This window comes from Dermacentor albipictus, chromosome 7 (assembly GCF_038994185.2).
Source record: "Dermacentor albipictus isolate Rhodes 1998 colony chromosome 7, USDA_Dalb.pri_finalv2, whole genome shotgun sequence".
NCBI classification, from domain to species: Eukaryota; Metazoa; Arthropoda; class Arachnida; order Ixodida; family Ixodidae; genus Dermacentor; species Dermacentor albipictus.
In genome coordinates this window covers 33,847,954-34,091,746 of record NC_091827.1, presented here as the reverse complement: position 1 = coordinate 34,091,746, position 243,793 = coordinate 33,847,954, and the positions used below count along the sequence as shown (strand labels likewise).

Genomic DNA, 243,793 nt, shown 5'->3' with positions numbered 1-243,793 from the left:
AATGCCAAGAACCAAAGGTGCACGGCAGCACAGCGGTTAGTGGACCTGGCGTTCAAATGCATATCGCTGTAGAAGCACAAGTTCCATCACCATCAGGGGCAGCAGGCGGTTTCATTCTTTGCCACATGATGAAGGCGAAGATGAGAGAGTCTAAAGATAACACCATAGTGACAAGTTGACGGTAACTGCACGGCACGATGGCATAATGGAAAGGATGACCACAGCGAAGTTTCAAGCTCTTAATTCCTGTCGCAGTAAAACCCTGCAACACGAGCTACTTCCAGCTTTGCTGCACTCAACCCCTGCCCCACACGTACACAGTGGCTCTTTCAGTGCCACCGACAGACGGGTGCGTTTCCACGTTTCTGTCGCACCATATCACCGACGTACACATGCATTTTCCACTCTCTCCAGTCGGATGTGTGCAGTAACATAAAGTTGGCGAGCTCCGCGGTAAGTTCCACCATCTGTTGTGCATTTCAAGAAGTATATTTTTCTCGTCTCTCTGGGTTTGCTCAGTCTGGGTTCCTGCAAGCAATTTGCAGAATGCGCCCCTTTGTGGGTGTGAGCATGCCACGCAGGGTGCGCATCTGCAGCTGTAAGGGGTGGCTCCCAGACTTTGCACACCGTTGTTGCAGCGATTCTTCGTTCAAATTTTTGCACCATAGTGCAAGGACCACCACTTTTGCGCATTTGACATTTGTCGTATGTTTATAGAAGGCTATTTTTTATTCTTTTTTAACTACCTAGGAGATACAAAATGAAGAGGGCAATGCGAGGATCATACTAAGAGTGGATTTCCTATTATTGTGCTATTATTTTCCCATTCGACAACCAAAAATGAATCGTTGGGTCTATTTTTTAATATTCGAGAAAAAAAGTCGACGCTGGGGATGCGTCATCTAAATAGAGAGAGAGAGAGAGAGAGAGAGAGAGAGAGAGGCACTGAAAGGGTAAAGGAAGCACTCAAATGTTCACATAGTAAAAATGTGCAATTCTTCACTTTGAAAGTTTTCACCAGCAATTTCTTCAATTTGCTGGTGCCCTGCTGCAAGTGGCATTAGAAGTGACGTCAGAGCAGTACATATGTACATATACATATGACTGCAGAACGTAACTGCTGATGATGTCGCAAGGCGATGTTGAAGTCACTGTAAAGAGAACGCACACATTGGACTTAGCTATATCGATTTCTTGTCTAGGTGAACCTCTTCTACAAACGCAGAAGAAACGGAAACCTAGCCATATACAGCTTTGCTGTGAAAAGCCTCTTACAAGATGCATGCTAGCACAGCACGGACACGCAAGAATGTGTGAAAAGAAAAGAACACGAGTCGCTTATGTCTGACATTTTATTGAGAGGCAGTTCTCTTGCTGCCAAAGCCAACTAATTAGCGTGGCCTTGGACTGTACATATAGGGGGAAGAAAAAAAAAAAAAAAGTGCGCGCGTTTAGACGTTTCCCGCACAATGAAGTGTATGCGTCCCAATGGCCTGTGAACGACGATGAGAGAAGAAAATTTCAATCCCATGGTAAGAGATGGGCTCTTTGAACCGCTCCCCAGTGAAAAGTGTTTCCCCCCCACCCCTCCCAACCCCGATCTAAAAAGGTCTGGCTCTTTCTTGTTCTTGCCGCTTGATCAGTCCTCAAACTCCAGCAGGTAGCGGAGGCACACCTGTGCTGGCTTGTAGACTACATACTCATTGTAATTCAGCGGGCTTTGATGAGGCTCGTCCTTGTTGGTAGGACCAAGTGGCACTGAAGAACCTGCAGCATGAGAAGTTTCTGTAGGTGTGGAAACAAAACTGACAGTTCAGTTCTTGCAAATTCAAGATACAGCGAATCTCAGTAACAGGATCACGCCCGACAAGGATTTTTCAAAAGTCCTGGCTGGCCCAAGTCCATTAGATTACAATGTGATAAATTTCTAATGTTGCGAAACGCTTTTCGTGCCGTGACGGATGATATGAACGATTGAGGCCCCGTGCGATCCCCAGCGAAGCCAGCGAGAAGGGCCAGGCACGTCGGCAGTGCCAGGCTCTGGCTGTTGTCAGACTGGCAGAGTGGCCATGCCGGTTGCATTCCTGTTGCAGGGCGACCTATGTACCTGCCACGACTTCACCAATTTTTGCGCAGTCCCGAGAGATTCATATCGCCGAGATTCTACTGTGTGCAATTTCTTTTGCAAAAGCCCCAGATTTGCAGCGTATGATGGATAAGTTCGAAACTACAATCGCAGCTACATTTTGTAGGCGTACCTTGGATTTGGTTCCTTCTACTTTCTCGTTACATATTGTGCTGACTGGTCATCTCAGCAATACCAACAACCCTGTGTGATATGTGGGCCAACAACAGTCTTCCAAACTGTTCGGAACAATGTGTTTATAATGAAGGCACTTATGAACAGACTGAAAGAAAAAGCAGTACGAGAAAATGTGCCATCTTCTTTTCATTTTGGTCTGTTTATATATGTCTGCCCTATGAATAAGTGCAGGAAATCAACGGTGTGTTCCACTTTCCTTGTCGCTTGTGCTGTTAAATTCAAGGTGGTCAACCAACAAGCCCAACTTATGGCTATCATGTCCCATATCACTCAGTGGCGCGACTGTTCACTCACTGTGCCATGTGACTGTGCCTAGGATGTGCGGCTGCCAGCGACCGAGGGCACGGGTACTCTCGTGACTTCCGGGAGAACCTGGCTCCGTATTGCCAGACGGTCCAAGGTCCAGGTCCCGACACCGGCCCAGGGCTACCTGTTCATAACAAATGCGGAAATTCACAGACGTGCTCAAGTAGCAGGGAAGAGCTCACAGAAAATGAGGGAACAGCTAAAGAGTGCTACGACTATTCTCTATTGCAACATTTGTGGATTCAACTTTTACTCACACGTATCTACACTCAACATGGAATATTCCTGTTGAATTAACTTGGCTAATATGCGTTGCACTGCTCCAAGTTATTGACCAATTCGCCCTTGTGCTTCATGTGCAGTAAAACCTCACTCATACGTTATGGGGAAAAAAATGAAAAGAAAGAAACGTGAGAAAATATGCGTAGAGGATGTGCGTAGAATAATGTGGAAGGCTCAACTACAGTCAATATTACGCAACGCAAAGCGTTGCGAGAATCGTTGCAGCACGAGATGCCGCTGCATGCCACGTTGACGGGGCTCAAGCAGCCCGAGATGTACGTTGGCATTTTTTCGGCTTCGGCAAGGTTACATTTGCATTCCTCGAATCCTGCCAGGGTCAGCAGCTTCTACGTGCCCACTCAGCGAGAATCGTGGCACGAGATGCTGACACGCGTTGAGTTGGTGGGGCTCAAGTGGCCCGAGATGCGCTTTGCTGTTTTCCTATTGCATAAGATGGCAACGAAATCGAGCTGGCGGGCAATGCCGGAATACAAAGCCACCAGAAAGAAACACGATGCTCATTTCGCACGGCCTGCAGTAGGTAATGGTGGCGTGTTCAAGTTATTGCCTATTAAAGGCATGCAGTAATCTTATAACGGCACTATGTGCCACCCGCGTTGCGACACAGGTGAAGGTGTTTATCTCAATGGGGTTGGCGGTGCTAGCTGCGAGTGCGACATGCGACCACCCATGAGTAGTTTTCACGTCACACGGGCAGGCACATGCTCCTCTTAATCACAAGGTGCATCAGGTCTTACTTTAAACATGGGATCTAGCACCTGGAACACTTATCACACGATCTTAGTTTGGCGATGCATTGAATGCTGGTACAAGGATCGTGTTTGACGGGAACATAATGACCGGCAAAAACGAAGTGCAACTGTAGTGGGTCATTTTGCGTGTCCTCGCTTGCGACCGTCGCTACCAGGAAATAGTACGAAATGTTGTGGTATCAGCGAAGTTCTACTGAATTATTAGAGCAATTGCCCTGACCTCTGGAAGGTCCTTGGTTCAATCTGTGGACCCTGGACCGGGATGAATATTTTTCAGTGACCACATTTCCTTCTATGTAACACTATCGGAAGCAGTGGCAAACAATGCGAAAGCTTTATCCTCCTCACTACCAAAAAGTAATGAAGTGGACAAGCAAATGAATAACTTTTAAATATTTATGTTGTGCCATTTCATGAGCTCAGAGAAAACAAAGCTAATGACATAAAAGGCATCTTGAAACTGAGAAGCAGCGTCCACAAATGTGGACATCAGTTGCAGCACCCTCCTTTGGAAGCAGGGTAAGCCGTGACGCAGGCCGATAAATAGCCATGGTTTGAATGCCCTGGAACTTTTCAGCGAGGAGTACTTGGCTTTAGAAAAAGTGCCCACAAATATGGACAATGGTGGCGAACAGTAAGATTTGCGAGAATGCCAACAGCCATCCAATTCTTCCTTTCTCTCTCCTTTTTTTAAACGGCTGCCTCACCCAAGATATGGCATCCTCATTTGGAAGCTGAATAAGCCGTGGTCCAGGCTGAGAAAGGTGCACAATTTTAATGCCTCGCAACTTTTTTAACAGAAGTACGTGGCTTTAGAAGAAGCTTAGTGATGAAGTTATGAAACCAAGGTCAAATGATGAAAGCAAACACACAAAACCCGTGAGAGACGCTTACCTCGCACAAGAGCATGTACTTAGGACCCGGGGCCATAGAGCCTGACTGGCATAGCCAACGTGCTTGTTCAAAGCGGTCAGCCAAGCAGATGCCCTGCGCAGTGTTAAAATACTTTTAAAAAATTGTTAAAAGATTTTTTTTTTATATATGGTCACCATGACCACAAATATTTCTAGCACATTTCTTGCAAACAAAACACAGAACATTTCTCAAACCACCAGATTAATGTTACAAAAGAGAACTATCAAAAGTTGCGAAATACTACTCATGTTAAACATACAAATCTGGTTTTCCATTTTTTTACCCCCTGTGCGACTTGTGAACCGTGTCAAGTTAATCTTACTAACATTCTAAAAGCCCTTGAGCCGCAAAGCACACTTTACCTATTCTTCGTCACGCCCAACCTAATACAGTAAAGAAATCTCCTTATAAAGAAGTTGAAGGAGGAACAAGAATTACTTTGTTATATCCATTACTGATGTACTGCAATATGAATCTTTATGAAGATTTCAAGTGGAATTTCACTTACTTTGTTACATCCATTATTTCATTAAATTGCATTTCATTATAAGGACGACTGACAGTGTCCCTGTCTTAAGAACCGCCGAAAATTGGAAACACTGCTTTCTTTCACAAGTTCTTTCACTCACCTTTGCATAACACTGCCATTGCACCCACTCACAGTTTGTTTATTTTTTCCCCCATTTTTGCAGGTTCGCATCACTTCTTTTTTGGTACAAACTGCCGAAGATTGGGATAACCTGCCTGCTAAAGCTACAATCTATCCTTCTACCGACCAATCCCAGGCCATCTTCGTACAAGCAATCAAATAATTAGCTAAACACGCGCACTCCCATGTAACGCCCTCTTAAAAGAGCCTTTGAGGTATTGACGAAAACAAACAAATGAAACAACTAGCTCCAAGCAAACCGTCGGCTCCAGGGCGAGGCCTCTCTGTTTTCCCAATGTCAATTGGGAAACTGGCTAACTGGCTAGCCTGCCTGCAAACAGCTAAAAAGGTAAACACAAATGCAGGGTGCAAGGTGCTACCTTGGTCTGGTGGTCCCCCATCCAATGGTCGACCAAAAGCCTTGGCTCGAGCCCGTTGGCAAGGACGCTCAACAGGTTGTACGGCTGAACGGCGTGCCACAAGAGCCAATGGTTGTCCACTCCACAGGATTCCAGGCGCTGGAGCTCCCCGTCGCGCGTCAGCCGGAACATCCGCAGTATCTTGGGAGGCTTCTCAGCTGCAAAAACAAGCACAAACTGAAGGCCGGGTCGCGGAAACCAACTTCACTACAGCGTGCCATCACTGTCATCATCTGTTCCATTTGGAAGTCCATTGCAGGACAAGGGCTTCTCTCAGAAATCCTCCAATAGCTCATCTTGCATCAAAACAAACTCATTTTATACCTTCCTACTTTGTCTTATCCCTCTGTCTAATCTGTGCCCCTGACGACATTTCTGGTCTGTTGCCGTACGTAGAAGAGACACTTTTAAGAGGATACAACAAATTATCCTCTAACTCCATCAATTTTAGACGCATCAATGTTGGAAATGCTCACAACATAGAATGATAACATTACGCTGTGAAAAACGAGCAATGCACAGGACATCAACCGCCTAACAGCTCGGTAACTACGGCATTCTGCTGAAGAGCATAAGGTCGCGGGTTTAATTCCTGGCCACAGTAGCTGCATTTCAATAGGACAGGGGGAAAACACGCGTGCACGCACACACACACACACACACACACACACACACACATACACACACACACGCACACACATATTACTTGTTTACCATGCTTTGGGTGTGCCATGAAAAAACCCCAGGTGGGTGAAATTAATCGGTAGCGCCCCTATTACTGTCTCAGATAGGCTGTGTGAATCTGAAGATTCAGACACTGAAAAGGAAAGATGAGAAAATAAAGCAAGAAAGCAAAAGGAAACTGGCCCTTGCAAGAGTGTTTGCTGGCACACACACAGTTCACAAAGCCTTTTATGTGCGCCAGCAACTTGCTCGCAATGGTGAGTGGCTGTGAACACAAAGCATGCGAATGCAACGAAACGAAAGGGCTCACTCACAAGAATTATGAACGTATTGCAACGTAGTCTGGACCTCGGGATTCTCTTCTCCCAGGTGGTACAACTTGCAGCCTAGATGGAGGTACACATAGTCCAGGGGGTGCACCTCTGGAAGGAAAACAAACGCACAGGAAAACCTGCCATCAGCGCTTCATTGCAAACTGCCTAAATTTGAAGAGCTTGTTTACGATCATTGTGCTGACACCAGTGGGACACGATTTCCACTTGCATCCAGTTTAGACCAAAACCAATGGCAAAAGCGTGTGAACACATACAGTCACTGCCCGACTAATATATATATATATATTTTTCAGAGCACGATCTTTTTGCGGGATGCTCGATTATTCGGACGCACCCGCTCAGACCCACCCAGCCACAGACCCAATGTTTAATGGCTACAGTAATTTGGGCCACCATTATGCAAATATTCCATGGATTAAACCTTTGCAAAAATTTTCGTTTGTCTACGGCACAGATCATTATTGCTGCCTGTTCACCACACAGTCGACCGCATTTGCTTTCCCTTGCCCCCAATTCTGTCACCGTGGCAGACGGCCAGGGTATATCTGCTCCACCATCACATAATCTGCCTAACTCCATATTTAAATCTGTGCTCTCTCGTACATGCTAGTCTTGCTATCTATATCACCAGTCATTTTCTGCTGCATCACTCACTGCATGGTCTTTAGCTTCCTCTTAAGTTTCTTTGTTGTCCAACAATTTTGATTATTATCTAACAACTTTGGAATGCATTATAGTGTTAGCCAACAAGTGGGAGAGTACGCTGCGTCTCCTGACTGGCTGACTCGGGCTCCTTCACACCTCCCATGACACAGATAAGCTAGGTTCATCCCTGCTTCTGCAAAAAGTTGCAGCGGTCGAGCTCAGCTCATTGACAATATTTTACATTTCTTTTGCAATTTTACATTTCTGGTCGACGATATATATATATACACGGCTGTTAAACATTGGTTTTGCAATACAGTCGCCGACCGATTTTTCGGACTCCAAAAATTCGGACATGCCCGATTATTCGGTCAGCTTCGTGGCACCGCTATTCTCCCCATAGACCATAATGTATAAAAACTGCCGATAGTTCGGACACCTTGCAACATCTCGTCTGATTTTTCGGACTCTCCTTGAACCAACTCGGTCGAGAGCAGCGTGCACCGACTCTGACCGGTGCATGGTTCGACTTGTTGAACGCCATTTTTGTTTTGAACGGAGTCTCCTTGCTGCCCCACCAAGTGGCGCTACTGGAAATCCCCGCTCATCATCATCGTTTCTGCCTGGTTCGATAGAGTGGCTCTGCAGCAGTTCCGGTTTCAGCTTAGTAAGCCATGTCAAGACAATCCAGCAGCTGATTAGTTTCTTCGCGCACGACGCTGCGAGCAGGCCGCGTTTTTTCGTTTGTGTGACTGGTGTCGGCACGGTGGTGTTTGCTTTGTGTGCTATGTCGAGGTTTCGGTGATCCAACGCGGCATACGGAAACATCGCGTCAAGTCTCTAATGGCGCCGACAGTGCCCGCGCGGACTGCGCTGCAGAATGCCGGCAAGCGGGTGCCGGGAGGCCCAAGATTTGTCGCCTTCCAATGTGCTCCCTACCGACGCAGAAAATGTTCTGCCGAGACTTGCGCAGTGGTTGCATTGCGATTCCGGACACCGTCTCATTGACAGTTTCACAGGTGGTGACACTGCTGTACTGACATGCGCAGAACTCGACGACGGCGAGATCATTTGTCAGGTTTCTGCTGCACCGCCGGACGATGACCGAGTCGGATGTTGACGCACCATGTGCTACGCTGCCGTCGCATGCAGATCGTGTACAAGCAGCGACTGTGCTTTCAGCCGCCTATAGTGACAGTACGACCCTCTCCGAGATTCAGGCTTATCTGATTGCGCGTAAACGGAACAACGTGCAACGGCGCATTCGCGATTTATTCAAGCCTACTGCCGAGCCCGAATAAGTGCATGGAAATAAACGATTTCATTTTTTTTTCTTAATCTGCTTTTTCGGACACCTGTTTATTTGGACATTTCCGCAGTCCCCGTGAGGTCCGAATAAACGGTCGGCGACTGTACATGGGTGAGATAAGTGCTTGAAACATTGTTTTTCATAACAAATTCCACAGTAAAAAAACTTGACCATCTCTTGCCAAGGACTTCCGATAATAGGATAGTACAGAAGCGGTTAACAAAAACTGGAGACGTAGGCGCACGCACAGGATACTACTCTGCGTGAATGCAATAACAAATGAAAGGACACGCAGGACATACAACAAATAAGCAACACACAAAAATGTCGCCACACACAACGTACAGAAATCAAAGTCATCCTTGTCCTTGTGCTTTCCAAGGAGTTGAGAGTTTGGCTGTCTTAGGGCAGTTTGCTCCCCTCCACTTTCTTCACTTTCACAGAGTTATTCTGCCATCTTTAAAAAAGTGTTTTCGACGAGCTGAGCTCATCAATGGCAACAATACCCTTTTCAGAAAGATTTGGACGAACTAGTTTTTCTTCGACTAACATAGTTTTTCTTCTTTTCTTCTACTACAGAGACAGCTACACTGCTAGCGTTGGAAATAGAGGTCAGAACTACACAGACGCCAGAAATTTTTAAGCCACGTTGATTCAGTCTTCGTGCTCTGCAACACAGATGGCAGTCATTATTTCATCAAAGCTGCAGGGCCGCATGTATTGCGCTATGTTTTCTGCTAGATAGATGGCAGCACTTTGTCAGCACTCAAATACTGTGTTTCTGGAATCGCACGTTTGCTGTACCTTTACCCTCATTTCTAACTGTACCGTTTGTGGCAGTGACAAGTACAGCTAAACTTATATAACGAAGCCGGTAATGTAGGCAATTTGCTTCATTATACCAGAATTGTTATACAGTTAACTTCTGTTAATTTGATCCTAGCGGGACAGGCGAAACTGACTTAATTATCCGGGGTCTCTAATTAAACAAGCTGAAGAAAAATATGCCCAAACACACTGCTCATTCATTTATCAGTGTTTTTCCGATTCAGACTCGCGCCCGAATCAACGAATGCCTACTTTCCATGTGTCCAAAGTAGAGAACATAGAAATGACATTAAAGCACCTAAACTAAGTATTAATGTAATGTGAACGAAATTTTTTGGGGAAAAAAGACAGAAAAGGAAAGAAAAGTGTTGCACAATGGTGACTGATTTCCTGTCAGCTTCGCCGCAATACTTCTGTGTTATGTGTTAAAGCATACAAAGCTGCAAAGGCGGTTTTGGTTTTGCATCTTACTGCACTGTGCAGGCCATTCTCAGCCCAACTACCAGGGAGGGGGGGAGGGGGGGCATTAGAATCGGGCAAATGCCATAGTCAGACATTGTAAGTTATGATTATTGCTTGAAAATTTTCCTAGGGCAGGCCAAAAGTAGGAGTTTTCGATGGGAGATGACGTGTGTTAAACTCATTCACTGCCCCATAAGCTTGGCTGAGACAGACGCTGTCACTAAAAAGAGTCCCTACTGAAGTCGCCATAGGGGTCAGGCGCATGTGTGCTGACTGGTCAAGTTCGAATGATCCAGAGAAGGCCCAATTTTAGGATCAAAATAACAGCAGTTGGGGCCCATAGAAATGCATGGGCGCCGGGCCGAGTCTTCAGCCAGGATCAAATTAATCGGAATCGAAGTAACGGAAGTCTACGGCACTGAGGTTCACAGATACATTGTGCTCTATGGACAAGTTTTAAAAAGTACATTATATCGAGGTTTAACAGTACATATATATTGCATAGTGAAGCGGTAAAATGAGGCTTCCTTGAACGAAACACGAAGCAAGTTGCTATAATTGCTTTTAAGGTCGCTTTTGACACTTCAGGGAGTTAAGGATATCGGTATGTCAGTACACCAGTGCACTACCGCAGATGTTCAACATCTGGGGGGTGTCCACCACGAGCACAACACGGGGGGTGTGGACAAGCGTGCTTCGTAGCCCCTTCAAGCTCAGAGAAAACGACAGTTTTCAAACTCACCAGCTGCCCTGAGCTGCGCTCCAGTGAGCAGCTGGTGGACCAGGTGCAGGTGCACCAGGCTGTGCACCAGGTCCGCATGGCGCGACACGCCCCGCTCCTCAAACAGAGGCTCGAGCCTCTCGAAGCGGCGGCCCCGCACGGGCACCAGGCAGTACAGCTCCTCGCTCTTTTCCACGAGGCGCGACAGCAGCTCTTGAAGCTTGCCCTCCTGTGGTGAGCAGAAGAGCACGAATCGCCTTCACAGTTTCCGAACAGTGTTCTAGCACCAGCAGGCGCAGGGAAAAGAGAGATGAGGCTAAGTGTGATGGTTTGAATCGTAATCCTGTAAGGTTTAAGTTTATTTACGGTGGTTGGCAGGACAATACAGAAGAGCATAATACACCATGAGAGGCACCTTGTCCACCTCTGTAAGGCAGCCATTTTATTATGAACCCTTCCAGAGAGATGATATGCACCTAATGGCGAGGACATGGACAGACGTAGATGAGGAGAGTAATGAAAAGTGCTTACAGTATACAAGCTGAGCACGTAAATAATTTGGCAGTCAAAATAGTGTACCAGATATGGGAAGAACCAAAATTTTTACAGGAGAACATTACTATGTTGCAATGATAAAATTGTCTGCATCTCACTTTCGTCTTTGTTTGTCCATCGTAGTACCTCCAATCTTTTCTTTCTGTTGCATGTACAAGTGGACGAATATTCGAAAATTTCAAATATTATCGGATGTTATATTGTTAATAGTCATAATCACTCTGAAAAATTTTGAACACTTGGTTGGATACGAATATTTGAAACAAATCGAATATATTGCTGGCTGTGAGGGAGCGAACGCGGTTCTCAGCAATGGCACCTGTCTAATCTCAAGTGTTTGACTTCGCACTGAATTTGATGATAATTTTGTGTTGCTGGCAAAACTTCGCCTGTGAAGGAAGCTTAGCTACTGGACATCCAAGCTTTGAGGAAAAGCCAACCTCTCAATTGCAAAGGTCACAGGTTTGCAGACTCGTTAGCAGTGCCACCCCTAATACTGAGCTTATTGCTCGACAGTAAATGCGATGAGTGACGGCTGGCTCGGGTCAAATGTCTCCGAGTTTACGGGCATTTGATATTCAATAAGGCACAGGTTGGCGAGAGCAGAGAGCTAGTGCAAATTACTTGATGTTCTAAGTTAACATGAGCCAAATACACAATCATGTAGTATAATCGCTTACTAGTCCAACTTTTTACCATATAGAATGTAATTGTGATGTTGCAACATGTTAACATAGCCAAACTTGCCAATACGAAGGCTATTTTTTTTTTCAAGGTCCGATCGGTCGCGCAATGAGAACCACAGTGAAAATCCGACGACGCTGTGGACAGTGTCTCTAGCGTGTCCATCGATAGCGTGAGGTCGCAGTTTTCAATTCCTAGCGCAGTGAGCATGTAAACGTCAAGCAAGAGAGTCTCCCGCTAAATATGAAGTGCGTGCTGTCCTTCGATTTCTGCATGCTGAGGGCTGCAATGCAGCCGAAATTCATAGACGAGTGAGTAATGTGCATAGCACAACTTTCACGGGTGACAGCAATGTTTGAGGCAGGGCACACAGATGCTTGTGATGCAGGTGGGCAAGGGAAGAAAGCGAGTGTCAATTGATGATCTTGTTCAGTGAGTGGATCAGGCGATTCGAGAAAATGGTCGGCTTACAATTTCTGCGTTGAGTGCTTCGTTTCCCGAAATTTCACGGTCAGCTCTCTATACCATCGTGAGTGAGAGACTCCAGCACCACGAACTCTGCACGAGGTGGTCTCCTAAAGCCCAGACCACACGTACGCTTGCGGACGCGCGCAAGCTCACATTCACGCGCCCACGCATGCGCAGACGGTGCGGCGTGGCTCGTACGCGTCGAAACGCGGCTTGATCTCGGGGAACAGCTCCTCCCTGTTATCGCGCGCTTGGGTTGCCTCACGTCGGCGCGCCTGGCTACGCAGCTACAGCGCGGAACGTTCTACTCTCTGTGAAGCAGATTTATATCATGCAAGAAAGTGGTTCTTCTTTCCTTTTTGCGCTGCTCTAACAGCTGTAAAAATATTACAATTAGGTTTATATAAATTGAAGCATTTTGAAACACTGTCGATAACAAAGTACGAAGCGGTGCCTACCAAGGCGTCTGTGAGTGAGCCCAGTGAGCGCGCGCTGTCGTGCGTCTTTGTGGATGCAAACCGCCATTACTCGCGAGGCGCGGCAGGCGCTAGGCGCGCGGACGCGAGCTTACGCGCGTCCGCAAGCGTGCGTGTGGTCTCGGCTTAAGATGCTGACAGACTATCACAAAACACAGCAAATGGGTGCAGCCTTAACATTACTCTTAGCACTACCATGATGGAGGGCAAGATCTTTTAAAGAAAATCGTCACAGGGGACGAGACACTGGTCTGTTTCGAAACTGAAGAAACGAAAGAGAAATCCAAACGGTGGGTGCATTCTGATTCCCCGAAAGCAAAGTTCAAGCAAACCTTCTCCAGCAGAAAGTGTATGGCTACTGCATTCTGGGACAACAACGGTGTTCTCTTAGTGGGATTCATGGAAAATGGCATGAACATCACTGCGGCCTGGTACAGCGTAACTCTTTTAACGTTTTTAAAGGCAATTCGGAACTAGCTAAGAGGGATGTTGTCATCGGGCATTGTCCTTCTTCGTGACAATGTGCGGCAGCACAGTGCAGCTGCGACAAAGCTCCTGCAGCGTTTTCGATGAGAAGTATTTGATCACCCACCGTACAGCCTGGACTTGGCTCCCTCTGATTACCATCTCTTTGTTCACAATAAACGCTGTCTAGGTGGACAGGAGCTTAACTCGGATGAGCTGCAGACCAGCATACAGAATTGGCTGAAAGCACAGCCGGCTGCCTTCTATGATGAGGGTTTAGGAAAGTAGGTACCACGATACGACAAATGTCTCTATCGGAACGGTGACTATGTAGAGAAGTAGCTGGAAAGTATCTTAACGATCCAAATAAAACTGTTCTGATTTTCACTGTGGTTTTCATTTTCTGACCGACTGAAAATTGTGGGGGGGGGGGGGGGGAGCCCTTGTAGATGTATGTGGATATGGCTATTCTATAACCAAACTTGAGTATTCTTAACTCACCTCACATTAGAAAATTTTGGTATTTGCGAACCCCTAGTATACGTGACTTATTATTTGGATGGAAATCAACACATTCGAAAGTATTGTGTTGCCAGCGTCTTCATGAAATATAGATGGTGCAATGATGAAAAGGTCCCTCACCAGGTTTGTCCATTTTTTAATGAGAGAGGCATAGTCACAAGCACAAATTTCTCTTTGGAGTGCTTGTTTCGTCACTGACCGTGACTAATCATCCAATGCAGAAGGTGCAATCACGCAAGAAAGGAGGCCGGGCTTATGCTGTGGCAAGTCCCGTGGCTCCGGTGTGACAGAAGGCCGGAAAGGAACAGCGCTTGGGAACGCTACTAAAGGCAGAGGGAGAGAGTGTCTCCGATGGCAGTGATGCTTGCCTCCAGGCGGATACCAGGAAAGTCAATTGTTCAAATCTGTTATAACCGTATTCTGCACGATGTTATTTTAGCATTCTTTTTCTTCTTTAGATAGCTTGGCTAACGTTAGTTGGGACACCCGGTGTATAACGAAGGCTTTTCCCCGTCTGATGCAGCTTCGTTCTAATGAGGTTTGACTGTATCACTTTTATCACTAAACGTTATTATTGGTGAAGAACAGAAGCCATTCATTCATGCCTCCAGAAGGTTCGTCCTTTCTGTCATTTGCTCATGGGGCTTCCTTCCGTGTGTTACCTGCTGCTCAGCCGAGCGCTCCAGGGAAGCCTGCAGCGAGGCCTTCTCGCGCACCAGCTGGTGGATGTCCTCGAGCAGGGCCAGCGCGGTGGACAGGGACTCGGCGCTGAGCAGCTCCAGCGCCACCTGACCCTGGGCACCCAGCTGCAGCGGGGCGCTCACCAGCATCTCTGGGTTCGCCTGCACGACACAGCAACGCATCACACGCGTTGACCACCTCGTCATCCCTGGGCACTCACAATGAACCCTTTGGAGAAGCAACACGCTGGCTTTACCGCAATGTACGTTTGCCCAAAGTATGCCAGCTCGCCCATGGCTAAAATGCTGAATAATGTGCAGCTGGTGTGCCCGCGGTTTCGTGGGTTCACTTCCAACATACGCAAGAAAACAGTAACTGGCCAGCACCCAGCTGTACAGTAATCGCGAATCCCAATTGCTGGGCACCATATTTAGGGCAGTTCTGCATTGTGAGAAAGTCAACTTGGTCCTTTTCTAGAGAGATTAATGTTAAGCAATGAAACAGGGTGCAAAAATTTTTATGTGAACTTGTGAAAAGACTTTCCTCAATGTCCACCATTCCCAAAGGACACATTGTCTCGTGACACAACAAAAAAGTGGTAAGACATCGGAAGTAAGGAAGTCTAAAGGGCCTCAAGAAAAATGGCAAGTCATGCTATACTCGCAGCTTAAACTTTTAAAATAGTGAAGAAGCAACTTTAAGGGGGGACGCGGGTCTTGAAACGGCAAAAAATCACAAAAAAGTCGATTTTCGGAAAAGTGCATTTTCGCTACGTTTATACATTCAAGAATCCCTCCGCGAAATCTAGAAGCTAAATTTAATCGGAAAATAATAAAAAATCGCGCTTAAAGGGGCCAGGGTGAACGCGAAATCAGGAAAATTTGGTCAAAAATGTTCAAACTTCGCGCCGTCACCATTTGCGAACGCGGTGGCCGATGGCCGCCATCTTGCGCTTGTTTTGAAGCTGTTTTCTTTGTGCGCATTTTGCACCAGTTCAAAATGGCGTCGGTGAAGGGAAACCGACGCTATCGCGTCATTTCTGGAGGATGCATCCGTGCCACCGATTGGCCAAAGCGCGCACACCCCCGCGCGCCTCGCTCCTATTGGTCCGGTGCTCGTCGGCGCGCGCTCGACCGCTCTCGCGTCTCGCTACGTTTGTTTATCTCTGGTTTCATCGCGCCGCTGTCTACGTTTGTTCAGCCGCTTGCTTCGCGACGTTTGATAAGATGCTCATTTCGCTGCCCGGGTGGCTGGAAAAGATTGTCGTCTCAACGCTACTACGCGTCAAGCGGCTGTGCAATGCGCGACGGAAGGCGGCTAGGCCTGTCATACCCGCGGAGTTGCCGGTTGCTGGTCTGCCTGGACATTCTACCGGATCGAGTTCCGAGCTGCAAACTGGCGCGTCTAGCGTCAACACTTCGTCCGCCCACGCCACGCGTGTTGGCACAGATCGTGCAGGCACCGTTTCCTTCACGACTGAAGAAAGTAGCGAGCGCGCAGCGAGCGCCGGAAAACGTCCGGAGCGCCGGACCTTCGAAGTGCTAACTCCATCAAGAAGCGAGAAGCCTCTTTGAGCGCAAGGAAGCTGGCCAAAAAGCGGCAAAAAGATAGGATGTATCCAGATTATGCCCCTAGTGAATTTCCTTGAGATTTTATTGGTATGTTCTCAATAAAGATGTTGCAGAACGTTTTTCCTTGATTTCTCAAAACAACAATTCCGACAGACTTCCAATTTTGGAGGTAAAATAGCTTCTGTCCTATTTCAGCTATCAACATAATTTTTTTTTTTGCCAGAAAGATAAATGTATGCAGTAAGCAACATGCACCTTTTCAAAGCAGCACTCTTCTCAAAAAGTTTTTGAAATGGGTCACATGCTTGACTTGTCAAGATGGCATTTTTTTCTCACAACTTTGATGAGCTCTAACTCTTGCTCAGGTTAGCCTAGAACATTGAATAATACCTTATGGCACTCCCTGAACATCCTAGATAGTCTTTATACTTAAATTACTGTGTTAGGGTTTTCTGTTTAGAAGCTAATTTTCCTCCAAACAAAGGAATCAGCTTATACAATGCATTTGGAGTATATCAGAAACTACTTATCCTATGGCAAAATTAATTATATTTTTAGAATCTGCATATTAAAATACACAATGTGTGAAAATTTGGTTGAGATCTGTCCACAAATAAAAAAGTTGTATTTCAAGTGTAGCCTCCCCCCTTAACAGACAGGTGAAGTCCAACAATAACGAAAGCCCTACAGGAGCAGACGTCTACTCATCAAATTGCTGCATGAAGCAGTCACAATTCTCACTCTGAACAAGCAGTGCATCAAATGGTGCATAGTCAACAAAAGTGTAAGGGATGGCTCCAACTTATTAGAGCCCAGCTTTGTTGTTCCCTTAGTATTTTGCAGCCAAACCCGAACGATGGCAGAGCAGGAGTATGGCAGAGCCAGGTTGTGTGCAATGGTGTGCAATGATGCAGGTTACACACTTCTATTACTATGATTATGAGTTTTCCAACAGTGCCATTTCAAGGTAACTACATATCCTCGATGCTGCCAAATTTGACTTGTAAACCAACCTTGTTTTACACACTTTATCAGGTGCATTTAGCATTATTAAAATATCTTCCATTCTTTCTTTTGCCAACTTCAGCTCTTGTCAAGTTATATAAATCATTTTTGGGTCTAAATCAGTATCTGTGACCATTAGTTGCAAGAATTTGGCCTTAAATATGCAACAAATTTCATTCAATTCAGTTAAGCAGTTGCCTAATGACATATGCCTGAATAGGGAAACCCGTTGGGCCCAAAAGCTCAAGATGAAGCCCACACTAGAGACCAAGTGTAAGCCCAAGTTTAAACGAAAGCTAGAACAAAACCCAAAGTTCAAAAGGCAGCAGAGGAGGCTTTACCCACCAGTTTGCGCATCAGATCCAGCACCGCTGGGTGAAGTAATGACTTGCATGGATCGCCGAGGCTGATGGGAATATTGCTGGGTGGAGGGCTCTTGCGTTTCTCCCACTGCACGGCCCGGAACTTGCGAGGCTGGGCCTTGAAGCTGGAGAACGTCAATTGCAGAGCATTCAAACTCCCGTCCAAGCTGAACGGCACGCCAACATTCATGAACATGCACACACATGTGCACGTGCGACCAGTGTACAAGCATAAAGAAGACAAAACGAATTCATTTGTGTCCCTTCTTTCCACTGCACCACCCTGAACTCTTTCTCAAAATTCAAAAGAAACACGCCAACAAGAAGCTATGTCTTCTATTGAATGATGTGCAACCTGTACGTAAGTGCTAAAAAGCTTTTTAACCCTTTCGCTGTCACGGACGTACCGGTACGTCATCGCGCTTCCCCCCCAAAACTGTCACTGACGTACCGGTACGTTCTCTATCGTGCGTTCAAAATTTCGCGCCAGAGCGCAAAGCTGGCGCTCCTGGATTGGCCACGCAATCTGTTGACTCTTTCTACAAGTTCGTATATTCGCCCCGACCTGTGTTACTCCATGTATTGAAGAGTACGGCGCGACGGCCACTCCCCACTTTCTCTTTGCTGAGTGGCACGGTGGCTCCGTGTTCGCTGTATCATGCGTCGCGCGCGTGTGGTTATGTGTTCAAGGGTTGCTCTGCCATCTCCGCTGGTTTGAAGGTTTTTATTTTTCTTCTGTTGGTGTGCCTGCTACGGCGCGTCAAGTTCAGGCGCACGTGCCGTTGCCTCTCCGAAAAGAGCGACTCGTTGCTGCTTTCGCTCTCTCGCCGCACCCTCGCTTTCGACTTGCAGCAGTAAACGTAAAGCCCTTCGAACTTTGTTTAGCCTTTTTCCATCTCTCTCTGTCATCTTGATCATGCAACGTCCCATTTATCTCCGTTGTGCGGGCGACTGAAAGCGCATCCTCCCTGCGCGCGGTTACTTTCGGATGGCTCAGCGCGCGGGACCTTCGTCTGCTCATTGGAGCGGTGGCTCAATTCCGATTCAGAATACGAGCCGAGCTCGGATTCGGACTCGGACAGAGTCGCATGCGAGGAAGAGGGTTCCGCATCGTCAGATTCGGATGTTGAAGGGATTTTATAGTCAGGCTGATGATGATGATGATGTTTACTAACAACAGCTGCAGAACACTGAAATGTGTATATTACATTGACTATGTTATTTGTATACCAATCATAATCAAAAATAAATTGCTATGTTCATTCCCTGTTATGCTCGTTCCCTGAAACCAAGCCGACACTGGGGGTGCGTCACGGTCAGAAAGGTCCGACAGCGAAAGGGTTAAGGCATGTGTTTCAGAAGAGCAGGCCTTAACAATCTTGTAATGTGCACAGAGATACTCAAAGCCACACCAGCCAACTTACTATCGGATTTGCAGAAAAATACCTCGGTGAAGAAACTGCAACTAGCACGTAACAGCATGTAAAACTGAAAAAGCCATGCCTCTACTCAATTTGTACAAGTCAGATACAGCAGCAAGCAGTAGAATTGTGCAAGAGCTCTCTCTCTCTGTCTTAACGTATCTCAACACTCAGAGTGCTTTTATTAACACAATTACCTGCATCATGACACAATGTGCAATTCAGTGTGGTGCCTATGTTCTTGCGTGCATTTCTATATGTGTATAGAAGCGTTTTCTGTGTGACGAGTTGTTGAAATGTTCCCCTTTGATAATCCCTTTTATTAGGCGATTTACGATTTTTTAATTTACTTAGGAACAGCTAAACATTGTATGCTTCTACTTCAATTTTGGTTTGGTCATGTCCTGTATTTATGATGTTTCCTGTTTGCCAACGTTTGGGTGTGCAGACCTTCTCAAGCATGATAGATGGCTTTCTGTCTGTGTACACCCAGTGTCCTCGATATCAAAATAAAAATGATAGATTGGTTGATTGCCGATTGACTCTTGAAAAGCGAACCATCATTGCATTCTACCACTGTCTGCACATGGGACAGAAACTTGGAGGTCAGCAAAGGAGCTTGAGAAGCAGCTGAGGACCATGCAACAAGTGACGGAACGGAAAATGATATGTGCAACATTAAGAGATAGAAAGACAGCAGTTTGGAGCAAGTGGGGGTAACAGATTTATTCTAGTTGACACTAGGAGGGAAAAAATGCAGTAGGGCAGGTTATGTAATGCATTGGGAAGATAACCAGTGGCCTTATTAGAGTCACAAAATTGGTGCCAGGTAAGGGAAGTGGACTGGAGGTTGGCAGAGATCTAGGTGGTGCGATGAAAATAAAAAAAGTTGCAGGCACGAGATGGAATCAGCCGGCGCTAGACTGGGGGTGCTTAAAGTGTACAGCCCCTGCATTGTACCACCACAACACTTAATAGAACGTTCTTGCCCACCAGTTTCGAGCAGTGGAACAAGCTGCCAGAATCAAAAGTTAATGAACACAATCCACAAATATTTAAGCAGTTACTGACAGTCTACTTTGATAATATTACTTCACTTACACCTCTGCCATGGCATCAATACTTTACCATTTGCACCCCTGACATGTTTATTTTTTTTTTTGTTCCTGTTAGCATTAATAATGCGAGTACTCATGTGCATGCTCCCCTCTTATGTAATACCCCTACAAGGGGCCTTTAAGGGACAATAAATTATGATGATGATGAGGATAGTAAGTGGAGATCTGTGGGAGAGGCCTTGGTCTTGAAGGGACTCAAATAGGCTGATTATTATTACTGAACGAGGTAAAATCAATGTGACCCAAGAGGCCATCTCAATTCGACATAATTCAAGACCAGGATTATTTGCCAGAGACACACAACACTCAACGTGGCTCACCTTTGCTGGTCCTCCCAAGCGTTGCCAGTCTTTGAGCGGAAGAGGCGCGCAAATTCGCGAGCTGCCTCAGCGACTGCGGAATAACACGACCGGGACCACTGGCCAGAGTCACCAACACGGCCCCAGCGACAGAATAGCACCACGAGTCCTCCTCGCTGAATAAGCTGTGAAAGAGCACACAGGGCACGGTGACGTGTCACATTCAGCCAGCAGAACACAGGTGAGCAGGTGGGGAACAATTACAACTTTAAGGCCAAAGCCGCCTAAGAAAAATGTGTGCATCACAAGCAAAGATAACACTAGTTGACCACATCAAAAGAGATTAGCAAGGCTGGTGCGGACGTCAGAAATGAGTCATTGAGCAATCTATAGAAGGCAACAACCTAAGAATGCAGTGGCTAATACAGCATTGTCTAAGTGAAATAGGATATGTTTAATCATGTTTGCCCACTTCCATGACAACAGTGTCTCTCGGGAACCATGTTTGAACCATGATGGCACAGAATGTAGGTGCACATGTAGTTTAATGGGGGGAGCTTTCACTGAACTTATTGGTTGTCATTGAATGCGGATAAATTGGAATGTATCGCACCAGTTCCAAAACTCGTGCACCGTCTGGTAAGACAGCCCTATCTATCTGAAACCAGGTACCCTGGTGAGCAAAAGTACACGGACTAAGGATTTCTCTATAAATCCGATTATGTGAGCTGCCTCTGGATTTAACCTGAAAGTGAGGACTTGGAAATCTTGACATGCAAATCTTCCAGTGCACTCGTCAATTTAAGTTTGCGCATTGTTACTACGAAGTATATTTTTTTCTGAGACATTGTGGTCCGGTTACTTTTGATCACAGGTGTACAGTTGAAACTTGATATAATGAATTAGCAGATATAATAAGTAAATCAATGTTTCTTGCTGGTAGCAGCATGTAACAAATATTGGATGCAACAAAGGTATTCTAGTGTCAAATTCATTATAACAATGTTTGACAATACCACATTCATGATGTGACGATAAGTTTTTTGTGAATATCTTGAACTAAAAATTCGAACGCAACAACCCTGACAGCACTTAAAAGACCCCGCATCAAGTCTTATTAAATGTTTTGACCAGTCGAGCTCGCTTATAACGAACCTGCGTGTCACACGGCATCAATCGGTTACAGCCTTAGGTTAGTAGTAAATGGACCACAGCTAAAAAGCATTGCTAGTCAGAACACTTAATTTATTTATTTGCAAAAAGTCAGGGATGCTTGTCTGTTTCTGCAGTGAGGATAAGATGAGGGCAGTCTTCAGTTTATTTAAAGCAGAAGAGCACCCCTCAACAAAGCCCTTGGCATAGACATGTTCTCTGAGGCCCTCTATGTAGCCCATTGCTACAGCCATGCTTATGGGTGCTGGCTCCAAGGTTTCATTGTCATTCGATTTATTCATGAACCGTGCTCTTGTCCATGCACGCTTCCACAATGTCAGTGTCGTCATCAGCAGAAATAAAATCGTCTCAGCCAACGTCATGTCCTCCACGTCGGAGCCTACAACACGCTGCCACAAGTCGCCGCTGGACTGATTCTCTTCGAAAGCATTGGGCTCAACATCATGTACTACAGTCGAACCTCGATATATCGAACAGCGCGGTGATCGCAAAATAGTTCGATATAGCCAGAATTCGATATATAAAATCACGTAGAAAACGCGTCAAAAACTAGCACAAATCAATCAATGAACCAATCGTGGCGCAATAGATACTCACATGAAGCTTCAAACAAAGTATTTATTTCGTCCGCTGAAAGTACTGAAGCAGCGTAGCCTGCTTCATATTGGCAACCGCGTGCTTGACCACGGCGTCCTCAACATAGTCCAAACGGTCCACAAGAGACGGTCCAGTGCCTTCTATTGCGCCGCAGTAGCGGCGTACAACGGCCAAAGCAGCTACAGCCTCAGTTGCAGTCGGGAGCGGGGCAACATCAACGCTTGCTGGATCAGCCTCGGCAGCGTCGTCGTTTGGCCGCTCAGCAGTCACTTCTGCCGCAATCTCCACGTCTGTTAACTCCGCCACTGTTCCGGTGCTGTCGTCACCGCCAACGAAGTCCTCAATGCACATGCTGTGTGGCTCAGCACCGACAAAGCGCTCCAACTGGCTCCACGGCCGCCTCGATCACGCGCGCACGGCGGGAGCGCGGGCGCGCATGATTGAGGCGGCCGGGCTGGCTCACGGCCGGGGAGCGCGCGCTCCCCTCGAGACCGGCCGTAGCTGGCTCCAAGCCGCCGCGTGTGTACGCCGCTACGTTCAAATGGTGCCCTCGGCGCAACCGATGTGGGAGCTGTTGTACGCAGCAGTCTGGAATGCCCATCGTGCCGCCGAGAGTGTTGCGGGAAAGCTCGCCTCCTGTCAACAGAGCACACTTGGTCTGGGGCGGCGGAGTTCGATATATCCATGATACATCCGGCCCCATTCGAAATAAAAAATTAAAAATGCATGCGATTTTCCACGTGATATAGAAAGTGTTCGATATACGCAATAATTCGATATATCCGTGTTCAATATATCCAGGTTTGACTGTATGTTGACGAAGCCGACCTTGCGAAAACAGTTTTGGACGCAAGCGACCGTCACCTCCACGCAGGCAGCCCTCATAATTACACATCTGAATACAGCGACACTCGAAGAGGCAAAGTGGAGGCCAGGCGGACAATAGGCATCTGTTTGCTGTAACTGATCGGCCAGGCTCAAAGATGTTCGTGGTATGTGCGATTTCCTGTCATTGAAATAATGTACATTTTAACGGTTGCAAGGGTTTCATTTTTTTTAAGATAAACTTTTCTTAAGTGGGGCACTTAAAGGTGGGCTCGACTGTACACTGAAAATTGCAGGGAGCTGCCTAGGGAGCTTTTTATTGCAAGAATATTTCAATTTGCTGCATCACTAAGGAGATACAAACAGTTGAGATATTGCGTTGCTGTGTTGTCAGGATCCGAGTTTCATTGCGAACGTAGATATACTCTCCTTCTCTCTTGATCAGCGTCTACAAGTGACACTTCTTCCCTACGCCCTCCTGTACCAGAGCCGAGGGATTGCTTCATGCTTTCAACACGAGCCCAGTCTTTTAATTATTATTTTTCCCCCTTCCTCTTTAAGCTATGCGGCGCCCTCCCAGGGTTAGTATTGAGATTTCAGCATTGGGCAATTTATTCAGGTCATTTGTTATAATAGGTGACAGTGCAAGCAGTGCATCTTATTAGAGGCATTAGTGGGTGTGACCTTGCCTCTTGCTGGAAAGAGGGCAGCCTTCAAAACAAGAGCGCACAAGCTGCTTTTAGAAATTTAAGCTGTTTTTGTACTGAGCAGCTGTTTGATACGTCGCAGGCAAGATTGACAATGCTGCGTGATTTACATGCCAGGCCCGTAAGTTTGTAATGGCCCAACCTGGCAAGGAGCCCTTTAAATAAACGAGTGCACAAGAGAATGGATCACATGTGACGACATCAGCAACGAACACTTGGTCTTGAGCACACAGAAGGGGGTCCATACCTGCATCTTGTAAAAACTGTACAGACCAAACTGGCCATAGCTCAAATCCACCATGGTTAAGAGCGCGTCGTACGGCACATTCTGAGCCTTGTCCATGACCACCTCCCTGCAAATCAAGAGGGCAAGAGCACACGCGCACGCTTGCAACTACGATTATCAAAAATTGACCAAGTTTGCATTTTGTGACCAATGAAAGCAACACATATAAGCTTCTAGTTTGCAGTTGTTATTGAATTGTTTGGACTTTACCGATGTGCTTTTAACTTCTTTAAATTTGTGAATAGTGTGCTGGACACTGACTGCCATGCTGCAATATATTTTTTTCCATGTATTAGTCATACATGTGTTCTAATTTGCATGTAATACGGTTAAATGTGGATGTAATAAACTTCAATAAGAAAACTGTCGATGCAATGAAGTATTTACATTTTTATTACTATTTGCAAGTAGAATACCATGTATTTTGAACCCCAATATAGCGAAGTGCTCATACGCTCTCTGAATTTAACGAAATTTCACTGCTACTGCGAAGCAATACAGAGGCAATAAATGGCAACAGCTGTGGGTGCAGATGGTCAAATGGCTGAACTAAATGCAGTTACTTGCGAACACACCTCTAAAATCGCTTGTCACACAGAAGGTCACGGTCGCCGAAGGGGAGCAGCATCTGATACACCTGAGTAGCAGTACTAGTACTAAATTCAAGACCGTCTTGCTGTAATGTTTTGCATTAAGTCCAAGCAAGATAAGATCCTCTTGCGTTCTGTGCAACGCGACTTATACTGCGGGTGTGAGGAAAAGCGTGTTAGAGTGGGCCGAGAAGCATGGTGGCTTGATGTGCACCGCCTTCTCGCGTGCACCTCCTCTAGCTTGGCTGTGGCTGCACAAAGTTTTCAGCACGACTGAGCACAAACGCGAATAGCGCACCCTATGATGGAAGTAATCTGCGGTGGCTACAAAGACTGGGCGATACAAGATGGCAGAGGCAGGCCCTCCAAGATAGCACGCTCGATACAGTGTTTTATTTGCTTTACCATAAGTTCCATTTTAATTTTATTCTACGCAATGCACGTAGTACGGATTTTTTATTCTACGCAATGTAGACAGAATAAGAACTCACGTGCCGCAGGAGTACCGGTACATCCTGCCTGCGTATTGTGTGCATGTGAATGCTCACATCGCTTTCCATGGCATTATTCATGGCAAGTCCATTCTAGGTGCATTGCGTATGCAAGCGATGTGAACATTCACATGTATGCGCTATCTGGGCAGGATGTGCCGGGTAAATTTACTGTCACTCAAGTCATTGGTATGGCTACAAACACAGAGGACAGTGAAGGTGGCAATGATGAAGGACCTCGTGTGGTGTAGACATCAGCCGAAGGAAGAAACGCCTTGCATGCTGCGAAATTAAGTTGAGCGCAGCGATGGGAATTATCAGCCCATACGATGTGCGAAGCAGACCAGCCTTACGCAATCTTTATGCACTGAATAAAATGGCAGTGCCAAAAAACGGAGCCAATTGATATCTCTGGCATGTTTTTTTTTTTTCTTCGAAATCTTTACTAAGAGCCAGCTTAGAAGCTCTTCTCAAGAACCTGTTCAGCAGTGGTGAATTTTTTAGAAAGAACTTGATTTTTCGTTCCAATTTCTCCAGCTTTGCTTATCTCGTAAATCCGCTTATCTCAAACTTTTTTCTGGTTTTTAATACTTTGAGCCTACGAAGTATTACTGTGTGACAGCTACCAAAATTTCAAATGCTGTACTGGATCTTGCTTGATTTCTTGTGCACGCACAATGTTGCAAATTTGCAGAAGACATCTGATGTACTTAATGCACTCAGCTACTCTTACCTCTTCATATTTTGCTTTCCTTATTTCCTTGCACTGACTGATCTGATTTCATATTGAACGATCCTTTTCTTTCTTTCCTTTTTTTATCAGAGGTTGAGCCCGTGTCGCATGCTGTATGACTATTTTTGAATATTGTATGTTTGTATCCCCCTGAAATTATTCCTTCACGGCACTGCAGGAAATGTGAACAAACAAACAAACAAAGAAACAAACAGACACAATGGCCATGATCAACATGTTATTGTCCTTTGCATCACCTTGATGCTGCATTGGTTGGACTGTGAGGAATGGCAAGCTGATAGTGTCACCCACACTGGGACAACGCTATCAGTGGGCCGTGGTGACGGAGTGGATGTGAAAGCTTTGCAGGCTGAACCGCTGATGTGAAGATATCGTTGATATGGCAAGAAAACATATCTTTAGTCGTTGACTTTGAAATTCAGCAAAGTAAATGTTTTTCCAAGTTTAAATTAGTTTTTTACAATTGCCCATAAATTTAGAGATTCCTTTTAGTCTGCTGCAGAAGAAAAAAATCGGTCAGCAACTGTTTTTATTTGTAGAGATGTCCGAATATTCAACAATTCTGAATATTGTAGACTATTATATTTTTAACATCCCTTATTCGATTAGGAAACAATTAAAAATATTTGAGAATATTCAAACCAAATCGAATATACTGCAGGCTGTGTGGGACTAAACACTGTTTTTAGCATTAGTTTTTTAATCGGAGAATGTCTCTGATATAATTTTGTGATCATTTCATGCTACTAGAGAAACGTCACCTACAGGGCAAGCTTGGCCACTAGACGCCTAAGCTTTGCGGAAAAGCCAGCTTCACTTTAGCAAAGGGTGCTGGTCTATGGACAGTGACAGTGCACTTTTTTGCATTGCCCCTCCTCCCCACCTGTATTGCCCAACAGCTTATTTCCAAACAGCGAATAGAATTAATGACAGGTGGCTTCGGGTCCAACGTCTTCGAGCTTATGGGCATTTGACGTATAGTAAGGCACAGGTTGGCCAGAACAGACAGCTAGTGGGAATTACTCAATTTTTTAAGTTAACATACCCAAATATACAATGTTTTAGTATAACAGCCTTCTAGTCAAACATTTTGCCAATGACAATGTAATTGCGATGTTCCAACATTTTACATAACCAAACTTGCTAATAATTGCATGGCATATCATTATTCAATATTCGAAACTAAGTGAAAGAAGATAAGGCATGCAGACATGGACACAAGAGAATCGAAGAACACAAATGCTGTGTAGTCCTTATTCAGCTAGTTCAAATTTCTGTAGTCTGAAGATAAGTATTCGTACACAATTTGAATTCAAAAATTTTGATACTCCCACACCCCTACTTATTTGCATAAGGTTGAATTTCAAATAACAAACTATAACAAGCTAAAGTCCAGATTCTATCAGCTTCGTTATATTGAGGTTTCTACACTATGCTACATAGAAATTCGTCCTTTTGTGCAAAGTATAGATGCAGACGAATTCTTATCCCTTTGGTATGGAAGGGGCCATAAAATTGTGTGAATAACTGGGCAGTACAAAAAGACAAACTTTAAAAAAACAAAAAGCAAACAATTTTGTTGCACTTGGCAGCCAGCAAATACTTTCACAGTTTGATTAATAATTAAATTCTGGGGTTTTACGTGCCAAAACAACCATCTGATTATGAGACATGCCGTAGAGGGGGGGGGGGGGGGGGGGTGCCTCTGGATTAATTTTGATCACTTGGAGTTCTTTACCATGCATCCAATTTACGGAACACGGGTGCTTCTGCATTTTGCCACCACTGAAATGTGGCTGCCATAAGCCAGGATTTGATCCGAAAACCTCGCGCTCAGCAGCTCAAAGCCGCAACTCCTAAGCAACCACAGCGGGTGTTTTTTCCCTGCTTGATGCTGCAAGGACAAAGTTCCCTTACACAGTGGCTGTATGGCACACAAAAAGCAAAAATAAGGAAACCCTGGTCTAACGCACTGTGCTGATCGGTGTAGGTGAAGCTTCCGCCTCTATTCTGCCGCCCCGTCTTGCCAACATGACCTTGGGTGTCGCCCAAAATGGTACGACACCAAATGCTACGGTCACAGAATTCAATTAACCGCTGCTCTCCGCACGGCCCCATGAACGCTGCTTCAAAACCTGTCAAACAATGCAGGAAAGCTTTGCTTTTAATATCGCACGAAAGCCAGGTGACAACATCCCGAATTACGGCAACATTATTTATGCCCGTCACTTCTTCCATTTTCCAACATCGCTTGCACATAATGCACAAATGATTGAACAAGATCGGGTTAGATGTCGGGAATTCCGGCCGCCACTACGCATTGGTTCAACGAAAGTCTTATGAGTCAATCCAAAACTTGTCCCAAGAGCAGTGCAATCACTGAAGACACTTACATGTAAGTGTTGGTTAATTTCGATTCCTTTCACTGGGAATTTGTCCTTTTCTTCAGCGAGTCAAGAACAGCTTCTTTTGATTTCGAGATCATTGACAGTGAGCTCTGTAGCATCCCTATACAAGCAGCGAAATCTCCTTTCTCGCAGAGCTCGTTTTTGTCCTTAAGCAGGGGCATTGTGCCGCTTGCCTCTGCTGCTACTCATGCTCGTTACTTGCCGCATGGCGACAACAACACCGCACAGGGTGCTGATGCAAGGCATGCAAGGAATAGGGAACTATGCTGCATAGAATGTGCGATGCAATGCACTGATGCGTGTGCCCTCTAGTGCCGCTGATCGACACCGCGACTCATCTTGGAGGAGGCCATGACCAGCTAAATTCGCCGCCGCTGGAGTGTCTAGATGCTGCTCCGCTTCAGCGGCTAGGGAGGCTAGAACGCCTTGATCCGCGCTGAGGGTTGCCGCTGGCATCAAGGCGCCCTCAGTACATCGTAAGGAACGCCAAGATATTCACCCAGCAAGACCCGTAGGAAACGTCCACCTTCCAGAAGCGCTGGGATTCAAAGCGGACGGAAGTATTTACTGGTCAGCAGTGGAGATAAGCAACAGACGTTCAGAGTACTGGTGGAAAAAAAAGCAGAGGAGAGATAGATAAAACCGGAGCCATTACAGGTATAGGTAACTGCACAATACAGAGATAGAGGTTCTAAATGAAGCAAGAAAAGCTCAAGGAGCGATAGGCAAAATGCTAGACTGCAATAAATGTAGTAAAACCTGCTAGATCGAACAGGCTAGATGACTAGAGCAGGATCTCGCTGATACGACCCCGCTTCGTCCCAGAACATCATTCGAACTTGACCAGTCAGCATGCAGCAGTATAAGGCCTGACCCCTATAGTCCCCAGCAGTGACCTCTTTACTGGCATCGCCTCTTCCAGCGGTGCTTAGGGGATAGTGAATGTGTTGAACACGTCATTTATCCTCATCATCGAAAGCACCTATTTTTGGCCCGCCCTAGGAAGATTTTTCAAACAATAACAGTAGCTCACAATCGTCTGATTGCAGTATTTACCCAATTCTAATGTGCACTTCATTTTTTAAAGAACATCGGGCCAAAAAATGCCGGCGCAGTGCAATCAGGAACAAAACAAAAACCACTTTTGCAATAATCGTATGCTTTACTGCACAACAGGAATGTATGGTGGCGGAGCCGATTTGTGGAAAAAATATCCGCGTGGCAAACCTGACTTTCAGAAACCGGCAACCTTGGTGCGATAACTTTTCTTGCAAAAAAAAAAAAAAAAAAACTGACGCGTGTTAGATGCCTACTTTGTTTAAGACTTTTGATGCCAATCCTACATTAGCTTTCTACTTCAGAAACATGGAAAGTGGCGGACCCGTTTGGTCCTGGGGATTGTTAAATATCAAGAAAACACTGCAAGATGAATCAGCGGTGTGCTTTGGCGTATTTGCCTCCATCTTGTTTAATTCAACCCACTGGAAAATAAGGTCAATTTCGCCAGTTCAAGCAGGGTCGAATTATTTGGGAGTGAACTGCACAGTTTCGCCTCTTTTTTACTGTTTAATTAATGCGTTCTCAGACAGCGCTATCTTTCAGCACCAACGTTCTACATTGTCAAACTGCGATCGCATATGTTTGCCAGCCGCTAGAGCCCATGCGAATAAAAAAAAAGCGTGAGGCACGCAACGTGGAGGGCAGTACTTGACTGCCTGTGCCGCATGAAAATGTCAGCACGCACTGGGCTTCCTTTTCCAGTACCAGCCAATCTCCTCGCAGGTCGTCGCACGCCGCAATGACATCTATCGAAGCCGATTCTATTGCAATAAGCATCTTCACCTATCTGTATCACAAGGTGTGTAGCATAGCGCCGTTCGAAGGGTACTGCATGCTTTAAATAGGTGATAACTCAAATGTACTATTGTTCCTTGTTGCAGGTGGTACGAAGCGAGCACCGTGTTTCATACTGATGGCATCCTATTCCGCACTGCCTGCCAGCTTGATTTAGTTTGGGCTTCCAGTCGCCGCGTTAAAGCACTACATAATAGGAAAGCAACGCAGTGCGTCTCGAGCCACAACAATTGATTCTTGTCAAGTGGGCATGTCAAAACATCCCGCCAAAACACCCCACCCAAACAAGCTACTGACACAGGCCGAATCGTAGGAGTGCAAATGTTAAGGTTGCTGAAGCTACGGAAATGATGTGTCCAGAACCAATCGAGCCCCAAGAACTCAGCGCACGTTGGTGCCTCACGCTACAATCATTAGCGTAATGCTTCGCATTATGTAGGCGTCAACTACAGTCGAGTCTGCTGAATTTTTTTGCGACTTCGGATCATACGTTTTCCCCAGTCACTACATTTTATCTCGCGTTTTTCCAAAACACGTGAACGAAGTTACACTATATTTGCCCCTGCCCCATTTCAAGGGGAATGCCAATGAAAGTCACCACCTATCGGCAGCCGCTCTCTGTCGCACGAATTGAAAGGTGCACTTACAGCTTCCGTTTGACCAATGTAAACCGCTGTAGTTTATAAATTTATTGCCTTGATCTTCCTTCCCAGCCGGAGTAAAATTTCCTTATAACTGAACTTGCGGGTAAACACAAACTGCATTATATTGAGGTTAAAAATACATTGTGCTCTATGGACACGAAGTTATAATATGTTTACTACTTCGTTACCGTGAGCATTTTGTTACGTTAAAGCTCGTAATATTGCGGTCTAACTGTATGTAGTAGTGTATGCAGTGTGTTCTCATTTTGTTGTTGCAGTCTTACCTCGATGCAGTGAACAAAGAAAAAGCCCAGATTTTTCTCACCAATATCAGCGTGTAAGGAATGTGCTTAAAACAAATAACTGACATAATGAAGGCATTTTTGGGTTGAACGCAGCTTCTTTACAGTAAGATTGGACTCGATTATTATTCTAGCAGCCACTGTGACCTTCCTCACTTGTCTCACGCCTCATGCTGCCAGGTTAGAAAGGTCAGCTGCAAGGCTATTTGTTTGTAACAGCATACATTCACTGCACACCTCCTGGTGGCACTAGCTTGAAGCTTCACACTCAACAACTATGAGCTGAAACACAACCTAAGGAAGGCTAAAATTTAACAACAAACTCTTCACAAAGATGGCACGTAAGAATGCGTGTGCTTCACAGAGTGAGAAGAGAACATTCTACATGATGTAAGCAAGCTCGCAACCTGTCAGAGGAGGCTCACCCGTCATCCATATTGGCAAAAGGGTCAGGGACTGCCTCCCGCGAGTCCCTCTGGTTAGAAGCTGCCTCAGCGGAGACCTTCTCCAGGAACTCCTTCGAGTCTTCGCTGAAGTGGGCGGGGAGTTTGATTTTATCCAGCTCCTTGGGGTTATCTGCCACTGGCAGATAGTGCACGGCAACCTTGGGCACCTGGTCGTGAGACAACTGCATGGCGGTCTGCAAGAGGCAAGATGCGCACACGGTGATTCAACATCGATTCAGATGCCAGCATCAAGCCTATGCAGAGATTTCATTGCGACTGCTGCATGATGAGTCAACTCTTCTCCATAAATAACCAGATGTGTTGGCACCAGAATGCATGGCACCAGAATGCGCAAAGAAAATCGCTTCCGATTTTGAAACACAACCGATTCCCGCAGCGCAGGAGAGCTGCACATATTATTTTACAGGAAATTACAGAATACCGCGACAAAACTTAGTGTGAGGACATATGAAGTTTTAAATTTTAAGATATGTCTCGCATAAGGCAACAATACGCAAGGAGGGACAATGAGAGAACTCATTCCAGCATATTGTTCAGGTTTCAAAGAAACGTGCCTCAGGATCTCTTCTAGAAGTTTAATACTGCACGAAAACTAAGCAAGGCATGAGACACAAGAAAGATGCTTGCCCACCTGGAGAGCATGCGTGATGGTAGCGACACCGCGCGCAGCTGCCAGCTGCAACGGGGTGACTCCGTTGCTGTCGGGTGCGTCCAGCGGCGTGCCCACGTGCACCAGCAGCTGCAGCATGGCGGGACAGCAGAAGGTGTAGTTGGCCAGCGGCGCCACCACGTGGTGCATCACGTTCCAGCCGTACATGTCCTGGTGCGTCAGGTCCACCGGGCTCGTCTTCTTGAAGCTCGTGCGCCGCACGTCCCCGTATGGGTCTGTGTCCCGGTCGGGGTCGTAACTGGCGTTGAGCAGCAGTTTGGCCATTTTGATGTCATTCTGCAATGCAAGATATATATTATTTTTTTTCAAAAGGGGGAGAGGCGACATCTGCTCTCATTTCGCGATAACAGAGATATCTTTACTGGTGAACCAAAGTCTGCCTTGCCAGCACTGATTGCTGCCAATTCCATCTTAGAACACACCTGAAGCTCTTGTACTGCAGCCACATACTCGCTTTTGAGGACCACTGAAATTGAAAGCCATCAAAGTACGCACACATAATTGGCTCCATTATGCGAACTTGTGGAAGGTAGCCAATGAGACTTGTGGATTTCAGTGATCCGATTTCAATGCTCATTGAAAGCGAGCATGCGACTGTGGTATTACACACTAAGTCGTCTGACTGGCAGCCACATTTACTGCTGATCTGATTTCAATGCTCATTGAAAGCGAGCACGCGACTGCGGTATTACACACTAAGTCGTCTTACTGGCAGCCACATTTACTTCTTCACTCACATTCGCCCTACCCTACGCTGACAATCCTTGCTTGATCGTTTCATTACCATTTTTTTTTGCTCCACAACTTTTTATTTCTGTCAACTGCTGTCGCACTGCATCAGTACCAAATTTTCACATGGTAGACAGTCTGAGCTACTCTTCATGGGCACGGTGCATACTTTTGCCTCCCAAAAACACGCATGCAGACATCACCATCCTCCTAGTTTGGATTGTGCATGCTCAAACCTTTGCACTAATATTGCAAATCAGTTCTGAAGAGATTCCACAAGAGGAAGATTTCCTAAAGTAAATGGTAAATCACTGCAAAGTAGTACGAAGCTTTATTTATGGCTTGACTTTATTTACTCTCAGGTGGTTAACTTTTTCACTTTGTGAAGCCCTGCACAAACAGCCCATGAGCAGAAGCTACGCAACTCCTCAGTGATGAGATTGCCCGATTTCCAATCGCATGTTGCTGTAGAGGTAGGGGTATGTTTTGTTTCGTTACAGAGCTTTCGCCTGTCCGGTATCCCGCTAAATGCAGGCAGGTCGGGTGTTCTGCCGGATGGGCGGAAGCGCAAACGCGAGTGGTCCGCACGGTGCCGGCAACTCACATTTGCCCCCCCCCCCGTCCATCCGGCAGAACGCCCAGTCTGCCTGCATTTAGCGGAACACCGGACACACGATAACTCTCTAGTATTACTCTGCCCTCTGGCGTCCCGCTCCATGCGACACCAGCAGCCTGCACCAACCAATCCTCAAACACCTATTCCAGCCATGCCACTGCCAAATAACTCTTTCCACAGCCTAAATTAAGGGGGGACGCGGGTCTTGAAATCGCGAAAAAAGGTCAAAAATGGCAATTTTCAAAAATTGCGTTTTTGAAGTCTTTAATGTCCCAACTATGCCTCTACAAAATATTATGGCTCAATTCCTACTCGAAGTATTAAAAAAACGGCAATTTAGAAACGTCGGTGAGCCGAAATTGAACGCCAAGCGCGAAGATTTGCCTCATTTTCAAGCTGCCGTAGCTCCGCGCGACGCAAACCGATCGGCGCCATCTTGGTCTCGTTTGAAAGCTGGTTTCCCGCTCTCCATTCTGGCGCCCCTCGGCGCGCTGTAGACCCTCGTGCAGCGGAGCGATCGGCACCCCAAGCACCCGTTCTCAAAGCGAAATCGTCGCGAGACAGCCGCTGATTGGGTGAAGCGGGCGCCTCCCCGAGGCGCAGCCCTCTGATTGGCCGTGACGCATGCTTCGCCTGCCGCGGCCCCGTGGCCGCGTTGTTCGACTCCTTCGCGTCGTCTGCTTTCGCCGGCGCGCACGTCATTTTTCGCATTCCTCTTGTATTTTTCGTTCCGCCTTTTTCTTTATCGTTCTTGTAGATATTTTGGCTATTGAGTCGCCTCTTTTAACCACGAATTTCTTGCTTTTGCGTGCCTGGTGTCTTTGTTCCGCGTGTCACGATGGCGCGAGACGCGCGCTTGAAAGCAAGCACGCGAAAAGCAGTCAGCAAAAAGAGGCGCGCATGGAATAAGAGCGCTACATCGTCGAGAACTACAGCTTCGGTGATGCCGCAAGCTGCTGTGGCATAGAGATATGGCTGTGGCCTTGGTGGATGCGGCTGGAGTGAGCTCGCCAACAACAGCTTCGCCGGTGGACGCGGCTGGACAGTCCCGATCGGTGTCAACTTCGGTGTTACCGCAAGTCTCTGCAGTGCCGGTGGATGCGCCTAGACTAAGCCCGTCGAAAATGCTAACTTTTGAAACGCTGCAAGTCGCTTCGGATTCCGTGTCGTCGGAAGCGGCCGAGCCGGCTGACCTAAGCCTAACGTCGACTTCGGCGTTTCCGAACGCCGCTTCGGTGCCGACGGACGCGGCTGAACCGAGCTCGCGTGCTCAACGCTTCGACGCGGTGTTTTGCGCTGAGTGCGCGGGGCGTGCAAAGTACGCAGACAACATTAAAACTTCATTGGCGAAGAAGTCCGCGACTTTCCGCAAGTTCGAGCTAATGAACGTCGGCGCAGCAAGTAAAGACGACTTTCTGAGCTTTTTTTTTTTTTTTGCCAAGTACCAATGCAATACAGAGGTTTTCACAATCTTTACATGAACAGATTTCTTTGAGTTTGGTGTTATTGTGTTCAGTAATGACTGGGCTGCATGCTAAAGCATTAAATTTTTCCATGTGATAGGTAAACAAAAGTGGCAGAGTAAGCAAAACTTTGAATGCAATTTTCTCAGCTTTGCTTTTTCGATCAAATGCCTTTGCCTTACGGAACTTTTCATAATGTTTGCATCAACTGATTTTATTGAATTAGGTATCATTTTTTTCAGTAAAACCTCAACTACATCCTAAAGCTTTCCATTTTTCATTAAACCCATTAGACTAGCAATTAGGTCAGATGTAAGCTAATTACTCCCGCATTGTTTTTTTCTTCCTACTTTGTTATTCATTCATGACCTATATGATCACTTTTTAAAAATTTCTTTAGCTTTAGGATGTGCAATGGGCCCTTGGAAATGACAGCCATTCTTTGAAACTAGTTTTTCTAATTAAGAAATTATCATAACGGCCCGTAAGAAAAGACCTATGTGGGATGAATTATTTTGCAATATCTTCATTTATAGATGAGATATATAAAATCTGAATATATATTTGGGATCAGCATTCAAAGATATATCTGCATGCAAATTTTCAGGAAGATATGTTACGAAATAAAAAAAAAGTTTTCAAGACCCTCATCCCCCCTTAATTCCCACCGTGAAAAAAAAGGAGGACCGAGAACAAGCCTCCCGCTTGGAGGTACTCACCAGCCTGACGGCGTACATGAGGGCTGTGCGCTGCTGGCCATCTCGGAAGTTGATGTTGGCGCCCGCTCGTAGCAGCATCTTGACCACCGCGTAGTTGCGCTTGCACACGGCCAGGATAAGGGGCGATAGGCGGGCAGCCGTTGGGGATGCCGAGTGGATACGCGTGACGTCCGTCAGGCACGTTGTGCCTGGGAACTCTAGGTTCTGGAGTGGGAAGCAGGTCAGCAGGTCCGCAGAGGCACCGGCTTCGAGCAGTGAGAGGCACCACGACCTGCACATATGAAATCCAAGGTTTGGCTGCCAACCGGTCTGGCTGGGAAAGCACACGGTGAAAAGATGCAGATTGAGGCACTGGCTACCCCCACCCCCTTCCGCCAAGAAAGAAGGAACTGAAATTGAAGTGAAATGGTCAAATTAAATTTCAGTTCTGTTTTTGGTTGGTGCGTCAATCCGCGTTTTTTCGCCTGTGCATATGGGAAGCAAGCCTCCATCGTCGTTTTTGTGACTTTGGCATGCGTATGTTTGTGCTTCTGGAATTCAGTCTCGATCAGAGGGAACTTCGAGTGGGGCATTTTGGTGGGAAGTTTTGACATGCTCACTCAGTGCGAATCATTGCAGCACAAGACACTGAGGCGTGTTGAGCTGGTGGAGCCCAAGATGTATGTTGTCTTTTTTTCTATTAGATGTTTTGTGGCAGCAACTGGAAACAAACAAAATCCAGCTGGTGGGTGAAGCCAGAATAAAATTCCTACAATGGCGGCAGAGTAAAAAATGACACTCAGTTCGTGCTGGCTGCATCAGGGCATGGTGGTACATGAGGCGGCATGTTTTGGTTATCGCCTATTAAAACTGTGCAGTACGCTTCCAATGGCACTATGCCATCAAAGCAGAAAGCTGGGCTAGTTGGTGTATCATCATTATTCAAAAGACTAGCGCAATATAGCAGGGACAAAGACAGAGAAGACGACAGGACGAGCGCTAAACCCATGGCACTATGCCCCATGCACTGTGAAACACATAGGTTAAGATACTTATTGCAACAGGGTTGGTGGCGAAAGCTGTGAACATGGCATGCGATGATCTGGGAGAATATTTATTTGCTGTACAGAAATAGAAAACTGAGTGCGTGCCCAGGTTTTCACTTGAAATGGGCGGGCAAGTATTACACGACAGCTGCTGCGGTGGACAGCTACTATTCTTGATTGTGCATGTCTTGCGCTTTTTCTTATTTACATGGGATCTAGTGGTTGGAAACGTATACGTCGGAAACATATGAACTGGTAAAAAAGTCTAACTTTATTGGGTCATCTTTTGCATTCTCAATCGCGAATGTTGACGCAGGAAAATCGTACGTAACGAGATCATATCAACGAAGTCCTACTATATTTAACATTGTGCTGAGCTACAGATCTAGCTACTTGCACAAGGAATCGAAGCTTACCCCAATGAGCTGGTTTCATTCTCAATACGGAAAGAAGTAAGCGATGTGGCACCATGAACTGCCATTTGTCACTCGGCCTACCCCGCAGAGCTGTAGCTCGAGTATCAGTGCATTTGTCTAAACGCACCATGAAGCCTTCCCAGCTCTACCTGTGGCTAGCTGCAAACGGCAGAAGGAAACATGCGAGACTCACTGCATGTCCTCCGGCAGACGGTCGCTCTGCAGTTTCCAGAAGGCGGCTGTGAACGGGGTCCGCAGAGAATGGTCCTGGTCGGCACAAGCCGCCGCCACCATGCCCATCTTGTCCAGGAAAAACTGGCACAGGGTGTAGTTCCAGTTCATGGCCGCATACGTCAGCACCGAAGATCCGTGTTCGTCCCGTGCCATCACTGGTACTCCCTTGTCCATCAAAGCTTGCGCCACCTACGGCACCGAGCAGCAGTCGCAATCGTCAGACCGATCAGTGCAAACACAAAGTGATTTAATTCCTATCATTACAAGAAGCATTGTAATAAGGAAAAGAAAGAAAAAAGGAGGGAGGACTTTGAGATACACTGTTCCTGTGTGCAAAGTGGAGAGGCAGGTTTTTAGCTTGCGTTTTACCTTTGGGCATGACATCCCAGCAAAAATTATTTCTAGTGCTTTGTTTTGTACTAACAATGGTGCCATGTGCTGTCTTCATGAAGGTATATGCATTGTTGTGAATGATTATGTGCCCCGATTTCTTTTTCTTTTTGAAGACAAGGTCTTCTTAGCCGAAAGCAGATGGAATGGGCATAAATACATCTTGTAGCCCCTTCCAGAAAACAATAGTCAATCAGGTGACTTGTAAATGCCACATGAACATGAAAATGGTATCAAATGATACTTCTCCATGCAGAGAGCATGTATTATAGTAGTCAGCAACTAAGGACATAATAATAAAGAAGTATTTACAGTGGAACCCTCATTATAAGATTATACTTTCTCAGGACTACGAAAAAGTGTACAGGGTGTCTACTAAACTGATATTTCCCAAATTCCCCGAGTTTTCCAGGTTTTCCCCGAGTACCTTTGCAAAATTCTCGAGTGGCACTGAACCTTGTTTCATGTCATTATGGGCTGACATGCATGTTAAAAAAAAAAAAAAAACTACTTAATCCAGTTTGAACAGTAACGAGTAGTGTTTATTTTATTCGAACAGAAAACAGAAGGGATGAGTTAGTAAAATGCAGAGCGAATAAATTATCTTCGAAAAAAAATTGGCAATGACTATTGCAAATCGAGTTGACCATTTTCAAATACAAATAAAAAGATGCATACAGAAGCAAATATTTTCGAATATGAGCTATTTCTATCAACTGATAGCAAGCTCATTGATATGAGGCCCGAACTTTGTCACATGTGAGATTCTCTCTCAGCAGCTGGAAAGTCAACCTCAACCGCAGCCAACATACTCTCAGCCCGCGCACAATGCCTCAGTGTTGTGTTTTACAGCTTTAAAGAGTTTATTTCGGGTTGGATGAGAGACACCTGCACTGCAGCGTCTGCAAACACTTCGCTTTTTGAGCTCAAGCCCCTTCAAAGAAGCGACGACATGCTTCCTTTCCAGTTCATTTTTCAATGCGTAGGTCCTTTCTGTTCTTGTTGTCCTTCCACCACGCGTTTGCCCCATGGACCATTTGAAGCATCCTCGCAGTCAGTTGTACAGTCAATGTCCGATTTTTCAGACTCCCTAGGGGCTGCGAAAACGCCCGAAAAAATAATTGCATGCTTTTTACTACCCTTAAAAGCTCAAATCACCACAGATGCATTCAAAAAGGCCTGCCAGTGCACTTATTACACATATTGGTGCTGGTACTGCGACAGGAGATGGTGTGTGGACGCATGTATAATTAAGAAATACATACTACGTCAAATTGCCCTTCCCATGCTTCTTATGCTTCACCGCAATGCTCCGCATATGCTTCACCATGCAACAAAACTGTACTGAGGCAAAGTTGACTCTCGGAAACCAGCATGATGCAATGTGCCGTGCTTTCCAAGTTTCGAAGCCAATTGCGAGGATTTCAAAGGCGGAGTTGGCGTCGTTGCTGACAGCGGCGAATTGATTTGATGAATAACACGACACCGAACACTAACAAGCTTAACAGCGAACATCGATGCAGCTACGCATAGCACTGCAACGGTGGTGGCTATGGCTGCCAGTGATACTGTGTGCGAGAGCGCCAGTTCAAGGCGGTGAGATAATCAAAATGGCAGCGGTGGTGGCTTTGATAAATGCTGTTTCAGACCTGTGGACACAACAAAAATTCTGAAAAATCGGACGGAGAAGAGATTTTGCGTCCGAAATTTCCGACTTTCTTATACACTGACTCCACGGGGTATGTGGTGGTACCACAATGCCATCCGAATTATCGGGAACGTCCCAAAAATCAGGCGTCGACTGTACACTGCCAACTCCTCCAGCTGAAGAAACGACGTCAAAGTCAATTTGTTACAATTCCTCTCTGTTATTCGAGCGAGCATTAGCGCGACTTTCATTCCCTTTCAATAAAATTACAGCCGATTTTCCCCAATAGAAGCAGAAATTCCCCCGAGTTTTCCCTGAGTATTTCCATACTATTCAATATCCCTGAGAATTACTGGTCTTCTCGGTTAGTAGACACCCCGAGCGTAGTAAGATCCGAACAACAAAATTTATGCCCATAAAAGCACGGTTGCTCGCAACGGATTTACAAGAAACTTTGATGTAAAATACAAACTAATACTCTGAAGACCTAGAAAACCCAAATCGAAAAAAAAAAAAGCAAATGCAGAGAGAATACTGCAGTACAGGTGCCAACCATGCTTTATTAAAACAAACCTTGTACCACAATCCACTGCCGCGTTTCTTGCCTGGCGGAGCAAACCGTGGAACACTTGCGTGCTAAACGGTAAGCTTCTTTTGCACCTTCTTCGATCCGAGAAGCAAAGAGCTTTTGCTCGAGTTGGGCAATGCCCAAAAGGAGGTCCGTTGCGGTGCCACATGAACACATGAAACTCCAGATGCCGTCTATGTGTCGTAGCACATCAACGAATGTGATCGGCACAGGCAAGGCAAGATCTGTAGTGTCCTCGTCCTAGTCCGATGTCGCAGTGGTGTCTCGCAAGGTAAGCCTCCTTGATGGCGCCATCCAGCGACACCTATCAGCATTGTAGTAGGCCTCAACGTACTCGGTGAAGGTCGTGGTGACGCTTAACACTTTCCTGTCCGCAGGAAAATAGGCAGCTTTAGGGTAGTCTAGTAAACGATTAGTTTACTGCTACAGCAAATTCTTGATATTAGAATGTATAGTATCAACTCGTAGAAGGAATGAGCAAACATTTATTAGCAATTCTTTGAAAAAAAAAATTATTTATTGAAAGAACTTGTTATGAAAACGAGAAAACTTTATAAAAACATAGATGCTTCTTTACACCAAGAGAACATTACAAAAAATTTGAAATATACATTTTGACCAAAAAAACTACCTACAACGTTCCTGCAAATGTAAGCTATCTGTACAAGGTCTTTATATACAAAGGGGAATGTTAGCCCTAGTGGCTACCATGCTCGTGCAGTGGTTCTTACAAATGCTGCGCGGCATTGCAGAGTGCAATAATCGCAGAATGCCATGGTTCATTCCTGGAGGCCTTCTTGTACAAAGTCTCTCGCTTATGGCCACAATGCTTGAATGAGTTGGTGATTGTGCTTTGTGACAATGCATTCCACTGCACGGGCAGCTGCTGGGAGGGGAAGTGAAACGAACGATGAGACGAAGCAGGGAAGGACATTGTGCTGAAGTGAATCAGTCTAGTGGAGTCAAGCGCTCTGCATGTGATGGAGAGACGGTGTGAGGAAGGAGGCCAGCCGTACTTTCTTAACATCCGTTGTTCAATCCTGCACTTCGTGTGGGTCGTCATATAATGCAGGTCAGGTGTAAAATCGCGTCTGATAACCAAGGTACTTAATACATTGCTTATATGGGGACTTTGCGTAAGCCCGGGTTGTCGCAAAATGGGGGGACGTATGGCTGGGGTTCCACTGTAGCTGTAAACAAGTTGGAATGTGAATGCCTGTGTTGCTGTTTCCCTTTGCTGTGCCGCCGCAAAGGGCCATTAACCTTAACTGTCACCTAACTGTTGCGCTCTCCGCCGGATGGCGCCAAGTGACCGAGTTCGGGACGGAGGAGTGTTGAGTCTGAGAAGCAGGGTTAGTAGAGAGCTGATGGCTTGGAGTGTGTTTTGAAGAAGACATAAACACTTGGGGCTAATAAGCCCTATGCCTCACGGTAGCATGAGTGCAACAAGAAAACTGAAGCGAGGGGCATATTCCAGAGATGTCAAAAACTGAAAAAAAAAAGGAAGAGTCAACCAAGTGCCAACGCTGCACAAGATTGACAAAACTGCGCGTGAAATATGAATAAGATCAGAATCGAATGACTAACGAACATGAAAAAGAGACAGAGTAGAGAGATATAATTAAAACTTATTCCTCGAATCATTTGAACTACCATGTACACCAACTTGTCTTGTTTAGCGTTGACACCTGGATGACCCTTAATTTTTGCTCTTCGGCAATGCCGACATCTTTACAGTGCACACAGATCTAAGCAGACGTCAAAGGCTAAATGCTTTACTTGTTTGCAGATTACAGTCAAACCCCGTTACAACGAACACCACATTAACGAACATTTCAGATTAACGAACTTTTATGAAATCCCGTGCCAACTGCTTATAGTTTCAATGTAAAAATATTTCACTACTACGAACTTCAGAATAACGAACATTTCAGAATAACGATCGTTATTTAATTTCCGTGTCATCTTAACAACACCTCAGTACTATGAACTCATATCCCGAAATGCGAGGATTCTTAGATTTCCGTGTATCCATCACGGCAGTCGGAGCTCTAAGCTAGCAGACGACGCAGCGCGAAGAGCGGGCCGCCTTGCAACTTGCTTCCCGCAAAAACCTGAGATGGCGCGGAAGGAGAAAGATGCGGGCGGAGACTTTTTTTTTTTTCCTTCTCCGTTGTGGAGGCAACGACGCACCAGGTTTTGTGAGTGGAGAGGCGGGGAGCATGGGCCCGTAAAACCTGAGACGGTGCGGCAGAAGAAAAAAAAAGTAGTAATTAACGCTGAAGTGGGCCTTTTTTTTTTTTCCTGTTGCGGAGGTGACGACGCATCACGTTTTTCTTGCTTGTTTTCTCAGTTGTTCGCGTGCTGTCACCCGTATCAGGCCTGTCCATCTTGTTTTTCTTCTGGTTATATTATTGTGTTAGAAGTGCGTGACGGCGTTCGCGTTGCCATGAGCTCAACAACTCTAAGCATGGCGAAGAAGCGAAAGCAGTTTTCTTTGAGCGAGAGAGTAGAGATTTTTCGCGAGATAGAAGACGGGAAGAAACAAACCGTCGTGGCTAAAGAACGTGGAGTGGCGCGGTCGACGATCGCTACGATTCTCAAAGATAAGGAGAAAATCTTTAAGCACCAGCAAGAATCTTGCTGCACGTTACGGCAGCACCCGAAGACCGCGACGAGTCCGTGTCGGCCACAGATGCGTTGGACTGCTTGCGAAAACTCCGCATATTTATAGCCAAAAGCGGCACAGCGGCCGAAGGCGTGCATAAGAATGCGGACGGTCTGGAATCGTTCGTGCTGCAGAGTCTGTGCTGCACCCGTCAGAAGACGATCACGGACTATTTCAAATAAATGTGCCTTGTCTGACGATCACGTGTGCATTGTGTGAGAAACGAGTTCAAGGAGGTACCGTTTCAAAGGTAGGACGCTTGCGTTACTGAAATGCTATTGTTATGGCTAATTTTTGGGCTTTCACTATAACGACCTTTCAGAATAACGAACATTTTCCCGCGGTCCCCTGAAGTTCGTTGTACCGAGATTTCACTGTATAACTTAATGGCAGCGAACAAAATATAACGTTAAACCTCATTGTTGCAGTGAGTCGCATGATTTTGAAGCATTAAACATTATGCCGCTGTTACCTGCACACTGGTATACTCACATGAGGCAACATTGCATTAGGTTATGGCTCCATACCGAGAGCACTCTTCTTGCTTCAATTAAGAACTGTACTTCACGCAATAGGACAAATTACAGGACTAACTGTTTCTGAGACATCTTTTTCTCTTTCTAAAAAGAAAGATGTGAAAAAAAAAACTATTAGAATTGGGCACACAACAAACCGCTGTTGCAGCATCGACATCTGCCTACCATCATCACCATTGTCATAATAATCACAACTTGATCACAAGATGGCAGCAAAAACCTTTTGTGCAGTCAGAATCACACTTGTGTAGAGTGGTCAACCGGCCTATTTGGCTGCAATGTTATAAAAAAAAAAAAGGCACAGGCTGAAACTGCAATGAGAACACGTATGGTCATGCCACATGCTAGGTCATGCGCCAACCTCTCCCAATAGGACAAACATGTGCAATGAATATGGTCACGCAACCACTCCAGACAAGTGCAATGCCGATTATACATGTAGTATGGCAGCGAAGATGTGCTGCTTTCATCATGAAAACTTATTAAAAAGGCAAGTTACTTTACATGCTAAGCTAAAGGAAGAAGAGCCATTTCCCGTGTTTCTGGGCAACGCTGAACACTTGTATGCGTTGCAGGACCGGGTGGTAAAGCAGATAGCTGATGCGTAGGCCGTCGACCAGTTTGCAATTACTGAAGAATTGTTCAAGAAATGAGGAATATGAAACGGACTACAATGAGGACATGTTGTAGTTCACAAGCAGTGATAGAAGAGCCATCTGACAGTGACATCAATGGACATTAATGTGAATAAGTTTACGTTTTGTGATGATAAGTTCTGCAAACCTAATCTTTTTACGTTAGAAGAAATGGACGCGTACTACATTTTTCTTACTACAAAATCAAGTGCACGTTAGACTTGGCAAAGTACAGCAACATCGTAGACTTCTAACATTTTCAACCAATATGAAACAGTGGGAAGCAGTTGGCCCAAGGGGACGAATTGAAGGACATTCCGAGACTGACCTTGATCTGCATTTCCAGCTGGGCGTCTCGAGGAGCCTCCCGTGCAAGCACATGCAACATGGTCTGCTTGTCACTGTACAGGGTCCAGCCATGCTTCACCTTGGCAATTAGCCTCAAAGCCAGCTCGTATGAACAACTCTTCAGGGCCGCCTAAGAAGAAGAGACAGTTCCAGTAAGTCAGTCAGTCAGTAAATCAATCAACGACATGCAATCAATGTCTAGTCTTCAAAATCCCTTCCTGCGTCTGAAGCGGATGCCCGCCACCTACTTTGGACATACCCTGTGCGGGAGTCCTTGCGTCTCATGAAGGTTGCATGCGTGGCAAGCTTCACACGTTCGGTGCACGGTCGCCAGAGGGTTCGGGGAAAACAGGGGAAGCCATCCTCCGGTGGCTGGCCCACAATTGCAAATGCTACCGGCACCACCGAGCTAGTCACGCGCAATTCCGCCAACACTGCACTAGCCTCTTTGGTTTCCAGCAAGCCATTGCTCCCGTGTTTTCACATGTGGTTAGCCAGCCACATTTCTGCCCGGGCAGACGCCGTCTCTCCTCCTCTCAGCTGCCGATTTTACCAGCTGGGGTAACCTTCCTTACCCTACACCTCGAATTGTGTGATTTTACCCCAGGATGTGGAATTACGAACTGGCCAACTTGAAGACTATGAACGATGGCTCACGGACAATACATTTCACAAGTCACTGCGCGAATTCACGAGGGCGCCGACTGGCGGCGCACGCACCTCAACAGTGAGAGCCAGGCCCTTGCCACCAAGCTCAAGATGCTCAATGATGTGCTGTAGGATGCCTTGCCATGACCGCTTCACAAGCTCCTGCAGAAATATAAAGCGTGAGAAGATGAGCATGCCTCATGTTCTTCAAGGCAGGGTTCAAGAACATCTCGAGCCAGTCATCTCGTCAAGCACTGCCCTAAAGTTCAAGAGTAGCAGCGGTGCGTAGTTACACTTCGCAAAACGTGTGCTGGGGCGGCATACGCCAGTGATGATTCTCAAAAATAAGATCACTTCTGTGAGAGTTGGCGTGACTTGGCACTAGACGTGTTGAAATACATGACGCTGCTGGCACTTTGCCAAGCTCGCTATCTTCACATAGAAACACGAATGCTGTTAGCCGTACGATCCAAGACATTCAGAGCCGAGTCAAGCTCCCCGAAGTGATCATTCAAGAATACCATTCCTGGTTTCACTGCCCGCCAGCAGCTGCATCTGCATGTCCAGAATAACCAGGCGAACAAGGATGTCAAGTGTTTGACTAAAAAATGCGAACCTAAAGAAATGGAACCTTGTTACAACTTTTAAATGAAAAAAAAAAATGCAATGGTGATCACAAGATCTTTTAAAGATGTTAAAATACAGATGCAAATTTATCTGCAATCAAACATCTTAACGAAGTTTGCATCTGATACGAAAACCCTCGAGTATAAGCCAACGCAGGCATATTGATGAGGGGGAAGAAAAGAAATAAAACATTGTGACCTAATCACTGCATAAGAAATGCAAGCATAGGACTTTCGATGAGCAGCAAGAAGCTTCGAGTCAATTTCATCACCCATTGATTACAATTGTCAATATAAGGCATAACAACAATGCTAAGTCACTAATGTGTTTTCCACCAATGTTTCAAATAGTGTAATCACACATGTTAGGCATGTTGACTTACTGGTTGTGGGCCAGCCAAGCCAAACTGTTGGCCAGAATGTGCAAACTGTGCCCATAATTTGCTGTTTCAAGTTGTGCTCGCCAACTTTTACACATTTTCTACCGGAATATACATATTTCGAGCTGTGAGCTAACATATATTCACTTTGGTGTAACCAATATTGCCCTAGATGTTGAATTTTCGGTTTGATTATAGAAGCAGAATAGTTAATGAAATAAAGCATGACTATAACAAAACATTTTATTTGCATCATTGTATCTGAGAATTCCATATACAGCCTACGCTCGTTAAAACGGGCCCGCTTACAACAGACTTTCGGATTTAACAGACTATTTCAGCCTCAGTTTGTTCTACCTAGTGATGCAACGAAGTTTGCTTGTCACGGACCGCACTACAACGGACTATCGGCTACAGCGGATTAAATTAGCAGCATTTGTTTTATTAATCAAGTGTATACATAAAGGGTACTTTGGTCATGTCGACAAGGGCTGACAACTCACTTACGAGGGTCAGCTGACGATCGCGGCTAAATATAATGCATGCAAGGGAGGAAGGTGTGGTGGAGACACACCGTTTTCTTTAGTGCGTGGTTCTACTCCGGCGGCTACTGCTTACAGTGCGGCCAGCCTATCTTGTCAGGTGTTCGTTGTTTTGCGCGCCAAAGGTGGCCCATGCAAAAACGTTACACGGTGCTTCGAAAAAAAAAAAAAAGGGGGGGGAAGAGAAGTAGCACTCTGTGGCAGGCACCTGCAGGATGGGGATTTGCAGCGGGGCCCGGATCTTCTTATGGACGTACAGCCAGCGTAGGCCTGTCTGCGGTGGATCATTCCGCTGGATCACCAAGTCCAACGTCGGGAGAGCGCCCTTCTGGAGCAGCAACAGCGCGCACCTACACGGGCAACACGCACTTAGTCAGAGCAACATGGCAGCAGCACAATGTTAAAAGCATTAAAGTGATGGACAGCATTAAATGCAGCAAGAAGCACAACGTTAAAATGATGCCAAACACAGTGTTAAAGAGCTACACAGAATCCAAAACTGTGACCAAAAGACACTAAGTACAGCATTGAAAAGACATTTAAAAAAATTCTATGAAGATACTACAATAAGCGCTAAGGGTGTCCTCCCCTGTCCACAATACAAGTGGCCATGCCAGAGCAAAATTTACATGAGAAAAGTAGTGCCTTACGTGGGATGGTTGTTGAGCACTGCCAAGCCCAAGGGTGTGTTGTTAGCCTTGTCCTTGATATCTACTGTCTTCATCTTCTGCGAAGAGAAGAATTTACATGTATGAATGTACTTACCGTGGTTATAAATAAATGTGAACCATTTGTTTTATTTTCCTTGGTTGTGGCATGGTGTTGGTGCTTTGCGGGGTGTTAACGATCACCCAGTGGGGGCAGCGAACTTTGAGCCTCTCCTGCTTTCCTATGATGAATCAGCTTTGTGAAGCAGACAATACGTCCCGTCGGACAGACCAGCGGTGTAACCAAGGCGAGACACGTTTGACAACTACGGGGTTGATGGATGGCACTCTGCTGCCGGCCCTGAGGCTGGGACCAAGAAACTCCAGGAAAAGAATGTTCTTCCCTGCTTCCTTACACCCGTTGCTAGCTGCCAAAGCCAATGGACAAACAAAGCCGCCAATTGGTGGGCCATCCCAGGAGCCAAGACGCATCAATCGAGTCAAGCGTGAAACCTCCCGTCTACGAGCGTTCCCTCCTTTCTCTGGGACAGTGAACCGGGTGTGCCTGAGAGTATTTCTCCGATTGTGTTCGTTGAACAAAGTTCCTGGAGTGATTGTGCACACCCTCACCCTCAAGGTGACTTTGGATGTTTCGGCTGGAGGAAGGTCTGACGGCAGAGTTCCCTGGCCTAGCGTTCTAGGGAGGACAGAGGGGACATAAGCGGATTTTTTCGGCTCCTCAGGAGTATTTTTAGTCAGTCTTGGTAGACAGTCGAGGCGCAACCTTCTCTATTCTTCACGTAAATATTGTAAATAAACCCAGTACACTTGGCTCTCGATGAGAACCTGTTCCTCTTTTTAACAACGTCCTCAGCATAGATGAGGCGGACGACGGCATGGGCCAGCTAGCCCTTTTGACATGCCAGACTACAACTCTTAGAGGGGTGAAGGGGGGGGGACACGGGTCTTAGAGACCGAAAAATTGCAGAATAATCACTTTTTTGAAAACATTTTTGGTTCTAGTGCCTGGTGCATTATCTCTGAAATTTTCACGCATCTGTTCACGCATTTCAGTCGTAATGGCGTTTCATATTACGTTAGTGAGCTGTACTGTTACTTACAAATGTGAAAAAAAAAAAAAAGAAGAAGGGGGCTTATCTTTGTGACGCACAGTTGCCATTATAAGTTACCGAATGCAGCCATCTTGGTCTTGTTTGAAAGAGGGACTCTTCTTCTTTAGCTACTCTGCGTGCAGAATGACTTTGAAGAAAAAGCCCACTATAGAGTTGTCCCCATGCGCAATTCCATTCGTCGACCGAGACACGTGACCGTAAGCACTCCATGCCATTGGTGGATTTTCGCTGTCGTAAGCCCGAGTTGCTCGGTTGTGCGCAACACGGTATGAAACGATGTCAAATTCAGTTTGCTACAAACTATAAATTCAGCAAACAGAAGAAGACGGGTTTTTAACTTTCAAATGTGCGCAGTAACTTTCAAAGACAGCGAAAATAGTTTGCCACCCGTGCCGAGCCCCGCTGAAAAGCCTTCCCTTGTGACTGTGGAATAGACTTAGCAGGTGAATGCGGTTCTTGCAGCAGCCAGTGTTCGTGAGGCATTCCAGCACATCTACTACAACGTTACAATTTTGAGAAGGGGAAGGTGGCTCAAGAAAAACCTCAAGTCTTTGCTCCAACGCCGGCTACCAAGTGAAAATCGGATTTGCTCATTCACGCTGATGTCGCCACTGCTGGCTCAGATGCAATGCAGACGCGATTCGTTATGCCAAGCCGCAACTCTATAAATATTCTGCTGTCTTGTGTAAAACGCAAGTAGCAATGCGGCATTGGATGAAGGCGAATGTGAGTGTAATCTCGCCACAGAGATAATCACCTCGTGTGCAATGTGCGGCGATGCCGCATCGCCGTGGAGTTCACCGCATGTGAGTGGTGGCCAAACGTGCACCCCATTGCTCGTGAACTTTGATGAGCTGCTAAATTGCCAATTGTAGGATTTGAAAACTGCTTGCAGCACTTCCCTCCTTAAACATTCTGCGGTCCACTCATACATTACTATTGCTTTCTGCCCAATATTTTCTTACCTATTGTCTCCACAAACAATAGTGATGGACTTTTATCTATCTCCATAATTACTTACTCCGAAAAAAAATAATCGAATTTTTTAATCAGCTCAAAAAGCTGGACAAGACCATGTCTTTCAGTAAATTTGGTCTAAAAATACCTAAGATAGCTCTATACACCATGTCCCCCTTACGAAAGGATCTAGCAGCAGCTGAGATGGTGCGAAGCAGCGATCTACCCTTCCTGCAGCGGGGGCTCTTCCCAATGCCCAGACAAGCACCTGAGAGAAGTTCCAGGTGCTGGTTCCAAGTACCAGGTGCAGCACCTGGTACCAGCACCGACTGGTGCTGGGGTCCAGGTTCCGAAAACAAGTCTAATGCCAGTTCAGTTTTAGCGTGCAGCCAATAAAGCAGCAAGGCGCTATGCTGGTCGTGTGCGCTAGTACATGGAACACATTCGAAATACACGCTGCATGGCCATGCTGGGGAAATATTGTCCATTTTCTCAGATCTCCCACCACGTGAACTTTTGATCGTAACTGTACTTTGATGTAGCACGTTGCAGACACAACTGTCAGAGTGCGATCTAGGCACTGCGATCGTCTGTTTGCAATGCCCAAAACCTGCGGGGAGGCTTTGAGGTTCCTTTTCTGTGCGCTTTTGTTAGGACCAACCAAGACTTGACGAGACTAAAACGGCGTGAGAAGCAGTTACTCACACTGCAGAAAGAGTGCATGCACATGGACGATCCTCGGATGGCAGCGTAGTGCACCGGTGTCATGCCAAAATTGTCTTGAAGTTCCAGCAAGGGTGTCTGGGTCGTCTGCAGCAAGGTAGCCAGCTCCACAGGGTCACAGGGCGAGTTGTCCCAGTGTCTGCAAGCAAGTTGAAGAAAGTATGAAACAGAAAAAAATGAAGCACTTGGAAGGGTTTAAGGCTGCGGGGATGCTAGACTGTCACGCGTCCCCTGATGTTTTCCCCACACGGCTCTCACGTCTCCTGTAATCCGGCTTCTCCCTGTAGCTAAGCACCGGCAGCGGTCGGTGTGGTTGCAGCAAATTATGAGAGATGACGCAAGAGTTGCCGAACGCCTAACGACGGGGTTGGTCGGGCGCGCCAGGAGTAGGCTCTTTCTCTTTGGCTCGGGGTCGGCAAGCGGCACGGACATTCCGGAAGTGCACCGATCTATGCCTCTGCGAGACCGTCCTGTGAGGCCCAGGAGCAGGACACCAGAATGGATGAACGCGACTGCTCGAACACGCCACCATTCACATGACCGTACACGTGAATGACCGGGCGTTGGTCTCAAACATATTCGCTTGGTATTCGGTCGCTGTGAGTGACTTCTGCGATTTCTCGCGCGCCGATCGGCATATTCTGTGAATAGCAATTCGGCAAACAGGCATCAGTGTATCAAAGGTGCAATAATATGCCTTTGTGATTGTTTACACCACCGTGTTGTGTTCCTTTGCCCCGAAGAGGTCGGGTGAGACCACACAAGGCATAAAGGCAGGCTAGTTGGTAGCTTGAAATGTGTGACATATTTGCAGTGCTAAATATGGAACAATATGCGAAGTAGACAGGATGGGCACTGAAGTGATGGAAACAAGATTTCCTTATGTAGCAGCAGGACTAACATAAAAGGATGGTAGGACACAGCCAAACATATTAGAAATTGCAACAAAATGGAACACGAAATAAGACTGATGCTAGATGGCCACTCAACACAAGTAACGATCAGGTGAGTTTCTTTTGATTGTTGCTGTGTAATGGCTGATCATATTGTAGTAGTTGATGTCAATGCACATCCTGTCAATTTCATGTTGCGTCTCGTCTTGAGTGTTGTATATATGTGACCCACTAGCTGGAAGAGCCACTATGATGAGATGATGACATGCAGGTGGTCTTATAAAAGGCACCAAAACGCCTGCATTTACAATCTGCGGGCAGTACACTGCTATTACTAGATGCTTTTGTTGATATTTATTGGCACAAATATGGGACATGTGGTACAAGAAAGCTGCAGTGTACAGCCATTGCCTTCATGGAAAAGAAAGAAATGTCACCCACATAACTGTAGCGGGGTGCTACAAAGTGAACTGTCCAACTTTAGAATGCAACCTTTCATTCTGGTACAGGGAGTATTGAGAGTAGGACCACAATCTTTTTCACCATGTTCCCAAGCTTGCCACAGTTTCCCCAAAATTTGCCAAAATTTTCATATTTCGGTCCACCTCGAGCCCCAGTGGAAACATTTTCGTTCCATTAACACTGAGAGAAGAAGAAAAAGAAAAGAAGCTTGCCTGTGGATTTTGACGAAAGCGTAGTGCAACGGGACGCGCCCTCGGCCATCCTTGGCGTCCGCCCGTGCCCCTTTCTGCAGCAGCAGCTCTTCGAGGGCCGTCGAGCATTCGGCCATGCCGGTGTGCGCATTGGCTGCCAGGTGCAGCGGTGAGCGACCCCTGAGGTTCAAGGAGTTGACGTCGATTCCGGCGTCCAGGAGCGCACGCACGGTATCCATGAGGTCTGTTTCACGTGAAAAGGAGTTCAGCGTGAGCAATGAAGGTGCCTACAAGCTACGGAAGGACGACAGGCTCGCGGCAAGTAGCAGTTTGCAGTTACAATCTCAATGTCCTGAGTCACTGCAGCAGCGACCTTTTTCACAGACACACGGGGGAGAATAACCACAGTGCCCCGCTCTTGACCCTTGCCGCAACAAACGTGTGAAGCTACTTTCTTCATCGCTTTAAGTCAATCAGAAGGGATATTAGCGATGCACAATGATCTGTTCTTGCTTGATGAACAAACAGCTGCTACGTAATCCCTTCACAGCACTCGCTATGCTGCAGCAAGCAAGCAAGAATCAGTTTTGACGAAACAAGTGCACAATTCTTGGTCCAAGATGCTATTTAAGCCAAGGGTAATGCTTACCTGGGTTGCTCCGGTGTGAGACCACGTAATGAAGGGCGTTGTTGCCAGAGGCATGGTTGAAAGCCTTTGGGTTGGCTTTGTGCTTCAGGAGAAGCTGGATGAGCTCACCGGGGAGATTGTTCCTGCCAGGAGAAAATGCATCGCTTTAGCAGTGCCTCCACGGCCATGTCGACCCAGTGCCAGCTAAGAAAATGCCACTCGAATTTGACAGAATGCAACAGCATTCCAGTGGCGTTTCATTGTCCTTAAGCTCATCCAACCTCTACTAAAGATGTGACGACGAATATCATGTCTTATTTAGTATAACAAAGCAAATCTAACATGTTTACCACAGATATCAGCATGTAACAAATATATGCTTATAATAAATATTGGATATAACAAAAGCACTATTGTTTTCAATGCAACTTTGTTGTAACGTGGTTCGAGGGCAGCGTGATCAGGTTTGACTACCACGTGTGCGCACCACCATCGTCATTTGAGCGCCGTCACATTTCTGGGTGCAAGTGTGCGTCTCAATTTCTTGCTCTGTGTCTTGGCGCGGTTCTTAAACTTTGAAATCTTGTGCCAGCTAGCCCAACAGCAAACTCTCCTAAAGTTCATGCCCATCAATAAACTGGCTTTTCTGTTCACTCTTTCTGGCACAGTCTCCTGCCTCTTTGCCGTCACCACCCAGTTAAAATATGAAAAATAAAAAATAAAAAAGTAACAAGTGACAGCACGATAAGTCAAACTAGAGACCGATAGCTTGGGGAAGTCACTCACATGGCAGCATAGACCAGCAGGCTTACTGGGTATGGCCCACCATCATGCAAATCCACATTGACACTAGCCCCGGCAGCAACCTGCAACATTCAGCATCACCCACCACTCAGGAGGATCTCACTTAGAGCCACAGTGTTCTTTCCATAAAAAGTGAAGTGCGATCTTTCTATATAGTCAATGCCTTAACAGCAGAGACTCCGAGGCTTTTCAAGCAGACACACAAACCGTTAGGGAGATTAGAGGCAATCAATTGTGCTATGTAGGTAATATTGGTGCTGGTTATGATACACACAATTACTATGCCCCAATAGGGCACCTGACAATCTACAAGGGATGATGTCCCGAAGGAACACCTGGGCTATGGGAAGATGCAGAATAAGATTCCAAATCAGCTGTTGCTGTTAAGGGGGGATATGGGGATCAAAACTAACTTTTTTATTTACCAGCCGATCTTGATGAAATTTTGCACAGGTGTTAATAATACTACATAAACAAAACTGTGAAAATATGGTGAAAATATGGCTGCAATATCTGAAGTACTTTAGTGTTTACAAAATTTTTCTGCTTTCATTTTTGCAAAATGCCTGCACACCTGTATATTGATGCTAGGAGTTCAAGCAAACATTGATAACACTCCTATATGTATTCTCCACACAGTGACATTCCTGTAATTTTTTTAGCCTAACAGAATTTTTTTATATTTTCATTCTTTGGCATCTACTTCAGTTGCATGAAAATCTCGACTGTGAAAACAAAAGATGACAAATTATCGAAGCAAGTATTTTGAAAACAAAACATGTCACTGTGTGCAGTGGTGCACTATGAGTGTAACAAAACAAACGGTGTAAAAATATTCATAACGGTGGCTGAGATATTGGCTTTGCAAGTTGACCTTGGAGGCAGAAAAACGTTTTGAGAAAAAGGCGTTCGAAGTTCTGGGCCATATTTATTCGACTAGAAACCACCGGCCTTGTAGGTGCAGGTGTCAGGTTGATCTCTTGGCTTCTTGGATCTTTTATGCTTGCTTTCATGTGCTTTTTGTGCCCTCTTCTTGCACAAGGCATCTTTCTTAGCCGCTCGACTCGCTCGAGTCCGTCGCCACCGAGCATGCCACTCCAGCCGTAAACCCCATCTTCCGTTCGTTTGCCGGCACAGAACCAAGTGACGCGCGGACAGTGGCGGCGGTCATATTCAACACCTCCGACAAGATTACTTGTGACTAAAGATGCGACTGTATGGTGCGACCGTTGCTGATGCACGGTTCGTCTTCACGGCCGGCAGACGCATGCGCTTGGACCGCACTTTCGTCGTTCATCTCGGTGACGGCGGTGGCACAATCGGGGTACGTCGCGGCGCATTTGCGGGGCGTTGCAGGCCCGGAAGCATCGCAAAAGGCCGTTATTAGTTCGGTATAATCACCACTGGAACTCAAGGATGCAACAGTCTGCGAACTGCACGGCAATGCGTCGATAGTCTAAGCTCGCGCGCGGACGCATCTCTGCTAGGACTACTTATCCTTCGGAAGTTCGGCGGCTTGCGCTTGCGGCTGCCGAAGCGGTGCTTGGTCGCGTATTTCGTCGTCCACGTCCGCCCAGTGATGCTCGAAACCACAAAATGAAAATGGAAAACTCAAATCCGAATAAAGCGATGAAGCGGCGGCGCACCTCGAATATCCAACACGTATACAAAGGGGCAGCAGCCAGCGCGCGAAGAAACGGGAGAAGCAGACGCCGCAGCAGCTCGCCTCCGGAACCGGCCAATGGGGCGGCTCATACAACGCACGTGACGGAGCAAGCCAATCGGCGGCCGCGACAAGCAGCTCCGCGACCTTCAGACTTTTTGTTTTTTTATGCTTGCTCTTCTCTCTATCAGGAAATGAAAGAGAGGCGTCAAAAGGCGAAGAGGCGCGCTTTTCAACGGTACCAGCATGGCCGCGCCGCGTACTGCCGTTCCGGAGCTAGGGACGCTTGAATACAGCGACTTTTCCACCGATTTTCACGAAATTTTCGCTGTATTGCCTTATGTATATATTTATTTATGGTACTTAGCAGTCGTTTTCAGCGGAAATACTTGGAAAACTTATAGAAAAGGGGTCAAAGATTCAATATCTGCAACTTTCTAAAAAGTGATTTTTGGGTCGTTTTTCAAGATTTGATCCCCGCGTCCCCCCTTAAAAGCAACACAATACGCGCGAATACTGGATGACCTACCAAGGAGTGCACAGCAGCGCTGTTCCCACTGGCCACTGCTCGTGCCAGGGGGGTCAGGCCGTCCTGGTCCGGCGGCTCGAGCAGGGGCTTGTGCTGGAGCAGGAGGTCCACGGCCGCCGCCCCGGGGCAGCGGGCCGCCAGGTGCAGGGCCGAGGGGCCCCCCCGGATACCCCGCACTGCCGCAGCCGCGTCGGCCCCCAGCTCCTCCAGGAGAAAACGCAGCAGCGCGTGCAGTCGGCCGCTCTGCTCTTCCGTCGGCTTGCGCAGCTCACCGAGGGTTCGTAGGGCCACCAGCAGCGGGGTGAGGCCGTCGCGGTCGTGCCCGTTGGCCTGCATGCGGAGGATGTCGCGGAGCGATCGCGGCTCCTCCTCGAGCTTGACTCCTTCGGGACTCGGAGGAGGAGGCTACAAGTGGTAAGAAGGCGAGAAAGCAAAAATGGCTGTGGCTTAGGTAAGGTTAAGCCCAGGATGCGAAGCATACTAGCCTTTATTTTAGTTGTTGAACCACTGTTTAGCCTGGTGAACTGCTGTTGCTTGGCTATATTTGGTTCGGCTAGACGAAGAAACAACTCATGCATTACTGCTTCGCCTTCAAGAGTGGAACGCGAAAGCGTTCCCGTCGACCCGCCAAGGGGTGTGAGACAATGGGCTACAGGGCAGCGACTACGCGCCCCGCATTGGACGCGGTGAGCGTCGAGCAAAGCAGCGTTCGGCGCGGCAACGAAATGTGCGCCTGAGCAAGAGACGCACGCCTTAGAAACAGCTCGTTTCTAAGGCAACACCGCATTCACTAGAGGCGCTTTTGTACCGCTTTGAAGCATCGTACTCGTGGCTCAGTGGTAGCGTCTCCGTCCCACACTCCGGAGACCCTGGTTCGATTCCCACCCAGCCCGTCTTGCAAGAGTTGAGCCAAAGCCACTTCTCCTCTGTCGTGACGTCGCGGTGTCACGTGATTTCATGGCGACACCGCCGCGCCTGAGGAGCTGGGTTGAGCTCTCGTAATATGCTTCGCATAAAAAAAAAAAAGAAAAGATGGCCCACGATTAATTGTGACATCCCCTGCCTGAGAAAAGCACCATCGAAACACCAGCATGAGAAGGTTAGAAACCATGCACAAGGCGATGGCAGAGGGGTCGGCAAACAAAGGGTGCTTGTGACAAGATTGGCTATTGTGTCCACTTTTACCCCTGCCATGCTTCACCTGAGCCTCTGTGGCTGAATGACCCAGTGAAGCCTCTCCACAGGTTACGGGTCATAAATTGTAATAAGTGCCATAAAGTGATTGATGGAAAAGTAAATACATTTTTAATTAGTTGATTACCCACTTTGATTACTCGTGTGAATACTGTCTGCCGCATCGAATAATTCATCTCAAGGGCTACAACCACGCTACCTAGTTCAGGCAATACTTACAATACTATATGGTCTAACAAAAAGCACTGTACAGGGGTTGTAAAATGCAGCCCCAAGCCTACCTCCTCCGCGAGCTTTACTCTAGCACTCTAGCAATGCGCAGCAGATGCACCTTGAGGAGGGTGTTGAGCAGTGGCAGGACGTCCCTATGCCTGGCGAACAGGGCGACCTGGCGCAGGAAGTCCGGAGAGGCTTCCAGCGCAGCCGGTTCGGGTTGGTTGCCGGCTTCCACCAAGAGCTGCACGACCAGGAGGCTCCCCTACCCCCACGCAAACAGAAGCGCACGCACAGCAAGAGAAATCAGTATCCACCAAACAAAGAAGGAAACAGATGGCTTTTTTTTTTCAGCGGGCGGGAAGGGCCAAGCAAGGCACCTCACCTTGTGCAAAGCGAGAGACAACGGACTCAGCTGTTCCTTGTTGAGAGCTGTGGGGCTGCAACCGCTGCCCAGAAGAAATGACGTGGCCTGCTCCAACCAATGGTCGTGCTCTTTACGCTCCTGTAGACACGAGAAACATGTCTGGTTTCACCCCTAAGTTTGAGAACAGGTTTCCATGCTGCCACATAACAGGCATAGGCCTACGTTCTCCCTCCTGCTTCGTCTTCTCTCCCCGTCATCAACCTCACCCCAACTGCTGTCCACTGTTCAGGCGTCGGCAGATATAGCCGGACAGTTACAGCGCGGTCAAAGAATAATCTCCTTAGTTTCCTTCATCATGAAGTCAAATAAACAACCAATTACTACTGATACTACCACCTTCTCGTTCATAAACATTTACTAAACAATAACATCAGGGTTCGCCGGTAGGTGGAGATTTGAGTGACCAAGAGTGACCTCAGCTAAAGACTGGTCAGCACAAGACTGGTCAGCTGACCAGAATTACTTGCTTTAGTGGCAGTGGTTTAGCACAATGGCGCACACAGAAGCTGTCCCAGCGTGCGACACTGCTTGCCCCATTTTTTCTTTCAAACTTGCAATGGCTACGACTTCTTAGACTGCATGCAGAGCATGCACAAAACAATGTGTAGCTAGAAAGGAAAAAAATTCTGCCGTTTACTGCAAGCACGTCTGTGTAAAAGGGCAGGACTTATCTTAGCATAGACTTGGACAATTTTCCTCATAAGAGGAATAAACCTTAACCAGAAGAAAAAGATTCCCTTCTTTTCCAAACTTAAAAAAACACTTCCAAGCTCCACAGTTGGCGTAATTGAAGAGGCACTCATCTTCAATCTTCAATGCCTCAAATTAGAAGTATAACAAGACACCCACCTTTTCCAGTCGAGCTTGCATAGCTTCTATGTGAGCAATGTCTAATGATGGTTGCTTCTGGAAAACCACAAAAAGAAAGAGGTGACGATGAGACTCAATACTCAATGCAATGCAACGCTAGTCTACTTCACCAAACGTGGCAACTGCGTGTGTGGCACTCACCAAGTCCAGTTCCTCTAAGCTCTGTCGTTGTCGGAACTCGCTGTCAGCCAGGACAAGGTGGTGCAACTGCGACAACAGAAAACACAAACTAACATCAGCTTCAAGAACGACAACCTGAGGGCAAGCACAGCCATCCCTTGTAATGGCTGTGATGATGGTGTCGGAAACGTAGCAAGAAAGCTGCGAACAAAGGCGAGTTTCTTTACTCACTCCACAAAATGCAACAAAACGACAACAGTGCCTTTCTGGAACTTTTCTGCACCTTTATGGTGATGTATAAACAACCATTTAACTACCCTAGTAAAATTCCTTAAAGTTCACTGTCTCAGCCCCTTTAAGGGGGGATGAGGGTCTTGAAAACTTTTTTTTTATTTCGTAACATATCTTCCTGAAAATTGGCATGCAGATATATCTTTGAATGCTGATCCCAAATATATATTCAGATTTTATATATCTCATCTATAAATGAAGATATTGCAAAATAATTCATCCCACATAGGTCTTTTCTTACGGGCCATTATGATAATTTCTTAATTAAAAAAACTAGTTTCAAAGAATGGCTGTCATTTCCAAGGGCCCATTGCACATCCTAAAGCTAAAGAAATTTTTAAAAAGTGATCATATAGGTCATGAATGAATAACAAAGTAGGAAGAAAAAAACAATGCGGGAGTAATTAGCTTACATCTGACCTAATTGCTAGTCTAATGGGTTTAATGAAAAATGGAAAGCTTTAGGATGTAGTTGAGGTTTTACTGAAAAAAATGATACCTAATTCAATAAAATAAGTTGATGCAAACATTATGAAAAGTTCCGTAAGGCAAATGCATTTGATCGAAAAAGCAAAGCTGAGAAAATTGCATTCAAAGTTTTGCTTACTCTGCCACTTTTGTTTACCTATCACATGGAAAAATTTAATGCTTTAGCATGCAGCCCAGTCATTACTGAACACAATAACACCAAACTCAAAGAAATCTGTTCATGTAAAGATTGTGAAAACCTCTGTATTGCATTGGTACTTGGCAAAAAAAAAAAAAGCTCAGAAAGTCGTCTTTACTTGCTGCGCCGACGTTCATTAGCTCGAACTTGCGGGAAGTCGCGGACTTCTTCGCCAATGAAGTTTTATTGTCTGCGTACTTTTCACGCCCCGCGCACTCCGCGCAAAACACCGCGTCGAAGCGTTGAGCACGCGAGCTCGGTTCAGCCGCGTCCGTCGGCACCGAAGCGGCGTTCGGAAACGCCGAAGTCGACGTTAGGCTTAGGTCAGCCGGCTCGGCTGCTTCCGACGACACGGAATCCGAAGCGACTTGCAGCGTTTCAAAAGTTAGCATTTTCGACGGGCTTAGTCCAGGCGCATCCACCGGCACTGCAGAGACTTGCGGTAACACCGAAGTTGACACCGATCGGGACTGTCCGGCCGCGTCCACCGGCGAAGCTGTTGTTGGCGAGCTCACTCCAGCCGCATCCACCAAGGCCACAGCCATATCTCTATGCCACAGCAGCTTGCGGCATCACCGAAGCTGTAGTTCTCGACGATGTAGCGCTCTTATTCCATGCGCGCCTCTTTTTGCTGACTGCTTTTCGCGTGCTTGCTTTCAAGCGCGCGTCTCGCGCCGTCGTGACACGCGGAACAAAGACACCAGGCACGCAAAAGCAAGAAATTCGTGGTTAAAAGAGGCGACTCAATAGCCAAAATATCTACAAGAACGATAAAGAAAAAGGCAGAACGAAAAATACAAGAGGAATGCGAAAAATGACGTGCGCGCCGGCGAAAGCAGACGACGCGAAGGAGTCGAACAACGCGGCCGCGGGGCCGCGGCAGGCGAAGCATGCGTCACGGCCAATCAGAGGGCTGCGCCTCGGGGAGGCGCCCGCTTCACCCAATCAGCGGCTGTCTCGCGACGATTTCGCTCTTGAGAACGGGTGCTTGGGGTGCCGATCGCTCCGCTGCACGAGGGTCTACAGCGTGCCGAGGGGCGCCAGAATAGAGAGCGGGAAACCAGCTTTCAAACGAGACCAAGATGGCGCCGATCGGTTCGCGTCGCGCGGAGCTACGGCAGCTTGAAAATGAGGCAAATCTTCGCGCTTGGCGTTCAATTTCGGCTCACCGACGTTTCTAAATTGCCGTTTTTTTTATACTTCGAGTAGGAATTGAGCCATAATATTTTGTAGAGGCATAGTTGGGACATTAAAGACTTCAAAAACGCAATTTTTGAAAATTGCCATTTTTGACCATTTTTCGCGATTTCAAGACCCGCGTCCCCCCTTAAGTTAGAGCGGGACATTTATGCTGTATATATGGTACTACTGCTACAGCTAGGATTCGTGAAGTACAACTCACAGCATTGTTTCCTTCCTGGTCAACTTTGTTGGCATCCGAGCCCTGCCGCTCGAACAGAAACTGCAGCCGGGTGTAGATGGAGCCGCTGAGGCGTGAACGCAACGCGCGCATGGCCAGGGTCCGTCCCGTGGTGCTGGAGTCCACGGGGGCGTCGGCGTTGAGCTCCACACCTGGCTGGTCCAGCAGGTAGTCCACTACGCCCATGTGACCCTTGAGGAAGGCCACTTGCACCGGTGTGACCTGCACACAAGCGCACGATCACGTTCGAGATTTGAACGTTCTAAAGAAACTTGCAGACTATGAGACAGGCCGTAGTGGAGGTCTCTGGGTAAATTCTGGCCGCCTGGGAGCCAAAATTAAATTATGGGGCTTTACGTGCCATAACCACAATCTGATTATGAGGCGTGTCGTAGTGGGGGACTCCGCAATAATTTGGACTACCCAGGGCTCTTTAATGTGCACCTAAATCTAAGTACATGGATGTTTTCGCATTTCGCCCTCATCGAAATGTGGCTGTCGTGGCCGAACACCATGGCCACTAAGCAACCACAGCGGGTGACAGTGCTCGATGCCTTACCATCTCAGCTCACCCAGTCTTTGCACACGTGGGAGATTACCACTAAAACATGGCACATGGGCTGCCTATCCACTCAGCCACACTGACGGCCAAGCGCCACCACAGCTGCACTGAAGAGGGAAATGGGAGCCAACCTGGCCTCCCATTCCGTCCCCTCACCTCTTTCCCCTTGCCAGCCCAGAAAGACAGCACTCATCAAGCCAACATCCTTTTCGGCTCGCCCTCGTGAGCCTACCCTCGCACCCATGGCACATGGCGCGAAAGATGTGATATGATCTTATTGCACTTCGACTTTATACAGAACATGATGATGACAAGGTCTTGTTAAGTTGCTCTACTTTGGCAGCCGCAGTAATTCAACGATTTGACCATCTGCACACGCGGCAGTTTTCACTTGCTGTCTCAATATTCCTTCGCAACAGCCGTGAAATTTTTTTGTATTGAAGTTCAACGTATAAAGGTTTAGCTGTATAAATGGCACATGCTAAAACCTTCCTCCTCAGAGCTTCATTCTGTACCATGCATTATTTTAGTGATACACCCTATGTACGAACACACAAAAGGCCAAAGACAGGCATGAATATTCCCTTCAGTCGCGGCATACACGTTTATGGACGCAACTTATTTTTGACATTACAATGCAGTGGTTGTAAGGAATAGACAATGAACATTAAGTTTTGAGTAAATTAAATATTCTGATTTCCTAAAGTACACCCATTTCACTTCTAAGTGAAATGTATCGCTTCAGACGACTGCTTTGGTGAAGGCACTACCCTGTTTGAAGGGACTTTTGAAGTGGGGCATTTTGATAATTATTGCAAAACATTTTTTTCCCTTGTTGTAATGCTTGACCCTATTCATGTAATTCGAGCGGATGATTCAATATATTTAATAAAGAGATGTAGCATGACTGACGGTACAATAAATGAATATTTATTGCGAGGTAATTATGATGGGTCTCTATAACATCCACAGAGTCATTCTCATCCCACCTAGACTTGCTTTCTATGGAGTCTCCAGCGCCTTGGCAAAAATTCTGTAAATTTCCCACATTCATCAACAGTCGATCGCAATTCGTGACTGAAGGGAACATGGAGGCCTGTTATATTAGGTTAGGCTTGCCTAGCCTTCTCTTTTCTCCCTGGCTGAACAAGGTCAACATTTCGACATGGGGACTTGCCTTCGTCATAACACTAGCCCAGGCCAAGGCTTCCCTTGTTCAGCTGCTGTTGATAATCATTTGATATGGGGTGGGTTATCACCAACTAGGCCCAAATGAAGTTTTACTGAAACCATTTGATAACCATTACTCTCAAGACTTGTTGCACTCATACAGACAACAAGAGCATGCCAGTTACACGTAACCTCACCTTGGAACTGTTTTGCTTGTGAGGTGCTGCCCCAGCCTCAACGAGCAGGCGCAGGCAACTCAGCCATCCGTACGCAGCTGCGTAGTGCACCAGCGTGTTGCCCCCGACGTCGGCTCGGTTGGGATTGGAGCCGAGGCGCAACAGCTTGGCACACACGGCCGTCTGGCCGTTGAGCACGGCATGGGTCAGTGCGCTGCGCCCACACTCGTCTGGAAAACACACGTAAAATGCGTCATTCGATGAGGACCAGATCGAGTCACTCATCAAGTCAACCTTGACTACAGACGTTGGCTGCAACCAGACAGGGACTGAACGTAAGTGTTGTACTAAACAATAGCCAGCCCAAATTCAAATTTTCAAGAGCACTACCATATCCCTGGCATCATACCAAGCAGCTTGTCTAGTACTGCATCTCCTTATAAATGCAACATTCTGTACAACTCCGGCAGACACACGAAGAAAATTAATGCATGTTTGCGAATCTCTGCAAATGGTACATTGAGCCACATCACAAACATTAAAACCCTGGTGAGGAGGCATATCGTGCACTTGTGCCAAGTCTCCACTTTTGATTACACAGTCTCTGGGACAGACCGACCTAGTTTACACAGCTACAGAGCTGTATATGCAAAGTAGAGGAATAAGCAAACGAAATCTTCCCCTAAAAACAAACGCCGCAGTTTCACCCGAAAGGCAAAGCATTGATTGCAATAGCAAATTATTAGACAGCTATACAAAATAAGGATAGTAGTCTTATCGGCTGCATAAACTTGTGAACATTTGCTTACCGTATTTACACGATTGTAAGTCGACTCGAATGTAAGTCGAGCCCCCCATATCGCGTGACCGGAAAAAAAATAAAAAAAAATAAGAGAGCATACCCGAGGGCACATTCGATAACGAAAATTTATTAGTAGCTGACATGGTCACTGGACTACTCGTCTTCACTAGTGCTGCCATCGTCATCGTTGCTGCGGTCCCACAGCGCGTCGTGGTCCAGCGAAATATTTAATTTGGCAAACGACCGCACCAGGACATCTTAAAGAACAGCAGCCCACGCCAAATGCACCCAACCACACGCAGCCGTCAGGGAGGCTCTTTTGACTGGTCCAGTTGGCCTAATTTCCAGTCTTCTGCCGCCAGCCACTCGTTGTACTCGTGGCGGAGCAGAACCTTAAAATTAAGGCGAAGGTCCGGGCTTGTTTCATGACCACGTCGCACTTCACTGGCAGGGACCGACCACGCATTTCAGCGACGTTCGCCGCAAGCTTAGCCTACAGCTCCGGAAAGCATCCAGACTTTGGCACATGGGAAATTTCTCACTTGTCACAGGTGAAAATTTCGCTTCGCTGCAGTCTCCACTCTCGCACCACCCGTTTAGAAACATTGAAATTGCGGCCCGCTGTGCAGTGATTTGTTTCTTCGGCGTAAAGGATGGCAGCCCTCTTGAACGCTGCTGTGAACGAGTACCGAACGATTAGTGGGCCTGGTGCACTCATGACGACTGGGGAAGCATAGAAGTAGCGCGTAGCCGGCAGTCAAGTGGAACGCGTCAAACCAATACAGAGAAAGAGCAACCAGCGAGCGGTGACTGCTCTTCCATGAACTACCGATACTCCCCGCAAGCGCCGCCGTTCTGAGGGTGCCGCCGCAAATGGGAACAGCGGCGCTTCCATCAACTATCGACACCCCCCCATGAGCGTTGCATGCACTGTAAAACTCTCAAAAATGTTGAAGAACCCTTCCGAAAAGCGAACAAACACGCGGGATAGCGAAAAGATACGGGTAGGGCCATAGAGCTAACAAAATTCTAACTACGTTGTAGATCCCATTGGTATCGCTTTTTTTGGCGGGGCCATGTTTCGGTTTCGATTGTAAGTCGACCCCCCAACTTCAGACTTTCAAATTTAAAAAAGGGGGTCGACTTACAATCGTGTAAATACGGTACTAACTAAATTAACAAGCATGCTGTCACGCCACGCACAGGCAAACGAACATATCTCACTCAGTGAGTGCAGACACATTCTGTCGAAATGCTGCAGTGAAGAAGAGGGGCGGCAGCAGCAAGAGCACAGCACACACGTAACCATCAGCCGTTGATGCACTTTGACTCTGCACACACCGCTGGTGGCTGTCAAGATAGGGCGCACGTGGCCACGCTCAGCCGCGCCATATGCAGCTGCCGCCGGAGTAGACCCCCCTTGCTACCTTGCGCACGATGGAAGACAGCGCCCTTCCTCCCTGCCTTCCTCCCTTGCTTGCACGAGATCGAGCTGCCATCCTTCTCAGCTCACCTTTGCACCTTTCACTCTCACCCACAGCATAAAGTGTGTGGCTGCAATGTTAATGCACTTGGACACGGAACACCATGGCAACAGCAGAAATGCGCCTGGAATGTCGATACAACGGCTATTGCGACAAAAGGAGCAGACAGGATGCAGCAAACAGAGTGGGCACCTAGGAGTTCCACAGTGCCTTCGTCCAGCCTTCGACCAGTGCCTTCAACCAGCGCGTGCACCATGTCGCAGCTACCTTCCTGTGCTGCGCACATCAGGGGGCTGATCTGGCTGTACGGAGCACCACGGGCGCGGTTTGGTTCCGCCTTGTAACGCATCAGAACTTGGGCGGCTTCCTGTGGAGTAGAGAGCAAATGCACAAGTACTGCTTGTAAGGCTGAAAATGAAAAGCCTTTCAGTTCCGATTCAGGAGCACTCAGACGTCAACGCTTACAACCGGTAAGCCCCATCTGTGTCTGCAAACCAGCCTCTGCTTATAGTGCCCTATGTAGCTACTATCACTGGGTACTCGACAAGCAGATACCACGAAACACCCCTTGAACTCAAACGTGACACGAGCCTTACAGCACACATGCAACATGTAAAACACTATGTCTTATGGCAAGCCACCCCCAACGAGTGTTGCTGGAAGTGTATGCGTCAAATGGGGCAAGAAAAACCTGCGAAGCACCAAGCTTTGCCTCAGACCTGGCATTGTGGTGCAAAAAGCATCCGTGACAACCCAAGCCTGACTTACCAGGTGACCGTTCTTGACAGCCAGATGTAAAGGGGTCCAGCCTTCGTTGTTCGGTCGGTCCACCGCACTGAATGGACCACCTTTCTCGGCACCTGCAACAGTGCAACACAATGTGTTCAATGAGAAAAAGAAAATGGAGAAAGAAAAGAACACTTTGGGATTTATATATTCCTTTTTACAATCAAACAAGTCACCGACCAATGTTTAAAAAAAAATAAAAGAAAAATCTTAGAAACTGACACTTTCAAATATCTTTCTAACAATAAAAAGTCCTGACAAATGAAAAGCAAAAGATAGAATAAGAAAGACGTTTCAGGGATTTGTGTGGGTTCATTTAGAACAGGTCAAAGACCAGTGCAAAGAAGTTTCCAGATTTGTATAGACTTCTTGTTCACAATTAATTAAAACAAGTAGGAGTGTGCGAATATTCAAAAAGTTCGAATATTACTGAATATTATATTTTTAGTATTCATATTGATTCGAAATATAAATATTTGGAAATGTTCGAATATTTAGTTGGACACGAATATTCGAATCAAATGTAATATACTGCTGGCTCTGCGGGAGCAAGCACCGTTCTTAGCATTTGTTTCAGTCTAATCTAAGAATATTGGGGCGATTTTGTGCTGAATGTTGTGTTCGGTTCGTGCAGCTAGCGAAATTTTGCCTGTTAAGCACACTTGCCCACTATATGTTTGAACTTAGCGGGAAAGCCAGCCTCTCGACAGCAAGGGGCAAGGGTTTGCAAACAGCGAGGGTGCTTTTTTTTTTTTTTTTTTTCAGCGCCATCCCCAATTGTGAGCTTATTGCTTCACAGCAAGTGCCATGAGTGACAACTGGCTCAGGGTCAAATTCCTCCAAGTTTACAGGCACTTGATGTGGTATAATAAGGCACAGGCTGAAGAGGATAGCTAGTGAGAATTACTCGATTTCCCAAGTTAACATGAGCCAAATACACAATGTTTTAGTATAACAGCTTACTAGTCTAGTCTTTTAATACTGACAATGCAATTGCAATGTTCCAACACAAACTTGCCAATAAATGCATCATTATTCGATATTCAACTCTATATTCAAAGCCAAGTATTCGTGTTAGAAAATCTTGATATTCGCACACCCCTAAAAACAAGGGATCACAATTCACCGTTATTTGAACAAAGGGTTTATGCAGAACCCGAGACGTCAGCCTTCCTCTTACATTTCTCAGTGGCCAAGCTCATCCCCATGCCGATGCAATACAAAATGAGCACCCATTCCCACAACAAATTAAACTACTGGTGAACAGAGAGCAATGCAGGGATGCAGATGTTAACACTGAGGACAAATTGCAGCAAAGAGCCAGACGTGCCTGTGGCAAAGCGAAGAAGCACTTCCAGGTTGCTCGAACGGCCTGCACAAGCAGCTTTGTGCAGCGGAGTGTCTCCGTTCTTGTCGATGGCGTGCACGGAGGTCCCTCTGGTCATTGACAAAATACAAACCAGATTGTGAACACACTATTACTGCACAATGGTATCCACGTAATTAAAACTACACCAGTGCCTGCACACTGTTTACAATTATTTTTTGAAGAACACATGCTGAACTGAAAATCAATGTATTTGAATGATACGCAATCTATGCATTAGGATTTTGTATGTGCATATTACGATGAGTGCTTAACAGAATGATGCGAGACAATGAAAGAAAATTATGCAGGCCTCAAGCAAAATAGTGTCTATTTCATCTCAGTAAGAGCAGATGGCAGAGAGAACGCAACAGTATGCAAGGAGTTAAGGAATTCTGTGTGGAGTAGCCAGGGTGGGGTAAGGGGGCCTATAGGAAAGACTTTGAAAAGTCAGGCAGCCTTTCTATTCTCCCCACCCTCCCCGTCCCAGCAAGGACAACTGCCACACATGTCTTCAGACAAAGAATGAGAACTGCATTATTCCTGAAAAAATGTCAATACAATGGAATAGAAAGAGAATGTCACCCGAAACTGAACATATACAACGAAATATTGCATTATAATTTGCAATAATTTGCAATAATTTGACGGCATTTTACTGCCTCTATGCATTTGAAAAATATGACTGCATCGAAACTCAAAAAAGAAAGAAAAAAGTAATGAGTAACATGACAAGAGCATCTGAAGTCGCAGCACTGAGACTAGACAAATCCATCTACAACCCATCATTCCCATGTTAGCTGAACAATTGCAGCATTGCAGTTCCCTCCAGTAATTTCTGCAGAAAACTCCAACGCCGTGAACCACACGTGAATCAAACAGAAATCACGACCATATACCTATCTCAGAGGAAGTGAGACTCCAACAGCCATCACGCGTTCCCTTCCCCACCTGACGAGCAGAAGCTAGTAAGTAACACAACAAGAACATCTGAAGTCGCAACACAAAGATTAGACAAATCCATCTACAACTCATCATTCCCATGTTAGCTGAACAACTGCGGCATCGCAGTTCCCTCCAGTAATTTCTGCAGAAAACTCCAATGCCACGAACCACACGAGAATCAAACAGAAATCACAACCATCTATCTCGGAGAAAATGAGACGCCAACAGTGATCGTGCGTTCCCTTCCCCACCTGGCGAGCAGAAGCTCCAGCGGTGCTGTGCCGGTGGCCACGGCGGCGTAGTGCAGGGGCTGCCACCCCTGCCCGTCCTGGACCTCGAGGTGCGGCACGCTGCTCAGCAGGTGCGCCAGGTAGCTGTGCTCGGGGTTCACCGCAGCGCAGTGCAGGGCTGTCACCTGCGGAGGGTGTTCACAGGGACAAGTGACCACAGTACTGCATGTACTGCATGAGAGAGATAGAAAAACCTAGCACGAATACGAAATGAATGCAAGAAAGACGACGTTCTTGTCTTGTCGTCCGGCCGTCATTCTCACATTCATTGGTTTTTCACCCAAGCCTTTCTTTTTTTCCCCCATTATTCACGTGAACAAGTACCAACTCACTCACAACAGCTGACTCAATCAACAACAGTCTTGCACTAGCAGGCGCTTCCAAATTTTGTACTTGCACAGATGTAACAAAATAAGTTTAATCAATTTAGGAAGTTTAACATCCCAAAGCAACATCGAGGTTATGAGAAGCACCATAGTGGAGGGCTCTAGGTGAACTTTGACCCCCCCCCTCCCCCCCTTAGAGAACACTCTAATGCACACCAGATCTAAGTACACAAGCATTTTTTGCACTCCACTTTAATCGGAATGCACCCACCACGGCTGGAATGAAACCCATGACCTTGCGCCCAGCAGTAGAAACCCATAGCCACCCCAAAGCCACACCATAAGGCAAAATTTGCACTGCCGTAAAGTCGCACTTCAAGGCAAAACTCGCGTGTAACCCACACCGATTATCAGAATTATTCTGGAGGGCATCTGATTATTCGGCATTTCAGGCAATCCCTGCCGAGTCTTAATATAATTTGTTGGCTACTCTATATATCGCCTTATATTAGTGAGCATACTTCATTTCTTCATCTCGGGTACCCCCAACTGCAACCTCGCCTTATAATCGTGAACACTCCGTAATTGAATATATAGGATACCACCGAACGAACAGAGTGGCATGGTTCCGCAATCAGATGCCGCACTGCACCGCTTTCAATTGCAACGAATACACAGTATGTTGCACACTGCAAGCGCGAACGTGCACCGATGATGTGCAATTTCACATAACTCTACATACACAAGCTGTACTGGTTATACATGAAGCAGTTACTCCGTAGGAAGCGTTGCAACATTTAAATGAAAAGAACTTCAGAGCGAAATGTGCGAAGTGATACCTTTACGAGTGCATTGCGTAGCTTCAGTAGCATTGCCTGTTGAATGTAAAACGCAGCATAACTACCAGCCTTACCTCATAAGGACCCAATGTCTTCTGCAGCACTGCAGATGGCTGGAATTCCAAGAGTGGTTGCTGACGGTTCAACAGCACCTGTGAAAATAGAAAAAAATAAAGGCTCATTAGCAGAGCTACAATTACACAGCTAACAAAAAAATACACCCGAGAGCAAACAAGAGCATGAACGGCATGTTTTTGTGGCCACCTAAATGTAACAAGTCCCGTCCAGGGCAGCCGAGCGGCACAACAGTGTGACGAGAGCCTGGACGTCGAATACTTTACGCAAAGAAATACAACGAAGCATTTTCTACCAGCTGCTGCTACCATCATCGTAAGGTTACTTTTTCATTAGAAGAAGCAGCCCAACCGTTTTCCACTCCTGAAGTGCTTTGACTCGTTTTTTTAACGATGTCTTCTGCCTTCACAACCAACCCAAGAATGTGCAACACAAACTGCGGTCCTCACCCCAACATATGTGTGCCCTGAAACACGATTCTGGGTGTGTGCTCGCTTCAAGTGTGCTCAGTGGCACGTACTGACAATGTCTCCTGCATGAGAGGCGAAACTTCTCATTAAACAGTTACTTTTGTTACGTCAAGTCAATATAAACTCTTTCATCACATTACCCTGTGTTTCTGAACAATTATATAATCTCTTGGCACAAAACAAATTCCGAAACATTTTCAGGTCAGCGAGGCCAAACGTTTGCCTCTGAGCACTCCGAAATGACAACAGTGGGGGGGGTGCAGGTGAAAAGAACGCACCTGACGAAACAGTGGGTGCAGCGGGGACAATCCATGCTTTTCGGCTCGAATCGCTAATGAACCCGCCAAGGTTATTTCACCGTGACGAAGGGCTCCAACAATGTGGCTCCACAGTTCCTCTGGAGGCTCCTGAAATCACAATTTCATTGGTCCAATTATTTACGGAGAACCTTGCACACAATGCTATCTCAAATAATGAAAAAGAAAATAGTTCCAGAAACCCTCAGATCCAAGTGCCTCTGTACAAGTTGCAAAACTAATAAAAAAACCAGACCTGCACAACATGCCGACATGAATTCTTTTTTTTTTTTCGTTTTAGGAAGGGCAAGGGTGGCAAGGCATCTAAATACTGGCACTTCCATCAGCCCATAGTCATTAACCAAGAATGTAGGCATTTTTGCAACATCATTCAACAACAACAAAAAAGTGAAATATAAAAGCTTCACTTAAAGTCATAAGAACCCAGGGAAGATCTAGACAAGCAAGTTCTGAGATAAAAAAAAAAAAAAATTCACCAGAAGTTTCTAAGCACTACTAGTAAGGCCTTTTACTGCATCTCAACTTGGCTATGTTAGCATCCTTTCGAACAAAAGCAAAAAAAAAAAGAGGGGAGGGAAGAAGTGCAGTGAATGTTAATTTTTCGGACTCCCTAGGGACTGTGAATTATCTGAAAAAAGAAAAGAAGAAAAAAAAATGCATGCCTTTACCTGCCCACAAGGGCTGAAATTGTCACAACCACATCAAAAATGGCATTAAAGGCCTGCCAGTGCAACAATGAGGTGTCCCGGTGCTCATACTGTAACAGGAGACTGCGGGTATAATTAAGACCAATTTGATGTCCCATGACAGTGGCACCTTTGCACTCTTAGTATGCTTCACCGCAACATACAGTGTATGTTTGACTGTGTTACACCAATGTATTGTGGCGAAGCTGACTTTCGAAAACGAATGCTATTAGCGATGATGACGAAGGAGGGATCGGCACCACTGCTGAAAACGCCTTTTCCTCTTCACAATCTCTCTGTCTCTTTCTGACAGCGGTGAATTCTTTGAGTTAAAAATACGGCACTGAACAGCAGGAAGTGTGATAGTGAACGTCGAAGCAGCTAGGCCTAATGATAGCACAAAATGACTTTACTCCATTATGAGGAGAGATTTTTCATGATTTTCGTTGCTTGAACTCGACCCTAGCATTGCATTCAAATAATGGCCAAATTGACTATTTTAAAGCTATTATTATAGATTTCAATCCAATGCATACTCGTGTCGACCGAAATCAAAAACTTGCTTTCTGTTCCAATTGATGCTATTTTCGCTGTGCTTGTGACTGGTATTACTGCACCACTGGTTACAGTGGTGCAGTACGCTGCAGACTTTCACGCTTCAACTCTCTTCATTTGCGACGTTATGGCAACACTGTATGTTTGGTATGACACTGACTTCAAGAGACGAGCAATTTTGATGGCCGAGGAACTGGAACACACCGCCACGGCTCAATGTCAAGTCAACAATTTGCAGATGGCGGGACCAGTGGGAGGCCCTCTTTTTGCAAGGCCGGTTACAAGGGCTTGATCTGTAGACCTTGTAAGGGCCTGGTACTGCCTCGAGTGAAATGGTTGTGTGGTCTTTTAAGAAGTGCCTAATCTCGAACGAGCGCCACGGCAAGCTGGAAGAAGGTTCTTGAGCGATCACTTTTAGAGATAGTTTCGCTTTTGCGAGACTCCTCGTCCCAGCACCGAAACCCTTGAAGTATATGGCTGACAGTCCAAAATGTTGCCTACGCCGTTACAACTGTATCCAAAGCCAAAACTGTGTTCACAGTGTTGGCAACAGCCTACCATCAGAGCCGCCAGCTGCTGCATCATCGCCAGCCCAAAATGGCGACTGAGCACATTTTCGCGAAGTTGCTGTAGGTTCATTTTGTGCTTGAGTATGATCTGAAGTAGTATTCTCGGTCAACCGCTATCGGAGATGGTATCACTTTTGCGAGATTTCACGTAACTCGGCACCAGATGCGTCGGTGTATACAGCCACTAATGTTTCTGGTGCCGCACCAAGCTCACTATCTGTGCACAGTGCCACAAACGCTGTCGGCTGCATAGTTCTACAAGTCTTATGCAGAGTCAGATAAAACATTGCAAAAGTGATAGAAGTACCTCTAAAAGATATTGCTGGAAGGTATCCCTCCTGTGTGCTTGACATCTGTGACCAATGAAGTGCAAATGGCGACAACATGCTGCTTTCATTATGACAGCTTATTTTAAATAAGTTTGTCTTTTGAGAATGCAAATTCTTTTCTTTTTTTCTCATTGTGCATGTGGGGAGTATACTACTATATTTTTCTTTTATAAATTGGGGGAAGGTTACACTGAAGTACACTTTACAACTTGGGCCTGCGTTAGACATCCAAAGCAGAGGAATTAGTTATATCAATTTTGATCTATGCGATAATGTTAAATTTACAAGGGTTTTGGAAAAGTCCTACTGACATATTAGTGGTGTATTTAAGAACCATGTAAAATACATTAATTCTGACCGCTTTAGATGCACTATTAGGTGAAATTCAGAGAAGTGCAGTATCGTTCTTCATTGCCAAGTCACAAAGTTTGTGGGGATGCACGACTCTCACGGGTCTCCTGATATGCTGTTTTCTTACATAGCTTCCGTCTCCTGTAATCCAACTTCGCCGCGTGGCTTTACGGTTGTGGTCGGTATGCTTGCAGGGTAGTACGAGATAGCGCAAGTGTTGCTCTGCTAACACCACCTAACGGCAGGGTTACTTGGGTGCAAAAAGGCAAAGGCTCTTCCTCTTTGGCTCGGGGTCGGCAAGCAGTGCGGACGTTCCATGCTTCTGCAAGACCGTCTCGCAAGGCCTACCCCGGAATGGACGAACACGATCTTTCGAACGCGCCAATGTTCGCGTGACCGTAAGCGCAAACAATAAGGCGTTGGTGTCCAGCATGGGGCGAACCTATTCGCTCGCTATCCAGTCGTGGTGAGTCAGACTTCCACGATCTGTCGCATGCCCATCGGCATGTTTTGTGGATAGCAGCTCGGCTAGCAGGCATTGATCTATGAAAGGTGCAATAAATGCCCTTGTGATTGTTTGCATTACTGTGTTGTCGTTCCTTTGTCCCAAGAGCACGGGTGACAACCCTACAAGTTATGAACTTGATAGCTTCATTTTCTAAAAATTAACTACTGTATTACAAAATTAACGGCTTAAACAATAGAATCCGCTTCCCAGAGCGACTAGGTTTGAACTTTTTCTTTTGAATGCAATGAAATTCTATTAAATTCAGTGCAGTGGTTGCCAACAAAAATAAATTCTTCCTTCCCATTTGTTTAGATAGAAACCCCTGAGCTAAAACTCATGTTCCCGTGCTACCTGAACCATCACTCTTGCAGCTCCAGTGGACACTTGTGCCACAGTTTCCTCCAGAATTTCTTTTTGGAGAACTCCATGACGTAGTTTGAAAAGTTACTGTCACCGTGTCCCAAATTGATGCAGAAAAGGCATGGAGCCTAACTCACCTGCCCAGTAAGAAGCTGGTCCACAGTCTGAAACGAGACGCCATGCTTGATGGCAAGCTGCACGGCGTGCTTCCGATCAATTCCGTACTCTCGAACATACTGGTCACTGTCCTGCAAATCCACGATGAGACAAGACAAACTTTTACCAAAGGGCCCCATGAGTTGCTTGCAAAGACAGCACTTCCACGGATTATGACGGGCTGCCCAAACTGAAGCTCTTAACCCTTTCCGGCCCAATGTTTCCAGCTGGAATCATAATGGTTTACAAAATGCGACACAGAAACAAATAAAATTTCAAACTACTAGAGAACTACTTACAGTGCCAGCTATCCAGTTACATAGTTCACACAAACCTATTGCTGCAGATCATTGCTTCTCTGAAATTTAGAAGTTTACATGCTGCCACATGCTCATATTAGGTGTCTCAACTGCTTCTTTGGAGCCTGCCTTCTATCGCATGTGAAGTCGCTAGGCACATAATGACAACAATATTTGAATAAATGGTGCCCATTCTTTTCACAGCTGCGACTGAAACAGAGTTTCTAAGTTCGATAAACACCATGGAGAATAGTAAGTTTGCAACAGAAGGCTATCACATATGAAAAACTGATTTGGAAATTTTATTTTGCTCTTTTCTTGTTAGGTTGCAATGAATGTGGCTTACTTCAAAAACAAAATCCAGACCACAAATGTTTAACCTACGCATATGCAAGTAGCAACGTAGGATCCCAATGTTCAGCAAACATTGTCCAATATTGAGCTAGTGTGGCTCAATTTTGGGCACATGTTGAGCTTATGTTGAACTCATGTTGGGCTAATGTTGAACTCATGTTGGGCTAATGTTGAACTCATGTTGAACTCATGTTGGGCTAATGTTGAACTCATGTTGGGCTAATGTTGAACTTATGTTGGGCTCATGTTGAACTCATGTTGGGCTCATGTTAGCCCTTGTTTCTTTTTCTGTGCTGCTAGGGTAGTGTCCTGGGGCTCAGTAGGCCACTTGCATATATCAAGCAACCAACACTTACTATGAAAACCCATGCAATATAAGCTACCTTTTGCCAAACTAAGCCCTTTCTTGCAATCGTGGGCATCTGGTGCTCTCAAAAAAGTAAACCAGTGTTTCATGGTGGTAAGGAAATGCAGTCGGAAAATGGCCGCATGTTCTGAGGTGCGACTTCTGAAGTGCAAGAAGGCACAGCAAGACACTCTTCAATTCTTCTGTATTTGTTTTGTGAACTACGGCACAAAGTTACGCTCTTTTTCCTTCTGTAACTACATACATTGTATTTCCCTTGCTCCTAATAATTTAACCATGGAGCCTGTGAGGTATGTAAATAAACAAACAGAGTACTTGCTGTCTTCCTAAATGTCATCATCCTACTGAGCTGTCTTGCACATCAGAAGCCATGCAACTCCAACTAGCCCAACGTCGCACACTGCCCCACTAATGCGTAAAACTCCTGCGTTTTGCTGCAGCTCTTGAACAATATGACAAATTCTTAAGACGTATGCAGCATGTATAAACGCAATTATTTTCATCAGTGCTTTTAATTTCGAGTAGTGTTTTGGCATGCACAATTGTACATGCAGTGCTTGATGAGAATGAGCAGTTCGCGAATGAGTTGGCAAATAAACAGAAAGATTTCGCAAACTACAGCAGTGCGAGAGGCATAACATCAGCTGCAGATATGTTTACAAAATGCATGTGCAACTCACCAAGAGCAAAGCGCAGTTCCCATTTTTAGCCACCTCTGTTCTGATCAATGGAAGTCGCCACGGGGCACCAGGCTCGGTTGCCAGCCATCTGCACAAGTGCAGCAACAACATCATGATGAAACAAGCCTTCAGGGCAGATGCAGGCAGAAGATGCAAGTGAATCAAAAATTGCTAGCTGTTACCGAATCAGTGCACTCTGAGCCCAGGATGAGCAAACGTTAAGATTATAGATTCACACCGCCAGCAAACTTCCTAGCCAAATTTTTGACACTTTAAGCTGCTTATAAGAATTGAACATATCCAGTCAAAGCTTGACCCTTATAAAGACCTTTATAAAGTACATAGTACTACTTGAAAAATGACCACTCCATTCATCAGGTACAATGTTGTGGATGCTAAGCAAGAAGTACGGTCACCAAAATTTATCCTTCCGCGCGTTCCATCTATCCTTCGCTATGCGCCAGCTGTGTTTGCTCGCACAAGCAAGCACGTGAGGCTGCCGTGACAAGCTGCAAATAAAAAACAAACAAAAAGCAAACTGATCTAAAACGATGTGTCAGCAGCCACATGAGTACATGGTTTATTTGTTTCTAAGGGTAAATTCTTCTTTTCATTCAGAACGGAGCTTATACAAAATGCATTTTCACAAAGTCGGTCAAAATATACCACACTATTTTTAAGTGCGAACACAGCAGCCACTGCAAAAAGAACCTCTAGCCTCCACAGTATTGCACCTGATATATGAAACCGAGCATATAGGACTACAAGTGGTTAGCTTAAACGTCCAAATAATCTGGAGTAGAAACAGGTTCCTAGAAGAGCGTGTACCTTTGGCTCTGCCTTCCTCTACAAGTAGCCGCAAGATAGCGTTGACGTGCAAGAACCTTTGCTTATGCACAACTGTCAGTATGTTGGCTGTCGCAGTGTCACTATAGGCAGACAGAAGTATGATTACAGCCTGCACCAAAACTGCTTAGTGGTGTTGAGCTCATAGCATATCACCCCTGAAAGTCTATATGTGATGGTGCAAACTAGGCGAAATGTTTTGTGATGATCACGCTCGAATTATTTCATTAAATCGGGAAGTTCGTAAAATTGAGAAATAAATTTTTTTGGCCCTTCGAAATCTAAAATTATGACGTAGGGGCACCTAAAGCTAATGTGGCATTGTATTTGCCGCTAATCCAGCCATCTGTTGCATAAACCATGAAATAACAAAAGCAAACACAGCTGCCCCCACCGAAGCTGTGTTGAGTCGGCTGTTCCATGCATGGGCGCGGCGCGCAGCCTTGTCAAAATAAAGCTAGAGATCTGATCATGGCACCTAAATGTTTTAATGCAATAGCTTTAGAGCACACACTCGAAGAAGGACCCATCTGTGTCAAAAGTAAAAAGAAATTACCGCTTTCTTTAATCATTTATTTCAGGAAAAACTTTGATAAATTGAGTTCGGCCAAGGTTTGTTTCATTAACTCTGGTCGACGATAACATTGAACCCTATAGGTACCTGACGGGGAATGGAAATTTCTTCGTTAGATAGGGAACTACGTAAAATTAGGCTTCGTTAGATCGAGCTTTAACTGTAGTTTGTTGTGCGAGGATCTGTTCCAACGAGTGTAAACTCTATATGCTGTATATACAGTCAAACCTCATAATAATGAAGGCACACTTGCTGCGAAAACACTCCTTTAAATCGCCAATTTCTTTAGTCTGAGGTTTTGAAGTTTCCCCAGTAAAAACAATGTCACAATTTCCCTAGATATTCCTGGAGAATCTTGTCACTAAGCATTTATAAACAAATCGCAAGAAGGTCTGGCCATAACAGCATGGTTATGAGCGCCAGGGCATGCAGTGCAGACTGCGCCAAGGGCAATGCATCGGCACTGCTCAAAAGGCATCCGAGATTTGCTGGTGTTACGTCCTGTGGCAGCGTAAATCTTGGACGCCATGACTGATCGCACTTAGTGCCTGCAGTCGTCATAAGGTGGCACTTACAAATTAAAAACGAAAGTACAAAAATATACGAATATTTGTCCTTATAAAGAAAAAAAAAACGTCACAGTTTCGCCACGAAGGCTGAGAATTCATGGCGATAGCAAATAGGCAACTACGCGAAGTCTGGTTGAGGTCTATTAGCGTGGTTGAGGTCCAAATTGAGGTCCATTATGTTGAGGCTTGCCTGTGTATAGTTATAAAACACACGGGAAACCAAAGCTGCAAGGCAGTCTGATATCGTAGCACACTGGAGTACCGTATTTACTCGCATAATGATCGCACTCGCGTAATGATCGCACCCCTGAATTTTGTCGTCAAAATTCGATTTTTTTTATTTCCCGTGTAATGATCGCACCCTGAACTTGCCACAGCGATATGTCGTGTGCCAAGTCTAGCTAATAATGATCGCGCTCACCATCTGTCGAATGCTACGGGAACGACTCGTCTGCACGCACCAAACATGCTTAAGCAGATGCCTCATTTCATTACTTTCATCACTTTCCGCACTTCCATGGCAAAAAGAGGTACAACCAAACCTGCCTTTATTATGGGTAGGCTTTATAATGGTTGTAGTCAACATTCGATTCTTTTCATCTGCACTCGTGAGCACGCAACGAACCACGCGCGGCAATGACAGTAGCCGCGTTTACACTGATACATTGAAAGTGTACCCTGTTCATACGCCAACGCTTGTAACACTGCTTAGATATTCGCCCACCCTTAGCGGAAACGTGCCATGTTAGGATAGTAGTGAAAACAGATGCCGCAGTTTCCGCAGCATGCCGGCCATGGGTTTCTGTCACCGGCAGCTAAGCGCGCCCATCTGTTTCTGTCCCCTCTAAGTAGACATGGCTACGTTATTGCCGCAAACTTGACGATATTAACGATATTATTCATCACTGACACGGAAGAAACTGTTTCAATGCATGTAATGTACTCACGAAAAAAAAAAAAAAAAAGATCGCGTTCGGCGCGTTCGGCTTGCTCCGCCGGCCGCCATTTTTGTTTTGGTGTCCCGCACCCGCATCCCACAGCAAACGCGGGGCGAAAAAAAAAGGATTTTTTTTTTTCGCGGGAAATTTAACTCGCGTAATGATCGCACCCCTGAATTTGCGTCAATATTTTCTGACAAAAAAGTGCGATCATTATGCGAGTAAATACGGTACTGCACCTTTGGCTTCACAGACACAAATGCGCAAGATTTTGTAGGGTTTTGCACAAGACTGCACATATTGGCCCAAAACAGAACAGAACTGGGTGGTAGAACTGCCACTTGCTGTCCGTGTCTTTGCAAACTCACACACACGACCAAGACGCTGAAGTTTTCCATCACCTGTAGCTGTCGGGGCCTTTCTCGCACAGTAGGATGTTGGTCGGGGGAGGAGCCAGCCGCTCTTGGGTGGCAGCCAGGAGGAGGCGCATGGAGTGGTAGTCCTCTCGGATCGCGCTGTAGTCTAGAGCACTAAGTCTCACATCCACGCCGCGGACCAGCCCCAACTGCACCACATGAAACAAATGCAGCCACGCTTGCAAACGAGCACACCACCTACGAAGCGTCGACCTCACCACTACCAAGTACCTATTTAACAGCAGTTAAAACAGTAGTGTTGCCAACGAATGCAACTTGATAAAGTGGAAGCTTGGGCAAGTTGGCGATTCAATATTGACACGTCTGCACAGTGCGAAAGACGAGGACGGAAGAGGACAGCGCCAGTTGCGTTCTTTCTTCTGTCCTCGTCTTTTGCACTGTGCAGAATGTCAGCGAATTCAACCGTTGCACAGCTTCTGAAAAAAAGTTCCGATACTCACCGAGCACATGCGGTCCTTATCTGCCAAGTAGCTCTTCAACAACGTGTGGTCACCCAGCAGCACTGCCCGGATGAGCAGCTTGCTGTCTGCCAATGTGGACACCGGCACCGGTTCGGGGCTGCAAAGGCAAGGTAGAAACCCAGGATTTACATTCGGACCCTTAAATCGCTGCTGCGTTTTCACGACCCAAACATTTATCCTCTCACCTTGAGTCGACCGTGTGTACGTGCTTTTGGAAGAGTTTTATCAATTCAAGGAGCTAGAAGCTTTTGGCTGGTCGAGCACAGCCACAGGTAGCATTCAAGCAAGCGTCACATAAGAGCAACAACAACAACAAAAAAGCGCACGAACTATATTCAATTTATGCAACTTGGATTACATGGTTATAGTTCAGCACATTAGAGCCCAAACAATACTGGCGTCATAATTTCAGTACATGAGTGTCTGTGGTGCATTTGTAGCAGCTGGCACATGGCTGTGGTGCTGCATGCTCAAGTGGCATACAGTGGACCTAGGATCAAATAAGGGCATGGATAAACTTATGAGGTTGCTCGGTTCTCCTTGCGTCCCCTGCAATCGTCTTCTCTGCACAGTTCTTGCATCTTGTGATGTTCGTCATTTCCTCATTACAAACGTGCACCAATGAGAGCGGGTGTCGAAGTCATGCAGCTTTAACAAGAGAGGGCACACGTGTTACGATGCCAGCGCCACCTCACGGCATGGATAACTCTTGCATGAGAGGAAACTCGGTTTTGCATTCCGTCTGCGGGAGGTCCCAGAGTTCGGACCATCCATGCACTCGTTCACAATATAATTAAATTACGGGGTTTTACCTGTCAAAACCACGATAAAATTATGAGGCACGCCGTAGTGGAGGGCAAAGGAATAATTTGGACCACCTGGGATTCTTTAAAGTGTACTTAAATCTAAGAACAAGGTTATTCACAATCTTCAAAAGGCTATCCCGCGAAGGGCTTCCTGTTTGGCCTCAGAGAGCACAGCACCAACACAAGGCAAAATGCGAGAACTTTGAAACACTTCTGTTTACATGACAGCAGGCCTACACGAGACCTACTTTTGCACACGTATTCGACATAAGGAAAAATTATTTGCTCCCTATTCATGAGTGGTAAATCGAACCTGTGTGGTTTCTCAGCGTGTTTTAACATGTAACTGTAACTACAGTTGAACCTCGCAATAACAAAATCGGCGGGGAACGCAAAAAATTCGCTTGTGCAAGAATTTCGTTGTTGCGAAATGAGAGAGCACAGGTAGGTAACACATTGCATAAAACTTTACTGTCAAAATTTCTTTACCCTACTTTGGCAAGTTTGCTCGAGGATATAGAACCGCATTTCTGACAGTACAAAGTCCGCCGCATGCATCGATCAGCAGTGGCAGCACTGCCGTGGAGCAGTGTTCTCAGTCAACTGCTTTTGGAGATACAGCCACTTCTGCAAGACTTTTCGTAACTCGGCACCTACCGCAGAGCAACAGCGCTCCACGCGCGCAGCAGCATTTCTCTAGCGCATGCCCTTAAGCGCCAACACGTCCGGTGCCTACCACGAAAGTGATCGTGTCTCGTGTAACCGCAAGAAGTCAATCGAGATTACAACCCTCTAGCACAAATTTACGTCTGGTGCCGAATCCGCACGCAATGCCTGTCAGGTGGCACCAAAACCTGCGTTCTCGAAGCAAGGAATCTGTATTCCCGGATGATCGCTCAATCACTGCCCGATGCATGGCACTCCATGCTGCGACCATCATCTCAAGCGCCGTAAACAATTCCCTGTCCTGCCGACGTGGATTTCCTCGTTATTGCTGCATTTTTCTCGCTACGCACTGTACTAGGTGTGCAAAAACCGTTGTCACATGTCGGTAGCAAGAGTAGCAACATGTGCGCTGCTTCAAATGGGCGATCAATGAACAAGATGATGGCTATGATGTATTTCTGGCGTGATCGCTTCTCGCACTTGATTGTTTTGTGTACAAAAATGGTGGCACCCATGCAAGAGTACCGTGGCGGTATTTTATGCAATTTCAGTGCAAAGCAATAGCATTTGAGCACATTGGGAACTTGCTAGCCTTGCTTTAGTAGGTTGATGTGGGATTATAATAGACATTTCGCTGCAGAGAGGTACGAAATACACAATCCTATGGGCATTCGCCAGAGACACGAATATATTTCATTGTTGCGAGAATTTCGTAGTCACAGGATTTCGCCATCGCGAGTTTCGACTGCATTCCTTGAATGTATTTCGGCTAGCTTCCATTGTTGTATGGATGGAGAAATGCCCTTCTTGAGTCCACACTACTGCATTGTGGTTTCGTTTGTTGTCAAGAGTGCTTCAGACCCCACAGACTACAACTTAAGGGGGGACGCGGGTCTTGGAAACGGCAAAAAATCACAAAAAAAGTCGATTTTCGGAAAAGTGCATTTTCGCTAGGTTTATACATTCAAGAATCCCTCCGCGAAATCTAGAAGCTAAATTTAATCGAAAAATAATAAAAAATCGCGCTTAAAGGGCCCGGGGTGAACGCGAAATCAGCAAAATTTGGTCAAAAATGTTCAAACTTCGCGCCGTCACCATTTGCGAACGCGGTGGCCGATGGCCGCCATCTTGCGCTTGTTTTGAAGCTGTTTTCTTTGTGCGCATTTTGCACCAGTTCAAAATGGCGTCGGTGAAGGGAAACCGACGCTATCGCGTCATTTCTGGAGGATGCGTCCGTGCCGCCGATTGGCCAAAGCGCGCACACCCCTGCGCGCCTCGCTCCTATTGGTCCGGTGCTCGTCGGCGCGCGCTCGACCGCTCTCGCGTCTCGCTACGTTTGTTTATCTCTGGTTTCATCGCGCCGCTGTGTACGTTTGTTCAGCCGCTTGCTTCGCGACGTTTGATAAGAAGATGCTCATTTCGCTGCCCGGATGGCTGGAAAAGATTGTCGTCTCAAGGCTACTACGCGTCAAGCGGCTGTGCAATGCGCGACGGAAGGCGGCTAGGCCTGTCATACTCGCGGAGTTGCCAGTTGCTGGTCTGCCTGGACATTCTACCGGATGAGTTCCGAGCTGCAAACTGGCGCGTCGAGCTGCAAACTGGCGCGTCTAGCGTCGACACTTCGTCCGCCCACGCCACGCGTGTTGGCACAGATCGTGCAGGCACCGTTTCCTTCACGACTGAAGAAAGTAGCGAGCGCGTAGCGAGCGCCGGACCTTCGAAGTGCTAACTCGAGCAAGAAGCGAGAAGCCTCTTTGAGCGCAAGGAAGCTGGCCAAAAAGCGGCAAAAAGATAGGATGTATCCAGATGATGCCCCTGGTGAATTTCCTTGAGATTTTATTGGTATGTTCTCAATAAAGATGTTGCAGAATGTTTTTCCTTGATTTCTCAAAACAACAATTCCGACAGACTTCCAATTTTGGAGGTAAAATAGCTTCTGTCCTATTTCAGCTATCAACATAATTTTTTTTTTGCCAGAAAGATAAATGTATGCAGTAAGCAATATGCACCTTTTCAAAGCAGCACTCTTCTCGAAAAGTTTTTGAAATGGGTCACATGCTTGACATGTCAAGATGGCAGTTTTTTCTCACAACTTTGATGAGCTCTAACTCTTGCTCAGATTAGCCTAGAACATTGAATAATACCTTATGGCACTCCCTGAACATCCTAGATAGTCTTTATACTCAAATTACTGTGTTAGGGTTTTCTGTTTAGATGCTAATTTTCCTCCAAACAAAGGACTCAGCTTATACAATGCTTTTAGGGTATATCAGAAACTACTTATCCTATGGCAAAATTAATTATATTTTTAGAATCTGCATATTAAAATGCACAATGTGTGAAAATTTCGTTCAGATCTGTCCAAAAATAAAAAAGTTGTATTTAAAGTGTAGCCTCCCCCCTTAATGCGCACATGGCTACATTTTTTTGTCCACTGTACAAACACCAAGTGTTCCCTGCAATCTACAGCCAGGCTAAATGCTTACTCTTAACCCTCTGTTGATGAGTGTTGCCTACGGGCAACACACCAGAAATGAAGATACTTTTCTTGCAGAGTTTCAGTATTGAGTATGAAGTTTGCGGCTAAATGTATTCGGCCAACACTGAATGAGAGGCAGCAAGCGTCAATTGTTGGCTTAGATTAGGAAGACTGGGTGAGGAAGAGGAAGTTTGGCACGCGATTCGCTGTCTTTTGAAAGCAAGGTCAGAGGAGACTGGCTGACGCAAGATATCTAGCTGCAGTGGTGTCACACATGTAAAGCAAATGAAATGTACACCTATGATTAACATGTGATGAGACCTATCTATACAAATTGAAGATGGAGCATTAGGTGGCTTGGCAATAAAGTCTACTTTCAGTTTTCTGCCTGGGGTTGTCCCCCTATTGTTGAAAAAATTTCCGCAAAATATTTTTTTCTTTTCTTTGATTACGCTTATTTTGGATGTATTTTGCACATTTAGATAAAAAATAAACATTTTTTTTCTGGGTATTTATATGCCTCGTCCATAAAGGGTTAAGGTTCATTCACACCTGTGAGTGACAGTGATCGCACAATCAAGTTGATCGCAGATGGTCGCTTTTCTAAAGAAGAGATTATATTGGGCCAGTTGCTTGATGCTTGATTTCTTAGTTGTGCAATTGCAGTTGCAAAACTGCTGGGCAAATACGATGTGCCGGAACAATACGTCTGCATACGCTGATACCTAATTTACGTAGCGATGCAATAGTGAGCAGATGGCGCTTGCCGGTGTGAGCATCCGTTGCCTTCGGTCACTTTTTGGTCACCAGTCACAAATGGTCTCGCGAACTCCTCAAGCCACCGGTGTGAGTGGGCCTTCATAGTGGCCTTCAAAGAAAAGATGCTAATTTTCACATATGACGCATGTAGCCGATTTTGTCGCCCATTGTATAGCTGGTACGTTTTGACGCATCAGAAGGCCCTTGCATCAGGAGTACACCGACAAAAAGTACTAACTTCATTAACACGGCACCCTAATGCCTAATTTTTCCCCCCCCTTCTGTAGCAGAGGTCTACAATTTCATTCCAGGTGCAGGTGTGGTCCGAGGGGCCCTTTCTTACCTAGCTGACTCAAAGTATGGGTCCTTTTCGAGAAGAGCCACCTTGGGGTTGGGCCTCAGTGCTTCAATGGGTGCAGTACTCGAGCTCCACTTGGGTGATGAGGCAGGTTTCGATGCTAGCCACAAGAGATAAAAGAAAGTATGAGCAACCACACCCTTCAACATTAAGCACCACAGGCTTTCTGTCAAAGCAGACACACCTTTTTTGCCTTTCAGCTTGACACGTGAGCCCACGGGACGGCCCTTGGCACCTTTCGAGCGCCTTCCAGTATCTGGAGAAAAAAGACGAAAGAAATAAAATTGTGGCTATACATTTCTGGCCATAGCAAACCAATAGGCAACCTTTTGTTCACATGCAAAACCCCATAACCGTTGAGCTTCAGTGGCATGTTGTTTCGAGCAAGAGTCAGGCATTGTGCTCGTAAAATATTCGAATTCTGCATCACTCCAATGCCTCAACTTGGCGAATGGTAAGAGCAAGAGCTCTGCTCTTATCATTCCCTAATGACCCCTCCACATTGCTATAAGTGATACACTAAATATTGTCTTACGTTTTGTCGTAGTAAGGGAAATCATTCTGCAACAAAACAAACAATTCAGCATCAGCCTTGTCATTCGCTTCTAACAAATTCTTTGGCCTACTGTTACATAGCATATTTTTACGCAAACACAGCGCAGACACTATTCCCACTGATTGCACGAATATTTGCACCACCTCCAGCCAGTGATCATAATTAGAAAATAAACTGATTCTGGGTATTAGTACAAGAGCTCAGTCACACGACAGCTGAAACATCCATTACTAGCAAGAGATCTGCTGTGGCCATTTTGGTCACAGCTTTACAAAATTGTCCGTAACTTTGTTTTCAACAATATGCCCTAATGGCTATTGCCTATGGCCACTTATTGGCAGGTGTCCAGATATTCCAAGCTCACTCCAGATCCGAGCCAGTGGTACGGATCTGGAGCGAGCTCCAAACTGTTGTAAGCCACAGCACAGGGCATGTTCCAATGCCGGCCAGCATCCGAAATTGTCAACGTAGACAGCTAAGGAAACAGCTTTAAGCTGTAGTAACGGAACTGTCTGGAAGACGTGTGGAAGATGCTTCTGCAATGTAACACCACCATGCGGCAACAAGGAAAAGCTAAGCACACAGTCTGTATTTAAACTCTTTGCGTCTGCGAACCTATAAACACACGAAGTAACCTACATTAGGCGCACAGGAAAGCGTGACTACGTTTTCTTGTGTGCCCAGATGAACTTCCAGTAGAATTTCCAAGCCTTGCGCTCAGCTGCCATCTTGTTAGGACAGTAAAGTCACCTGCATCGTTTTTGATTTCGATGCTGTCTTCAGAAAGCAAGCTTCCTTGACATCTTCATCATAATTGGAAAGAGACTTAAGGTGGCCACAGCCCCCTTAGCTGTCTACTTTGCAGCCTATGGCAACAATTCAAACGCAGCCATAGCGAGAATATAGTCGAATGAACCCTTTCATTCAGTGCTATATTCATCCTCCTTACCCTATCGTTACTACTTAGAACAAGCTGAAGTAATTGATGTCTTTATAAGTAGTCGCCATGATTAGGTGTCATAACAAGGTTCAGTATTAGACGTGAGAGTTGTAACCGGACCTTATAAATATTGCAGTGAGCGTAATGCCTGAACACCAGCGACATGACTGGAAAGAGCAGCAGCAGTGCCAGTGCAGGCGTGTCTTGCGGCGGTTTTCATTTAACCACAATGCAAACACTTCCTTATTGCACGACTATTTCTGCCACAGGAATGTCTCCGTACATTAATAACTGTAGCTACTAGCACTGCTGGCTAGTTTGTTTTCATTGTATAATTTGTATAGCCCTAACGAGGACAACACCACAGCAAAAAAAGATGAGACAAGCCTAAACTCACAAGTTGCTAGTTCCCGTCTGTCCCATTTTTTTTTTTTTTTTGCTCTGGTGTCATCCCCGTCAGCACAATACACATTATAAATTAGTGACTACTGCTGCTGCTGATGCCTTTATGCCAACAACCAGGCAGTACATAGCCTGTTAATTCAATACTTTTGTGCGCTGTAGTTAAAATACCTGCCACAAAGACGCACACAAGTGGTTGTGGTTGTGCTCGCGTATTCGTCTGCGGTGTTTCAGCACTCTGTAAGTGTTAATATGCATACGAACAGGCTAAAAGTCTTTAATGGGCACAATCTTCTGCTTTCTACCAATGCCACTTTGCAAGAGAAAGTTTACAAACCAGAATCTGAGTCTTCGTCCTCCTCCATGTCGACGTCCTCTTTCTGGCTTGTTCGGCGACGGCCGCGGAAGTTCGTGGCCGGCGGCGAGGCTTCGGATAGCTCTTCCTCTTCCTCCTTGCCCACAAAGGACACATCCACTGCTCCAACCACCACAGCACGACAGAACGGGAAGAGGCATGAGCGCAGAATGGCACACAGCTGACGAGAAATGTGACATTAACGTCGCCAAACCGTGACACTGACACTTCCCCTGACCGTTCTACAAGTCTGCATTGTTTTTCATTAACCGTGTCTATCAACATCTCACCAAGTGCAGATGCGACACCAACTGTCTCGAAGACAGCGCATTTACCCTTTACATCCTGGGCACTCTTCTCACTCTCGTACAATCTGTCACCACACCAAGCCCCACAACATAGTTTTATGTCATACATAGCAGGTAATGCTGCAATGACTGGAGCAACTGCTCACACTACTTGCATTCATGATGCCCCCCCCCCCCCCCCAAATAAAACATAGTGCATGCTACGTGAGAGTACAGAATAGAGAGGCGCTACGTAATTTGATGCGCCATTGACTTGTACATTACAATCAATATTTGAAGCAAGTGCCATGTAGAAGACATCACAGATATGAACTTATCAACCAGCGGGGACAAGCGAAGTGAGGTGTTTGTGCAAGCACACTTGTGCCGCAGCTCCACAGTGCGCTGCCTGCATTTGTGACCTAAACAAATTAAAGACTGGAAGCTGAAGGCATACAAACAATAACTTACTTGGCGTACTGTCAACTTTAGGCGTTATGATTTTAATATACCAAGAAATTCGTCGGTGAAGTGTCGCAGGTCAAAAAGTCAGTCAAAAAGACGCATGGAGCAATACTTTAGTATGAGTGCATTACCTGCACAGCTTTCAACCTGCCAAGTATAAAAACATGTACAGATGGATGAGAGCGAACGTTCCATCACACTTGCGCAGCTCATGCCTCTCTTTCGTCCCTCCCTACAAAAGCTCGACTCGCCTGCCATGCTCCTAGTTTGCACTACTCGGCCCACCTGTCAAGTGAAGCTGTTGCACAGAGTTCGGTACTAGCAGTGCCGGGGCGTGAGCAGTTCCAACTGTTTGTTAATGGCATACTAACTGCACAAATGTTTAGTTTCATTTAATTACCCCCACCAGAAGAAAGCACTTTCCATTTTTATATTCCGAAATCACGTACCAAGTATATAACCCAAGATGTCGCCCCCCCCCCCCCTATCTTAACTCTTTCCGTACCGCACCCCTTGTGCATTGTTAGCCCATTAACAGTGGCTTGAAACGGCCCTTTCAAGACCTTCCGAGCTGCTCACGGACACACTGTGCTATCGGACGTGAAGGAGGAGGACTATATTCTTATTTTCTAAGCAGTTTGCTTTTTCCCCGTCAGACAGTGATTTTTGAACGTACCTTGAAGTTTTGCAATCGTCAAAGTAGAAAGCAAAAATGGCTGCCTGCAATTGAATGTTTGAAATGCCGCTTTCAAGAACATCGGCGCCGCTCACGGACACACTTTGGCATCGGACAAGAAGGAGGACAACTATATTTCTGTTTTCTAAGCAACTCGATTTTTTCTCCAGAGGCGGTAATTTTCGAATGCGCTTTTAAGTTTTGCACTCTTCAAAGTAGGAAGCAAAAAGGGCTGCCTCTGGAAGCGGCACGCGCGCTTCGAAAGATTGCAGACCTCGTGATTCCGCTTCGACTGCGGCTCATTTTATCGATGGATCGAGCAGCAGCTAGTCCGAGGATGCTGCCTTTTTGTCGGACTTAGAGTGGCGACGACGCTATGCATCCCGGAACATCGGCGGCCGCAGCCCGGCACGCCCAACTGTAGTGCCTACTGTTAAAATTTTTGCAGTGGAATATCTGTTAAATAAGAAGTCATGTAGATAGTGTTTATTAGCCAGCACTACATTTTCCATATCTCATAACTTTTGTTACATATTTTCCTTAGTAGATACAAACGTCTCTTTACAAACTTTTTGTCTTATCCAACACTCTTGATTCGGGCAATTTATATATTTTTTATGACATACATCTCGTTAAAAGAACTTTTAGGCATGAGAAGTGCATTCATTCTGCTTTTTGCTCACGTATTACATAAAGTGTAAATGTATTACATAAAGAGTTATTGCGCACCAAACTATTAGTGCATGCAGTGCTGCAGTGCTCACAACTCGGCAGCCTATCAGCCCGGAGTGAAGCCAACCCGACCTCACCAATCTTTTCAAGTAGTAGACGCTCGTTGGAACGCTTTTATACATTTATACATATACTATATACTTTGTGAAGTCTTATAGACTTAAGAAAGTATTTTGCAATCCCCCTCGGAATTGGCAAGCTCGATCTCAACCACACTTGCTCTACAGGACTTCTGAACGCAATCAGATTAAACGAAAATTTTTATATTAACAGATGTCAAGACAACAAACCACATAAAATTGGAAAATGAATGATTATGCCTGCCGGCTCAACTACATCCCTTTCATGTGCGGATAAATTCTGTCCACTGAAAATATAGTTTAAAAACTATATTTAGACTATATTTAAAAAACTATATTTAAAAACTATATAGTATAAAAACTATATAGGAAGATGCTGCACTTTCAGCATCTTCAAGACGCACAACGTCAGATTAGGTTTCAAGCCCTGAATCTCCCAGAGAGCTCTTCTGTGGTTACAATTATGAACTTCATGCATAAACTCTGAAGTATACTTCCAGTGCGGCAATATTGTTGACTAATTTCACATATACAGTGCTTGGAAAAGAACAAGCCCACTTAAGAAATTTGACCAGTGCATATCGTTACTACCAAAAACAACAAAAGAGAACAGATTACATAACTTACTTTCATCAGTAGAAGCACGCAGACATCTATAGCATTTTCTAAGCTGTCTTCACTAGACAGCTATTTAAAACATTATCCTTCTCATTTCTAGGCATCGTATAGGTGTCTAAAAATTGTACACGAAGTGCATGAAGATGACCTGAGCGATTGAATGGATTGATAAGCTGAATGTTATTGCAGCATGTATAGCAGCATGCTAAGCCATGAGGCATATACATACTCGCAAAGATTGCAACAAACCACTTGTACGTCTCGCAAAACTGCAATCACGTGAGGCAGTCAAAATTAGGTCTTCCACTTCTCACGTGGCAATCACTGACACGTGAGAAGATAACTGTTTAATTGGCGGGATGAGAATAGGTGCATGAATTATTTTTTCAATGCCTTCTTGCATTATCTCAAACGAACATCAAGCCAGGTTTTAAAACATACCAAAATAAAAAGGAAGTGTAAAGTCAGGATGAAAAAGTTGAAAAATCTACATTTAGTACATTCAAAGCGCTAAGACATCCTGCATTAAGAACTCACGAAAAACACATACAGCAAAAAATAAAAAGAAGTACTTCACCCAAACAATTTCCTTTACCTCCAGATGTCCCAAATGGCTGAAAGAGGCCATATATTCTCAGTTTACAGTACAGTCCACTATTTCAGAGGGAGGACCGGACCAAAAATAAAATGCAATGCAACTACATAGTTGAAACCACTTATAATGATCCTAGATATAACAATTTATTGATTAAAGCAATCTAATTTCATTGTATTTACGATTTTGGTCTGAATAGGTTCCGGAACGTTGATGCCGAGAAAAAATAACACGTAACAGGATTGTATTAACGAGGTTTTAATTTACAAATTACAACTTCAACTCATGGAACGCAAACTTATACAAACCACATATTTGTGCAGTTTCGTGCTTCCAGAAGTAACAAAGCTATGTTTTGAGTCGCGAGTGCATGTGATGCACTGTGGCCGTGAGTCACAGAAATGTGTCCTTCCTTGTGTTCAATTCAGACCTGCGACTCCTTTCACATACAGTAATAATTAGCTCATACTGGGCTTGATCTTACACTGAATAATGCAATGCATACTAATACCGTTCATGTGTGAATCACTGTCTTGAGTGCATACGCGAACAGAGAGACAAGTCTCGCTAGACTTCATAGCATTGCCTGCTATGTATGAAATGGAGTACAGTAAAGCCTATCACAAGACAGTGAAGCCCAGCAAGCCACTGCCGGCAACGGCCGACTGGCCTTCACTTTTTCGCGATAGGCTATACGAAGTTACACACGCATTTTTTCACAGCCAGCACTAGGACTTTGGCACTTGAGCGCCGATGCTAAAAATGAAAATAAAACAAAAAGAAAATGGTCAATAGGGGTTGGAAAACAATGCTAGAGGTGGCAGCACAGCGGTGCAGGAGGGAAATCGCCGAGAAATGTGGGGCGGCAGCGCCCCCTGCGTGTCGCTTAGAGAACCGCAACAACTGCAGCCAAGAGAGCCATGCACTACAACAGTAAGAGGAACAAAATGCAAAGGAGGGGGGCTCTTCCACACAAGCTTGCTAGTAGTCATTCAAAAAAGACACAGGTTACCCGGTCCATCACTTAAAAGTCAACATGTTTTTTTTTCTGAGGGCTAATACCCTATTTACACAGACACAATAACCGCAATTCATAACGTTTAGGAGATGTTGTGGATTAAGTGACTTAATGCTGGTTGAGAGAGTAATTAATGTACATTCCTTTGTGAAGAAGTCCCTTTTACAGAACAAGCTCTCTTATGATTCTGAGAAAATACGAAAATTGAATTGAAACAATATTTTTCAAATCACAACAAATCAGAAAGAGGATTTCATGCAGTTCTTTCTAAACAACTCCTTAAAAGTTAAGGGATAAGCTGAATATCAGTTATGGCCTACCAGGGTCATACTTGGGTGCCGGGATAGCACAGCTGTACTTTATCGTTGAACTACAGTAACTGCAAGCAGTATTTATAAAGTGATTAAGTATTCCTTGCAATTCAATGGAGATAGGCTACAGCTATGGTCCTAGTTAACGACGGTTAGTGTGCTCAGGTAACTAGGGTACAAGGTCAGCTACTAAGTCAACCTAAGTCAACAGGGCCGGGAAACTACTGACATGCAGTTACCACAAACTGTACCACAAACTGTGTACCACATGTTTCAGCAGAGGGGAATAAATTCTTTAAAGAAACAAAGACAGAAATTTCATTAACACATTATCAGCAGAGGTGGACATCAAGATGTGTCTGTAGTGCCCAATCAGCGGCCTAACATTTACAGAATGTGGTAAGCAATTGATTAATGGGATTTCCTCTTCCAAAGCTGAACTGTGTGCTATGCAAGGAAGATTGCAGTGGTGAATTGCCAGTTTAACTCAGAAACGCTTTTTTTAACGCTAGAGCGTTAAGGAGCTCGTGTCGCAGAAAATCCGGCGGCGGCGGTGTCAGTGGCGTTGGCCGTGAGCAAATCCCAGAAGGCACTTGATAAATAAAAAACATCTTGCAAGACAGGGGCTGGTGGGAGTAGACCCAGGGTCTCCGGAGTGCGAGACGGAGACGCTACCACTCAGCCACGACTTCGATCGTTCAAAGAGGGACAAAATCGCTTCTAGTGAATGTGGTGTTGCCTTTGAAACGTGCCGTAGGGAAGTTATACTGCGGTGCATATGGGTAATTATGACAGCGTAAATTACAGAAGTCGCAGTTTCACGAGTAGCGAAGTACGTTTCCGCTACATTTCCTCTGCGCTCTATGCACACGCAAAGCCATCTTGCGGCAAACACAGAAGACCCCCTCCTCGCAATGTACGGCGCCGCCCCGACACACGGCGTGCCGCTCGCCCCATGATTGCGTCCGCCTTCATGGCGCGTAGTGGCCCGGCTGTTTGGCTCGCGAATATCACGACGTTTGGCTCGCGTAGATCGTTTAAGTAAGCAGTGCGAACGGGGCGCGATAACGCTATCGCATTCCACTTTTGAAGGCGAAGCTTAAGTGTCCTCCATTTTTTTTGCTTGCATTTTTCTACATGAGCTCGCATTGCAACCCCATCGAAATGCAGCTCAGGACACAGGTTCTAGCCTGAAAAAACACCTGAATTAGTAAAATCCGTAATGTGATTGCATTATTTCAAGCCATGTAGTGCTCAAAACAGGCTGCCATAGCTATCATATCTGGCCCTTGTCTACAACATATGGTCCAATACCAGTTTAGAAATATTTGTCTACAAATGTGAAATGTGTGTGAAAGGGATAGATAAACATGCCAAATAGCTTTCCATGGTGTGTGAAGGCTTTTGGCGAGAGTATGAGAGCTGTGAATGCATTCTGCTTCACATTCTGCGAGTAGAAATCTCCAAACTAGCGAGTGCCAAGGACTTTCACGGAGCGGACACTGCTTTGCCATTGACAGCCTTCAGCTCAAAAACTAAAAGCAAGTTTGTTACGGTGGTTAAATTACTGCTTTCATTTAATGAGATTGCCAATATGTGCCTGCCACTCAAATCCTTGTGTCCCCAACTACAAATAATAAATTGTTGGAAAAATCACTATGTCAAATGTCCTGTCTTCGATCTTTTTTTTTTTCTTCCCCATAACTCTGCTGAAAACATGGTACGTGTGTAACAGCTTGTGCTACAACATAAACCACCTGGGTTGGCAGTTACAACAGTTTTTAAAACAAAATAAATTCTGCCTTATATGATAAGCCAGAGTTGGGCTGTGCTAGTGCGGCCGACTTGCATGTTAGTAAAACCTTAGTAAAATGATTATCGTTTCCACGGCTTTAGCGTCAACTCTGGTTAGAATTCCAACCAGCCACACCCAGCTCGGTAAACACTGTCCACCCAATAGGAAGAGAAATGTGTGAACTCCGAAGAAGTAAAAAAAAAAAAAGGGAAAAGAGAGAAGCCAGCAGACTTCCACAAAGCCTGACACAGAGGAAGTGAATTACCCAAACAGCTCCCAGGACGACCGACTTTGACAGCACGATGGCCAAAGCTGTACCCAGGACCCGAAAGAATTCTAGGAAGGAGGAATGTGCCCAAACCTTTGACGTACATACAAAACCAGCAAAGGTTCGGTATGGCCGAATGAACATGCGCCACCAACCTCTTGAGAGATGCAACATGTCACTCGACAGAGGTGTACACGAATTCAAGGAAAAGTAGGACAACAACAATTGCCACATGCTTACCATAAGGAACAAAACATTTGGCAAGTCATTCCAAGGACATTACTGGGACAAGAACGACATTTCCAGGACCAACTACTTAAAAAATTAGAGTTTATTGTCCCGAGATTGCACTATGGAGGGCTCCGGATGGATTTCGACTCCCGGCGCTTCTTCCCTAAAACCGAGTACATGAGCATTTCCGAACTGCAACCGCATTGAAACGCTCCTGCTGTGGTCGGGAACTGAACCCACGACCAGAAGCTGATCAGGATCGTGGCTGGCAGGATTGACAACTAATAATTCCTCGAAGAAAGAAATGTCCCTTTCAATAAATGCCTTCGGTGCTCAGAGATTGGTGCTTTTAATCACGCGACATTGCAAAGACCAACTGCAGTTTTAAAAATAGAGAGCAAAATTTGTGCTATGCGGAGCGGCCCCAATAGCACAGGCTTCAGGTCGATTTCAACCACCTAGGATTCAAATGCAAACCTCAATGCACGAGCATTTATGCATCCTGCCACTACTGGAATGCCATTACTCGAATTACAGGAATACTGCCACAGCTGAGAACTAAGCTGGGGAATTTGTGTTCAGCAGCAAATTGCCGCAGCCACTCAGCCCCCAACGCAAGTGATGAAGTGCTGAGTGCTTCCCTGGCTTTCGCCACGCATAAATCCGTAAATTCCAAGAACTAGTGAATGAGATGGGCTGCAATGACTACCAATTCAAATTAAGGCTGCATACGGGACCTTTCCAACAGCTCGCAAGACACTAGAAAACCCAGAACCCACACCTAAGTGAAAGAAAATGTGGCAAGAAACCAGATGCGCGCACCAGGGTTCCTTCAAGCGAGGAGGAGAGCGCCCTTCAGAAGTAAATTGCTACGCGTGAAACCTCCACTTTTGTGAACTGGAATGGAGACGGAGTGTAAAAAGAGACTTTTGCCCTTGCCAACACACTGCTCGCAGCACAGGTCAGCTAGTAACACCACACGATCGTGTGACCGATAGTACTGTGCACGCAATCTGGTAACTGCTTTTACAATTAAGGGCACGAGCTTGAGCTGCAAAGGAGGAGACGCACGTTGCCAGGCTACATAGGTATATATTGTGCCGAACATGAGCAACAGTTCTGGCATGTGCAGGTACAGGCAGGCACCAACGATCGTACGCATTGCCAAGCTGCTGCATCTTTGAACATATCATCAGTGTCTGTGGCCACCACAGGTCATGCCAGGGCCTTAGAGAACCTTCGCCCTTTACATCCTGAACAGGGCCCGAAGGTGTCGGGCATAGCATATTTGCGTGCCATAGTACCAGCAGTTATCAGTAGATGGTCCGGATCGTAATATCGGCCACACAATCGCGTGTTGATACAAATGAAATCTACACCTGGAAGGATCTGGGATGCACGTCGTCTTACCGGTTAGCCGCAATGGCAACATTTAGGCAACTGACAGATCCGCAAGGGACTTCCACGTTGGTTCGCAATGCCTACTAGGTGGCATGCACAACATGCAAGAAATTTCATCACTCAAGCTGTATCCAGACTAAACATCAAGAAAACTCGCAAGCATACGGGGGGGAAGATTGGGTTCTTCACATCAAGCACAAAGGCAACATGGCACAGCACCCACTTCCAACGAGAGCTGTGCGACAATGCAACCAGATGAGGTTGAAGATTTTGGCCATTCACAACAAAAAGCGCACAGTGACTGCCAGAGAGACACGCAAAGGAGATGGCACGTCTGCACAACCCTGGATCACACACACACCGGTATCATGCCACATTCACGCCGACACCTCATTCACAAATCCCTTGGAATGCAGCCAAAGGCAAGGGGGCACGCAACTTGAGCATTTTGACAGCAGTTTTCAGCGCTTTCATGGAGCGCAACAGTCAGATGTCCAAGTTGGACCTCGGTTCAACTTGAGAGAACGTTCCCACCAATGATCAAAAAAAAAGGGGGGAAAAAATAAGAAAAGGGTCTGGCCAATGCCTCCCCCTGCTGAGTTTCACTGCATTGTCAAAAGGGTGGCGCTCGTAATGAGGCGCGCCCTCGATGAATTTTGGCTACATTCCGCAGAAGAAACGATGCACAGTTAAAAGCTGCATTCACCAGCCGGACCGAATCGCCAAAGCATTGCCCACAGAGTAAATAGGACTTGGCTCACTAGCGCCGAATCTCACCATGCACGAGGTCTCCAAAGACGAGAGCTGCTTGCGGTGGCAGAGGGTCTGGTGCACACCAAACCTCCCTACGCTGCATTCACGGAATGAATTGGCGATTCTGTCCGTCAAGTGAATCTACCTTACAGGACTCTCGGGGGGGGTTGGGAGGATCCACACAGGCGAAGACGCAAGCAACGTGGGGGATAGCCGTAGAGTAGCATGTAGCTAAGGGTGCACCCAACCAGGCCACACACAGCAGCTAGCCAGGGAGTAGCAGCGGAAAGGTGCCAGGAGTAGTCAAAACACCGACACACGTTACACATGTTGGGAGTAGGGAAGAAAGAAAAAAATAAAACCACCAGACACGCAAACGTACAGCAGACTGGGATGATGGAAGCAATGCGGAAAGAAGATGAAGAAAAAAAAAAATAAAGAGGGTGAAAGGGGGATGAAAAAAAAAAAGCGGCGAGAGAAACGGGTGGACCAGTGTACCGAGAATACGAACCTCCGTCCATGGTTAGTTGCCGAGGATCTGGAATATCCATACCATTCTCCACGTTGAGCGCTCTCTGCAGGATATTGAGCGTGCGCTTGCGTTCCTCGTCCGGCAACAAGTAGCGACCCCTGTCCACACGCCGCATCCGCAGGTTGGTCAGCACGCACTCAAAATCTGAAATGTGGAAAGTCCAATGTCAGTGGTGAAGGGCCCATCCATGTTGTAGTGTGCGAGAAGGAGTGAAATATCAAAGAATGCAAAAGACAAGTGCTAATGATGCTATGACACTAAAAAAGGCGGCCCATAAACAGGATGACAGATAAGCTTAAACAAGAAAACTTGGCAACTATGACTTGTCATGCAGCTACTGCATTCGCTTGATTCTAACGAACACTTACAGAGAACTCTGCTACTAAATGGCATGCAAATGGCAAATTTATTAGGCTTAGAGCAGCTTAAAGAACTCTAATAACGCCCTGCCTCATACTATGCTTCAAGGCAATCAGATTTGCTTGGATTTGTGCAAGAGCAATTTTTCCGTATGCAGTCGGACAAGAGCATTACTATGTTGGCGATCTCTGTTGCCGGAGATCGCCATGGAGATTAAAAAATGGCTGTGGCTTAGCTAAGGTTAAGTCCAGGATGCAAAGCAGACTAGCCTTTATTTTAGTTGTTGAACCACTGTTTAGCCTGGTGAACTGCTGTTGCTTGGCTATACAGTTGAACCTCGCTACAACGAAACTGACGGGGCGCGCGAAAAATTTCGTTAAAGCGAAATTTCGTTGAGGCGAAAACAGGCCAAAAACACTGTCAGGTTGGACCACATAGTCCCAAAACATCATTTATTTCCAAAGAAGTCGGTCAGCTTCTTCTGCTTCTTTTTTTTTGCCACGAGTGCAGTGGCGCGGCTTTCGCACTCGGTGAACAGTTGCATCGCGACGTCGTCATCGTGAGCACCGAAAAATCTGCGGATCACATCAAAAGCATCCATCACTTTTATTGCAGGTGGTGGCGCTAAGTCCTCCGCGTCGCTGTCATCATCCGATGATGCGTCGTTGTGGCGAACGCCCTCAATTATAGCTTCGTCACTCAGCTCCTCGTGAGCTAGCACTTCACTGTCAACAGCGATGTAGTCGCCGATGTGAACATCGGCCGGCACATCTCCGGAGTCCTGAAGGGCTGCCCATGCCGCATTGGCCTCTGTGGAGGGTGGAGCAATTGTACTGCAGCCTTCCTCGTCCGACGTGGAGTTCGCTGCCAGTTGAGCATCGGAGTGAAAGCCGGCGTGCACAAAACAGTTGTAGATGATACTGCGACTGGTTGCCGTCCACGCTGCTGAGACCATCTGTACAGCCATGTACAAATCCACTTCAATTGCCCGACCGGTGTCGATGTTTAACACCAGCCGCTGAATCAGTCGCTGTCGATAAGCGCTTTTAACGCTATTGATGATACCTTGATCCAGCGGCTGGATTAAAGCCGTGCAATTCGGCGGGAAGAATCTTACTTCCACGCTTTGAAGCTGAACGTCTTCAACGTTATGCGCTGAGCAATTGTCGATGAGCAAACAAACCTTACGTTTCTTTGCCGTCATGTCACGGTCGAAAGCGGTTAGCCACTCTTTGAAAACGGCCCCTGTCATCCAAGACTTCTTATTGGCAACATATTTGACGGGCAGGCTCTTGCCACCTTTGAAGCACCGCGGCTTCGCACTTCTGCCTATCACCAGTGGGCAGCGCTTTTCAGACCCGTCCATGTTGCAGCACAGGAGCACAGTCACACGCTTTTTGCTATGCTTCCCTCCGCTGCATGGCTGGCCCTTCATGTGAAGCGTCTTGGAGGGGAGGAGCTCGAAGAAAAGTCCCGTTTCATCGGCATTGTATATGTCTGATGTGGCATATTTCTCCATTAATTCCGGCACAGTAGCTGATGCCCAAGCAGATGCAGCGTCGGCGTCTGATGAGGCCGACTCCCCACACAGCACTTTAGCGACGATTTCATGCCTGGCCTTAAAACGGGTCAGCCACCCTGAGCTGGCTTTGAAATCATTGATGCCCAGCATACAGGCATAGCCAAGTGCCTTTTGCTGCAACATGTTTCCGCTGACCGGCATCTTCTTTGCGCGCACGTCGAGGAACCACGTGTACAGAGCCTTCTCAAGGTCCTCATGAGCCGCTTGCGTCAGCTTTTTCCGCTTCGCGGATGTCCCCGAAGAAAGAGCTTGCGCTATCGCGTCTTTCGACTTCAAGATCGTTGACAGCGTGCTCTGTGAGATGCCGAAGTCCGCTGCAACATCTCCCTTTTTCCTGCCACTGGATGCCGCGCTGATAATCCGTGCCTTCTCTTCAAGCGAGAGGAACTTCCGCTTTCTAGATGAAGTCGCCATGCTCGCATTCATTACAGCGCACTAGCAGCACAAGCACGAGTGAAAAAAACTAGGGCAAACGCGCTGCTGTTGCCAGGCTGCTGCGTCCTTTGGCAACGGATTGGTTGCGGCTCTGAATTGGATTGGAAGAAAACGGGAGCTTGCCCCCGCGCCTTGTCGCAAGGCAGCCAACCCGATAGTCATCAACACCAAGCTATGGCGGTGATCATGTGCGTTTCAGTGAGTGGATTAGTTTGGTCCAGCGAATGTTTAGCGAAACAAAGCAGCGTGGGCCTATGGAAGTACATAGATGGGCGGCGATATGCTTGTTTTATTGTAAGATATATTTTTAAATCGAGCTTCGCATAGCAAAAATTTCGTTGAAGCGGAAACGCGCCCCAAAAATGGTTCGTTGTGATGAGAAATTTGTTCCATTACTTTGTATAGCGAGCTGACGGGGAATTGGAAATATTTCGTTGAAGCGAAAATTTCGTTGAAGCGACGTTCGTTGTAGCGGGGTTCGACTGTATTTGGTTCGGCTACACGAAGAAACAACTCATGCAGGCGAGCGCACGAGCTGAGACCCGGCTATGCAGCTACGCTGCCGCAAGCGAGCGCATGAGTTGAGCCTCCGCTTTTGCAGCTGTTATGACGTCATATGGTAGCTACGCAGCCGCGCGCGGCGCAGCAAGGAAGAGCGTGGTTGTGCGGCTAGTACGCTTCGCATAAAAAACAAGCCATGTTTTTTCGTACCACTTGGCTCTCGCGAAGGCACACGAGGCGGTGCCAATCACACAGATGCAAAGCCGTACAAACACGAAGATGTGACATCATCTCCAAGACCCACCTGCTCAGTTCACACACCATATGCAAAAAGCAACCAAAACCTTAAAAAAAGGGGGGGAGGGGTCCCACCATTAGGCGATCGCAACGCTAGCGCTAACCGAAAAACATTTTTAAATATTGTGCCATCCCCTGGAGCGTTTTGTCAGCCAAGGAAGAGTGAGCATAACCTCCAAGACGGGAGGATGTTGCGCGCACGCCTCCCAATCTTGAAGGCTACAGAACAGAGCAGTAGCCAAGCGAGCAGGAAATACGACACGGCGGCTCTCAAGATTGGGTAGTGTGGCTCAGAATGAGCGATATAGTCCGGAAAACCGAACATTGGGCCCTAAATTTGTTCAAAAAATCGGTCGCGAAAATGCATTAGCTCTATGGGAACCCTAACGGTGCAATTATTATTAAGTCCAGCATATCCATCAAGTCCAAATTCTTGGACTTCGAAAAACTTGTCCGCAACTGTATATAGTCAAAGCTCATTATAACAAAGTTGTATTCAACATGAAAGTACATTTATTATATCTAACACCGTATTTACCTGATACAAGCCTGCACCTAATTTTCATGGGAGAAAAGTAACATAATACAAGTGCAACTGAATGTAATATGCCCCTGGATTATAGAATTAAAAGACAGCATTCTTATGTTTGCAAACATAAAAAAGCAAGATGTGCAGAATTAACGTTCACAGAATTTTTCTTTTATTTGAGCATTCATGAAAGAGGTGCATTTTTATCGTTACTTGCATTACATTGGCCACAAATACGAAGTTCACAGAGGCGGTATCCTCCAGCGATCACTTTTAGAGATACTACTCACATTTAGAGATACTACTATCACTTTTGCAAGATTTCACATTAGCCTACTTACTCGAATCTAACCCGCACTTTCTTTCCGATAGAACGGGCCTAAAAATTGCATGCGCATTAGAATCGAGTGCGGGCCTAAATCTGCGTTACCATATCTCCATCGGCGCTTCAAAATGGCCGCCTCGTGTGTGTTTCGAGCCTAGCTGCCATAGCTTCCTCCATGTGCTGTAGTATATGTGCTTAGGTTAGTCCACCATCAGCCTTCCCGTTTCCTGCGTTTGCTCTGTGAGCATGGAAGTGCCGACTGCGAAGACATGCGATGAGAAGATGCGCCGAGTTCGCCGAGATGCGCCAATGAGAAGATGCGCCGAGTTCATAATGAGGACGCAATTAAAAGGAATGTGATCATGTGCGCAGAGGCGAACGGAAATTGAGCTGCATCATCGACATTTGGAGTTCCCGAAACTTGCGTGCAGGGCTGGCGCAAACAGGAGAGGACAGTCTACGTGTCTGGGCAGCATGAAGGTCAATTCACTCGATCCTGATAGCGCTTCAAAATGGCCTGATACTTCCTCACTCCAGCATTTTGATAGCGAGTTTTCATGGTCATTGAGTGAGGCGTGTTCGTGTTTGCTTGTGGCCGCATTAGTAAGCGAATGTTTACAAGTTTATACGGACAATAAAACTTGTATCCTTACTTCGTATAGCTGTCCACTAATTTGCAATCGCAATTGATGCTTTGCCTTTTGGGTGAAACCGACTTCTCTTATTAATCACAACTTTAGTGTACTGAGAGTAAACTTTTGTTTTTCTAAATGAGAGAAAGTTGTATTTCTGTATGAAAGAATGAGGTGCAAGGTACTGCAAAGAACTTTCCTTTTTTAAGGTCTCAGCGAGTGCACTTTACAATTGAGGGCGCCTTAGAATCGAATAAATATGGTACTTTGCATCAGACTTGACAAAGAATGTGGCCAAGAGAAAGTGAGCTTGGAACAGCACCAGAAACAGTAAGGCATCTGGTGCTTCGTCGCACCGAAGTATCACCGAAAGTGACTGAGCGAGAATACCACTCCAATCGTAGTAGAGCACAAAGTGAACCCACAACAACCTCCACGAAAATGTGCTCTGTTGCCATGTTGTGATGGTGATGACGCCGCTTCTTACAGCTCTGATACGCTGTTGCCAACGCCTCATACGAGGCTTAGGTTGCATATCAGATCGTAACGTGCAGGAGAAAAAAAGGTGCGTTAGATTTGGGTAAATATGGTATTTATTAGTATGCATGCCAATATATGCAAAAAAAGCAAGATTTTAAACTTGCTTCTTTGCATCCATGTTCATTCAACTGTATATTCACTTGAACATTTTCAGGTTTCTTTCTAAATTCTAAATATGAAAATTGGAGTAGTGTTACAATTAAGGGCTTCTTTACTTATCTGGGTAAATATAATGTCTGCTTTCTTAGATAATATAAGTGAACAGGCCGAACGGAGCCATATGCTCTAGACAGTTTCTTCCTTAAAATCTGAGCTGAAAATAGACGAGCATACAGTTTTTTTCTTCTTAAAATTTGAGCTAGAAGAAGCAAACATGGAACATGCTATACATTTCAGGCTCCCTCACACACAGAACGTGTGGACTTAGAAACCCACTCAGCTACAGTCTGGCACCTCGCAATTTCTTGGTTTCTGCAGATGTTTTAAACCGAAGAAAGACGGGAAAACCAAAATGACAGCGACTCACCCGTGTTATCGTAAAAGTCAGGAGCGTAAATATCTGGCTCGCTGTCATTGTTCAGCCACTGGATCTTGAAGCGCTTGCTGCTCTTGTAGACGTTTTGTGCAGTGCGGCATACATAGAAGCTCCCTACAACAGAACAAGACATTCCTGCATTACCATCATCACCAGCAGAAGGCGCACAACGGGCAAGGAGCAAGTGAAGCCCTGCTTGTCACCCTCATACATTCCTCAAGTCAAAGGTTTCAAAATTAGTACTAAGCAGTTTTAAAAAATATAAAAGCTCTTCACAGCGAAACTGACATAAGGGAATCGCGATAGGTTCTACTGCCAACTCATACATGCTCTTCGTGAATTGTCTTGTACTTGCTGTGGCACGGTATTGGGGGTGCAATCTAGCATGTGCTCAGTGAATTACAGTTGCGGCCTCTGATGTTTCGGTACAGACCTTTGCACCTTCTTGTGAAGCCTTTTCAGTTTTTTTTATTGTTATTATTATTATTAGACATATGACACACAAGAGGCTTCAGACAAAAGGCATCACAAACCAGTGCAAACACTAGGCAGAATCAAACCTCATCACAAAGAAGTCGCACCTGACACGAAACTACCTTCCTTAGGTTCGACATTTGTTATAAGCACATTCTGCAGACTGATATCAGCAAGGAACTTCTTAGGTTGACTTCAACACATCTAATAATTCATTATACCGAGGCGCGAACTCAAATTGCTATAGCAGCTACAAAGAGATCAGACGTTTTACAAGTGGCATTTTAGCAAGCGCCATTTGTCCCCACAAACACTTAACTGGCCACTGTGGCACATGTGAGTAATTTCTAAAGCAGAAAATTCGAAGACTCACCCGGCACTTAGTGATAAAGTACCGGTGACGAGCTGGGCTAATCCTTGGCAGTTTTTAACAGAAAGTAGTGGTGGGCGAATATTCTAAGTTTCGAATACGCACCGAATATTACACACTAAATATTCTTATTTGAAGATGAACTATTCGGTATTTTTGAATATAGCAACTAAGCAAATATTTTGCAATAACTAACTGTTAAAGTCGGGTTACTTTCTCTGCTAAACAATGTATCAAGTTATCAAAAGTGAAACGATGACAAAAGTTTTCGAAGCAATGTAGAAATAAAAATGGTAATGCAAGCTTTGTTTAGGTTTTGCGGCCGAAGCCAACATGGCAACAGGTTATTTTTGCTTGTAGTCTGCCATTTAGCGTTTCTTGCAGCCTAGTGATGTAGCAGTTTCATCTTTTACATTACAACCAGTGTTCTTTCCCTTGCAACGGGCCCTTCTCTCTCTGTGTATACCACGCCTTCAGCAACTTTTTCTTTTTCTTTCAAAAAGATCTTGATTTTTTTTAACCATTTATTTAGCTTACGTGGATAAAACTGATTATAATTTGCTTCTTTCTTTTCACTTGCCAGTAAAACCATGGTACCTAACTATACCGAAGGATCATTCCTGCTGTAAATATATGCATCTGGATTTGACTATTCAATATTCAATATACTTACTATTCATATTCGAAAAAGTAGATATGTGCCCTCTTCTACCAGAAACGTGTGGCCAATCCCAGCACGTCCAAGTCCCAGAAGTGGTTAATAATTTACTAAATTATGAGGTTATATGTCTCGGAAGCCGCACAGTCGGTCATGCCTCCTTGCCAGTTGTTTTGGCAACACCACAACTTGAACAGACGTCACGGGTGCACGCTTGCAACCAGCTGCAAGCGTGCACTCGTGTCATTCTATGAATGCACATTTAAGGTTGCGTTTTTCCCGCAGTTCAGTGGATCGAGGACCCCACGCAGCCCCCCCCCCCCCCCCCCCCCCCGTTGCCATTTCCTCCCACTCACCGGTCTCGTTGCGCACGGCCAGGAACTCGCCCTTCTGGAATACCACCACCTTGTCCTCCTGCTGGGGCGCCTTGGGAGAGCTGGTGCGCAGCACAAGTGTGGGCAGCACACCCGGCGACTGGAAGGGCTGGTACTGTAGCCGCATACGCTTGCTCGCCCGCCCCGACCCACTACCGCCTGCCGTGTCGGACGAGGAGCCTGGCGACCGCGGACTTTCGCGTTTGCGGGCTCTCCGAGGAGGCGGTGTGGTGTCGGCTTCCTTTGCCGCCCTGCGGTGAAGAGCAGGTTGCACGTGCCAACACCACGATTCGATTACGAGGCGTGCTGTAGCGGGGAACTCCAAATTTATTTTGACCACATGGTTGTTGTTTTTTTACCCTTTGAGGGTCAAGTTTTTTTCACCAAAATGTTTCACCAAAATGAAAAGAAATGTAGGCATGGCGGCATCATTTGTATATGGCGGCATCGTTTGTATACACCAGCGCCCACCTATGAGCAGATGTAACCACACGCCTGTGAGCAACAGACAAGCGAGCATTTAACGGTGACCCTTTCAGAGATTAGAAACCAGACAGACATCAGATTTTAGGAGCACATGAATGGAACCAGCCCGCGAGACGAAACCAAAACTAAATACTGGCTAAACTAAAGAAACTAAACGTACGGATGTGCGAGCGGTCGCTGAAACACGAGCGTAAGAAAACCAAGAAGCTATGGAGCAAGAAAAGAGTTGTTGTAAATGGCAAATGTCACTCACGCAGGCGGAGAGCTGCTGGTGGGCGCCGCACTCTCCACAGTGCTGGAAGCAGTAGCTGCGGCCCCTCGCCTGCCAGAGGATTCACGAGGCGGTGGTTTTGCTGGCACCCGTCCAGCAGTGGCGGAGGCCCCAGCGGTGGGACCAGGGGCGCAGTTGCGCGAGGTTCGGCGACTTCCTGCTGAAGGCGTGGTGCTTTCGGAGTTTCCCACAGTAGCTGGTGCCGCAGCGGATGCAGCCTTGCTTCCCGTAGATGCTGCAGCGGATGCTGTGCTGCTTTTCGAGGATGCTTTGCTGCAAAGGAAAGGAATTTGAATGTGTGTGTGTGGAGGGGGGTGGGGGGGAGGAGGCCTATTTGATATCTGAATCAAAGCAGGTGAGCATGAACACTGACCCATACCGAGCATTCGAATAATGCACCTTGTCCTGAAAGTACTGTTTGCAGCAAGTGGACAGTGCTTTCAGTTGTCGTCGCTGTTGCATACTACATCACAATGGCATCCTTGTTGGCTTCTGGACTGCCTGTTTCAAGTGTTCCTCAAATATCCTTAATGCAAAGCACGTCAGGCCTTTAAGAGGAACATGATTACTGAACCTTCACTTGGTGTCTAGACTAAGGTGTCTGACATAAGCTATCGTCAGCAAAAGTAGAATGTATTGGAGTGCCACATATTACATCCTCTTACCTTGTGCTGTTTACCTCATGTATAAAGGGAAAAAGAAAAAAAAAAGCATTAACTTCAGAAAACAAAAAAGGACATTTCAATACAAGGCAGCCCCAACTAACGAAACTGCAGCGGAACATTATGCTAGAAGGAGTTGAAATGCAAATGCCTGTTGACGGTAAACCAGACAGCAAAGAAAGCGCAAACACTGTGTTTGGTGAAGCTGACCTGTTTGCATTAGCATGACGAGCTGCTCTCGAAGTGACGGCGGGTGCATCCTGGGTTACTGCAGCCTTTGTGCCATGCTTTTCAGGTGACTTCTTTTCCTGCAAGTGAAGTTAAGAAATTGTTTTTTTTTTAATGGCAGTTTTAACAAATCGCATCAGATTGTGGCATTCCCAAAGTGGAGTTCCCAACATCCCAAAGTCCCCCATGAGCTATGAAACATGCCACAGTGGGGGAGGGCTCTGTATTAATTTCAACTGCAAAATACATCTAAATCTAAGTAAACAACCATTCTGCATTCCGCCCCCGTCGGAACTAGGCGGCTGCAGCCGGGAATTGCTCCCATGACCTTGCGCTCGACAGCAGAACACCACAGTCACCGAGCCACTGCAGTACGTACAGTATTCGCAAACTCGCAGCAAATGTTAGCAGTCCGCACACATTCTCTGCAGAGGATGCAACGGCACTGTTCACACCATAGTAGCCCGTTTCACACATGGCAGGCAATGGTACAAAGACTAATTTGTCTCGCTGCTCGTAATTTCAACCAAAAAATAGTGCACCACATATGAAGGTATGCATCATACAAATAGATGTAATGTTGTCTCATACTTGTTTATGCCACACTATATGATGCCATTACTATGTGGTAGGCATAGCAGATATGATCCTATTGACTACCAAACGAGCTGATTGCCATGTTTCTGCGACCAGCGGCCACTGCGCACAGGTTACACTTGTGACCATGACAGCACAGCCTCAAGGTGAATAAATAGTATGTAATTTGACATAACCTTTACATCCACAAGTGGTAGTGACAATATATCACTACATAAGCCTCTTGAATAATGCGTATGGTTGCTCCAACAAACATGACAAACTGGCCCCTGCTCGAGCTGCCAGTTATATTGGTCCACGCAGTAACTGCTTCATTCGCATAATATGAAGTAGTTATTCTGCAGAAGGCATGGAGACAGGGTGAGAGTGCTATGACTGCACTACCTTTGTCAAAAGGGCAAGTATAGCGACGTAGCATTAGCTTACTATCCCTACCTAACCAGCCACTCTTTGATGGTGCACTACACGCTCAACGTAACTAGCTACCATCAGCTAGTTAGCTTTAGCTAACCAACCTCTTTTTGAACAACATAGATGCTACGTGCTGTATGGAACTACGCCGCTACTAAAGTAGTGTAGAGCCCGGCAACATGGTCATTTCAATGCAAGCATTCCACAGCGAGATTAAGCCACTGAACCTGCCTTGGCTTGCAGATATTGCCAAGCATCCTTTTCCACTAAGTTGCACAAACGCTTAAAAACATGCTAAAGCTCCCTGGACAATGGCAGTTCAAGTTGTTTCTCCAGGTTTGAAGTCTAACAACCAAAGGTACAGCGAAAAGTATGTCAAAATGTGCCGGCACGGGCGTCTTCATAGCAACACATTTGTCATCCAGCAACCAGAACTGGCACACATTGACAATAGATTCTGTTCACAACAATTATGCACAATTTATTAGTTAGATTTCATTAATGCACCCATGGAGGGAACAAGAAAATGGAGCGTACAATGAATAGTAGGCCCGAAACGGTGAGCGCATGTACTGTAAAATGTACCGCATAAATGGTATTTGAGACTTTTTTACAATACATGTACTGCCCAATGTGAAAGGCTAACATCAATGAACACAAGTTAACGAATGTCTCCCGAAATTCAGAACCCAGTATACACATTAAAGCTGCATCGAAGAGATAAAACCACCAGAAGATGACATACAGGTCATAAGGCAACTTCTAATTACGTTATCAAGCTGAAAGGTGCATTACTCATTCAAGTAAGGCTTTGGAAAAGGAACCGTATTTAGGGATTAGAGCAAACAATGTGTAACAATACATGAAACAGGTATCGTGTACCAAGAACAACCTACACAACAGTGGTAATACCAAATGCAAAGTGCATAGCTTTGTGCAGCTCAGAAACGTACTTAAAAATGCTAGAGCAACATTTTTCACCCAAACGGGGTGCCTACTAAGCTGGCACTTTCAAATTTCCCTACCTATTTGTGGTTTTTTCCTACTGTATTAAGGGAGACACTCCTCGAGGCAACTTCTTTTTTATTACTTGTGTTAGAGGTTTCGAAATTCAGTGAAGTATAGAGTTTTCGATACAGATTCCAAATGTGGCACTACTTTTTGTGTAGCTGTTAAAGTTTTGGAGTTATGGTGATGCGCAATGCCAAAATATAGTCATCTTTATGGGCACTTTGTGTAATAAATTTTCACGAAAGCATCGTGCTGTAACTTGTTTAGCTCTTTGTCCATAACAAAGTGCCGATATCTAGCCGAACAGTGTGTACAATTACTGAAACTACGCAAAAAGATTAGAACATTTTAACTAATTCTTTTTCTCAATTCTCTGAAATGTAACCATGTACTTTTGAAACTTACTGCTTGGAGATATTGCAATTTCAAGTAGATATTAGCACTGTACATATCTTCAAAAGTATGTATGCCAAATTTCATTACTATAAAGCAATTGTAGTGTACACTACAAGGTTATTTTCATGTGATCATGAAAAAAATTAGTTGAAGTGTCCCAATTCATTTTTTATAATTCCAGTAATTGAGCACACTGTTTGAATAGATATCGGCAGTTTGCGGTCTACAAAGAGCTAAATAAGCTACAGCGCAAAGCGAGCATTAGTTTATTACACAGTACAGTGCCTGCAAAATCACTATTTTGCCATTGTGTAGGACTTAACTCAAGAAGTGTAGCAGCTACGCATAAATTAATGACATATTCGAAATCTGCTTGAAATGCTCTGTAAGTGGATGGATTTTCAAATGTTTAGTACATATACTGAAGAAATGTTCTTTCGAGGAGCTATGCTTAGGTGCTAATTCCCTGACAGTGTTTGATCATTTTTTCATGAATTTTTCAGGATTGACAAACTTGAACAAAATTCCTCATTTTCAAGGTTTTATATTTTGACTGACACCCTGCTAGTAACATCATCCGACTTTTCTGCACTTACGATTATTGTGCCATCTCTCTCCAAAACAATTCGCAAGCAATCACACACTTAACATTTAAGATGCCTGCAATTCCAACCAAATAATGTGTAACCTAAACAGCGTGGTTGCACAAACTTATATAAATATTAGATCTATTAGATGGCTAGAGCATCGCAGGCGTAATGCGAAGACATGGGATCATTCCCCACCTGCGGCAAGTTGTTTTTGCATCCACTTTCATTGGCATTAACTTATTTCTTTAATTCAATTAGTAAGTGCAAATAATCTCCCCTATGTATTCCATGGTGTCTTTGTTTGTTGGCTTCTCATGACATGGTTAATAAAATCCGCCCCTCAGTTAACCCTCTTTCTTCTCGTTCTTACAAATATTAGAAGGCACACAGTGACATATCTGCCGCAGATGAGCTTTCTCCAAAGGTCAGCTGTAAAGTGGCGGTAACATACAGTCGTGGGCTAAAGCCTAAAAAAGGAGATGCAGAAAGAAACAAATTTTTGTAGCCTGGACACCAGTACGAAATGAGTATGCGTTACAACCCATATTTACAAGTGCGACCAGCTGCAAAGTACTGACCCAATTTCACATTACACTGTAGTGACAAATCTTTCCCTTTTCGCTGATGCTATGGCCTCTACACCTTTGCTCCTAAGTGTACATAACATGAAGCCACAATGTATATCCTCTTTCAACATGAAGACAGATCAGATAATTGCTTTCCAGGTTAGTTTATATTACTGAGTGGTATGCTACAAAAATTTAAAATAAAATTTTCAGTTTAAGCGTCAGGTTTTAAAGCAGCATTTCCATGTACGTGGTCGGAGTATCCACATCCTCGTGTATTTGTTTATATCCCCTTTGTCCGAACACGGAGATCTCAAGACTTAACGCTGCGTGTTGGGTTGTCATTTTAATGCTTCATCATAGATTTCTGCATCACGACACAGTACTTCAAATGAAAATTCGCTTCACAGTTGTTTTTAGTCATTTGTGGCTACACAATGGCATAGTCTAAATCAACTGTCAATTTTCTCGAAGGCAGACAGCAAGATTACAATTAAACCACCTCCACACCCTTCTTCATGCATTTGACTTCATATCTGGGATGAGCAAAAAAATCACTTCCAAGTAAATATTGAAAAGTACTAAAGGCAATGAGCAATTTGATGTACAAGGGGTCGCGAAAGGATTTAACAAGGAAAAGCACTTTGTGGAGGTTAGTGGTCATCGGGTGGCAGACAATACTGCAGCACAGGGGTTCTAGGCTAAAATGTATCCCCCCCCCCCCTTTTTTTAAGGTGGCCAAGCAAGAGGTGATGATATTGGGAGACCGACCTGCTGAGGTGTTCCTTCAGAATGGTTCTGTACCAGGAGTGGAGTTGGGCCATCTTTACAACCATTTGTAGCTGGCTCCATGCTGTCTTCGTTTCACTTGCTGATTACTTCACCCTGCCGCAAACAACACCAGCACAGAGACATACATTGAGAGAGAGAGAGATTTTCTGACCTGCTTCATTGAGTGAGCATGCTTGTAGTGCAGGCACTAAGAACTTGCACAAATATTTAAAAAATTCCTCATAATAGTGAGCGTGTGCGTCAATGTTGCAGTCTTTTTATGCAAGGGCTACACGCCAGTCTGACTTACAATTTCGATAAAGTCGCTTTTACTTCTTGTTATTTTATTTCGCGTGCGCCGCAAGTGAGCTTTGACCTCACCTAGACGACCGCAACCGAGAGGGGCTACATGTTCCGTTCCATCGCGCTACTAACGCGATTTAGGTTAGCGGTTATCATGCAGCCCCGGAATTTTAAACCAGCAGACGCAAACGCGCGTCCAGACGTATCGCTTACATACACTAGTACACAGACGGCTCATTACGTGTAGGTCGGAAGCACTGCAACGCCGCAAATAAAAAAAGGTCGAGAGGGATGGGGAGAAGCAACAGTGCTACTTTTTTGCTAGCTCGTAACAGCTAACGCAGTACACTCGCGTCATCAAAGCGAGAGGATCGCGCCACCAGCATAACGGCAGACGCGCGTCGCTGATCATCATGTTTACAAACCGATTACAGCTCGAGGTCCCTGCGAAGGGGAAAAGCATATTTTACAACACGACCAATAAGGCGCCGAGGGCCTGCGAAGAATGTTAATGACTGCAGTTAAAAGGACGACACGCTCTTTGCAAGCAGTCACGCCTCGTACTACGTCGAACGCTTTCCAAAGCGGCAACTTTGAGACGCGCGTCAGTTGTAATAGGAACGCTGCAAAGAACATCACCCACTGTTCGGAAACGCCGAGAAGAGACGCTTCCGCGGGCATTGCACACCGAAACGCGGGGGGTCTCGGCCAGCAGGGCAACGCTCGTAACGGAACACGCAAAAGTCGGGACCCGCGGCAGATGCACACATGAACTGCGAGCGCTGCGCCGTTTAGGCTTCAGCTCGGCGCGACGCGTTGCTGGCTTGTTCCTGGGCGCTCCTCAAGGCAAAACCTTTCGAAAATCTTCAAACACAGCCACTAAGCCTAAGCGTTGGGCGCGCTTTGCGAAGCGGCGGCGTTCGACTAGCTCGACATCCGCCGCTCCTTTTTCTATTCTTTCGGTGCTTTTTACGTTTTTTTTTTCTTCCCCCGACCGGAGGGAGTCTACGCGGCAAAGACCTGTCCCCGCAGTGCATTCGAACACACGCACACACCTGCTCGATCCACGCTCGTAGCGGGAGCTGCTGTCGCAAGCCCGCAGGCGCGGCGTTCGCTCTGCCCCGGGGAACGCGCCCGCGAAAAATGTTCGTCCCAGTAGCGCGTCCGAACCGGCACGGCGCTGCGAGGGACAGCGCTACCTTCTTTCGATCACTGGTGTGTCGTTGCTGGCACCGAAATCTCCGCGCAAGCCCGCAGGTCGCCGCGGAAAAGGGCCACTTACCGCACACTTTCTACGCGTAGACGGCGGAGAAATGACGTTTCAGAGGCCGACCGGCAGTGTTGCCGTGTCCCAGAGCGCTGCTGCCCGGTTATCCGTCATGTCGGCCATGTTAGGAGAGCGGCGGTCGGTGGCGGCTATGTTTGCGAGAGAAGCCGGTTCTTCTCATTCACCGCGCGAGGCGTCGCTTGCGCCACGCCAGGGCGTGCAACGGCGTCGACGCTTGTTGCCGATGGTCATCGACGAAACAATATTTCAACGGTCGGCCCGTTACACGGGCATTCATGAGGGTTTACGCTCACCGCCAAATACCACACACACGCTACAGCACGAACACCAAACAAATGGGAGCTGGCTTCGCAGTCATTGATTGGCTGGAGGAGTCGGAATCATCTTTTGTGACTAGCGACATCTACACAGCATCGCAGCAGCGGCGGGGCCGGTAGGCAACAGCAGCGGGAGCGAAAAATATTTAGCGGGGCGTGTGCTTGATGTGTCTCAAAGAATGACGGAATAAAAGGCTTCCGACTGCCCACTTCTTTTTGCCGTTGTCCACACGTTCCCGTTCCGTGAGGCGGACGACTACAAACGCGGGAAATTCGACCTATACTGCGACGTACGGGCGTTGCATGCGCTTTCGAAGCACAAATTGCGACATCCAGTCGCGGTAACTAGAGAAACACTTTTCGATTAGTTTACCCAGACAGCGTCACAGTGTTTCTCCCATGCCAGAACGCCTCGTTCAAACTGTATCGGGCATTGCGCAAAACAAAATGCGCGCTCTTCAGCACCATAGCAACCTCGGGCGCGTACACAACAAGCACCTGGATCGCTTAAGTGCGATGCACCGCGGCTGAAAGAAAGAGTGAACGATGGATAATTACAAGGCGCTCGGATGGATCGGCGAAGGCGCGCACGGTGTGGTTTTGAAGGCTCGGTGCTCCTTGACAGGAAAGGTAGTGGCTGTGAAGAAAATTCCGCACAGAGCTGCCGACAATAGCCTGCCGCGCGCGACTCTCAGGTATGATTTTGAGCCTCTCGCTCGTTCCCAAGCGCGCGATGTGCAGAACGCACTCCATTTTTACTTTACTATAGGGAAATCAAGGCCATACAGCATCTGGAACACGAAAATGTAAGTACAAGCAGTACAACATATGCCGTATCTGTGTGATAGAGAACGCTATCATGGCCCCAACTAAAGAGCGATGGTAATGCATATAGTAATAATGTATATGTGCAAGCATAATAACGTAAGTCGAAGTACGCTGTTCTGGTACACTAATACCATGCTTTCCTAATAATTACAAGAATGCAGCGCTAATTCGTGTGGTTGAAACACAAGAAGGTCGATTAAGAATGTGCAAATCGAGGATATAGCGTAGGACTGCACGAGGATGGCGAATCGGGCGAACTGGAACTCATCTCAACACCTCCTTATCCACAATAGCTACGCACGGAAGACACACGGGACAAGCGCTGTATTTCGATCAACTCAAACTTAATTGAAAACCAAACGTGACAGATACGGCTTGATAACTTTTAAGGTTCCCGGAATTTTTAAAACTCGCCTGAAGCAGGTAGCATAATTCTTGTCCTTGCGCTGGGGCGCTATAACGTAAAACTATTCCAGACTTTTCTATTCCATTTCTGCTATCAGCCCTCCGTGATTGGTCAAAACTTTTTTGGACCAACCCCACTTCACCTGTCTGTCACGCGACGTCACGAAAACCGCGATAACTCCCCATCTGATATGATGTGTACACACTGATTATGCATGATTTGACCGAAAAAAGAAAAACAGTTATTTCTGATTCGACGCCTTTTCGCCATTAGCCCCCGGCTATTGGTCTGAAGTTTTCGGGCTGCACCCACTTCACCTGCCTGTCACGCGACGTCACAAAACCACGAAAACTCACTGCGTCAAAGTGGCGTGTATGCATTAAATATGCATTAATATGCCGAGCAAAACTGAATTTTTCTTCTGAATAGCCGCAGGCTGCCCCGTTCTGAAAGGAATAAAAGATGGCTGCCGCCGATAGCTCAGGCGATGTCTACTTGTACCTGCCAGAGAGCATGGGTTTATTTGCGTATAATAAAACTTCTTGCGTGGCCGCGTAACGTTTTCGAGCACTTTCGGCACGTTTACGAGCTCATTCGGCCAACTCTTCTCTGCTGAGGATCCGTTTTAGGGTCATTCTTAAGCTTCCGTTGCATGCCACCACGATTTTCGACCAGCCACCGCAAGCTAAGTAAGGAAAGCGGACCAATCGCAGACGCCGGCACCACTCTCTTCACCTGGTTGTCGCTTTTCAGTGCACTGGCTCTGCCCCATCGAATCCCTCTCCACTTGAGCATTCTTCTCGCCTCTTGTCAGCCAATTAGATACAAGCCGCTCAGTGTAGGCAATGCTATTCGTTTTTCAAGCAGACAAAAGTTACCTCCTATGAACGAGGAGAGCGTTTGATTGGTCTGTCCAGATAACTCTGCGGGTGACCGCCCGGTGCTTGCGTCAGTGGCTACGCAAATTCGACTTCAGGAGATTGGAATAAAAACATATTGGAATAGTTTTACGTTATAGGGCCCCTGGATTATTCGAAGAAGCGAACATTATTAGCACGGGAAATCAAAACACATATGCAACTAAAATTAACAAAAATCACTGATTAACTTTCAAGTAATTGCGTTACAACACAAATTGCAATTTACGTATTGAAGCCGGTGAGTTCGCAAGACGTATCCACTTGAATCTCCAGGATGCCACCATGCAGTTTCGAGACAATGGGCGCTCTAACGTAAAGCTATTCCAAACTTTTCTATTCCAATTTTGCAATCAGCCCTTCGCGATTGGTGAAAAACTTTTTTGAAACACCCCACTGCGCCAGTCTGTCGCACGACGTCACGAAAACCGCCATTGTCCCCCGTCTGATATGACGCGTACACACTGATTATGCATCATTGGACCGAACAAAAGAAAAATAGTTATTTTTGATTCGACGCCTTTTTGACATTAGCCCTCGGCCATTGGTCAAAAGCTTTTGGGCTCCACCCACTTCACCCAACACCGCGAAAACTCACCGCTTCAAAGTGACGTGCATGCATTAAAGATGCATTAATATGCCGAACAAAAGTGTTTTTTTTTTCTTAATAGCCGCAGGCTGCCCCGTTCCGAAAGGAATAAACGATGGCTGCCACCGATCGCTCAGGCACTGGTACAGTAGCACTGGCTACTCGCACATGCCGGAGAGCATTGGTTTATTTGCGTGTAATAAAACATTTTGCGTGGCCGTGTAACGTTTTCGAGTACTTTCGGCACGTTTACGACCTCGCTATGCAAACTATTCTTTGCTGAGGATCCGTTTTAGCGGCATTCTTAACCTTCCGCTGCATGCCGCCGCGATTTTCGACCAGCCACCTCGAGCTAAGCAAGGGGAAGCGGACCAATCGCAGACGCCGGCACCACCTTTTTCATCCGGTTATCGATTTTCAGTGCACTGGCTCAGTCCCATTGAATCCCTCGCCACTTGTGCGTGCTCCTCGCCTCATGTCAACCAATTAGATAAGGGAATCCGCTCACTGTAGGCAATGTTATTCGTTTTTAAAGCAAACAAAAGTGACCGCCTATAAACGAGGAGAGCGGTTGGTTGTTGGCGCATGTTGGCGCCGTTGCTACGCTCGACAGTGTAGGCGGCGCCACGGTCGAGGAGGGAGCGTGAGAGAGATGAGAAACGAGGAGGAGTGAAGGTGGAGGAGGAGAGTGTCGCTACTTTAGGAAGCTTTTCCTCGCACCCACAGCCTACGGCGCGCTATGGGATCTCGCCGCGCTATGAATTTTCTGCGGTACATCACGGCGACAGCGAGAACTCGTCTGGAGTTTCTTTAATTGTTGTCGCAATAAAACAAAAACTACAATATAGTGACACACGGTAGTCGCGCAGCACCTTTCGTGGCATTCTTTCAGGCTGAGAAAAAAAGCTTACGTAGCAAGCTTCATCGGTAATTTTTTAGGATGGTCTACAATTTTCTCATGGACACTTTTGTTCGGAATATTTGAGAGCTCGATTAATTAATGATAACTGATTATGTAATTAGGCAACATACAGAAATCACCGCCCGAGTACTCCGTACAGATGGTTGACCAGTGATGCCGAAACGTGCTGCACCGAAGTTTATCACTGGGTTAATTCCGACGCTTCATTAAACGATGACTTGGTAGGCTGCTGGATCCTCGGTACGCAGTTGTTGCTTGCGCTCGGCTGCACGAGCCTGTTTTTGTGTCCAGGCTGCAGCATCGGCAAGGCGTAGACGAGCTCGTTCCCTGTTCTGCTTGCGGCTTTGCTGATCGAAAGCTGCCTGCTCCTCAGGAGTACCTATGACGTGTGGCCTACCCATTTCGGAGCCAGAGAGAAACTGCTGCGCGCGCGCTCGGCTGCGACGGAGAGCAACGACGTCGACATTGGCGCAGCTAATCCAACCCCACCTATAGACAACATAAGGCCTTTTCACTCCAATCTGATGACGTTACACTCTTAAAACGGTTGCACCCTTTGGGGTGTATATTTGTCCCACAACAATAATCGTCATCTGCCTTGCTTGCGTTTCCTTTCTTGAAAGCTCGGCGCTCGCTACTTTCCTGTCGAGAAGCTGCGTCACACTGATAACGCGCATGCCGTTCGTGACTGGGAAGTACCAGGCTCGCAGCGTTAAAGAAAGGAAACGCGGGCCATACAGATGACGATTATTGTTGTGGGACAAGATACGCCCCAAAGGGTGTAAATTTTTCTAAGAGTGTATATCCCGACTTCAGCAGAATTTGGTTGGGATGCCACCGAGTTGGCAACAGTGGTTTTGACGTCACCGCTTTCATCACGCCAGCCTTGTCCATCAAAATTTCGGGCTAGGTAGCGTGACGTAATGGATCGGAGTAAACAGGCCTTGTGCTATCTAGGTGGTGGTGGCCAATCGCGCGCCTCTCTTTCTCTCTTTCTTTTTTTCCCCCCCATGCGCATTGGGGTTGCGCCAGAAGAGTTTTAGGCGTACAGGCGACCGACAGACGGACGAATCGGGTAGCCACATACAGCTTCGCTGTGAACTGTCTGACTTGCTCCAAGCGCCGACAAACAACATTAACTTCATTCTGTCCAGCTACGCGGCACTTACATAATTTCGGCACAAGTTACGTGCGACACCCAGTATAAACGCAAGGACCAATGCCCGGGGGCACTACACTGAGGCGTTCAAGATTTTCAAACAGCAAAGATGTGTTAAGAAAGCATTCCTCAACTGCTCGCAACTTGTATAGTAAGTACAAGTTGTCTCCATCCGGTTGCTGTTAGGTGTTCGGGAGATCTTGGCAGTCTTGAAGCCGTCGCCAAAGCCTCCGTCTTCAAGATGGGAGGACCCAAACTGTTCGTTTTCCTAAATAGGTTCCGGTAACATGGATCCTCTCTCTCGGCGTTCCATACACGTAGCGCTATAGATTGCGTCGATCCAGTGCAGTGTTGCCACAGGTTGTAAAGAAACAGCCGTAAATTCTAACTTGAAAAATCGGTAGATTCTTTTATGCTGGCAAAAGTAGTATTTAAATGAAGTTTTTTTTGCCAGCACAGATCCAGTTCTTATTGTTAGTTCTACAATATGTCATCTGCGAAGCAGTAATACAATAGAACTTTAAACGATCGATGTTTCTGCCGGCAGGGATCCAGTTCTTATTGTTAGTTCTGATTGTGCAGTCTGCATGCGAGCCAGGAACACAATGCAATGGCCTTTAGGATTCTTGACACTGTGCTTGTTTTGAAAAACCACACGGGGAGTCTTAAACCATAAATATTAAAAAATACGCTTTGCTTCTACATTACCGCAAGTTTTGAAATGATAGAGGACATCTGGTATACCTGGCGGATAAGACGAAAAAAATGAAGGCACACAGCACTCGTTGTTGGTATGCTGTACAAGTTTATGGTGCTTTAGCAGCTATCCATTGAAAAAGAAAATAATAGCACATTTCGTAGATAGTATAAGAAAAAAATTCACCGATGATTACGAGACTCCCTAAAGCGAAATTTCAGAGCAGTTCCTTAGATGTCTTGCATTCCATAGGTTGCGTCGCTCATCGTTCAAGAAAGCGTGAGTACGGGAATGCGTGGCTTGCGCGGAGCGCACCCTCTAGCGGCGGCGGCGCCACAGGCGAGGTAGCGCTAAAGCTCCTTAATAAAGTAGTGACACTCTCCTCCTCCTCCTCGTTTCTCCTCTCTTTCACGCACCTTGCTCGACCGTGGCGCCGCCTACACGGCTCGAGCGTAGCAACGGCGCCAACATGTGCTCCTCGCCACTCCGTAGACGCTTCTCGAGCAAAAATGGCGCTGATGCAAGGCGCGATGACCCACGTGGTGCTATTAGGCCAATAGCGACGCGGCGTCGGCCTCGGCCAGAGCGCGCGAGGAGGAGGTGGCATTCTTCAAAGCGTGGCAGTACTTTACGAAGTTTAAGGGGCTTTAGGTAGCGCATGCGCAGTGGGTCCCAAACTCACTCCAGCGCTTCGTTTCCATATACGGTATCGGCGGACGCGCTTGCCCAAAGGCCTGCTATCTACAGGAGGCGTTGGCTCGCCGCATGCCTCCATCCGCGACCGGGTGATGGCGCACGCTACTATGGCGCCATCTCGTAGCGGGTCGCCGCCGCGGAGCACGTCTCGTGCGGAACTCGCCGCTACCCGTGCTTCCGCCGTACCCTCCTCCTCCGCTTTCTTCCTCGCGCTCTCTTCGCTCTCGCCGTCTTTTAGCTTCCGCTCGTTCTGTCGGTTACGCCGAGGCCGACGCTCAACGCAGGAACGGGTGTCTAAGAGCTTCGCTTTAAAAAAATAGTTTTTCATTATCGTTTTTCTGGCAGACGTCAAAAATAAGTAGATTTCTGAAGCTTTATCAGTGAATCACATTTTCGCTAACGCGTAGTATATTATTTGGCTAGGTTCCCGGAGTAATTTTCTCCTCCGTTCCGTTCGACCTTCCGTTTCGTGTCACAAAAAACCCGTACCGACATCTAGGATTGAATAGCTGCATTTCTGCGAATGCGCAAGCTTCTGTACGCCCACTGCCACCTACCTGCCCGTGGGCGCAAGAACTTCCGAGGCGTCATTGTGTCAGCCAGCACCTTAGTGATGATTAATACACATATTTGCCTGAACGTCGTCCTTCTGGCTTCAAACTGCTTTGTAAGCTCATCATTTTAGACTAAATTCTGTTTCATAAAGAATCAAACAAACACAATTAAAGTTATCCGACGGCATGATTCGAACGTATAGAAGCCCGATACTGAAACCATTACGCCACGGACACTTTTTTTTGCATTATATTACGCCACAGACTCGTGCATCGACAAACGGCATAGAGCGTGCATTCTTATGAATTAGTTTCGCGCAAGCGAGCGCGTTTCGATTTGCCCTCACAGGCGAGAGCTTGCGCAGGACGTAACGCCCTGAAAACGCAAGCAACCAGAGAATTGCATCTGCAACAGGAAGAAGCGTGCATGTCAGCGGGCCAATTACGCGAGAAAAGAACTACAACATTTCTTTTATTTATCAAGCACAAGGTTGGTGGTAAAAACGAGTATGTTGGAGACACCGTCGTAGTGTGCCTGGTATTCTTTGGAGTTGCTTGTCTCATAAAACACGGCAGTCTTGGTTTCAAGGATAGAGTATTGGCTCCATAGATCACGATTACAAACAATGCTACGCACTGTCTGGCAATTCCCCAGTGGGGAGTTGCTGCCCTAATTTTTATGGATTTCCATTATTCGCATGGACGCTGCTGAAACCGAGCATAGGTGGTCAGGCTGCTTGAGGTGATCGCCAGCAGTAGCGGTGTTCTGCTGGTATTCGAGCTGCTGTGCTGCAACCTCTCCACGCTGATCCACAACCCCGAGCGCCCTCTGAGCGAGGGCCACGTCAAGTGCTGCATGCGGATGCTATTGTGCGGCTTGGAACACTGCCACAGCATGGGAATTCTACACAGGGTAAGGCCGCCATGCACGTGAGTAGATACATGACCATGGATATCAAGCAAAGCGTCAGCCGTTCGTTATACGGTGACTTTCGCTATTGGAGATCCTTAGTTTGTCCGTAAACTTCTTATGGCGTTTTTCACTGGTCGATCTGGAGCAGCCGCCTGAATCCTCGAGCGAGCGCTCGGCTTTCACCAATCCGAGTCTGCCGGTGGAGCGCACGAACGCTCCGCGGGAGATCACACAGGAAGTCTGCGTGCACGTGACACAAACTGGTTCCGCAAACTATGCCCAACACAATGTTGTGCGTACCGACCGGGTACCGATTTCGCTTGAAGACGGAAGTGACGCCATGTGACGCGTTCTATTTCCGCCCGAATCCGCGTCTCGGCGGCGGAGCAAGTGAGAGCGATCCGGCGCGGAGCGAGTTGATCCGAAACGACCAGTGGAACGCGCGAACCCGCTCCAGATCGACCAGTGAAATTCGGATTCGTTGCCGCGGAGCAAAAAATCCTGCTCCGAATCGACCAGTGAAAAACGCCATTAATCCGGATTACCGGGTTACCGGAGCCATGAACGGCAGTAGCAAAGCTGGTAGCGCCATCTCGTGACGCCTTCTTCAACTACAACGCCTTAGAAACGTTGCGTTGTGACATTGTTCGCGCAGAAGGGGGGAAGAAAGCGCAATCTACTGCACTCTATCTCACAAGCTGTGTGCAGTACTGTGGAAGCTGCACGCATTCTTAGCCAATAGGAAGGCAGAATGCCCATCGAGATGTGCTCATCCGCACCGCATCGTCTGCTCAGCGTCTGCTTGCCATCCTTTTACATGCACCATGGTTGATGGATTGACGCGAAAAATGTTTTGACGCCGTAATTATAATCTACGTTTACATGCATGCGACAGCAGGGATTCGCTTTACCTGTAGCCTTTCCCTGCAGTTACCTTGCAGCCCCCTTAGCAAGTAGTATGGGCGAATGCCCTTGTTCGCCTGCGCCACAGCGTCTGCTCGGCGACTACTTGGCGTTTACTCGCTACTGTCATCACGTACCATGCTAGAGCGCAGTAGTAAATTATTGATGCAGTGAACAATTAGGTTTTTATAGCGTCCGCATCGTCTACACATCACCCTATGCTAATGCTGTGGCGCCATCTGCTAACTATAGAAATCAAACCAGTTTTACGGCTCGGTACCGTGTCTCTAGTCCTGGCTGCGTGAAATCAAACAGGCGTTCTCAATAATTACGATAGAACATGCCTAATGATTTGACCTCAGCTTGAGATTAGGCTTACCGATGACAGATTTTGCCTCTTGTTTCTTGCTGACAGGGCGGACAGCCAGCAACAAGAGCGAAATCATGAAGATCGAAGCGAGTGGTCGGCGCTGTATGGGCGCTGCCATGTTATTACGGTTACCGGCGGTAATTGCCACAGTAATTCTCGGTATACGGTGTGTATGAGTGTCAGGAGCATGTCCCGTATCGCTGTACCGTATCATCTAGTGAGCAAAAGTAAAACTCTCCAGTGTAGCCAATAATCAGCCAGTTCCGCCCGGAACTATATAGCACTGCGCAAGGATATTGCCTGAGTGCGCCTCGTACCTTCGACAGTGCTGCAACGTACCAGCTTGTGAGATGGAGTATACGCACCAATGCTTGTGCCTACCGGCACCTTTCCACCAGCAGACAGGTAGAAGAAACGGTCGTTGCCGTTACTGTGCATGTTTTCTAGTTGACGTCATCGCCACGTGATGGCGCCGCCAACGCCGCTGCGTTGCAAGAGCTTGGTGGCGCAACCCACCGCCCCGTTACAAAAGGAACGCTCATAACATCCATCCATCCATCCGCACGTCTCTTCAATGTTTCGGAATTCCGTAAACTGACAGGCTTAAAACTCTCTATCAACTTTAAACATACACCTCAGTGCTTTATTTCACTTCGGCATACATCGAATGGCGAGCGCAAAGAGCTATGCGGAGGCAAAAGAATTGCAAAGGAACATTGAAAATACATGCTTATTCGTTTCTCCTTGTCCGAGCGAACATGCGAAACCGGCATCGGTGTTATGTGTGAGTACCGCACTGTTGTACCTGACTCCGACTGCCGTAGTGCGAACGTATAGAGTCCCATGCTTTATGCTACCATGCTCGGCGGCACCGCATATAAAACGAGCAAGTACACAACCCCACAACACAAACAGCGGCCGGTAAAAGCGCCTTTATCCAATCGAAGTCGCCCGATATCGAAACGTTTTATCAATGCGGCCTATAGGGTGCCAACTGCTTTTTAGAGGCCGCGTATTGTCCCCAAATGATGATAATCGTTATCGGCCTTGCCTGCGTTTCCTTGATTGGAAAAAAAAAAACCTCTGCCCTCGCTGCTTTCGTTATCAGCGTGCTGTAGGATGCTACACCACGCTGATAACGCGCTTGAGAAGCGCGAAAGTCACGCAAGACAGATAACGATTATTGTTTGAGGACAAGATAATACCCAGTGGGCGCAAACTTTAGATGAGTGGTTGACAGTGGCGTAGCTAGGTCGTCTGGCACCCGGGGCCCATAGGTCTTCTGTCACCCCCCTCTCCGGGTGTAGCCGGCGGAAGGAGGGGTGCCTTCAGACGTATATGACACCACCCCCCCGCCCCTCACTGGCCCCTTGCACCCGGGGCCCACGGCCCCCCGGCCCCCCCTGTTGCTACGCCACTGGTGGTTGATGTGTCGTGTGGGGTCCCACTCGCGCTCCTGGGACAAAGGTACGACAGCGCAGTGCTGGCAAAAAACTAAAGGGCATCTATTGCGCGTTCTGTAAAAATAAGCTAGCCAATCAGCGCATACCGCAACGCGATTCGGAAGCCGTAATCTTCTGGGTCAGTGGTGGCCCAGCAGGTGATTGTGCGTCAAAGTGCGTGATTGGTTTTAGTGTTCCCGTTTTGCAGGCATACGTGACGCAATAGGTCACATGTTGGACCACCACTGTGGCTTCACAGAGCCTTCGCTTGCCAAGGCTGGCTGCGTGACGTAATGCTCCCTCCGCGGACGCTTTCCTCTTCCCCTTAAAGCCCCTTAAACTCCGTAAAGTAGTGCCACGCTTTGAAGAATGCCGCCTCCTCCTCGCGCGCTCTGGCCGAGGCCGACGCCGCGTCGCTATTGGCCTAATAGCATCACGTGGGCCTTCGCGCCGTGCATCAGCGCCATTTTTGCTCGAGAAGCGTCTACGGAGTGGCGAGGAGCGCATGTTGACGCCGTTGCTACGCTCGAGCAGTGTAGGCGGAGCCACGGTCGAGGAGGGAGCGTGAAAGAGAGGAGAAACGAGGATGCAGGGCGCGAGGGCCCACGTGATGCTATTAGGCCAATAGCGACGCGGCGTCGGCCTCGGCCAGAGCGCGCGAGGAGGAAGCAGCATTCTTCAAAGCGTGTCGCTACTTTACGAAGTTTAAGGGGTTTTACACGCGCTGCACCTCCTTCTCTACCTCTCTCCTCCTTGCCCGTTACGCAACACGGTCGCGCGAGAGCTAATGCGCTGCAGTCTCTCCCTACCTCTCCCCTTACCCCATCCATTCCACAATTCGGTTGAGCCAGAGCTCACGTGTTACTGTGCTTCCCCTGCTCCTCCTTCCCCTTATTCCATCCTTTCCACAACTCGGTTTGCGCGAGAGCTCACGCGCTACAATCTCTCCCCTGATTCATTCATTCATTCAATCACCGGCATTCACCCATTCATCACCAGCGTCTGTGTATGTCCTTCTTCGTGTGTGCGTGAACGCGTCAGTATTTAAGTGCGCTGCTTCAATATCATTCATTCATTGATCTCCACTGGCTGAAGCGAAGCGTACCTTTCGGTGCACTGCACGTAATTGGTGAGGAGGAGCATAAGACTGACTGACTGACTGACTGACTGACTGACTGACTGACTGACTGACTGACTGACTGACTGACTGACTGACTGACTGACTGACTGACTGACTGACTGACTGACTGACTGACGATGCAGGACCTGAAGCCAACTAACGTTCTGGTGAACAGCGAAGGAATCTTGAAGCTGGCCGACTTCGGACTCGCCTGTCTGCATTCGCGGGACCGGGAGCACAGCTCTGGCGTTGCTACGAGGTACGCACCATATCGCGCGGCCTCTCGCTCTACGCTATACTCCGTCGAAAGTGGGCGCTTATACTCTGCAGCTAGTAAAGCCCCCTAAACTTCGTAAAGTAGCGACACTCTCCTCCTCCGCCTTCACTCCTCTTCGTTTCTATTCTCTTTCACGCTCCCTCCTCGACCGTGGCGCCGCCTACACTGCTTGAGCGTAGCAACGGCGCCAACATGCGCTCCTCGCCACTCCGTAGACGCTTCTCGAGCAAAAATGGCGCTGACGCACGGCGCGGGGGCCCACGTGATGCTACTAGGCCAATAGCAACGCGGCGTCGGCCTCGGCCAGAGCGCGCGAGGAGGTGGCGGCATTCTTCAAAGCGTGGCACTACTTTACGAAGTTTAAGGGGCTTTAGCAGTCGGCTGTGAGAACCCAAGAACAGCTGCACACAGCGCAGTCCCTCTTGGGGGAACTTGTTCAGATGTGCCAGCTAATTGCACTCGCTCATTTTCGTGACGTCATGGCGGGGGCAAACTTTCTTTTTCTGCTATCGGCGCACCTCCTTTGTCGATAAAACTCCTCACATCTAGTAATACCGTATGAACATATATGGAGACCCCATATAAATACCCGTACGTTCTGATGTACCATATGTGTGGCATGCCCCCATATGATACACGGGGTCATCATTTTTAAGTTTTATGGAATCAAAGAATCGTCTGTTTCAGATAACAGGATTTCAGTACTTCGTCTGATTTTAAAAGGAGAGGACATTACTAGCGTGAAAAATTGAAGCACACATTGAGCTAATTAACAAATACACACTAATTATTACTTCTTAATGATCTTATTTAGAATTGTACAATCACAATTATCTTATTGCAATTTACAAATTGTGGCCGGTGAGTTCGTCAGGCGTATCCGCTTGGAATGAATTTCCAGAATGACACCAGTTTGGAGGTGTGCGCCACTGAAACTCGCCTTAAAATTGCACGTTGGTCCGCTTACATTTCACAGCGAAGCTGTTAGCCTGTCGTTGGCCGGCATTTTTCGTGTCAGTGGGCAAAAATGTGGGCCAATCCCGCAAAGTGACGCGGAAAGCGCATACATTCTGTGGAATCACGCGTACAACACACAGAACAGCATTCGTTTCAATGTAGAACAAGCACAAAACAAGCATCCGAGCCACACAATTGATGGTAATTAAGGCGCCCGTGATAACAATGCGAAACACGTAGCGCCACGTTTCCCGGTATATATCACTGTTGCGCAAGCTGTCGTGGCGACGGCAGCTTGCGACGTGGGGTGTGACGTCACTAGCCCTTCGTATATAGAAGAACCAGCCTAGCAACTGATTTCATTGTTGTTGCAGCATCGCTATGGGTAGGCAACGCGTGCATAGTTAGGACTCCCGAGTAGCAGCGTCAATACGAGGAGCGACAAAGGGAAAAAGAAACGGCAATACGAACAGCGGCGGCGTGCTGTCAAAATTACCCTTACTCCCATTACTACCATTATTCTAAATTACCCCCCATAACGACCATTACTCTAAAGTAATAAAACATTGCATACCCCCATCAGCGACATCCACTTTCGCAGGGCTGAGATGGCGAGTCAATTGCTTTATCTTTTTTTTAAGCAAAACGCTCTCTTCTGCATTGAAGCACAAAAGTAACTGTAACGTCCATGTATTTGGTCCCACACTGTGGAAAATAATATCTGCGGTAATCTTCTTTTAACAGCTTGGCTAACGATATATATATATAGCTGGGACAGACGATGCAGGAACGGGGCAGCGTGCGCTAGAAGATTACGGGGGTTCCCAATTTAAAGAAATTGAACAGACCCGAGGCCTCGATCTCGACGTCTGTTACACACTTTCCTCCAACCGCGCAGGTGGTACCGGGCCCCGGAGCTGCTGTACGGAGCCCAACGCTACGGACCCGGCATTGATCTCTGGCGAGGAGGCGAATGTTCATCTCTCTATCTCTCTCTTTCTACTTTCTCTGTTTTATATTCTACTCTCTTTATTTTATTTTTTCTTTCCTTTTCCATTTCATTCGAAATCGAGGTGTAGTTGGAGAGGGGTTGCGCGCGGTCGCCGTAAAAAATCAATATTCAGTCTCCGCTGAGTTGAACAGAGAGCGCCGGTCGGCGTCTGGATTCCTTACTCTCTCTCCCTCTCGTTTTCTTTTTGTTTGAGAGAGAAGTAAAACTGAGGCGAAAAAAAGAAATAAATTATTTTAATGAATTATTACCGCGCGTGGCGTCGCTTGTTAGCATAAATAAAACAGTGAAGAGACACTAAAGATCAACACTATAAATTAGCTTAATCTAGTGAATTGGCATTCTTTCGGGGCTCAACTGTTTTTCTCATTTATTTGGCGGGAAAGAACACTCTGTTTTGTTAAAGGCTCAGGAAATGAAGGAAACACATTTCTTCATTTTTTTTTTCTTTTCTGAACGTCGCGCCTCAACCCCGGCGCCGGCATACGTTGGTGCGACATCACGGATTTCCAAGTGTTTTCGCATGTTTGGGTCCAACATACTCCCCCCCCCCCCCTACACACACACACAACACCCGCCCACCCCAACTCCCTCCTTATCCTCACCGCCCACCCGGAGAGTTATCATATTTTGTTTATTTAGAACGCAATTAAGGTAATTCGTTTTCCTTGATTTAGTCGGACCATGATAGACGCTTTCAAAATCCATGACGTCACAAGAAGCTATACAAGTACGGAGACCTCTATGGGGCGTCGCCACTTGCCTCTCATTCTCGCGTAGTTTCTGGCTTGCGGTAGTTGTACATGGTAGAGACAGCGCAACTTAATGCTCCGTTTTAATGTCAGTTTAACGTTATGTATGTGCTTGCGAAGAAATGAAGGAATTCAAAGAGGAAAGGCTCATCGTTAAAGAAAAGAGGCAATCAAGTCGACCTCTCAAGGTAGTACATTTCTCTAGCCAGCTGTCTGCGCAGGAGAGAAGGGAGGAGAAAAAAAATGAGGAGCATAAAGGGGTGTTCGCGTGACGTCACTTGCGCTATTTCGTTGCCCTGTTCACAGCTGATTATACGTTCGGCTTGTTGGTGCGCCATACTAAAGTTCTTCGCAGTACAGAAGGGCGCGCGCACGCGCACACATACGCACACACACACACACACACACACACACACACACACACACACACACACACACACACACACACACACACACACACACACACACACACACACACACGCTTTCAACGACGAGTTTATTTCCGGGACCTGAGCATATACATGTACCCGTCAGGGCCCTCAATAAGTTCGTAACAGAACACGTGCTCGGAGCATACTGACAATGGCACATCGTGACATGCATGGTAGTTGTAATCTGGCGATTAACATTCATAACATGCGCGAAAATTCGAGCTCTCGTTGGCATGCAAAATGGTGCTATGGCGGGATTTGTAGGCCTTACGAGTCTACTTCTTGTGCCGACAGTGAAGTGAAGTGAACTGAGTGAGTGAGTGAGTGAGTGAGTGAGTGAGTGAGTGAGTGAGTGAGTGAGTGAGTGAGTGAGTGAGTGAGTGAGTGAGTGAGTGAGTGAGTGTGAGTGAGTGAGTGTGAATGAGTGAGTGAGTGAGTGAGTGAGTGAGTGAGTGAGTGAGTGAGTGAGTGAGTGAGTGAGTGAGTGAGTGAGTGAGTGAGTGAGTGAGTGTATTTCACCTGATTCGCAGGGCCCTGGGATGCGTGTTCGCCGAGATGTTGAACGGTTCGCCTCTGTTTCGTGTGAGTCAAGTTATCACTCTATAGTTATCGGAAAAGCTTTATGACATAATTACATATGTAACGCTTCGTTCCTTCAATCACTCTGGCTACCGTGACTGAGCACAGCCAGAAGAAATGTGCGGGGCACTCCTGTTTATTATCTTTTTTTTACGAGTGACATCATCACACAACGTTATCAAAGTTCGCTCCCTTTCGTGAGGTCGTCATAATGTTGATGACTTCAGGTCTGAAATTTCGAGATTAACTTCAGTGTCAAATTAAAATACCTCTTAAGCATACGCCCCAACTTTTATACTTGTTGAATGACATTTAGTAATCATAAAAAAAGTATTAATTGACTGAAGCCTGTGGCAGAATTTCTACTACTTAAAAAATGTTTGTCGTTCTCTTCGGTGAGGCACGAAAAATTTTGTTTTGCACACCTAACGGTGGTACACCGGTCTTCATTCAAATGAAAGCGAGGTAAGAACAGCCTTGCGGGAAAGCTAGCCTTACAATTAGTCGAATATGACGTGCATGTTATACCTCATAACTTTAAAGAAATATTTCCCATTACATGCCGTTTAGCAAATAATGTGGTGTCGCCATCTACTGGAAGCGCGCCCTATCACTGATCTTGTTGCTCCCTTTACCAACGTTGAGTAGACGGCGGCACAAGTCCACTTGTTGTGCTGAAGCCGTATCGCGTAAGTCGAGAGTTTCTTTTTTTTTTTTAATCTTGTCGTGTCCGCGTTATCGTGCAGCACCTCTTTTCTTTTTCTTTTCTTTTTTTTTATTTTCGCGAACAGTAAAGGGAAGTGACAGGGAAGTGATATTTGCAGGAAAGCGATTTTTTTTTCACTCCAGTTGGAAACGGACAAAAAAAAAAAGGATTACGTTATTAATTTGGAATTGAGTAATTTCATTGCCATTGTGCGGAGAGAGTGATCCGCGGGCATTGTTTTTGTTTTTTAGCTTTTCACTCTTTATAAAATGTACCTCATGTGCGGTTGCCCAACGTCAGCTTTTGCAAATGTTCTACTTTTTTATTTAAAGTGACCGATGAAGGTTGTTATTGCTGTTGACACGCTTGTGGTTGGTGATGATGATGGTTGTGGTCGTTTATGCTCCGTTTTGTGCTACTTACTCATCCGCCGCTTTCTGTTGAGGATCGTAATACCTAACCCGTGTTATACCTGCATTTCTTGTGTACGTTCAGAACTTTGGCGCATACACACACGCACTCACACTATAATGCCGAATGGCGGTGTGGATAAACAACTAAACAAATATTCAGGAAACGTGCCGCAATATTTAATTTTTTCTTCATAAAACCTCTGGCCCCAATTCTCTGAGTGCTCCACTGTTTCCGGTCGAAAATTCAGTGACGAGAGAATCGTCGGGACGTTTCAAGGAAACGCACCTGATGCAAGATGCCGCAAGAAGTGCGCTTCTCCTGGCAGCTACTTTGACCTACCAAAAATGGCGGACATTCAGCTAGAAATGCAAGAAAGGCGCGAACGCATGAACCAATGGCGTCGTCGCTGCTACCCTGCCCTCCTAACAGTTTGTGGCACACTGCAGTACTGCGAGCGTGGTGATTATATAAGCCTAGTTCCGTCGTGTAAGGAAGCCCTCTTGCGGAAGTCGATGGTAGCGGCATCGACTTTCGAGTGAAGTTATATATTTTGAAGCCTTCGTTCAACCACCACGTCTTTAGAAGCGTTTTCATGTTACGTCGTTGCTCTCTCAGAAGGGGAAAAAGAAAATTACGCTGACGATTGTTCTCGCCAATGCCTCTGCAGCAGCAGGTGAGTAGAACATGTTCCTATGTACGTTGCAACTTTAGTTGCGCGTCCCCTAGATGACGTCACAGTGACAAGGTGGCGCTGCTGCGCACGTTTTTTCTCCCTTGTGTACGAGTATTTCGTGAATTACGATTACGGACATGCTCTATCTTCCTGGTATTATAGGGGACCCATTTTTTTGCCAAATGCGCGAAGAAAGGTAGAGAAAGCTGAAGTTTAAAGGCTTTAGACCCATTCATCGCTAGAATTCACAGCAGACGCAATAAAACCGAAAAGTGTTTCATGCACAGCGGCGACACAAGTGTACAGAAAGCTTGCTTACACATTTATTAATTTACTTTCAGGGCCCATATGGGCATTACATAGGATGGACTACAACCCATCAAACCTGATAACGTAACAGACATCTGTAAGTGTCAAAGACAAAAATATGTATGAATAAAGATATAGTCAAGCAAAATGTTAGAATAATACATTAAACATTATGCGCACGAAAGAGTACAACAGACATTTAGCAGCATACAGTATCATACAAGCTTTACACATATTTGCGACAAGACTATTTAAAGAAGAAGGCAAGGGAACTAGATAAGTACTTAACGCCGAGAAATAAAACTGCAACCTCTCAATGAATTAGTCGTGATCGATGTCCGAGGATGCAATATTTTCTGGGAGCTGATTCCGAGGACTGATGGCAAGTTAAAGTAGTGAAAATAGGACGACACACCATGGCGTATGCAACGCCCTGGAATCTCACGAGGATTCCCGAATCGTTAAATTTCAATCAAAATTTCGCGGCAAGTGTAATAAGTTTTGTGCGGTGAACATCACCACGTCACTTTGGTTCTCTTACCTCCTCCTCCCCCCCCCCTTTTCCCCCCAGGGCGAAAGCGACATCGAACAACTGTGCCTCGTCATAAAAGCACTCGGAACTCCGGATGAACAAGTCTGGCCGGTGGGTATTGAACAAAAGTTGTAGTGTCGAGGTGGGGCTTTCTGGTCGATCATAATAGGGACGTTTAGCGTGTCCGCTATTCCGGCAAACCGGGGCGGTTTGGGTGGATTGCCGGATGGCCGTGAGCGTAAACGTGAGCGGCCAGATTGGTGGCGCTAGCTGGTGGTGCAAAGCTCAACTATCTAAACACATAGCCAATTACTATATTATCCCTAGCTGGGGTGTAAGTTTTCAACAGCGGCGTACCTGTGAACACAATTACGCCGCGGCCAAGAATTTGCACCAACAGCGAAGCAGAATAAAGTAGGCTACTACAATTTTAGCTCTGTGTTTGTCTGACTGAGCTCTACAACACCAGGCGGCTGCAGCGCTCCGGCCCAATCCGCCCAAACCGCCCCGGTTTGCCGGAATAGCGGATACGCTAAAAGTCTCTGATAACTGATCGGAGCGTTTTAGTGTGCCACTACACGTGACACATATATTTTACGGAACACTGAAACACTGGCGACAGAGACGTCAACTAGTGTGCACGTAACTGTATAACTGCAACGACCGTGTCCTACAATTCTGCTTGTACAAATGCGTCGGTACGAAACAATCCTTAGCGTACAGAAATAATTTTTTTTTCGTTCCTGTCTGAACAATGACGCTAGATCAAATTTTTTTTTTCTAACGTGTTGCGGTTGACGAAAGCGTCACAAGATGTCGCTACCAGCGCTGTTGCCGGTATCGACGTCTCCGGTGTTCCGGTATGTTAACTGATCTCTGATCAGTTGAGGCCAGTGTTGGTGGCTCTCGTCGTTGCCAGAACGCCACTTCAAAAATGACTAGCACGGCGACTCGGAAAGAAAAAAAAGAAAACGAGAAATCCTTAATTATGAACACGTGACGCTGTGTTGCAAGTACACCTCCAGTGTCTTGCGGTTTGTGTTTTGTGTATTCCTTCAATCTAGTGTCTTAACGCTGACACCCGAAACAGTAATAAATCTAAAAGGCAAAAAAAGTCGCCTTCGAATAAATTACGCCATTAAGGTTTCCGCCCGCCGTACTCCTTTTCTGGACAACCTGAAGCACTTGTCAAATCAGGGCAAGCAAAAGCGATCGATTGTTTTTTTCAATTCATTTATTTACCTTGAGGATCCCACGAAGGGTTATTACGGCATGCAGAAAGACAAAGACAAAGCAAGGCGAGATTACACGTACAGGTGCCCAGTCGTGTGTTCTCAGAAAACAGACGGTAGTTTGACGCCCTGCCTTATAAAGACCGGTCATAACCATAAATACGCATACATATATGTGATAATGAAGTAATTTATATTGGATTATACGGGGTTCTATACGCGATTCCATATGGTGACATAATGCGGATATGGTGCATAAGGTATTTCCTTTACTTGAGGATTGATTGATTGATTGATTGATTGATTGATTGATTGATTGATTGATTGATTCGTAACCTAGCGTATCTTGAGAACGCGTCTCGCGCGACATGTCTGACCAAGCGGTGTCGCCGCCGGTCAGGGCGTGCAAGAGCTGCCCGACTACCACAAGATCAGCTTCTCGGAGAGCGCCGGCGTTCCCTGGCGCACCCTGCTGCCCGACGTGAGCAAGCACGCGAGGGACCTGGCCAGGTCGTTCGTGTGCTACGACCCAGAGAGGAGGGTGACGTGCTCAAAGGTGAGCCCGTGAGGCGATCACACCACCTAACGAACAGACAGACAAACAAAGAAACAAATAGACAGACAGACAGACAGACAGACAGACAGACAGACAGACAGACAGACAGACAGACAGACAGACAGACAGACAGACAGACAGACAGACAGACAGACACGCAGACAGCCTTTAGCCAACATCAACACAGAAAGAGACAGACGGCATTATTATATTTTGGGCAAAAGCAGACAGACAGACAGACAGGTAATAATCCTCTAGACTGTTGCTCTGATCAGAGGGAGGGAAAGAAAAAGAAGAACATATCATTCCAGAAGGTAAAATAAAACTCAACCGGCAACTCGCCGGGCCCAAGGGTCGAGCCACACACACTTCACGGAAGCTTTTAACACCGCCTTCATCTCAGTGGCCGACGGACATCACCTCAGCTCATGCTCAGCCACATCAGCTGGAGCCTCAGACTGCCCGTTAAGCATTGTACGAGATCCAGCGGCTCCGCGATGTATTGCATGAGTCGTGCGCGCGGGCTCTGACGCGACAGGAAGCGTGTACCGGCAGCCGCAGTACCCGGCCAACGGACTCTACTGTCTAAGGAGCGAATTTTTTTTTCGCAGGACGCATCACCTCAGAGTATGCATACGGATTTAAAACCCCTTGAATTTCGTAAAGCAGCGACACGCTTCGAAGAATAGCGCGCGAGGAGGAGGCGGCATTCGCTATTGGCCTAATAGCATCACGTGGGCCCTCGCGCCGTGCATCAGCGCCACTTTTGCTCGAGAAGCGTCAACGGAGTGGCGAGGAACGCATGTTGGGCGCCGTTGCTACGCTCGAGCAGTGCAGGCGGCGCCATGGTCGAGGAGGGAGAGTGAAAGAGAGGAGAAACGGGGAGGAGGAGAGTGTCGCTACTTCACGAAGTTTATACGCCTGCACAGCCTTTCAGCAGCCGACGAAGAAGCATATGCTGCGATGGGACTCTGGAAACACCTCCACATACGGTCGAGTGCCTTTACAGCGAACGCCTCTATATAACGAAGTGATCTGTATATAACGAAGGAATAGCTATGTCCCAGTTCTACTGCGAGCTGCGCGATGCGCGTCCTGTACAACGAAGTGACCAGTACAGCGACTTCGCAGAGCTCCGAAGCACTTCGTTATAATTAAGGGTTTTCGACTGTATAGTGAAACAAGGCGGCGAGTCGGGCTATATATACTACTTGTTTAAGGTTCACGTTGATCAGACCTTGAAGCGCACCGGAACGCAGACAAAATTTTACATGAGAAGCAGAGACGGGGGAGCATAAGTTGTGAGAAGAAATGGCGATGCTTTTCTGTAAAAAATTTTGCCTGTGTTCCGGCGCGCTTACAGGTCTGATCAACGTGATCTCCGTGTAAAGCTCACGCTTCTAAGCGCACGTGTCTGTGGAAAGAGTGATTCGTTCAACTCGAAGGACAATGTACGCAGCTTCCTGGCAGTATCCGCTTAATCGTCTGACACGCAGCACCATCGGGCACCCCCGATGATGATACACTTTATTAAAAATATTAGTGTAGCAGTTGTGAACCGGAGAGGCGCATATAATTAATAATCCCTTGGCAAGCTACATAGTATAGGTGGCGAGCACGAGTCGTACAGAACGCAGATGTCAAGTTTTCACTGACGAGGAGGACTCCTCGAGGAAAGAAACCTCAAACACAACTGGTCAGAAATGTGGACAGGCGACGAACCTAAAGAAGGCAGACGTACGGGGGAAAAAAAGCGAAAGAAAGAAAGATAGATAGATAGATAGATAGATAGATAGATAGATAGATAGATAGATAGATAGATAGATAGATAGATAGATAGATAGATAGATAGATAGATAGATAGATAGATAGATAGATAGATAGATAGATAGATAGATAGATAGAGAGAGAGAGAGAGAGAGAGAGAGAGAAGTGTGTTACACGTAAGCGAGATTCCAACCTGCATGCTAGACGACGAGCCGTGTCACCGCGCCCAGATTGATTTCTGTGCGTAGACTCGGGATATAGATGTCGTGCACGATATCCACATCCCGAGTATATGTACAGAAATCCATCAGCGAGAAGTGCTGGACTATATGGGCGATGCAGTTCCCGTGCTGTTTGTTCACCCAATGTGTACATGCATTAACCGGCACTGTAAGTTCGATGTTTAGGCTTTTTCCAATAAACTTTGGGTTCTTATAGAACTCGTTCCCCGGTGTAATTCTCTCGTTTCCCGCAGCATCCACACTACGCCAACGCGTAAAAGATTGCACGTTCCCAAACCTGTATATCTCGTCGTATGCATAAACCGAGTGTTTTCTTCTTTAGCTGCACCAAATCTTTTTTAAAGTAGAAAAATTAAAATCGCGGTAACATTATGTTTACCATTCGAGTGTACGGATTGGCAGCCTCTAGATGCAGAGCGATTTCCGCAATTCCGTGTCTAATTAGCGAAGTTAGGTTAATTAACTTTCTAATGATCAACAATAGGTGGCTACAGCAAATGAGTACTTTGAAGCCCGTCCTCGACGCTACCTATCCCAACGATTAAATTTTGAATAGCGGATTTCATGTGGGAGCTACGCGAACAATTAATTACCCTTGGCAGGCTTCTTGAAACCGAAACTGGCTGGAAAAAGAGCGTCTGCGTCGTCGATGTCGCCCCCCCCCCCCCTCCCGCCTTTCGTCACGTCTCCGAGGTCACCACCGCTCCGGCCCCGCGAGCAGCTTGCTTTATCTACTTGCTGTCTGCGGCGTTGGCCTAGCGCTTCAATGCCGGCGGGCCGCCAAATTTACTTCGTCATTCCCTTGGGCTCATGAAACGGCATTTCGTCGGTGGAAGTGGACCCGTGGCGCCCAGCGGAATGACGAAGTAAATTACGAAGTAAAAGTTAGCGCTGTGTGTGTCAGGTGTGCCTTTCTATTGTACGTGTTCAGCTTGCGCTACAACAAAGTAAAATACGCCGTACCAATAAACAGTGGCGTAGCTAGGTCGTCTGGCACCCGGGGCCCATAGGTCTTATTTTTATTGTATATTAATGACATTGAAGTTGGTGTCCATCCAGTGGTTGATGTGAGATTTTTCGCGGATGACTGCGTATTGTTTTCTTGCGTCAAAAGTGTCAGTGTCCAAAGAATTTCGAATGACTCTTTGAAAGTTATCAGTGACTGGTGTGCTACATGCGACATGAAAATTAATATTGAAGAAACTACCTGTGTGACAGTTACAAATAAGAAACCCCCTGCTATAATATTTATATTCCATTAAGCGGAAAGAAATCAAGCGTTCCAAGCATGTAAAGTATTTCGGAATCACCATTACCGATAATTTGAGGTGGGGCGAACATACTGAGTACATTTGCGGATCTGCGCAACGTAAGCTTGGTTTCCTAAAAAGGAGGCTACGGAATGCCACTCCTGACGTTACACTCGCGGCATATAAAACTACAGTAAGGCCAGCACTAGCTGGAATATGCGGGTATCTCTTGAGGCCCTCACGGTCAAACCGAAATCAGTAAATTAGAAAGAGTCCAAAGGCTAGCGGCCAGGTTCATTTTTTCGTGCTACGACACAGAACAGTCCACGATTGCGCTTCTTGACAGGGCCGGTCTAAAACCCTTGTCTCAACCAAGAAAGATAGCGCGGCTGAAATTCCTGCACGAGCTTTATAATAAAAAGTTGAAAATAGATCCAGGCCTACATCTACGACGCCCAGTACGAGTATCAGCTCGTACAAATCACCCTCATGCCATTCAGCATTACACGCCGAGGGTTGAAACATTCAAATTTTCATGTCTCATTCGAACCGTTGTTGAATGGAACAGACCCGATGCCAATGTGTTCACGGGATGCCACTCAGCCGAAATGTTTCAGCAGAGGCTGGAAATGCTTTTTGCGTTAATGTGTTTAAAATATTCTCTCAATCGGTGACAACCCGTAAGGGCTTAACAGCACTCGAAATAAAATAAATAAATAAATAAATTGTTCTAATAGCTCTCACATGAAATCCGCTATTCAAAATTTGATCGTTGGGACAGCTAGTGTCGAGGACGGGACCCAAGGTATACTCATTTGCTGTAGCCACCTATTGTCGATAATTAGAAAGTCAATTAACGTCGCTAATTCGGCACGTAATTGCGGAAATTGCTCTGTACCTAGAGGCTGCCAATCCGTACACTGGAATGGTAAACATAACGTTGCCGCGATTTATAGTCTCGTCTTAATCTTAAAAATTCGGTGCAGCTAAAAAAAAACGTGTCTTGTATTCCAGGCCTTCCTGCACTCGTTTTTCTGGAGCGAGCCCCTGCCGTGCAGACCGTCCGAGCTGCCCGTGCCACAGGATGATGTACCGCAGTTCGACATGGACGCGTGCTTCGGCACATGCAGCCAGCAGGAAGCGTCTCTGGGCTGGTAGCCTGGTGGCGTCACGCTTGTATATACACAACCCCCGCGTGGTCAACGTTATAAGCGTCGTTTCCTTCTTTGAATCAATATTATCATCAGCCGCGTACGAGGAGCGACGACTTACACATATGTGAACTCCCTGCATCACGGCTAACGCGAGCCAGAGAATGAGCGTCTAGAGATAACTTTTAACGCGACAGCGTTAAGGAGCTCGTGTCGCAGAAAAGCCGGTGTCGTCGGCGTCGGCGGCGTTGGCCGTGAGCGATAAATCCCAGCAGGCACTTCATGAATATTGTGTGTGTGTGTGTGTGTGTGTGTGTGTGTGGCTTCTTATTGCCACGCCTAAAACTTATGTGGGCCTGTCGTGTGCGCTGTCCTGTGTTCAGCGCTGTCCTGTGTGTTCCTGCCTTCTGCCTTCGTCATATTGCGCTGCCCCGTCAAGATGTCCAACCAGTACCAACTCGCCCAAATGTCGACCCTTCCGCAGTATATTTCTGACGTGCTAGTTCTGCGGAAACCCGCAAGGTGGCGAGAAGTACGTAATAAAGGGAAACTCAGACATCCATCCGTTTGTAGCAATTTGCTACATAGGAAACCCATACGGATTCCACGAAAGAAAAGCCTCACAGTTGAAATTCGTCCTGGTTCGGGACACGAACCCGGGACCACCACCTTTCCGGGGCAGCCGCTCTTCCATCTGAGCTAACCAGGCGGCTAGCAGATAGCAGGGCGAAGTCGAATATGTCAACAACTCGAAGCAAAGGCAAGAGTTTGACGTGCTAGTTCTGTATTCGTCCCGGACCAGGACGAATTTTTCTTCAACTGTGAGGCTTTTCTTTCGTGGAATCCGTATGGGTTTCCTTTGTAGCAATTGCTACGAACGGGTGGATGTCTGATTTTCCCTTTATTAAGTATATTTCTGTGGGCCTGTAAAAAGTGGCGCTTGGTGAATGAAGCCGTCCGTCACTGTGGAAGAGGGGAACGGAGCCGTATACTTTGCGATCGCATCAAAATGCAACGCTCACAACCCTCCCCTGCGATCAGCCTGCGATCGAGTGAATGTGAAGGTTTATGCGTTGTACTGAACACGGGAGACAGAACCGAACTGTTAAAAATAAAACCTTGTGATGGCTTCTTGTAGCTATCGTGTGCCTTATTCGAATCCTCGGCGAGAAATGGGCTTCGAAAGAGCCTGTTGAAGTGCGCATTTTTTTTCCAACCCCTTTTTCTCTGCGATTATTTCTTGTATAGTTGCGCTTACTGTATGTATACATACTGCATGCACACATACTGTATTGTATGTATAGTATGCCCTTACCGAAGGTGCCGCAAGGAGTCGCTGCAGCACACAGCTGCAGCGACTCCTTGCGGCACCTTCGGTAAATACGGCCATGACAGAAAGCGAGGCAGGCGGGTTTTCCAGGAAAAAATGTGGTGAGTGAGTTGTTTGGTCGGCCAGCCAGGTGGTAGAACGGACTCCGGCATGTCCGCGATCCAATGCATTGCAACGTCGCAGTGTGACGACTGTACTTAGTTCTAAGCATTTGTTTCGAGATTTTCCATGTGTTTGTAGCTTTCTTCAGTTCCTTCAGTGAACCGAGTCAGTGTAGATGTTAAGCTGTGTAACGTTTGGTAAACCCGTTGACACGATGACGTCATCACGCATGGCTTGTGCTAGTAACAAGGAATATTCACGTTTCGGCGGCATAGGTGCGTGTACACTTAATTCTCGTATGACCTTAGGGCTCACGAAGGAGAACCGTCCTCCTCAGAGAATAACCGCTGCGTACGTCATGCAATGGCCCTGCATAGTCTGAGTTGCGCAAGCTCGATTCTTGGCCAGTCTTCACAGTGGAGCACGCGCCGCTGTCTCCGATGTCATCATCAGCGTACGGTTGTCAGAAGAAGATAAAGGAACTTGAAGCCCTGAAGCAGAGGGCAAACAAACCTTGAAGCGCCTGCAGCTGTCAAGGACTGCATCTGGTGCGTACACCGGCCAAGCGTTTACGTCAGTGTTTCCTCTCCTTGTTACGCGATGGAAATGTGCGAAGGGCGTTACAGAATGTATAGATTCTCACGGCATAAGTTAGATATATAGAGCGCGGAAATGGTTCTGCATTAAACTTCGACATTAAAGGATATTGCGTTTAAGTCAGCGCTTTAAAAATTGGTTTGATAACTATGGTTATATTTAATCATCTAAGCTCATAGCAAAGAATACTTTGAGTTGCTCGAGAGGACAGCGAACAATACCGAGTTGGTTGCATTCTTATAACGCGCACGCGCATTTCTTTTTTTTTATGTTTGGCCAGACTTAGCTGAAACACCCAGCACGTACATTCGCGGACAGAATAAAATGGACCACGGGATCTCAGAAAACGTTCAATTCCCGAGCAGCCTGCAGCAGTAACCAGTAAAACTGCCCACGACAACGTTGTTACCATATTATACTCGAGGTCCAAAATGCAAATACCAGATTGCGTTGTGAGGTTGCGGAGATATTCAGCTTTTTCTTAGATTTCATGGTCCGTAATATTTTGTCGCCGGGGTGTGTATATACAGTGTGTCCGTGAAGTCATGGTGCACTTCTCACCGGTCACAGGAAATCCACGAAACAAGACAGGAATGCTAAGTCTTCACCAAAATAAAACTTGGGAAAACTCTCTAAGTTTCGTACCCGTTGAGATCAGTTCGATGAGGCCTCCATTCGTTGCTTTACACACACATCTAAACGATATTCAAGTTCTTTTCGCAAGCGGTTAAGTACGTCTGGTGCAACAGAGTGAATAATGTCTGTGATTCTCTCGTGGCGTTTCATTGTACGTGCGACGAAATTAACGTTGAACTTTGGTCTCGGATTCGAATTTGGCAAGCCACAGTAAGATATATATATATATATATATATATATATATATATATATATATATATATATATATATATATATATATATATATATATATATATATATATATATATGCAAATGAGAGAAAGGCAGGGAGGTTAACCAGGGTTGAAACATCCGGTTTGCTACCCTGCACTAGGAGAAGGGAAAGGGGAAATAAAGACAGAAAGAAGAGTGAAGACAAAAAAGGCACACACTGAACTTTCCTCTGTGCCGTCCACATCTCGACTGGCGTGGACTGATCCGCTGCTGCTCACTTCTCGGTGCTGCGTCATCACCTGTGTGCGGACACCCTTGTGCATTGTACTGCGGAAACTTGGAGAGCTTTCCTTTTTTTTTATTGGGTGAAGATTTCACATTTCTGTCTCGTTTTGTTGCTTTCCCGTGACCACTCAAAACTGCACCATGACTTTAAGGACACAATGTACGTGTGGCTATTATACGCTTCTCGTTCAATGCACGGCGCTCTGGTCCCATTTCTGTCCACTTATCGCCACGTTCTCCGCACTCTGCTGCATCTGTTGCTCTCTGCAGCCGACTTCTTCAAATTCCTGTCGCAGACTTCTTTCTATTCACTTTGGAAAACACGGGGAAGGCGGGAGAATGAAATTCAAGACGGTGATCTGAACGAGAACGAAGTAAACAGCGCCTTGAAAAAGACAAGTCCACTTGCCGAAACGTTGGCTCCCGCTTTTACCTTGTTCTCGTTTTGGTCATCATCTATTCACTTCTTTGTAACGCAAGGTTCCCTATACCTCTTTCTACTGGGCAAATTCTGTTGGCGAGCTTCTTGCCTCTTGTTGTGCTAGTGTATAGTCGAGTACCAAAGAAACTTCGTTTCAATAAAAAATGGAGTGGATAGGTAGAAGCTCATTGGCGGGACGTACAAAACAAATGTGCCCAGTCGGCGTTTAAAGTTTTTGGAACGCTGGTTCCGCGGAAAAGCCGAAATCCAGTAAACCATCCAGTGCATTCAGTAAACCAGTGCAACACTATACATTGGCCAGGCAAACTATATAGTACAAGTAGAGGGAAACCTAATATCTAGGATACCCAAGCCTACAGTCTCTCGAGTAATATTCGGCTCTTCTTATTCTCAGATTCCGCATCCCGTATAGTCTTCTGACGCCGACTGCACATAGCGGTCCACGGTTAGAAGGGAGCACCTCTCACTTCGCCGGCGCTCATCTGGCAGGTGCCGACCGAAGCTGCGTCGATACCGAGATGTGTAGAATTAAGAGTGAAGAGTTTTAGGTTAGGGGACGCAAGCGGCTTGCGTGCGCAGTAGATGCCACGGTACTGCGCATGCGCAGGAGCATACGTAGGGGTCTGCGCAAGCGCAGTACCATGGCCCCTAGTTTCTGCGTACGCAACCGGCTTGCGTCCCCTAAACTAAAACTATCTAGAGCCAGCAGCACCACCAACAACAGGTCGTCTGCTGCAAAGCTGGGCGATCGTCTGTACGCTTGCCAGAGGGGGAAATTCGCTAGTGCCCTATACGCCCATCTGTGCCCCTCAACAGTACAGACCCTATATAGCACATCAACCGCTCTAACTGTCGTAGCAGGTCAAGACTCCACGTATATCGGGTATCATGTTTCTTTTCTTCTTCTTCTTCTTTCGGTCTTTCTAACGGCAATGGTTGGACCAAGGGAGGGGAGGGGGGACTCTCTGAAATCGCGATGCCCCTGGGACCGGCCGCCCCGAAACTCGCTCTTCATAGGAGGTGACAGCCGACGCACGAAGCGCAATCGTCGTCGAAATACTCGGTCGTTCACAGAATGTGGCACCGCCGGGCTAGTTGTACGCGCGCTTCTTTCGACACCGCGACAATGGAGATCGTCGGAGAGAACAAAGAAAAAAAATGTCGAGAAGGAGAAGAAGAAAAAAAGAGCGAGAGAATGGGAAAACGGTATTACCAGAGGGAGGAGGGACTGTCGTCGAGAAGTGTGTGTGTGTGTGTGTGTGTGTGTGTGTCGCCTATGCGCCCGTATTTGTGTGTCTGTCCGTGCGTGTCCTGCGCCATATCATCGCTCACGTCGACGACGAAGCTAGGTGACACGGTCAAGAACGCGTTTTACACGTGCGTGCGTCTGGCGAGCCGAGGGTTTATCAAGCCTGCAGCGAAGGCTCGGACCCGCGTATACACAGCCAGCTATATAGCTGTCGAGACCGCTCGCCTTTCTCGGCAAGTTTCGTGCACCACGGTGGAGGCTATGCGTACGCGTTCATCGGGTATTATGTGACCTGCACGTAATTTGAATGCCCTGATCGAGGAGCTGTACGTTTACCGACTCCTCGGAGTTGTAAATCTGTCTCTGCCGGGAGTTGTAAATCTGTCTTGCCCGCATTTCCTGTGTTTAACGCGGCGAGCTCGGTATACTTCCAAGTCAACAACGGCTTGCGCGTTGTCAGCGTGACATTTGCATCCTCGGAAAGCAGCAAGCGCCGAGTATTCGAGAAAGGAACCGCAAGCGATGACGATTATCGTTGTGGGATAAGGTCAGCCCCAAAGGGTTAAACTTTCTTAGGAGTGAAGGTTGTGAGTTATAGATTTGATTTACACCCTGATTCACTATTAAGGGTGCGATAATGGGCGTTACAGACCAGTTAAGACGCTTATTCACGTTTAAGGGTGTAAATTATTTTACAGGGTATACGGTGAATGTCAGATGCTCACTTCGAGAAACAGCTGCTCTATACCAGCCAACAAAACTTATTTGTCAGCGCTCCGCTCTGTTTCTTTCTCTCTCTCTTTTTTTTAGCGTGTTGTAAATTCCATCTTGAAAATATTTTCGAAGTAGCGGACTACTTTTCTGAGTGTACCAATCGGAAAAACAAGTTCTATATTCTAACATTGTTCAAAATTGGGTATTACGTAATCTGTTCAGTGACTTTCTTATTTTTGCACGCTAATCAGCCAGTTAATTTTTCGAGCACCTTGTAAAAGCCCGACTGCTATAGCTGTCCCTGTCGCCCACACGCGCACCATCACAGTAACGCGCACGCACGCAGACGAAGTGCAGGTTCTGCACGCATGAAACAAGTTGTACCTTGTTCTCAGCTATATCAGCCACCTGCATACACGCCAATCGACGCCATTCGTTCGCTGTGCGTAGCAAATTTACAGAAGAACAACGAGCAAAGAAATTAGTTTTCTATAGTTAGCCCAGACAGTGATTCGGTATGCCGTAATGAGGGCTGAGAATAGCTCTGTTAGATCGTTTCTGTAACGGTATACACAGCCATCGCGTTGTTCATATCACCATTCTCGCGTATTGAAAGAAAGCACCCTGAATGAAGAAAATACCATGCAGCCTGGCCCACTTGACCTGGAGAAAAAAAAAAAAGCTACGCAAAATTTTTTATCACGAACTTTGGAACGGCACTCTTAAGAACAACAAGAACAAAAAAAAAACTGCAAATCTTGGGGGTTTATCTCGTCCACCAACAGCGCATTTTTTCGTTCTTAAATGCTGCGCTTCCAGAACTTTCAAGCGACAAACGCACACAGGCATCGGGTAGACATCATCATCATCATTCTATTTTTGTCTTTTTGTGTCCAATGGCAGGACGATGACCTCCCCCTGCCCTGTCTTGCGCTAGCTTATTCCAACTTGCGCCTGCAAATTTCCTAATTTCATCACCCCAACCAATTTTCTGCCGTCCTCGACTGCTCTTCCCTTCCCTTGGCACCCATTCTTTAACTCTAATGGTCCGTCGGTTATCTGCCCTGAAAAAGATGGCAACTGGGCAGGTCATGTGATGTATATATACATCACATGACCTGCCCAGTTGCCATCTTTTTCTCTTAATGTCAACTAGAATATCGACTATATGCATGCATTCCATCGCTCTCTTCCTGTCACTTGAAGTTACGCCTAACGTCGTTCGTTGCATTGCTCTCTGCGCGGTCCTTAACTTGTTCTGGAGGTTCTTTGTTAACCTCCAAGTTTCTGCCCAATGTGTTAGCACCGGTAGAATGCAATGATTGTGCGCTTTTCTTTTCAGCGACAGTGGTAAGCTCCCGGTTAGTATCTGGTAACGCACGTCGTGTGCTCTCCAATAAATGTTCATTTGTAAGTTTCCTCCTCATGGTCCAGGTCCCCTGTGAGCTACACTCCATCTCACAACTACCTTGCAGCACTTAAGCGTCTTTCCTTTCTTTACATCATCATCATCATCATCGTCATCATCATCATCATCATCATCATCATCCCACACCGTGTGTAGCTGTCGAAGGTATACGAGGCGCACACGGGCAATATTATTGTGCAGCGGCATATAGTTCCGGGCGTAACTGGCCGATTATTGGTTACACTAGAGATTTTTACTTTTTGCTCACCGCATGATACGGTACAGCGACACGTGACATGCTAGGACCTTTGCGCAAACCCGTCGTATACCGAAAGTTACTGTGGCAGTTACCGCCGGTAATCGTAGTAGCCACACTAACCGTGATCAACTATAGCAAAATGGCAGTGCCCTTACAACGCCGCCTATTGGCCTCGAGCTCCACCACTGGAAAAGCTGGCGCCACCGTCGGCGTGACGTGCTAGGAGGGATCACGTGGACATAGCGGCCGCGTCGGCTGCTTCGGGCGCGCCGAAGCGAGCTGAAAACGAGTTTAAATTCCCTCGTACGCTGCGGTTTTCATTTAGTAGCGAAATGTACCCGCTTCGAGTGTCTCCTTTACAACGCTTGAAAGCACTACAATAGGTAGTGGCTGCCTTTGAAGGCGCGCGACATGGTAGGCTACTGCTCGCTGCCGCAGGGCCGGACGCACGTAACGGAGGCCGGTGTCAGCCTTATTCACACGTAGCCGCAGGACAAGAAGCTGTGTGAAGCTTGGCTCGCGAAACATAAAACCGGCAAACAGTCATCGGCTACAACTCGGGTATGCAAGCACAGACGCGGGGAAGATTTCTGCTACGGCGCCCGGTCTGCGATGTTCTGAAAACGCGCAATGAGGCGCACGCCCGAGTCAGCTGCCTGACTAATGTCATGACGGTTTGGTCTATCAACTTGTCGATACTATAGATACTGGCTAGTTCAGTGGAGTGGAAAGGCAGCGGTAAGAAGCACATTTGAAGAAAGCATGGCATATGGTCATGTTTGTGTTATGAATTAATGCACTGGATAACAAAAAAGGAGCAGCGGGAAATCGCACGCTGAGCACGCCGATAAACATACAGTGCGACGCAACTCGAGAAATAGTATCGAATGGTCAAAGAATTTTGAAGAAAAAAAAAAGATTGAATCGTCGCGACGGCACATCACAGTTCCCGTAGGCGTCGAAGTCTCTACAATGAAATTATTTTTGAACAGCTCTGATAGCACCCACGCAACAATGGTTGCTTGTATACTGTCAAATGCTCATATTCTGCGGCCTAAAGCTCATGGCACGGTGCGAAAACGCGCGCGCGGAGAAAGCGAAACAGTGCGCGGACAAGCATGCAGACGCGCAGTCGGTCGCTGCGAATCCGCGCGATCGCTGCATTGAGGCTTCATTCTATTACGCTCCATTTAGTTATACAAACACTATAAGAACATATTTCACATAGTTTGCTCTCAGTGTTCACCTACCTTTCACGCAAGAAGCCGGTTCGGCAGACTCCATCGCGGCGACCGTGCGCAGTGGCGTTCACTGTACGTATTCGGTAAAGAGATAGCGACTGTAAACGATTGTGTGCTTTCAGTTTGCCCAAGATTATTATTTAGACAGTAAGAAACTTCTATCGTTTCGAAAGTGCTTACAGAAATGTCCGGGAAAGCTCGCGCGTGGTGTTTTCAGTGAGCGCTGACAGCAAAAGCTATGAGGAGCGCGCCACGTGATCCCTCATACTACGCCAGCCAGGCGCTTCCGATAGAGGGCGACTCCGTAACTCCTCGCCGCCAATACCCGCTTCGATCCGAATTCGCGCTTGTTACCGGCGCTCCGCCCTGTCAGCAAGAAACAAGTGGCGAAATCCGTCATTGCCAAGTTTCATCTCAAGCTGATGTCAAAGCATTAAGTACGTCTTGCCGTAATTACTGAGGTCGGCTGTTCCTATTGTTAGGAATTCGTGTAGCTTCCACAGTGCTGCAAGGAACTGCTCAGATATAGGTAAACGTACTCCTTCGCAGACTCTATAGGGGCTGACTGACGATCCTGAATTCTTGTTCCCTCGCTAGGCTATTGAACATTATCTTTTGTCTTTTGCATGACATTACTTCAGCGTGACATATACCGCAGAGCAATGTTGCCAACCGTGGGGTTACCCCAGTGTAGGGCTATTTTTTTTTTTCGCAGTGTTTTCGCTGCTTGGTAGGGCCGTAGGGCCGTCCGACAATCTTTTGGCGAAATCTAGGATTTTAGTAATAACGTTTCTGTTATTTTGTCGTGTAGTGATGTATTTGAACGAGAAAATTTGGTGCGTAGGGTCAGACGTATAGGGTCAAGGAGAATACCGCGCAAGGTAACGTACGTAGGGTTTTTTTCCGGCCGCCACATATGGTCTTTTTTTGAAGAAGCGGTCGGCAACAATGGTGCAAATTGTTAAAAGGCCCCTTACCACATAGAGTTTCATACAATACTCATCGTATGAGGCTCTGTGCCTCACCAGGTCTGGCCATATTTAGCTGGCAAGCGCAGATCATACAATGCGCGCCAACGATCGTGTTTGCAGACCCGCGGCGGAGGTGCAGTTCGCCATTAGGGGGCCCACATGCACAGCTTCGCTGGTCATCCTTCTTCACAGAGTGAAAGTGCACCGAATTCGTTTGTTTTACTTCGCACCAAAGCAAGAGAGATGTACTTCTTCTCCGTCTGCTTGTTCCCACGGTCGTGCAGTTACGTGCACAGGTACCGAAACTATGCCATTTTCTAGCGCGTTGCAGGGGCGTGATCATGCTATGCGATCCGCTTGTTCTGTCTCAGTATTCGTGTAGCACTGAATTATACCGCTGGTCACGTGTCCTTGCGAACGGCGCGCAAAGTCGTGCGCTGCGCGAATGAGACAACAGCTCGCGCGCGACGCTGTCAGCGGAAGTGCGTAGCGCCGAAAAAAAAAAGCGCGAGGAGACAAAAAAAAAATAAAGGCGGGGCAATCGTGACACTGGCATTGGCAATGCGGCTGTCGTATACAAAGGGGTGTATGTCCACCGGACCACGGGCCCCATCGAGCCACATATGCCGTCTGCCATGACGAGTCCTCGCAGCCGCGTCTGCACACAAATACACGCCCGCACGCCGTATACCCCACCCCCTGTCCACCGCCTCAGTGCGGCCGCGTCTGCTGCGCGGCGGATGCGTAGATGCGAACCTTGAACCTCGGTGTCGCGTTTCGAGCGTCGCGGGCGCACGCTCGTGTTTCGCTTCTCCCCCATCCTCTACCCCATTGCAGCGGAACTCACAAGACGTCGGGAGAAGAGAAGCAAGCAAGCAAGCAGGCGACACGCAGCCCCCTCTCCTGTGACGTCACCACGCACGTCGGGGCGCGACGCGGCGGTCCTTCGTCTCTCCCTCCCTCCCTTCCCGCGGGACGATAAGCGGGGCCCACATATCCTGCGGTCGGCAGTGGGTCGAGCGTCCAGTCGAGCCTCGGTTCGCGATACTCCAGTAGTGCCCGCCAAGGCGACCGCGCGTGGTTTCGCTTGTGGATCACCTCCTCCGAGAGACGAGTTCTCTTTTTACCGGTTCCACATAACCGCCGGCGTCTCGGTACACCGCCGAAGAAAGCAAGATCATCTACACCAGTCATGCTGTCGACACGCCACATCCTCCTGGCCGCGGCCGCCATCCTCGTCCTCTTCGTCTGCTGGTCACGAGCACAGGAGGCCGCAGAAGAAGCTCCATTCAGGCCCTTCATCAATTGTAAGAGACACATCATTTGTTCGTCAGTCCGTGATAACTCGGTAGGCGCGTCATGCATGTAGACTGGAGGATCATCATCCTTAGACGTCTATGCGTCTCTGGATAGCATAAATGTTTTACTCTTCCCACATCCTGTTTCAAGAAGACGGACCGCATAAAAGTTAAAAAGTGTCGTCTGCTTACGCCTTTTGGGGCAAGCAGACGGCCAGCAGAAAAGTTTGTATGGTCTGGTTCGATCTCCTGCTGTAAGCAGACTGGCTTGCGCTCTCGCTAAACTTCTTGCTACGAGCAGACGACACAGCTGAAGAGTTAACGGGCAGATAGTGACATCCTGCATATAAGCCCTGCTGCGGTCAGACAGTTTAGAAAGAATGCGCCTTCTGCAGCGTACCCGACATTCTTGCAACGAACAAGATTCAAAATTAACCAGTCCGGCGCAAGCTATCCAAACCTCGAAGCTCTGGATTATCATGTAGTATACATACAGCGCACAACGTGAAAACGTTGTAGTGCAGTAAACGTACTGGCTCGATCCAATAATTACCATTGTGATCGCCCGATCCAAAGGCCATCAGTCGCATCAGCATAGTCAAAACTTTGATCTCAGCCAAAAAGCGGAAAATTCGTTCGGAAAGCGCAGCTCCGGTATTTCATTTAGCCCTGACAACGACGCCAAAACATGAGGTTCGCGGTCCCTAGCAAAGTTCTTTGGTTCAGTAAACCAGGTTCACAACAACCAGCATCGTCTGCAAGACCGAGCCTAACTTGTAGCTCGCTCGGCGATGTTAGATTAAAAAAAAAAAAAGATCTCGTATAACCTGGTGTACCGTCGTTGTCTGATTTTTTTCTTCTTCTTTCTCCTTTCTTTTTGTTTCCTTAAACCCCTTCCGCTGTGTAGGGTAGCAAACCGGGCGTGCGTCTGGTTGACCATCCTACCTTTCCTTCCTTCCTTTCCCTCCTCCTCCTCCTCCTCCTCCATTCTTCTTCTTTTTTCTTTTTTTGAACTAGGTCAATGGTGCAGGAATCAGCACGCTACATTTTTTTTGTGCATTTGTTTTCCACGCAGGCACATTGAAGAAGGGTGACCCTGGTGAGCACGCGTTGGCTCGTCTGGAAGGATGCGAAACTGCGGAGGTGTGCCCACTCTACAGGAACACATCGGCCAAGCTCGAGATGCAGTTCCGTACGTGTACTTGGTTTATCGCTTTGCCCATATATATGCCTTGTCGTTTTACCCACGGATACGCCCTTCAGACGCAAACAAGATAAGGCTCGAGTGTACATGCAGTTAGCAGACTGTACACCCGCGTATCGCGGGCTTCCCATCACCGCACTGGCAATTGGAACCGTGAACTTATAACGACGTTGACCTTGTACAGACACCCTAAGGCAAGCCGGGAATAGACAGAGACATTCTGCTTGCGACAATACGCGAATTTCCCTTGATTATGTTTCGATTCTGGGTGACGGGACCACCTGGAGTCATCAGATTCAGAATTCTGGCATACTTACTGGCCGTCGTCGATCGACTTATATAAGTGCCCTATAGATGTAATTTACAAATGTGTAATGTCTGTTCTTACTGCGTATCTACAGTTGTAGACTATACATGGTCAGTTTGTTATATTCCAAGCCCTTAAGTCGAAGTGCACATGTGGACATGCAAGTGGATTCCAAGTTTACATACTGGCTACAATTCCTGAGTTGGGACATGTGCCGTAAAGTATTTAATTAATCAGTTAATTAGCGTTTCTTTAATTCGCCGAATGTGCGTCTCGATTTCTAGTGAGAGCGGTATCCGCCGCTTCGAGTAATCCAGCTCGACGACTGCGATTACGCTATCTGCCACAGAAAACTTTAAAGAATTATGTATCTGGTCTAAAACACTATTTAAATACCTACTGCGATAGTTAATTATTGCTTGTTTTATTCCCCCCCTTACTCACTTATACCCCCTCCTTTAAAAACGCGTTTTCCTTAATTAAGTGCACTGTACCGGTCTAGGTATTGAAGAAGCGCGGCGCGAACGCACTGAAACTCTCACCCCTACGTCCGGGTACGCGCATGCGTAGTACTGTCGCCCCTAGTTCTTGCGTATGCAAGCCGCTTGCGATTCCCTAATCTAAAGCTTTCCAATACAAAGCGCTAGCGCTTCGCGTTGTCGACTACGAAGATTATCGATGAAGGTCATGTAAACCACGTACCAAGACGCCCAAATTTTCGTCACATCGTTACTGATCGCCAGAGAGGAATGTGGAACGCGTAATTAACCCGGCATTAGTGAAACGATTCCACGGCGCTTTCCTCATCGGTGGCCGGTGTGTACACGCAACGCAGACGTGAGCAACAGCACCCGGGGCGTGTACCGACGCATCTACGGCCTCTTCGAGAAGGTGATGGTGCCGTACGGCCGCGAGACCAGCATCTGCGACTCGACGGCGTCCATCGACGATGACGTCAAGTGCTCCCAGGGAGACCGGGGACTGCGAGCGGGCCACACGTACCAGCACACGGGGGCCTTCTTCGTCAAGCCCTTCTTCCCAAAGGTACACACATACGATATCCCAGCAAAACTTTTTGTTGCGCTAGTCGGTGTACGTTACTGAAGTACTAAAGAGCCAAACAGACGACACAAAAAGAGACACGGACGCTCGTCCGTGTCTCTTCTTGTGTCGTCTGTTTGGCGCTTTAGTACTTCAGTAACATGCACCAGCTAGCCCAACAAAAAGTTCTGCTTGAATAAGATTACGACACAAGAGTAAGCGCTCGTCCGTGTCTCTTCTTGTGTCGTCTGTTTGGCGCTCTAGTACTTCAGTATACAGACGAGCTCGGCACCGTGGGCAAAAAACACCACGGGGTGGCACTTGATAACCGAGAGCGCTTAAACCGCGTTTAAAACCGTGCAACCATGTTTTATGCGAAGCATATTACGAGAGCCCAACCCAGCTCCTCAGGCGCGGCGGTGTCGCCTTGAATACCACGTGACACCGTGACGTCACGACAGAGGAGAAGTGGCTTTGGCTCAACTCTTGCAAGATGGGCTGGGTGGGAATCGAACCAGCCTCCGGAGTGTGAGACGGAGACGCTACCACTGAGTCACGAGTACGATGCTTCAAAGCGGTACAAAAGCGCCTCTAGTGAATTCGGTGTTGCCTTAGAAACGAGCTGTTTCTAAGGCTCAGGCGTGCGTCGCTTGCTCAGGCGCACATTTCGTTGCCGCGCCGAACGCTGCGTTGCTCGACGCTCACCGCGTCCAAGGCGAAGCAGAGTAACGCACGAGTTTTTTCTTCGTCTAGCCGAACCAAATATAGCCAAGCAACAGCAGTTCACCAGGCTAAACAGTGGTTCAACAACTAAAATAAAGGCTAGTATGCTTCGCATCCTGGGCTTAACCTTACCTAAGCCACAGCCATTTTTTTCCCTCGCCTCTGGCGAGGGAGAGGCGTGGTTGCAAAGAATTTTTAAAACAAATAAAATATATAGGGACTATAAAACTTGGCGTTTAGGAGCCCGTATGCGCGGTTCACGATGGACAGTAAATGAGATGACTCTGTGCAATCGTTAGGAGTCATCCCTATCGAAAAATCCCGTTATGCCCAATATATGCCCTGTATCCATAACACCATGTGATTCTATAAGATCCTGTATGAAAACCGGTACGTTCCGATGTAAACACACGTGATCATATAGGATTGTGGCATGGTGCATATGGGTCTTTTCCAAAGGCGATTGATTTTACTGCTCATTGTGGACAAGGGATACGGGTACCGAAACGGCCCCCGTAGGAGGACACAAGAATTACGAAATCAACGTCACACGTTAACTTAATCCAGCCTATAGTATAAACGTAGAGGAGACAGAGTAAAAAAGAAGTATAAGCCCAGCTAGCTCGGTGCCACCTTGCTGTACGCTGTTTAGAAAGGAACACTGTTAATGTCCATACACATCCGTCGATCAATGCATTCATAGAAAAACGTTCTATAGACTCTAAAAAAAAGCTTACATCCTATGGGAGTGTATCGTGTCCCCGCAATAATCGTCATCTGTCTAGCTTGCGTTTCCTTTCTTAACTCTGCACTCACTGGTTTCCTGTCGAAAGTGCTACGTCATGCTGATAACGCGCATGCCGTTCGCGACCGGGAAGTACCTGACGCAGCAGCCTTTAAAAAAAGAGGAAAGGCACGCAAGAGAAATCAATATTATTCTTCGAGTACAAGATAAGCTCCAAATGGTGCAAACTTTTTTTTGACTGCCGGTTACAAAAGGAGTGCCGGTAACTTTTTCTTTTAGGGTGTAGCTAGCTTGTACGCGTGCTTGACTCCGTTTTCAACAGTTCTAGTACTCCCCAAAAAGGATACGTTAAGTTCGACTGCAGGTACAACACGTTAAACTTTTAGTCGAATACGCGCTGCACAAGCAGCTACACCCTCAAAGAGGAGTTGCCAGTACTCCCTTTTGTTCCGAGGAATCAAGATACACTCTTTAAGAAATGTACACCCTTTGGCGCGTATCTTGTCCCACAACTATAATCGACATCTCTCTTGCCCGCATTTATTTTCTTTAACGCTGCGAGCACGGTACTTCCAAGTCACGAACGGCGTGCGCGTTATCAGCGTGACACAGCGTTCTCGACAGAACAGTAGCGAGCGCCGAGTTCTCAAGAAAGGAAGCGCAAGCAAGGCAGATGGAGATTATTGTTGTGGGACAAATATACACGCCAAAGGGTGCCAATGTTTTAAAGTACAGGTTTAAAAAGTTGTCCTGGCAAAATCGGCAGACGAATGTACCGACTCCGCAGCTACAAAGAGGACGTTTTACTTCAGGGGGCCCCTATAGTTACACGGTAACAGAGAAATCGTTTTGCTCCGTCTTTACTTTCACCATTCGAACATCCCCAAATGCATTATACCAGAGACTCTTTCGGCTGGTCGCTCGAAAGCACAGTATATAACATAATGCATTGTGGCACAGAGCCAATCATAAATGTTCAATGCAACTGGGAGAACATCTAAATGGCACCATAATGGCTACTCACCCAATATCCAGAATTACACGGCAGTTATATGGTATACTAGTGGGAATATTCCCGACATGCTGATGCCAGATCCAGCCAAGAAATGTATCCAAGTGACAGAGAAGCCAAACTCTTATACAGACAAGTTTGCCCGCGGAAGCAGTCACTTTGGTGCAACGCTATAGGCTTTCGACGCTTATTCGAGGATCAAGCATCCATGCGCTGTGCGTATTGTGAGCGCCTACGTGTGTTCGTCACTTCTTTCTTTTGTCCGAGTTCTCTCTTCGCGCTGTTAGTTTAATCGTGTCCAACCAAATGCGCACGTTTGCTTTGTCTTGGGAAACAAGCATCAGCTGCCCGCGGGCATGCTGGACGAATGGCGTACGCTTCTCGTTGGGGTTATTTTCACGTCGCCCATATAGTTGCGTCACGCGAACGGAAAAGTACGCCCGGCCGTAGTCGACAGAAAGCACGGCTCCAGGTGCTTTTGCGCCTGCATCCGAACAAGGTCTTGTGTCACAAGATATGGTGCCTACGTATACGTTTTACGTCGGATATACAGTGTCCCCGTCAAGTCATGGTGCACTTTTGACCAGTGACAGGAAAGCAACAAAACAAGATAGAAATCTGGAATCTTCACCAAATTAAAGAAAAACTCCAAGTTTTCTTAGTATGATGCACAACGGTGATGACGCAGCACCATGAACTACGCAGCAGCGGATCACCCCACGCCAGTAGAGATGTGGATGGTACAGAGGAAAGTTCAGCGTGTTCTGTGGCTCGCTAAATTTGAATCCGTGACCAAAGTGCAGCGTGACTATCGTCGCGCGTACAACGAAGCGCCACCAGGGAATCGCAGATGTTATTCACTCTGTTGCACCAGACGTCCTTAACCGTGTGCGGCAAGAACTTGAATATTGTTTAGATGTGTGTGGGGCAGCAAATGGAGGCCACCTAGAACTGCACTGAATAGGTGCCAAACTTGGAGAGTTTTCCAAGTGTTATTTGGTGAAAATTTCGTATTTCTATCTTGCTTCGTTGGTTCCCTGTGACCGGTCAAAAGTGCACCATGACTACGGACACACTATATGTATCGCGTGTGGTCATCTATTATGCGTGTTTCTTTCATTGTTCTTTTAGTTTGCGCACGAGCATGTGATACGCAGTGATGTAACTTGTGTACTGTATAATCGGGACGGGCTCGACCTCCGTAATTGTTTTTTCTTTTTTACTGTCGCAGGTCAAGGTGGACGTCGCCGTGTACGTTTACGACAAAGAAGGCACGAACAAGTACCCCATCGCCTGCGTCATGATCCCCGTCCAGATTCTGTGAGTGCGTGTATTAATCAGCGCCACTGTATGATGAAAGGTGTGTAGAGAATCTTCGTGGCTTTGTGTCCACAATGTCCTATGTGCCCGGGGCGGTAGAGTAAGCACCTGGTGGCGTAGCCCGGAAAAGGGTGGGTGTGCGTTCGGTGTGAGCAAAATCCCCCGAATTTCGTTGGAAACGATTTGCAGGCGGGGCCACTCCTCCGCACGGCGTGGATTAGCTATAGCACGTGCAAAACTGGCGCATGGCCGAAGCGGTAGCACTACGATTGATGCGTACGTGACACTAATTCATGCCTGCATATGCCTTATAAAATAACTTCGCCCGCATTTAATTTTTCCGCCGCGCTATCTTCGGTGAAGATTGACGCCGGCCAATCAGGAGTGGGACCACGCGAAATACGCCCGTCCTTCTGCGTCAGAGCGTCGTCTGCTCACTCCCGAACGGCGGTATACGGCACGTCCCGTTAAGCTTCCAGTGCACTCCGGTGTCACATCGTAAAACGGGCTCGTAGGGGCAGACCTCGTGCCCCCTTTCTCCTATGCCACCGAGAGTTTTCAGCGAAAGCGGTCGTCTTTCAGAATCTCTCGTAGGAATCACGCGTCAGACGAGAACAGCCGGCCTTGAACACGACCGCTCCCTGCAGACGGACACCGACAGACCAGACGGCACGGACGCGCACGCTGGGCCCATGGCCGTTTCTCCTGGCGAAACGGCGATAGCGGAAGCGCTCGCCCCATATCCACGAGCTTACAGAGACGCTCGTGTCGCATTAGCAATCCGAGGAGTGGTGAGAAGAAACAGAAAAACGAGAAAGAAACTTTTTCAGATAAATGCTGGGGGAATCGCCCAGTAAGGTTTGCAGATACAGATAACCAGGGGCGAGGCGCGTGGTGTCGCGTTCGCCCGTCTGCTTGCAAGACAAGAGCTTGCGCATATCTGCTGGAGGGGGTTGTCGGGAAGGGGGGTGGGGGAGGCAGAACGAGAGAGCCCAGCTCACGCAGCCGTCTGGTTTTCGCTTGTTCCACGGGTGTGTCTCGATAAGGGCTCACTGCACGCGCCGCGGACTACGCAGCCACTGTGACCCTGAGATGATCTTTTGTCGACCATCGCGACAAAGAAGCGTGTCCGAATTCGAGCGAGACCCGCAAGGTTCCGTATTATCGCAAAGGGGTCGCTGTACCGTCCACGCGGTGCACCTGTACTGGCATAACCGAGGGTAACTTTCCGTGGGATGCTCTTCGGATCGCGATAACGGAGAGCACTTGGGAGACAGGTATAAAGAAACCACGTGAACATATAATGGCAGCGAGTGGCATATACACGGCTGTCCAACTCTGTGAGTTTGTGCAGATGTGTCAGCTAAATATGTGCGCTTATTTCCGCAACGTCCCGGCAGTAGCGAAACGCCGGCGTCTCTCGCGGACAACGTTTAGGGGCACGGCGGTATCGTGGGCGGCACGTCGTAAAGCATGTCGGCACGGCCCGCACATGCTTTACTTAATTATTTTCCTTGATTACACGAACGTATGCTGATTGAGCGAGCCTACTTCTCGGCGTTCGCCAGTTCACGCAGCCCACGCTAAAGATCACTTCCACCTATAGTGGCGCTCCAGATTCCGATCTATGGACGCTGTTGATAATACGCCACTGGGGTTGAAGCTACAGACGGCGTTGGACTCTTACGTATTACTGCCGCGCCCCCCCACATTTACTTTTTGTTTTCTGCTAAAGATAGGTAAACACGGAGCGTTTGCCCCGCAATAGACGTATGGTGCCATTCTGGACAGTCGTATTCCGCCGCGTTGGCCTTTCGGGCCAATCACAGAGGGCGTAGCGGTCCAGCCAACCAATCAGAGCTGATAGCATGGCGGATTTGTCGGGCAGCCGCTGTCCGATTGTCTTTGTTTCTCCCTTCTGATGGCGATGCTCATTTTCTCCGTATCCAGGGACAGGGAGGCGTGAGCAGGCCGTCGCCCACGACCACCTGGTGCAGTTGCCGAAGACTCCTGGAGCGCAGCCACGTTACGCCAAAAATAAATAATTTAACAAACCCAGCACGAGTCCCGTCTGCCAGTGCTTCCCACGCCGCAGCCGTCTTTCTCCCAGAGCTGCTGTACAATATTACGTAGACTTATCTGGCTAAGCTAGGCAAGTCTGCGACTGGTAAAGTGCTCTTTCAAAACCGAATTTCCGTTAATTTCACTTTAAGAGGCTGACTAATTATTAGAGTGGAAAAAATGGCAAAGGCTTATTTTTTTTAAATTGCGCGCCGGAGCCTCAGCTCCGGCATGTCGGTGTGACGTCATAGATTCCAAATTATTTTTTGGTTCAGTATTTGGGCCGTAGGGAGTCAGTAAAGGCTCCCAAAACTCGTTACGTTCATTCTTTGGCTCCTTTAAGATATAGTGTGGTCAATCTTTACCGACAAAAGAAAATTAACTAGGCCTGCACCAGCCCGCTGTGACGTCACATATCCTGACGAAACCTGCTCGGTCGAGCGGGTTCCGTCAGGATATGTGACGTCACAGTGGGCTGGTGCGGGAAGTTCGAGGTGACGTCGCCATCCGCATTTCGTTTTTTGCGCCTTTTCGGTTTACCAATTCTCTTGTCACGGTAAGGGTGGGCTTTCTATTTTCGTATCGTAGAAAAGTGATTTTGGCAATATGGTTCAAGTTCACCCCCGGGAACACCAAGAGATATGGAAAGAGAACAATCGTTTTCTCGGCATCTATTATACATCGAATTCTAATAGATTTGTTGCATTTTAAAGAAAGGCTAAAAGTGTACAGACTGTATGAGACCATTCTTGAGTGAGGGCACTATTTTTCTTTCAGGAAAGCTCTTGAATATCGCCAAAAACTTAAGAAACAAGATTACCATGTAATGCAGCAATAAAACATGATATCCAGCTTCGCTCAGCGACCCTGCCTCGTAGTCGAGTTAAACAACGCCGTAAACTGTTTAAAGAGTGAGGGAACACTCAAAACTTTCGACGAAGGATTCGAGTAGTAACCATTCGAAAGAATGAATATTTTTCGAATACTTCACGTCGTCGATTGCACGCGATGAAACACGAAACTGAAAAAAAAAAAAATTCGATAACTTTCACCCTACGCCCAGTGGACAGCGCGATACGTTGTCCAGACAGGCAGACTTTTCCGGATAAAATTAACCACACGCCGGGAAATGTTGCTTAGACGCACCATTCGGTGGTATTGTTTGGTACTGTTTATAAAGGGTGTCTTAATTAACTTTAGCCAATGTGCTGAAAAAAAGATAAACAAGAACATGGTGTTAGATACGAATTTAAGACCTACGGTGTACGGTCGTCGGACTTCTAACGACCGAACTCCGTATGTGTTACAATCGCAATCTTACACCGTGCTTTTTTTTATTATTGAACAGCTCAGTCAATGTCAGCTGGGACAATACATGTCGCGCTTGTAAAGTGTACTAGAATATCTAGTACACTTTAGCGCTTGTTCGCTCATTGGCTTGGATGTGGATCCGTATCAATGCAAACAACTGGAAAAACGTTTTTTTTTTTTGGGGGGGGGGGTGGAGGTCTTTGCCGTCGCCGCATGCAGCCGACACGCATTTCCTATTTGGTCGCGAAGGCATGTGCACAGATTAGTTGGCTAAGGATGACTTCTTAAGCTTTCCGTTTTAATACATGACCGCGTGTGCTACGAAAAGCTCCCCCGAGTTTCCGAAGAAACTGGCTGTATTTGAATGACAAGATACATACGGCACGCGCGGTCGCGCCATACGCATTGCCGCCGGAGCACAACGCGCCGCCCCCAGGTGTCTTGCGCGCTCGACAACGAGCCACCACCGCCAAGCCACCGTCCGCATCCGAGGCGTCTCGGTGCTGTTGACTAAAACCAATTTCTTTCTCTATGCTAAAACCCCTTAAAACTTCGGAAAGTAGCGACACTCTCCTTCTCCGCCTTCACTCCTCTCTTTCACGCTCCCTCCTCGACCGTGGCGCCGCCTACACTGCTCGAGCGTAGCAACGGCGCCATTACGCGCTCCTCGCCACTCCGTAGACGCTTCTCGAGCAAAAATGGCGCCGATGCACGGCGCGAGGGCCCACGTGATGCCATTAGGCCAATAGCGACGCGGCGTCGGCCAGAGCGCGCGAGGAGGCAGCATTCTTCAAAGCGTGGCACTACTTTACGAAGTCTAGGGGGTTTTACTGTTGACCGCCTCCTTTCATTCCACCTCGCCCTTGTGGAGCACGGTTGAGGTGTCCTCTACCGAGACTTACTGCGCTGCACTTCACCCCCTCGAAGGCTTTTGCTCGCACGTACAGCATACGGCGCGCGCTGCGACGACGTCATAGCCCTTCGACTTCATACGGGACATCACGCCAACGGCAGAAATGCGCCTGGAATGTCCTTACAAATGCTATCGCAATTAAATGTACGCACCACGTGCACGACACACGGGCTACACTTACGACCGACTTTTTTTCCCTTCTTTTTTGTACGGTGCCGACTTCCCGAATAATCAGGCAAATACACCGCTGGTTATCTCGAGCGCACCGATGAGACTGCGCCTGCGTGTACTTACCTGCTTATTCGTCGCTTATTGCACGCTAAGTAAATCAGTTTGGAATATTTTTGAAAGAGCTCTTAAAAAACACGATCCATACCTGTTTCATCATACATTAGACAATGTCCAACTATCGCGAGTAGGAGGAAATAGAGAAGGCAGGGATGTTAACCAGAAATGCGCCTGGGTGGCTACCCAACTACTCTGGCGGACGGGAAAGAGCGAATAGAAAAGATAGAGAACGTGAGTAACTGAGTACAAGTATCTCGGTGTTTATTTCTCATTGAATTTAACTTGGACTAGGCATATTCATTATACTACAGCAAAAGCCTGGAAAATACTAAATTTTTTTAAACAGAACTTCTGGTTAGCTCGAGCATATACAAAACCGCACAGCCTGTTTTGTCTGTATAATTATGACTTTACTTCTAGTATTACTGCACTTAAGGATAGCATGGGGTGGTAATTATTAAGCACAGACAGGCGAAACATGAAATTAGAAATGCTATGTAAGATTTACTTTGGTATGGTTAAAATAGATACTCACCTCTTACCTCCTCATTTCTTATCTCACAGAAGTGACCATTCTTTAAACATATGAAAAATTATTTGTAGAACATACGTCTTCCAGCACTCATTTTTCCCACACACAATATCCCAGTGGAATCAACCGCAGGAAATTGCTGGTTGTCGCACTGAAGTATATTTCAGAGCATTGCTGTTGAATTTATAGCGGCGTGAACCTTTCTATTGTTGCATTATTTTTGTTTGATCAGTTATGCATTTTATTCGAGCCTATGTAACCCTCCTGCAACAATGCCTTCGGCCGCTGCAGGTACTTGAAATAAATAAAATGAAATACACGAAAAGGTGAAGGGGATGGCCCACAGGACAACATGGGACTAGGGTAATCGTCAATAGATGTCTTCCCTCTTTCGCAAAGAGTTCACCTATGAAGGCTGGCTGCCCCGTGAAGTAATACTCCCTCCGGGCTTATTTCTTTTCCCCATTATGTTGCACCTAAATGTCATGGAATCGATCCGCGGAACGGAGCAGCTGGTGTCGCCCACTGTTTTCAGCTGGCTGTATCAGTGGTCGTTCCGAACCTGAAACTCGCGCTCGACGGCTTTGAAATTGTTCTTCACCCCCCCTTGCTTCCCCGAGTATATAAGCTGGTTTTACAAACAGAACTCTGGGTGTAAGGGTGTGACCCTTACACCCAGAGTTCTTGATTGAATGATTGAACCCTTGATTCAAGTAATTTGGATCAAGGGTGTAACCCTAACCCTTGATCCAAATTACTTGATGAGGTGGCAGTTACTTATACGAAGTCTAACAAGCGAGTTCGCAAAGCGTGTCTACTTGGAACAAATTCTCTGGTCTACAGTTTCGAGATAATTTTCGAAGTGTCCGACGAATTACATAGGGATTGCAATTACTGTTGTGCTTCAATGCACAAAACAGCATTTTTTTCAATGAAGGTTACTGGAATGCCAATGCATTTTGTCGGACACTTAGCAAACAGACATCAGGCATAGAGAGCGGGATTTCTGTGGCTGTAGATCACCGGTAATATCTTACATAAAATGCGCATACAAGAGACTTTTGCTCAAACCATAACTATGCCTATGTGTATTCCTTGTGGCTTGTGCTGCATAGCGATTCAGCAGTTTTTGCCCTGTTATGTATCATGCCATGTCAGTGAGTACTGTAAGGTGGCAAAAGATAAGGAGCAAAGAACAATTGAACAAGTACATCACTTGTGGTGCACAGTGCGAAAGGAAACAACAGATTTGCATTTAAAATTGATAATTTTGCTTGTTTCTCCAATGAGATAAAAAAAAAGTTCGAGGGAAATTCTTGCAACAGGAGAACGATACAGCTGGTATTAGTGAACGACTCTCCGACATTCTGACAGAAGATCGCAGCTTTGAAATGCACTGTATGATAGGTCACATAACCAAAGTGTCCATTCATGTACACAAACTCATCCTAGCGTCATTAAACGAAAAAAAGAAGCCTTCCTTGTGCAACGTAGTAATGAAGATCAACAGCTTTAACCCAAGGCAACACAGGTGCTACGATGGATGCTGTAGTGCACGACTCGAGACTAATTTTGATCACCAGGGGTTTGCCAAATGCACTTGTTTCAGTGAAGCTAATAAATGGTGTTTCAGAAGTTTTAGTGCGATGGAGGCATGGTCAACATGAAATGCAAGTGCAGTGCAACAATCAACGATTATAAAGTAAGTTAACTGTACGTATACTTTACTCAAATAAACAATTACAGGCTACTGAAAAACAAAAAATTCATATTTCAGGTTCAAAAATAGAGAGCTTTAAAACACTAAAAAATATATATATTTTTTCTATGTGTAAACCGTGATTTTCATTTCTTGCGCGTCATACTGGCGTTGGAGGTCATCTAGGAGCCCATACGGCTACAACGGCTGTCATTGTGATGCTGCAATGCAGCTTTCAAGCAGGGCTGTGAGCCAGCAAACAGACCTCTAGCAGTTTTCGAAGATGCGTGAACTCTGCTATTAGTGATATATCGGTTTGTCAGATTGACATGCAATTAAACCTCAATATAACGAACTTCAATATTATGAAATTCTCGATATAACAAACTGTTTAACTCTTCATAACCTCTTGTCCATAGAACACCATGTATTTAGAACCTCAATATAACGAAGTGTGTCTGTATGCAATTTCAATATAACGAAATTTCACTGCTGCCGCAAAGGAATGTTGAGAAAGTAAACTGAAACTTTCGCGGACGCATATGGTCAAATGATAGAATTACAAGCGGCTGCTTGCAAACACCTTTCAAATCGTGCGTGGAGCCGCATCATGTTCCATATAAAGTCCAAGTGCGATAAGATCCTATCACACCCTGCACACTTTAGGTGCAAGGGTGTGACAGGTGCAAGCAAAGAGAAAGAGGGGAGGGGAGCGAGCTTGCAGTACCGTGATCAAGCACAGTGTGCAGCTGAGCGCATACGCAGCCACGCACCCTGCTTTAGAGGTAATCTGCCACACGTGCAAAGCGTGGGCGTGGCGGGATGGCGTGGCATCATGCAAGCTGCCTTCACACGCAGTTAGCATTGAAGGTTGCGTAATCTTGAGTTTTGGTGACCTGTTGGAGTGAGACGCAGACGAAGCATTCACTCCCCGCTGCTGGCGCTTTTTATGATAGCGTCGTCCCAGTGCGTGCGATGCTATCAGATGCGGGGGCGAATGCACACGAAATCGCTTAATATGTACCCACGATGTGAAGATATCGTCGATATGGTATGAAACCTTATCATTCATCGCCAAATCCTAAATTCATCAAAATGAATTGTTTTCTCATTCAAATGCATTTTTCGATTGCCCGATAATTCAGAAAATTCTGCGGCACCTTTCCGTGTAAAAAAAATGGATCAGCGACTGCTTATTTGCATTAAAGATTGAATTTCAATACAGTACAACGGTATAACGAAGAAAATTTCAGATTTTACCGACTTCGTTATATCAAGGTTTAATTGCACATCTGCTAAAGATTTTCTTTTAAAAGGTATACTAGGATTTCTGCATTCTGACTGAATCAGAACGCATCAGATGGGAATCAAGCCCAAGACCTGGTGCCCCTACAGCAGCAGAACACCATAGCCACCAGCAAGAACGTTCAGCCAGCTTACACGTATTATCACACAACACCTTTTTACATTTATTATACACCTCAAAACTTGCACAACACGTGCACGTTCAGGGAGACACACGGGAAAATGACGCTTTCCTTGACGAGATGATGGTTTGAAAACGGGGCAATGGCGGCAGCGCCATGAATGACGAAATGCGACAAACTCCCAAGATGAGAATGCAAACAGCTGGCAAATGGCAAAAACAGCCGATGGAGAGATGCTCACTCACAACACAGCTTTGGAAATTAAATGAAAAGTGAGGGTGGGCCGACGAGACTCAAGAAAAAAAAAAAAAAAATCTGGGCAACGGTAACGGCCACTTATTTTAGGAGCAGCACCGGCAGCCGGCTTCACTGCGGTTGGATAAGACGGCCGAGGAAATGCCCACTGCTCAGGACTGGCTCTTCGACGCTTGTCGCCGCAACAGAATGTAGATCTTCTCTTTGATCCACGCTTTGTTGTATGGTGCGTATGTGTTGGTCGACTTCTGGTACCTACGGAGACGAAAGGGGAAAAAACAATAAGGTCAGAGCGACAGCTGCTTCTGATCTGTAGCAAGTTGGCACAGAGTCAATGGTGACTTAAATCAGGTAAAAGTTACTGAAGTTTACAAATTCCAAGTACACCAAGCATTATGGTGCACCTTGCTACACTACCCTACCTGTGTTTCATAGCAAACTGGCTTCTAATCTGAGATCACTCATTCTGAGTGACCTTAATATTAACAGCGGACAGAACTAATGTGTGAAATCACATGTTTGTATATAATTCTTCCTTCATGTTATGTGACCCATGGTGTTCTGGTTGCAAATGCAGCCAGTGCACCGCGGGGGCCGTGCAAAGAGTGCAGTTGTACCAGCTTGTCATTTCCACTTGTTCTGCAGTAAACAGACACAGATGTGCAATGCCTTTCACGTGATCATTTCTTTCCAATTGCAACTGTAACTTACAAAGACAGTGTTATGCCAAATTATGTAACTGATTCCTATTCCTGACTTTCGCGTAGCACGCACTGTTTTGTGCTCAAAAGTGCAGGCGGCGTAAGAAGCCACTCTGGCCTTTGCAGCATTGCCTGGTAGAGCACGGTCATAAAACAGTGTTCCACATTATCCAAAAACAAGAAAGCTTAAGTGGCTGTTGAGCACACTTTAGATACTTCCAGTGTGCTGCTACAAAATATTGGGTGCTGAAATTTATCCACATATTTTGCTTCAATACTGGCACATCAGCTGCTATATCTGATCACAAAAGTTGCTGTCATACTAGGTGGAAGAGATCTCTCACAAATATTCCAGTGCACAAGCACACCTTCTGCGAAAAGAAAATGTTGCACCTGTACTAGCAATGCCTGATGCTGTAGAAAATCGACACTAAAACATTCTGATCAGAACAGTGAATAACTCATGGGGTTCTAATTGCGCAATGCTGCACAGTGAACTATTAAGAACACTGTAGCAGCGTACTCGCAGTTAATTCCAGCTACCTGGGGCATCTAACTTACACCTAAAATATAAGCACACAAGCATTTCTGCATTTCAGCCTCGTCGGATCACCGCTTTGGTGGCTGGGAGTCAAGCTCGGGACATCGTGTAAGCAGCAGTCGACGAGTGATTTCTGTTTAAAGGCACCCGCCTATGCATATTACACTTTTTCACATAGGGGACTTGCATTTTCAAGGGAATCATATTTATTCTCCTATACACCTCAGGTGTTGTATTTTTTTTTTTTCACCAGGGACTGCTGTGCCTGAGCTGGCACATCCAAGACGGACCTCAAGAAAGTCGCAACAAGATTGTGATCAACATATGTGATGGTAGCTCCTGAAATATAGAATTAAAATGCAGAAAATGGTAGACACACACTTGACAGCAAGAAGCAAGTATGCCTGCACCTTGGTCTGAACAGTACAAATAAACGCCTACCTGAGGAAAACACGTGCAAGCAGTTGGGTGGTCTTGTCTTTCGTAATATTTAGTCGCGAAGGCACACATTTGATTAACGTGCTAAAGCAGGCACAAGAGCACTAACGGTACCCTGCATTAAAAGAGCTTTCGTTTGAATGCAAAACATCATGGTGACAACTTGCAGGTGATTGAGTTGATTGCCGGTGCAAACGTCGATAGTACCAGGCAGGTCACTCCTTGGTCACTAGTTGCAGTCAGTCATGCAACCTCTGTTAATCGCCAGTGTTAATGCATCTTAACACACCAGGCAAACGTTTTAATTCAATTGTGGTGAAGAGGAAGACGAAGAAGGCGCTCTTGTTGCGGCTGTGCGCGTGATCAGCGTTTGTCGACTGCCAGCGCTACCAGACTGTGCCTAGTGCCTCTTAATAAATCGCCTTATTACATTTGGTGGAAGGTGCTCCACTCCCCGACCTCGCCCTGGAACTTCGCAGCCGAACTTTAACATCTGCTCCAGCCGCTACTATGACCGACGCTCCCAACAATCCACTCGGCGCATCTGCCGCTCCTGTCATGTGCGGCGCCATGCAACGGCAGCGGGACCCTCCTGTTTTTAGCGGATCAGGTGAGACTGACGTAGAAGACTGGCTCTCTACCTACGAGCGCGTCAGTGAACACAACAAGTGGGATGACCCGACGAAGCTCCGTAGCGTCATCTTCTATCTTGCTGACGTTGCGAACCTCTGGTTCCACAATCACGAACGGGAACTGCAAACCTGGTCCGCTTTCAAAACTGCATTCGCGGAAGTCTTCGGTCGCCCAGCCTTGCGAAAACTCCGTGCAGAACAACGCCTCCGCCAGCGCGCTCAACAGCCCGGCGAGACTTATACAAGTTACATAGAGGATGTCGTCGATATTTGCGCCCGCGTCGATTCCACCATGACTGAAGAGGACAAGGTGAAGCACATCCTCAAGGGCATCGAGGACGACGCATTTCAAATGCTCCTGGCACGGAACCCTACTTCTGTGGCAGCTGTCGTCACTCTTTGCCAGAGCTTCGATGAGCTGCGTCGACAAAGGGTCCTTGCGCGCAGCGCTCTCGCACCTGGCGACTCTCTCTCGGGCCTCACACTTCGCTCGAACACCACGCCAGCAGCATCACTCTCTCTTGAGATTAAGGATTTCATTCGTGAGGAGGTGGCACGCCAATTGTCTATGCTGCCTCTCAATGATGGACCTCCCCAGCCTGACACATCTCTGGCTGCTCCCATTAGGCGGGCCATTCGCGAGGAACTTGCTGGGTCTTTACCTTTCGCCCACCCCTGCCCTCCCGTGGCTGCACCTCTGACCTATGCCGAAGTCGCCGCGCGACCAGCGCCCCCGACGTTCTCGTTTCCGGCGCCAATGCGACTTCAAGCTGCACCTCCTCCCGCGTCGCCTCCCGTTCCATCTCGACGCCCAGTTCAGACCCCTTGGCGCACGCGCGACAACCGACCCATATGCTTCGCTTGCGGTGTCGCCGGCCACGTTGCGCGCTTCTGCCATCGTCGCATGCCACCTGGTAACGCTACTATCGCACCGCCTGGATATGCCTATTCCCATGACACCACCGGGCATGCGGCTCTTCCCGACCACGAGTTTTCGCCGCCTCCTCGACGCCCTGTCGGCACCCATCGTTCGCCATCACCACGTCGTCGCTCACTTTCCCCCTTACGTCGCCGCCAGTCACCTAGCGAGGGAAACTAGTTGCTGCAGTTCCGCAGGCACGAACTGCAAGCTTCGCGACTTCTACAAGGCCTGCACAGTCGCCACGCAATTTATTGGACGTTTTGGTCGAAGGAACCGCCGCAATTGCGCTTATTGATACTGGGGCTGCAGTTTCTGTTATCGACGAAAAGCTTTGTCGCAGCCTCCATAAGGTCACAACGCCGTTGTCTGGTATGCTTCTAAGCACCGCGACTGCGCAGCATATAGCCCCGCTCGCTCAATGTACTGCAAGGGTGGTCATCGACGGCATTGTCTATGTTGTTGAATTTCTCGTGTTGTCATCATGTTCACATGACATTATCCTCGGCTGGGACTTCTTGTCTCATCATCGTGCCATCATCGACTGTGCCCGGGCCGAAGTAGCGCTTTTCCCGCTTGCCAATGCCCCACTGCCTGACCCTTCTGAACAGAAAGCCTCCAAGCTCACTATTGTGTCCGATACGGACATACCACCCGACATGTGTGCGCTTGTGCCCGTCTCTTGCTCTACCGCGCCAGACGCTACAGTGCTTTTTACACCGTCGCCGATTTTTCTCCGTCGCAAGGCCCTACCTCTCCCATTTGCCGTCCTCACCACTGCGTCTGGATTATCCTCAATGCTTGTGTGTAACCCGTCTCACTACCATGTGACGTTACTGCGCGGCGAATCACTCGGTCGTGTTCAGCCCCTTGACCCGCTTCACATTCTCGATGTTACCGACGACACGGCCTGTTATGAACTCGACGCCCTCACTTCTCCCGTGCCATGCGCATCATCATCATCATCGTTGTCGTCATCGTCGTCAGACGTTCTTGAATCTGTCGTAGACGCCGATCTGCCGCCTCCATATCGCCAGCAAGTCTTCGCGCTTCTTCAGAATTTTCGCTCGTCGTTTGACTGTGACCAACTATCTCTGGGACGTACGGCAACCGTCACTCACAGCGTACACACTGGTTCCCATCCTCCTTTACGCCAACGACCATACCGCGTGTCGGCAGCCGAGCGAAAGATCATTAACGAGCAGGTCGACGACATGCTGCACCGTGGCATCATTCGCCCTTCCCACAGTCCTTGGGCGTCTCCTGTAGTATTAGTACGCAAGAAGGACGGGTCAATACGCTTCTGTGTGGATTACCGTCGACTCAATAAGATCACTCGTAAAGATGTCTATCCGCTGCCTCGGATTGATGACGCCCTCGACTCCTTGCAAGGCGCGGAGTACTTCTCATCTTTGGATCTTCGCTCCGGCTATTGGCAAGTGCCCATGGCAGATGATGACTGTGAGAAGACAGCTTTCATCACGCCCGATGGCTTGTACGAATTTACCGTAATGCCATTCGGGCTCTGCAACGCGCCCGCTACTTTCGAGCGCATGATGGACACCATCCTTCGCAACTTCAAGTGGAAAACATGTCTGTGCTACCTCGATGACATCGTGGTGTTTTCGCCAGATTTCCCGACGCACCTCGTTCGCTTGCGTGAGATACTCACCTGCCTCACCTCTGCTGGTCTCCAACTTAACATCAAAAAGTGCCGTTTTGCTGCTCGCAAGTTAACAATATTGGGTCACGTTGTATCGAAGGACGGCGTGCTTCCTGACCCAGCCAAGCTTCGCGCGGTCGCAGAGTTTCCGACGCCCACTACTCTCAAGGCACTCCGCAGCTTTATAGGGCTCTGCTCTTACTTTCGGCGTTTTGTGCGCAATTTCGCGACTATCATCGCACCACTGACCAATTTGCTTACCGCTACTAACGGCATCTCCGCGTGGTCAACTTCCTGTGACGAAGCCTTCCAGCAACTACGTCGCCTACTTACTTCGCCACCGATTCTTCGACACTACGATCCCACAGCGCCTACAGAGGTACATACGGATGCCAGCGGTATCGGACTTGGTGCAATCCTCGCACAACGGAAAGACGGCTATGACGAGTACGTCGTCGCGTATGCGAGCCGCACCTTAAAGAAGGCAGAAGCCAACTACTCAGTAACAGAAAAGGAGTGCTTGGCCATTATTTGGGCGCTCGTCAAATTTCGTCCATACCTATATGGTCCCCCTTTTGACATTGTCACCGACCACCATTCACTTTGCTGGCTGTCCTCGTTGAAGGATCCGTCAGGTCGCCTAGGGCGATGGGCACTCCGCTTACAAGAATATGATATCCGCGTTGTCTACCGATCGGGCAGAAAGCACTCTGACGCCGATGCGCTTTCTCGATCGCCGCTACCTTGTGATGTGGCTTCATTGTCTCCGCTCTTCGCATCCATGTCAGCCTTCAACGTCGCTGATATGCCGGACGAGCAGCGTAAGGATCCCCTGCTTTCAACTATGCTGAATTTCCTCCGCGACCCATCCGCCACACCCTCTTCTCGAACACTTCGTCGCCAAGCCGCTCACTTTACTGTCCGCGACAACGTTCTTTACCGCAGAAATTATTTGCCTGATGGTCGCAAATGGCTCCTGGTGATACCACGACACATGCGTTCTGACATATGCGCTTATTTTCATGCTGCTCCTCATAATGGTCACGCCGGTGTTCTGAAAACGTATACTCGCCTAAGGCAGCGTTTCTACTGGCACGGCATGCCAACGGCGGAAAATTCCACAGCGCCCACCTGGTGAGCTACAGCCGCTGCCCTGCCCGGCTCGGCCCTTCGATCGCGTCGGCATAGACCTGTACGGGCCACTTCCCTGCAGTTCCTCGGGTAACCGATGGATAATTGTAGGTGTCGACCACTTGACGCGCTACGCCGAGACTGCCGCACTCCCGGCAGCCTCTGCGCGCGAAGTTGCGTTCTTCATCTTGCGGAACTTCGTTCTTCGACATGGCGCACCACGCGAACTGCTCAGCGACAGGGGACGTGTCTTCTTGTCCGAAGTCATCCAAGCCCTTCTCGCTGCATGCAGCATCGTTCACCGCAAGTCTACAGCCTACCACCCGCAAACGAACGGCTTGACAGAGAGGTTCAACCGCACACTCGGTGACATGTTGACTATGTACGTCGCCTCGGATCACAGTAACTGGGACACTGTTTTGCCGTTCGTCACGTATGCCTATAATACGGCCACACAAGCTACCACTGGCTTTTCGCCCTTTTTTCTGCTGTATGGACGAGAGCCCTCGTGTACTATGGACACAATGCTCCCATACCGACCCGACGCTTCCGAATGCACGCCTGTGTCTGAAGCAGCCAAATACGCCGAGGACTGTAGGCAGCTCGCGCGAGCCCTTACGACCGCTGCTCAAGGTCGTCAAAAGCTGCGGCATGACAGTGACGCGCTTACACCAGTTTTCCCGACTGGTTCCCTTGTTTGGTTGTGGGTCCCGCCTCACAGCCCTGGCCTTTCGACCAAACTCCTTGCACGCTATGATGGCCCCTACCGCGTCATAGACCGTACCTCCGCTGTCACCTATGTTGTAGAACCTGTGACACCTTCACCCGACCATAGGCATCGCGGGCGTGACACGGTTCATGTCAACCGACTTAAGCCGTACTATGACCCCCTCATCCTACCTACGCCGTAAGTCGCCAGGATGGCTCCTCTTCTCTCCCGGGGGCAATTGTGGTGAAGAGGAAGACGAAGAAGGCGCTCTTGTTGCGGCTGTGCGCGTGATCAGCGTTTGTCGACTGCCAGCGCTACCAGACTGTGCCTAGTGCCTCTTAATAAATCGCCTTATTACACAATGATCATTTTAGTGCTTGTGTTCACTCCATTAATAAAAATAAGGAATAAGTACAAAACTTTCGGGATGCATGCAGTTGTGTTGACGTTGGTAAATACCACACAATGTATAGTTGCTGCAAGAGAGAGAGAGAGAGAGAACAACTTTAGTGAAAATGCCTGCAGAGTCGGTTAGGCTCCCTCCACGCAGGGAGGACAAGCTTTCACCGCGACGCGGCCACTACGTCAGTCTCGTGCATTGTGCTCCTTGAGGTATGCGTGCCTCGCTACTTCCGGGGATCCGAGAGGGTCGCCGCCCCCTTCCTGGGGGTGCTGCTCCCGTCTCCTCGGTTTCGCGCGGTCGCTGCCTCTCTAGAGCTGCAGAGACCTGCTGGACGGCCTTGAGTTGTGTCTCTTGGTCATAGCTCCTCGTTGCAGCCTCTAGCTGCGGCGGGATCGTTGTCTTCTCGCTGGCTCTCTCCTTAGCGCACAGTCTACACACGTCACTTGCGTACACGCTCGGACACACGTGCTTAGCTAGCAGCGGGGTGAGCAGCGACCCCGTCTGTAATTGCCTGTATAGCACTGCCTCCTCCCGGGCAAGCCCCGGATGAGGTGGCGGCATAGTCTGTCTGTTAAGTCTGTACCACTTCACTATTTCGTTGAAGGTGGTCATCTGCAATCTGCACAATATTTTCTTGTCACCGGGTTTAGGCCAACCGTGCTCCCTTTTGCCACCAGTCATCTGTATTTATGCAAGTACCGCTCTCCTCATCTCAGTATGTAACCAAGCTACAGATGTCTGCTGTCTCTAATCTTTGCAGCAGCCACCAGTACAGCATCCTTCTTACATGCAAAAACACCCGTCCTGCGCTTGTCTGTCCAACTAAGGCACCTGCGCTAAGCTTATACAAACATGTGCGTTAAAATTATCCATGTTGCCTTACCTAAGCAGGAATATGTGAAGATGCCATCACTGAGCCTGTGCAGTGAGCTTCGTTCTTATTCAAGCAACTTCAAAAGATATTGCGCTTAATTTGTTTTCACTCAAATTTCACAAGATTGCACTTTTTGGTCCATGTTGTTTAATGCAACACTTGGCAGCAGCGATTATTCGATTTGTCATAACCTATAGCTTCCAACAGGCAACAAAATGAGCCGATACTTCAAGAGCAGCTTAATTCTGTGATGGTGACGAGTGCATATGACAGGGGTACTTTTAATTTTTTTTCACCAAATAACTAGTGAAGTGAAAATGCCAAGTGTTTCATTCACCAATATGGACCTAAAAATCTGATCTTGCTGCAAAACCTCAGGAAAAAGAAAAACGGCAATAAGCGAGAAATCTTTGAAAATTCTCAGAATAACCTTAGAAAAATGCCGCTTAGGTACAGGCATTAGGTACAGGGCTGCATGAAGGAAATTTCTGCAGCATCTCACTCAGCCAAGGGGAAAAACTTTTTTTTTCTTCCGTGCAGGCATACTCACACAAGGCAACTCAGATCCACCAGTTGGTCCACAAAGTCAAACAGCTGGCTGATGTCGTAGGTGATGGAGGGTGTGTTGGGGTTCTGCCGCTTCAGGTGCTCCTCGTAAATGTGGCACACGCCTTCCATGCACTCGTTCACCGACTCATAGTCCGAGTACGTGCGAGTCTCCGGCTTCCCGGGCTGGACTAGCAGGATTGTGTGGGACTGGACACAATGGGACACAGGGCAAACAATTCAGGCCTCCCCCGACGCGGCAGGCTCCAGCACCGTTTAAGGGGCCAAATCTTCTAACAAACGATTTTCAATTCCTTTAGCACTGCTGTTATTGGCTTGGATGCCATTGTCATCTCTGGGACCAGCCAATGGGCTCAGGGCGTGACAGCGTCCAAACCGTGCCCAAGCCAATGACAAAAAATGGCACAAAGAATAGAAAAGAAAATTTATCATTAGGAAAATATAGCCTCGGTACTTCAACACAGATTTTTAATGTCAGAAGACTTGCATCCTAGGAGGGGCACTGAAGTAGGGAGCTCTCAATTTTGACAACTGTTGCTACACGGTGCACTGAAATCTCGGGTGAACAAGCAATCTCGCAACCACACTTGCCCAGATGCGGCCTCGCCACTGCACAGATGCTGAGGCAGCTCGTCTGGTTGTCGGATGCTGCACTGATGCCGCTTCTGGTCGCAGACTTTTTGGACGGCAGAATGACGACATCCAGGTGCAAGGATGATTTCAAGCCCGTTGCTACATACTAGGGGGCGCTGCCAACCATTTCGCCATCACCCCAAATCCGAACTTCTCGAGACCACATGCAAGACGCACCCAAGGGTGCTCAGCCAAATTGTTGCAAAAATAAACTACTCACTATGCGAGGTGCAAGTGAGCCAAAATGAATTCCTTCATTCACTTATTGCCGAGTGAAATGAGAGCTTTAAAATTACTAGACCTGCACGTTTGCTCTGGCGAGTTACTGGTTCCAAAAGATGTGACTGACGTTATATAATAATATTTGGGGTTTTACGTGCCAAAACCACTTTCTGATTATGAGGCACGCCGTAGTGGAGGACTCCGGAAATTTTGACCACCTGGGGTTCTTTAACGTGCGCCTAAATCTAAGCACACGGGTGTTTTCGCATTTCGCCCCCATCGAAATGCGGCCGCCGTGGCCGGGATTCGATCCCGCGACCTCGTGCTCAACAGCCCAACACCATAGCCACTGAGCAACCACGGCGGGTGTGACTGACGTTAACAGCACTGTTAACTACAATCAATACGTTACCTTCACCGAGGCAAAATTTCTAGAAATAAAGGAGGACGCTATCTGGTGGACGTACAGGGGAACCAAAACGCAGTTTGGGTTCTTGGTAGGCCAAATTATAAATCTCCCTAACTTGACTTGCGCGTATTCATAGCGCCCACATTAGTCATCGTCGAGAAAAAAAAATCCCTTTTAACCATTGTTCCTACCACCGGTTTCGGCGGTGAAGCTGTCTATGGACAGGCACAATGCGAGGGACTACATATACGCCAGTCAAGAAACTTGCGCACCGGCACAGACCACTTCCTCACAAATGGGGACAATTCATAACGAGTGCAGTTCTTCTCAGTTGAAGGGGGCCGCTCAATGTCGAACAAAGCTGACCGGATCACACTAATGGCAATTAGCACAACTTGTCAACAGGCCTTAAAATTCTGAAAGGGTCCTAACACCGGCGCAAGTGTATCACTTCCGTAAGATCCCATCGCTCACGGTTAACCAGCGCGAACAGCAGCCTGGTAGCTTTCCGAGTAACGAAAAAAGATTCTTAAAACAGTGGTAAAATGCAAAGTGAACTCTACAATGAAACATTCGCTTGCAGCTACAAACCTCGCGGAAAGAACTGCGTATCGCAGACGCCGGCTTCTGCCGTACTCTCTCCCCGAGACATTGCGCACTCCCGCAAGTTACGCTCTTAAAGGATAGAAGACAGGGCGTTTGAATGAGGCACGAGTCAGGGGTGAGGCTATCACTAATCATAGAATCGGCAATATTAAAGGTTAATAACGAAAGCGTCGAGCGTCTTAGGCTTAGCATCTCAATTGAAACTAGTCTACTCGCAGCAATGCAGCTTCACCCAAACGCGTCGGGTAAAGCTTACGACAATATTACTACGCAGCGGGACCATTCCTTCACACTCACCATGATTGCCAGGCCGTTGGCAACACGACAAGCCCGGCGATTATTGAGTTTGGCCGGAATAAAACCGATGAAAAAAATGCACGAGCCGCAGACAACACTCGAATCTCCAAGCGAGAAAATGGTTACTCTCGAACGCAGCGAACGCAGCACGCGGATTTACGTCCTGGGTTGCTGACGTTAGATACGTATTTCGGCTGTTTTCGCGGTCGACACTTTAGCATAGCAGACGACGCGACGAAACAGGCAACCGAAGGGTTGCGCCGCTATGGAGTGATAAAGCTAGTTTACGTTTGCGAAACCCGCAGTTCTCTACGCTTTATACACTGTGATATATCAAGTACAGTATCGATTATCAAAAAACACTATTGCCACATACGCGACCTTTTTCCCAATTGAACTGTCCATCATATCGCAGCTGTTTGAAAACAAAGCCGCTCGGGCGCGAACTCGTCGTCTCCAAGACACCTGTCAGCGCTGACGCAAAACCTTTCTTAAGCACAAATAAAACACATTGTTAGATTTCGCTACGTGTCGAGGTGCCGCAAAATATGCGACGCCGCTGGCACTAGACCACCATGTGCATGATGGCCGCCTAGACGAAACACATGCGTTTCCCCGCAGGCCGGCTGAGGCCGGTGAACAATAGAAGGCAGCATCCACGTGACCCTGCGTTCCCGGATGTTGGTTCCCTAAGTTGGTTTCCAATTGTCTCTATGGGGCCACTGAATACCTAGTGTGTCACGTGATTGGGGAGGTTTCTTCCCTGTATTATTGCCGGAATCACGGTCTTTTTTCTTACACCGTGGCCGGAATATACAACAACCCTAGTGCGTGTAATGACGCAAAACCACGTGCATCCAAATGCCGTCTCTCCGCTTCGGAATGGCGCACGTATGTGATCGAGCTGCCATCGGCGATGACGATCGTCGCTGCGAATTTTGCAGCAAACTATTCATACAGGGGAAGAACATGCTGCAACACATCAGGAACGTTCACAGAATGGCCGTGGGTGTCAAGAAATTGATGAAATGCGACGTATGTGGGACTTCCCTGCTTACAATGGAGAAGTATTCGGTGCACCAGATCACTGCGCACAACTTCGAGGCTGACTACGTGCACCTGTGTTCCGGAACAATAAGGGTGAGGAACAGTTTTATTAAGTTTATTCTCAGTCATCGTGAGCAAATGACGTTTAAACGCGATATTATATGTCGGACTTTTTAAAATTTCTTGTGCGCAGTGTGCCTCCAAAAGCAGCTAGTTGTTTATAACTTGCGGGCCTTTGTTTTTTCTTTCTGCATCTGTTTCGCGAAGAGCAGCTTTTGCGCAGGTGCCCAATTTATTTCGTTGGGGTATGTTGAACTTTGTATCCTCGTTAAATATAATTTGTTTGTTTTGTATGGTCATGTGTGCGCGCTCCCAGCGATGCGCTACATGACGTACGTTTGGCATGGTCTGCTTTCCTGCACAGCAAGTGGAGTGAAATTTGACGTTTGTACATCTTTTTTTTCTTTTTTTTAAGCGACAGGAGTAAGCTGTTCTGCGTTCTGACGTTGCTCTGTGCCACATGCGTGCGTGGCCTAGTCTTCGCCTCAATCACGTTGCAATGCGGCAGAGACGCAGAACCGGGACCATACTTGAATTTGCGGATGTCGCCGGGATGGTTTCCCAGCGTATTGTTGGCAAACTCTTTATTAGTACATTTCATAGAATAGAGCGAAATGTGACGCTCGCGCACCCCCCCCCCCCCCCCCCCTTCTTTTTTTTTTTTTTCTTGAACGAGAGGAGGGATTTGCTCTGCGTTCTGACGTACGTTGCTCTGCGCTACTTGCGTGTGTGGTGCAGTCTTCGCCTCAGTGCAGGCCGCAATAGGTCCGAATGCAGACGACGTATGTCCAGGACCACACTTGCAATTGCGGCTGTCAGCGGCTTGCTCTCCCGGCGTACTTTGGGAAAATTCTTTAGTAGTACCACAGTCCTTCAATTGAAGGACTCTGGTTGTAGATTTCATAAAATAGAGCCAAATTTGACGCACGCGCAATCGTTTTTTCTTTAAGAAGAGTGTGTTAGGAGGCTACTTGGTAAGACATCTTTTTGTGAACTTAAACTGCGCTTGGCAAAAGACACCAATGTCGAAGAAGACGGGACGAACGCAGACTAGCAACTGGTTTATTGAAATCACACATAATGCTGCCTCCTCGAACCAGGCGCATGCCCAAGCCAGATCATAACCGCGTGACGATGGAACACTCCCTCGCCAAGCCCCTATCTACAGTAAAAAAAATCAAGCTCTTCTTGAAAAGAAGGAGCTTTTCAAGAAGAAACTGAGAGAAGGGATTCACACTGCTCTGGGGCGTAGCTTGCACCACGTGCTCTCAGTTCGTCTTTGTCTTGTCGTAACAGCATTGCTGTGAATGTACAGTCTGATTCAATATTGAGGAAGGAGTGAGCATAGATCATGCTTAAGTTTCATATTTGTTTCTTATTAAAACAAAACTAATATGATAAATTTTTTGAAGTTATGGCGCATTGCATATTTGAAATTCAATTTTAACAGAAATTTGAGCAATATCAAGGGTGACCTCATGACACAGTCGAGTTGAAGGTGAGGGAGTAAAATATATGCTACATTACCCGTGTACAAAGCCTTCAAAGTGATTATTTTTGTTTGCATCTCTCTCCACAAAGTACTTGTCACCATCTAATGCTATTTTGTGCTTTTATTACAGAATTTCATGAATGGAAAGCAGAAGAAGAGGGTAGCAAAAACTGCTGGTTCATTTTGCCCAGGGACTCCAAAAAGCTGGCCAGTGGAGAGACAAGGATCCACTATTACTGTAATAGATCAGGCTAGGCAAGGAAAAAGGAAGGTCATAGTGACCGTCGGGAGAAAAGTCAGGGGAGCTGTAGGTCTGGTAAGATATGTCTTTCATTTATTACCGTCACAATGGACAACACTCAGAGTCCGACACCTGAAGGCACCACCATAAAAGTCAGGTATCAAAGAAACCATTATGGTCATAAACCAGAAATTCAGCACTTGAGAATGAGTGACAAGGAAAAGGCCAGTGTAGCAGATAACCTAGAAAGGGGTGTGTCCATGAAAACCATACTAAAGCGAATAAGAACATCTGTGGCATCCAAGCTGAGGCCAGTGCACTTGGCAGAGTGCTCAACCCTGCATAACATCAAACAGCAGTTTAACATTGCTGCTCCTGAACGTTGTCACACTAATGACGCTGTCAGTGTAGACACGTGGGTGCTTGTAATGAAAGAAAAAGGTGAAACACTTGTCCGCCTGTACAAGGCACAAGGTGCAGTGGACCCAAGTGGTACATTTTCTTCAGCAGACTTTGCTCTTGTTCTGATGACAGAGCCTCAGAAGGAGCTACTAGAAAAATTGGGCCCTGCAGGGACTCTGTGTCTTGACTCCACACATGGAACTACAGAGTACCAGTTTGAGCTGACCACTCTTCTGGTGCTAGATAAAAAAGGATCAGGTGTAGCTATAGCTTATTTCATCTGCAACCAGATGAACGAGCAAACTTTGACAGCATTCTTCAAATCTCTGGAGTCGGCCATGGCCCAAAAAGTGGCCGCTAAGACATTGATATCTGATGATGCCTCGCAATTCTACAAAGCATGGTCCAGGGTCATAGGTGCCGCAAAACAGAAACTTCTCTGTGCCTGGCATGTGGATAACAACTGGCGTAAGAAGACACTCGAGTGTGTAGAGAAACAGCTAAGGCCACATGTGTACCATAGTGTGTGGCTACTCTTAGAGTTCCTCGCGGAAAAGGCATTTGAAGATTATTTTAAGCAATTCCTTTCTAGTGAGGAAGAAAAACTGAGGGACTTCCTCAAGTACTTCAAAGACCACTATGCAGTTAGGCCGCAAGAGTGGGCCTATCGCTTTAGGACTAGAGCAGCTGTCAACACTAACATGCACCTTGAGAGCAAGCACAGGACGTTAAAGCATACTATGCTGGAGAGAAAACAGAATAAGCATGGTGACAAACTAATTTCTGCCCTCATGGACTTGACAAATCATTTTTTAATGAAAAGGGCTAGCCAGATGATGAAAGGGGCAAAGGGTAAGGAGCTGAGAACAATTCAGAAGAACCACAGGTCTGGCAGTGAAATGGCAGCTTGTGCCAAAATAAATGAAGATGGCATATGGACTGTGCCATTTCAGTCTATTAAAGGGCTCTCATATAAAGTGTCAAAAGTGAAAGATGGTGCTTGCTGTCCTTTGAGGTGCAAGGAATGCGCAGTGTGTGTGCAAGCACAGTCACTGTGTGGTCATCACTAATCCAACTAGCAGCAACAAGGCCCATGAGAGCTCACCCAAAGAAGCATGTGAGGCAAGTCGGGCATTGCACATTGTACAGAGTATAACAAAGCTGGAAGCAGCCAAAGCAGTGTCAAGCTCAACACTCTTAAGAGCAAAAATGGACTCAGTCAGACAGGCAATATCAGATGGTGAAGTCTCTGAGGGTGTGGCTGAGAAGGCAAACAATTTGTTTGAGCCAGTTTTCATGCTTGTGGAAAGTGAAAGTGACCCAAAAAGAAAGATGCCAGACCATTCAAATGAACCAGCCAACAAAAAAGTTGTGCACCTGTTAAGATTTCACTCTACAAAAACCCCTAGATTGTCGCAGCCATCATCTAGCCTTTCAAGGCCCACTGAAGCTCGAAAGGAAGTCCTTAAATAACAGCTTAGGGACAGCAACATAGAAACTGAAGAGATAACCACGTCAGCAGGGCACGATTACTGGTAACAAGCCTCCAGTGCAGTTAGGAAGAGAGAAGTGGTGCAGTAGTGCTGTGCTGTCATGCCTTATAGAAGCAGGTTGAGGGCTCGCATATAAACAAATCATGACATGTGGTCTCTGATGATTAGCCCGTCTGTTTTTGTCTGTGGTGTGCAGCCATATGTCACAGCTGGATGGTATGTGTGTTAGAGCACGAGAGATGCCTCCATGCTTGTTGTATGAGCTGCTGCTAAGTGTTCTGTGAAAATAGGTACAGACCCAGTGGTTATCTCTGGTATGTGGCAGCTGTTGGATAGTAGTGTGTTCGAGCACGCCTCCATGCTTGCCATATGAGCCGCTGGTAAGTATGTCTGTACATAGATGTAAGGAAGCGCATTGGACGGTTTGTAGTGTTTCAGTGTGCAAAAGCCTCCAATGTGTTTTGCTACTTATAAATTTGTGTAAACACGCAGTAGTGCAGTAGTCATGATGTTGCACTGCTGAGCTCAAGCCTGCGGGTTCAATCCCAGCAAAGGTGGCTGCATTTCAGTGGTGGTGAAATGAAAAAAAAAAAAGCATGTAGTTGAATTCAAGTGCACATCACAGAACCCAAGGTGGTCAAAATAATACTGAGTCCCGCACTGTGGCATGCCTCATAATTATATCTAGATGTTGTGTTCCATGTGATGTTCTTTATTGCCCATTTGAATAAACTTTTATTTTTCAGATTACCAAAATAGAGGGTATATGCAGTGGTGTTGTGTGCAGTCTGAATAAGTTGCTCTGGTCATGAGCACTCAATGAAAACTTCTGCATATTTGGCTGCAGCAGACAGTGTCATAATGATAGTAAAGACTATGCAGAAAGCTTTAGGCCACTCTACATATCAGATCAGTTTTATATTGCATCCTTTATGGTGCTTATGGTGGCAGAATAATAATTGGCAATGCTTCCTTACACATTTAATATTTTTCTTTTTTTCTTTTGGAAGAGCAACCTTGGAAGAATAATCTACAACAATGCTCCTACCTTCTCTTTCACTGTCTCCCCATTTCTTTTCTACACTTCAACTTCATTCTACGCACTATCTTATTCTCCTCTTCATCCTACATTGATGGTGTGGGAAAGTGAGCTAAGCGTGCATAAAGATTGCTGTGCAGAACTTAATTGCAGCACTGACGAAGACAAATCTTTGTCAAAAGGTTCATTACAGCTACATTCCCCCTCCAAACACTGTTTATCACTTCAAGCCTTCATATTCCTGTGAGCTTTTGTCTTGTTTAACAGTTGTAACAGTCATACTATTTATTACTATCAATAGCGAGCATACATTTTGCACTGCAAAGTGCTGTTTAGAAGACGTGTGAGTTTCTACTTCCCTTATGATAAATACTCCAGACATTCAGTCTCTAATTTATGAAAATCTTTCAAACATTGCCAGTGATGACCACCATATGGGTTAATGTCGGCATGGGACTGAGGCTTTCCCGCAAAAAGAACAGTTATGTTTTGCTCATATCATGTGACTGACAGTTTCTGCTGTAATTTTTGCACTTGTCAACTGCACTGTGAAGAGTTCGTTTCTGCGAATATGTGCTGGCCTGATTCTTCTTAATCACGCATTTCAGATCTTGTGCTGTGAGATGAGGAGGTGTAAAATAAAAACACCATGTAGATTTCACAATGCCTTTAAGAAACCACGCAAAGCTTGGAGATGAAGCATTACATGCAACTTGAACCAAGTGTCTGGACACAGCAAGTGAAAGTTGTTTTGTCATGAGTGAGGCTGTCGGCGTTACTTGTAACTGCCTTTAAATAAAAGTTTGTTTCAAAACAGTGGCTCAACTCTGTGTTCCCCCGGTAAAAAACAAAACCATTGGGATTTGCAATTCTCTTTTTAAACATAATTGACCAATATGAATAAAAAAAAACTTTATGAATCAAGATATAAGCTTGCCATACCATGAAAACACTTGAAACTCCTTTTGAGAAGTTTACTCATACGCGAACACATTATAGCAATTATTTTCAATCGTGTACCCACAATTTGCCTCGTCACCATGTCAAGTTTCAAGGCAGATTTTTTTTTAGACTCCAGGAAGCCGTATGCTTAATTCTATCCATTGTTTACTGCATTGCATTTGATTTTCAATAACAAATAAAATGAATTCTCCATTGATTGCACCGACGCTCACGTTATAATTATATGCTATTATTATTGACTAGTCTTATATATATTCTTGGAGGGTGGGGGCTGCACTGGTGGCGTTCTACGAATTTGCGCCGCGTGTTTGTGCGGGTAAACTTAAGCGCAGAATTTTTTTTTTTTGCGCGTTATGAAAACAATGCACTGCAGGTATTTTAATTAATGCAACGAGCTGTATGAAATATCAGTCAAGGGGTTGGAAACATCGCTATAGAGAATCCCGACTATTTTCTTTTGCGTGTGTGTATTTGGAGTTGATGCACAGTTTTCTTTATTTACTTATTTTGGCTACTTCCATAGAATAAAGAAACGCGCTTCCGCGCGCTTGCCGACTCGATCGCAAGGGGACAGCCTGATCAACATCAATATCAGCAGCAATGGCGGATTTGCGCTTGCCGTGGCGCTTGCGAAGTTTTCAATAGTTTTCGCCTTATAAGTGATTCTTTTGCTATTTTAACGTGTGGAGGTTCATTGTACGTTTGTTTTTTCAAGTTTGGCATGTGTTTTAACACATGTGAAGGTGTAGTCTTTTCTTCTTCAGCGGATATATGTACAAGACCCCGTTCACCGTCTATCAGGTAAGATGTGTACGTATGCTACACGCAAGCGTAGTGCTTCATTAAGCCACAGTGCACTACAAAGTTAAGCATGAACGGTACACAAAATTCACAAGTTCTAAGTATTGCCAAGAACAACCATTGATTGGCGAAGTTCTCACAGGTGTTGCAGAAGTTGTTGGGCGCGGCAGTGCTGAACGTAGCGTTAGCGGCTTAAATCGTGTTTTTTTACTAGTAACAACGTGTCACTATTTCATATTATTGGCGGCGTCTCCAGGACACCAAATCGGTAACGGGGACACCAGAGCTAGAACCCGGACTGGTCCATGGGTTGGGGCTCGCCGAGGCCTGCGCGTGCTAGTAGTATATCTATGATGCCCGTAGGCTGTGTGTAAGTCGTACTTCCCGAATTTTCTGACGCATTTTAAGATCAGCTGTCCGCTTTCGCGGACAAGAAAGCAGGAGTCAGGGTGGTCCGTGGGTTGGGGCAACATAACCTGCTTCCAGTTTGGGACCGCCCTGCTTCCAGTCTAATGCTCTCCGGAGGCCTCTGTTTGCCGGTTACATGTGCCCTCCTGGAGCAGTACTTGTAAATGAATCCGATCTATCGTCGCAACGAAAAAAGCGCCCCGCGACTTCTACAACACCAGTCAGAACCTTGCCCATTGGTTTACCTATGTGTGGCCGCAAATACCTGAAACTCAATGTCAGTTCAACACATTTGTTGGCAAGGGTGTCAGGTCGTTGCTTTGTGTGGAATCGGCCTTTTCTCAATTCTTAAGAATTTAACTGGAATGCACCTGACCAGTGCTGCTCTGTGGTGCTTGCCACCAATCCCTTGGACAGGGAAGACATGAGTATCCCTGTGCATACACTTTATACGCAGTAGTGTGACCGCTTCCTTTGGGAAACTACCACGTTAGCGATATTGTGAGCGCAATGTGGCTTTCCTTCATCTTCCTCATCCGTACGTAGTGTGTCGCTTCTTCCTCGCCATAGCTCTAGCTCGGCACGAATAAAGCGGTTCCTTAGAAGTGTTGGGGTTCTGCATACCAAGGGCGTATAAGGTAACAGTGCTTGTGCCTTTAATATGTCGCATTCGATCATTTTGAGACGTGGTGGTGTTCATGCGTTAGCACAATTCCAGGACATCCACAATGTAAGAGGTACATGATTCTCTAATTGTATACTCTCTCCAGGCCTTTCTCACAACCTCAGCACAAGTAGTGGGAGCATAAAAAAACTGACAAAGCTGGTGCATGAATGTTGCCCAGTCAGAAAGATCTGGCTCTTGGATCAAAGCCAATTTTTTTTTTACATTGTAGAGCCAGACGGGCATGCTTTGAAGTTTCTAAGAACTGTCCCACCATTGCTGACTCTGTTGTACATTTATCAAACCACTTGATTCTCACCAAGCTCAAGCTATGGTGACAAAGACGCGCCACATGCTTTACAGTCACATATTGCACTCGCAATACATCTGTTATGCCAGTTTGCCGAAATGAGCATGCACAGTAGTGACGAATTCACTATGCATGCACAGGGATTTGCCTTTCCTGTCCTATGGGCTGTTGGCAAGCATCACAATGCTACACTCGTCAGGTAAACGTCAGCTTTCAGTATGTTTACATTCGGTTGCATGAACATGGAGGGAGTGCGTTCGCTGTAATCAGTACCACACATTTTGCTAATGTAGGCTTGAGTGGCTTTCCCATGTCTCCACTAAATAGTCGGAATACTTCCATGCATGATAGAATGGTGAGCATTTAACCTCCAGACATGCAGCAGTCTTTATACCACTGCAAGGCAGAAGCAGCCTTCTCACCATGTTCACGCTCAAATAAATCCCATTATTAAGGCATTTTATGGGCCTCCCAAACCGCCTGCACCACCTGAATGATGTGACTTGTTGTTGCACCTGGCTGTTCATTTCATTTGGCATCCTCTGTTCGCACATATTCGTTTCCAATAATTCAAGAAAATTGCAGGGCTGGTTCGCAATCTTTTCTGTTTTCCTTATTTTTTTTATGGCCTTGTAAAACTGAGAAACGATAATGAAAAAAAGAAACAAAGGCTGCCTTCCTGTTCACCAGTGAAAGCATTGTTGCTTAGAAAGAGGCGCAGAAAAAGATGTATATGCATGTCGGACAGCCTGCACAAGGTTTTATCTTTGTCTCTTCAAACATTGCGTACCTGCGTCAGTGGACTCGCTGTTCTGTAGCATTATCCCTGGCAGCGGAAGCACTGTCCCAGAGCTCTAAAGAGTCATCGGAAGCACAGTGCTAAACCTTCATCCTTGAAATGTGAAGAACGTCACTGGACAGGACGAGAGATGACAAGGTGAGACTGATTGGGGCAATGTTGTGGTGATGGGTGCCACCTGGTTGAGCGCACAGTATGGTCCCCTGTCCTGAGAAAAGCTTTTCTGGGAGCTCTACACAGTGGAAAGGGGACCAGAGAAGTACAAGCGCACCAGGGGAGAAATGAAAGTCGCATTGTGAAGCATGGTACTGTCATTTCTGGTTGCTTCATGACGCAGTAATGATAGTCGCAGCACAATATTTTCAATTTATTCTGGCAACTCACGATATGCAAGTGAATGCTGCTTACTCTGATCATGTGGCTGCGTTTCAGTGCTTGGATATTTAAGGCCACGTTGCAAAATGCACAAGAGATTTATAATCGACTTCGTATACACAGAAAATACAAGAACAGTTCTAATAGCACTGAAAAGACAGAGCATTCATGGCGTCGTTCAAGCTCAGTGTCCGTGAGCGTGCACAAGAACTAGTCTAACTGATGTTATGACTGGCCTGTGTGGTCAACGATTTGTGTCGCGCCACCAAAGCAACAGCGAAAGGCTGGACCCTTTAGATACGCCGAGCCGCCTGCAACCGTTGGAAAACGCCTAGGAGGCCCCAATAGCAATAAGACCTTATCATTTGTGCAGGCATTTTCGCCTTCTTACCCACGGCTTGCACAACACCCTGATGTCTGCTTAGTCTCCACAGTGTTGTCTCCCTTCAGCAAGTGGGACGATTAAGCTTCGTGTGTGCATTCGTTATTTCTCTTTGTCCTCGGCAGGGAAGATGCCAGCGTTGTGTGCGTGTGTGTGTGTGTATGCGCATGTCAGTGCCTTTCCTTCTACTGAGCCAGTGGGGGTTAGAAAATTAGTTGAACACTTCCATGTATCGAGCGGCAGCCGCCAGCGTGGAGAGTGTTTTCTCTCTCCTTTTCTTGAGCGAGGGTATTCCAAACACTATAAAGGACGTCTTCGCTAATGGACTTCAGCCTTCAGTTTTTGAGCAAACTAGCATGTCTGTCGCTCACCATCGGGAAACTTGCAGAGTTGACCACTCCGTAACAATGTGAAGTAAACATTCATTGCTACTCGTTGAATTGTTGCCGTATCTCCTGCCTGGCCCCCTCGGCACTCATGAGCCGCTGCAAAATGCAGTCAGCGGCACGATCCGACAACCAATGGTAAGCTCCAGACCACCAAGCCCACGCTACTTCCACAGTCTTGGGTTCCCATCTTTAATACGGAGCAGCAACAAAAAAAGAATTGACATCTGTGAATAAGGTATGCGGATGTGGGCTGCTTCCCTTGAACATAGGAGGCAAATGCCTTCAGGAAGTTCAGTTGCACTTTGTTATATGAAAAGGCGTCTCACCAAGATTGGAAGTTGCAAACCGACAAGTGCAGTGCATAGATCACACACTAACAATCCTGTCTCCAAATTATCAAAATGATGCACAGTGGGAAAACAACTGAAATTTTAAACAAAAGCCATCATGGTCTCAACGAAGCCCTGCTTCAGCCAGAGTCAAGGTTACATGCACAAATGTCTCTATGTAAAACGTGCTGCCTGCAATATCACCAACCATGGCACGTGACTTTCGTAAGCCAACCAATGTTAAATGCCATCCCTGGATATGTGCCCTGGTGGAAAGAAAAAGGAAAGAAAAAGGAAAAAGGAAAGAAAAGACGGCTCGTAAGTGAGTATGACGTGAACCCTTGGCTCCGTCATGGGGGAAGATGAAGAAGGAAGATCACTAGGAGGCAAAGGGGCTGAGTGCCGTCACTTTTAGCACTCGCGTCCTGGCAGCGTGAAAATGCAACATTTCAATTTCTTCCATTTCCTTTAATAATGAACTAATTAGAAATATTTGTTTGAGGAAATGCTCCCTTGACGGCATCTTACAACTTCCAATGTACCTATAACTAAAATTTGCCATGGTGCTTAATGAGAGGGGCTTTTCAGCCCAAATTAGATCCTGCAGACTATAGTACTGTATGGAAAATATGGTACATGGAACTGTAAAATTTAATTTTCCACAGCAATTTCTACCTGTGCAGTTGGAGTTGGCTTTGTCATAGCATAGATATGAGGACCGTGAAACAACCTTTATTCCCTAAAGATCCTGTCCTGTAGTATATTTGAGCATTTACATAAAGGCATGGAGACCCTCAGTGTGTTGCAATCTAAGTGGCAGCATATAGGTGGTGTGTGCTGCCTGTAGAGATGCCACTGTAAGCCATCTATGTATTGGCGGATTTCTGAATTGTGGATGGGAGAAGGCTCATGGCTGCTCTGCCTTTGCACCAAGCACTGCAGAGCACAGTGCTACAATTTTCTGTTTGTGCAGTTCGAAGAAAATTATTCCTGCAGTGGCAGTGACTACACAGAAAATGCACCCTACGAGAGTGGACAGAGTTCCAATGTGACTGTGGTTTGAAATGGTCCAGCCCCTGTGTATACAAGCACCGATTTTCCCAGACAAGTGTGACAGTGCCTGGCTTTGAATGCAGTGTGCTGCTTCATAAATATTGCAGTTGCCCAGCACTAAGCTGCCTGGATTATGTGGTTGCCATAATGACTTCTCTGTACCCGTGGGACAAATATTTGCACTCGAAATAGCGACAGCAGCCATGCATTTCCTGCTGACATAGAATTAGGTTCCACAATGTCATCTGATGTATGCACATGCTGTGATGTGGTTGGTGTGGCCATGCTCTTTTTTCCTCCCTTCAAGTATGCTGGTAAACTGCCACCAGTTACAGATGTCTGCAAGGAGTGCACACTGTGTGAGTGCTGCACATGAATTGAAATTACGATCACCACAGTGATGATAAAGGACACATTGAAAGGTAATCTGACAACACTTATCAAGACTGTCTACAAGTTTTCTGTGAGAGATTTCCTCAGGGTTGACAAAAACCATCTTAGGGACCATTTAATGGGGTGTAACCGCCCACATTATGAGATGGAAGAAAAGGAAGCCATTAGGATTTCTCTGGTGGTGCAAGGTGCTCAAATAGATGGCTTTGATTGCAGTAGACATAAATATTATCATTCTTTCTGTCTGGGCACATAACTTCTTTGCCAACCTCTCTGTCATCTCTGTAGCACATTAATTTAGGATAGTAACTCCACTCTGACGCAGGAGATAAAAGTGCATGCCAGACATGCTGACCACACTGACTTGGAGAGTGCCACTTTCTTAAATGTGGCAAAAGTCTGTGTTTTGGGCGAAATAAGAGCTCATAGGCAATTTTTATCTGTGATAAACAGAAATATGTGCTGCCAGTGGTCAGACGTCATTGAGGTCGAGCTTCTCAAGCAAGTAGATGCCATCGAGAAGACCAAAGAAGCCAGTGATTAGCCATTGTGCGCAGCAGCTTCAAATGGCAAAGTCCAGCTGGGATTTCTCTGCACAAGGTCACCAAGTGGCATTCCTAAGTAACAGATATTTTTTACCCTAAACTGCTACCCTAGAGTGGCTGGAACATGCACCGTTCGTTCCAAGCATGCAGCTGTTATCAAAGCTTAGTTTAGTCAATTATTGAGGCTTAAGATCGTTTTAATGATGTACAGTAGAAAACAATTGTAAAAGAATGTAAAAAAAATTTGAACTGTGTTGACTCTTTGGTGGCATACTGTTGCTATTCCTGAAGTTACGTCCTCAAATGACTTATGCTCCAGGTATTTGAGTAAAAACTATGGGTGTGGAAATATAAATTTTTTAATTTCAAAGCTAATTCGAATAATGAAACCTAAGTGCGAAGCGAATATTTTTCGAATATTAATACTATTGGTATTGCAAAAATCCATTTCTTTTCACCAACCAGAGGTGCAAAATAGTTATACTACATAGACTGCATAGCAAATAATGTACAGGGATATTATGCTTCGTGGTTAACAAAATTCTCTAATACAACACTTTTGTTTGACAATGTCATAATTGTAGTTACTTAATGTTTCATGAAGCAAGGACAACAGCTCAACATGTTCGAAGAGCAGTGACACCTAGTGCATGTCACCATCGATTCAGACATCAAAAAGAGCTGCTTAAGTGTCTGGTATCAGCAGGTCGCCCTTCGCAAGCCGAGCCAACAGTGGGCACCACGCTTACACCATCGCTTAAACGGATCTTCTTTTTGGACCAAAATGTCATCATGCAAATATCTTTAAACCTGCGATTGTGGTAGTGAAAATTTCTGCCACGAGTGAAAATTTCTGCTGGTTGATAAGCTCATCAGAGTCTTTCCACAGTGCTGGTGTGGAAGTGGCCCGTTCAGAAGCTTTTGTTGTTGAATGCATACTTCGGTTCCTTGGTGATGAAATTACCCTTCCTTTGTCTAAATCCAAGGGCGAGATCTCGCATTCTGAATGTTTGCTTGCGCTCTCATTATTCGCCTTCACTGTGCTTTCGTCAGCGGTCGTCTGCTTGGTGAAGCGGGAGCGCCAATTGAACACTGCCTACTCACTGATGTAGGAGGTGAAGCAAACATTCAGAAAGTTAGAAGCTGGCGCAATTTCATCTCAGGTTGTTAATCCAGTTTGACATTGAAGCATCCTGGTAGTATTAAAGTACTTTAGAATGAGGTTCCAGAAGCATTGCCAAGTTTGCCACTTGGTGAAATTTGTAGTTTGGAACAATTTAGGCTCTTGGCAAGATTAGCAGTGAACACAGAGGTTTACACATGGCGATTGGTGTTGTCCAAATGCATGAAGAGGTCACAGTATAGGTACTTAAGCTAGTGTCGGGTAACCATAAGCACCCGCAGGGGCCCCGTGACAGTGTCTCCTTTAACTTCAGATATGCTTCACTGCATGATGATAAATATGCTTCGCCGCATAACACGACTCTGCTGCAGCAAAGGTGACTTAAACCGACAACAGCCGAGAAGGTGCAAATCGCACTGCGCTGCCTGGTTCTTGCTGTTGGCCTTATTTTTCTTCTTTTCACAGTGTCCTTACTGTAAGTGCACTCCAGAGTTACAATGCAGGAATATGCATGTGTGCACAAGCTTTCTTTCAAGAGTAACTCACGATCATAAGTTACGTCATCATGGTTTCGTACTATGTTACGGCATCATAAGCGAGACATAATAAAGGGGGCCTCAAAGGCTGCGGGAGAGACTAATCTTTTGTGCGAGATTGTGCTATCCTTGCTGCACGCAGTGCAATATTATGACTCTCATGTCTATGGTGGCATTGTCGATTATGAATGTTTCCTTACTGCGTTAAAAAAATGTGTAGTGCATCTTTCAGATAATAATGGCATTATAGCTTCAGAGTTGTTCCAAGTTTTGGGGACTTGTTCACTAAAAGTACATTATTAGAAAAGCTTTAGAATGTCTAGGTCATAATTGCATTTGAAGAACTGTAAGTCTTCCTACACATAGCAATTAGTAGCTTACTGTGCGATGTTGGAGGTGGTTTTTATTCATAGGCCCTACGCAGAGAGCAGCAACACAATGCCTGGCATGTGACCAGGGTTCGTAACAGTGTTTGCATTTCCAGTGCTCGTAACTGATTCCAGTATTAGTGCATAAATTTGCTTTATGAATTCTTTGTAGACAGAAGGTGCTTGAATATTGGTTGCATGAAATGCTCCAATGCACTGTATACGTATAGGGCGTCTTTTATTACCGTACAGATTTTCTTGTTTTCAAGTTATGAGCGCGGAAAATGTGGCATTCTTGCAGAGGAATTCCTCTAATGCACTCTCATTTCTTACAAATCTTGAAAGTTGCACCTAATTCAAGATATTCATCATTGAATTTCACTGGCAAATCGAGGCAATATTGGAACTGAGTGTGCTGGGAGTGCAAAAAAGAAGGTCCCGCTATCTCATCAGATGGAAACATCTTGGCCAGTCATTGTAGCTGCTGATACGACACACTTTGCCTGGCAAGCATGTGCGTCAGTGTGCCATATCAGGCTATCATTTAAGCTTTGTCCCACACTTCTTGACAGGGCACTGCCGCCTGATGTGGAGGAGGATGCACCAAGTTTTGATTGTACTCAATTGAGCGCGATAATGAATATCTCAAAATAAGTGCAATTTTCGAGATTTAGAAAAAGAAAGGGTGTGCGTTCACATGCGACTGCCTCCAAATATGCCATTTAGAAGGCTGCCGCCAAGTTACTAATAAAAAAAGTGACTGAATTTTTCAAAATTAATTTTCTGAAACTCGCATTATTAGCAGCATAGTGTGTCCACCTCACCTAGAAACTCCTTTGCAAAAACGCTGGGCTCTCCGTGCTCAAAACTTTTTGCTAAATATCTGCACGGTTAAAAAAAAGTAGATATGCACAATTGTTTATGCATGAAAGTCGTACACTATTTCAAGATTTTTGCCCTTCTATGCAACACCAGAAAAATTGGAAATAGAAGCTTCAGGTGACCTATCTGATTTGTTGCAAGTTGCATGGCCATATTATTGTTTTAATTTTTTGCTATTCCCTTTTACTGTGATGTCACCACTGCAGCAGCTCAATGGCTGTGGCTTTTCATTCCAGGTCGCAAAGCTGCACCCAGGTAGAGGCAGATTCCAAAAATGCTTGTGTACTTAAGTATAGCTGCACATTACAGAAGCCGAGGCCCTCAACAATCATCCGTAGCCCACGAGTTCCTTATATTTTATTGGGATTGAAGAGCAACGTTTGTGCTATATCCCTCTATTTCAGACGAAATAATGTGCATGCAAAATTATATCTTCATTACTTTACACCATAGTACCAATATCTGTCGTGCGTTGATTTTTGATGTCTTTGCATTTGCTATAGCAAGGATTTTTAAACATCAGCCACAAAATAAAAAATAAATGGTCAAAGAACCAAGAAATGGTGTGTCGCAGCTCCCTTCTTTTTTTAATTGGCGGCAAGTTTTGCACTCGTTGTGTACTTCAAAACAAGTGTTACCTTCCTGCTTTGGAACTTTGTGGTTTTGTTCTGCCAGCTGCTTGACCAAAACAAGCAAAATGTACTTCGGATATTCCACAATTCTGTATGCATTTGGTACAATAAAATTTGTTTCAAGAATGGACAAATGCAGTGATGGTTGTATTGAAAACTGCAACATGCCGATTTTAGTTTCATGCTTCATTAATTTTCTCAGAGCCCCAAAGCATGCGAGGTTTGAAAATATATCATGCGACGAAGTGCTGGCCTGCCATGACATTAGTGCACTCGGTCTAGAGAACTGATTGATGCTGCACATACATTGAACATGGTGGCCATGACCATCCCTCATGAATTGGCATTCCCTGCCTAAACCACCTCACCAACACAGCCTGTTAACAGCAAGAAAGCTGACGAGGCTTCCAAGAATTTCTATGCACTATTAGTATCGCCCTACTGAAATTACTCCATTTGTTTGCTGACAATTGTCTTGACGAAAGTGGAAGCCGAATCGGTTGTGTTCAATCAGTTTTATTTACATACAACCTATTATAATGTGGACCTTTCTTCGCCTCTTCAACTGTTCCACAGCTGCTGCTGCCATCTTGCATGCCACATCGAGGAGGGGGGGGGGGGGGGGGGGGGCAATGTACATGGCAGGAGCATGGGCGGATTTTCCAAGGAACTCTGGAAAGCTGTAATCAAATTGCGGGCAAAGTTTAAAAAGTCTTAAATACAAAAAGGGTGAAGAGTGTTGTAACCTTGTACATGTTGATCACACCACATGTTTCAGCTGCAGCTGTAAGTGCCTTGTATCAACCAAGCTACAGTTCTTGCAATAATCCACTTTGCGATACTCGGTATGAATTGATAAGACTAGCTGCTATTCTAGTGGTTGTGCAGGCCACAAGGGAACAGTGCCTGGCCTTTGTGCTCGTATGTGTAAATTTCTCTCTTTCGGTCTCGCCCAAGCCACACCAAAATGTTATCCACAAGTGTCGTGCCAAAAAGGCCTGGCAACATCTTGTATTAAGCCGTTTGACCCATTTTATTGCACTGATGCACACGGTGCAACCAAATGTAGGAAATGACATCGCCTAGGTGATTAGTAAATTACCCTTCTAAAATACCACAAGAGCAACTTTGCTGTGGCAAGAGCCTTAGCAAAAACATGAGACACACAAATATGAAGGAAAAGCGACACCTTCAAGTTCCCGCACCAACTCACCGTGACAAGCACAGATATTGACAGTGTCTGCTTGAGCTTAGTTATTTGGAGATACATGCAGTTGAATGCTTTTACGAGCATTGAGATGCCCCACTATGCTAGCTTGCCTTTTATGGCTATAGAAAGTTGTATACTGCCACAAGTCTGCCTATTCCGATTAGAATCTATATTGAAGCTGCTTTGAGCAACAGGTGGTATTCTATTTCAGCGCTAATGATACATTGAGAGTAGTGTGCCTGGAAGGAATAGACAAAAGCATTGCAGAAGCTGCAGTACTTTGTGCTCGCTGAATGATCACACGAGAAGGTAAAGATGCCATCAGAAAGCATCTTTCGTATGGAGTCTCTTTAAAAGAAAAACACTTCAACTAGACATGGTGACAGTTGTGGGCAAACTAAAAATATAATGATAGTTCAAGGTGTGGTATGGCATGTTTATGCTATTTCTAAAAAAAATAAACACGGCAAGTGTGTCCATGCCAACAATTGACACAGGATGTGCAGATGCAAAACTGCAATACAGCACCACGCCGTCAAAACGACAGTATGCAAGTGGTGGTCCAGCATCAAAACTTCAATCTCCCTACACTGCAACACTGGGTGGCCAGCAGGCACTGCTCTGTCGGGCACAGGACGTGGCAGCAACTATTTCTCCTAAGGATTCAATAAACGGATTTCTCTACCTCACCCGCCATGCGATGCGCCGTGTGAGGGAATGACAGTGCCACTACTCTCACAGGATATGGATGGTGCACAACACCACCTTGAGCATCGGAGCGCACGTCTGTCTGTGAGCTCTTTGTACTATAAACACAAGTGGTGCATGCAAGGTAACATTTAACACATCACTGCCAAATGCCATCAACGAACAGAAGCAGCAAAGAAAGCTGCTTACATAATTTTCAGTGTGTCGGAACTGCATATTTTTTACATCCTGTCTGCATGCCGCATTGTTCACTGCTAAAAAGTGCATAGTTGCATGGTACTTTTTTTCGATTTTGTGCACTTTCTTTTGTCCTGAAAAAATAACCACATAAAAATAAAGCAGATGTTTCTCAATGAGCTGTAAGTACTAAAGTTGCTCAAAAGGGTAGTTTACTGAATTGATTGCATTTGAGTACTGCAGGCCTAGTTTCTTTCGGTCTTTCTCTTTTAAAGCCTCGGCACAAGTTAGCTGAAACACCCTGTATACTGGACAGCTTGCCTGGCTGCCCGCACCGCCGAGGTGGAGTATCTTACGTTTTTGTGGTGCACTTGTCGCCGTCTCGTGGCACCGGTCGTCCATCCTTATCGCGCACACGCCAGCGTCGTCTGGTGTTCCAATTGGCTGCAGCAAAGCGGACAGCTCTGGCGGGCAGGAAAAAAAGTGGTCCACAAGCGATCGGGCTTGCTGCCTCGTTTAACGCCTGCTTTTATCCGCCTGGCCAAGAGCTTTGCCCGGTTTAGCCGCTCCGTCTTCAGTGTGAACGTGCCTTTAGAGTAAAAAATCAACAGCTTACGCTTCCACATTTTTTGCTTGGTAGCTACATTCAATTTGCTTGCTCCTCGTCTTTTAGATGTCTAGGCTCCTCACATTTTAACGTGGCTGAATAGTGCACAAATCAGAAACTAGAGTTTCTGTGGCCTAGCCTTCTCACACTTGCAAGGATACCATCCAAAATTGACCTATTTTTCTTATGGGGTGCCCACTGATTATGACGATGCTGACATCGAAGGATCTCGAGTGGTTCTCTAGCATTTTGGTGACAAACGGAATACAGTAAATGCCGAGCTACAACTGACTTGATATCTGTCAGCACCAATGAACGCAGTAAGTATTCTCACTAAATTGAGAATACAGCCCAACAGCAGATGGACACCAGTGGTTTGAATCCCCCGTGTTGGCAAATTTAACTGGCTGAAATCAAGCATTTAAAAGACGCACTTAGTTCCATCCCTTCAATCTGTGAGCATAATGAAGATCAAAGGTCAGGTTATGTGGCTGCAGCACCTTCTGTTCATGCAGCATACCTTGTGTGCAAGCCACATCTATTTACAACAGAAACAGCGCTTTCCACCCGTGAGCTAATGTTCGGTGTTAAAATATGGTAGAATTTTTTATCCAGCCAACGCGTGCACGCTGAAATCCAAGTGGTACAGCCAATATGTGCCTGTTTAATCACTGCAATGCATTGAGACACTTCCGACAACGCACGGCTGTACCAGAAAAGGTTTTAATTTTTTTCACTAATGCCATGTACTTACGAACTTTTATGAATGTACCTGCAGCTTTCGCAGGCTTCTCGAGCGTAAAGTAGCCTGTGTGTTATTGCTATTCAGCCGGAGTGCAATAGGAGCCAGTCAAATGAGTAAAACATGAAGTCAATGTGCACACAAAGACTACATGTACCCTTGCATGACTTCGTGCCACAGGTAGCCAACAGCTTCCAATTCACAGTTCTTGTAATATGCTTGTGGCAGCCATCTACAGTGATCTATTTGATTTAACGGGGATGTGTATGTTGGCTGAAAAAGAGAAAATATGCTAGGAAATATATTAACACCGATGGATGCAATATATCCTTTCCGGTAGAGTTTTGCACAGAAAAGTTAGCAGATTCCATGCATATGTGAAAATCGGTTATAAGTGAAGCCTTTGTAATGTTCAGTAAAATGCAACCACTCGTTTACTTCTATAACTCTGCACACAATGCATGTCCTGGTCTCATTTAGTTCATTTTTGTCCATACTCGGTTGCTTTCGATGCTGACTTTCCGACTTCTCTGTGGCTGACTTCTTAAATTTCCTGTTGTATACTTAATTTCTTGCCTCTTGTTCTACGTGTCTACCCAGTGGTACATGTTGAGCTGCACTTAACAGGTAACCAAGTTGCCATTTGGACACATGCCAAGCAGCACATATCCAGTGCCATACACAGTGACCAATATTGGCAGGACTGCAGCAGCCACCACCCACTGAGCAAGGAAGAGGCAAAGCGGGTTTCGTTTTAAGAACCGCTCATTAAAGTTATTCAATCAATCAATCAAAAATATGTAGCAGCTTGCATATGTAGGAATGCGATTTATTCGCGATGCTAATAATTTGATCACCTGTTTTGGTAGCTGTGGGCACGAGAAATTTAGACACCTAACCGCACCAAAATTCAGCTATTATGAAAACGCGGAATTTCGATCAAAAGAGTCGATTTGCCGCTGTGGTGGTTTGAAGGACGGCGACAGAATAAACCAAACATTGTAGAAAGGGAAGTAAACAATCTGCGCAACCGCTCTATCGCATGTTTGACAAAGAAATTGACGAAAAAATGTGCTTAACGTGATTCAGAAACATGTCTACACAGGAACGTTCAATGGTAGAAATTACACTTCACCGCTACAGAGTAGCGAAGTTGCCCTGAATAGTGGGACCAATATTTTCCGACCGCCCAACAAAGGGTGAAGTGCGCACAGTATGTACGGCAACACTTGCTTTGTTCACCGCAGTAATGCCACCCTGTGATGGAGACAACTACGACAAACGGTCCGCATTTCTTCAGCAGCGAGCAGCGAGAAAAAGTGAAACATTTTTTTACCGAGTCAGAAATAAGCCAAGCGTGTTCCTGACGGTATGTAACGGCATGCCTCTGGAAAAAAGGGGTCCATACCTCGGGGTTCAAATTCCGCAGACACGGCATGCGCTTCAGAGTAGCCGTCAATTTGCGGTTGAGCAAGCGACGTTTTTGCATTTTCTGTTCCGCATCAGCATCTTCTAGCCAGCGAGAGAGCACCTTGAAAACCAGCACGACGGGCGCCGTCTCGCTGAACAATCAAGGCCTAAAATTTAAAAGAAAACACAACTATTCGCGCTTATTGTTTCAAATTTTGTGATTTCAGTAGACTTACCTTGATGTTGTTGCATATTTCTTGTAGATCCATGTTGCTTTCACGGTCATTTCCGCCAACATAAAGAACGGCGAAATCGACATGCTCGAAGCGCATCGTGGAGACAGCCCACGCCAGCCACACTGAATTGTAGCCAGCAAAACTGAATGTGCAGTCTTTAATAGACTCAATTAGGCGCAGGCGCGACCTATTAAAGAATTTAATCTGACTCGCCGACAATGACGCCGCGCAAGGACGGCATGACTGAACACGATCCAGCGAGGCATAGAATAAAGAACAACTTTAGAGAAGGGGAACTGTACCTTTGGCAGTGGTTCGAAAATAAGCAGCGGCAGCGCATGGAACTAACTTTCGGGGACGCCAGATGACGTTGCTCAATCCGAAAGCGGAAGTGCAAACTTTTTTTTTTTAGCGCAAAATTCAATATGGCCGTTTTTTGCCGGTCGCGTACGCTGGTACGTGCCGTGCTTGCCCTGCAGGCTATGCGGCATGCCTCAATGCCTTCGCTGCCGCTTAGCTGGTGCGTTCTAATTGCCAAGAGCCTCTACTGACGCCCATACAAACAAGCCACAAGTGAGTGAACAGAACGCGCGACTTTATTGGCAGAAGACAAGCAGTGTACATCCTCGTGCAATAGCAGAAATAAAATTTGCATGTCGAGATACGCTGGAATCATTGACGCGAGCTCGTAAACGGCTCACCGTCGTCGTCGCACGTGGTGGTCAGGTTAACGAGCAAGAACCAGCAGCGGAAACATATTGGACAGAGTGTGCCACTTATTTGCAGCGACAGTCGCCGTTAAAAATGCCCAAATTGCATTGCGAAGCAATCGGGAGACGCAGGCATCTGCTGCCGCAGCCTACACAGCGACATGGGCTACCCCAGATTTTAGCCGTTCACTCCTTTCCAACCTGCACGTTTCTTTTCTTTCGGGGGCCGCTAATGTGTGGCTCACACTTGGTGTCTCACATTGTCTCGCTATGGACAAGTCGCTTTCGTGGGCATCGCCTCCATCAGCTACTTTTGCGGGCCTTTCCACCCATGTAGCTATCAACTTCATACGCATCGGACTATGTAAGCACGTATGCTGGTCTCCGTTCATGCCTAATCGCGGCCGAGAAAGGCCAGAGGCACAATATGCCCATTGCTGCAGCAAGAAAGCGCGAACGGGGAGCACGAATCACGGTGCATGAAAATTGGGAGTCTATGTCGCTGTGCAGGCTGCAGGAGCGAATGCTTACTTCGAGAGACTGCTTCCCAGTGCAACCGACCAGGCCGCAATATTCTAAAAACATAACACTGCGACCATAACCAAGTGACATAACAGCAAAATTAAACAGCAATCAGTCACCGCATGAGGTTCAGACAATACGTTATACATTGGCGACGAACTATATGGCAACAGTGAGCATTCACATACACGGGTCTCTTAGGGTACATTGAGCTGCCTACCTACAGGCGTAGTGCCCGACTTCGTCGCACGTGGTGGTCTACTAACGAGCAACAACCAGCAGCAGAAACAGATTGGACAGAGTGTCCCACCTGTTTGCGGCGACAGTCGCTGTTAAAGATGAGCAATTTGCAGTGCAAAGCAGTCGGGTGACGCAGGCATCTGCTGCCGCAGCCTACACAGTGACATGGACTACCCATCATTTTAGCATTGACACCTTTCCAGCCTGCATGTTTCTTTCTTTTGGAGGCCGCTAATGTGTGGCTCACACTTGGTGTCCCACATTGTCTCAATATGGACAAGTCGCTTTCGTATGGCATCACCTTCATCAGCCACTTTTGCGGGCCTTTCCACCCAACTTCATACAGGTCCGACCATGTAAGCACTTATGCTGGTCTCCGTTCATGCCTAATCGCGGCCGAGAAAGGCCAGAGGCACAATTTGCCCATGGCTGCAGCAGGAAAGGGTGAATGGGGAGCACGAATCACGGTGTGCGTAAATTGGGAGTCTATGTCGCTGTGCAGACTGCAGGATCAAATTCTTACTTCGAGAGGCTGCTTCCCAGTTCAACCGACCAGGCCGCAATATTCGAAAAACATAACACTGCGACCATAATCAAGTGACATAACAGCAAAATTAAACAGCAATCAGTCACCGCATGAGGTTCAGACAATACATCATACATTGGCGACGAACCATATGGCAACAGTGAGCATTCACATACACGGGTCTCTTAGGGTACATTGAGCTGCCTACCTACAGGCGTAGTGCCCGACTTCGTCGCACGTGGTGGTCTACTAACGAGCAACAACCAGCAGCAGAAACAGATTGGACAGAGTGTCCCACCTGTTTGCGGCGACAGTCGCTGTTAAAGATGAGCAACTTGCAGTGCAAAGCAGTCGGGTGACGCAGGCATCTGCTGCCGCAGCCTACACAGCGACATGGACTACCCATCATTTTAGCATTGACTCCTTTCCAGCCTGCATGTTTCTTTTCTTTTGGAGGCCGCTAATGTGTGGCTCACACTTGGTGTCCCACATTGTCTCAATATGGACAAGTCGCTTTCGTGGGCATCACCTTCATCGGCCACTTTTGCGGGCCTTTCCACCCAACTTCATACACGTCCGACCATGTAAGCACTTATGCTGGTCTCCGTTCATGCCTAATCGCGGCCGAGAAAGGCCAGAGGCACAATTTGCCCATGGCTGCAGCAGGAAAGGGTGAACGGGGAGCACGAATCACGGTGTGCGTAAATTGGGAGTCTATGTCGCTGTGCAGACTGCAGGATCAAATTCTTACTTCGAGAGGCTGCTTCCCAGTGCAACCGACCAGGCAGCAATATTCGAAAAACATAAAACTGCGACCGTAACCAAGTGACATAACAGCAAAATTAAACGGCAATCAGTCACCGCTTGAGGTTGACAATACATTATACATTGGCTACGTACCATCTTACAGGCATAATGCTTGCCTTTGTCACATGTGGTGGTCTGGTAACGAGCGACAACCTGCGGTACAAACAGATTGGACAGAGCCTTGCACCTGTTTGAACCAACAGTTGCCGTTGAAGATGAGCAACTTCCATTGCGAAGCAATCAGGTGACGCAGGCATCTGCTGCCGCAACCAACACAGCAACATGGACTACCCGGCATTTTAGCGTTAACTCCTTTCCAACCTGCACATTTATTTTCTTTCGGGGGCCGCTATGTGTGGCTCACACTTTGTGTCCCACTTTGTCGCAATGTGGACAAGTCGCTTTTGTGGGCATCACCTTCGGCAGCCATTCTTGCGGGCCTTTCCACCCATACGGCTATCAACTTCATACACTTCGAACCATGTAAGCACATATGCTGGTCTCCGTTTTGAGCAAATCATGGCCGAGGTAGGCCACAAGCACAATTTGCCCATGGCTGCAGCAGGCCAGAACGAACGGGGCGCACCAGTTACGGTGTGTGTATACTGGGAGTCTATGTCGCTTTGCGGACTGCAGGAGCAAATGCTTACCTCGAGGGACTGCTTACCAATGCAACTGACCAGGCCCCCACATCTGTAACACAGTTACCACAACCAAGTGTGGCAGCAAAACCAGATTCTGCAATCAATCACTTCACTGTAGCTTGCACAAAGACCCAGGCTATCAAGGAAGAGGAGCAATCATCAACGAGACTAGGAATATGGAAAATGAGAAAGCTTGCATTCAAGAGAGAAGCCACTCTGCTCTGCAAGCATTGAAGGCTAAAAACACCAAGAAAAGTAAAATGGTGCATAGCACATGTGCATAGGTTAATGCAAGACGCATGCCGATGCTGCATCAGCTATTTCAGGAGAGTAATTGCGCATGACAACATACACTAGAAGATACTGCTACAGATATGTTAGGCTGCTAGACAGTGACTGGTATTAAGTATCAGCGAAATATCCAAATATAAAGGTTGACCTTTATATTTGGATGAGGATGAATAACCTCTAACAAAAATGGGCAATGAGAAAGCTTGCATTTATAGAAGAAAAATTACACTTCGCACAAACGGAATTAACATGGCTTGGAAGCTGATTAAGGACGAACTGATGAAACTCAATCTTTTGGCCAGCGTCGTCCGTGCTTGGTCAGATGTTGCAGGTGCATCTGAAGACGAAGAATTTCTAGAAAGTCCTTTTTGAGTTACTTGGATGACTCAGCCAAATGTCCGTGCTGGTGGAATGGTGGCTGAAGCTCTTTGCAGTCTTAACACAGTCCTTTGCAGACTTGATATCTCATCCATATTCTTGTGCATGTGCTTCTTTGTTCTTGGTGTAAAAGCCTTGCAAATTCGGCTCCAGCCCCTTCCTGTTGGTGCAGATAGGAGCTCCTGTGATGACCAAGATGTGCTTGGCATAGACTCTGTTGGGGCAAAACGGTGACACGTGAGATATAGCACAGATTAGCCAAATTTATGTGGGTTTTATATGTTCGAACCAATTATACTGAACCATATATATGAACAAACATTCATATCTGCTGCAAACGGCAAGCCAATACAGCATAGATCAAACATATTTATTTCTGAACCATATGTTGTTTACCTTGTAGCAGTAGCCAATGTCCACACAATGACCTTGTCGTAGCAGGCAGCAGCTTCTGTTTAGTGCGTGGAGTGTGTTGCTTTATACTGGTGCCGTCCTCATTACTGCATGTCTGGAACAGAAATTTTGACTGAATCAGAAATTGAAAAAGCAAAGTTTTGCAATATGAAATGCAAAAAGGTGTGACATATATGTTGTAATGATTTGCGACTACAGAACACATGCAAATGTACACTGTCTATTCTAGGGTGCTTAAGCAGCATGTTAAATAAATATTGCTATTGCCCATAAAATTGATGTCTGCCTAACTACAATGCATGTCAACAGCGCAAGTACTATTAAGATCACAAATGAGAACATTTGTGGGTTCATTTATGCTCTAGAAGTGATCACACTGCTAGTTACTCAAGCAAATGCATGAAAGTCATGAAGCTATTAGAACTGATGCATTATTTTTCTCCACGAACGTGACGCACCGCTTCACTACTGCAAAAATAAATGCCCTACGGTAAACCAATCTGAACAGCAAGAACATTTGGAACCAACAAGTACGAAATATGGGTATCATGCTTGCAACTGTTTAATACATTAAATTCTGTACTTTCACTTCATTTTACCAAAGGATTATTCGGTTTTGTGGACGACAGACGTTGCCGGCCGACTCGAAAAAAAGTTTAATCTGTATATTGATAAGGCTACTCAGTCACCTACAACCACGGCTACAATAACATGAAAAATGAGACGCGCGTTCCGATATCGCTCTTTCTTTCCTGGTTGTGTGTGTAAACCAAACGACAGCCTCGCAAGTAAAGGTTTATTTAGGAAACAGCAACTGAGATCCTCACTGCCCATATGTAATGCAAGATCTAGTTCGTTAACTTGTGCCCGCCTGGAAGGTAATGAGACAGATATTATATAACGATTGAAGCAGCGGTGTTAAACGACTCACCGTTATTGCCGTTGTCAGCCGCAGCAAAATCCAGCTCCCGTTTCGATGCAGACCTGTTCCGAATGGCTCACGACCGAAACCCAACTGCCGGGCTTACATGTCCGCTTGCAAACACGTAACTTCACCCCAAGTTACATAGAAGCGCAAGAAACTAGTTTTAGAAACAAAGAAGCAACCAGTCTTGAGTGTACGAACGAATGAATCCGTGCCGCCGTGCACTCGGAAATACCGGTAAAAATTTTAAATCCAGGCCAGAGGTCACGTGAAAGATCGATGATGCTGAACGCTATTTGCGTTCATAATGGCGAAGAAACAATAAACTTACTAACAAAGAGTACAATATCTAATTAGCAATGATAATTTTGCCCTGTTTTTATGTAAAAGAAAATGCTTCGGTAATTGTAAGAGAAAGTTTGTAAGATAAAATTGCGCTTATTACGACGCCTCTACCGGGAAATGTTGGAACTAACGAACGAATCCCGAGGTGATCCTACTAGGTCGGCTTTGTTAGCAGCGGCGCGCGGTCGATTTTTTCGCCCTCTGTGGCCATTAGTTGAACTTGAGAGTGTACGGGGCCTGAGCGAGGCGTAACAAGACCACGCGAACGAACCTACGTGAGCCGGCAGAAACCACAGGGATTTAGTGATTTAGCAGCAGCACCTAGCAGCGTCTTTCCCTAGGCGTACAAGTACCTATCTGGGGGCAGGGAGTACGGCACTGGCTCACGTCACATCCGGTTTGCCTCTAAACCGGGTACAGCCGGCCTGCGGGGATACGCTTCTGACGAAACGTATGTTGCCGATAGCGCAGGGGAGACGATTGAATCGCGGTCTCCGCAGACCCGTAATTATTTGCGTGCGCGATCCCAAAATGCTAGCTTCCGCTTGCCGCGTCTGTTGATCGAAGGTTCCACACTCGACGACTGCGATGGCGGACTTTGTTATGTTACTAGCGCTGGCTGGCGCGATGTTCGTTGGCAGCTACATGAGTGGTATGGTTCCGTTGTCGGTTCCTCTGACAGAGGTATGTACGTGTTTTTTTCTGTTTGATCGCACCGCTTTAGCGAGCGGGCAGTGACTCTTTTAGCATTTGAACTTTTCGTGTGCTGCTTCCTGAGGGCAGAACGAGGTTTTGAGCTGTACCGACGCCGGGGTAGCGAAATCTGTCCGGCTGCTGGCGAGCCCGCGAACACCTGCTAATCTCCGATCGGTTTGTTGCTGTTTCCTCCACGCAGGCTCGACTACACTTGGTCTCTGTGTTCGGCGCCGGGCTACTAGTGGGCACGGCGCTTAGTGTCATCATCCCCGAAGGCATCAGCACCTTATACCTAACGGAGATCAGTGAGTACGACCTTGGACTGCGTGGCTTGTCGCAAGAGGGAACGCTTTCGGATGTAAATCGTATGCCGTCGTCGTCTGCTACGGGCCACTGTCTTGGAATGAAACGATGTGAACACGATTGTGTAATGCCACCGCCAGAAGGACGACGGTGCGCTTCACTTTTGGCGCCTGCCTGTCTTTTGTAATATAACGCTATAGCTGTTGAAGCGCCGGAGCTGCCAAGCAGAATAGTAACGCGCTACCTGCACAAAGGTGGTAAAAAAAAAAAAAAAAGTTGTAGTAGGTTGTTCTTGATAAGCGTTCTTGAATTAGCTTCATCTATTACTTCTGTAGTCCGGATGAGTTTAGTAAATTTTAGTGTTGCAAAAGAGGCTCAGAGCACGCATGCCCGTGATCTCAATTTTTTTTTTTTCGGTCCCGTAATTTTCTTATGCTGTTTTTGAACTGCACTGTTACAGTTGTTCACGACGATTATGGTTGTTGTTGCGTATGGCTACAGTGGTCAAATTCATTCATTGAATGCATCCATATGTCGCAAAAAAAAAAAAATCACTTCATGTGGTGCTTCAGTAATGCCTTCAAAAGTCATTCCCCCCACCCCTTTATTTTTAAGTATTCATGCTTATATTAGTTCATTGAAAGTGAATGACCAAATTAGATATCTTTGCGAAATCTTGCTATCTTCAGAAACTTGAGATGTTTTCTAGGCATTTGTATTGTCTAATGACTTTTTGACTTTCTCAGATACTCTAAGGAACCAGCGCAGGACAGGAGGAACTACGGTAGTTTTTATGGGCAACTGAAATATTTTAACGCTGTCTAGAGAATGCGGGAAAATGACAGAACATTTTTAACAACAGGTGCGTGCCTGTATCGAATTGGGCACGTCATTGCGAATGCCCAGTGAATTCAGCTGAACTCTATCCACAGGCAAGTTACACCTTTGAGTAGTAATTCCCAAGATATCCGGCATCAATACACTATGGTGTGAGACAGCAGTGCACTGTTTTTCAGGGATATACAAAAGTTTATGGAAAAAATAAGACAGACCAAAAAGGTAATTGGAAAGTGTGATGCATTACCCGGTCAGCCATTCCACCCTACTTTCAGCTTTATAAGTGTAAGGCAGCATTAAAGCTAGCTCCAACAGTGATAACCTGACTTTATTATCCACAGTGAAGCTGGCTTAGTCTCGTAATAAAGTTTCTTTGCTGCCTACACTGCCTTGCTGCTGGAGTGCCCTGTAATGACCAGTCGAAAGACAGCCTTTTAAGAGTCATGTGACTGGAAACAAACAGCGCTTGATCATCTGCAAAAATGGCCTCCGTGCAGGGGAGCTTGTGCATGATGGCGATGCGCATGGTGGTCAAAAGCCCGGTGATGCCACCCTGAGCGCCGCCAGCGGAGTGAGCCACGGCCACTTGCACGACGACCTCCACGGCAAGCTTGAAGCGATGGACCCGCGGAACTTAGTGGGCATCACTTTGGTGCTGGGCTTCCTCTTCATGCTGCTTGTCGACCAGCTCATCACCCAGCACGGGCACCACAAGGCTCTAGCAATGGCTGTTAGTGGTGCGTTGTTTTGGACAAGTTAATTTTCATGTCCTGTCTAGGCATGCTATCACGAGCCCTCTTGCAGTGGCTCTGTAACTGTGGTGCTCTGCTGCTGAGCGTGATGTCGCGAGTTTGACATGTGACGACGGCAGCGGCATTTGGATAGGGGCGGAGCTTAACATGCTCGTGTAACTGAGCGTGGAGTTTGCATTCAGGAACCCTGGATAATAAAGATTAATTTGGAGCCCAACAATGCAGTCAGCCTCTGTAATCTGCAGGAGTGCGTTAAGAGACGGGAAGAGAGGCGGTGTGGATCAGAGCTAGCGGGGATAGCCAATATTCTAGTTCAACATTAGGAGAAAAAAAAAAAAGAATGGGGCTGGGCAGGCCATCTAATGCTTAGGGCAGATAACCGGTGGGCCATTCGAGTTAAAGAATGGGTGCCAAGGGAAGGGAAGAGTAGTCAAGGACGGCATAAAATTGGGCGGGGTGATGAAATTAGGAAATTTGCAGGCAGAAGTTGTAATCGGCTTGCTCAAGACAGGGGTAATCGGAGATTGCTGAGAGAGGCCTTTGTCTTGCAGTGCTCATAAAGGCTGATGGTGATGATGAATGCAGTGTCTCCCATCACTCAAATCACACAAAAAAATTTCACTGTCTCAACAAGTTTGCTGCCGTTAAAATGGTAATGGCCGACCAGCCAGCCCACCATAGCTGCTGACTCTTATCAGGCATTGTGCCACCATGGACCGTGAAACACAAGGAGGTCAGGGCTAGTTAAATACGTATTCCCTCCCTTGCAGTGAAGGAAGGTATGTACAGTGCGAAGCAGTAAATGAGATGGCCTCTCTGTTGTCCTGCTCACTTTGCTCTCTACGCCCTTGTTACAAAACAATAACACCACAGTACGCAAAACCAATGAATGTCCAATGTTCATACTGGTCTATAGTCTACCAATGTCGGACCAACATTGGACCTGCTTTTTAAGTGTTCTTTAGATTCCTGTTCTTGCCACTTTGTGCAACAGTGTGATTTCAGCTTGTGGGCTTAGTTTGAGGCCAGGGCCACCTTTTGTACCTAGATACGCCACAATGTAAAATGACACTTTAGTTGCTGTAATTAAGAGTTGTTCTCCCTTATGCTTTACAAAATTATGCAAAATATTTGTGCTATCTAGAGTCATGTGCAGAATATAAATTTTATCTGGTTTAGACATTTTGAGAGGTGTTAACAGAGTGACCATATTTTTGTTTCCTCAATCATCGTCGATTTCTGCGTAAGAAATTGCATAGCCTCGATAAGCATATGCCTTTGACAGTCACAATGTTCAATATTTTTAGAAGTAAGCTGCAGACCACATTTAGATGGTGTGCAGTTTGCCTTAATCTTAAGCACGACAGCAATTTCATAACTACCTCTGAGAACTGAAGATCACGGGCCCCATGTTGCTTTTCTTTGTTGAACTGCACAGCGACCACAATGGAAGTAGTATTGGACCACTTCAATTAGGATCAAACATTTGAAGGACAAGATGACCACTTATTTTTTTCTTGTCGATGTGGCAGTTTTGTTTTACTGGCAGATGTGGCTTAGTGCCTTCTGGTACAGAAAAATTTGGAAGCCTGCTTACTTACCTGTGCTTGAAAAGTGTGCGGTGCTAGGTTACAATCCTGCACATTCCTCACATCCTTCTTTTTCTTTTTTTTCTCTCTTTATTTTGTAACTTCTTGTTGCGAAATAAATCAGCTTTCTTCTTTCTCCTCTGCAGACCCTGAAAGCACAAATTCCGTGCACACGCAGGGACGCAGCTTCACAGCCACCCTGGGTTTAGTGGTCCACGCTGCCGGTTAGTAGATGTCACCACATGTGACTTCCATCCTGCTTGTCCATTCGGTACAGTCACACCATGATATAACGAATTATGAAATAGTAAAATGAAGCAAACTGAAAATTTTTCTTGCCGATATCAACATGTAACGAATGTATACTTCTAACAAATATAGCATAAAAGGGAAATATTTTCCTGCCAGATGAAACTTCATCGTAAGGAGGTTCGATTGTACTACTTGTACATTGCCACAATATTTTGGCTAGAACTCTTGGACACTGCTATCTTAGTCTCTTATTCTAAGGCCGTCATAGCTACTTCTGTGTACCAATCCAAATGCCAAGGTGCCAAGATGCTATGTCATGCAGCCCATTGCTTAATGTCTCCCTTTGCTTAAAGGGGGAGTTTGCGCTCATGCATGCTCTTGTGTACGTATATTTGCATGCACATATGTATGTGTGTGTGTATGACCGCCTGGCGAGGGGGAGGGTTGGGGGCCGTACCCCCATAATATTTAGTGGGTAGCCTTGCTGACCCACCGCTCCACGTGCGCCCCTGACTTTTAAGCCCTGATACGCACAGCTTGACAATTGCTCAGTTTGAATGTCTGAATTTCAGCAGTGTGGCTGAACAAGTGCTGACACCTTGTCATCATGCATCCATGGTTATCTGTCAAGTTTAGGGGGAGGGGCACATGCTCACTATTTCATGGTATGTTCTCCCAACAACTGTTGCTGCACTCAGTTCATATGGGCTTATTAGTAGATCGCCTTTGATTTAACAGGCATGAAGACGTGGCTGTAGAATGCACATTAGGTGTTTTATTATGGGTGCCTTCTGTTCAACAAGGTGACAAGATTTAGTTTTTTCTACATCTTAGCACTGCAAAATCTCTTGTGGTCTCGGCACATTGCATGCAACAGGAAAAACGTTCACTTCCCACAATTTTGCTTCCAGCTGATGGCGTGGCACTTGGAGCTGCGGCGACAACATCTAACCTCGACACTGAGGCAGTCGTCTTCCTGGCCATAATGCTTCATAAGGTGAGAATATTTGTGCGATTCTTGTAGTACACGTTGCTCATCCTTGAAGTGCCCTTCACCAAGCCACACAGCAAACTTCGGCCTTATGCTGGAAGTTGTTACATGTCCTCTGGGAAATGTTCTGCCACAAAATGTTTTTAAATCGGTTCATTAACAGCCGACATAGAAATATTTCAGTGCCGCAAACCCATGATTTTAGGAGGCGAGTTTCACTGCAAACATGAGACGCTTCCTCCACTTATCCCCCGCCTCACAAAAAGCTCAGCACTGAAGATGCCGTAGCTCTCCAACTTATACAGACCAACACATTTCCAAACCTACACAGATACAGTAAAATGTTCCCACATACATATCGCGGCATCTGCCCCTGGTGCGGCGACACACGCCCTACACTCTTTCACATCTCTCGGGGGTGCGAGGGCAAACCTCAACACTTAAAGACGCCTAGCACGTCATTTGAGTGGTGGGAGGTACAGCTGACCGGCGATACCCTGGCGGGACAAGAAGCTCTCGTCCAGCAAGTACGTCGAGCAGCCACGGCCAGTGGTGTCCTGGAATGAGAACCCCACCCACTCGACCTCAAGAGCAACCACCTCGGTGGTCCGAATAAATGTTTTTTTCTCTCTCTCTCCTCCACTTGCCCCGTCTAGCATCTGCAAGGGAAATTCTTTTCCTGCGTTCTCGACCTCGAGGATTACGTGACGCATACGTCACGGGCCCCGCCTTAATTTTGTTTTTCTCCTTGCTTTTTTGCGGCACGGCGCACTTATGCTGATGGCGTCACACGCAAACTGTTTTGATTGTCTCGTTTCGCGCAGTGCACGATTTTGTGCGCTGTGCCGGAAAACACCTGACCAGCGGTATAAGTCTGTGCTACATGAATACTGAGGCAGACACAAGGGGATCACAGAGCATGATCCCGTGCTGGAACGTGGTAGAAAATGACATGGTTTCGGTGTTTGTGCACGCGACTGCACGACGTGGGAATGAGCAGACGAAACGGTAGTACATCTCTCTTGCTTCGGTGCAAAGTAAAACAAAAACATGCAGACATTCGGTTTGTGTGTTTTTTAATTTCTCTAAGCTTTAACTTGTCTACTCTAGCAACATTTACACACACAACAGATATTGCCTTGAATCATCAATTCTCGAAGTCACGTGTCACCACGAATGACGTCACAGCACGAACACGTGTACCTAGGCGCACTAGCACGTATACATCATCCTCCGGCTTTGGAGCACGGCGGCTGCGAGAAGGAAAAACGGCGTTCGGTGTGAAATTTCAGATCTTTACGTGGTGCGTAGCAATGTAATACTTTGCAGACACGATCGTTGTCGTGCATTGTATGCTCTGCGTTCGTCAGCTCAAAATGGCCAGACCTGGTGAGGGGCCCTTTAAGGGCCAGGGCTATGAAGCTCACATTGAACATCAATTTACATCTGTTTCACATGCCATCAATGTGGTGTGTCTTGTAGAGTGGTGGGAGAATTGCCTATAGTTGACTTAATGGTTGAATACGTAAAGGGACCATGAGATCGTTGTCTGGCTCTTCTCAGTTGACCGTTGTACAAGGTCCGATATGATTATATAAATAAATAAAGGGGGGTGGGGTCAATGTTCCTAGGGTGCGTTTAACTAGGAATTTCAGTTTAAGATTGCTGCCTCTAAGCTCCATACATCGATAGCAACTACCATATTGGCATGGCCTGTGTGACATCTTTTACTTTCTCTTTTTGTTATCACACTTTCTACCTTATTTGTTGTCATTGCTGTTACATTACTTGATGATATTGTATTGATCCACCTGAATTGCATGTAATCTTGTATTAGTTGAGTGTATTTATATCCGCTCCTGTTAGGGCCTACTGATAACCTGCAGTATTCTCTACATAAAAAATAAAATAAATGCAAAGTATGTGGCCACCATCATCTCATCTACTCTGGAATATTCCGAAGTTGTGTGCATGCCATGTCAGATTCTCCTTAGTTTGCGTGGTCTTGCACCAAACGACACAGCAGGAATGTCACCGTTGCATTGTGCCCACAGTGTCAACACCCTGCCCCTTGGGCTGACTGCCATTATATACACTAAAGCAAAAATGAAACTGCATATATATTGTTCAGATTGACCACACAGAATGCACTTAATTTCATCACCCATCAGTGTTGCCAGACTGCTGTACGCTTCAACTGCAATATAAGAACTTTCAAATACGAAAATGCTACAGTATCGCATGTGTTGAATTTTCGCCAGCTGTGGGACACATACGGTTTAACATGCAGTGCATAATTCATGCTGGAAAATTAGGTGTCATGGCCGCTTCAAAAGGGCCCCGTAGGTCACTGTCATCATCACCATATATTTAGTTGTCTCCCAAAGGCCTCCCCGAAATATCCCTGGTAAGCCCTTTCCTGCTAACCATATGTGTATGTCTTCTATGTGGCTTGCTATTAGGCCAACTTCTAGTGCGCACACGACGACGAAAATGGGTTAACGTTGATTGCTGCTCTAGAAGAAGTATAATCTTACGTATGACAATGGGGTGAATAACAATCTTTCACAGTTGTTATGTGGTGCACTGCAAGTTTTTGTGTCTGCTTCTTTTATATACAGGCACCGGCAGCGTTCGCCTTGGTGTCCTTCCTCATGCACGAGGCTGTGGAGCGCCCCACGATTCGCAAGCACTTGCTCATTTTCTCGCTGGCAGCACCGTTACTAGCCATCATAACCTTCCTCACCATAAACAGAGTGAGAATCCGTTTTGTTTCTTCCGTGCACGATCCGTAAGTAGCCAAGCGCAGTATGCACCACAGCCAATGTTAGCACCTAATGGGCATGACGTGGATGACGAGGACGCAAGGAAAGGAAACATAAAACGTCACCCTGTCTTTGTTTCCTCATTTCATGTGCTAGTTTTCCACACTACGCCCACTTGTTTTTATGAACTTGTGCAAGCCGCTGCACTCGTCGGCAGTTTTTTTAACAGTTGAACCCAGTTATGGTGAACATTATTTCGCAAAGAGCAATTGTTGTACGAGCACTTTGTTGTTTGATAGTTATAGAGCCACACCAAAATAGTTTAATGAACCCAGATACAATGAATTCAGCTCTATATTGAACACACAGAACTTATTGAGCAACGTTTACACAAAATAACTATCTTAAAACTAATTGTACATGCAGGTATTGAACTTCGAGTGCCTACAGCTTGCGTCATAGAACTGCCTGTAGTGGCTTTCTTTTTTTTTTCCCACTCTTGCTTTCCAAGCATTCCTTTTTATATTTTAGATCATGTGCCTGAGCATTTTTGACAGCATGTTTGAACATAACCAGGTACAGTGTAACACACTGTGTAACCCAACAGAGCTATAGATCCTCTCTGGTTGCTGTGTTTGGTTTAAACGTGCTGCTGAGACACTCGGGTCGGCACAAAGTGTTTCAGTACTGTCGAGCAGCTTTTCTCTATTGTGTGCAATGAACTCATCATAAATCTTCATAAATATTTGTTATATGCAAGTCCAGATATATAGAATCACTTTATAATATCGAGCCAGTTCATTATAACCGGGTCTGACTGAGTGTGTTTGATGGTATAAGTTTGATTGCATTGTCGAGTGAGCAGTGTCTTTCAGTCACTTCCTGCTCAGCTAGCACATCAACTGGAGTCGATGAAGGGCATTTGCTGCCTGTCCTTTTGCATGCCGTGAAATGTTTTAACACTATGCAGTCACTATCTGGATCACGCATATGAACAGCTTCCAACTAGCTAGCAAGGATTGCGAGCTAATGTTTTAGGAGTACTTTCAAATGTGTCGTCATTAATAATGGAACAAAGAAGTGCCTCACAACTGTCCATAAAAACTTGCCTTCAAAACTTAAATGGCCAGCAATAATGTCATCAAGGCACAGGAAGTAACCTCGCTGGTAACACCTGCACTTATCACAAGGTAATGCAAGTATCAAGGGTCATAAGTTGACATTTGTACTTGTAACAGTGCATCACAGAATTTGAAACAGGAAGGAGATCAAGTGCGCCTATACAGACCAGGATGCGTGCAGCAACAGAAAAGTAATGCGAGAACTTTTGCACAAACTACAAAGCAGTTTGTTTGCAGTTTGTGCAACTGCGGAGAACTGCTGCTTGTAATTCTTCATCTATTTTCTTTTTATGTTCCAATTTGTGCTTCAAGAGGTGCTGTTGAGGTGGCGCATTTGGCAGGGGTTTTCTTTTTCTCTTCCTCTATATTCTTCACTACCACAGTCCTCTTATTGCTTTTTGTTGTCTTGAAATGATATTTCTGCACAACTCTGCCAACATGCAGTCATTTGTATTTTGCAAACAGATTCTTTGGCCTTAAGAGTCATTAGATTGGGACACGAACTGCCGCCAGTTTCATTGTATGACATTAGACAGTATTTATACCATGATCTGCCTCTGTATCACCAGTCGGTACTTAATAAAGCTGCCACACCAACCCGCAGGGCTTGCGTTTAGGCTACGTTAGGCCAGGTGGCAGCGTGTCTCACACATTTTCGAAATTGCTCACATCACAATCTGCATTATGCCCGATCCACCACATTGCCCTGAATTGGGCAAGCCACAATATCTGTCGTACAGCCATCACCGGAAAATAAGTGCCTCTCATTACTGGCAGAGATAACAACATGACCGCGCTGTTGTGTTCCAGGGTGCCCCCCAGTCCATCGCGTCTCAGAACGCCACGGGAGTGGCACTGCTCTTCAGCGCCGGCACGTTCCTCTACGTCGCCACGGTGCACGTGCTTCCCGAACTGGTGGTGCGCCATAGCACGCACCAGGCGGACAACAGAGGACGCATGAACACTCCGCCGAACGAGGGCTTCACCAGGACCGACGTGCTAGCCATCGTTGTCGGCACACTTTTGCCCATGATCCTCACGGTCGGACACCACGGTCACTAGTCGTCACAAGCTAGTCGTCTTGCCGTCGTAGTGCGACTTGTGCTCAACAAAGTGACTTCGACTGCTGGTCTGTGAAAGTGGCAGAGGAAAAAGAAAAAACTGCTTCCAACTAAGCAGCCGATCTCTGCAATTTTTTGATCCGCGGTTGTTGCTGACAAACAACTTTTGAAGGCTGGCTGGAATTTTTTAAAACTATTTTTTATGGTCGCCAAGGACGTCTCGTTCCTCGCTAATTGTTCGAGTTGTGCGCAATTTCACGAGTGCGGTACACTGGCAAGACGTCGAACATGTGAAAGAAAGCGCATGGATTTCCACGTCAATGCCAATTCGCCGAGGGATGACGGGTTTCTGCATCGACATCGTCATTCGATCTTCACGATATGCCGCTTGTAATTAGACAATTGTGCATTTTTGCAAGAACGTGTTTCCCAGTTCTTGTCCTTTTCCGGAGTGCTTGGACGCCCAGTCATGGCTGTACATTCCGTTCAAGCGATACGTGGCCATGGGCCCAACCGTCGCACTTTCCACGTTATTTCTTGATTGTCTATGTTCTCGTGATGATGCCTGTATTTTGTTTTTTTTTCTTTCTTGTACTGACTCACATTGGAATGTGCATAAAATGGCAAGCCATTGTGACAGTAAAACACGCTTATTTGTTGATAATTTGTTGCAGCATTTACAAAAAAAAGATGGTTGCTCATCATAACAAAGTATTCGTTATTTGGCATCGCTCCGTCCCGTGTTTTTTGAATGACACGGTGTATGTGTGAATCACCCCACGGCAGCTACGTTTTGTTTCATTACTGCTTAAGCCGTTTGATGTGGGATGACTTTTTCTTCCCACAACATTGTTTACTAGGACGTGCCCTCATGTTTAAAAGACATATTTTACAATGCAAAGCGATATAGATCCAAAGCTTCCTTTGTTTAAAACCAGAAATAAATGTACAAATCGTGAAGTATTCCTCTTTTTGTATTACTGCCTTACCTACACAGGTGTCCTGTACTGCCACTATGCCCAAATCTCTTTATAGACAAACCGAATTTTGATGTAGGATGTTGCAAAAGAACTTGATTACTCATGTGAAAAGGAATTGTTTCTGACAAACAGTTTTCTTGTCCATAGCCTTTTTCCGTTGTGGTTAGTATGACACAACCAATTTGATTAAAACAATTTTCGTTTTGGTGTTGTGCGTTTTTTGTGTTCACAACTAGCAGGAAGTAGCGAACGGGAACTGAAACTCTATGTCCCCATTATACCGGGGTTTGCAGCACAGCTATGCATGTGGTCTTGGAAGGAAGCTGTAGAGGGTAACGTTCATCTGCTGCGCTGTTCGCACCGTTGCCGTGGTGGTTTTCAACTCGGTGCAAAGGTACCGATACATTTTGGTGTATCTGGGACACTATTACAATCCATCTCACTTTGTGAAAACTGCGTGGAGTCGGATAAATGCTGTTCTTGTGCCCTGTGCTTTTATGTCAACCTTAGATTAATCATTGCCTACCATTGGAGCTCGTGTTTTGAGGTAAACATTGAGAATCATTGTACCTGTACTGCTTCCAATGATATCTTACATATGTCTTATCCCACTGATATTTTTTTGTTAGAACAGTGAAATTCTGAGCATCAAAGAGGAGCATATGTTTTGTGAACATCAGAGTTGCCCAGAAGACTCACTAGGGAGAACTCTGGTGCTAGAGTGTATCGGAGCAGCGAGCGTGGCGATTCCGCCAGCACGGGAGTGACGGTTAGCGCGTGTATTTGTCTAAATGTTGTCCGTCTGGCTTTAAAACTGCTTTTGCAACTTTGAAAACTGATAATTTTTGAACAGTACGTTGCATTACAAGTGCAACTCTTCGCAGTGGGTGGTGTCCAAGTTCGCGCCCCGGCAACGGCACTCTCTGGGTAACAGAAACAAATCTCCGAGGCCATGCTTCTGCTGGCTGCACGTGCCGGAAGCAAGTGCGGCAGTCGGAAACGTGTCAGATTCTGCGTTCTGAAGAAACAAAGAAGAAACTTATTGCCCTCATGCTCTTTGAGAACATGAAGTGTAATAAACAATGTGACAAAAACAACTGAAGCCAGAAGCGCGAAGAATAAGGCAAATTCACATACCTTGTGCCACCCATTATTGCCCAATTACTAAAGTAGCTGAACAATTGCAGTGCCAGAGCTTTCTCTAGTAACTTTAGCGAGAAACTCTTCTCCCATGTCGAGGCCGCACCTCCTATTGCGTCATCACTCCAGCGACTCCTGCCCCCTTTTTCTCTCGCTTGTTTTTTTGCTGGGCTAAACACCTCCAGAGCCAGTTGTGCGCACGGTACACTTTACGGAAGCGCGCACGGAAGTTGAATGTCATCTTGCACACCGTCGGAGTGCCTCCATCGAAAATAGCGTGCAGGCTTTCTTTAGGAATCTTTAGCCGTTCTTGTGGTGTAGATCAGTGCAATACCTTGCACACGCGGTTATCACTGCGTGGTCTACAAACCGTGAATGTCTGTCTGCAATGCCCAAATGCTGCGAGGAGCCCCATCAGTTTTGGAGCTCCTCTAAAAGCCAAGCTGACCAGTGTGATTAGGTTTAAACAAACAAGGAGGCAATGCAGAACACAAGCTACACAACACTTTGTTTTTCTTTATTGTCAACATGTATGCACACTAGCTCACAGAAGACCAAAGAGAGAAAGAGGTCTCTGGTCTTCCCCTAGAGCTTCAGTTCTGTACACAAGTGAACAATGAAAATACTCTCACAACGGCTACACTCAACCTGCGATGAGAGACAAATTCTGCGCTGCAACTTGGTTGACAATGCACCGATGGTTGCGTACATTTCAACTCCAACATTGAGCATTCCCATTTGTCATGACTGTACACGAACGTTGAAGATGTTCAAAGCCTATGAACAGCCCTTGCGGAACAAACCTGTGCCAATGTCGGTTGAAGCACGACTGCTGCACTTAGGTCTTTCAATAAACGTAGGTAACATGAACTGCAGAGAGAGTGTCTCCTGCTGTGTTGAACACTGCACTTAAGAAGGTCATCCGAAACTGAACAGTGTTACTGCAATAAATGTGGTGAATTTCCGAGTCAACACAGCTGCATAATAATAATAATAATAAAAAAAAATGCTGTCTACGAACGTAAAAAGAGCAACAGGCTAACGCAGGCTGGTAACATTTGCTAACTGACTCGATATGCTTAACCTTGCCAGCTGAAAAAGGGTTCTATGTGCACAACACCTAGCTGCAATCCATCTGAACGTGGTTCCAGCAGTCAACCTAAAATTGTAGTCCCACCAATAATGACAGGGATATCAACGTGATTTAACGAGCGAAATGTAGAGTGATGCCAAGTACTGCACCCTCCTGTACCAAAATGTAGAAGCTGCTTGAAGCAAATAAAGTACTAGAAAAAAAAAAAGCCGAGGCGCGCTGAATTCGAGACAAGTGTGTCCCATTATCTTAAGTGAAGTCTCTCAGCTGGAGGTAGATGGTATACTCAACGAACCAAATATGCATCTGCTACACCAAGTACAGTTACTAAATGGCTGACTCTTCTTAAGCTTGGCCACCCGCTGTGAGTGCAATGACCTCACATAGTAAAACTTGCAACCTGATGCGATGTGCTAGTAAAAGTGACAAGACTCAAGTAATGTGAGGATGACAATGAAACTGGGCAGATGAACCGTCTGCTGCTATGAAAGTGGAAACTCTAAGTGCAATGGCACAGAGCCTATTAAGAGTGTTTTATCACTTCAACACAGAAATTACTTTCTGAACTGAACATGAATGCAATGGCAACAAATTAAAGGTAAGCAAGGACTTCAGCGCAATGTTAAAAAAACAAAACAAACAAACTGGAACGACTAACCATTACAATCTATAGTGCGAATGACGCAGCAGCACAATGAATGCACACCACAAGCAAGTTGCGCATCTACCTTACCTTTGCCTTCTAATTCCATGTAATCTACGCTAGAGATCGCACTGTTCAGAGTTCATGAATACACTCACCAGCTCTCTCTCTCTCTCTGTATATATATATATATATATATATGTATGTGTGATCTTTTGAACAGCCAAGTGCCTAAGCAGTGCCGGAGATGCAGCGTTCCTGTTTCCCAGGTGCCGAATATGCACTATGACCTCCAAGCCTTGTGCAAGACACGGTCGTGCAACCTGTTTTTCTTTTCCAGGGGTCGGTCGGAGGGGGCGGGCGGTCCACGAGTCCCTGCTCAGTTCGCAGCAAAGGTCCCCGAGCAGTAGCACAACTGCCGAGTGGCGCAAATGCAATGCCTGTACAGTTGATCAGACTCCGCAAGAGGCAGCGGAGCTCATTCGTCGTAGATGGGTTCAAACTTCTCGTCTCCTAACACGTTGATGCTGGGAGGTTCGGGGGCTGCCGGCGTCGTCTCCTCCTTCGGTGCACCCTCTTCCGCTTCGGCCTGCTCCTCCGGCGCTGCGTCTGCCGCAGCATCGGCCTTCGCGGTCGACTTGTCTTCAGAAGGCTCGGTGCCCTCTGTGGATTCCGGGTCAGCAGCAGCTTCTTTAGCCACTGCAGGGAAACAGTTGTCATGCTTACGATCGGTAGCGGTCAGCAAAAATATATATATATTTTTTTATGGAACACCAAGTGAGAGAAGATGCAAAGTTCCTTTGCAAGCCCCACTGCTAGTGACACAGACAGCATGTGCCCGCCTACAACACATGCCATTCCACTTTTGTGGAGCCTTTCATCTTCATCATCATCATCTTTATTATTGCCCAGGACAAGTCCTTATCCTGTACAGTGTTTTTCTGTCTGTGTGTGCGATGCCGTGCCATTTTACTTAGTAAGCGAATGTTTTCCTGCAATTTATATAACAAAGAACTGCGAATCACACTTTGTGTAACTGTCTGATACCTCGCTGCAGCTATGACTGCGTCACCTCTTAGGTGAAACTGTGACTTTTCGCATTCCTTTGTACCTACCCTCATCTATTTACGTCCCATAACTTTAGGTGCACAGACCTAAAGCTCCCTATTATAATGATGTTTTGCTGTGTACGATTCTGCTCAACTTGGCTCACCTGCTGATTCGGCCTCGTCGCCAGCGGTCTCCTCCTTCGCAGCTTCCTCGGGCTCCGTAGTGTCCATCGGTTCTGCGCCTTCGCTACTGGCCGTCGCCTGTTCCGTTACCTCACCGCCGTCTGCGGGGTCGGACTTCTCTCCGGCATGATCGGGTTCCTCCACCGCTGCATCTGTTGGTTCCGCGCTACTGTCGCCAACACTGCCTTCGCCATCCGCAGCAACCTGCTCTTCGTCTGCGGACTTGTCCTTGGCAGGCCCCCTGTTCTCTTTGTCCCGGTGGATTTCCTCTTCTTCTTCTTCGCCTGGATGTGCATTCTCGCGGTGGTAGAGTTCGTCGATTGCGTCCAGCTCTTCCTTGACCTTCGCGCGTCGGCTCTCGATGATGGCTGCGTGGGAAAGGAAAGTTAGGGAAGAGGAAAACAAGCAGCCCCGATTACACAACTAAGACAAGTTGATGATATGTCTCAAAATCTCATGTAATACAAGTTTGGAATATAATAAGAGAGGCAATTTTAGGACCGAAAGTAACCCTTTCGGTGTCAGGTTTTGTTCGGAAGACATTCACCCCAGTGCCAGGTTTTTTTCCTCAGATATTATAAAACAAATGCAATGGTTTATTTTTGGGCGTGCAGAAGGGGAGAATGACACGGAGAATGGCAAATGCACCCTTCGTATGGTCTTCACATTTTTATCCTCATTTACATACTAACTCCTACCTAGTTTTGTTTTGACGCATACGTGGAAATGTGCCAGAGTGACATTGAATGGGTAAAAAAAAATAATAGATAAATAAAGTATGCTAATGTAACATGACTAGAAAGACTTGGCTTTGGGTTGTACGTACGTACAAGTCCAGAAAATGGTTATAAATTCTTTAAGAGAACTTATGTTCCCAAATATAACACAAGGATGCAAACTTGACATGCCAAAATCTCTGCAGCCTACCCTAACTTTAGGTAGTCTAGCTTGAAATGGAAAAAAGAAAAGTCAATCTGGCCAGGATGTACAATCCATGCACGAAACAGCTAGCAGCCCGTCTGGGTGTCAGAATGAATGCTAAGGGAAGACAATAGTTAGTTGGCGGCAGCAAAGAATCCAGTGGACTGTGTGAAGAGTGTTGTATTTACTAAATTGAAATGCGCACTTCTTTCTGAGATACGTAAGACTCGAAGGTAGACGATCGTAAGAAGCAAGTACAAAACCAAGGTTTCACTAGCCATGTGCAATCATTACTGGCAACAAGGCTGTCTTTCAACTTATACACTTGCAGAAAATTATGCAAATATAGTTGAACCTTGTTATAACGAAGCTGTATCCGACATGAAAATACAGCGCAACCTCGTTAAGCAGGTGCATATTAATGAGGCTTTACTGTACCTTCACTACATCTGATATTCATTATTTAAGCAAACAGTTTGTAGACGCTGATGTCGATGGGAAATTGTAGATTTACTTTGTTATACCCAACAATTAATTGTATTGGAGCTCTTTACATCAGTACAACTGGATTTGTGCTTGTAATGCACTGGGCCCATCTTGAATGACGTGCATTGGGGGATATTGGTTATGTATGTGTGTGGTACCATGCAACAAATAATTAACAAACAGCTATATCTGGCAGTTAAAAAAGCGATTAATCCTCCAGGATGCAGAGGCATCACACCAACCGAGGATGCGTTTCTGGGATTCCTTGAGCCGCTTCTGCGTTTCCGGTGTGTGCCTGGCCGGTTTGAACATGATGTGCGGCTTGGTCCTCGTGTGGATGAAGTTGAGCAGCAGTCGCTGGCGAGCCTCGGCTTCCTCGTGCTGAGAGAGGGCACGGAGAAAAAAAAGGAAGCACCTCTGTCACCGTAAAGGAAGGATGTGAAATTTGACAAGACAATGAATCGTTGCAGTGATCCAATTAGCGTTCAGTGACACATCACTCAGTTCAATCCAACTCATCATCATCATCATCAGTGTATATTATGTAATGTCCTCTGCAGGGCGGCCTCTCCCAGCTATTGCCAAGTTCCCCTGTCTCGTGCCAGCTGACCCACCCTTACATCTGACAAACTGTTAATTTCATCACACCACCCAGTTATCTGCAGTCCTCGACTACGTTTTCCTTCCCTTGGCACTCTAATGTAACTCTTGTACATTTGAGCCTCGTTATAACGAAATCGTAACTGACACGAAAATACTTTCATTATATCCTATATTCATTATAAGCATATATTTGGGACCCAATGATATTGGCGAGGAAGTTTTTATATTTACTTCGCTATATCCCTCTTCTATATGGCATCTTGGGCTGCCATTTCCTTTCTTGTATGCAGTTTTTAGAATATTGCATTGCCCTGTACTTAAACACCTTTACAGGGCCCCTCACCAGGCCCCATAGCAAATTTTTCTTACATGCTAGAAGTTTTTACGTGACCTGTAAAGTGTGTTCTACTGCAAGGATATTTTTAAATCGCTTCATTAATAACAAAGACAGGAATATTTGAACGGTCACGAATGCATGGTTTCAGGAAGTGAGCTTCACTGCCAAAACACACTCTCCACTTGACCCGTGTAGCCTCCGCAAGCGAAATTCTTTCCCTGCATTCTCCAATAACGGTGCCGAAAAACTGCATCATGGGCCCTGCCTTATTTTGTTGTTCTTACGTTTGTCTTGTTTCGAACTGCACATGATTTTGCGCGCTGTGCACAAGAACATGCGACTAGTGATATGATAAGTCAGTGCAACACAAGCATTGAGGCTGATGCAAGCAGATCAAGGAGCACAATCATGTGCTGGACCCTGGTAGAAACACAAGCACACTAAACAGAAGTACGTCCCTCTTGCTACGGCACATAGTGAAGCTAAGACTTGCAGACAGTCGATTTGTAGGATTTACTATTTCTCAAACCTTTAAATCATCTAGTGAAGCAACAGATTCAATGAATAACTGATGTTGCCTTGAATAATTCTGGAAGTCACTTGCCACGGTAAGTGACGTTTCAGCAATGCGGATTACCGTACTTATTCAAATCTAGGCTGATTGTTCTTTTTGAAATACTCATATACCAAACTCTAGGGTTGGCTTAGGATAGAGGGTTTCAAAAAATGCGCCAGTTTGTAATTGGAAATGATAAATCTGAAGCATTGCTAGCGCCATCTGGAAAATTCAGTACCGCAGCTGCTATTAGCCGCGCCAGTAGTCAACTGAAGTAACCGAGTCGCTATATTGACCTGTGTCGTATTGGCGTGTGGCGTGGACCACAGCGTGGCATTATCGTAATGGCACCAAAGAGGTGATGCCACTATAGTGCCGCAACTAGGAGATGACAGCGATAAGGAAAACAAGCACGCGATAACAGAGAGGAACTGTTCACAGAGACCGCGCCGCATTTCGATGCGTGCGAGCAGTGCCGCACAGTCTGCGCATGCATGGGCGCGCATCCGTAAGTGTGCGTGTAGTCTGGGCTGTATCGACGAAGCCAGCAATGACGATAACGTAGAGTGAGCTCAGCATGTTCATATTTAATAAATGCTGTTTTCATTTTTGTGAACACTGTCCTCACTTTTTTTGTTCGGCCTCCATTCGAGGCAAGTTTTTTCATTTATTTCTGGATTCGGAAATTCGTGCGTTGGCTTAGAATTGGGGCTGGCTTAGATTTGAGTAAATACGGTACGTAGGTGCATTTATGCGTTTGATCTTGACTGTCCTGCTGAGAGGCTGAGAGCGCGGCTTCCTTGAGAAGAAGAGCGCGTGGCATTTGATTTGAAATTCGAGCTGCTTTTAGTTGTGGTGCACTTCAGTGTAATACCTTGCAGACACGATCACCAGCAGCGACTGATATGCTGTGCTTGTCTGTTTAAAATGGCCAAGCCTGGTGAGGGGCACTTAAAATGACTGCCGCAAACAGAATCGATCTTTCATTATATTTGATGCAATGCTCCTGTTGTAAAGTGACGTCAGCCGCAATCAGACTGCCTTGCAAGTGCTGACGGCGCGTGCGTTTATCATTTGAAATCTTTCCCTTGCTCTCTCTTTCCCCTTCCCCCTCTCCATTCCGTATATATACGCTCCGAGACGGAAGCAATAAACATTCGTGTTCCAACCTTCGAACTGCGTGCTGTCATATACAGTAAGACACACCAAGTGTGTTGTAACTATGTAACAGTTCCTAAAATTGTAGAACGAGCCGCACTTTGTGAACAGCAAAGCGATCAGTGAGATGAGAGCCCACTCACCAGGCGGGCCACCTCCAGCTTGAGCTCCAGCCGACGCAGGCCCTGCTGCTTCTGGCGCCGTGCCAGGAACAGGTCCTGCCGCTCCTTGCGCAGCTCCGCCTTTTCACGCTCTGCCGCCTCCTCCAGCTTCTGCTCAATTTCAGCACGTTTCTGGGACTGCATGGGAGGGGTGGGAATGGGGGGGGGAGGGGGTGAAGGAATACGTTCTGGTCACAAAATGATTCGCTGATCGTGACGCAAATAAAACGACTTTAAAATGTACATTTAAAATGAAAAAATAAAGAAAAACGTTTTTCTTTTCAGTTTTAACAAAATCTGCTATGTTTATGAATACATGTTGTAAGCTACTGTATTTACTCGAATCTAACGTGCACTTTTTTCCCGGTAAAACGGGTCCAAAAATTGCATGCACGTTAGAATAGAGAATGACACTAAATCTGCGTTACGATATCTCCATCGGCATTTCAAAATGGCTGCCTCGTATGTGCTTCGAGCCTAGCTGCCATAGCTTTCTCCATGTGCTGTAGTACATGTGCTTCGGCAATGATTCCTTTGGCTTAGGTTAGCGCAGCATCTGTCTTCCTGTTTTCTGCGTTTGCTCAAACAGCATGGAAGTTCCGACTGCAAATACATGCCGAATACATCACGACGCCGCAATTAAAACCGAAGCGATCATGTGTGTGGAGGCGAACGAATGGGGGTCGTTTTTTTCTTTTTCTTTTTTTGCTCACAGAAAACGAGTGAGCATTACAATCGAGGGCGTGTTACAACTGAGCAAATATGGTAATCACTGTGTATGCGAAATGCTCTTTCTTTTTTTTTTTATATAGCAGGTACAGAGGCTTCAGTTGGTGGCTACTGCTACACCTTTTAACTCGTCTACATTTCTTGGTGCGTTTCACGAAAAATAAAGCACGACGTTGTGACAAGGGACAAGCGCACCTGAAGCTGGTCCTTGCGCTTGGTCTCCTCACTCTGGAACTTTTGCAGGGTGCCCAGCATCATGCCGAACATGCGCCGGTTGCGCTCCATGCACTTGCGGTCACCCTTCTGCAGAGCGCTCACTTCCCGACGCGTCCGCAGAGACTCCTTGGCGGGTGCCGCCACCACCGAAGATTGGATGCCGCCCTGCCAATCGCAACAGTTCACACATCACTCGGCCTGCCGAATGGTTTGCCGAATTCGGTAATCACGCTTTACCGCGAGGAAGCATTCACCAAATGCAAGTTTAAAAATGTGTGTGAGAAAGTGCCAAGTATGGTACAGCTGCTATGAAGACAAGGAAATATCATATTTGTGGAACACTCAGACTTCTCTTTCTTTCTCAAACAGTATTTACATACACGGCACAGACATTACGCAAGTCAGGCCTATGCCAACTTGCTTATGCAAGTGGCGCTTACTGAAACGCCTCTTCCAGATTTTAGCTATCCAAAGTAGGGATGTAGGTCTTACACAAAGAACTAACGGCAGGTACTGCGGCTAATCGCAACTTTGGGCTCAACTTCCTCTTGTTGATGTGACAGCGAGGACCAAGTGTTCCTAGCATGACACAGACACTGTAGCGCGGACGCAAACTGGAGTACACGAAATTGTGAACACATTGCAATGGCTCTGTGTCTATTGGTGTGTGCTGCTGTTGGGGCACAATGAACCCCAGGATTTTTGTTCGCTTGCTTTGTGGTGGCATGACTTCAGCCACAGCATAGCTGACGAAGACAATGAATGCCACATAGGACTAGCATGCTGTAAGAATACACCAGCGTGCTCAACCTCAGCGGCCGTTCCCTCCAGCTGTGCCCTGGACCGTTGGCATTGAAGTTGGGTGATTTATTTTATTTATTTACAATATTCAATGAACCACGGTCGCCAAGGCCCACTATGCACGCCGTCTACACAGTTTGCTATAGTAACAGCAGTACAAGCATAACTGAGCATACCATAGCATTAGCACTCAACGAGCAGGGTTTCAAGATGAAAAGAGGCTTGTGTCAGTGTGTGTGAACCGTGGGATGACGTGATGTCACGGAAAGTGTATCAATACACTTGAACAAGCACAAAGTTAGTCTTTCTTGCAGATTGCTCCTCGCAGAAAGGTTACAAGTGGTGACCATAAGGCCCAACGCTTAAAGTGGGGTCGTGAATGGCGGTTGTAAACGATGCCTGCTAAAGATTGAACGTGACTGTGCACTTTACTTAGCGAGAGTGGCATTATTTTTAGCTGATCACTTTCAAGGATACGATCACTCTTTGAGAGACTTCAGATGACTAGCACTGAGTGCATCGGCGTCCATGGGTGTGTGTGTTTCTGGCCCTGAGCCAGGACTGCCATATCCTGTAGACGCTGATGTGTCTGGCTCTAGTCACACATAATTTCTAAAAAGTTCTTTTAGAAGAAAAAAGAAAAGTGAACAATCGAGAAAACAATCACAGGCTCAAAACATCTCGGCACTAGGGCTTACATTACAAACAGAAAGCAAGGGGTGGCTGCCAGACATCAAATCACACATTCTAGCTTTGTAATGATAAAAGCTGGAACCCAACTCAGGCGTTCCAGCTTTCCAAGGCACAAACTGAAAGCATACATGCCAATGTCGAAGTTAACTTGCAAGGAAAGACCAAACAAAGCCACGCCGTTTGGCACGCGATCAAGGTGCCCAATGAGTGACACAAAATTTGTTGACAACCATACCCCTTAAAAGAGCGCAGAGCTGCCCCTTAAAGCAACACAAAACATAAGGGCTCATTCACACCGGCGACTGACAGTGGTCGCGCGACCAAGGTGGTCGCAAAGCGACCAGTCGCAAATGTTCGCAAACGGTTGTCTTTCTTGAAAAGCGACCATTTTGGGCCAGTCGCTCTCTGCGCGATTTTTCAGTCACGCGACCGTGGTCGCAAAACTGATAAACCAATCAGCGGCGCACCAGAAGTGATCTTACGTGTGTCTACATCCGGCCTCCTCCGGCGTCGCGTTCAAATTCCGCGTAGATTCCGAGAGTTCTCGCTGAGAACGATAATCTCCGGGATTGCGACTTGCGGGTCGTGCTCAGCTGGGCTTGCCGGTGTGAACATCAGTCGCCTTCGGTCGCTTTTTGATTGCGAGTCGCAAATGGTCGCGCGACCTCCTCAAGTCACACGTGTGAATGAGCCCTAAAGGTGCATTCAATCAACCATCTTTAAGAACATCTGTAGGACACTTGCTGGAAGCTGCGGCACCGAAACACCCTGGTAGTTCTGCTTCCTCTCAGTCTCGGTGCAATTCTGCAAACATTCAAAATGCATTACTGCCAAATTTCTGTGACATGAGCGTCATGCGACAGCATATGTTGATTACAGTTTCCTGCAGTGGCAGCTCTACGTGATAAATGACCATCATCAGCCTACTTTTATGTCCACTAGAGGGCGAAGGCCTGGGGGCACAGAAAAGCAGGCCACAAAAGCTGACTTGCACTAATCAATATCAGAGGCAGAGGACAACAGTTAATACCTTTCTTGGTAGCTCTTCCTCATCACCGCTGTCCTCTGCCGGAGCTTTGATTGGTGTCCTGCAAGAGTCAATTGCAAAGATTAAGTACTGCAATGGCTGCAGGACACAGGTGTGGCGGGAATATAACAGTATGTTATGTAATAGACCTTTCATCTCTCTTAAAAGTTAAGTGAAGGCTTTACTTCGAAGCCAACTTCAACTTCCCCATCCAGATATGCATGTGAAAAACAAATTATCTTACTAGACAACTAGTGCAACAATCTGAATAGAATTTGTTGTATTAAGAGAGAAGGCTGAACTCTACTGACCTAACTAAGCACCAAAAAACGGTATTGCAGTATACTGTAAAATGCATCTGTTAGAGCATCTGAAGCTGACACATTTTATGTACAAGTCAAAAGCTTACGCGAAACTGTTGAAATGGTTACGAGGGTTTTTCAAAATTCCTACAGAGAAATTTGTGGTGCACATATTGCAGAAGTGTGTAACACATACATTTTCTTTTATATGCAAACGCTCTCGTAAGATTCAGTACGGTGGATGCCGGGCAACCTATTCAGTACCCATGAATTTATAATTTTAGAACAGAGGTAAAGTTTTCGTGTAAATCGGGAACAGTAACATCATGGTTATTAGTTTGTAGTGCAGTTACTTTTCATCTGCTATGCTTTTTATGGAATATAACTACTTCAGATCTCATGTTATTTGTGAACCTTTGTGCTTGTAATGTGCAACGTAATATGTGCAAGTGCCACTGGTGCACTGTGGACCTTGTTTGCAAGGACGTGTCCCTCTGCTCGTTTGGTGGTAAATAAATACCGATCTGTGATACCTCACACGTAATAATTATGTCACATTTCGCGAAATGGAATTATAAGACTTAATATTGCAGCAAATTACTTCATGCGTACATTCCATATGTGATGCAGCATTTTTTTTTTTTTTTTGGCACACAAATGTCAGCACTGCCTGCTAATCATAAAATGGAGTGTAGCCAGCCTACATCTGGGGTAAACATGGGACGTGCAGATGATATGTCAAGCAAAATCTGCACAAAGGCTGGCGAGGTGCACCATTAGAGAGGTTTAGTGTGCCTGGTATTCGGGTAAATGCAAGCAGACTGGGAATTTTACCGGATGAGCGGAGGCGTAGATGTGAATGGCCTGCACGGTGCAGAAAATCTGGTGGCATATAGCTCAACCAGACAAACACACAGCTAATATTGCAGTAAACAAGTGTATCTTATGTTGCTGCTTTGTAAATTGTTGGCAGCAACAAGATTATGCCACTGCCGAAAATTTACAGAAGTAGCGATATAGCATACACTTGTTTCCTGCAATTAGCTCCATGTTTGCCTAGTTGACCTCTGTTCCGCCAAGTTCCTGCACCGTGCAGGTCATTCACGTTTGCACATCCGTTGATCTGGAAAACGCCCTGTCTGCTTGCATTTACCCATATACCGGACGCACTAAAACTCTATTAACATTGTCAGCAGGAGTCTATTCTTGAGTCTGCTGCAGCACAAACGTCTCTCACCCAGCGATCCCCAGACAGTTTTGTGCTGCATTAGCCAACTCCACATTACCCCTGCGAATCCCCTAACCTAATCCTCTGCTGCGCTCATGACTCTCACGAGCAACACCACCATGAGGGAACCCGTCAATCTCATGCATACGTACCGCAGCGGTGGTCCTCCGATATTTCTCCGTTTCGCAGGAGGACCTCCTGTTGCAACACCCGGCTTTCTGCAATTGTTGATAGAAAGCGCATGTAATGGACCATGCACGCTTGTCGGGGTGCACACACTTAACACTTTAACCTCAAGTCTACTTTTCTTATCGTACCACATTTATTGCACGTAATGTCCAAACTGAAAAAGTGCCCCCACTCACTTGCAGACTTAACAAATTCTACGTAAACCAGCAAAGTGGCATCCACAAGGCTTGTAGCCTGCAGAGGAGTCTGCAACGCCTCAGAATAAAGTTACGTAACTTTGACACATTTGTCGGCCAACCATCATAATTCGTTACAGAAGGGGATATTAGCCCTACTTTCACCTTTTCTATTCCACTCATAATAAAATAAGGAAACTTGTTTCTGAAAAAGTACTTTCCCCAACAGCACATGCAGGCTGTTGAACTTTTTGTTGGGAGCATGACAAAGGAAAGAGTGCAGCGCACAAAATTATGCGCTTGAGTGCCACAAGTCAACTGCACCAGCTGAAAGCAGCTGATGAGCGCGGCTCGTAGCGGACAAGCGAAACAAAAACGAAAAAAAGGAAGAAGAATTGCGGCCTAAGCGAGTACAAGTTTCTGGTGGTACTGGCACAAAAGTGTGGAGCGCGAACCACAATACGGGTAGCAGTCACACCAACAACTAACAGGGCTACATTAATTACGCACACTGCGACGAGCCCACGACGTCTGTATCGTTTGCGAAGCCCAGACTCCATCGCAGTAACAAAACCACGACCGGCTTTATAAAGCCGGTCGTGAACAAAACGAAGCGTCGCTCGGGGAACACTTCAAGCGTCACTGCATGCAATTCCAGGAACTCTCTACTCCCACTCGCCAACCGGCATCTCAAACTGCTCCGAGAGCTGCCAAAACGGAGAGCCCGAAATCTCGCGGTCACGTTCGTTCCCGGGACCGAAAGTGTTCGCGGGAAGATTTATGGCTCGGCGTTGCAACTCCATTATTAGCGTAACTCAAGATGTTCTCTTGTTGCTCGAAGAAGCAGACAAGCAAGTGCGAATTTGTTTTACAATCTGAAGGTAGGACATCGCTTTTGTGGGAACTGTTGCATCGGAGCAGCTGTTACGGGCAGTTTCGACAGCGTTTTCCATGGCAACTCGTGCGTGCACGCATTTTTCAAACGACGCGTATCGGTACCCACTTCGTGAACCGTTCTCGTCCGCCTTGCTCGGCGGCAGCTCCTTGCGCAGGCCCTCCCGGACGGCGAGCTTGGTTCCTGCGAAAGGAAAACAAGAGACGCGTCGTGGTCCAACACATGCAGAGGCGACAAAATCGAGAGGGACGCCGCTGAAGGCCGTAGTACGCGATGTTCACAGATCTCCCGGTGAAGACCAGCCACACCGAACATTGTGCGCGCAGCTCAGGAAACCGACTCAAAACCGTGAGAGAGCTGCACAACGTCTCTCCTGCAGACGCTTTTGGGATACTGAAATAAGCCACTGCGAACCGCTCGCGCGATTTTCGCGGATCGCAGACGCTTGCGGCTTCTCGGTCGCCGATTTGGTTGCGAGCTTGTTGGCTCGATTTGCGGCGTACGACACAAACGTGAGCTTGCCTGAACTCCTCAGGATCTCGGCCTGTGAGCTTCTTGATGGTTTCATCCACATCCTTGAGACTTTTTTGCGCCGCTTCAAACTCGGCTTTCAGCTGCGAAAACACGTTCACTGCCGCCATCTTCAGATTTATTGTTTAGGACCGCAGCAATTAATAGTCGATGACTGCACCATTTATATTGTACCACTCTTGAAAAATATATGCTGCAGATTATTTTCAGTAGCTATAGTGATATATTTTTTTCTAATTCAACAATTATTAATATATACATTCTGCGGTTTGCTTAGCAGACGACGAAAAGAAACATGGCGGACGACGCGTTGTTTGAGTTCTTGTTCATGGAAATGACAAACTCTATTTATTGCCACGACGATGTTGCGGAAAGGGTAAGTGCGCCACGGCGTCGAAAAATAGGTACTTCAGCTTAACGAGATAAGTGTATCGAAGAACGACGCTTGTATTAGGCGCTATTAACAACGCCAGGTGCCTCCCACCCCCCTCAAGTATTGGCATTGGCGCACTGTCTTCAAAAACTTATCTCCCGCGCAGGATGCATCGGTCACCAAGCTGGAACAGATCGGCTTCTCAACTGGATATCGATTGGTTGAAAGGTAAGGTGCATTGGGCCGCCCGTGTGAACCGCGTCCCTTAGTTTAAGAATGCATCCAAGGAAGGACGGTCTTTTTCGAAACCGTTTGTGTGCACACAGGCTCACCAAAGATTGGCCCCGGTTCAAGACCGAGCTGGACGTGATAAAATTCATTTGCAAGGAGTTCTGGTCTGCGGTGTACAAGAAACAGATCGACAACTTGAGGACAAACCACCACGTATGTTACAGGAATTGAGTTGCCCTGTGAGAATTGCGTAGCGCGTTGGCTAGTTTTCATTTAATTTGCCTTATTTTCTGGTACAGGGAGTCTACGTCCTACACGATAACAAGTTCCGGTTCTTGACGCAGTTGTCCAACAACAAACAGTACATTGAGATGGCACCCAAGGTAAGTTTCGAGCTTTAGTTGTTGACTTTAAAAAAGAAACAAAGAAAAAGAAAACGTTGGGCCTTTCGGATTTCACTATGGTTACCGTTCGTCGTTATTGAATTTGTCAGTTTGGTGGACAGAGGACTGGGTGAAATGTTCAGGGACTTCCAGTCCGTTTCGTAGATCCAGGGTTGCGGTGCCCCGATTCCCTCAACCCCACCAAGAATTAAGGAAACTGTGTTGTTGAAACCAGCGCCACTCCTGAAACCAGACCATTTCCCCAACACCGATGATCTTCGTAAAAAGTTTCGCAGAAGTCAAACAGCAGGAGCTCGTATCGCACCAGTCTTACTGGTAGCTACCTTATGCTACGAATAATCTCCTCTAGTCGCAGTAGGTGGTCAACAACAATACCCGTGGCGATGGTTCAGGAAACGCTTTCGTTTCATTCTCCGGATGTCAAGCCCCTGGAAGGCCCTAGCATTAAGTCTAGAAACCTCCATAGCAACCTGGAAAAGCGAGCAAGTTCCTGGTTGTATCAGGATTTGCAGTGATGCTTGCTGCTCAAGAGTATGGTCATGGCGATATACTATTGCCACTTTTGGTCGATGTGATCCACTTTATTGTGAGTGCGAGAGAATTTCACAGGGAAGGCTAAATGCACCGAAAATATTCCCGTCTTGTGGCCCTCATAAACGCTGCTGCAAATGCCCATGATTTTGTTTGCATTTGACAGGCGCATGCCCTACTGCTATGACATTAAACGGCGATCAACCATTTTAAGCTTGAAAAAAAAAAAAATGTGCCTTCCTCGCAGTACTTGGCATTCACGTGTGGTCTGATTCGTGGAACCCTTGCCAACCTGGGCATCAACAGCGTTGTGACTGTTGAAGTCACTGCCATGCCTGCGTGTAAGTCGCTGCCTTCTCCCTTTTCTGCTTACATTCTAGTATGTAAAGCACTGTCAACTTCAGAAAAAGTTCTTGAAGCAAAGGTTTTGTGTAAACGCTCAGCTTCCGCATAGTTTGTTGATGAAACACGTTGAATTGAAGGCCAGTGTGTCACCAACACATACTAAAACAGAGTTTAAAGGTGCCCTGAACCACTTTTTATCGAAGCGGAGAAGGACATTGGAAGTGAAGATAGGCTATTTCAGAACCACTTTGCCGCAAAAAGTACTTCAATACGTTCAGCAGAAGTGGAGTTATCGGCAATCAAACACGGCCTCAGCTGTGCTCCCCTTCCTCCTCCAATGCCTTACACTGCAAAGGCTACGGCGGAGACGTCACCGTGGCGTGCAGTTCAAAGTTCCGATTTGGTGTCTATGCTGCGCTAAACGTTAGCCAAACGTGGCTGTCCTCAGAGCGCCGCAGTGCGCTTAGCCACTGGACTCGTGGTGGGACCTCGCGGCAGCCTCGGTGTAGCCGAGCGCAGCGACCAATAGCTGTTGCGTATTGGAGTGTGCTTTATGACGAAATAAAGCACACAAAAAAGAGCGAGGAGCATGGGGTTTTTGAAACGAGAGCGTTTGAGAAAAAGGTGACTTCGCGCTCCACTTGCAAGCTCCACGGGCCGCGTACGACAGCAGAACTTGGCTGAGATGTTCACAACAGCGTGTGCTACCCGCGGATTATGTTATTTCACCAAGCCCTAAGGGTTGTTCAGGGCCCTTTTAACTGTGTATTTTGGGCTTTGCAGTCTCTTGTGAAACTTGAAACATCAAGTGCACATGACGTGCATTCAAAACATGAATGGAACCCGACTCTCTAACAAAACGGCAGTGGCATGCAACCTAGTGAGAAAGCAAAATACATACCAAGCACAGTAATGGATCTGTTGTGCTTTCAACTCTGGCATGCTAAAGGAAAACACTAAGTTAGCTTTAGATTGACAGACTATTCTTTCTAAACTCCATTTTCATTAACTTTGCAGTAATAGATTGATTATTAGAAAAGAAAATTAAGGCCACAGTCTCATTTCTTGAATGTTGTGATGAAACCATTTCGCAGTATGCAAGTGTGACATCACAAATTTCAAAACACCTTCTTGTATTTGGGGCACTCTGGTGCAGCAGAAGTCCTCAAAACTCGTTAAGTGTAGCCTTTCGATCCTTTAGAATACAATGAATGCCGCCTTATAGTTAAAAAATAGACCATGCTCTAGCGTACACCACCAAAATTCATATCACATTGAGTTGGTGCGGGAATATCAAGATGACGTTGCCAGTCATTCTTTTTTTTTCTTTCTGGCGTCTTTTCTGGCTTAACAAGGCTCCTCTCGCAGGAAGTGTCTTTTTTGGTATTGCAGAAGCATATCTAATAATACAGTTCAGCTAATTTTTCTTTTTAGCATTCCTTCGAACTGTATTAGTAAATTACCCTTCTACAGTGCCAACAAAGCCACTCTTTACCATGAGAGGAGACATAATAAGTGACATGAATTGCGACAGTGTCTACTTTGGTCTATTTGATTGTTTACTAGTAAAGGAGGGGCTACACTGCATTGTAAGGGAATCAAAGATTAAAAGAAGCAAATTTCAATAGCTTTTGCTGTGCCAGAATTAAGTACGAACAATTATTTTATTCATGGTGTCGCACTGATATGCCAGCACTTAAGTTCTGCCTTGAAATTCAAAAAGAACTTCGACCTTCAAAAAAAAATTTTTTTCCACAATAATTCAACATTTTTTTTAGACCGAATGAATGAAAACAAAGTTCTGAAACAACATGTTACTAGTAAAAACTCGTTTAGCATTGCTATTAAGTGTCCCTAAACCCTTAACTGGTGATGATCAATTAAATTGTCATGACAAAGGTTTCACTGCCTTGTAATTTTTATGCATAAATAAATAATACAGAATGTCTTTTGCCATCTTTCATAACAGCATCAGTAAGAGCACTATAGGAATTTCTGCTACTGTAGCTTTTAGAAGAAAAATATCTGCACTTTTCATGAACTCTTATAACTTCTCATGGCAGTTAAGGGTTTGAAGCAATGCAATTGCATGATTGTAAACCTTGATCTTGGAACTGCATCCCATTTACTTCTGGTGCACATAGAGTGACTGTAGGCCCAGCACATGTGCACAAGGTGAACAAAGGCAGGCACACACTGTTGTTCATATTGTCACAGTGCCACTAGAGGGACAACGATGACGGTCACCGACAAGACGAAAGAGACGACGCAGTGGGGCTAATCTAATGTTCGGCTATATCTTCTGCAGAATAAACACAGTCCCATTTAACCTTATATCTCTGCCCATTTCAATTGTGGACCACCAATGAGCTAAACTTGCCACCCTCTTGTATGTATAATGCACGCATTAAAACAACTAGCTCAAATAGCGCCCAACATAGCATATTGAATGCATACGGGCAAAGTTTGTTATCTTATGGCAATTGAGGCACTTTAAGAAGGAAAAGCTTCATTGTGAACATGCCAGTAGGGACGACACATGACCTTATGTTGCACTGTACCTTAGATTGTGAGAAAGCCGACTTGTCAGCTCCGGTTAGGCCTACAAAGCCAAACGTATCATCTTCAACACGCTTATTTTGATACCTTAGGCATGGGAAACATAATTCGAAGCCCATAGTAGTGTTTTCAGCGCACTGGATCAAAGTTCCATTGCGTGTAGCTCAGCAAACGAATGACTAATTAATTACTATACTGCTTAACACACTCGCTGCGACATGGGTCAAGGCAGTCATTCCCCCTGTGTGGCTTTTCTGCAGCGCACAAGTGATTTTTTTTTTTTTTTAGAAATTAGCGGGGAGGAAAATTTTTATTGCTTCTGGTCATACGTGTCGAGCCACCATCTCTCTTTTAACTTGAGGAAGTTTCAAAGGAGCACAACTCCCTGGCGAGGCCTGCCGTGGTGGCTTAGCGGCTATGGTGTTGTGCTGCTAAGCACGAGGTCGCAGGATGATATCCCGGCCGCAGCAGCCGCATTTCAATGGGGGCAAAATGCAAAAATGCCTATATTCTGTGCATTGTGTGGCATATTAAAGATCCCCTGGAGGTCAGAATTAATCCGGAGTCCCCCACTACGGCAATCATCATAATCATATCGTGGTTTTGGAACGCAAAACTCCAGAATTAAACCCCTTGGCAAAGCACCGGCGGCTCATGACACACCAGAGGAATATGACAAGTGACCCATCGGTTGGTCATCGCACACATGAATTGAGACTTTAAAAAGTGCTGCCTAAATGAACATGATTTTTTACTCAAATACCATTTCACTGTTCTTTTGGTACCAATGTACTCCTCTGTGTCCAGAAGTAAAGGTGATCAAGTTGTTCTCATTTTTTTTTTTTTTATGGGGAATGGTGTTTGGGCTTTGTGATGTTAAATCTGCAGATTTTATTTAAAAATGCAAAATACCATGTGTATACTTATCGAAGCTACCTTTTGCTTCACAGGCAAATTTCAAGTCCAGGCTGCACAAAACTCATGAACTCATCAAGTCTTCATCCCTGTACATCAAAACTTGTGTTACATAAAAGTCAGTGAAGGTGTGTTTACTCTTTTTTCATTCTTTTGCATCATTCACCCAGAGGACTTCTCGCAAAGATCAGTGAAGGGATCACCCACAATGTTGTTTCCGGTAAGGCTTGCATGCCGCCACTGAGCAGACGAAGGCACTAAGGTTCGGCGCTTATCTCTCCCAGGCCATTTGGTAGCTTTTTGCAGCTCTCGTTTTTACTGAACATGTTTTACTGCTATGAAGCACACTCTCCCCCAACCCGACGCTCCCTAGTGGCGTTCCCTGATGAAATTGTGATGTCGTCACGTGGTGTGCTTTTCTTGCAGTGGGAAGGTGGATTTCCCCCTCTTGAGAATATCACTTCGTGCAAGAAACATAACAGTAGTGGGACCCTGAGTATGAAAAATGTGAAATTTGATTGCAAGTAGATTTCAGTCGCATATCCGTAGCACAGTGCCTTGCGAGACGAGTCATGGGAAACGAGGAGGCTAGCCAAGCTCAATCTAGGAAAACAAACTGCCCGCTCCTAAGGCTGTGTTATAGTGCACCTCTTCACACTTGCCGTTTCGTAGGATGCTTCACACCTACAAATCATGGTGATGAGCAACGCTGGATGACACCCCTAAATGCTAAGCTGGGCATACATGCTGTAGGAGTTTGGATCATAAATCCACCCTGCTGTCACTTTTGGCAAAGAAGAACTTGCAGTTGGGCCAGTTGGCAATTCATCTTGGTAAAAGCTTTAAGTGCACGAAAAACAAACTCACACACATGCTTGCACTCGCAGACAAGCACCCGTGCATGCAGGTGTTTGTGTGCAAGTGCACGCACAGTGATGGTGTACAATTGTGGGTACCCATACTGGGACCCGTGCTGCTTACAACACATTGAGTTGTTGGCATGTTCATGAGAAAAAGAAAACCTTCAATTAATTGCCAAGAACTTGAGGAAATTTTGAAGAGTTTTTTCTGTCTTTTGTTGTTCAGATGCACATGATATAACGTTCTCGCTTCATAGAAAAAAATTCGGACCAGGAAGGGTTAAAACAAAGCACACACCTAATGTGGCAGAACTTGTACCTTTGTAGAGACCCTGTGAATGACGTAATAGAAGACACGTGTACGACTGGTAAGTTAACAGTCCGCTATATTTGAAATGATGCGCTAGTCACTAAAATTCTCGAGAGATCAACAATGCATCTGAAAGGGACTCTCGCAGTCTACTTCATCAATCATCATTGAGTGGCTCTGTGGGCGAGTGCTTCAATGGTGACTCCACTTGAAGGCGCCTTTGGGCAGACATTCAAGGGCTGGCGAGCTACTGTTCACGGTCACAGGAAGGGGGACACCCAAATGTTCAAGCTCCGCTGAAAACTGTAGGAGGCAAACACAATGGCCGCGGTCTGGAGACGTCCCAATCCAGTAACAGCTGCGAGAAAACCCCGCAAAAATGTTACAAACTTTATAATGTCAAACACTGAAAGCATTACAAACTCTCAACTGTACTCCGTCTTATTATATCCATGCAGTGAAGCGAAAGCTTAAGGTTCATGTCAGCCAATCAGCAATGAGAGCCAGCTGCGTGTGCCAAAGAATACAGAAAGAATACACTGTGCAATATTAATCTTTTCGTGAAGCTTTCATTCAGTTGGCATGGCAGAACTTGGGATGCTTTGTTAAAGGGGCCTCGAAACTCTTTTTCAACATAGTCAATCTGTCATAGAGGCTGCTGTGAACATGTGAACCAAATACTACTTCACTGCATGCAGCAGAGAATTTACAATCTTGTCCCAAATGCAGCAAAAGATCGAATGCCCTCGCTTCTGCAATGCCATCACATCAAAAGCAGCTGGCCAACCAATGCTATGTCGTGGCTGATGTCGTGATTGCAAGAGCATTCTTAGTAATACATAATTGCTAATATTGAGTTAAATGAAAAGATAGTATAGATGTCTGCGATCTAAAATATATCATAATTTCATCTTCGCACTGCGCATGACCTCAGAACTGGCAGTAGCGTGCTGTGTAGCACAGTCTACCACGGCTGTCATGAGGTGCCACGATGAGTTTTTCGCCGCTGCAACCGTCGACTCTCGGCCGGGCTTTTCCCCTCTCGGCTTTCCTGCTGTGTAGCTTCCAAAGGGCTAGCGGAGACGAAAAGATAGGGGAAGCTGGGTATCGGTGCAATAACTCCACTTATAGTTGAAGGATTCAAAAAAATGTTTGCGGCATGAAATTCGTGAGATGACATCCTTTAGCAGTGAGGCCATTCTGCGACTAGCTATAACTGTGTTTCAGCCAAGGCCCCTTTCAGTGTGCTTAGTGTTCTCTCTTTGCACAGACGATGACATCAAAATGTGATGTCCCATTTCTGTTCTGTCCGCATACATTCACCATGAGACAAATGAGACATCCACCCAAACGTAGCAAAGTGCTACAAAGGAAACCCATACGGATTCCTCGAAAAAAAAAAAAAAAAGGTTCACTAAAAGCTTCGCTTTTCTTTTCTAACTATTACGTCAAACTCTTGCCTTTGCTTCCGAGTTGTTGATAAATTCGACTTCGCCTGCCATCTGCTAGCCGCCCGGTTAGCTCAGGTGGTAGAGCAGCTGCCCCGGAAAGGTGGTGGTCCCGGGTTCGAGTCCCGAACCAGGACGAATTTTTCTTCAACTGCGAAGCTTTTCTTTCAAGTAGCCCGTATGGGTTTCCTTTGCAGTACTTAGGTATGTTTGGGTGGATGTCTCATTTTCCTTTCATTACTTCTCTTCACCTTGCGGGTTTCCACAGAACTATTATGCCACAAAGTATGTGTCACATTTAAAACACTGGCCATCCATAGAAGTTCAGCTACACATATAAGCATGTATTTGCTACACGCTGATATCAGTGACAAATGCTTTGGATTTACTTCGTTAAATTCAATAATTCTTTGTACTGAGGTGCATCTGTATGCAACCATACTCTCTTCTAACATGACCTGAAATTCAAAAGATTATTAAGCTTTTTATACCAAAGAAATTGAACAGCACTGAGGAGACAAAGCCACCTGCAAGTTATAGCAGCCTTGATACAGAAAATGCTGACAGACAAACCTAACACCAATGTACTACTCATCTGTGCTAGTTGGTTATCCAAAGCTTAGAACTTTCAGCACGAAAAAGAAAAATTACCTAGACAAAGGCATATCAGAACATGTGCTTGGGACTTTCGTATAAAAAAGCTGAAGTAATGAGGTCAGCGCACACGTTCACAACACAGGCATATAACAGGGCATACTAAAGGTCGCCTAGGAATTACGCGAAAGACATACCTCTACAGGCTTGCACCTGGGAGAACAGGAAGAAGGTTGCGAGGAAGAGCTGCGACTGATAGCGGTCGCACCCCCACAGGTTGGCAGGGAGTGCCAGCAGCTTTCCGTAGCTGCCCAGTACCACGGCTCGTGCCAGCAATGTCCTGCCAATGCACAGGAAGTGGCCAAATGACAACAGGTTGTGTCGAGAAATTAGAACTGCAAGTGAAAGGACTAGTGATAGCAACTTCAGGTTTCTCTTGCACATGGAGCCACTGAAATGCGTAGATGAACTCGCACTAGCAAGGCACAGATATATTTGTTGTGGTGAAGCCTCTGTGTTTGCTGCAGCATGGAAGTGCGATGCCACTTAGTGCGCATTCGATTAATTATAGTTGTTGTGTCCGAGATTTTGGAGCACACTTTTGCTTCTTTATCGACCTTTCTTTTGTGTGTGTGCATGTGCGATCACACATACAACACGTAAGAAGCTTCAGACAAGAGGCTTCATGAACCAGCGGCCGCGGCGGCCGCATCTCGATGGGGGCAAAATGCGAAAACACCCATGTACTTAGATTTAGGTGCAGGTTAAAGAACCCCAGGTGGTCGAAATTTCCGGAGTCCTCCACTACGGCATGCCTCATAATCAGAAAGTGGTTTTGGCACGTTAAGCCCCATAATTCAATTCAAACACTAAGGCTACGTTCACACTTGGGAAACGGCAAGCGGGCAGAAAATCTTTTCCACGCATGTACGAGATGTTCACATTTGTTTCGCCGCTGCAGCGGAAACCACTGCCGCTTTCGCCCACATCCATCTAGTTTGCGTACTTTTGTCCGCGTGGTGGCACTGTTCAGCACACTATTTCAAGACATACGTTCATTCATTGACCCATCAGTTATTACAAGCCATCATTTTGCGCAACTGCGCGTGTCGTCTTTAACTTTCGTCTACCATGGAAGATAAAGAAGACATAGTTTTGATAGTTTTAGCTAGTTGCTTTTCCTAAATATAGACAATCAACAAAGCAAAATGTTGAATTTTATGACCAGATGTTTATATGCTAGTGCAGATTCCCCAAAAGCAGAACCGCTTTCTGCTTTGTCATGGCGAAAACGTAGCCTAAGTGTTACTTGCTAGTGCAGGTAAAGTGCTGGCTCGGCACAGATCTCTAAGGCACATGTGACACAGAAGGCTTCAGACAAGAGGCTTCACAAACCAGTAGAAACACTAAGCACGACTTGCTATGTAAAAATGCTTGCTTTATTAATGTTCTCGTCTACTGAAAGCAATGGATTACCAACAGACCCAACCCCACACTCTATACGGTCATCTGTAGAAAATAAGAGAACGCAACACTTAAGAGCTGTCTACATAGTCTATTGAAGATACTTTGCAGAGGTGAGAGTTGACTTTTTTTTTTTATTTAGACACTACGTCAGGTTAACACTGCCAGCACAATATACAGGCAGCACAAGCCAGTCATTCCTCTATGTGTTGATTTAGGCAGAAATTGTCACTCTCTCATTACAGCAAAGCTATGGGGTTGCGCTGAGTGGATAACATGCATCCAACCTTTTAAATGGCAGTCAGGGGAAGCAATAGCTTGCCATTCATGATCATCTTTGCAACTAATAAACATAGATGACACTATCAATATGTTTAACAGTTCTACTTGTGCAGCACTATACAATGGCCGACAAAGGAGCGCTCCCTATAAATCACATCACTGAGACACCGCATCTATACTATGAACACCCACATTTTCCAGAACAGTAAATGAGCAGAACAAGATAAGAAAGGCGGCCTTGACACAATCTATGAACACAACTTCAAAATTTATTATCTGTCTTGATAGCTATTTGTTTTATTACCCTGCCTCGTAATACAGTGAGTTTGCAAGCATAATATGTTACGTTTACATTACACTTGCACACAACATGCATTTCGTAGTTGTGGTTATTTCAGTTACTCCACTTCAGCCTGCACAAATCTTCATAAAAGCAAACAGGTGAAGAATTGAGAAATATTCAAGCAGAAAAAAAAAATGCTGTCTATCAATGTAGCCATAGTAACCCTGCTTCTTTTTTTTTAAAACATACTGGAAAAACGAAGCACAATCGTTATACGAGTCTATGCGGTACCGCATACAGTAAAGTTCATGCACTCACCTGTCACAAAGGCAGCGTGTACACAGACTAGTGAGCAAGATGACCATTGCAATGAAGACTGCATTACCTGGAAGGGTGACACAAATAAGCTTTTAAACAGTGAAGATGTAAACGCTTATATAGAAACTTCGTTGTACTGAAAGCATTGGAACTGGAACAATAAACAGGAAAATGTTGATATATCTGTACCCTCACTGTAATGGCAATGACCCACACCCCTCCACCATCAACAGACAAAGAATTTTTGTCTGAGCAGACCATCTGACACTCACTTGGGTGAGTGTCAGATGATCTAGACAAATTTACAAATTTGCATTTTATTCCAAGAGAGGCTGAGATTGGGTGAGTTGGTGCATGCTATTTAAGATACAAAACAGCAAAAGAAAAAAAAGCACGCACATTTTTTTTTTAAATGCCTGAGTGCACACATTTCGGAGGTGTGCACCCAAACACACTTTACCAATCATTTACTTTCAGACAAAGCCACACAAGCAGCAGCAGCAAACTTGCAACGGTAGAGACTGACAGAGCAGCACATTGTTTTTAGATCAGAGTGATATTTTCAGCGACTCTGCTAATGCCAATTTAAAATTAAATCCTGCGATCTCCTCACGTGCCAAAACCACAATATGGTTATGAGGCACACCGTAGTGGGGGACTCCAGATTAAATTTGACCACCTGAGGTTCTTTAACATGCACTCAATGCATGGCATATGGGCGTTCTTTGCTGATTTGGCCTGCTTCAAAAACTATACTGAATCAACCTGCCTGAAGCAGATGCCCCTATGGTACATGGTACTATACTCCCCTTCCACAAGAAGGCGGTGCAAGAGTATCACAATTTCTTTTTTTGCATGCGTTTTTTGCAGTTTCGTGCCACATCATCTTTCAGCATCCAAAATTCTGGTCGCAAAAGAAAAAAAAAAAAAGCTCTACCTTTTCATGAAATGCAGCACAGCATTAATAAAATTGAACAATGCATCCAAATTCAGAACCCTTATGAAAAAATTAGGGAGAGTTCGCAGGTACGTGATGATGATAGCATAACAACGGACAGACAGCCGCAGCAAGCTTAGTTTAGAGCTTTTAACTGCTGTCACAGTAACAGAAAAAAAAAAAGAAATAAGGTTGTTTGCTGCTTATTACTAACTGAAATAGGAGTCAAAAGAAAGGTGAATTCATGATGCTGAGACCTGAACTTCAGTCAGAAGAGAATTCGTATTCAAATTGTGGAGTTCAATGTCCCAAAACTGCAATGTGCATTATGGGAGACACCGAAGTAGAGGGCTCCGATTTAGTCCTGACTTCCTGGGGTTCTTTAATACGCACCTAAAGCTGAGTAACACAAGCATATTTGCATTTAACTTGGATCGAAATATGCGGCCTCCGTATACAGGAATCAAACCCAAGTATGCCATAGCCAGTGAGATAAACGCAGTGGGCAGTACGGAGATCAAAGACAGGGAGAGAGGATAGTTCAGGAGGGTAAAAAAAAGAAAAAGAAAAAAAAATGAAATAGAAAGACATTGTCAACACCTACTAGCAATGAGGAACAGGCAGATGATATAGAAGTGCCACTCCAAGTCATAACCAGCCTTGTGCGTCTGTTGCCTTGACATCCAGTGTTCCAGGGCTTCACCAAGCAAGAAGAGCAAGGCAATCTTCCAAGGCCTCTGTCGAAAATGGGGAAGAGTGGAAAGAGTGCTACAGCTTCTGGAACACATGCAGCTAGGGCAGTTAATCATGTTGAGAATTTCAGCCGAATGATGAGACACAGCAGGACGTGTGCACTTACCCCCATCCCAACGTTGAAGATGATGTGCCTGTATGCCTCCAGCTTTTGCAACACCACGTCGATCAGGACAATCGAGAACTCCATCTCGATGTACTCGTCAACCACATGATTGCAACGGGACTGTAAAAAAATAAAATAAAAGAAAACAGACGAAGTCTAATTACAAATTGGAAGATATCTGGGAGAGGAGATATCTGGGAAATATCCACCTAGTGGACATGTCCATTTCACTGCTGCTGAAGTGCTTATTGGCTGGGGGCACCCTGTCTCCTTCGTGAGAAGGAGACAGGGCAAGGAGACCCTTGCCCAGCCAGCAGCAGAAAAGAATGGATACGTCTGCTAGGTGGGATCTTACGGAATACTGTAAGATCCCTCCCCTTGACTGTCAGTGGCAATGGACCGCTTGTTGAGCTGGTCAGCTCATAGTTGAAGAAAAACGCAGCTTAAAACAGAGACACAAAACCACAGCATGCAGATTCAGAATGGCGTTAAGAGGTGTAGCCTACGTCCAGCTGGCCTTTCCTGTGTCTGTCTGATTTAAGGTGTGTTTTTTCCTGGACGCAGGAAATTTTCCTTCCAATACGCAATGGTTATTACCACTTTCCTCGATGGCGGGAGCTGGACATATACCTGTCACAAGATGTGACAAAATGTCTAATGTGATGCATATTCCTTTCAAAGGCATGTGTGCACATGGCTGTAGAGCCAACTAGAGGAAGTACCCATTGCCGAGGAAAGACCCAGTGGTTGTAACGTTTCACTGCTGAGCCCGGGATTGCAGGTTCGGTCTTGTCTAAGGTGACAGCATTCGTATGGGGGTAGAATGCAAAAATGCTTGTGCACCGTGCGCACATGAAAGTATCCCAGAATTTAATTTTGACTTAAATTCACTAACTAGAACAGACATCAGTCCCCAGGTGGTCGCAGCTAAGTTTAAGGGGTCAAATGTCTGCAGGAAAGAGAAACTGGCTGGGTTTGTACTTCCTCATGTTTGAAGGGTAGCGCTAGGGCCGACATGGAACAAAACGAAGACCCAAGACGAGCGGACAAAGTGCTGACTCTTGAAAGTCGTTGCTTCGTCTGGTCGTCCTGTGTCTAGCTTTCGCTTATGGGGACGCTTGACTCTCATGCGTCTCCCGATGTTGTTTTCTCCGTATGGTTCTTGCACCTCCTGTAATCCGGCTTGCCCATGCAGCTGGGCACCACCGGCAGTCAGTGTAGTTGCAGATCAGTACAAGGGCATGAGCGTCGTGCTGCTATTGCGACCTAACGGTGAGGTTACTCGGGCGCAAAAGGCCTGAGTAACCCTGTTCCTCTTTTGTCTTGGAGTCGGCCAGCTGCGTGTACGTTTACTGCACTTGCTGGCCGTTCGTGGGACCACCCTGCGAAAGGTTTAGGAGCAGGACACCGGAATGGACGAACACGATCATTCGAACGCGCCACCATTCACATGACTGTATACACCAACGATTAAGCTTTGGTGTCTGGCAAGTGCGCAAACATATTCACTGGCTATCCGGTCGCGGTGAGCCAGACTTTGTTGATTTGTTGAGTGTCGATCATCATGTTCTATGGGCAATCATTCGGCTGGCTAGAACGGAGTATAACAGGTGCAATAAATGCCCTTGTGATTGTCTGCACTGTTGTGTTGTCATTCCTCTTTCCCGAGGGCAGGTCTGAAACCCCACATGCTTTTCAAACATGGAGGGAAACCAAATTGGGATCAGCGAAATGCCCATACAGACCATGCCGACGATATGGCAGTACACTTCCATACTTTAGGCTTCTTTTTTTTTTTGCATACATATAGCCAATATCTGTCAGGAGCTCTTCACTAGCCCAAGATGGTGGCGCAAATGTTGAACATGGCTGGAACTTGGCCACTCTTATTGGTACAGAGGTGTGTAGTGTGTCACAAGGCCTACAGATTAATCAGGTCGTCACAGCTTCACTGCAAAACGCAAAAGAACGCCTAACTGTGTGATAAGGTGGCAATAAGTTCGGGTTGAATTTTGTCACTGAATGAACGGTACGGTCCATTGTCAAAAAGATCCCACGCTTCATGTTCCAGCATCAATTACGTCTGAGATATGATATATGGTCCTGCAGATCACTTTTTATTTTTCAGTACAGATGAATGGTACAAACGCCTCTTTCCAGATGAAGTGACGCCTACAAGCAAATACGACTCGTATAACAGATTACATTAATCGGGTCCGCTACACACTTTCTTCCTCCGTGCATATCCTCTCGGCTCTGCTTGAAAGCGTGAAACACTGGGATACTCACGCATCGGGACAACTTTAGCAGGTCGGGGCCGTAGCTCCTGTAGAGCTGCTGCTGCATCTCACCACAATGAACGCAGGCGTAACTCGGTTTCATGGTCACGTGTCGTGGACTGTCTCTCCGGCGCTCGCGACACCGGGTAGCTGGACACGGGACAAAGTATTGCTTCTTTTCTCGCGATTTTCACTTCTTGCTTTCCGGAGGCGACGATTCGGGGAGGTCGGTCTTGAAGGAGAGCCTTTCCTTCAGCTTTTCCAGCAGCGACTGGTCCTCCTTCACGCCTTCGGCTGTGTGCAGGCTTTCGACGATCACCTTGGAGCACTCGGCGCGCGTGAGCCCCAAAGCGGACGACACGGAGATCCTCGGGTACTGCTTGGCGTACCGATCGGAGGCAAGGGCACGCAGGCTGTCCAGCCGACGCTCGCACTCCTGAGGGTCCTGCACGACGGTCTGCTCGCTCTGTCGGAACTCTTCGGCCACCCTACGCCGGACGAACTCGCCGAGGCATTTGCCGCTCCTGGCGGGATCAGCACGCCAAGCGCTGCAGATTTTCATGTATTCGCGGTACAAGTTGGCCCCAGCCATTTGCGTGTGCGGACATGAGCGACGACGCGAATCGGGTTGGATTGGATTAACCTGGATCGACTGAAGTCGCGCTCGCCGGCTTCGCCCTCTAATTATGGCCTCCGAGATCGAAAACGGCGGTCTCAGAGGTCGCGCCCTAACTATCTGGCAGACCCTTCGAAGAACTCTGAAACAAGCGAACTTGCCATGCCCGTGTCATGTCTAAAACTAAAGGCCTTTAAACCCATCGCATAGCATTTCTTTTAATCGTGGGTTTCTAATTGTTAGTCGTATGACGACACTATCCTACGGCTTCCTAACAGACGACACGCAGACGACGCGGGGACAACCTAGCTTGAAAGAGACACCGCGAAAAGTTTGTGGCACAATCAATGAAGACGAAGAACTTTATTAGTGAGGTTATAGAAGGGTCACGCAGCAGAGATAATAACTAGAAAATAAGGCCTGTGACTGTGTGAGGCTGCGCATACGTCTGAACGCCTGAAACAGTGCGAACATGAGATACCGTTGGAACCAAACGAGTCATTAGCCTGGGATATCAACCATCGGAAATGTACGATTCGTCCACCTTTACACCTTGTTGTTTTGTCTATGCCGCTGCACAACCAGTTAAAAGGTACGTAATCCGTTAATATCTGTAGAAGTTCCAAATAAGGCAAATAACACAAACAGAAGCTGCACTATAATTAAAAAGCTACCGTGCAATCTTGCCTAGCATTGCGCAATATTAAGGCGCTAGAAGTCGTCACTTATTTTCAGCTTATTACCATCAGAATAAAGTCGATCTATGACCACCGAAAACATATTTGGGTCCAGTGAAGTATCACGTGGTCAGTGGTCGCGCGTGTGCAATTAAGCTAGCTGTTGGCGTAATGTAAATTTAGCAGCCTCACCCCCCCCCCCCACCCACCCCGCTAGCCACCGTACCTCCGCATTAATTACTGATTCATTCGGCTGTTTCGCACCGATTACAAGCTGGAGCACAACGCTCTGAATGATCGAACTATAGCTGGATGTATTTTGCGTGCTCGATTTCGACATATCTAGAATGTAAGCAGCGCTGCGAAAATTTTTCTGAAAAGCTTCAAAGCTACCTGTCGAATATGCCATTATTTATTTATTTATTTCAATGGTTTTCAGGACCGAAGGCATTACAGAAGAGTGGTACATTCAATATAATTGCTCCAATTTATGACAAAACTAAATACAAGCTTTTTCCTAGAACAGTGCAAGAGCGGAATTCGTTGCAGCCATCAGTTTTTTTCTTACAAGATTTTACTGGGGCATTAGAACGTCTATTCACCAGCTAAAATTGTGTTTTATGCATTTTAAATTTTTTGCGTGTTTTGTATCTGTGTGCTGTTAAAACTGCATGTTTTTGTTCTTTTCGGTGTATAAGAATGTATGATTTCGCTCCTACCTGGGCCAAGCATTGGCCTGCAGTATTTTGAAATAAATAAATAAGTAAATGACAATAAAATGCTGGCTTTCGCGTAATGAGAATAGATGTAAGCATGAAATGGCGTTTTAAACGTCGCTATTGGAAAGCACATGAAAAAAATAAAACTTCCTCGATCTTATAGCTTGAATGATATTGTGATAAACATTAGGAAGAACTCCGAATCAATATTTTTTGTAACTTGTCTGGGAAGTTAACTATATAGCGTATGTAATGTGGTCTTGACTGGTTCCCCGGATGTTCTCGTTTGAGTGCCCGGATAACGGCTGTGGCTGTTGGTTCGAGGTTACTTGAAGGTCGCCGACAACAGGAGTTAAAAGCATTTCACATGCTTAACATCTGTGGTACTCTAGTTCACTATGATGTGCAGCAATAAAGTTTAACGAAGCGTGTTATTGACGGCTGTTTTGAAGCTTGCATTGACTGGTTAACGCCTCCGGAATAACGGCGATGGAAGTAGACAGGCGGTTCCCTAGCCAGTCGTCTGTGCCCACACAATGGTCTTTCTGAGTTGCGTGATGCGTCATCTGTGGGTGGACATTTTAACAAAAATAAACCGATAGGCTATGATCATCTATGATCATTGGAATGTGTAGCACACCGGGCGGGCAGACAAAAACAAGGCAGTAAAAGGAGGTTAGATTTGATGGTTACATT

The 243,793-nt window shown here is 46.4% G+C and overlaps 11 protein-coding genes and 2 long non-coding RNA genes across 17 annotated transcripts; 5 read left to right on the top strand and 8 right to left on the bottom strand.

Moving 5' to 3' along the window:
• Positions 1-1,334: 1,334 nt before the first annotated feature.
• LOC139047780 (poly [ADP-ribose] polymerase tankyrase-like) lies at positions 1,335-111,363 on the bottom strand. 5 transcript variants are annotated; one of them, XM_070521849.1, is made up of 50 exons: positions 111,007-111,363; positions 109,422-109,535; positions 105,062-105,159; positions 104,172-104,462; positions 103,415-103,683; positions 101,548-101,670; positions 95,800-95,964; positions 86,041-86,178; positions 83,990-84,061; positions 83,791-83,905; positions 78,717-78,834; positions 78,241-78,404; positions 74,913-75,000; positions 73,194-73,304; positions 69,660-69,788; positions 68,911-68,988; positions 67,633-67,796; positions 66,401-66,507; positions 65,053-65,144; positions 64,477-64,651; positions 62,020-62,228; positions 60,073-60,312; positions 57,734-57,799; positions 57,572-57,628; positions 56,681-56,800; positions 56,414-56,560; positions 54,889-55,293; positions 52,679-52,758; positions 51,914-52,035; positions 51,286-51,508; positions 49,701-49,857; positions 46,909-46,985; positions 46,467-46,608; positions 44,783-44,872; positions 44,043-44,192; positions 37,208-37,437; positions 35,574-35,844; positions 32,008-32,322; positions 31,335-31,549; positions 28,609-28,647; positions 23,828-23,933; positions 20,300-20,463; positions 17,424-17,565; positions 14,484-14,663; positions 10,673-10,880; positions 6,666-6,773; positions 5,629-5,825; positions 4,579-4,671; positions 2,618-2,753; positions 1,335-1,767 (listed from the first exon to the last, which is right to left on the bottom strand). In XM_070521849.1, the coding sequence occupies exons 2-50, from the start codon at positions 109,500-109,502 to the stop codon at positions 1,640-1,642; spliced, it is 7,395 nt and encodes a 2,464-aa protein (XP_070377950.1). In that variant the 5' UTR covers positions 109,503-109,535; positions 111,007-111,363; the 3' UTR covers positions 1,335-1,639. The 5 variants fall into 5 exon arrangements, with proteins under 5 accessions (XP_070377950.1, XP_070377954.1, XP_070377951.1 ...); XM_070521853.1 differs by having other exon boundaries at positions 95,842-95,964; XM_070521850.1 differs by lacking the exon at positions 111,007-111,363 and adding an exon at positions 110,368-110,577.
• Positions 96,516-98,355, bottom strand: LOC139047372 (tigger transposable element-derived protein 6-like). The gene has a single exon (XM_070521196.1). It carries the CDS (start codon positions 98,186-98,188, stop codon positions 96,629-96,631), a length of 1,560 nt encoding a protein of 519 aa, XP_070377297.1. The 5' UTR covers positions 98,189-98,355; the 3' UTR covers positions 96,516-96,628.
• Positions 111,364-111,875: 512 nt separating the features above from the next.
• Positions 111,876-135,689, top strand: LOC139047811 (cyclin-dependent kinase 20-like). Its single transcript, XM_070521945.1, has 9 exons — positions 111,876-112,024; positions 112,099-112,135; positions 118,822-119,010; positions 122,989-123,104; positions 124,978-125,040; positions 126,802-126,853; positions 129,524-129,595; positions 131,117-131,272; positions 135,546-135,689. Exons 1-9 carry the CDS (start codon positions 111,876-111,878, stop codon positions 135,687-135,689), a joined length of 978 nt encoding a protein of 325 aa, XP_070378046.1.
• A 1,867-nt stretch (positions 135,690-137,556) lies between these two features.
• Positions 137,557-154,839, top strand: LOC139047371 (uncharacterized). Its single transcript, XM_070521195.1, has 6 exons — positions 137,557-137,662; positions 145,968-146,437; positions 147,504-147,620; positions 148,775-148,983; positions 152,692-152,780; positions 154,731-154,839. Exons 2-6 carry the CDS (start codon positions 146,323-146,325, stop codon positions 154,744-154,746), a joined length of 546 nt encoding a protein of 181 aa, XP_070377296.1. The 5' UTR covers positions 137,557-137,662; positions 145,968-146,322; the 3' UTR covers positions 154,747-154,839.
• A 6,190-nt stretch (positions 154,840-161,029) lies between these two features.
• e(r) (enhancer of rudimentary) lies at positions 161,030-172,171 on the bottom strand. The gene is made up of 3 exons (XM_070521848.1): positions 172,012-172,171; positions 169,828-170,033; positions 161,030-161,521 (listed from the first exon to the last, which is right to left on the bottom strand). The coding sequence occupies exons 1-3, from the start codon at positions 172,012-172,014 to the stop codon at positions 161,419-161,421; spliced, it is 312 nt and encodes a 103-aa protein (XP_070377949.1). The 5' UTR covers positions 172,015-172,171; the 3' UTR covers positions 161,030-161,418.
• Positions 172,172-172,852: 681 nt separating this feature from the next.
• Positions 172,853-178,604, top strand: LOC139046657 (uncharacterized). Its single transcript, XM_065443921.2, has 2 exons — positions 172,853-173,151; positions 174,741-178,604. The coding sequence occupies exon 2, from the start codon at positions 174,959-174,961 to the stop codon at positions 176,321-176,323; it is 1,365 nt and encodes a 454-aa protein (XP_065299993.2). The 5' UTR covers positions 172,853-173,151; positions 174,741-174,958; the 3' UTR covers positions 176,324-178,604.
• Positions 178,605-189,264: 10,660 nt separating this feature from the next.
• Positions 189,265-194,100, bottom strand: LOC139047778 (uncharacterized). Its single transcript, XR_011507375.1, has 4 exons — positions 193,828-194,100; positions 193,590-193,758; positions 191,189-191,421; positions 189,265-189,417 (listed from the first exon to the last, which is right to left on the bottom strand). It is a non-coding gene; the product is annotated as an uncharacterized lncRNA (long non-coding RNA).
• Positions 194,101-197,890: 3,790 nt separating this feature from the next.
• Positions 197,891-199,506, bottom strand: LOC139047370 (uncharacterized). Its single transcript, XR_011507131.1, has 3 exons — positions 199,291-199,506; positions 198,342-198,453; positions 197,891-198,159 (listed from the first exon to the last, which is right to left on the bottom strand). It is a non-coding gene; the product is annotated as an uncharacterized lncRNA (long non-coding RNA).
• Positions 199,507-199,870: 364 nt separating this feature from the next.
• Zip102B (Zinc/iron regulated transporter-related protein 102B) lies at positions 199,871-211,184 on the top strand. The gene is made up of 7 exons (XM_070521844.1): positions 199,871-200,313; positions 200,525-200,630; positions 201,963-202,202; positions 203,953-204,030; positions 204,970-205,055; positions 207,671-207,805; positions 209,746-211,184. Exons 1-7 carry the CDS (start codon positions 200,218-200,220, stop codon positions 209,995-209,997), a joined length of 993 nt encoding a protein of 330 aa, XP_070377945.1. The 5' UTR covers positions 199,871-200,217; the 3' UTR covers positions 209,998-211,184.
• Positions 211,185-213,709: 2,525 nt separating this feature from the next.
• Positions 213,710-226,241, bottom strand: Pnn (desmosome associated protein-like protein pinnin). Its single transcript, XM_070521843.1, has 9 exons — positions 226,085-226,241; positions 225,671-225,745; positions 224,455-224,520; positions 222,776-222,833; positions 220,231-220,416; positions 219,289-219,444; positions 216,734-216,872; positions 215,066-215,452; positions 213,710-214,551 (listed from the first exon to the last, which is right to left on the bottom strand). Exons 1-9 carry the CDS (start codon positions 226,201-226,203, stop codon positions 214,331-214,333), a joined length of 1,407 nt encoding a protein of 468 aa, XP_070377944.1. The 5' UTR covers positions 226,204-226,241; the 3' UTR covers positions 213,710-214,330.
• An 89-nt stretch (positions 226,242-226,330) lies between these two features.
• Positions 226,331-231,599, top strand: Trs33 (trafficking protein particle complex subunit Trs33). Its single transcript, XM_070521846.1, has 6 exons — positions 226,331-226,469; positions 226,633-226,694; positions 226,793-226,910; positions 226,997-227,080; positions 227,880-227,973; positions 231,487-231,599. Exons 1-6 carry the CDS (start codon positions 226,389-226,391, stop codon positions 231,519-231,521), a joined length of 474 nt encoding a protein of 157 aa, XP_070377947.1. The 5' UTR covers positions 226,331-226,388; the 3' UTR covers positions 231,522-231,599.
• A 1,081-nt stretch (positions 231,600-232,680) lies between these two features.
• On the bottom strand, positions 232,681-241,230 carry Arv1 (ACAT-related protein required for viability 1). The gene is made up of 6 exons (XM_070521845.1): positions 241,096-241,230; positions 238,807-238,926; positions 238,552-238,684; positions 237,011-237,077; positions 234,861-235,003; positions 232,681-232,979 (listed from the first exon to the last, which is right to left on the bottom strand). The coding sequence occupies exons 1-6, from the start codon at positions 241,186-241,188 to the stop codon at positions 232,882-232,884; spliced, it is 654 nt and encodes a 217-aa protein (XP_070377946.1). The 5' UTR covers positions 241,189-241,230; the 3' UTR covers positions 232,681-232,881.
• Positions 241,231-241,275: 45 nt separating this feature from the next.
• On the bottom strand, positions 241,276-241,743 carry LOC139047777 (ubiquinol-cytochrome-c reductase complex assembly factor 2). Its single transcript, XM_070521847.1, has one exon. The coding sequence runs from the start codon at positions 241,675-241,677 to the stop codon at positions 241,276-241,278; it is 402 nt and encodes a 133-aa protein (XP_070377948.1). The 5' UTR covers positions 241,678-241,743.
• Positions 241,744-243,793: the final 2,050 nt, after the last annotated feature.

What these genes read in the sequence shown, in the direction of transcription:
- LOC139047372 (XM_070521196.1), bottom strand. Translation starts at nt 98,188, where the DNA reads ATGAATGCGAGCATGGCGACTTCATCTAGAAAGCGGAAGTTCCTCTCG.
- LOC139047780 (XM_070521849.1), bottom strand. Translation starts at nt 109,502, where the DNA reads ATGGAGCCAGCTACAAATGGTTGTAAAGATGGCCCAACTCCACTCCTG. An exon ending in GCTTAGAGGAACTGGACTTG is followed by an intron (nt 57,629 to 57,733) that starts GTGAGTGCCACA and finishes GTGGTTTTCCAG; the next exon opens with AAGCAACCATCATTAGACAT. An exon ending in TGGATCTGATGCGCAAACTG is followed by an intron (nt 14,664 to 17,423) that starts GTGGGTAAAGCC and finishes TGTGTCGTGCAG; the next exon opens with GCGAACCCAGAGATGCTGGT.
- LOC139047811 (XM_070521945.1), top strand. Translation starts at nt 111,876, where the DNA reads ATGGATAATTACAAGGCGCTCGGATGGATCGGCGAAGGCGCGCACGGT. An exon ending in CGGATGAACAAGTCTGGCCG is followed by an intron (nt 129,596 to 131,116) that starts GTGGGTATTGAA and finishes GCCGCCGGTCAG; the next exon opens with GGCGTGCAAGAGCTGCCCGA. An exon ending in GGAGGGTGACGTGCTCAAAG is followed by an intron (nt 131,273 to 135,545) that starts GTGAGCCCGTGA and finishes CTTGTATTCCAG; the next exon opens with GCCTTCCTGCACTCGTTTTT.
- LOC139047371 (XM_070521195.1), top strand. Translation starts at nt 146,323, where the DNA reads ATGCTGTCGACACGCCACATCCTCCTGGCCGCGGCCGCCATCCTCGTC. An exon ending in ATTCAGGCCCTTCATCAATT is followed by an intron (nt 146,438 to 147,503) that starts GTAAGAGACACA and finishes TTTTCCACGCAG; the next exon opens with GCACATTGAAGAAGGGTGAC. An exon ending in CAAGCTCGAGATGCAGTTCC is followed by an intron (nt 147,621 to 148,774) that starts GTACGTGTACTT and finishes CACGCAACGCAG; the next exon opens with ACGTGAGCAACAGCACCCGG.
- LOC139046657 (XM_065443921.2), top strand. Translation starts at nt 174,959, where the DNA reads ATGGACAACACTCAGAGTCCGACACCTGAAGGCACCACCATAAAAGTC.
- Zip102B (XM_070521844.1), top strand. Translation starts at nt 200,218, where the DNA reads ATGGCGGACTTTGTTATGTTACTAGCGCTGGCTGGCGCGATGTTCGTT. An exon ending in TGTCGGTTCCTCTGACAGAG is followed by an intron (nt 200,314 to 200,524) that starts GTATGTACGTGT and finishes TCCTCCACGCAG; the next exon opens with GCTCGACTACACTTGGTCTC. An exon ending in TTTAGTGGTCCACGCTGCCG is followed by an intron (nt 204,031 to 204,969) that starts GTTAGTAGATGT and finishes TTTTGCTTCCAG; the next exon opens with CTGATGGCGTGGCACTTGGA.
- Pnn (XM_070521843.1), bottom strand. Translation starts at nt 226,203, where the DNA reads ATGGCGGCAGTGAACGTGTTTTCGCAGCTGAAAGCCGAGTTTGAAGCG. An exon ending in CGAGATCCTGAGGAGTTCAG is followed by an intron (nt 225,746 to 226,084) that starts GCAAGCTCACGT and finishes TTCCTTTCGCAG; the next exon opens with GAACCAAGCTCGCCGTCCGG. An exon ending in ATCGGAGGACCACCGCTGCG is followed by an intron (nt 222,834 to 224,454) that starts GTACGTATGCAT and finishes TGACTCTTGCAG; the next exon opens with GACACCAATCAAAGCTCCGG.
- Trs33 (XM_070521846.1), top strand. Translation starts at nt 226,389, where the DNA reads ATGGCGGACGACGCGTTGTTTGAGTTCTTGTTCATGGAAATGACAAAC. An exon ending in ACATTGAGATGGCACCCAAG is followed by an intron (nt 227,081 to 227,879) that starts GTAAGTTTCGAG and finishes CCTTCCTCGCAG; the next exon opens with TACTTGGCATTCACGTGTGG. An exon ending in AGTCACTGCCATGCCTGCGT is followed by an intron (nt 227,974 to 231,486) that starts GTAAGTCGCTGC and finishes TTTGCTTCACAG; the next exon opens with GCAAATTTCAAGTCCAGGCT.
- Arv1 (XM_070521845.1), bottom strand. Translation starts at nt 241,188, where the DNA reads ATGAAACCGAGTTACGCCTGCGTTCATTGTGGTGAGATGCAGCAGCAG. An exon ending in TCTTCAACGTTGGGATGGGG is followed by an intron (nt 238,685 to 238,806) that starts GTAAGTGCACAC and finishes CATTTTCGACAG; the next exon opens with AGGCCTTGGAAGATTGCCTT. An exon ending in ACACGCTGCCTTTGTGACAG is followed by an intron (nt 235,004 to 237,010) that starts GTGAGTGCATGA and finishes GTGCATTGGCAG; the next exon opens with GACATTGCTGGCACGAGCCG.
- LOC139047777 (XM_070521847.1), bottom strand. Translation starts at nt 241,677, where the DNA reads ATGGCTGGGGCCAACTTGTACCGCGAATACATGAAAATCTGCAGCGCT.